Source organism: Pan paniscus, chromosome X, assembly GCF_029289425.2.
Source record: "Pan paniscus chromosome X, NHGRI_mPanPan1-v2.0_pri, whole genome shotgun sequence".
In the NCBI taxonomy this organism is placed as follows: Eukaryota; Metazoa; Chordata; class Mammalia; order Primates; family Hominidae; genus Pan; species Pan paniscus.
Genome location: NC_073272.2, coordinates 54909472 through 55197829, shown reverse-complemented (window position 1 = coordinate 55197829; position 288358 = coordinate 54909472). Strand labels below are relative to the sequence as shown.

The 288358-nt window shown below is 41.3% G+C and overlaps 1 protein-coding gene and 1 non-coding gene across 30 annotated transcripts; both read left to right on the top strand.

The window, feature by feature from the left end:
- Positions 1–115933: 115933 nt before the first annotated feature.
- On the top strand, positions 115934–266332 carry HUWE1 (HECT, UBA and WWE domain containing E3 ubiquitin protein ligase 1). Of its 29 annotated transcripts, none has more exons than XM_055106721.2 (85): positions 115944–116095; positions 116316–116414; positions 122473–122610; positions 148326–148394; positions 154133–154231; positions 154869–155075; positions 156949–157101; positions 168129–168191; positions 169862–169939; positions 170812–170859; positions 170944–171012; positions 171392–171491; positions 172808–172908; positions 173522–173672; positions 173804–173931; positions 174543–174683; positions 174913–175018; positions 176374–176622; positions 177142–177243; positions 177725–177805; positions 184976–185082; positions 185275–185452; positions 186580–186671; positions 187663–187874; positions 193485–193542; positions 194693–194869; positions 197559–197804; positions 198891–199024; positions 199733–199827; positions 202094–202285; positions 207042–207258; positions 207824–207946; positions 208833–209070; positions 209806–210036; positions 211310–211432; positions 211933–212028; positions 212616–212885; positions 213898–214050; positions 215012–215139; positions 215350–215431; positions 216733–216909; positions 217576–217735; positions 218010–218368; positions 220886–221081; positions 222339–222506; positions 223617–223762; positions 224184–224250; positions 225441–225655; positions 229546–229757; positions 230499–230681; positions 234115–234287; positions 234633–234781; positions 235534–235609; positions 236426–236524; positions 237111–237244; positions 237431–237599; positions 238939–239167; positions 239823–240001; positions 240295–240384; positions 240546–240700; positions 241928–241973; positions 244428–244715; positions 246456–246711; positions 246908–247038; positions 247869–248083; positions 248160–248448; positions 248581–248683; positions 249844–250390; positions 251079–251679; positions 252523–252644; positions 252756–252912; positions 254190–254322; positions 254589–254791; positions 255383–255510; positions 256798–256894; positions 259524–259679; positions 260250–260495; positions 260900–261017; positions 261658–261798; positions 262687–262974; positions 263102–263207; positions 263845–263962; positions 264428–264609; positions 264928–265118; positions 265714–266332. In XM_055106721.2, exons 4-85 carry the CDS (start codon positions 148350–148352, stop codon positions 265814–265816), a joined length of 13374 nt encoding a protein of 4457 aa, XP_054962696.1. In that variant the 5' UTR covers positions 115944–116095; positions 116316–116414; positions 122473–122610; positions 148326–148349; the 3' UTR covers positions 265817–266332. The 29 variants fall into 29 exon arrangements, with proteins under 29 accessions (XP_003805949.1, XP_054962700.1, XP_054962696.1 ...); XM_034950058.3 differs by having other exon boundaries at positions 172787–172908; XM_063601479.1 differs by having other exon boundaries at positions 116316–116518.
- Positions 243034–243113, top strand: MIR98 (microRNA mir-98). Its single transcript, NR_106553.1, has one exon. It is a non-coding gene; the product is annotated as a microRNA mir-98 (primary transcript).
- Positions 266333–288358: the final 22026 nt, after the last annotated feature.

The following is a 288358-nucleotide window of genomic DNA, read 5'->3' as shown; positions in this document are numbered from 1 at the left end:
TCCTCGGAGTCTATTTTCTCCATCTTTATGTCCATGTGTACCCTTTGTTTAGCTCCCATTTAATAAATGAGATATGCAATATTTGATTTTCTGTTTCTGTGTTAGTTCACTTAGGATAATCGCCTCCACTGCATCCATGTTGCTGCAAAGGAAATTATTTCATTGTTTTTTATGATTGCATAGTATTCCATGGTGTATCTATATCACATTTTCTCTTTTTTAACATTTATTTATTTATTTATTTATTTATTTATTGAGACAGGGTTTTGCTCGTTGCCCAGGCTGGAATGCAGTGGTGTGATCTTGGCTCACTGCAATCTCTGCCTCCTGGGTTCAAGTGGTTCTCCTGCCTCAGCCTCCCAAGTAGCTGGAATTATAGGTGCTCGCCACTACGCCTGGCTATTTTTTGTATTTTTTAGTAGAGACAGGGTTTCACCATGTTGGCCAGGCTGGTCTTGAACTCCTGACCTCAGGTGATCCACCTGCCTCGGCCTCCCAAAGTGCTGGGATTACAGGCATGAGCCACTGCTCCCAGCCTTTAACTTTTAAGTTCTGGGGTATGTGTGCAGGCTTGTTAGATAGGTAAACTTGTGTTACAGGTGTTTGTTGTACAGATTACTTCATCACCCAGGTATTAAGCCTAGTACCCATTAATTATTTTTCCTGATCTTCTCCCTCCTCCCATTCTCCACCCTCCAATAGGCCCCAGTGTCTGTTGTTCCCCTCTATGTGTTCATGTGTTCTCATTTAACTCCAACTTATAAGTGAGAACATGCAGTATTTGGTTTTTTGTTCCTGTGTTAGTTTGCTAAGGATAATGGCCTCCAACTCCACCCATGTTCCTGCAAGGAACATGATCTTGTTCTTTGTTATGGCTGCATAGTATTCATATGGTGTGTATGTACCACGTTTTCTTTATCCAGTCTACCATCATTGATGGGCATTTAAGTTGATTCCATGTCTTTGCTGTTGTGAATAGTGCTGCAATGAACATACACGTGTATGTGTCTTTATGATAGAATGATTTATATTCTTTTGGAAATATACCCAGTAATGGGATTTCTGGGTTTGGTTTTGTTTTTGTTTTTTGTTTGTTTGTTTGTTTTGTTTGTTTTTGAGACACTGTTGCTCTGTCACCCAGGCTGGAGTACAGTGGCGTGATCTCAGCTCACTGCAACCTCTGCCTCCTGGGTTCAAGCAATTCTCCTGCTTCAGCCTCCCGAGTAACTGGGACTATGCGCCACCATGCCCAGCTAATTTTTGTATTTTTAGTAGAGACGGGGTTTCACCATGTTGGCCAGGCTGGTCTTGAATCCCTGACCTCGTGATCTGCCCACCTCGGCCTCCCAAAGTGATGGGATTACAGGCGTGAGCCACCGCGCCCAGCTAGTAGTTCTGTTTTTAGCTCTTTGAGGAATTGCCCCACTGCTTTCCACAATGGTTGAACTACTTTATACTCCCACCAACAGTATATAAGCATTACTTTTTCTCTACAACCTTGCCAGCACCTGTTATTTTTTGACTTTTTAATAATGGCCATTCTGACTGGTGTGAGATGTTATCTCATTGTGGTTTTGATTTGCATTTCTCTAATGATCAATGATGCTAAACTTTTTTTTCATATGCTTGTTGGCCACATGTATGTCTTCTTTTGAGAAGTGTCTGTTCATGTCCTTTGCCCACGTTTTAATGGGGTTGTTCTTTTTCTTGTAAATTTGTTTAAGTTCCTTATAGATGCATAATTTGGAAACATCTTCTCCCATTCTGTTAGGTTGTCTGTTTACCCTGTTGATAGTTTCTTTTGCTGTGCAGAAGCTCTTTAGTTTAATTAGCTCCCATTTGTAAATTTTTGCTTTTTTGCATTTACTTTTGGTATCTTTGTCATGAAATCTTTGCCCATTTCTATGTCCAGAATATGCCACATTTTCTTGATCCACTCCATTGTTGGTGCAGGCTTAGGTTGGTTTCATGACTTTACTATTGTAAATAGTGCTGCAATAAACATATAAGTTCTGGTTGTCTTTCTAATATAATGAATTATTTTCCTTTGGTTGGATACCCAGTAAGTGGGATTGCTGGGTCAAATGATAGTTCTATTTTCAGTTCTTTGAGATATCTCCACACTGTTTTCTATAGAAGTTGAACTAATTTACATTCCCACCAACAGTGTATGAGTGTTCCTTTTTCTCTACATCCATGCCAACATGTGTTGGTTTTTAACTTTTTAATAAAAGTCATTCTGGCTTATGTAAGATGGTATCTCAGTGTGGTTTTAATTTGCAATTTTCTTAAATGCTTTTTGTGCATCTATTGAGATAATTATGTGATTTTTTAGCTTTTATTCTGCTAATGGGGCGTATCACATTAAATGATTTTCATCAGTTAAAACATCTTTGCTACATTGGTGTTGTGTGGGAAGTAAAATTTAGAAATCCTTGCATCCCAGGGATAAATCCCACTTGGACATGGTGTATAATCCTTTTAATGTGCTGTCTGGTTCAGTTTTGTAGTATTTTATTGAGGATTTTTGCATCTATATTCATCAGAGATATTGGCCTGTTGTTTTCTTTTATGGTAATGTCTGGCTTTGTATCAGGGCAATGCTGGCCCCATAAAATGGGTTTTAGGCATTCCCTCTTCTTCATTTTTTGGAAGAGTTTGAGAAGAATTGGCATTAATTCTTCTTTAATTGTTATTAGGATTCACCAGTGAAGCCATCTAGTTCTGGGCTTTTCTTTGTTGGGAGGTTATTTTATTACTGACTCAAAGTCCTTACTAACTATAGTTCTGCTCAGATTTTCTATTTCTTCATGCTTTAGTCTTAGTAGGTTGTACATTTGTAGGAATTTATCCATTAAATTTATCCATTAAATAAACTCTTCTAGTTTATCCAGTTTGCTGGCATATAATTGTTCACAGTAGTCTCTTATGATCCTTTTTATTTCTGTTGTGTTTATTTTATATCTGTTGTAATGTCTCTTCATTCATTTATGATTTTATTTATTTGAGTCTTCAATAATTTTTAGTCAATTTTACTTATCTTTAAAAAAATTTTAGTTTTGTTGATTTTTTCTATTTTCCAGTTTGTTTATTTCTGCTCCAATTATTGTTATTTCTTTCCTTCTCCTAACTTTGGGCATAGTTTGTTCTTTTTTTTTCTAGCTCTTTGAGTTGAAAGACAGGTTGTTTACTTGAGATATTTTTTCTTTTCTAATGTAAGCATTTCTTCCTATAAACTGCTCTCTCAGTACTGCTTTTGCTGCATTCCATTAGTTTGGATATGTTTTGTTCTCCTTTTCATTTGACTTGTGATATCTTCTCATTTCCTTTTTGATTTCTTTGACCCAATGGCTGTTCCAAAAGAGTATTGTTTAATTTCCACTTATTTGAAAATTTTCAGTTTTCCTTCTGCTATTGATTTCTAGTTTTATTTCACTACCATCAGAAAACTTATCTGGTATGATTTCAATCTTAAATTTGCTAAGAAATGTTTTTGACCTAACATGCAGTCTATCTTCGATATTCTTCCATATGCACTTAAAAAAATGTGTATTCTACTATTGTTGGGTGGAATATTCCATATATGTCTCTTAGGTCCATTTGGTCTATGGTGTTATTTAAGTCCTTTCTTTCCCTATTGATCTTCTATCTTCGTGTTTTACCCATTAATGAAAGTGGGATATTGAAGTTTCCTACTATTGTTGTATTGCTGTCTATTTCTTCCTTCAGCCTGTCAATGTTTGCTTTATGAAATTAAGTGAACTGATGTTGGGTGCATATATATTTGTAACAATTATATCTTTCTGGCGGATTAGTCTTTTTATCATTATATGATGCTCTTCTTTGTCACTTGTGACAATTTTTGACTTAAATTATTATTTGTCTGATATGAGAATTGCCACCCCTTCTCTCTTTTGTTTACCATTTGCATGAGATTTTTTTCCGTGCCATTACTTTCAGCCTCTTGTGTCTTTAAATCTAAAGCAAGTTTCTTTTAGACAGCATGTAGTTTGCTCTTTTCTTTTTTAATATGTTCAGTTACTGTATGACTTTTCATTGGGGAGTTTAGTTCATTTGCATTTAAGGTAATTATTGATAAAGAAGAATTTACAATTGCCACTTTGTTAATTGTTTTGTGTTAGTCCTGTAGTTCTTTTGTCTGTCTTTTCTTCTCTTGTTGTGCTCCTTTTTGTTTGTTTTATATTTTGTATTGCTATGATTTGATTCCTTTCTCTTTTTCTTTTGTGTTTCCTGTACAGGTATTTTTGTGGTTGTCATTACCTTGGAATTTATATAAAAAATTTTATAACAGCCTATTTTAAGCTGATAACAACTTCAACTGCATACATATATGCTACATCGTAACTTTTCCACTCCATATATTTTATTGTCTTATTGTCAAGATTTTCACCTATTCACATTGTGTACATTTAAATATATTTTAGTTATCATTATTTTTAATATTTTAATCTTTCAACTCATACTGGAATTAAAAGTGGTTAACCCACCATCATTACAGTAATATAATTTTCTATATTTCTCTATATATTTACCTTTATCAATGAGTTTCATACTTTCTTATGCTATCATGCTTATGTTTAGCATCCTTTTGTTTCAACTTGAATAACTCTCTTTAGCATTCTTGTAAGGAAGATCTGGTACTGATGAAATTTCTCAGCTTTTATTTGTGTGAGAAAGTCTTTATTTCTCCTTCGTTTTTGAAGGACTATATTGCAAGATATAGTATTCTTGGTTGGAAGATTTTTTTGTTTTTTTTTTCAATACTTTGTGTATATTATCTCATTCCTTTCTGGGCTACATAATTTCCTTTTTATTTAAACTTTTTAACTGTTAATTGAAAAATTAGAATTGTATATATTTATGGGGTACGTTATGATATATGTATACAGTGTGAAGTAATTAGATCAAGTGAATTGACATATCCATCACCTCAAACACTTATCAATTTTTGTAGTGAGAAAATTTGAAGTTTGCTGTCTTAGCAATTTTGAAATATGCAATATATTATTATTATTAACTATACTCACCATGCTGTGCAATAGAGCTCAAAATAATTTATTCCTCCTGTCTAACTGAAATTTTGTATCTGTTGACCAACATCTCTCAATTCCCCTTAACCCCTGGCCCCTGGTAACCACTATTCTGTTCTCTGCTTCTATAAGTTTGATTAAGTTTGATTAACAGGTATATTAAGTTTGATTAACAGGTATATTAAGTTTTAGATTCCACATATACGTGAGATCATGCAGTACTTGACTTTCTGTACCTAGCATATTTTATGTAGCATAATATCCTCCAGGTTCATCTTTTTTGTTGCAAATGGCAGGATTTCCTTCTTTTGAAATACTAAATAGTATTTCATTGTGAATGTATACATTTTCTTAATCCATTCATTTGTTGATGGACATTTAGGTTGATTCCATATCTTGGCTATTGTGAATAATGTTGCAATAAATATGGAAGTGCAGATATCTCTTTGACATACTGATTTCAAATCCTTTGGCTGTATACCCAGTAGCAGGATTTCTAGATCATATGGTAGTTATATTTTTAGTTTGTAGAACGTCTACACAATTTTCCATGATGACTCTACTAATTTACACTCCCACCAACAGCATACAAGGGTTGCCCCTTCTCTGCATCCTTGTCAACACTTGTTATTTTTTGTCTTTTTGATACTAGCCTTCCTGACGGGTGTGAGGTGATACCTCATTCTGTCTTTAATTAACATTTACATAATGATTAATGATTTTATGCATTTTTTCACATATCTGTTGACCATTTGTATGCACACACGTCTCTCAAGAACACATAATAATTTTCAGTGACAATCTAGTCTAAAACTATGTTTGGGATAAAAAATTAACTCAGTGGAAGCATAATATTGTTAAAGTACACCCAGATTTTGTCACTACACAGAGCATTTAACTTTTTTTTTTTTTTTGAGAACGGAGTTTCCTTCTTGTTGCCCAGGCTGGAGTGCAATGACATGATCTCAGCTCACTGCAACCTGCACCTCCCAGATTCAAGTGATTCTCCTGCCTCAGCCTCCCGAGTAGCTGGGATTACAAGCATGCAGCAGCACGCCTGGCTAATTTTGTATTTTTAGTAGAGACGGGATTTCTCCATGTTGGTCAGGCTGGTCTTGAACTCCCGACCTCAGGTGATTCGCCTTCCTTGGCCTCCCAAAGTGCTCGGATTACAGGCATAAGCCACCACACTCTGTCCAGAACATTTAACATTTTAATCATAGTAGTTAGTATTTTCTGAGTGCTTACTCTGTATCGGGCACTAGAATTATCTTCATTTCATAAAAAAGGAAAGTAAGGCTTCCAGGTGTCATTCACTCAGGGTCACAAAGCTAATAAATGGAACAGGAAATGGCACCAGGGCTGTCTAACCACAGTTAACCCACATAACTACATCACAGAGCTGTCCTGGTTTCCACCAGTCACATTTAGATTAATAGTGATAGCACAACTTTCTCTAAGATCAGTGGGGATACCTGAGAGACCTTAGTTTACGTAAAAAGACTATTCTGGTAAGTTTGCTTCCACGGTGAATTGACGTTGTTTCCTCTGGAGACAGAAAACTTCTACCAGCTTTTATTTAAAAAATTTTTTTTTCATAAAACCATAACACTATTTTTTTTTTGTTTTTGAGACATAGTCTCGTTCTGTCGTCCAGGCTGGAGTGCAGTGGTGCAATCTCGGCTCACTGCGATCTCCGCCCCCCAGGTTCAAGCGATTCTCCTGCCTCAGCCTCCTGAGTAACTTGGAGTACAGGTGCGTGCGACCATGCCCGGCTAATTTTTGTATTTTTAGTAGAGACGGGGTTTCACCATGTTGGTCAGGCTGGTCTCGATCTCCTGACCTCGTGATCCACCGCCCTCGGACTCCCAAAGTGCTGGGATTACAGGCGTGAGGCACCCTGCCCATCCAACACTTAAATTTTAGTTTTTATCAAAGTAATATATGCACATCATTAAAAGAAACAAAATGCTGCTAAAAGGCTCATAACAAAACCTAGCAATATCCTGTAGCACTTCTTCCCACTGCGTGTCCTGCAAGAAACTGCTTTCAACACTTTTAGCTGTTTCTTCCGAATTTACCATTCCCAAATCCCTTCTCCTTTGCCACCTCCAATTCAGAGGCTAAACAACCAGCTGTTTGCTTTCTTAGCTTCCTTTGTAGCTAAGGATGGCTATATTATCCAGCTATAGCCAATGAGATGTTTGCTGGGGGCCTTTTACTTCCTGAACAAAGACACTTACATAGCTAATGCCATCCCCTTCCTTATTTCTGCTTTGAATATAGTCGTGCTGTCTGGAGCTGTAACAACCATCTTGTGACTATGTAGGGATTAGCATGAGGATGAAGACAACATGTTAAGGAAGAAAGTCAGAAAGAACCTGATTTCTTGATAACATCATTGAGCAGTTGAACCCATGCCGCACTTCCTGTTAACTGAAAAATAAATAAAGCCATATGTGTTTAAGACACTGTCAGTTGGGTGTTTTTTTTGTTTGTTTGTTTGTTTTTACTTATGGCTGAAAGGAGTTTTAAGTGACGGACCACCATGATTCTTCATAATATTCTTCATAATATACTTATATTAGTATTTTTCTAACTTAGCAATTAGAGACATTATCTTTTGACATCTCCTTATGGTAGAAGAGGATTTATCTCTTTTCCATCCCCTATTTTCCCTCCATTTACTCTTTTCATAGGTTTATATCCCAATTCCTAGTAAATCAGTAGTCACTACAAAGTCAAGACATGTACTACAATTACCTTAAAATTTTTAAAAATGTTTCTGGTTTTAATAATTGCTTGATTTTTTTCCACTTGAATGTGCCTAGCCTTTGTTTTTCACATTTGCTTCATCAGTTCATTTATAAACCTATTAGCATATTTTTTCATAAATGTGCAAGCTTATCAGCCCATTGATTTAAGAACACAATAAAATGCTGACTCGGAGCTCTGTGTAAGGGGAAGGGGCTTGTCAAGTCTACTATTGGGCTTTCCTTTAAGGTGACTGGATGGAGACTTGCACAATCTGCCAGAGGACCTCTAATTACAGAATGTGGAGACCATTGCTCTGGGACTGTTTGATTTCTTTGGTGACCTCTCTGATATTTTGCTGGAGTGTAGATACTTGGCTCTTGTGATTTCTACCCATGAAGTAAGGGGAAGGTGGAGGGAGATCAACTGTTCTAATACACACTTTCAATTATCCCCTGTTTGAGGCTTTATGTCTTGCTTCCACCATCAGGATACCTTTACTGCACCTCTCCAGGATTTGGCAGGGTAGATGAGCTCTCTCCCGGTGGATCCCTTCCCACATGTGGACTCTGCTCTTTCCTTCCCCTGCCCTGCTTTCTCAGTTACCACCCCTCCCGCCCCTTTCTGCTTGCCAGAAAGTTATTGAAATCTCTTCACCACTGATGGGAACTCCTCCAGGTTTCTTTGGAGTTGTGAGTTTATACATTTGATTCCTTTACTCTTATTTTTTAGGATCTCAAGAGTTAGAGGAGACAAATGCATTCAGTCTTCTTGAATGGAAACCCAAATCTGCCACAGACTCTTTGGATATGTCAGGTCTGTAGAGCAACATCTGTGAACCATTGACAATGGAAACAGCGTGTGTTTGGGAATCTTATGGATTTGAGTTTGAATTCTTACTCTCTGACCTCTTTACTCAACTCACTTGTATCCATGGACCTTAATTTTCTCCTTTGTAAAGTGAGAATAATAATGTCTAATAATAATGTCTACTTGTTGGAGTTCTGGGAAGATTTCTGCAGATATTGTATGTATATAAAGCATTCAACAAAGGACATGGTAGGTGTAGGTTTCAAAAAAACAGGAGTGATCATTTTTTAATGGAAGCAAGTGATTGGAAAGATTTAAATCAAATTTTGTGAGGGGTGGGGGGCTTGGATGCCAGGATTTACTATTCTTGACATTGAGGAGCCTTGGCAGGCTTCTGAGCAAGAGAATGACTTGATCCCAAATAATTTTTAGGATTTTCCCTCATCTGGTCTAAGGAGGAAGCAAGAAGCCCTTGGCCCAGCAGCTCTTGGGTTAAAATCTTCATCTGCATCTGAGTTATTTGTAACTGTTGTCATAGCAACGAGTTTGGCAATTGAGCCAGTGCTGCAAGCTCCTGACAGTCTGGAGCGGAGGGCAGTGAAAAAAGATGGAAGATTCAGAACTGGAGTTATCTGTAACTAGCATCTCACTTTCCTGACTTATCTGAAGCTTCCAGGTTAAGATGAGGGTGAGAGTCCTTCAGGGTATGTCATTGGGTGTTAGAGACTCTCCTGTGCAATCAGGAGCTTAGAGATATTTCTGATGTGAAAATAAGCTCTGAGAGGTCCAGCAGCTGACTCAAGGACACAACAAAGTAGGAATGGAGACAGGACTAGACTTTTAAAAAAGGACTTAGGGCCATGGAACTGAAGCAAAATAAACCGGGAGGGGACCTTTGGAAATGTTTCGCCACCTCCCCACCAACACACACATGCCTTTTTGTGTTGTTCATATGAGGAACCTGGACCCAGAGTGGTTCAGAACAGACTCAGCTTCACACAGCAATTCTGGTGGTGACTTGGGAACAAAACCCAGAGGACTCGGGCCTCGCAGACCTGGGTACTTCCTGAGGAAGTGGCAGTCTAGGAGTCACAGTCCAGAGAAGCCCCTCTCTGCTAACTGCCAAGACAGGGCCTCCCAGGGTAACATTGATTTGACTGCCTTGGCCTTTGAGCTCCTCAAATCCAACATGCATGGGTCCAGCTCACATTTCCCCTCTCCCATGCGCTCCTTTGTCTGCATGTATATGTGTCCTCCTGCCTGTGGCATCGCTGTTGCCCAAATGGCAGCCCAGCCCCACCCAACCCTGGACCAAGCACACCTGCCACATGCTTCCCATCCATATTGCCTACAGGGCTAGGCATTTCTTGAACATTCTCTTATGTAATTTATTCCTCCCAATTATCATTCTCCATCTCCCAGTTTAGCAGGTGGAAACCTAAAGGACCAGAGAAAGATAGTGACTGGCCCAAAGTCACACAGTGAGTCTTAGCCCGAATCCCTCCTCCTCATAATGATCCTCCTCATTTTACATGTTTCTGCCCATTCTATCCCACACTGATTTCTCAGCCCTCAGAGTTCCTCTGGCACTTATCTTTGTCTTAATCACCCCCTTAAACTTGTGCAATTTTCTCTGTGCCCTCTGCCTTATGTGCAGCCTAAAATCCTCCTGTTTCCTCATAGCTGATCCACCAAGTCTAGTTGACTTTCTCCTTTCTGCCTTTCATATCCACCTTCTTTCCTCATCCTCTGCCACTGTCCTGTTTCAGTCTCAAAACCCCTCAAATGAACAACCTCAAGTCTACTCCCTAGCCCCCTGCTTCCAGAGTGGCCATTCACTGCATGAATTCAGGTGCATAAATGGTTGGATGATGAATGAAATTTGGATTCAGCTCTGTGATTGTGCATTGTTGCTTAAGAGAGCCTGCGTGACATCACTTGTTGCCTGCCAGTTTTCCCTCTGCTCCAGGATGTGAATTCTCTAGGAGGGGGTTTGGGTCAGTTAATTCAGGGTAATGTGACCCAACAGTCCAAATTAGATCTAGTTAGACCTTGAGCAATGAGGTGTGGTGGAAGAAAAGGCATGCAGGATGGAAATTGAGAGGGCTTATGAAGTAGGTGCTATTATTTCCCCTCGCCCTTATAGGTAAGGAAACTAAGGCCCAGGGAGACAGTTCTAAGAGGAAAGTTTGTAACAGTGAACATATACATGAAGAAAAAAGAAACATCTCAAATAAATAACCTAACCTTACACCACAAGGAACTAGAAGAGCAAACTAATTCCAAGGTTAGCATAAGGAAGGAAATAACAAAGATCAGAGGATAAAGGAAATAGAGCCTAGAAAAGCAATAGAAAAAAAATCAATACAACTAAGAGTTAGTTTTTTGAAAATACAAATAAAATCAAATACTTAGCTAGACGAAGAAAAAACAAAGGAGGCTGGGTGTGGTGGATCACGCCTGTAATCCCAGCAATTTGGAAGGCAGAGGTGGGCAGATCACCTGAGGTCAGGAGTTCGAGACCAGCCTAACCAACATGGTGAAACCCCATCTCTACTAAAAATACAAAATTCGCTGGGCATGGTGGTGCATGTTTGTAATCCCAGCTACTCGGGAGGCTGAGGCAGAAGAATCACTTGAACCAGGGAGGCGGAGGTTGTGGTGAGCCGAGGTTGCGCCATTGCACTCCATCCTGAGAAATAAGAGTGAAACTCTGTTTCAAAAAAAAAAGAAAGAAAGGCTATACATATAAAATCAGAAATGAAAGAGGAGATGTTACAACTGATACCAAAGAAATATAATGGATCATAAGAGACTTCTGTGCACAATTGTATGCCAACAATTTGGATAACCTAGAAGAAACTGATAAATTTCTACAAACATACAACCTATTGAAACTGGATTGTGAAAAAGTAGAAAATCTGAACAGACCAATAACAAGTAAGGCAATTGAATCAGTAATCAAAAATCTCCCAGTGAAGAAAAACCCAGGATCTGATTGCTTCACTGGTGAATTCTACCAAACATTTAAAGAATAATTAATACCAATTCTTCTCAAACTTTTCCAAAAAATGGAGGAGGAGGAAACACTTCCTAACCCTTTAACAAGACCAGCATTATCCTGGTACCAAAACCAGACAAAGACACCTTAAGAAAAGAAAACTGACTGGGCCCGGTGGCTCACACCTGTAATCTCAGCACTTTGGGAGGCCGAGGCGGGTGGATCACCAGAAGTCAGGAGTTCGAGACCAGCCTGGCCAACATGAGGAAACCCCGTCTCTACTAAAAATACAAAAATTAGCCAGGGGTGGTGGCTACTAGGGAGACTGAGGCAGAAGAATCACTTGAACCCAGGAGGCGGAGGTTGCAGTGAGCCGAGATCGCGCCATTGCTCTCCAGCCTGGGCAACAAGAACAAGACTCTGTCTCAAAAAAAAAAAAAAAAGAAAAGAAAAGAAAACTGCAGGCCAATATCCCTGATGAACATAGAGACAAAATTCCTCAACAAAATCCTAGCAAACTAAATTTAACAGTATATTAAAAGGATCATTCACCACAATCCAGTGGTATTTATCCATGCAATCTTTATCATGCATCACACACAAAAATCAGTTCAAAGTGGATTAAAAACTGAGATGTAAGATCTGAAACCATAAAACTCCTAGAAAAAAACAGGTGAAAAGCCCCATGACATTGTTTTTCTCAATGATTTTTTGATGTGACACCGAGAGCACAGGTAACAAAAGCAAAAATAAATGAGACTACATCAAGCTAAAAAGTTTCTGCACAGCAAAGGGAATAATCAACAGAATGAAAAGGTAACCTATAGAATAGGAGGAAGTATTTGTAAACCATATATCTGATAAAAGATTAATATGGACGAACCTTGAAAACTTCATGCTAAGTGAAATGAACCTGACACAGAAAGACAAATACTGGCCAGGTGCAGTGGCTCACGCCTGTAATCCCAACACTTTGGGAGGCTGAGGTGGGCGGATCACGAGGTCAAGAGATCGAGACCATCCTGGCCAACATGGTGAAATCCCGTCTCTACTAAAAATACAAAAATTAGCTGAGCATGGTGGCGGGCGCCTGTAGTCCCAGCTACTCTGGAGGCTGAGGCAGGAGAATCACTTGAACCCAGGAGGCAGAGGTTGCAGTGAGCCGAGATCGCACCACTGCACTCCAGCCTGGTGACAGAGCAAGACTCCTTCAAAAGAAAGAAAAAAAAAAAGACAAATACTGCATGGTCTCATATATATGTGTAATCTAAAAAAGATGAACTTGTAGAAAAAGAGTGTAGAAGTATAGTACCAGGGACCAAGAGCTAAAGGAACCAGGGAGATGTTGGTGAAAGGATGTAAACTTTCAGTTAAAGATGAATAAGTTCTGGGGACCTAATGCACACAGCCTGATGACTACAGTTAATAATGATGCATCATATACTTGAAATTTTCTAGGAGAGTAAATATTAAGTATTTTTACCACAAAAAATAACTATGTGAGGTCATAGATATATTATTAGCTTGATCATGATAATCATTTCACTTTGTATATGTTAATCAAAATATCACATTGTGCATCTTTATATATATAATAAAAATTAATAAATGGATGAATGAATGAATTGACTTAAAATTTTAAGAAAAAGAAAATTTGGGGCCAGGTGCAGTGGCTCACTCCTGTAATCCCAGCAACTTGAGAGGCCAAGGCAGGCAGGTCACTTGAGGTCAGGAGTTCAAGACCAGCCTGACCAACATGGAGAAACCCCGTCTCTACTAAAAATACAAAATTAGCCGGGCATGGTGGTGCACGCCTGTAATCCCAGCTACTTGGGAGGCTGAGGCAGGAGAATTGCTTGAACCCAGGAGGTGGAGGATTCAGTGAGCTGCAATTGCGCCACTGCACTCCAGCCTGGGCAGTAGAATGAGACTCTGTCTCGAAAAAGAAAGAAAGAAAAAGAAAAAGAAAATTTGGGGAAAACCACATACTATCTACCACCCAAACACAACCAGTGTTAGCACCTTGGTGTATTTAGTCTATATTCTAGACCTTAACAAATAAACAGAACATAGTTGGGATCAGGCTGTACTGTCAATTTTATGCTGCAATTTGCATGTAAATATTTTCCCATTAGAATTCTTTATAAACATTATTTAAATGGCTCCAAAAATATGTCACTGAATAGATATACTTACGGAATTCCTTCCTGTGTGGGTTTCAGCATTTCTTTCTTTTTTTTTTTTTTTTAATTTGTTTGACCATGTTTTAGGTTTGATTTTCTGTGTCTTATTTTGGGAGGTAATGTAAAGAAGGATGGTTGTTTGAAAGAGGTTAGGAAAAATAAGTAGGCTTTTTGGAAACGGTAGTATTTGAGGGGAACTTTGGAGTGTGTAATACATGCACAGGATAAACCCTTCAAACAACACAGGAAAGTATACAGTGAAAATTAAGTTTCTTTTTCACTGCTCACCCTCGGGTCCCCAGTTCTCCACTGGGGATCACCACCGTTACCACTTTTTATGGCCTTTGTGTGGCTACTCTAAGCCCATGCAAGTATGTGGGTGTGTTTTCTTTTATATATGTATTTTGAAAATTTCAGGCTTACTCAAAGTTTCTAAGAAAAGCACAAGGAACTCCTGTGTACTCTTCACTCAGATTCCCCAAATGTTAACATTTTCTCACATTTGCTTTATCCTACTCCATTTATCCCTGTCTCTCATATATGTGTCTGTGTTTGTATGTTTACTTCTTTTTTCCCCTCAACAAGTTGAGAATCAGTTGCAGACATAGTACTCCATTACCCTTAAATAATTCTGGGTGTATTTTGTAAATCAAGGGATTATCTTATGTAAACAGAGTAATTATCAAAATCAGAAAACTAAAAAATACGTAATACTATTAAATACATAATCTACAGACCTTATTCAGAACTAGCCAATTTCCTCAACAACATTCTTTATAGCAAAAGAAAAAAACAAATCATGTGCATTTAGTTGTCATATCTCTTTAGTCTCCTACAATCTGGAAGAGATCCTTGGTCTGTTTTTTTTTCAGATGGAGTTTTGCTCTTGTTGCCCAGTCTGGAGTGTTAATGGCAAGATCTCGGCTCACTGCAACCTCCGCTTCCCTGGTTCAAGCGATTCTCCTGCTTCAGCCTCCCAAGTAGCTGGGATTTCACAGGCATGCACCACCACGCCCAGCTAATTTTGTATTTTTAGTGAAGACAGCGTTTCACCACGTTGGTCAGGGTGGTCTTGAACTCCTGACCTCACGTAATCCACTCACCTTGGCCTCCCAAAGCACTGGGATTACAGGTGTGAGCCACTGTGCCCAGCCTCGGTCTTTCTTTATGGTTCATAACATTGTCATTTTTGGAGTTCAGGCTAGTTATTTGTAGGCTGTCCCTTAATGTAAGTTTGTCTGATGTTTCCTCATGATTACATACAGGTTATGGATTTTTTTTTTTTTTTGAGACAGAGTCTCGCTCTGTTGCCCAGGCTGGAGTGCAGTGGGGTGATATTGGCTCACTGCAACCTCCGCCTCCCAGGTTCAAGCGATTCTCCGGCCTCAGCCTCCTGAGTAGCTAGGATTACAGGCACCCACGACCACGCCAGGCTAATTTTTGTATTTTTAGTAGAGGTGGGGTTTCACCATGTTTGTCAGGCTGATCTCCAACGCCTGACCCTGTGATCTGCCTACCTCAGCCTCCCAAAGTGCTGGGATTACAGGAGTGAGCCACTGCACCCAGCCAGAGATTTTCAAATGCATTCTTTTTTTTTTTAATTATACTTTAAGTTTTAGGGTACATGTGCACAATGTGCAGGTTTGTTACATATGTATACATGTGCCATGTTGGTGTGCTACACCCAGTAACTCATCATTTAGCATTAGGTATATCTCCAAATGCTATCCCTCCCCTCTCCCCCCACCCCACAACAGGCCCCTGTGTGATGTTCCCCTTCCTGTGTCCACGTGTTCTCATTGTTCAATTCCCACCTATGAGTGGGAACATGCGGTGTTTGGTTTTTTGTCCTTGTGATAGTTTGCTGAGAATGATGGTTTCCAGCTTCATCCATGTCCCTACAAAGGACATGGACTCATCCTTTTTTATGGCTGCATAGTACTCCATGGTGTATATGTGCCACATTTTCTTAATCCAGTCTATCATTGTTGGACATTTGGGTTGGTTCCAAGTCTTTGCTATTGTGAATAGTGTCGCAATAAACATACGTGTGCATGTGTCTTTATAGCAGCATGATTTATAATCCTTTGGATATATACCCAGGAATGGGATGGCTGAGTCAAATGGTATTTCTAGTTCTAGATCCCTGAGGAATCCCCACACTGACTTCCACAATGGTTGAACTAGCTTATAGTCCCACCAACGGTGTAAAAGTGTTCCTATTTCTCCACATCCTCTCCAGCACCTGTTGTTTCCTGACTTTTTAATGATCACCATTCTAACTGGTGTGAGATGGTATCTCATTGTGGTTTTGATTTGCATTTCTCTGATGGCCAGTGATGATGAGCATTTTTTCATGTGTCTTTTGGCTGCATAAATGTCTTCTTTTGAGAAGTGTCTGTTCATATCCTTTGCCCACTTTTTGATGGGGTTGTTTTTTTCTTGTAAATTTGTTGGAGTTCATTGTAGATTCTGGATATTAGCCCTCTGTCAGATGAGTAGATTGCAAAAATTTTCTCCCATTCTATAGGTTGCCTGTTCACTCTGATGGTAGTTTCTTTTGCTGTGCAGAAGCTCTTGAGTTTAATTAGATCCCACTTGTCAATTTTGGCTTTCGTTGCCATTGCTTTTGGTGTTTTAGACATGAAATCCTTGCCCATGCCTATGTCCTGCATGGTAATGCCTAGGTTTTCTTCTAGGGTTTTTATGGTTTTAGGTCTAACATTTAAGTCTTTCATCCACCTTGAATTAATTTTTGTATAAGGTGTAAGGAAGGGATCCAGTTTCAGCTTTCTACATATGGCTAGCCAGTTTTCCCAGCACCATTTATTCAATAGGGAATCCTTTCCCCATTTCTTGTTTTTGTCAGGTTTGTCAAAGATCAGATGGTTGTAGATATGTGGCATTATTTCTGAGGGCTCTGTTCTGTTCCATTGATCTATATCTCTGTTTTGGTACCAGTACCATGCTGTTTTGGTTACTGTAGCCTTGTAGTATAGTTTGAAGTCAGGTAGCATGATGCCTCCAGCTTTGTTCTTTAGGCTTAGGATTGACTTGGCCATGCGGGCTCTTTTTTGGTTCCATATGAACTTTAAAGTAGTTTATTCCAATTCTGTGAAGAAAGTCATTGGTAGCTTGATGGGGATGGCATTGAATCTATAAATTACCTTGGGCAGTATGGCCATTTTCACGGTATTGATTGTTCCTACCCATGAGCATGGAATGTTCTTCCATTTGTTTGTATCCTCTTTTATTTCATTGAGCAGTGGTTTGTAGTTCTCCTTGAAGAGGTCCTTCACCTCCCTTGTAAGTTGGATTCCTAGGTATTTTATTCTGTTTGAAGCAATTGTGAATGGGAGTTCACTCATGATTTGGCTCTCTGGTTGTCTGTTATTGGTGTATAAGAATGCTTGTGATTTTTGCACATTGATTTTATATCCTGAGACTTTGCTGAAATTGCCTATCAGCTTAAGAAGATTTTGAGCTGAGACAAAGGGGTTTTCTAGATATACAATCATGTCATCTGCAAACAGGGACAATTTGACTTCCTCTTTTCCTAATTGAATACCCTTTATTTCCTTCTCCTGCCTGATTGCCCTGGCCAGAACTTCCAACACTATGTTGAATAGGAGTGGTGAGAGAGGGCATCCCTGTCTTGTGCCAGTTTTCAAAGGGAATGCTTTCAGTTTTTGCCCATTCAGTATGATATTGGCTGTGGGTTTGTCATAAATAGCTCTTATTATTTTGAGATATGTCCCATCAATACCTAATTTATTGACAGTTTTTAGCATAAAGGGCTGTTGAATTTTGTCAAAAGCCTTTTCTGCATCTATTGAGATAATCATGTGGTTTTTGTCATTGGATCTGTTTATATGCTGGATTACGTTTATTGATTTGTGTATGTTGAAACAGCCTTCTTGCATCCCAGGGATGAAGCCCACTTGATCATGGTGGATAAGCTTTTTGATGTGCTGCTGGATTCGGTTTGCCAGTATTTTATTGAGGATTTTTGCATCGATGTTCATCAGGGATATTGGTCTAAAATTCTCTTTTTTTGTTGTGTCTCTGCCAGGCTTTGGTATCAGGATGATGCTGGACTCATAAAATGATTTAGGGAGGATTCCCTCTTTTCCTATTGATTGGAAAAGTTTCAGAAGGAATGGTACCAGCTCCTCCTTGTACCTCTGGTAGAATTCGGCTGTGAATCCATCTGGTCCTGGACTTTTTTTGGTTGGTAAGCTATTAATTATTGCCTCAATTTCAGAGCCTGTTATTGGTCTATTCAGAGATTCAACTTCTTCCTGGTTTAGTCTTGGGAGGGTGTATGTGTCCAGGAATTTATCCATTTCTTCTAGATTTTCTAGTTTATTTGCATAGAGGTGTTTGTAGTATTCTCTGATGGTAGTTTGTATTTCTGTGGGATCGGTGGTGATATCCCCTTTATCATTTTTTATTGCGTCTGTTTGATTCTTCTCTCTTTTCTTCTTTATTAGTCTTGGTAGCGGTCTATCAATTTTGTTGATCTTTTCAAAAAACCAGCTCCTGGATTCATTGATTTTTTGAAGGGTTTTTTGTATCTCTATTTCCTTCAGTTCTGCTCTGATTTTAGTTATTTCTTGCCTTCTGCTAGCTTTTGAATGTGTTTTCTCTTGCTTCTCTAGTTCTTTTCATTGTGATGTTAGGGTGTCAATTTTAGATCTTTCCTGCTTTCTCTTGTGGGCATTTAGTGCTATAAATTTCCCTCTACACACTGCTTTGAATGTGTCCCAGAGATTCTGGTATGTTGTGTCTTTGTTCTTGTTGGTTTCAAAGAACATCTTTATTTCTGCCTTCATTTCGTTATGTACCCAGTAATCATTCAGGAGCCGGTTGTTCAGTTTCCATGTAGTTGAGCAGTTTTGAGTGAGTTTCTTAATCCTGAGTTCTAGTTTGATTGCAGTGTTGTCTGAGAGACAGTTTGTTATAATTTCTGTTCTTTTACATTTGCTGAGGAGTGCTTTACTTCCAACTATGTGGTCAATTTTGGAATAGGTGTGGTGTGGTGCTGAAAAGAATGTATATTCTGTTGATTTGGGGTGCAGAGTTCTGTAGATGTCTACTAAGTCCGCTTGGTGCAGAGGTGAGTTCAGTTCCTGGATATTCTTGTTAACTTTCTGTCTCGTTGATCTGTCTAATGTTGACAGTGGGGTGTTAAAGTCTCCCATTATTATTGTGTGGGAGTCCAAGTCTCTTTGTAGGTCTCTAAGGACTTGCTTTATGAATCTGGGTGCTCCCGTATTGGGTGCATATATATTTAGGATAGTTAGCTCTTCTTGTTGAATTGATCCCTTTACCATTATGTAATGGCCTTCTTTGTCTCTTTTGATCTTTGTTGGTTTAAAGTCTGTTTTATCCGAGACTAGGATTGCAACCCCTGCCTTTTTTTGTTTTCCGTTTGCTTGGTAGATCTTCCTCCATCCCTTTATTTTGAGCCTATGTGTGTCTCTGCATGTGAGATGGGTTTCCTGAATACAGCACACTGATGGGTCTTGACTCTATTCAATTTGCCAGTCTGTGTCTTTTAATTGGAACATTTAGCCCATTTACATTTAAGGTTAATATTGTTATGTGTGAATTTGATCCTGTCATTATGATGTTAGCTGGTTATTTTGCTCATTAGTTGATGCAGTTTCTTCCTAGCCTCAATGGTCTTTACAATTTGGCATGTTTTTGCAGTGGCTGGTACTGGTTGTTCCTTTCCATGTTTAGTGCTTCCTTCAGGAGCTCTTTTAGGGCAGGCCTGGTGGTAACAAAATTTCTCAGCATTTGCTTGTCTGCAGAGGATTTTATTTCTCCTTCACTTAGGAAGCTTAGTTTGGCTGGATATGAAATTCTGGGTTGAACATTCTTTTCTTTAAGAATGTTGAATATTGGCCCCCACTCTCTTCTGGCTTGTAGAGTTTCTGCCGAGAGATCAGCTGTTAGTCTGATGGGCTTCCCTTTGTGGGTAACCCGACCTTTCTCTCTGGCTGCCCTTAATATTTTTTCCTTCATTTCAACTTTGGTGAATCTGACAATTATGTGTCTTGGAGTTGCTCTTCTCGAGGAGTATCTTTGTGGTCTTCTCTGTATTTCCTGAATTTGAATGTTGGCCTGCCTTGCTAGATTGGGGAAGTTCTCCTGGATAATATCCTGCAGAGTGTTTTCCAACTTGGTTCCATTCTCCCCGTGACTTTCAGGTACACCAATCAGACATAGATTTGGTCTTTTCACATAGTCCCATATTTCATGGAGGCTTTGCTCATTTCTTTCTATTCTTTTTTCTCTAAACTTCTCTTCTCACTTCATTTCATTCATTTGATCTTCCATCACTGATACCCTTTCTTCCAGTTGATCGAGTCAGCTACTGAGACTTGTGCATTCGTCACATAGTTCTCGTGCCTTGGTTTTCAGCTCCATCAGGTCCTTTAAGGACTTCTCTGCATTGGTTATTCTAGTTAGCCGTTTGTCTAATTTTTTTTCAAGGTTTTTAACTTCTTTGCCATTGATTCGAACTTCCTCCTTTAGCTCAGAGTAGTTTGATCATCTGAAGCCTTCTTCTCTCAACTCGTCAAAGTCATTCTCTGTCCACCTTTGTTCTGTTGCTGGTAAGGAGCTGCGTTCCTTTGGAGGAGGAGTGGCACTCTGATTTTTAGAGTTTCCAGTTTTTCTGCTCTGTTTTTTCCCCATCTTTGTGGTTTTATCTACCTTTGGTCTTTGATGATGGTAACATACAGATGGGGTTTTGGTGTGGATGTCCTTTCTGTTTGTTAGTTTTCCTTCTAACAATCAGGACCCTCAGCTGCAGGTCTGTTGGAGTTTGCTGGAGGTCCACTCCAGACCCTGTTTGCCTGGGTATCAGCAGCGGAGGCTGCAGAACAGCAGATATTGGTGAACAGCAAATGTTGCTGCCTGATCGTTTCTCTGGAAGTTTTGTCTCAGAGGAGTACCCAGCCATGTGAGGTGTCAGACTGCCCCTACTGGGGGGTGCCTCCCAGTTAGGCTACTCGGGGGTCAGGGACCCACTTGAGGAGGCAGTCTGTCCATTCTCAGATCTCCAGCTGCATGCTGGGAGAACCACTACTCTCTTCAAAGCTGTCAGATAGGGACATTTAAGTCTGCAGAGGATTCTGCTGCCTTTTGTTTGGCTATGCCGTGCCCCCCAGAGGTGGAGTCTACAGATGCAGGCAGGCCTCCTTGAGCTGCGGTGGGCTCCACCCAGTTCGAGCTTCCTGGCCACTTTGTTTACCTACTCAAGCCTCAGCAATGGTGGGCACCCCTCCCCCAGCCTCGCTGCTGCCTTGCAGTTTGATCTCAGACTGCTGTGCTAGCAATGAGTGAGGCTCCGTGGGTGTAGGACCCTCCAAGCCAGGGGCAGGATATAATCTCCTGGTGTGCCGTTTGCTAAGACCATTGGAAAAGTGCAGTATTAGGGTGGGAGTGACCCGTTTTCCAGGTGCTGTCACCCCTTTCTTTGACTAGGAAAGGGAATTCCCTGACCCCTTGTGCTTCTCGGGTGAGGCGATGCCTCGCCCTGCTTTGGCTCATGCTTGTTGCACTGCACCCACTGTCCTGCACCCACTGTCCGACACTCCCCAGTGAGATGAACCCAGTACCTCAGTTGGAAATGCAGAAATCACCTGTCTTCTGCATCTCTCACGCTGGGAGCTGTAGACTGGAGCTGTTCCTATTCGGCCATCTTGGCTCCCTCAAATGCATTCTTTTGACATGTATTAGTTAACTTTCCAGTCTAAGGGAGCATTTTCCCTTGTACATTTATTTATTTATATCCTCATGAGCTCATGGTTGTTGACTTAGTTCATTTTGTGTTGCTATAACAGAATCCCTGAGGCTGGGTAATTTATAAAGAAAGGAGGTTTACTTAGCTCCTGATTCTGCAGGCTGGATGTTCCATGGCGTAGCCCTGGCTTCTGATGAGGACTTTTGTGCTGTGTCATAATGTGGCAGAGAAGGTCGAAGAGGAGGTGAACATATGCAAAGAGACAAAATCGGAAGGGGTGCCCTGGCTTTATAACAACCCACTCTTGGGGTAATTAATTGATTCCTGTGAGAACTAACCCAGTCTTGCCAGAGTGAGAACTCACTCGCTACCTTCAAAACAGCATGAAGCGATTCATGAGGAATCTGCTCCCACTGACAAACACCTCCCACTAAGCCTCAACTCCCAACACTGCCACACTGGGGATCAAAATTCAACATGAGTTTTGGTGGGGACAAACAAACCATATCCAAACCACAGCAGTTGTCTATTTTACTCAATTGGTTATTACGCATTAATAAATATCGTTCTTTATTCTGATGTTCAAATACTCTATATTTGACCAGTAGGAAGCCCTCCAAACTCCTGTGTCCTTTGGCATGTCTCCATCTTACTTTGAGCACCTCCTTGATTTCTGGTACCACAAGATGCTCTAGGTCCATCTTGTATTTTAACTACCACATCCCTGGAATCAGCCAGTTTTCCAAAGAGTCCTGATTCTTTTTGGTAGAGAATACAATTTTTAAAAAAGAGCAGGAGTAGCTATACTTATTTTAGACAAAATAGATTTCAAGGCAAAAACTGTAAGAAGAGACAAAAAAGTCACTATATAATGATAAAGGGGTCAATTCAGCAAGATAATATGACAATTTTAAGTATATATGCACCCAGAACTGGAGCACACAGATATATAAAACAAAGATTATTAGACCTAAGAGAGAGATAGGCCCTGATATAACAGCTGGAGACATCAACACCCCATTTTCAGCATTGGACAGATCTTCCAAACAGAAAATCAACAAAGAAACATCAGACTTAATATCCACTATAGGCTAAATGAATCTAATAGATATTTACAGAATATTTCATCCAATGGCTACAGAATACACATTCTTTTCCTCAGCACATGGATCATTCTCAAAGATAGATCATATGTTAGGTCACAAAACAAGTCTTAAAATGTTCAAAAAAATTGAAATAATATCAAGCATCTTCTCTGACCACAATGGAATAAAACTAGAAATAAATAGCAAGAGGAATTTTGGAACTATAAAAATATATAGAAATTAAACTCTATGCTCCTGAATGACCAGTGGGTCAATGAAGAAATTAAGAAGGAAATGAAAAAAAATTATTGAAACAAATGATAATGGAAATACAAAAAACCACCAAAGCCTATGGGATACAGCAAAAGTAGTACTAAGAAGAAAGTTTATAGCTATAAATGCCTACATCAAAAAAAGAGGAAAATTTTCAAATAATCTAATGATTCATCTTAAAGAACTAGAAAAGCAAGAGCAAATCAAACCCCAAATTAGTAGAAGAAAATAAACAATAAAGATCAGAGGAGAAATAAATGAAATTGAAATGAAAAAAAATGCAAAAGATCAGTGAAAAAATGTTGATTTCTTGAAAAGTTAAACACAATTGCCAAACCTTTAGCCAGACTAAAAAAAAAGAGAGAAGATACAAATTAATAAAATCAGAAATGAAAAGGAGACATTTCAACTGATACTGCAGAAATTCAAAGGATTATCAGTGACTTCTATGAGCAACTCTATGCCAATAAATTGGAAAATCTAGACGAAATGGACAAATTCCTAGATACACACAACGTGTCAAGATTGAACCAGGAAAAAACCCAAAATCTGAACAGACCAAAAGCAAATAACAAGATTGAAACCATAACAAAAAGTCTCCCAGTAAAGACAAGCTAAGGACCTGATGGCTTCCCTGCTGAACTCTAGCAAACATTTAAGGAAGAAGTAATACGAGTCCCACTCAAACTATTCCAAAAATTAGAAGAGGAAAGGCTGGGTGCGGTGGCTCACACCTGTAATCCCAGCACTTTGGGAGGCCAAGGCAGGTGGATCACCTGAGGTCGGGAGTTCAAGACCAGCCTGACCAACATGGACAAACCCCATCTTTACTAAAAATACAAAAATTAGCCAGGCGTGGTGGTGCATGCCTGTAATCCCAGCTACTAGGGAGGATGAGGCAGGAGAATCACTTGAACCTGGGAGGCGGAGGTTGCAGTGAGCCGAGAGTGCACCATTGCACTCCAGCCTGCACAACAAGAGTGAAACTCTGACTCAAAAAAAAAAAAAAAAAGACGAGGAAAGAATACTTTCAAATTCATTCTACAAGGTCAGTATTACCCAGATACCAAAACCAGACAAAGACACATCAAAAAAAGAAAACTACAGGCCAATATCTCTGATGAATATTGATGCAAAAATCCTCAACAAAATACTAGCAAACTGAATTCAACAATACATTAGAAAGATCATTCATCATGACCAAGTGGGATTTATCCCTGGGATGCAAGGATGGTTCAACATATGCAAATCAATTAATGTGATACATAATGTCAACAGAATGAAGGATCAAAACCATATGATCATTTAAATTGATGCTGAAAAGTATTTGATAAAATTCAACATCCATTCATGATTAAAAAAAAACCCTCAAAGACTGGGTATAGAAGGAATATAACTCAACATAATAAAAGCCATATATGACAGACCCACAGCTAGTATCATACTGAATGGGGAAAAACTGAAAGCTCTTCCTCCAAGATCTGGAAAATGAAAAAGATGCCCACTTTCACCAGTGTTATTTAATAGTACTGGAAGTCCTAGCTAGAGCCATCAGATAAGAGAAAGATATAAAGAAAAAAGACCCAGACCACAAAAGACCCAGAACAGCCAAAGCTATCCTAAGCAAAAATAACAAAACTGGAGGAATCACATTACCTGACTTCAATTTATACTACAGAGTTATAGTAACCAAAACAGCACGACACTGGCATAGCAACAGACACATAAACCAGTGGAACAGAATAGAGAGCCCAGAAACAAATCCACACATCTACAGTGAACTCACTTTTGACAAAGGTGCTGAGAACATATACTGGGGAAAAGACAGTCTCTTCGATAAATGGTTCTGGGAAAACTGGATATCCATATGCAAAATAATGAAAGTAGACCCCTATCTCTTGCCATATAAAAAATCAAATCAAAATGGATTAAAGTCTTAAAACTAAGACCTCAAACTATGAAACTACTACAAGAAAACATTGGGGGAAGATCTCCAGGACACTGAGCTGGGCAAAAAATTCTTGAGCACAACAACCCACAAGCACAGGCAACTAAAGCAAAAATGGGCAAATAGGATCACATCAAGATAAAAAGCTTCTGCACAGCAAAGGATACAATCAGCAAAGTGAAGAGGCAATCCACAGAATGAGAGAAAATATTTGCAAACTACCCGTCTGACAAGGGATTAATAGCCAGAATACAGCCGGGCATGATGGCTCACACCTGTAATCCCAGCACTTTGGGAGGCTGAGGCAGGTGGATCACATGAGGTCAGGAGTTCAGGACCAGCCTGGCCAACATGGTGAGACCCCCGTCTCTACTAAAAATACAAAATTAGCCGGGCGTTGTGGTGCATGCTTGTAATCCCAGCTACTCAGAAGAATCGCTCGAACCTGGGAGGTGGAGGTTGCGGTGAGCTGAGATTGCACCATTGTACTCCAGCCTAGGTGACAAGAGCGAAACTCTGTCTCAAAAAAAATAAAAACCAGAATATATAAGGAGCTCAAAAAATGGGCAAAAGATTTGCATAGACATTTCTCAAAAGAAGATATACCAATGGCAAACAGGTATATGAAAAGGTGATCATCAGAGAAATGCAAATCAAAACTACAATAAGATATCATTTCACCCCAGTTAAAAAGGCAGGCGAAAAACAGGCAGCAACAAATGCTAGTGAGGATGTGGAGAAAAGGGAACCTTCATACACAGTTATTAGGAATGTAAATTAGTACAATCACTATGAAGAACAATTTAGAGGTTCCTTAAAAAACTAAAAATTGAGCTATCATATGATCCAGCAATCCTACTGTGGGTATATATCCAAAAGAAAAGAAATCGTCATATCAAAGAGATATCTGCACTCCTGTGTTTGTTGCAGTACTGTTTAAAATAGCTAAGATTTGGAAGTGACCTAAATGTCCATCAACAGATGAGGGGATAAAGACAATGTGGTACATGTACACAATGGAATAATATTCAGCCATAAAAAAGAATGAGATTGGCCGGGCGTGGTGGCTCACACCTGTAATCCCAGCACTTTGGGAGGCCGAGGCAGGCAGATCACGAGGTCAGGAGTGCGAGACCATCCTGGCCAACATGGTGAAACCCCGTCTCTACTAAAAATACAAAAATTAGCCAGGTGTGGTGGCATGTGCCTGTAGTTCCAGCTACTTGGGAGGCTGAGGCAGGAGAATCGCTTGAACCTGGGCGGCAGAGGTTGCAGTGAGCCAAGATGGCACCACTGCACACACCAGCCTGGCGACAGAGCAAGATCCCATCTTAAAAAAAATCTTAAAAAAAAAAAAAGAGATCCTATCATTTGAACACCATAGATGGAACTAGAGATCATTGGTAAGTGAAATAAGCCAGGCACAGAAAGACAAACAAACATTGCACGTTCTCACTTATTTGTGGGATCTAAAAATCAAAACAATTGAACTCATGGGCATAGAGAGTAGAAGGATGGTTACCAGAGGCTGGGAAGGGTAGTGACAAGGGAGGAAATGCAGGGAAGATTAATGGGTACAAAAAAAATAGTCAGAAAGAATGAATAAGTGTTTGATAGCAAAACAGGGTGACTATAGTCTATAATAATTGTACATTTTAAAATAACTAAAAGAGTGTAATTGGATTGTTTGTGACTCAAAGGACGAATGCCTGAGGGGATGGATACCCCATTCTCCATAATGTGCTAATTTCTCATTGCATGCCTGTAACAAAACACCATATACATAAATATACATACCTACTATATCCCACAAAAATTAAAAATAGAAAGAGGAAAGAAAAAGAAAAGCACATAGAAGAAAATGAAGATAAAGTACCAAAAATATCACCAGAAGAAATCACCATGTGCATCTTTGTATGATTACATCATCTTTGTATATAGTTATAGATATATTTTACAAATATAAATTATGATTTTTGTAACCTGTGTTGTCACTATTAAAACTTTCACAAATGTTAAAAAATAGAGAATTCTGCAAATAAAGTAGATTGTATCCATATAATGGAGGAATACTATGCAATCATTCAAATGCATGCTAAAGGCAGACAAAAAAATTTGAATTGGGTTATGGTCAAAAAGAACCTTAGCCTAACCTTAAAGCTTTAAAAAATTTTAAGGAGCCCGGCGTGGTGGCTGACGCCTGTAATCCCAGCACTTTGGGAGGCCGAGGCGGGCAGATCACGAGGTCAGGAGATCAAGACCATCCTGGCTAACACAGTGAAACCCCATCTCTACTAAAAATACAAAAAATTAGCCAGGTGTGGTGGCGGGCACCTGTAGTCCCAGCTACTCGGGAGGCTGAGGCAGGAGAATGGTGGGAATCCAGGAGGCAGAGCTTGCAATGAGCCAAGATCGCGCCACTGCACTCCAGCCTGGGCAACAGAGCAAGACTCCGTCTCAAAAAAAAAAAAAAATTAAGGCCAGGTGTGGTGACTCATGCCTGTAATCCCAGCACTTTGGGAGGCCAAGGCAGTAGGATGATCACAAGGTCAAGAGATCTAGACCATCCTGGCCAATGTAGCGAAATCTCATCTCTACTAAAAATACAAAAAATTAGGTGGGCGTGGCATGCGCCTGTAGTTCCAGCTACTTGGGAGGCTGAGGCAGGAGAATAGCTTGAACCTGGGAGGCAGAGGTTGCAGTGAGCTGAGATTGTGCCACTGCACTCCAGCCTGGGTGACAGAGCAAGACTCCATCTCAAAAAAAAAAAAAAAAATTTAAGGAGAAGCTAGTTCTATATTACTTGCATAATTAAAAATTATTTAAAAATAAAAATAAGGATAAAGGAATAAGAAAATTACACATCTACAGGCCGAGCACGGTGGCTCACGCCTGTAATCTCAGCACTTTGGGAGGCTGAGGTGGGCGGATCATGAGATCAGGAGTTTGAGACCAGACTGGCCAACGTGGTGAAACCCTGTCTCTACGAAAAATGCAAAAATTAGCTGAGCGTGGTGGCAGGAGCCTGTAATCCCAGCTACTCGGGAGGCTGAGGCAGGAGAATCGTTTGAACCCGGGAGGCAGAGGTTGCAGTGAGCCAATATCGTGCCATTGCACTCCAGCCTGGGCAACAAGGCGAGACTCCGTCTCAAAAAAAAAAAAAAAGAAAGAAAGAAAAGAAAATTACACATCTACATATCTTTGAAAGATATCAAAGTATAGTATTAAGTTAAAAAGGAAATTGCAAAGCAATAGCTGTAGTGTGATCCTATTTTTGATAAAAATCTATTTCCTATTAGTAGGATATAAAGAAAAATATATACCAAATATATAGTTATATATATAGTATATGTAATGCATATAACTATGTAAGTATATAGTTATATATAAAAATATATACCAGATATATATCAAATATATAGTTATCTTGGGAGTGTGGGATTATGAGGGATTTTTCACTTTCTACATTGAATATTTATGTAACGTTCAATTTTTTTTTTTTTTTTTTTTTTTTTTTTGAGACAAGAGTCTCACACTGCTGCCCAGGCTGGAATGCAGTGGTGTGATCTTGGCTCACTGCAAATTTTGCCTTATGGGTTCAAGCGATTTTCCTGCCTCAGCCTCCCGAGTAGCTGGCATTACAGGTGCTCACCACCACGCCTGGCTAATTTTTGTATTTTTAGTAGATACGGGGTTTTGCTATGTAGGCCAGGCTGGTCTCGAACTCCTGACCTCGTGTTTCACCCGCCCCGGCCTCCCAAAGTGCTGGGATTACAGGCATGAGCCACTGCACCCAGCCACGTTCAAATTTTTATAACATGTATGTATCACTTTTGTAAGCAGAAAAAAATTGAAGATATATATCTTTAAATATTCTCACCCCCATATCCTTTACTAGTCAGAGTTCTTGAATTAAAGCAATGGCAGTAACTCTGGTTAAATGTAGCAGAAAACACTATTCTTAAAAGATGTGGTAGAGTCAATTACTGTTTGCTGAATTTCCCAGTCCTCTTAGAGGAAGAGGAGGCCATGTCACTAGCTCTGACCAATGAGCCAGAGAACTGGTGCTCAACCCTCCTGCACTCTCTTCCTCTGCTATGACATCCATAAAGGCCTTGGGTACTAGATGAGATAGCCACAAGATGATGGAGCTTCCATCAGCCTGGATACTTTAGTTACCTCTTGGAAGGGAGCTGTTCTGACCTGCAGTACATTTTGCTTAAGCAAGAAATAAACTTGTGTGTGTCAAGTCATTGAGATTTGGGCTTTTAAACTGTTATTGGCCAGACACAGTGGCTTATGTTTGTAATCCCAGCACTTTGGGAGGCCAAGATGGGCAGATGGCCCAGGAGCTCAAGACTGGCTGGGGTAACATGGCAAAACCCTGTCTCTACAAAAAATACAAAAATTAGCTGGGTGTGTTGTTGTGCACCTGTGGTCCCAGCTACTTACTTGGGAGGCTGAAGTTGATGCATCACCTGAACCTGGGGAAATCAAGGCTACTGTGAGTCATGATCACACCACTGCACTCCAGCCTGGGAGACAGCATGACACTCTGTCTCAAAAAAGTAAAATAAAATAAAATATTATTATTCAAAGCATAAGCCAACCTACCCTGACTAAGAGAAAGGGGTGTCAGGTAATCCAGGGGATCCATGAGAGGCCTGGAGAACCAGGCAGGGTCAGGAACCAAGGATGACGTGACATAACACAGCTAAGATTTCCATCACAGCCCCAACTGCAGATGAAAATACCTTCCATCTTCTCTAGGTCAATCCTGGGCCCATAAATTGCTCTGTCGGGAGCCACTAAAAACTCACATTCCCCAACTTCTACCCGGCCCTCTATGCTCTCTGGCAATCTTGTTTCCTGATCAGTTCTCCAAATCTTCATGGTCGCTCTTCCAAACTCCCATCCTCCTCAGCGTTTTCACAATTCTACTTTACCTTTACCCTCGGCAGATGACCTCATCTCCTACCGGATTGAAAAGAGAAGACCTCAGACAACGATGTCTTCTACTCCTTGACATGGAGTACATACAAACTCCTGAGCATCCCAATCTGACGACTCTTTGCTCTTTCCCTCCTATTCCAGGGGAAGAGGTGCCCCTTTTCTTGTTGACTAATCCTTCCACCTGAATTCTGTGCCCCATTCCCTTCTACTTTCTCAGGAAACTTGATCTCTGAGTTCCCTCTCTCCCTCCCTTCTGTATTTTCAGCCTTTTCCTTTCTCTGACGTGGCCTTCAAACATGTTCAAGTCTCTTGAATCTTTTTTTTTTTTTAGATGGAGTCTCACTCTGTCGCCCAGGCTGGAGTGCAGTGGAGGGATCTCAGCTCACTGCAACCTCCGCCTCCCAGGTTCAAGCAATTCTCTGCCTCAGCCTCCCTAGTAGCTGAGATTACAGGTGCCCGCCACCACGCCCGGCTAATTTTTTTGTATTTTTAGTAGAGATGGGGTTTCACCATCTTGGCCAGGTTGGTCTTGAATTCCTGACCTCGTGATCCACCCGCCTCAGCCTCCCAAAGTGCTGGGATTATAGGAGTGAGCCACCGCACCCAGCCTAAGTCTCTTGAAACTTAAAAAAAAAATCCTTCGCTATTGTTTCTTAAAAAGTCAAAATTAAATTTACCATGTGACCCGGCAAGAGAAATGGAAATACATGTCCACACAAAGACTTGTACTTGGGTGGTTATAACAACATTATTTATGATATCCAAAAAGTGGAAACAACCCAAATGTCATTCAACCAGTGAGTGCAGTTAAGCAAAATATGGTATATTTATTAAATAAAATACTATTCAGCAATTAAAAACAATAAAGTACTGATATATGATACACCATAAATAAACCTCAAACTCAAAAACATTATGCTTGGTGAAAGAAACAAATCATAAGAGAACACATATTGTATGATGTCATTTATATTAAATTCTCCTATCTAAAAAGCAAATCCATAGACAGAAAGTAGTTTAATGGCTGTCTGGTGTGATAGAGAGGGACTACAAGGGATGTTTTGGGGGTGGTAGAGATGTTCCAAAAGTGGATTGTAGTGATGATCGTACGACTTTGTAAGCCTGCTAAAATTAATTTAATTGTGTACTTAAAGTAGGTGAATTTTACGCATTGCAATTATACCTCAATAAATATATTTAAAAATAAAAACACTGACTCAATTCCTCATCATTCTTTAGCTTCTGCCCTATTTATCTCCTCCCTGTCATGGGCAAATACAGATGTTCCTTGACTTTGATGGAGTCACGTCCAATAAACCCATTTGTAAGTTGAAAATATCATAAGTCAAAAATGCATTTAATGCATCAAACCTACCAAGCATCATAGTTTAGCCTAGCATACCTTAAATGTGTTCAGAACACTTATATTAGCATACAGTCAGGCAAAATCATCCAACACAAAGCCTATTTTATAGTAAAGTGTTGAACATCTCACATAGGAGTATCGTACCACCTATCACTAGCCCAGGAAAAAATAAAATTCAAAGTGTAGCTTCTATTGAATGCATATCACTTTTGCACATCTTAGTCAAAAAATCATAAGTCAAACCATGGTAAACCAGGAACTGTCTGTAGCTTAAGAATATTGTTTGCAGCCGGGTGTGGTGGCTCACGCCTGTAATCCCAGCACTTTGGGATGCCAAGGTGGGTGGATCACCTGAGGTAAGGAGTTCGAGACCAGCCTGACCAACATGGTGAAACCCCCTCTCTACTAAATGCAAAAATATTAGCCAGGCATGGTGGTGCATACCTGTAATCCCAGCAACTTGGGAGGCTGAGGCAAGAGAATCACTTGAACCTGGAGGCAGAGGTTTCAGTGTGCCAAGATTGCACCATTGCACTCCAGCCTGGGCAACAAAAGCAAAACTCTGTATAAAAAAAAAAAAAAAAGAATGTTGTTTGCACTATTGTCCATAATTCCTCACCTCTGGTTCGCTTTTTAATCCTTTTTTCGTCTGTCACCTCTTAACCCATTGTATTTTGCCTTCCACTTTTTCCTTCTTAAGCCACTGTCATTTGCCATCCACTCCCACTACTCCATGGAAAGTGCTCATCACCAGTGGTCTTGTTGCTAAATCTGGTGGATTTAAATCAGACCTTGTCTGAGTAACATTTGGCACTGTTGAGCTCTCCCCTCCATTTGGAAGGAGATTTGCCCTTGGTTTCTGTGACACTGCACTCTCCTGGCTTTACTCTTTACTCTCTGGCCACTACTTCTCAGTTCCTTTTGTGGGCCCCTGTTTCTCGGCCCTTTTGGTAAATGTTTTTGTTTGATAAGGTTATGTCCAGCCCTTTTCTCTTCTCATTCTGTGCGGTCTTGGTAGATGACCTCACCCATTCCTATAGCTTTGATAACCATCTGCATGTTGATGGTTCCCAACTCTATCGCTCCAGCCTACATTTCTTTCCTGCATTTCATATCCACATGCCCAACTGTAGCAGGACGAGCCACAAACAAAACCCCTCAGACATCGAGTTAAAGAAGGAAGGGCTTTATTTGGCTGGGAGCATCGGCAAGACTCACGTCTCAAAAACCGAACTCCCCGAGTGAGCAATTCCTGTCCCTCTTAAGGGCTTACAACTCTAAGAGGGTCCATGTGAGAGGGTAGTGAACGATCGAGCAAGCAAGGGGTACGTGACTGGGGACTGCATGCACCGGTAATTAGAATGGAACACAACAGGACAGGGATTTTCACAGTGCTTTTCCATACAATGTCTGGAATCTATAGATAACATAACTGGTTTAGGTCAAGGGTCAATCTTTAACCATGCCCAGGGTGTGGCACCGGACTGTCTGCCTGTGGATTTCATTTCTGGCTTTTAGTTTTTACTTCTTCTTTATTTGGAGGCAGAAATTGGGCATAAGACAATATGAGGAGTGGTCTCCTCCCTTACAACTGCCTCCTGGAAATCTCCCCTTGGACATTCCAGACACTTAAAATTTGGCAGGTCCAAAATTGAATTCAGTATTTTCCCCAGAAACCTGTTCCTCTTTGGGTGTTCTCTGTCTCAGTGAATGGTTCCATCATCCACTCAGCTACCTCAGCCATTAAACCCAGGCTTCCTCTCTGACCCACTCTGTCAACCATCACATACAATCCATCACTAATCATGTTGATTTTTTATCTCCTAAATATTCTATATGTCAGAGATTCGACACACAGGCTTATGGATCCTGGAGGATTCCAAAGCATTCATGAACGTGCTGAATTGTAGACAAAATTTGGTCTATAATATCTAGTGGCATTTTTCTGGGGAGAGTCTGCAGGCCATGGCTTTCATTCACAGACAGGTCTATGACTGAACAAAAGGTTTAGAACCACTTCTCTAAATGCATCCATTCCTCCTCATCCATCCTCCCACCCTGACCAGATATAGTCACTACAGAGGACTATGTCTCCCAATAACAGCCTCTTTGCTCTCTTAACAGCTGCAAATAAGGAGGGGATCTTGCTGTGGCCATGGGCAGAGGCCAGCAGTGCTGGATGCTCTGTGCCCCAGGTGTGCCACTGTGGCCTGCTCCCCTCCCCACATGTCCACAGGTCACTTACTCTTTTTTCCTTTTCCTCCCCTCCCCCATCTCTCTTTCTTCATCTTCTTTTCTGTTTCGCTCATTCTCTTTCCCTTCCCCAGCTTGTCTCATGCTTCCTTAACGCTCTGATTGTAGGGCATTGGGATCTTTGACACACATAGCTTGAAGCCTCTTAAAACCAGGACTAGAGGCAGCATTCACCCTGCTCATTGGCTCCCACTGGCAGAGCCCTCAACACCCCCTCCATGGAAGAGGAAAGGGAAGTGGGAGGGAGGCTGAGCTTGGAGATGTGGGGCCAGTAATTAGGGAGACCTCAGCCCCAAGAATAGCTGTAGTGTTAGGAGGAATATGGGGGGCAGCTCAAAGAATCATAGACCCGAAAATCCTTGATTAAAACTTAAAGTTGGGAAGACGTTTTACGTTCTCTAACCTGATCTTTCCCCCATCTCTTACAGATGGTGCTTGATTCCTTTTTTTCCTCAACTCATATTTCCAACAACAAGTCCTATTGGCTTTACCTCAAAATATATTCCACTCTGTTCTATTGATCTCTGTATGCATTCTTTCTTTAACACCACGGTGATTATTATAAAATGTATATTTGGTCTTCCCCATTTCCTGACATACAACTCCTAAAATCCTTTAAAATCTCCAAAGTGATGTCTATTTATATGTTAATGAGTTGGCTGATGGCCAACGGCCGGCCCCTAGGTAGCTTCAGGATTGGGGATTGGTCCCCAAAAAGACCAAGGCAGGATTAGACAGTTGGGACTTTCAGCTCCATTTCCCCACCTCAGGGGAGGGGAGAGGGGCCGGGAAGGTTCAGCTGATCACCAATGACCAATGATTTAATCAGTCATGTCTGCATAATAAAGCCTCCATAACAACCCAAAAGGCCAGAGCTTGGGGAGATTCCAGATAGCAAAACACGTGGAGACTCCTGGAGGGTGGCACACTCGGAGAAGGCATGAAGCACTGTGCCCCTTCCCACAGGCCTTGCCCCATGCATCTTTTCATCTATATCCCTTGTAATATTCCTTATAATAAGGAATTTTTGCTGCCTGACCGCTGCCATCATGGGTCGCATGCATGCTCCTGGTGGCTGACGCTGACTTCCGATGACGTGAAGGAGCAGATTGACAAACTGGCCAAGGGCCTGACTCCCTCATGAATCAGATAAGGATGCTAAATGCTATCTGATTCTGATAGAGAGCCGGATTCATCATTTGGCCCGATATTATAACACCAAGTGAGTCCTCCCTCTTGATTGGAAATATGAGTCATCCACAGCCTCTGCCTTGGTCGCATAAATTGTCTATGTACTCAAGCAATAAAATCATTGTTTAACTGAAAAAAAAACAAAAAATCTAATCAATTAAGTAAGTGTTTCCTTGAATTCTGTGAACTACTCTAACAAATTCATGGAACTCAGTGAGGGGGTTGTGGAAACCCAATATATAGCCAGTTTGTCAAAAACACTGATACAATAACCTGGAGCTTCCGAGTCACATCTGAAGGCGGAGGTGGGGATCAGGGAGGGGATGTGACAATCTTGGAGACAGCTCTCAACCTGTGAGATCTGACGCCATCTCCGGGTAGTTAGTATCAAAATTACATAAAATTAGAGGACATTCATCTGGTGTCCACTAGAAAACTGATTGCTCATTTAGTGTGTGTACTCCCACACATCTGGTCACAGAAACCTTTGTTGATTGTTCTGTGAGAGCAGAGCAAAATCAGTTTGTATTTTTCCACATTCAATCACACTGTCTTCTGTACTGTAGCTTTATAGTACTGTGGGGTCTTGACATTAGATAATGCGAATCCTCCAACTTTTTTTCAGTATTGTGTTGGTTTTGCTAGGTCTTTTGCTTTTCCATAAAAACTTGAGAATCATTTTGTCTATGTCTACAATATAGCTTGCTGAGATTTTGATTGAAATGATACTGAATGTATACATTAAGTTGGAAAGAAATGACTTCCTAAAAGCATTGAGTCCTCTTCGTCATGAACATGGAATGGCTCTCCCTTTATTTAGATTTCTTTGATTTCATTAATCTGTGTTTTGTAGTTTTCTAGATTTGGGTCCAGTATATATTTTATTATATTTATTCCTAAGTATTTCATTGTTTTGCTGCTGTTGAAAATAGTATTGCTTTCCTAAAATTTGAAATTCTAATTGTTCATTGCTGGTATATAGGAAATCAACTGATTTTTTGTGTATCGACCTTGTACCCTGTGACCTTGCTATATATATTCTCATTAGTTCCAGGAGTGGTGCCCACCCCCAGAGATTATTTGGGATTTTCTATCATCCCACAAATTTTAATAAATTGCAGTTTTATTTTCATTTAATTTGAAATATTTAAAAATTTATCTTGAGACTTCTTCTTTGACCTATATGTTATTTAGAAATTTGTTATTTAATTTCCAGATATTTGGGGATTTCCCAGCTGTCTTTCTGTTACTGGTTTCTATTTTATTTCTACTGTGGTCTGAGAGCATACTTTGTATGATTTCTATTCTTTTAAATTTGTGGGGTTTTTTTTTTTTTTTGGAGACAGGGTCTCAATCTGTCACTCATGCTGGAATGCAGTGACATAATCATAGCTCACTACAACCTCGAAATCTTGGCCTCAAGGGATCCTCCTCCCTCAGCCTCCTGAGTAGCTGGGACTACAAGTGTGCACCATCATGCCCACCTAATTTTTTATTTTTAACTTTTTTGTTGAGACAGGGTCTCGCTATATTTCCCAGGCTAGTCTTGAACTCCTGGCCTCAAGCGATCCTCCTACCTCAGCCTCCCCAAAGTGCTGAGATTACCAGTGTGATCACCACACTTGGCCTTTTGAATTTGTTAAGGTGTGTTTTATGGCCCAGAATACAGTCTATCTTGGTTCATGTTCCATGTCAGCTTGAGAAGAATGTGTATTCTGCTGTTATTGGATGGAGTCTCTATAAATTTCAATGGGATCAATTTGATTGGTAGTGCTGCCCAGGTAAAAATCTATTCCAAAACTGTCCACATATCTTTCTCCACAATCGCTATCCTAGCCCAAGCTCTCATGGTCTCTTGCCTGGACTGTCTAACTGGTCTCGTAACTAGCTTCCTAGATGGCCTTCTTGTTTCCAGTTTTGCTCCCACTAGAACTCATTCTCCACACATCAGACAGAGTAAGCTTTAAAATACAAAATTCAGATCACGTCACTCCCAGCTCAAAACCCTCCAATGGCTTTTCATTGTACCTCGAATAAAAGCTAAATCCCTTCCATGGCTGACATGGCCCTACACTATCTTACTCCAGAACTTCTTTCGTACCTCATCTAGTACCAGTCTTTCCTCTTGCTGCCTCCAGTTGGACTTCTTTCTGGATTCCCTTGAATACACCAAGCTCATCTGTCACCCTGGGATGCCATGCCTCTGGGTCCTCATGAAATGACTGACAACTTCTTGTCATTCAAGCTCACCTCAACTCTCACCTCCATGGAGAATCCTTCCCTGACTAAACTATTTCATCTTGTTCTCCATCCTCACCCCATTACACTACCCTTTGTCCTTTTTTTAAAATTGTTTTCAAAGTATTTTTGACTTTGTGAAATGACTTTTGTTCATGTATTTATTTGGTTGTTTGTGACTGTCATCCTCTCTCTAAAATGTGAGATCTAGGAGAGCAGGGACCTTCTTCACCACTCAGTAGCCAGCACCTAGAACAGTGCCTGACACCTCACTCTCCTGATTTAAGGACTGAACATAGGTGAGACAGGGAGAATGAGAGCGAGTCTAGTTCCAGGCAAGTAGAAAGTGGCCAGATCAGGGAAGAAGGAATAGCAGAGGAAATGGGAACACACTCTCATTCATGTTTTTGCCACCATTATCAACCTGTAGGTCATTACTATAATGAATGAACTCCCACAATTTTCAGTCTTTCCTTCAGTATATTATTAATTAAATTCCAAGCAATTCTAGATTGTATCTACCATTTTGCTAGGGTTGGACAGATCCACTAAAGTAGTTCTCCATCTATTTTTCATTATTGCCCCCTAAAATGTTAATATCACAGGTATATTATATATTTAATAACTATTTGCATATTTGCACTTTATACCTAGAAAGAGTAAGTATAAAAGTTACTCTTTTTATTCGATACAGGGTTAAGAATAACTAAATAAAAGTTTTAATTAATTTAGGAATATAAAAAACTATTAACATTTAATTTTATAACTGTATCTGCCAAGCAACTTTAAATATAATTTATTTACCTATATAGATTTTAATGTGTCAAATTATATATGTATATTAGCAACTTGTATAACTACATAATAACAATAACTTTGTAAGTTAAATTTTAAAAATTATCCCTAGTTTTATTTTTCCAGAAAATATGTAATAATTTTAAAATTTATTTCTTAAAAATTATTGTTAGTAAAAGTAACTTTTAACTTTTGCTTGTTAGAAAAAATAACTTTTAAATAAGGCCTACTATTTGATAGTATAGCAGGATGACTATAGTTGATAATAACCTAACTGTACATTTAAAAATAACTAAAACAGTGTAATTGGATTGCTTGTAACTCAAAGGATAAATGCTTGAGGGGATGGTTTCTCCATTCTTCCTGATGTGCCTATTTCACATTGCGTGCCTGTATCAAAATATCTCCTGCATCCCATAAATATATACACCTACTATGTACCCACAAAAATTAAAAATTAAAAAATGTTTTTAAAAACAAAATAACTTTTAATATAGCTAGCTGCAGATAGTCGTTCACGTATTGTTGACATTCTTTCTGTTCAGTACTTAACACAATTAGTGATGAACTGAATGATTTTTGTACAATTAAATTTATTTATATTTAATTATCAAAACTTGAGTAACAGATAAAAACACTGAAGATCAAACATAAATTAGGTAATGGCAGACAATAGGCAGCAGGTCAACTCTTGCAATAGGACTTTAAGAATTAGTACTTGAAAGAAAGTCCTCCAATCAGAATCATTTATTCAACACGGCTCTATATCACTGATCTTCCATACATTTAGCATATCTTCAGTAAATTCAATGTCAGTGCTTTTCATGTGATACCCAAGAAAACCCAGCAAGACAAACTATATACTAAGGAATAAGATTTTGTCAAGTAAGGCTGAGCTTTAGAGGGCCACAGTCCATTCCAATAGCAAAGATTTTTTTCTCATGAAGGACAAACTTTCACTTGTTTTGGATGATATCACCTCCTTTGAAAATGAATGCCCTAGAGTAGTATTTTGCCTTGACTGAATAAAACAAGATAGAATATGAATAATGGGTAGCCAGAAAACAAAAAGGAAAGAAAACAAGAAGTACTTAGTAGAGACCAGCCCTTTATGAGGGCAAAATAGATAGCAAGCTTTTCCCTAAATTAACACTTCCAAAAGTGCCTTGTTCCAACATAATGCTACTAAAGTATATGTAATCACTATTCACTCCTTCTTTAAAAGGATATTATCTCAAATCTTATCCTCTATTATCTCTGGCTCTAAGTCCAAGAATTTAGGTGATATCCTTTCCTCTTCCAGTCACCTTGCGATTTCTTCTAGATATGTTGCAAGCTATAAACTAAATTGTACGTTGAACCACTACTCACACACTATATTCTACAATATATAGTGTGAAGATAAAGAAAGAGAATGGAAGTAAGTGTATGTATATGCATATATACAAACACACACACACACACACACACATACACACACACAGAGAGAGAGAGAGAGAGAGAGAGAGAGCAAAGAAGGAAATAAGGAAACTGCTTGTAGTCCTTATTACATCTTGTCCAGAGACCAGAGCTGGTGTTTCTGACTTCCCTTTCTCTCTATTAAATCCATAGGTTCCCCTTGCTTTAACAAGTACCTTAGCTGGTCATGGTTATTTTCTTGGTAAGGCGAGGCTCTTTGTGGTCCTGTATGTGTATGGCTACTGTATTCTTTGGCTAACCTTTATCACTGGATGTGGTGGGAATGAAAGCACCCGGGTGATTTCCCGGGACTCATAAAAGCTACATTGAGTCCTTCTCCACAGGCCCAGTAATCTTGAACATGCCTTGTTCGAGTTGTGTATTATGCTCCTAAGGGACTCTAGAAGTTGTCTCCGCAATGATTATGTGGAATCTGAGCTTTCAGAAGTCCCACCTTTATTGAGTCATTAAAATCTGCATGAACTTTTGCCATTGGACATGGCAGAACTAGGGTCACACAGTGAATCCCCTAGGTCCCAGAAAATGCTCTCCCCAATCCCGTTGTGTAGCAGACTCCCCATTTCCCCTTGATAATTAAGATCACTCATCCCAGCCAACATAGGAACCTCACTCTCCCCATTTTTGCCCATTGATTCCATGGCATGAGGAACTCCAGATGGCCAGATGGAAGTCTTAACTTCCCATGAATCAAAAGTTTTGCAAGTTTTACTAATCGAATTGGTGTCAGGTGTTACTCCCATTTCTACTCTTTGGTTTCTAGACATACAATATTCTGTTTATGGGATAAAAAGGAGCATATATGGGTTGTTAATCCAGAGAACATACTGAATTCTATAGAATGGCATTTAGATCTCACAAACTATTTCCTAATTGTCACCATAACCATATAGTCCATAGGCCATTCCACCTTTCTGTAAGAGCAATTGTTTATAGGTGATTGTCTATGTCATATGAACAGAGAACCTCATAGTCATGAGACCATTATATTATGTCTTTCACTGTGAAATGTGTTCCTTGATCAGAAAAAAATATTGCATGGGATATTGCAGTGGTATATAAGCTGTATAAAGTAATTAGAAAATTGAAGGATGATGGTGCTGATAGACGCACTGTAGAAATGGAAGGCAAATACATTGCAGAATACGTGATTATTTCAGTGAGGATAAATTAATGCCAGTTCCATGATGGAGGGGATCCGATGTAATACTCCTGTCATTCAAAGACTTGTTGGTCTCTCTAGGCAATGGTGACATATTGGGGTTTCTGCTGTTGAGAGACTGGGCACTCAGCAGTGTTGATAGCCAAGGCAACATAAGTGAAGGTAAATCAATGTTGAACTGGTGCATAACATCCATCCCTTCTACTATGATAATTTTGTTCATTGGCTCATTGAACAAGCACTGCGTGTCTGGAGAAGAGGTTGACAGATTTCCAAGGGCTGGGTAATCATGCTCCTTTTGGTGAGTACTCACGTGGGACCCAGATATCCCCACACAACCCATCCTGAGAGATCTGTCCACTTGCTCCTCATATATATGCAGGCAAAGCAATTAGAACTGTGCCTTGCACATAATGAGTACTCTAGGTATTTTATTACATGGTCATTATTGCTATCAATTCTCCAATCTCGTTCCTTCCCAGTCTCTATCTGGCAGACGCAATCTGTATTGATCAGTGCCCCTGGCCAGGTCGCTTTCTGGACAGAGACCAACCACATGCATGGCTGTTGAGGTTATATATAACTTTAAATTCTAAGGTACATGTGCACAACGTGCAGTTTTGTTACATATGTATACATGTGCCATGTTGGTGTGCTGTACCCATTAACTCGTCATTTACATTAGGTACATCTCCTAATGCTATCCCTCCCCCCTGCCCCCATCCCACAACAGGCCCCAGTGTGTGATGTTCCCCTTCCTGTGTCCAAGTGTTCTCATTGTTCAGTTCCCACCTATGAGTGAGAACATGCGGTGTTTGGTTTTTTGTCCTTGCAATAGTTTGCTGAGAACAGGCAACCTACAGAATGGGAGAAAATTTTTGCAATCTACTCATCTGACAGAGGGCTAATATCCAGAATCTACAAAGAACTCAAACAAATTTACAAGAAAAAAACAAACAACCCCATCAAAAAGTGGGCAAAGGATATGAACAGACACTTCTCAAAAGAAGACATTTATGCAGCCAAAAGACACATGAAAAAATGCTCATCATCACTGGCCATCAGCGAAATGCAAATCAAAACCACAATGAGATATCATCTCACACCAGTTAGAATGGCGATCATTAAAAAGTCAGGAAACAACAGGTGCTGGAGAGGATGTGGAGAAATGGGAACACTTTTACACTGTTGGTGGGACTGTAAACTAGTTCTACCATTGTGGAAGACAGTGTGGCGATTCCGCAGGGATCTAGAACTAGAAATACCATTTGACCCAGCCATCCCATTACTGGGTATATACCCAAAGGAATATAAATCATGCTGCTACAAAGACACATGCACACGTATGTTTATTGCGGCACTATTCACAATAGCAAAGACTTGGAACCAACCCAAATGTCCAACAATGATAGACTGGATTAAGAAAATGTGGCACATAGACACCATGGAATACTATGCAGCCTTAAAAAATGATGAGTTCATGTCCTTTGTAGGGACATGGATGAGGCTGTTGAGTTTTGACTCTGAAGAGGATTTCCTTTTTTTACTTCCCGTCAGGGTCACACCTGAGTGGGGCTGTTGCACCACAGCTCAGCCTCCAGCTAGTTCCTGCTTATCATGTGTGTCATTTGCAAACCATGCTCCTGGGCTTTTTTCCTTCTTTGGAAGCTGGTTGTTGGGAACTCCATACAAGGCCCTCAGTGTGAGATGAGGGAGGGCAAGCAATGTGGCAGGAGAAGGTGTTATGGGGAGGGTGAGCCTCCCGTAACTCACTTGTGCCTGCAGGACCTGCTCTGGTCTGATCTCCTTTGACCACTGCCCTTTGGTGACGAAGCATTGTCATTGCCTGCCTGACTTTATGGTTTGGTGGATAAGATGGCACAGGCCTAGGGTGAGCAGCTCAGGTGCATGGTCACTTGGGGTCCCGTGGTTAAGTGCTCATACTCTACCAGGAGCCAGTAGTTCAACCTTGTTGAATTAATCGTCAGGTGCCAGGTGCCACTTCTCAGAAGGTGAGCGGTTATTTGATGAAGAGAGCATGGCTTTTGCTCCAAAATGCTAGAAGCTCGCGCTTTGATTCTCCAGATGGGGCTTCTCACAGGCTCCACACAGCATCCCAATCTGTCAGACATTTATTTGTTCCTTCAACTGCAATGTATAGTGACTGCAGGGTTCCATGTAGTGAGCACCCTGTGCTGGGTGCAGGGGTGTTCCTGTTCTCAAGACAGCCAATCCAGTGAGGGAAACACTGGCAGCACCGAGGGGAACCATAAAGGGCTGTGGGAGCCCAGAGGAGCTAGTGATTTCCTCCTCTGTGTATAGGCGTGTTGTTAACCGCTGATGGCATGTGTTAGGAACATCTGCACAGGTGCATAGGTCCAGGCACACATTTCTATATGCAGCTATAGGCGTTTCATACATACATTTCATTATGGACATGAGTCAGCAGTCAGCGTGCTCTGGTGGAAGGAGCCCTTGACTGGGAGGAAGGAGCCGTAGGGTAAACTCCCCCAGCTCCCTTACATGGTCCCTTGTGCCCTCGGACACGTCCCTGCCCCTCTCTGGCCTCATATCCAAAGAGCATTGGCTCACCCGGCCTGCTCTCTGGGGGCCGCACTTTAGATAGTGGATGGGGAGCACCCAGACCGTGGCCTGGTACAGGGTGGGTGCTGCGCAAGTGAGAGTTACCTCGACGGGGAGGTGCTTTGTAAACTGGGCCTGGTCTCTGTGATGAATGTGAAGGTGGCGCCGGCTGTATGCATGCACACACACAGGTTTGTGTGCAGGGAGGCGTGCCCTGTGGAGACAGCGACATGTCCATCTGGGCTCCAAGCTGTGTGGGCAAGGTTGGGCTGGCTCCAACCAAGACGGCCCTAGCTGCAGGGGCTGCCATGGGCCAGGGTCACACTTCCTGCGGCCTCTGACTCTGCTCTGAGGAGTGGGCCATGGGGGAGTAACAGGTCAGAGTCTACCTAGAGGGGAGGCTGTCAGTCTGGAGGTAACAGAAAGGGAACCACTAGGACGGGGCCATCAGGGCAGTGCCTTGCCTGGGGCACCCCCACCTCTCCAATGGGGGAGCTGAGGGCAGGCGGGTAGGCCCAGCTTTCTGTCTGGGATTTGTCTTGTCCTGGCCACCTGCCCTGGGGCTGCTCTCTGCTCCTCTCTGGGCCTCAGCTTCCTCATACTTAAACCGGTGGCAGGAATGCCCACCCCACGGAGCTATGGTGAAAATGAAATGAGCCCCACGTGCAGAAGCAGATGGCACTATAACTGTGCGTAGGTGTCCAATAAATGACAATCATGACAACAACTGTCCTTCCTGCACTTCATTTCCCACCTGTCCCACCCCCAAGCAGTCCTGCCAGCAGGAACAATACCTGTGCTAACAAGCTGAGGCACAAGGCCAAATGCTGTAGAAATGGATCCCTTTATTCAGCCAGCAATCAGAACGTGCAGGTCAAAAAAAAAAAAGAACGTGCAGGTCACTGTGCTAGGCTGGGGAGAAGAGACTCAGGTCAAGAGAGCCACACATGTGCCAGAACTGGGAGAGCTGGAGCCCAGGGCATGGCAACCTGCCTGGGAGGGAGGAGAAGATGGGGAGGGCTTCCTGGACCACACCATGGAGTGGGTGCTGGGCCTTGGAAGGGAGTTGGGGGGTGGGCAGGAAGGACAGAGTCATGGATGGGGACAGGGGCTGCCAGTGTGACACCTGTGTTGCGGTGAGGTGGGAAGGGCAGTATCCACCCTGAGTTGGGGAGAAGAGTGATTCAAGGGTGGGTGTCTCAGGGCAGCTGTCTGTGTGACCAGTGATGGTCACCCGCCGACAGACGGAAGAGAGGAGGGCAGTCTAGGTGGGGAAACTGCACCAGCAAAGGCACAGAGTTGTGAGAAAGATGAGGGGACCAGTCAGGGAGGGCCAAGAGGGTCACTGTCATGGAGCAGCTGACTTTGGGCAGGCCTTGTGTGCCAGGGCCAAGCTCTTAGACCTACAGAGCAGGTGGCATTGGGAGCCATTCGGCAGCTGAGGCGAGACTGAGTGGCTGATGGGTGGAAAAGCAGGAGTGACGAAATCTGCTTCTGCCCCATCCCTGGGTCACCCACCTCAGGACCCAGAATGTGGCCACCCCTACACCTCCAGCCCACCTGGGACAGCCCAGCCAACCCATCTGGGTGTGTGTGGCCCTCCCTACCTGCTTGCCTCCAATGCGGCCTCTGAGGTTGAGTTTGCTCTCACCATGCCGGCATAGATATATGGAGTGGGGCGTGATGGGATGTTCATGAGGTTACTGTGTGTGGCTCTGGATGTGATCCTGCCCTTGGTTACCATGTAGCATGTGCCCACATTGAAGATCTTGAGGTGGGACAGGTGGCTGGGCCAGACCCAAGCAGGAGGAAGGGCTGCTCAGGGGCTAATGGTGGAGGACTGTCTTCATTACTCCCCACTTGCCCCTCTAAATCCACTCCCCATCTATGCCTGTCCCGCTCTGTGCTTCAGGAGACTGACCGTTGCTGATTGTATCATCTGGGCTCCTTGTCCTGCAAGTGAGAGACAATGGCACCCGATGCTCAGAGGTCACAGCGAGAGCTTTCGGGTATTTATCCCTATGCCTCCCTATCTGCTGGGTTGTGCTTTAGCTGTCGCGAGGCTCCCCTAACTCGGGCCATCAGTTCCCATGGGCCGCTCTTCTTCCGTGGCTGTGACTCTTGTCACTTTCTTTTAACTGCCCTTGCACCTTGACCCTTCAGGGCTTGAGGTGGTAATGGCTTTTGGCAGATTCAGTTCCTCCGTCTCTGCCCATCCCTTGTGGGTCCTCTAATGCCACCTACCTCTGTAAATTATGTCCTCATGAGTTTATCATCAGTTTGCCCATGGAGTTTGCCATGTGTTTTGGGACAGCATTCTGCCTGACACAGAGAGTGAATGTGAGTGTAAAAAGGAATGAATAAATGTGAGCGAAGAAAAGAGTGGGTGAAAGTAAATGCATGAATGAATGAGAAAACAAGTGTGAATGAGGAATTTTTGTGTGAAACTTTCCTTGTTTATTTTGCTGAGGTTGTAGAAGCCACACTGGCCAAATCGTGCTTTTCCCTGGATCCCCACTGAGAATGGCAGGTCAGTGAGCGCACAGCAATTGCAGGCTCTTTGGAGGACACCGTCTCACACCCTGGAGGGAAGAGGAGCGTCCTGCCTCACAGACTTGCTTCAAATCTCACCTAGAGGTTTTGGAAGGCCAGACTGGCTACCTCAGAATCACAACATGGGCTCCTAGAAATGCTGATTCCTGGAGCCCAAACTTCAGGGTCTGGTTCAGTAGCATGGGGGTGGGGCCCAGGAAGCTATGTCGTTAACCAGTCTCAGGCGGCCCTGATGTCCAGCCAGGTTGGAGAATCACGAAGCTGGCCTGCTCACCTCATCTAAGAGATGAGAGGAGAGATGCAGAGAAATCCCCGGCGCATGTGGCTTCCCCTACAAAGCTGTTTAGCATTGGAGGTCCCAACTCATTCGACCCTGTTGACAGGCACACAGACAGACACACAGACTGGATCCAAATCCCAGCGATGACACTCCCCTGATGTGGGACCATCAAAGCCAGCCTCGACTTCACTTTTCCCATCTGTAAAATGGACGAGATGCCATCTACAGCTCAGGACCACTGTGAGACTTTGAGAGAATTCCTCCCTCCCAATTATATGCTGCAGAGAAGATTGCAGGATCATTGTACTCGTTAGCATTAGGTGGCACTCACTGAGATGCAGGTATGGCTCCAAACGCTTTACATGAATGGCCTCATTTATTTCCCACAAGCACTGCCTATGAAGTAGGAGCTGTGGTCATGCCTGTGCTGTAGATGAGGAGCCAGAGGTTTAGACAGAATGAGTTGCTTGTCCAGGGACACACAGCAGCAGCTGGAACCTGGGCCCATAGGCCATCTGAGTCCCTGCAGCCTGCACTCTTCAGCCCTAAGCTATAAATGGCAGGTCCCTCCCCCATTCTCCTTAAAGGTTAAAACAGAGGGTAGAACCAATCCTGTGGGGGAGAAAACAGAACAAAGAGCTCTGAGAGGAAGGAAGCCAAGGGAATGTATGTGAGCAGGCGCCTCAGAGAGTATGGGGCTCAGTGTGCCCCGAGCTTCCTGACAGCTGTGGCAGGAAGGAGGGGGAGCAGAATTCCCAAGTTTCCATTTTCTGGAAAAAAAAAAAAGGAGGCACAGAGACACTTCTTTGTTTTGTTGTTTTGTTTTGTTTTGTTTTTTTCTTTCTTTCTTTTTTTTTTTTTTTTTGAGAGAGAGTCTCGCTTTGTCGCCAAAGCTGGAGTGCAGTGGCATGATCTTGGGTCACTGCAACCTCTGCCTCCCAGGTTCAAGAGATTCTCCTGCCTCAGCCTTCCAAGTAGCTGGGACTACAAGCATGTGCCAGCATGCCCGGCTAATTTTTGTAGTTTTAGTAGAGATGGAGTTTCACTATGTTGGCCAGGCTGGTCTCCAACTCCTGACTTTACATGATCTGCCCACCTTGGCCTTCCAAAGTGCTAGGATTACAGGCGTGAGCCACCACACCCGGCCAGGAGACATTTCTAAGTGGACATTTGCCTTGGAATAAAATTCCAAGGCAGTTGATCTTGTGGCCAGTTCAACAAACATCCAGGACCAGAAACTCATTTGTGATTTCATGAGACATTAAAAGAGGTACTCACACACATAATTCTGAGCATCTCCCATTGAAGGCAGAGAAAATATGAAATTCTAGCCCGAGTCTCCACAGCAGTTTTGCCAAATCCCCATTCTCTTCAGCCTTCCCACTCCTCTACCTCACCCTCACACTCACTGTCATCTCACCTTCTCTGCATTGAAAATAGAAGACAACAGACAGGAATGTCCTCAACTCCTTACAACAAACTACTTATAAACTTGACCATTCCTACCTGTCCTGTACTCGCTCCTTCCCCCTGACACAGTGGAAGAGGTGCTCTTTTTCACGTCGACTACTTCTACCAGTGTTATATGTCCTATTCCCCACTATCTCATCTGGAATCTTGATAAATCAGTTCCTCTCTCACTTCTCTATCTTCAGCCTCTCCGTTTCTCCTGACTCAGCCTTTAAACATGTTCAATTATCTTGCATTATTAAAAAAAATATGGCCAAGATGTGAAGTCCACTTCTAGGACAGTATAGTGAGCTCCATGGACCCACACCCTAGCATACAAGCAAAACTGATGAAAATGATGGAAAGAACAGCCATTTAAAATGTCTAGAAATTGAGCAAATGAAGAAGCATTCATTCAAGAAAATTCACTCAAACTTGATAAGAACAGTAAGAGTCTGTGGCTTTTGAGCTACAACCCACTCACTCCCTCCTTCCTCATTTTCCCACTCGAGTTGATGGAAGCTCCACTCCAGGTGGGTGTGGCCAAGAAAGATGAGCTCCCTCTCTTCTCAGCACCCAACCAACAATTACCATACCTGACCTGGAGGGACAAGCCACTAGAATTTCTCATCCCTTCCAACTTGAAGAGGCTAAATTCCTGGCGAGTGCAGTCAAAAGGCATGGGGGCTCCCTTCCTCCACTTAGCTCCTGCTCGTAGGGCAGAGGCTCTACCCCAGGGATGAAAGTCCAGGAATACAGGTGGCCCAATCAACTTCACTCCAGTTCAATCATAGAACAGAGGTTCCACTCTGGAAGAGGCAAGCTGAGAAGACAAGGGTCTACTGCCTTGCTCAGTGCCCAAGTAGGGGCTCAGAGATTTTTTCCTAGGGGGAGAGGAAATATATAAGAAAAGGAGCTCCTGGCTCATGCCTGTAATCCCAGCACTTTGGGAGGCTGAGGCAGGCAGATCACCTGAGGTCAGGAGTTCAAGACCAGCCTGACCAACATGGCAAAACCCTGTCTCTACTAAAAAATACAAAAATTAGCCAAGTGTGGTGGTGTGCGCCTGTAATCCCAGCTACTCGGGAGGCTGAGACAGGAGAATTGCTTGAACCCAGGAGGCAGAGATTGCAGTGAGCTGAGATCGAGCCACTACGCTCCAGCCTGGGCAAAAGAGCGAGACTCCATCTGAAAAAAAAAAGAAAGAAAGAAAAGGAGCTCCAAAGCTCTCCCAAAAGAACTGACTTTGTCTGTAATAGAGTGTGAGGAAGTCGAAAACTGAGAACACTTGAAAACAGTAGCTCCTCTTAATTTAGAGCAACAAGCAAAATCATAGGCCAGCTAGTTCACCTGACAGAAACAGGGAACTATACAGCTATGAAGAACCCTGCTGGGATTATAACAAACCTCATAGCCTGGCCTTAAAAACTACCCCTGCCTGAAACTCACTGAATCGGACTGTGGAGCAAATTATGCCCCACAGCATTGTCAAATAGAATAGAGCAATCCACCAGGAAGTAGTGGAGACTGACAGCTGTGTGTGATACCAAGTGAAGTAGATACTTTGACAGAGAGATCAGGGAAAGAGACTGTCAAAATGAGCCCTGCTAAAAGCACTGTCATCTCATGGGGACTGTGCACATGCCCAAGTCAGAACCCTGAGGAGCAACACCAGAGGTTTCATACTGTAGGGAGATAGCCTTCAATAAAATAGTTTAGTTAAGCTACCAAAAAATACGCAGAAAACAATGACAACAACAACAACAACAACAACAACAACAAAACAAGCAACTACATAAACAAACATTGGACAGAGGGGAGGGAAATCAGTATCTAGAGTTGCTACAATATATTACCAAAGAAACAGGAAAGTGTGACCAATAATGGAAAAAAAAATCAGGCAACAGAAGCTGCCTAGAGAGGGGCCAGATATTGGATTTAACACAACAAGCAGGCTGATCGCTAGGCTCAGAACAAGCCTAACTAATTGGTAAGGATGACCTCAGCAGAGGGCCAGTCTGCAAAGATTAGGAGAGGTGGTTGATCTCTTTCTCTTTCTCTCTCCTTGGATTTTTTGTTTGTTTGTTTCTCTGTTTCTACCCCTGGAATTCAGAGGAATTTCTATCAAAATATTAGCTGAACACAAGCTAAAGGAACAGAGATTATAATGAGCACGTGTGACAAGAAATAGTCTTTGAAAAATAGTTTGGAAAGATCGAAAAGCAAACAGACTCCTACAGCCTTCAACTGAAAAAAAAAAAAAAAAACAGAAAACCCTAGGGAAATGGGAGAATTTGATTTCCAGAGTTATTACATTATAATAATAAATGCTCAATTTTGAACAAAAAAAATCACAAGGAATACAAAGAAACAGGAAAACATGGTTCATTCAGATTAAGAAAATGAATTGACAGAAACCATCCCCTTGTCATTTTTTTCAGAAATAAGAAACCTTATCCAAAAAGTCATATGGCTCTTAAGAGACCCCAAATACCCAAAACAACCTTGAAAAAGATCAGCATTGGAAGACTCACACTTCCGGATTTCAAAACTTACCACAAAGCTACAGTAATCAAAACAGTGTAGTACTGGCATAAAAACAGACATATAGACAAATGGAACAGACTTCAGAGCCCTGATATGAACCCTCATACATATGGTCAAATGATTTTTGAGAAGGACACTGAGACCAGTCAATGGGAAAATCTTTTCAACAGTTCACCCTAGGAAAACTGGATATTCATATGCAAAAGAATGAAGATGGATCCTTATCCTACACCATGTACAAAAGTAAAATAAAAATGGATCAAAGACTTAAACATACGAGCTACACCTGATCTTGGCCAAAAGACTGAAAGGTTATAAACATAGGAGCTAAAACTGCAAATCTCTTAGAAGAAAATAGGAGGAAATCTTCATGACACTGGATTTGGCAATGATTTCTTGGATATGACACCAAAAGCACAGGCAACAAGAGAAAAAATAGATAAATTGGACTTAACTTTTGTGCATGAAAGGACACTATCAAGAAAATGAAAAATGCCTGTAATCCCAGCTACTCGGGAGGCTGAAGCAGGAGAATCACTTGAAACCGGGAGAAGGAGGTTGCAGTGAGCCGAGATCACACACCACTGCACTTCAGCCTGGGAGACAGAGTGAGACTCTGTATCAAACAAAAAAAAAAAGAGAGAGAGAAAGAATGAAAAGTAACCCACAGACTGGGAGAAAACATTGTATCTGCTAAGGAATTGTTATGGGCTGAACTGTGTCCCCTCGATGTAACTGTATTTGGAAATAGGGTCTTAAAAGAGGTAATTAAGGTTAAATGAGGTCATTAGGGTGGGCTGTAACCCAATTTGACTGGTGACCTTATAAGAAGAGGAAATTAAGAGACGGATAAACACGGAGGAAAGACCATGTGAAGACAAGAGAAAATGGCCATCTACAAGCCAAGGAAAGAAGCCTCAGAATGAAACCACCCTTGATCTTGGATTTCTAGACTCCAGAATAATGAGAAAATAAATTTATGTTATTTATGCCACCGAGTCTGTAGTTTGTTACGGCAGCCCTAGCAAACTAATACAGGGAATACTATCCATAATATGTAAGGAACTCTTACAACTCAACAACAACAAAAAATAACCCAATTAAAAACTGGGCAAAGGACTTTACACATTTCTCCAAATAAGATATACTCATGGCCAATAAGCACATGAAAAGATCTTCAACATCCCTAATCATTGGGCAAATGCAAACCAAAACAAACATACCAAAAAAAGAAACAGAAAATGACAAGTGTTGGTGAAGATTTAGAGAAATTGGAACCCTTGTGCATTATGGTGGGAATGGAAAAGGTGCAGCCACTGTGGAAGATAGTACAGCGGTTTCTCATAAGATTGAACATAGAATTACCATATTATCAAGCAATTACACTTCTAAGTACATACCCAGAATATTTCAAAGCAGGAACTAGAACAGATATTTGTAACTAATATTCATAGCAGCATTGTTCACAATAGCCAAAAGGTGGAACCAATCCAAATGTCCAGCAAAAAATGAATGGATAAACAAAATGTGGTATATACATACAATGGAATATTATTCAGCCTTAAAAAGGAAGAAATTCTGATAGATTTTGCAACATGGATGAACCTTGAAAATATTATGCTTCAGGGAAATAAGCCAGACAAAAAAGGACATACATTGTATAATTCCACTTATATGAGATACCTAGATTAGTCAAATTCATAGAAACAGAAGATAGGTTAATGGAAACTAGGAGGGAGGAAAGAATAGGAATTTACTGTTTAATAGCTATAGAATTTCAGTTTGAGATGACAAAATAGTTCTGGAGTCAGATATGGTGATATTTGCACAACAGTGTGAATGTACTTAATGCCACTGAATTGTACACTTTAAAATGATTGAAATGGTAAATTTTAGTTTATGTATATTTTACCAAAATAAAAATATTAGCAAAGTATCTGAATACATATTTATCCAGGCAAGATATACAAATGGTCAATAACCACATGAAAAGGTGCTACACATCATTAGTCATTAGGGGAATACAATGAAAACCACGATGAAATACCATCTCACACCCATTAAGGTGACTATAATTTTTTTTTTTTTTTGAGATGGAGTCTCACTCTATCGCCCAGGCTGGGGTGCAGTGGTGCAATCTCGGCTCACTGCAACCTCCGCCTCTTGGGTTCAAGTGATTCTCCTGCCTCAGCCTCCTAAGTAGCTGGGATTACAGGCGCCCACCACGCCTGGCTAATTTTTCCATTTATAGTAGAGATGTGGTTTTTACCAGATTGGCCAGGCTGGTCTCGAACTCCTGACCTCGTGATCCTCCCGCCTCAGCCTCTCAAAGTGCTGGGAGTACAGGCTATAATTTTTTTTAATGGAATATAAAATGTCGTTGAAGATGTGGAGAAATTGGAACCTTCATACCTTGCTGGCGAGAAAGCAAACTGGTGCAGCCATTGTTGAAAAAGTTGGGTGGTTCTTCAAAAAGTTAAACATAGAATTACTGTATAATCCAGCAAATTCCACTCTTAGGTATATGTCCCCCAAAACTGAAAGCAGGGGCTCAACTATTTGTACACTCATGTTTATAGCAGCATTATTCACAACAGCCAAAAGGTGGAAACAATCTAAATATCCACTAACAGATGAATGGATAAACAAAAGGTGGTATATACATACAATGGAATATTATTGAGCAGCAAAACAGAATGAAATTTTGACATATGCTACAACATGGATGAATGTCAAAGACATTGTGCTAACTGAAACAATCCAATCCCAAAAGGACAGATATTGTGAATGTAATTAACGCTATGGAATTATAAACTTGAAAATGGTTAAAATGGATTATTCTAATTTGCTCATTACATGTTACATGTATCAAAATATCACATGTACCCCATAAATATGTACAATTATTTTGTATCAATAAAAATGGTGAAAATGGCAAATTTTGTATGCGTATTTTATCACAATAAAAAAGTAAATAAAACAAAATAAAATAAAAAGAATAAAGTAACAATCAGTGAAATCCAAATTTTGGGAAAATCTATAGTGCAAACAACCTGGTTTCTTCAAAGGATAAATTTCAAAGAAAAAAATAGGTGGAGGGGAAACCTATAGATCTAAAGGAATGTGAGAGATATATCAACTAATTACAATGTTCAGGCTTTATTTATATCCTGATTCAAGAAAGCAAACTATAAAACAAAATATGGCATCTATGAGACAGTTGGAAATTGGAATACTGATTGGGTATTTGATGATATTAAAAGCTTGACTATTTCATAATGTTTTAAACTTCTTCATTTTTTAGGCATGAAATGGATACTGTAGTTACTTTTATAACAAATGAGTCATCTTTAGAGATTAATACTGAAATATTTACAAATTATGGAAAAAATGAGGTTGAAATGAAGACATTTTCAGTCAAACATAAGTGAATTTGCCATGAATAAACCCTGATGAAAGGACATCTTTTAAAGAATGTATTTCAGGAAGAAGGAAAGTGATCTCAGATGGAAAGACTGAAGATGGAAAAGGAATGAAGAATGAGTGTTGGTAAACATTAATGTCTTCAGGAGTTAAAAACAAACAAGACAAACTAAAATACAGGACAACATGGCACCCTTTAAAAGTATAAAATGTAGGTTTTTTATTTTTATGAAGTCCAATTTATATATATTTTTTCTTCTGTGACCCTTGCCTTGGGTCATATTTAAGAAACCATTGCCTAATTCAAGACCATGAAGATTTATTTCTATATTTTCTTCTAGAGTTTTATAGGTTTAGTTTTTGCATGAGGTCTAAAATCCATTTTGAGTTAACGTTTGAATATGATGAGAAGATGTGAATATATAGCTGTTCCAGTAACATTTGTTGAAAAGGTTATTGTTTTCCTCTGAATTGTCTTGGCACCCTTGTCAAAAATCACTTGGCATAAATGTAAGGGTTTATTCTGAATTATCAATTCTCTTCCATTGGTCTATATATCTATCTTTTTGCCAGTAGCACACAGTCTTGATTACTGTAATTTTGTAGTAAGTTTTGAAATAGGGAAGTGCAAGCCCAAATTTGTTCTTAATTTGCCAAATTGTTTTGGCTATAATTGTGTATATTTAAGGCATATGATATGATTTATATATATATATTTATATATATATTTATAAATGGGCCAGGCGCGGTGGCTCACGCCTGTAATCCCAGCCCTTTGGGAGGCCGAGACGGGCGGATCACGAGGTCAGGAGATCGAGACCATGCTGGCTAATACGGTGAAACCCCTTCTCTACTAAAAAATACAAAAAAATTAGCCAGGTGTGGTGGCGGGAGCCTGTAGTCCCAGCTACTCAGGAGGCTGAGGCAGGAGAATGGCGTGAACCCAGGAGGCGGAGCGTGCAGTGAGCCGAGATCGTGCCATTGCACTCCAGCCTGGGTGACAGAGCGAGACTCCATCTCAAAAAAAAAAAAAGATATATATATATGAGTGTGTATATATATATATATATACACATCTATATATACGTATATATAGATGTGTATATATACACATCTATATATACGTATATATATACATCTATATATACGTATATATAGATGTATATATACATATATATACACACATATATAGATGGCCACCATAGTGGAACAAATTAACATATCCATTATATCCCATTGTTACTCACATTTCTCCCCTGTGGCAAGAGCAGCTATAATCTACTCATTTAGCAAAAATTCTGAGTACAATGGACTATCACTAACTGTAGTCTTCATATTGAACATTAGATTTTTTGACTTGTTCATCCTAAATATCTGCTACTTTGTATTTTTTGACCTACATCTCATTTCCTCCCTCTCCACTCCCCTGCTAGTAACCACTATTTTATTCTCGATGGCCTTTTTAAAAAAGATTCTACATATAAATGAGATCATGCACTATTTTTCTTCCCTTATCTGGCTTATTTCACTTAGCATAATGTTCTCCAGGTTCATTCATGTTCTGGTAAATAGCAAGATCTTCTCCTTTTTAAGACTGAATAATATTCTGTGTTATAGACATGTATATATGTATACACCCCCCCAACATGTATATACGTGTGTGTGTATATACACACACACATACACACACCAGTTTCTTTTTTTGTTCATCCAGTGATGGACACCCAGGTTGTTTCCCTATTTTAACTATTGTAAATAATACTGCAATGAACATGGGAGTGCAGATTTCTTTACAAGATGGGGATTTCCTTTCCTTCAGTTATGTACACTGAAAAGGAATTGCTGGTTTATATGGTATTTCTGTTTTTAATTTCTTTCTTTCTTTTTTTTGAGATGGAGTTTCGGTCTTGTCGCCCAGGCTGGAGTGCAATGGCATGATCTCGACTCACTGCAAACTTTACCTCCTGGGTTCAAGTGATTCTCCTGCCTCAGCCTCCCGAGTAGCTGGGATTACAGGTGCCCACCACCACACTTGGTTAATTTTGTATTTTTAGTAGAGATGGGGTTTCACCATGTTGGTCAGGCTGGTCTTGAACTCCTGACCTCAGGTGATCCACCCACCTTAACCTCCCAAAGTGCTGGGATTAAAGGTGTGAGCCACCACACCCGGCAAAAGCAATCCACATTCAGTAGAAACCATAGTTTTTTTTCTTGAGGAAAACTACAAAATAGTGGTGAAATAAATTGAAGAGGACACAAAGAAACGGAAAGACATCCCATGCCCATGCATCAGAATTAACATTGTTAAAATAACCATACAACCCAAAGTAATTTACAGATTCCATGCAATTCCTATCAAAATACCGAGATTATTTTTTAAAGAAATAGAAAAAACAACCCTAAAATTTATATGGGAACATGAAAGAGCCTGAATAGTCAAAGCAATCTTGAGCAAAAGGAACAAAGCTGAATGCATCACACTACCTGACTTCAAAATGTATTACAAAGTTATTGTAACCAAAACAGCACGGTATTGGTGTAAAAACAGATACATAGACCAGTGGAACAGAATAGAGAGCCCAGAAATATACCCACCTATTTACAGCTAACTGATTTTTGATAAATGTGCTAAGAACATACATTGTGGAAAGAACACTGTCCTCTTCAATAAGGGTGCTGGGAAAATTGGATATCCATATGCAGAAAAATGAAACTGCACTCCTATCTTTCACCATATACAAAAATCAACTTCAGATGGATTAAAGACTTCAATGTAAGACTTGAAACTATAAAACTACTAAAGAAAACATAGGTGAACATTTCAGAACATTATCTAGGCAAAGATTTTTATGGCTAAGACATCAAAAGCACAAGCAACAAAAATAAAAATAGACAAATTAGACTATATTACACTAAAAAGCTTCTGCATAGCAAAGGAAACAATCAACAGAGTGAAAAGCCAACCTGTTGAATGGGAGAAAATATTTGCAAACTATTCATCCAACAAGGGACTAATATCCAGACAATACAAGGAACTCAAGCAACTCAACAGTAAAACAAGCAAACAATCCCATTAAAACGTGGCCAAAGGATATAAATAGATATTTCTCCATAGGAAACATACAAATGGCCAACAGGTATATGAAATAATGCTCAATGTCACTAATCAGGGAAATGCAAATCAAAACCACAATGAGATATCATCTTATCCTGGTTAGAATGGCTATTATCAAAAAGACAAAAAATAACAGATGCTGGTGAGGATGCAGAAGAAAGGGAACTTTTATACATTGTTGGTGGGAATGTAAATTAGTAGAGCCACCATGCAAAACAGCATGGCGATTTCTCAAAGAACTAAAAATAGAACTACCATATGATCCAGCAATCCCACCACTGGGTATTTAGTCTAAGTAAATATATCAATATATCAAAAAGATACCTGCACCTCCATGTTTATTGCAGCACTATTCACAATAGCAAAGATACAGAATCAACCTAAGTGTCCATTAATGGACAAATGAATAAATAAAAATGTGATATATATACATAATGGAATACTATTCAGGCTTAAAAAAGAGTGAAATCATGCCATTTGCAGCAACATGGATGGAACTACAGGTCATTATGTTAAGTGAAATCAGCCAGGCACAGAAAAGCAAATATTGCATGTTCACACTCATATGTGGGAGTTAGAAAAGTTGATCTCATGGAGATAGAGTAGAATGATAGCTCTACAGCCATACCACGCGGAATGCACCTGATTTCATCTGATCTCAAGAGTAGAATGACAGATATCACAGCCTGGGAAGGGTGTGCGGGTAGGGTGGGGGAAGATGAAAAGTTGATTAATGAGGCCTGCTGCGGTGGCTCATGCCTGTAATCCCAGCACTTTGGGAGGCCAAGGTGGGCAGATCACAAGGTCAGGAGTTCAAGACCAGCCTGGCCAACATAGTGAAACCCCATCTCTATAAAAATACAAAAATTAGCCAGGGATGGTGACACGTGCCTGTAGTCCCAGCCACTCGGGAGGCTGAGGAAGGAGAATCGCTTGAACCTGGAGGCAGAGGTTGTGGTGAGCTGAGATCGCACCACTGCACTCCAGCCAGGACAACAGAGTGAGACTCTGTCTAAAAAAAAAAAAAAAAAAGAAAGAAAAGAAAAGTTGGTTAATGGGTACAAACATACTCCTAGATAGAAGAAATAAGTTTTAATGTTCGATAGCAGTGTAGAGTGACTATAGGTACCAATAATGTATTGTATATTTCAAATAGCTGGAAGAGAGCACTTGAAATGTTCCCAACACATAGAAATGATAAACACTGCAGGTGATGGATGCCCTAAATACCCTGACTTGATCATTACACATTCTACGCATGTCACAAAATATCACATGTACTTTATAACATGTACGAATATTATATATCAAGTAAAAATTAAAAAAAAAAACTAGAGTGAAGTAGGAAGGTGACTTTTTTACCATATAGCCAAGATTTATTTTAAAGCTATGGTGATTAAAACAGTGTGAGTCTGATGTGGGAATAGTCAAATGGATTACTGGAAGAGAATAGAAAACCCAGAAACAGGTTCATGGAACTTAGAATATTATAGAAGTGGCATTTCAAACACTAGGGAAAGGAAAGAATATTCAATAAGTGGTGTTGCAAAAACATATTTTTACATGGAAAAAATAAAATTAGATCACTACCTTATATCTTACACAGAAATAAATTCTAAATATACTAAACCTCCAAATGTGAAAAGCAACATTTTAAACCTGTTAAAAGAAAATATATGAGAATTTATGACCTTGGAGCAGGAACAATTTTCTTATCCAAATTATAAAAAGCCCAAACCATAAAGGAAGAGAATCGGTTTGACTTTATTAAAATTAATATTACTGTAAAATAAAAGCACCATAAGTAGATTAATAAGACAAGTGACAGTCTGGGAAAAGATACTCGCAACACATATCTTAGACAAAAAAAAAAACCCCTCCAGAATGTATTAAGAATTCCCGTAACTCAATAAGAAAAAGACAAATGAAACTCAACAGAGAAAGAAGCCAAGTAAATGAAAAGACTTTTACAGAAAAGGAAAACGAAATGAAAAGGTACTAATACTCACTGAATATCAAGAAATGTACATTCAAATAATGAAATATCATTTCACCTTTATTGCATTGGCAAAAATTTAAGTCTTTTGACACAGAATATGTAACAACAGAAACCCTCACACACTGCTAGTGGAAGTGTAAATTGAGACGATCACTTTAGAGGACAATTTGACACTATTTAATAATATAAAAAGTATATTTACCATATTACCCAGTAATTTTACTCCCAGTTATTTTCCCTACAGAAACTCTCCAACATGTGTACCAGGAGAATGTGCTAAGATATTCATTCGAGAATTGTAATAGTATAATATTGGATAATGTGGCTGGGCGCAGTGGCTCACATCTATAATCCCAGCACCTTGGGAGGCCGAGGTGGGCGGATCACGAGGTCAGGAGATCAAGACTATCCTGGCCAACATGGTGAAACCCCGTCTCTACTAAAACACAAAAAATTAGCCGGGGATGGTGGCACGCACCTGTAGTCCCAGCTACTTGGGAGGCTGAGGCAGGGGAATCGCTTGAACCCAGGAGGCCTAGATGGCAGTGAGCCCAGATGGCGCCACTGCAAGATTCCATCTCAAAAAAAAAAAAAAAAAAAGGATAATGTGTAAATGTTCTGAATAAGTAAATAGATAAATAAAATGTGGTACACTCCTACAATCAAATACTACATAGCAGTTAAAAGAGATGAACTGGATCTATATATTATCAACATTTGAGTGGAAAAGCAAGTTGCACAACAATATATATTATGTATATGTATAGTCCGAAAGTATTTCTGTAAAATTAAAAAGTACATAATGCAATACTTTATTGCTTACAGAGACATAAATGTGTATAAATAGTATTAAAATATGAAAACCAAATTCACAATAGTATTTGCCTTCAGATGTGAAGAGGGAAGTAGGATTGAAAATGAGGGGGATAAAGGATGCTTCAACTTAATTGCTTAATTGTTTTTATCACTTTTAATAATGCAGATTTGAATGTGTTATGAATGTGTGTAAATGTGATAAAAGGTTAACAATTGAGAACCCTGGGTAGTTTTTATTGGTGTTTCTTATATTATTTTTTGCATTTTTCTGTATTTTTAAATTATAAAATAAAATATGCCATACAAGGCAATATTAGAGGCTCTTCTCAGATGATGCTGACAGAGGGTCACATTTTAGAGCCAATTCCAAGATGTTTGTGCTTAGTAGCAACCAAAAGTGTAAAAGGAACAAAAAGAAAAGAAGATGATATGCATAATCACCACACTGTTCCCATGGACACGCTACTCAAGTATTCTTGTCTATTTGCAAATCATATTAGTCCTCCCAAAGCTTAAAATGATATGATGAGATGACTCACACACCATTAATATTCTTATGTGTTCTATGAGGAGAAGCTTCTAAGGCTTTGGGCAGCAACTCTATAAAATGTCAAATTTTATAGGAACATAAAATATAGATGTACAAAATTATTGAAAACCTTGCATATTAAAACAGGATTTGTAAAGGGGGGACTTGGTAGAGTAGAAGCCCTCTTATCTGATGCAGCTAATGGAAAAAGTCAGTAAATCAGGGAATAACACATATGATACATTAATACATTAAAATGTTAAGTTAAAATATATAAATATATAAATGTGCATTATTCACCTTTTTTTTTTTTTTTTGAGACAGAGTGTCTCTCTGTCGCCCAGGCTGGAGTGCAGTGGCATGATCTCGGCTCACTGCAACCTCCACCTCCTAGGTTCAAGTGATTCTCCTGACTCAGCCTCCCGAGTAGCTGGGATTACAGGTGCGCACCACCATGCCTGGCTAATTTTTTGTATTTTTAGTAGAGACGGGGTTTCACCATGCTGGCCTGGCTGGTCTTGAATCCCTGACCTCATGATCCGCCTGTCTTGGCCTCCCAAAGTACTGGGATTATAGGCGTGAGCCACCATGCCAGGCCTTATTCACCAATCTTTAAGATCAAGGCATTTTCTTTGTGTGTTCTTCCACTGATTGGCCTTTGGCCTCATTTTTCCAACATAAACCATACCCACAGTGCATTATCTATGAGATATAGTTTCGGTTTCTTTAAAGTGGAGCAAGAATTTAAAGAGGATTCTGAAGCAATCCAAGAGCAGGATCCTTTCAGAATTTTAAGTTCTCTAAGTGTAATGATACTGAATGTCTTTTCATATGCTTATGTGTCATTCATATATCCCCTTCCATAGAATGTCTCTTCATATCTTTTGCCTGTTTTCCAATTGGATTGTCTATTTTTCACTATTTAATTTTGAAATTTCTTTATAAATTCTGCATTTGTGTCAATCGTATTTAATGACTCCGTTTTAAAAAATGGATTTGCTTTTATCAAGTCTTCCCAAAGCACTCAACTTAGTTTTTAAAGAAACTACAACTCTCATTTTTTCCACATTTTTATTTTATCAGTTTATGTACTATTTAACCAAATTATGTTATTACCATTCCAAGTGCAATGGCATCAATAGGTTTGAGAATAATAGAACTGATTCTTAGTAATCATACAATCCATCTTGTGAAAGCAGAAGTGTGGGCATACTCGAGAGGAGCCTACTAGCTGTTAGAATTCTTTGTATTAGGTGCATCAATTAGTACGCTTTTATGGAAGGGCTGTAGAGATCTAATGGTAATTAAGACAGCTTCTGTTGTAAATGACAAATGAAGTATGACAAGCCAGTTGGGGAGGGAATGGGGTTTTCAACAAATGGTACTGAAAATGTTGCATAAGTATTTGCAGGAAAATAATAAAGTTCACTTGTTTCCTCTCTACCTGGAAAATATGATCAAGAAACAAATAGGTCTGAAAAGAGCCCAAGCAGACTTTCTAGAAATTAAAAATCTAATAACTGAAATTAAAATGTATTGGCTAAAAAAAATGTATAACCTGAATCTAGTTATGAAAACACATTAGACAACCCCAGAATGAGAGACGTTCTACAAAATATCTGGCTTGTACTCTTTAAAAATGTCAATGTCATTTTTTTCCTATAAATGACATTATTGGGTGGTAAAATTTGAGTGAGGTCTGTTGATTACATGATAGTACCGTATCAATATTAACTCTTTATTTTGATAATTGCACTATGGTTATGGACACTGTGGATGCTCTTGTTTAAAGGAAATACACTGAAATATTTATGGATAAAAGGGCACTAGGTCACAGTTTACTCTCAAACATCTCAGAAAATATATATATATATACTGCGCCCGGCTGACTGATGGTATTTTTAGCACATACTGAGTCCTTGAAAATCAATAAATTCGGCTGGGCGTGGTGGATCACTCCTGTAATCCCAGCACTTTGGGAGGCGAAGGCGAGTGGATCACCTGAGGTCAGGAGTTCGAGACAAGCCCGGCCAACATGGTGAAACCCCGTCTCTACTAAAAATACAGAAAATTAGCCAGGCGTGGTGGTGGATGCCTGTAACCCCCAGCTACTCTGGAGGCTGAGACTGGAGAATCACTTGAACCTAGGAGGTGGAGGTTGCAGTGAGCTGAGATCGTGCCACTGCACTCCAGCCTGGGTTACAAGAGCAAGACTCCTTCTCAAAAAAGAAAGAAAGAAATTTAACAAAATAAGTGCAAGACTTGTACACTGAAAGCTACAGAACATCATTGAAATACATTTTAAGAAGACCTAAGTAAATGGAGAAAATACTGTGAAGGATTCAGCTTAATAAAGATAGAAATTTTCCTAAAATTTATATACAGGTTTAGTGAAATTCTTATCAAAATCCCAGCAGGATGTTTTGTAGATATAGACAAGATTATTCTAAAATTTACATGGAAAAGCAAAGGAACTATAATAGCTAAAACAATTTTGGAAAAGAATAATAAAGTAGGAGGACTCACTTCACCTAATTTGAAAACATATCATTTGGCTACCATAATCAAGATTGTGAGTTATTGGTAGAAGAATAGACACATTGATGAATGGAACAGATAGAGAACCCAGAAGTGGACCCACACAAGTCTCAGCAATTGATTTTTGACAAAGACGCAAACATAATTCAATGGAGGAAACAGCCTTTTCAACAAATGGTGCTGGAGCAATTGGATATACATAAGCAAATAAATAAACCTCAACCTAAACCTCAAACCTTATACAAAAATTAACTTAAAATTAACTATAGATTGAAACATAAAATGTAAAATTTTAGTCATCTTAGAAGAACACATAGAAGAAAATCTTCAGAACCTAGGGCTTGTTGAAGTGGTCTTAGACTTGACACCAAAAGCATGATCTATAAAAGGAAAATATCAACAAATTGCACTTCATCAAAATTTTAAAAATTTTCTCTGCAAAACACCTTGGCAAGAGGATGAAAAGGTAACCTATGGACTGGGAGAAAACATTTGCAAATCACATATCTGCTAAAGACATATCTAAAATTTATAAAGAAATCTCAAAACTCAATTGTGCAAAATAAACGATTCAATTAGAAGGTAGACAAAATATATCAAAGGAGAGTTTCACTAAAGAGGATATATGGATGGCACATAAGCATATGAAAAGACATTCAATGCCATTAAGGAAATGGAAATGAAGACGACTACACACCTATTACAACAGCTGAAATAAAAAAAATAGTGACAAACCCAATGCTGGCAAGGATATGGAGAAACCGGATCTCTGATGATGGGAATGCTGGTGGGAATGTAAAATGGTACAGCCACTCTCAAAAAGTATGACAGTTTCTTATAAAACTAATCATGCAATTTTGATATGATCCAGGAACTGTACTCTTAAACATTTATCCCAAAGAAATTAAAAATTATGTTCACACAAAAACCTGTACACAAATGTTTACAACAGCTACAACCAGAACATCTTTCAATGACTGAATGGCTGAACAAACTCTAGTACATCCATACAATAGAATCCTACTCAAGAATAAAAAGGAGTGAACTATTGATGCATGCTACAATTTGGATGGCTCTCAAGGGCATTATGCTGAATGAAAAAAGCTAATCACAAAAGGCCACACATGTATGATCCATTTACATAATACTCTTGGAAAGACAAAACAATAGTGATGTAGAATAGATTAGTGGCTGAAGGCTTTTAGGATAGTAGGGGATGGGGAAGGGCTGGGTATGACTAAAAAGGCATAGCACCAGGGGATCTTTGTGGTTATGGAATAGTATTGTATGTTGACTGCAGTGGTGGCAACACATATCTACATACTTTATACTAATGTCAATGGGGGAAACAGGGTAAGGATATACTTGATCTCTTTGTACTATCTTTTTAACTTTCTGTGAATCTATAATTCTTTCAAAATAAAAAGTTTCTTTAGAAGACAAAACAGGTTGCTTACAAATCAAGCTGACCTTCCCTGTAATACTAAATTCCAAAAGACAAGAGATCTATGTCTATAGTTTTTAACGGAAATGGTTGTGACCCAAGAATTTTATACTTAGAAAAATTCTTTCATATGTAAAGTAAAAAAAAAAAGATGTGTTCAGTTTCATTCATTTATTCTGTAAGATATTTGAGCTCCTACTCCATGCTAGACAATGTGCTACCTATTGGAGATAAAACAGTTCACAATGCAGATATGTTTCCTGACCTTGTGAAGCCCAAAAAAGTCTTGTGGGGTAGACTTATAATTAAAAAGTAGGCCAGGTGCGGTGGCTCACACCTGTAATCCCAGCACTTTGGGAGGCCGAGGCGGGCGGATCACCTGAGGTCAGGAGTTCGAGATCAGCCTGACCAACATGCAGAAACCCTGTCTCTACTAAAAAAAAATACAAAATTAGCCAGGCGTGGTTGTGCATGCCTGTAATCCCAGCTACTCGGGAGCTGAGGCAGGAGAATCGTTTGAACCTGGGAGGTGGAGGTTGCAGTGAGCCGAGATCGCGCCATTGCACTCCAGCCTGGGCAACAAGAGTGAAAGTCCGTCTCAAAAAAAAAAAAAACAAAAGCAAAGACATAAATGAATAAATAACTTAAAACTGAGATAGAGTCCAAGAAGAAAACAAATAGTCATGATTCAGAACAACATGGGACAACCTAATTTAGAAGATATGACAATCACTCACTATTGGTTTCCTGCCCCAGTCATTTCAGTTCTTTTCTTTGTTAACAGTCTAGACCACTTTTTTTTTCTTTTTTTTTTTTTGTTCCCAGGATGAAAACACATGCATATTTAATGAACATGCAAGGGGGTAAATCACAGGAGAGCGATGACTCAACAATCCAAGGATGGCCAGATGCCCCCATACCCTTCTTCACAGGAGCCAGGGAGATGGGGGAAGGAAGGTAATATTGAGGGGTAGTCAATATTTTTAGGGTTGGGGGATGGAACTCCCAGGAGGCAGACATTAGCTTATCAATGACTCTCTTTGGAACTTGAATGAACTGGATCTCTTGTGAAAGTCCTCCAGGTGGGATTGTATTCATATCTTCCCCCTGCCATCCAGAATGAGATATCTGGGAGGGAATGAAAGGCCATTGTGTTTTCCTTGGCAGGTTGGTCTTGAGGCAGATAAGTAAATATCAGAAGAAAGCCTCTTGGGGAACCTGCTGATCTTCAAGGGACTTGAATTGGAAACAATTAATAATCCTGGACTGTCCTACGTAGGCTGACACTCTCTGGAATCCTTCAAAGCCAATATATCAGGATACACCAGAAGGTGGTTATTCTGGCTTTTTAAATTCATCCTGTGTATTAAACCACAATAACACCGGATGCTTTCAGACACGTCTTCTTCTTAGGAAGACATAACATAATGTTTAGTAAAGATGAACTGAAAACCAGGTTGAGAACCACTGGAGCCATCTGGTTGAGTGTAAGGATCTTCTTCCCTAGAAAGGGACTCATCTGTTATAGGAAAAACATGAGTACATTCTCTGCATGTGTAATTCTTCTGGAAGATACATTCTCCACTTACCCATGACCCAGGTGGCCACAACCTCCAGGAACAATTCCCTGGCTGTGTGTTTGATGTGGGAAATCATAGATTCCTTGGAGAACAGCATGAGTGTGCCTATTTGCCCCCTTCCTCATGGTGATTTCAGTTCTGAAGTATCTTCTTTTTATGGAAGTCACCAAAATGCGTCAAATGATTCCTAGTTGGCCACAGAGAGGATGCAGGAGGCAGATGGGTCCCTCCAACAGTTCTGAAGAGCAGGAAGAGGCATTCGAAGAGCACAGCACTGGACCACAATTAAGTGCACAGGAGCGTGGAAAGGATGTTTTTGTCAAAAGCTTTTGTGTCTGAAGATAGGATCATTGCAGCTCTTTGAACACTGGGGAGCTCATGAGTGGTCCCTACGGACAGTCAGCTTTTCTGATTTTACACAAAGAATTCATGAGAAAGACCCAAAAATTCTTAGACCACTTTTCATCATAGAGGCTGAGAAAGCTAAATATTCACTTTGCAACTAGGCGGTGGACCCAATACTGGCCAATGGGACCCAAGGAGTCCGCTGTGAGATTTCTTGGAAAGATTTCTCTCCCTGATACAAAGGAAAATTTTTTTCTTTCCTGTCTTTGAATGTGATTGCATGGGAGATCGATGTCCAGAACTGGGGCCACCACATGCAGATAATAGGTTAAGGACAAAAGCCAAAAAGTTTTCTGCAATTAGGCCACCATTTTCCTGGCCTTTTGACTAGATGGGAGAGGTTTTTCTTGGAGCTTTTTTGTGTGTGCTGTTGGCAATTTGGGGTTGGAAGCATCACCAGCACCCTCACCAATCAAGAAATATGAGGAGCACTAAGGAAACCCAGGGAACTCACCGCTGTGTCATTCCTCAAGTCATAAGATCCCAGGGCAGTGTGCCTTCTTCTTTCTACTTTTCAGAGCCTTCCTATGCTTGTTTGTTGAGTTCTGTCCAAGGTTTGCCAGTTTTAAGAAGGAAGACCAGGAAGGAATGGGATTATTCCACATTGGCAAGAACTGGAAGTCCAGAAATAAGATTAAAATGTTAATTCTGGTTGCTCTGTAGAGCTTGGCCTATATGGAGGCAAGGATGAAGCACAAACACTTGCTGGAAGACTGTTGCATTATTCCAGGACACAGAGGGTAGCTTTGGACTACAGTGATGGCAGTGGAGTGGGATAGACACAGACAGATCTGAGGTATACGTTAGAAATAGAATTAGATAAATTTACTATTGGATTATGAGGAGTGAGAAAAAGAAAGAAATCAAGTAAAACCATTAAATATCTCTGGCATTTTCTGAGCTGGAGAAGACTGGGGCAAAGCTGGGCTTCAAGGAGAGGGGAGAGAAAAATCAGCATTTTCACATGTTAGATTTGAAATGTCTATGAGACATCCTAGCAGAGATGTCACTAGGCAGTTGGATGTATTAATCTAGATCTTGGAGGAGTGGTATGGGCTAGAGAGTTTAAATTAGGAATCTATGAGACTGAATGAAATCACTTAGGGGCATACATTTAGAGAGAGAAGAGGGTTCAGGAGCAAGTCTTGAGGAGCTCCAAAGTGTAGAGGAAGGGAAATCATAAAGAAGTACAAGAGGCAAACCTACAAACCTTCTGTGTCTGTAGCGTCACAGTAGCTGAGGGAGAAAACATTTCAAGAAGGAAGGAGTGGTAAACTGTGTCAAATCCTGTTGAAAGTAGGAATTAGAAGGCAGTAAGATGGCCATTGGATTTGGCAATATGGAGTCCATCAGTCATATTGACAAGAGCCATTTCAGTTGAGTTATGAGGGTAGAAACCAAATTTAAAGGGGGTGATAAGGGAAGTCAAGAGGTGGTAGCAATAAAGAAAAGTACAGACAACCATTTTTAGAAGTGTGGCTCATTAAGAACAACAGAGATATTCATTTATTCACTCCACAAATAGTTACTAAATGACTAATAAGGCCTAGGCATTATTCTAGGCTCGGGGATGTATCTGTGAACAAGAAAGGCTGGCACATCCCCTAATGTGGATGTATCTGCAGAAGGACTCAAAGGATGATTGTTAAGTTTAGAGAAGCTAGGGTATGGCAAAAATCTAGTTGAGAGGGAAATACTGATTGTATGACAGAGGGCATAATTCAAGTAGAGACGTTTTAAGAAGGCAAAAGATAATCATAGGCTCAGAAAATATACATCACCAGTACCTTCTTGTGAAAATTACTTGAAGATGTTCTCCAAACAAATGTGAAGCGAAGTTAAGTTTAAGAATTTATTTCCAGGCCAGGCATGGTGGCTCACGCCTGTAATCCCAGCACTTTGGGAGGCTGAGGCGGGCGGATCACCTGAGGTCAGGAGTTCGAGACCAACCTGGCCAACATGGTGAAACCCCCTCTCTACTAAAAATACAAAAAAATTAGCCAGGCATGGTGGCAGGCGCCTGTAGTCCCAGCTACGTAGGAGGCTGAGGCAGGAGAATCACTTGAACCCAGGATGTGGAGGTTGCGGTGAGCCGAGATCATGCCACTGCACTACAGCCTGGGCAACAGAGTGAGACTCTGTATCAAAAAAAAAAAAAAAGAATTGATTTCCAGTTTAAAGATAATGATGTTTCAACATTGTATTATGATATTTTTCAAATATATAACAAATTATAGATATTATATAGTGAACACTCATACTCATCACCTGGATTCTAGAAGTAATATTTAGCTATATTTGTTTTATCACATATATCTATCCATCAACTTATCTTATTTTGATGCATTTCAAAGTCAGTTGGAGACATCAGTATACATCATCCCTAAGCACTTTGGTATGCAGAGAAGATAATGATTTCAACACACATGTTTAAGTCCCTTTCTTTCATAATCTGATTGAAATAACCAAAGAAGTGTAAAATGGGAAAAAGTCTTTCTCAGTTAACAACGAATATATCAGAAACTTTATAAAACATCTAAAAGACAGTTTGATAAAAGCAGCAACTAACATACAATTCAACACAGGCAAAGTAGGGCTCAGTTTTTTAAAATTTTATGTATTTACTTTTTTGAGACGGAGTTTTGCTCTGTCGCCCAGGCTGGAGTGCAGTGGCGTGATCTCGGCTCACTGCAACCTCTGCCTCCCAGGTTCAAGCAATTCTTCTGCCTCAGCCTCCGGAGTAGCTGGGATTACAGGCATGCGCCACCACGCCTAGCTAATTTTTTTATATTTTTAGTAGAGACAGGGTTTCACCATGTTGGCCAGGCTGGTCTCGAACTCCTGACTTAAGGTGATCCGCCTGCCTTGGCCTCCCAAAGTGCTCAGATTACAGGCATGAGCCACCGCGCCCGGCCAGTAGGGCTCATTTAAAAGGTAAGAGGGCTATTCCCCAGAAAAGATTTGGAAATGTTCAAAGTTAGTAGCAGGAACTGGGAGCAGAGAGATGCCACAGAGGGACCCAACGGATTGTAATAACTGTCCCAGCATTTCACATCGGGACCAACTAGCTGAAGCCTGACCCCAGCCTTCATTTGCTGCAGATGGCATGAAAAGTGGGAGGCATCACCACAGCAAGATCCTAAAGAAGGTCGTTGAACCAGTTAGAGGAGGGGTATTATGCCCCAATTTACTGCAGGCTATCATAATAAACGTTGGCACATCAGGAAGGTTCTTGTACCATGAGCTCCCTATTTTCCATGGGCAATTACACTTATGACCTGACACAGGAACTCCAAACCTCAGACAGCAGGAGCCTGAGGCAAAAATGGAAGGAAATCTCACCCTAAGGAGAAAATTCAAGTCATGAGAGACATTGGGAACTACACAACATTGCACTGGCCCACAGACTACTTGAGGGGAGAAAGCTCATCATTTCAAAAAACAGTTAAAATCCCTGGCATATAACTACATTTTGGTAGCTCCTGTCATATTCCTCATGTCACAGTTGAATCCCCCAACATAGAAAAATAAAACTACAGAAAATATGAACTTTCTCTTTTCTCCTTTGTCTGAAATACCATCTCAGAGAGAATCTGTCTCTAATGCCAGTAATAGACAAACATTAAGTCCCCTCTTCAGAATGAGCAGTCAGAGACAAATCGTGAGCTCATGAAAAGATTCAAAAATTTAAGAGAGGGGACAATTCTGAGAAAACATTTCCTTTTTTTCTTTTTTTGAGACGGAGTTTCACTCTTGTCACCCAGGCTGGAGTGCAACAACGCGATCTCGGCTCACTGCAACCTCCACTTCCTGGGTACATTGCAATTCTGCCTCAGCCTCCCGAGTACCTGGGATTACAGATGCCAGCCACCAGGTCTGGCTAATTTTTGTATTTTTAGTAGAGACGGGGTTTCACCATGTTGGCCAGGCTGGTCTCGAACTCCCGACCTCAGGTGATCGGGCTGCCTCGGCCTCCCAAAATGCTGGGATTACAGGCATGAGCCACCACATCCAGCCACATTGAAATGGACTTGTTGCAATAAATAGGTGGTAACTTTAGAAAATTGCAAATTACAGTTCACCCTCGGACAATGTAGGGGTTAGAGTACTGACCTCCACACACTCAAAAATCCACATATAACTTTTGACTCCCCAAAAACTTAACTACTGTTGATTAGAAACCTTACTGATAACATAAACAGTTGATTAACACATAGTTTGTATGTTATATGTATTATATACTGTATTCTTACAGTAAAATAAGCTACAGGAAAGAAAATGTCATTAAGAAAATCTTAAGGAAGAGAAAACATATTTACTATTCATTCAGAGGAAGTGGATCATCATAAAGGTCTTCATCCTTGTTATCTTCACAATGAGTAGACTGAGGAGGAGGAATAAGAGGGGGGTTGGTCTTGTTGTCTCATGCGTGACAAAGGCTGAAGAGTTGGAGGAGGTGGAAGGGGAGGCAGGAGAGGCAAGTACATTCTGTAACTTTACAGAAATGCATCATAATTTCTGTCTGACTGTTTTGCTTTTTTCATTTCTCTAAAAATGTTTCTATTCAATACCAGTCTTTCTTCCACCATTTGCTTTAGTTTCATTGCCCATGTCATAGAAGGGTCCATGTCATAAAAGAAGTCAAAAGTATTCTTGAATAATCGGAAACCTTCTGCCAGATTGTCTAATGTCAGTTTTCTGGCACTGCTTCTACGTCTTCTTCCTCATCGTCTGGTACTGGTTCAGAAGCACTCATCCCCATCAAGATGTCTTCTGTTATTTCCTTTGGTGTGGTGTCTATTAGCTCTTGAATTTTTCCAAGATCCATATCTTGAAACTATTCACCCCCCACCTTTTTGCTGTATTGACAATCTTTTTCATGATTTCCTTGATTGGCTCTGTCATAAACCCTGTTAACTCTTGCACAACATCTAGACAGTTTTTTTCCAGCAGGAATTTATTATTTCAGGTTTGATGGCTTTCATAGCTTTTTCTATAACAACGATGGCATCTTCAATGGTGTAATCCTTCCAGACTTTCATGATGTTCTATCTGGGTTCTCTTCCATAGAGCAATCCTTTCCATAGGGTACTGCATGTAATAGTCTTAAAGGTCCTTATGATCCCCTGATCTAGAGGCTGAATTAGAGATGCTGTGTTTGAGGGCAAGTAGACCACTCTAGTGCCTTTGTTGATGAACTCATGGAGTGCTGGGACACCAGGGGCATTGTCCAATATCAAAAGAACTTTAAAAGGCAATCCCTGATTGGCATGGTACTTCCTGACCTCAGGGACAAAGTTTCGATGGAACCAATTCAGAAAAAGGGTTCTCATTGCTCAGACCTTCTTGTTGTACAAACAAAAGATTGGTAGCTGGTGTTTATCTTTTCCTTTCAAGGCTCAGGGATTAGTAGCTTTATATTAATAGATAAGGGCAGGCCCGGAGTAGTGGCTCACGCCTGTAATCCCAACACTTTGGGAGGCCGAGGCGGATGGATCACCTGAGGTCGGGAGCTCAAGACCAGCCTGACCAACACGGAGAAACTCCGTCTCTACTGAAAATACAAAAAATTAGCCAGGCATAGTGGTGCATGCCTGTAATCCCAGCTACTCGGGAGGCTGAGGCAGGAGAATCACTTGAACCCGGGAGGCGGAGGTTGCAGTGAGCCGAGATCACACCATTGCACTCCAGCCTGGGCAACAAGAGCTAAACTCCGTCTCAAAAAAAAAAAAAAAAAAAAAAAAAAGATAAGGGCAGTTCTGATCATAAACTCAACTACATTTACACAAAACAGGAGAGTTAGCCTATCCCTTCCTGCCTTAAAAATCCTGGTACTCACTTCTCTTCCTTACTAGTAGATGTGATATGCGATTTGTGGCTTTTTTTTTTTTTTCTTTAGAATAGGGCACTTTCACCTTCATTAAAAGCCTGTTCAGGCAGATATGCTTTCTCCTCAATGATTTTCTTTCTTTCTTCCTTTCTTTTTTTTTTTTTTTTTTGAGATGGAGCCTCACTCTGTCACCCAGGCCGGAGTGCAGTGGTGCAATCTCGGCTCACTGCAACCTCTGCCTCCCAGGTTCAAGCGATTCTCTTGCTTCAGCCTCCCGAGTAGCTGGGTTACAGGTGCATGCCACCACACCCTGCTAACTTTTGTATTTTTAGCAGAGGCGGGGTTTCACCATGTTGGTCAGGCTGGTCTCGAACTCCCGACCTCAGGTGATCTGTCTGCCTTGGCCTCCCAAAGTGCTGGGATTACAGGCGTGAGCCACCATGCCTGGCCTCCTCAATGATTTTCTAAATGGCATCTGGGAACTCGTCTGCTGCCTCTTGGTCAGCAGAAGCTGCTTCTCCTGTTATCTTAATATTTTTAAAACCAAAACTCTTGCCAGCTGCGGTGGCTCATGCCTGTAATCCCAACACTTTGGGAGGCCGAGGCGGGCAGATCACGAGGTCAGGAGTTTGAGATGACCCTGGCCAACATGGCGAAACCCCGTCTCTACTAAAAATACAGAAATTAGCCAGGTGTGGTTGCGGGTGCCTGTAATCCCATCTACTCGGGAGGCTGAGGCAGGAGAATCGCTTGAACCTGGGAGGCAGAGGTTGCAGTGAGCCAAGATCGCGCCACTGCACTCCACCCTGGGCGACAAGAGCAAGACTCCGTCTCAAACAACAACAACAACAACAACAACAAAACTCTTTCCAAAATTATGGTTTCATCCTTTGCTGGCAATGAATTGTTCAGCTTAGATCTTCCACCTTCCTTTTGCTTATGTTGCCATATAATGACTTCACTTTTTCTCACATCATATTAGAATCTATACATATCACTTTCTTACAGGAATCCTGCACCCACATAAAAGCTGCATTTTCGGGGCCGGGCACAGTGGCTCACGCCTGTAATCACAGCACTTGGGCAGGCCGAGGCAGGAGGATCATGAGGTCAGGAGATCGAGATCATCCTGGCTAACACGGTGAAACCCCGTCTCTACTAAAAATACAAAAAATTAGCCAGGCATGGTGGCGGGCGCCTGTAGTCCCAGCTACTGGGGAGGCTGAGGCAGGAGAATGGTGTGAACCCGGGAGGCGGAGCTTGCAGTGAGCCGAGATGGCGCCACTGCACTCTAGCCTGGGCGACAAAGTGAGAGTCCATCTCAAAAAAAAAAAAAAAAGCTGCATTTTCAATACAAGATAAAAGGGTATTTCACAGAAGGTACAAGGTTTTCACAGCTGTTGGTTTTTACTTTTCTCTCTCTCTCTTTTTTTACAATTATCCTTACACTGGATTTATTTGAAATGACAGGCAATAGCAGCTGAAGTCCTCAATCTACAGAACACATCAAGCAATTCAACTTCTTCTTGTAATGTCATGACTTTTCTCTGCTTCCTGGGGACAGTTCCAGCATCATTAGTGGCACCCCATATGGGTTCCATACTGTTACTCAAGGTTTACAGTATTGCAGTAAATATTATGAAAAATATGCAAGAACTATGAGGGATCACTTTTTACTGGAGACATGAATTACTCACATGGAGATGATTAGTGTCACATGGCATTTTAAGCAGATACTTGCAATACTTGAGCTCACCTCAATAGTGGTGATTACAAAATTATTACAGCATACGCAAATACATTGTATAGCTATACAAAAATATTTTCTCTATATTCTTATTCTATAAGTTGTTTTATATTTTTAATTTTTTTACTTTCTAAACTGTTTTGTTAAAAACAAAGACACAAACACACACATTAGCCTAGACCAACACAGGGTCAGGATCATCAAGACGTCACTAGGTGATAGGAATTTTTTAGCTCCATTATAATTTTAGGGGACCACCATAGTATATGTGGCCTATTCTTCACCAAAACAACATTACGCTGGCACATGACTGTCTGATTTTCTGTCTTTGGCTGTCTACAGAAGTTGCCTCCGCCTCCCAGGTTAAAGAGATTCTGCTGCCTCAGTCTCCTGAGTAGCTGGGATTACAGGCCCAAGCCACAAGGCCCAGCTAATTTTCATATTTTTAGTAGAGACAGGGTTTCACCACGTTGGTCAGGCTGGTATCAAACTCCTGACCTCAGGTGAGCCACCTGCCTCGGCCTCCCAAAACGCTGGGATTACAGGCGTGGGCCACCGTGTCTGGTCTATGATCCCCATTGTTGAAGGTGGGACCTGGTATGAGTTGTTTAGATCCTCGGGGTGGACCCTTCATGAATGGCTTGGTGCCATTCTTGCAGGAGTGACGGAGTTGTCACTCTTAGTTTCCATAAGAACTGCTTGTTGAAAAGAGCCTGACACTGGCTGGGCACAGTGACTCATGCCTGTAATCCCAGCACTTTGGGAGGTGAGGTTGGGGGGCTCACCCTGAGGTCAAGACCAGCCTGGCCAACATGGAGAAACCCCATCTCTACTAAAAGTTACAAAAATTAGCCAGGCGTGGTGGTGCACGCCTGTAATCCTAGCTCCTCGGGAGGCTGAGGCAGGAGAATTGCTTGAATCTAGGAGGCAGAGGTTGCAGTGAGCTGAGATCACGCCACTGCACTCCAGCCTGGGCAATTGAGCAAGACTCCATCTGAAAAGAAAGAAAGAAAGAAAGAAAGAAAGAAAGAAAGAAAGAAAGAAAGAAAGAGAGAGAGAGAGAGAGAGAGAGAGAAAGGAAGGAAGGAAGGGAGGGAGGGAGGGAGGGAAAGACAGAGAAAGAAAGAAAGAGAAAGAAAGAAAGAAAGAAAGAAAGAGAAAAGCCTGACGCCTACTCCTGTCTTTCTTTCTTTCTTTATTTCTATCTTGCCATGTGATCTGCACATGCAGGTTCCCCTTCCTTTCTCTGGACACTGAAACTTGAGTTTCACATAATTTTCACACGTCACAAAATATTATCCTTCATTTAATTCTTTTAACCACCTAAAAATATAAAAACCACTGTTATACCATAGGCTGTACAAAAACAGGCAGCAGGCTGGATTTGGCCCACTAGCAGTAGTTTGGCAACCCCTGATATAAGGGGTTTATGCTAGTCTAGTTTGTAGATGGTTATGTGACCCAGTGCTGGTCAATGAGATGTGAGTAAAGGTCTTCTGGGCTTCCTCTAAGAAAGGTTTCCTCACTCTCAATGAAAGACAGATAGAAAAGATGGTCTAGATTCTTCCTTTCTCTACTGCATGTCTGGATGTGATGCAAGGAACTTCAGCAGCCACCTTGCAACTATGAGGTGACTAGCCTGAAGAGTACCAGGAGCCTGAGGATGGCAGAGCAGAAAGATTGAAAAAAAGAATCTGGGTCCTTGATAATATTGCTGAGAAGCTAAATTAACCAACAGTGGAGTCATCCTACTTCAGAATTTATTACAGGTAGAGTATTCCTAATCCAAAAATTCAAAACCTGAAATGCTCCAAAATCTGAAACTTTTTGAGCACTGATTTGGCACTCAAAGGAAATGCTCACTGGAGCATTTCAAATTTTTGGATGTTTAAATTAGGGATGCTCAGCTGGAAAGTATAATGCAAATATTATAAAATCTGAAATCCAAAACACTTCTGGCCCCAAGGACTTCAGATAAAGGATACTCAACCTGTATTATAATAAGTTGGAGATAATAAAATTTTCTTTTTCTTTCCTTTTTTTTTTTTTTTTTTTGAGGCAGAGTTTCACTCTTGTTGCCCGGGCTGGAGTATAATGGCACAATCCCGCCTCACTGCAACCTCTGCCTCCCAGGCTCAAGCAATTCTCCTGTCTCAGCCTCTTGAGTAGCTGGGATTACAGGCATGTGCCACCACCATGCCCAGCTAATTTTGTATTTTTAGTAGAGACAGGGTTTCTCCATGTTGGTCAGGCTGGTCTCGAACTCCCACTCAGGTGATCCACCCACCTCAGCCTCCCAAAGTGTTGGGATTATAGGCGTGAGCCACCGCGCCTGGCCAATAAAATTTTCTTATAGTTAATTATTGTTTTCTTATTGAGTTATGTTTTCTGTTAGGCATTCTAACTAAAACAATGAGTCAAAAATTCTCACTTCATCAAATAAAGAATTCTACCGTTTGAAAGACACTGTTAAAAGAATGAAAGGACATACAGAATGGGAATGAATATTTGCAAATTATATATTTGATAAAGAACTTGAATCCGGAATACAGTAGTCCCACCTTATTCACAGGTAATATGTTCTAAGACCCCCAGTGGACACCTTAAACTAGGAATAGTACTGAACCATATGTATACTATGTTTTTTCCATCTGATAACCAAGCTAGCTACTAAATGACTAATGGGGTGGGGAGGTAGCATAGACAGCATGGATATGCTGGACAAGGGGATGATTCACAGCCAAAGGCAGGACAAAACAGAACAGCGTAAGATTTCATCATGCTACTCAGAATGGCGCAAAATTTAAAACATATGAGTTGTTTATTTCTGGAATTTTCCATTTAATATTTTTGGACTTCGGTTGATCTCAGATAACTGAAACTGCAGAAAGTGAAACTGCAGATAAGTGGGATGTTCTAGTCTGTGTTGCTATAAAGGAATGCCTGAGGCTGGGTAATTTATAAAGAAAAGAGGATTATTTGACTCATGGTTCTACAGGCTGTACAAGAAGCATGGCGCACTCAGCTGGGCGTGGTGGCTCATGCCTGTAATCCCAGCACTTTGGGAGGCAGGAGGATTGCTTGAGCCCAGGAGTTCAAGACCAGCCCTGGCAACATAGCAAAAGGCTGTCACTACAAACAAACAAACAAAAAATTTAACCAGGTGTGGTGGCACATGCCTTGTAGTCCTAACTACTTGGGAGGCTGAGGTAGGAAGATCCTTTGAGCCCAAGGGTTTGAGGCTGTTGTGATCTATGACCATGCCACTGCACTCCAGCATGGGTGACAGAGCGAGACCCTGTCAAACAAAAAAACAAAAAACCAAAACAAAACAAAAACTATGGCGCCAGCACCTGCTTCCAGTGAGGGCTTCAGGAAGCTTCCAGGAAGCTCCCAATCTTGGAGGAAGGCAAAGAGGGGGCAGCATCACATGATAAGAGAGGAGGGAAGAGAGAAAGAAGGAGGTGCCAGGCTCTTTGTTAACAATCAGTACTCATAGGAACTAATACAGCGAGAACTGACTCCTGACCATGAGGATGGCTCATAAAGAGCCATCCCAGGATCCAAACACCTCCCACCAGGCCTCAACCTCAATATTAGGTATTAAATTTTAACATATCCGAATATATCATTCCGCCCCTGGCTACCCAAATCTCATGTCGTTCTCACATTGCAAAATACAATAATTCCTTCCTAATAGTCACCAAAGGTTGTTTTTTTGTTGTTGTTGTTTTTTGACACAGGGTCTCACTCTGGTTGCCCAAGCTGGAGTGCAGGGGTGTAATCTTGGCTCACTGCAGCCTCAATCTCCCGGGCCCAGGTGATTCTCTCACCTCAGCCCAAGTAACTGGGACTACAGGTGTGCACCACCACACCCAGCTAAATGTTTTTTGTATTTTTAGTAGAGATGGGGTTTCTCCATGTTGCCCAGGCTGGTTTTGAACTCCTGGACTTGAGCAATCCATTTTCCTCGGCCTCCCAAACTGCTGGGATTACAGGCCTGAGCACCAACCCAAAAGTCCAAAGTGCAAAGTCTCACCTGAGACTCAAGGCAAGTTCCTACCAGGTAAGATCAAAAACAAGTTATTTACTCCTAAAATACAATGATGGTACAGGCATTGGGTAAATATTCCCATTCCAAAAGGGAGAAATCAGCCACAGGAAAGGGGCAACAGGCCCCACACAAGTCTGAGACCCAGCAGAACAGACATTACATCTTAAAGCTCCAAAATAATCCTTGATTCCATGTCCCACATTCAGGGCACACAGATGCAAAGGGTGGGCCCTCAAAGCCTTCGGCAGTGCGACCCCTGTGGCTTTGCTGAGCACAGCCCATGTGACTGCTCTCAGGGGTTGAAGTTGAATGGCTGTCAGTTTTCCAGGCTGAGATTGCACGCTGCCGGTGGCTCTGCTATTCTGGGGTCTGGAGGGCAGCAGCCCCATTCCCACAGCCCTACTAGGCAGTGCCCTGGTGGGGACACTTTGTGGTGGCTCCAACCCCACATTTCCCCTCAGCACTGGCTTAGTAGAGTCTCTCTGTGGGGGCTCTGCCCCTGTGGCAGGCTTCTGCCTGGACACCCAGGCTTTTCCATACAACCTCTGAAATCCAGGGGGAAGCTGCCAAGCCTCCGTGGCTCTTGCATTCTGTGCACCTGTGGACTTAATGCCACATGGAAGCCACCAAGGTTCATGGCTTGCATCCTCTGGAGTGGTGGGAGTCGCTCCTGGGGCTGTTTGAGCTGCAGCTGGAGTCTCAGCAGCACAGACGCAGGGAGCAACGTTTGAAAGTGGCACAGGGCAGTGGTGCCCCAGCTTGGCCTCCAAAACCATTCTGTCTCCCTAGCCCTCTGGGCCTGTGGTGGGAGGGGTGGACTGGAAGTCTTCTGAAATGGCTTGGAGACCTTTATCCCATTGTCTTGACTATTAGCACCTGGCTCCCTTTTATCCTCTATCTAGCAAGTGGTTGTTCTCCAGCACCCTTGGATTTCCCTTATGAAGATGCTTTTTCCTTCTCTACCACATGGCCAGGCTGCAATTTTCCAAACTTTTATGCTCTGTTTCCCTTTTAATTATAAGTTCCAACTTTAGGTCATTCTTTCTTTTTTTTTTTTTTTTTTTTTTTTGAGATGGAGTTTAGCTCTTGTCACCCAACCTGGAGTGCAATGGTGCTGTCTCAGCTCACTGCAACCTCTGCCTCCTGGGTTCAAGTGATTCTTCTGCCTGAGCTTCCCAAGTAGCTGAGATTACAGGTGCCCACCACCATGCCCAGCTAATTTTTGTATTTTTAGTAGAGACAAGGTTTCACCATGTTAGCAGGCTGGTCTCAAACTCCTGACCTCAGGTGATCCACCTGCCTCAGCTTCCCAAAGTGCTGGGATTACAAGCATGAGCCAAGGAGCCCGGCCAGTCATTCTTTTACTTCCATATATGATCATCTGCTTTTAGAAACAGTTGCATTGCTTTTTGAATGCTTTGCTGCTTAGAAATTTCTTCTGCCATAAGCCCAAGGTCATTGCTCTTTTTTTTTTCCAAGACGGAGTCTCACTCTGTCGCCCAGGCTGGAGTGCAGTGGCATGATCTCGGCTCGCTGCAACCTCTGCCTCCCAGGATCTAGTGATTCTCCTGCCTCAGCCTCCCGAGTAGCTGGGACTATAGGCGCATGCCACCACGCCCGGCTAACTTTTTGTATTTTTAGTAGAGACGGGGTTTCACCGTGTTAGCCAGGATGGTCTCGATCTCCTGACCTTGTGATCCGCCCGCCTTGGCCTCCCAAAGTGCTGGGATTACAGGTGCGAGCCACCGTGCCCGGCTGGTCATTGCTCTTAAGTTTGGTCTTCCACAAAGCCCCTGGGCATGGACATAATGCACTCAAGTTCTTTGCTCAGGCATAACAAGTGTGACCTTTGCTCCAGTTCCCAATAACTTCCTCATTTCCATCTGAGACTTCGTCAGCTTGACCTCTCCTGTCCATATTTCTACTAGTATTTTGGTTACAACCACTTGACCAGTCCCTAATAATTCCAAACATTCCGTGGACTTCCTGTCTTCTGAAGCCTTCAAATTTTTCCAACTTCTGCTTATTTCCTGACTCCAAAGCTGCTTCTACATCTTCAGGTATCTTTACAACAACATTCCACTCTTGGTACCAGTTTTCTGTCTTAGTCCATTTGTGTTGCTATAAAGTAATACCTGAAGTTGGGTAATTTATTTTTAAAAAGGTTTACCTGGTTCATGGTTCTGCTGGCTACACAAGAAGCACGGTATCAGCATCTGCTTCTGGTGAAGGCCTTGGGAAGCTTCCACTTATGGCAGATGGCAAAGAGGAGCAGGCATCACATAGTGAAAGATGAGGGAAGAGAGAGAAGAAGAGGTGCCAAGTTCTTTCTAACAATCCGTTTTTGCCAGGCACAGTGGCTCACTCCTGTCATCCCAGCACTTTAGGAGGCCTAGGTGGGAGGACAGCTTAAGCCTGGGAGTACAAGACCAGCCTGGGTAACAGAGCGAGACCCCATCTCTACAGAAAACAAAAAAATCAATAAATAATTTTAAAAAATCAGTTCGCATAGGAGCTAATACAGTGAGAACTCGCTCATTACTGCAAGGATAGTTTATAAGGGATCTGCCCGCATGATCCAACCACTTCCCACCAGGCCCCACTGCTAACATTTGGGATCAAATTTCTTTCTTTCTTTTTTTTTTTTTTTTGAGACAGAGTCTCACTCTGTCGCCCAGGCTGGAGTGCAATGGCTTGACCTTGGCTCACTGCAAGCTCCGGCTCCTGGGTTCACGCCATTCTCCTGCCTCAGCCTCCCGAGTAGCTGGGACTACAGGCGCCTGCCACTATACCTGGCTAATTTTTTGTATTTTTTAGTAGAGACAGGGTTTCACCATGTTAGCCAGGATGGTCTCGATCTCCTGACCTCGTGATCCTCCTGCCTCGGCCTCCCAAAGTGCTGGGATTACAGGCGTGAGCCACCACGCCCGGCTGGGATCAAATTTCAACATGAAATTTGGAGGGGACAAACATCCAAGCAACATCAGGTATCTACGGTATGTAAAGAACTTGCAAAACTCAGTAATAGAAAGCAAACAACCCAATTACAGTTTTAAAAAACAGGCAAAAGATTTGACCAGACACTTCACCAAGGAAGATATATAGATGGAACTTAAGCACGTGAAAAGATACTTCACATCGTTAGTCATTAGGGAAATGAAAATTAAAACCACAACGAAATACCAATACCCTCTTATTAGAATGACTAAAATTAAAAAGGCTAACCAAATCAGTGGAACTGGAACTCTCATACACTGCTAATGGAGTATAAAATAATACAGGAACTTTGGAAAACAGTTTGACACTTTCTTAAAAACTTACATATATACCTGCCACATGGTTTGACCATTCTATTTATTTTTATTTTTATTTTTTTAGTATTTATTGATCATTCTTGGGTGTTTCTCGGAGAGGGGGATTTGGCAGGGTCATAGGACAATAGTGGAGGGAAGGTCAGCAGATAAACAAGTGAAAAAGGGTCTCTGGTTTTCCTAGGCAGAGGACCCTGCGGCCTTCCGCAGTGTTTGTGTCCCTGGGTACTTGAGATTAGGGAGTGGTGATGACTCTTAACGAGCATGCTGCCTTCAAGCATCTGTTTAACAAAGCACATCTTGCACCGCCCTTAATCCATTTAACCCTGAGTGAACACAGCACATGTTTCAGAGAGCACGGGGTTGGGGGTAAGGTTATAGATTAACAGCATCCCAAGGCAGAAGAATTTTTCTTAGTACAGAACAAAATGGAGTCTCCTACGTCTACTTCCCTCTACACAGACACAGCAACAATCTGATTTCTCTATCTTTTCCCCACATTTCCCCCTTTTCTATTCGACAAAACCGCCATCATCATCATGGCTCATTCTCAATGAGCTGTTGGGTACACCTCCCAGACGGGGTGGCTGCCGGGCAGAGGGGCTCCTCAGATCCCAGATGATGGGCGGCCAGGCAGAGACGCTCCTCACTTCCCAGACGGGGTGGCGGCCGGGCAGAGGCTGCAATCTCGGCACTTTGGGAGGCCAAGGCAGGCGGCTGGGAGGTGGAGGTTGTAGTGAGCGGAGATCACGCCACTGCACTCCAGCCTGGGCAACATTGAGCACTGAGTGAGTGAGACTCCATCTGCAATCCCGGCACCTCGGGAGGCCGAGGCTGGCAGATCACTCACGGTCAGGAGCTGGAGACCAGCCCGGCCAACACAGCGAAACCCCGTCTCCACCAAAAAAATACGAAAACCAGTCAGGCGTGGTGGCGCGCGCCTGCAATCCCAGGCACTCGGCAGGCTGAGGCAGGAGAATCAGGCAGGGAGGTTGCAGTGAGCCGAGATGGTGGCAATACAGTCCAGCTTTGGCTCGGCATCAGAGGGAGACCGTGGAGAGAGAGGGAGAGGGAGAGGGAGACCGTGGGGAGAGGGGGATGGGGAGGGGGAGGGGGAGGGAGAGGGCTAAAGACCTGACCATTCTATTTTTAAGAATTTACCCAAGAGAAATGAAAGTACTATGTTTCCATATGAAGACTTGTACAAGAATGTTGATGGCCACTTTATTTTTAATAACCCTGAACTGAAAACAATACAAAGGTCCTTCAGCAGGTGAATTAATAAGCAAATTGTGATACATTCATACAGCGGAATTCTACTCAGTAATAAAATGAATTACTGGCCAGGTACAGTGGCTCGTACCTGCAATCCCAGCACTTTGAGAGGCTGAAGCAGGAGGATCACTTGAGGCCAGGAATTAGAGATCAGTCTGGGCAACATAGCGAGATGTCCATCTCTACAAAAAAAAATTTTTTTTTAATTAGCCAGGCGTGGTGGTGTGCGCCTGCAGTCCCACTGCTTGGGAGGCTGAGGTGGGACACTTGAACCCAGGAGGTCAAGGCTACAGTAAGCCTTGATTGCACCACTGCATTCCCGGCTGGGCAACAGAGCAGCCAGAGCTGGGCAACCTCGTTTCTGAAAAAAAAAAAAAGAAAAAAAGAAAAAAAAAGAAAGAAAGGAATAAATAAACCTAATCTCAGAATAATAAAGTATGCTGAATGAAAAAAGCCAGACAAAAAAGACTGCTTATTATACTACATGATTCAATTTATCAAAAAGTCTAGAACATGCAAATTAATTTATAGAGACAGAAAGCAAATCAGTGATTCTCTGTGGATGGGGACAGAGGGACAAAGGTGAGAGGGAGAGATTACAAAAGGACACAAGGAACTGGATGTGGTGGCTCACGCCTGTAATCCCAGCACTTTGGGAGGCTGACGCAGGCAGATCACCTGAAGTCAGAACTTCGAGACCAGCCTGGCCAATATGGTGAAACCCCATCTCTACTAAATACACAAAAATTAGCCAGGCATCGTGGCACACACCTGTAATCCCAGCTACTTGGGAGGCTGAGGCAAGAGAATCACTTGAACCCAGGAGGCGGAGATTGCAGTGAGCTGAGATCATGTCATTGCACTCCAGCCTGGGCAACAAAGTGAGACTCCATCTCAAAAAAAAAGGTCACAAGGAAATTTTGGATGGTATGATGGTTAATACTGAGTGTCAACTTGATTGGATTGAAAGATGCAAAGTATTGTTCCTGGGTGTGTCTTTGAGGGTGGCCAAAGGAAATTAACATTTGAGTCAGCGGCCTGGGAGCGGCAGACCCACCCTCAATCTGGGTGGGCACCATCTAATCAGCCGCCAGGGCGGCTAGACTAAAGCAGGCAGAACATGGAAGGACTTGACTTGCTGAGTCTTCCGGCCTTCATCTTTCTCCCATGCTGGGTGCTTCCTGCCCTCGAACATCAGACTCCAAGTTCTTCAGCTTTGGACTCTTCGACTTACACCAGTGGTTTGCCAGGGGCTCTCAGGCCTTTGACCACAGACTGAAGGCTGCACAAAAGAAGGCTTCCCTACTTTTAAGGTTTTGGGACTCTGACTGGCATCCTTGCTTCTCAGGTTGCAGACAACCTATTTTAAGACTTCACCTTGTGATCGTGTGAGTCAATACTCCTTAATAAACTCCCTTCAGATATACATCTATCCATAAAATTCTGTCCCTGTAGAGAACCCTGACTAATACAGATGGTGATGGATATATAAATTGATTGTGATTATATATATATACCAAATTGGACACCTAAATATGTCCAATTTAATACATATCAATTCAATCTCAAGAAAACTGTTAAATTAAAAAATATTTGTTTGCTTGCCAGTATTGGTGGGTTTTCTATCACTTTTTTTTTTTTTCTTTTTGAGACGGGTCTCACTCTGTCACCCAGGCTGGAGTGCAGTGGCACGATCTCAGCTCACTGCAACCTCTGTCTCCTGGGTTCAAGCGATTCTCCTGCCTCAGCCTCCCAAGTAGCTGGGATTACAGGCGCTCACCATCATGTCCGGCTAATTTTTGTATTTTTAGTAGTGACAGGGTTTCACCATGTTGGCCAGGCTGGTCTCAAACCGCTGACCTCAGGTGATCCTCTAGCCTCAGCCTCCCAAAGTGCTAGGATTACAGGCATGAGCCACCGCACCCAGCCTTCTATCACTTTTAACTGAAAAAAATCTGAAATGATACAGTCCTCATGGTTGGGCAAACCATATTTAAATTATACTTTTAAGCAAACTCCAATATAGACAGTGCACAACAGTAGAAGGAAAACTAGATAACTGAAATTAAAACTACCATTTGGAGTTGGCAGACGGATGAGATGGTATATGGAAACTCTCTGTACTTCCTGCTCAATTTTTCTATGAACCTAAAACTGCTCTAGAAATAAAGTTCATTAATTTGAAAACAAACCAACAACAACAACAACAACAAGACACCTACCATTTGGAAAAGGGAAGAGGAAACAGCACATAGCAGTCACTACCAGTCCAAAGTCCTGACTACACTGGGGTAGCAAAGATCCTCTTCCCTGATAGTAGAGTGAGTGCCTTGATCAACCAATCTCTCTGCTCCCAACTCTGGCTCTGTCTTGGGAGAATTCCTCTGGCCTGTTGTCCCTCTTGGTCCCATGGAAGATGATTATTGGGGAGAATTCTCCTTCTTGGGACTGTATCCACTTTAGTGGCCCATTTCTTGTTGGCAGGTTCAGTGTTTCTTAAAGTATGATCTGTGATACACCTGAATCAGAATCACCTGTGTAAAATGCACACTTCTGGACCTCATGCCTGAACTACTGAATCAGAATTGCTGGGAGTAGGGCCTAGGAATGTACATCTTACCAAGCATTGTAGGTGATTCTTATGCATACTATATTAAGAAACATTAGATTAAGCCTTTAGTCATCACTCCTCATGTCACACAAAGAAAAGTCCAATTTAGGTTTCAGTATTACTTCTTCTCATATTGAGAATCTCTTCTGAGACTGTCCTAACCTAATGTTTCTCAAACTAGGGTCCATGGTCTTCTGGGGATCCAAAAATGTATTCTCAGCTGTTCATAAATTCTTCAAATACATTTTAATTTTGTATTTTTCTTTTGATAATAATCTAAATACAACAATTATAAGCATGTTCTAGATTTGGATGACTGCCTTATAATTAAGTCCAGCCATATAGTTTTAGTACCCACATTGTCATTGGTTTTTTATTTTTGGAGATGGAGTCTCACTCTGTCTCCCAGGCTGGAGTGCAGTGTGGGATCTCGGCTCACTGCAATCTCTGCCTCCCATGTTCAAGCAATTCTCATGCCTCTGCCTCCCGAGTAGCTGGGATTACAGGTGCCTGCCACCACATCCGGCTAATTTTTGTGTTTTTGGTAGAGACAGGGTTTCACCACGTTGGCCAGGCTGGTCTCAAACTCTTGACCTCAGGTGATCTGCCTGCCTCAGCCTCCCAAAGTGCTGGGATTACAGGTGTGAGCCACCGCACTCAGCCTGCCGTTGCTTTTTATAATAAGGTTGGTATCACAGCCTAGTATTTCAGTTTGCAAGGGTGTAACAATGTCTATGCCCCCTATCCCTAGCTGGTGATGTACTAAATGTCCCAGTCCATGTCACAAAGTGTAGATATAGGAGCTCCTCTCTGACACCAGTAGATGTCCAGGGTGATCTGAAAGCACTCCTTCAAGTGCTGTGGCTAAAAGTTCTCACACGTTGGCTAGATGACTGTGGTACAAGGTCTCAAAGCACAGACAGCATATTGTTTCCATTTATGTGACAAGAGGGTAGTGATAAGGTGAGGTCCTAGAGTGCAGCAAGGACAACAGTTCTCTCATGTATTCACAGAGGCGTGGGTAGCAAGATCTTGAAGCACAAGTAACATAATGTTTCTATTCATGGGATGGATGCCCTTGAGACTTAGCTCCTGGCCATGGGTGTAAGTTTGGTTCTGTGGTCCAAATCAGTGTTTCTCATGGTACTACTCCTTCTGGTCCATTAGCCTGGCCCTTCTCAAGCCACTGACCAGCTACATTACTACACCCAGTGGCTGGTCTTCATTACCTTGAAGGACCAGTAAATGTTTCATTTTGTTCAGGATCTCGGCCTACTCCCAGGGACTCCTTGCCACAAGGTATTTGCCAAAATTTGAGCTTTCATAACCTGCTGCTACACTATGTTCTCAGTAAAAATCTTTGTGCCTACACACACACACACACACACACACACACACACAATTCACTCTCCATCCCACGACCCTTTCCCAGATAAAATGGGATGGGTCATTTTCTAGAATTAGTACAAAAATTCCTACATGGTGGTTTCAGAGTTGACTGAATCATCAATCAAATGGCATCATCAAAGGCACAGGGGCTTTCAATCTTTTTTCTCTGCCTTCCTCTGCTGACAGCAGATGTTGCTTCCTGGTTGCAAGGTGGCTGTAGCAGTGCCAGCATTGCATGCAGACCACATCCTGTCAAGAAGAGGGGAGTTTCCTCCCATAAATCTCTTTTTATTACAAGGAAACCCTTTCCCAAAAGTCCCCAGAGACTTCCCCTCAGGTCCCAGGACTATGTCACATACCCATACCTAACCCAATCACTGTCAAGGAGCATGAGTCCATCAATTACTGGCATTGACCATTCAAGATTCCACCATCACCGCAACACAAGGCAAGGGTAGAGTCCTTTCCCTAAGCACATGACCACAACAGGACCAAGCCAACAAGGAAGAAGGGGGAGAAATGGATTTGGGCAGCCAGACAGCACTGTCTGCTTTACCCGCCTACCTCCATGTATGAATTGTTTGGTTCAAAGGGTGCTGCACAGGATTCCTCAGGGCTACACGTGAGTAGGCAGCTTGATAGGTGGCTGTCGCCCTCTTCTTACTTGAATTCACTACCCAACTCCCTCACTTTCTCATGGTTTAGATGAAGTTTTCCTCAATTTCATACAAAGCTGTATCCCTCAAGGGATTTGTTCTTGCCTTCTGTTCTGAGTGGGTAGAGGTGGGGAGGGGTTGTTCTCTGTCTACCCTGGAGTATGTGGGGATAATTTTTCTAACCAATTATTTTATAAGCAAGAAGTTATTTTGGTAGGTCACTTTATCTGGATTAGACCCACTTTGTGTCTACACCTTGTACACAGCAGAAAGGCCCAAGTTTCCTTACCACATGCTAGGAAATAGGTAGCTAGTGATGGCTCTCCAGGCAGCCCCAAGTTTTACGGCAGCACTCAGTCTCCTTAGCCTGCTGTTACCCTTGCTTTTGTTTTTTCTTATTCATAATGAGCAGCAGTAATGGCTAAGTGGTAGGACCAAGGGTGGCTGAACACTGAGTGAAGTTTCCTGTAGTCTTGCCACCCTCACCCATTTCAAATCAGAGATCAGTGGGCAGCCAAGTGTAATATCCAAACACCTAGATGCAGCAGCAAAACCTATGGCACTAATTCATCCTTGTGGCATTTCAGGTATGTACCAAGAATGCCTCATATTTGTTCCACTGCTGTTTCTGACCAGATCTGAGCATCCCAAATATGTTTAATAAAAGTCAGTTAAATCCCTCTGGTTGTGGGTCTCTTCAGGGATGGTGAGACTCAATTTTGTGTTTCTGTACTCTCGCTGATCCAAGTACTGTTGTCAGCAAATGTGAATCTAGGTAAGAGTTGATACACTAAGAATGTTAGAGCAGAAGTTCCCTAGAATTGTTATATCTAGACTTCTTATCTTTGGAACTAAATGACTGCAACTAGAAACTATATTGTGGTGCCTGACTTTGTCCCCAGTTATGTTTAGGTGCAGCCCACCGAGTGATCAAAGGCAATGGCTTGCTGAGAAAAGTACAAGTCACTCTAAAAATCTCTCTCCCCACCCACCACTACCACCCACTCACCCCCAGACCACCCAAGTCAGGATGCCAGGCTCTCTAGACAAGGAAGTTGTATTCTCAGGACAACACCGATTGCTTTCTCTGAGTTGTACCAGGCACTGAAGCTCCTGGTACAGCTCCCCTCTCCTTTAGTCAGTTCTAATTTCCTCCAATCTTGCAGCAAAATATTAAGGCTCTGGAGGGAAACAGAGCTCTTGTTTCTTTCTTTGATCAGTTTCCTCAGCTCAGGGTCAGCCTACTCTGCCCCCAAATGAGGTAGCAATGACTAACTTAGTGCCACGTGACACCAAGCAGCCTCCAACTGTCAGCCTGTGCTGGGTCATTTGCTATTCTTTTTGGGTGTACATTTGAACCCACTTCCTCTGGTTGGGGACTTCCCCATCTTATGATTCTTGGAAGGAGGCAGAGCCTACCTCCCTCTACATTCACTCTCCCTCACAGCTAGGGGGCTGGCACATACCCCAGCCCAGTCACTCTCAACTTTGCCTTAGGAGTTAAAGACAAAGATTCAAGGACCCTGGAAGAGTCTCTCTGTCAAGGCAGTGCTGGCGTCTGCAGCAAGATAGAGCTCCCTGCAGGGTGTCCCTGGTGAAAACTGCGGACAAGTGCTCTGAGGTGCTGCTGCAGTGGGCTCCTCACCAGACCAGTTCTGCAGCATGGTTTGAGTGTTGTTCCTGGCTGCAAACCTGCTTCTCCAGCCTGCCTACTGATTCTGGAAGCTGCCCAAATATCCTTTTAATGAATTCCTTTTCTGCCTAAATCATCTAGAGTCCAATTCTGTTGCTTGCAATCAAGGTTCTAGACTGATACGCACCTGTAACTCCTTCAGGAATTTGTCCTACTTCTGAGAAGTCCCAAAGGGCTTTGTCCCCAAGGACAGTTTCTATGACAAATCTACAAAGGGGATTCTCTGTAAATGCCCATTCTGTTATGAATACTAAAATTAGAGACCGTAAGGCTAGCCACCATTGTTCCATAGTATCTAGTTTAGTACCAGCGAGCACATATGTTCTAAGCAATGCTGGAAAGCCCCTTTCAAATAACTTTTGCCTTGGCAAAAGACGTTGTAATGCTTCTTGAAATAGTTTCATGATGTCATTTACGTAGTAGACCTGATTTCTGCGAACACATTATTTTGAAATGAGGATTTAAATTGTGCTTTGGCAGGAACTGAATATTCAAATGTAATGAGTTTAATTGATTATGAGAATGTTTCTTTTGAGATGATGCAATAACTGCCTGGTATTGAGCCTGCTGCTCCAGTGTGCACTAGTAGAAAGGCTTTCAAAATTGATCTTGGTACATTTGAAATCTGGTAAGCAATTGATTCTCTCTCTAAGCCTCAGTATAGAATCTAGTTCTAAGTGATAAGGCACTAACAATGCCCTGAAACCAGACCAAAATGGGTCTGCCTCTTGCTAGAGCTTTGAATTCCAGCCATGGGAGTATGACTGGGGAGAGATTCAACCTGTGGGGCCATCTCCTCCTCTCATGACTGCGTGGACCCACTTTCCCCACTTGTCTCTACCTGCTGTGCCCACTTCGGGAGGGCCAAAAGTGTGCTGTATTCGAGGCTGTACCAAAGATGTTACCAGAGCTGCTGAGCATCTGAGACTTAGTGGGTATAGAGGGTGTCTGCATGCCAAAAATATATGTGCTGGCAAAGGAATCTTGGAGGGGCAAGAAACTGATCTATATCTTGATTGTGGTGGTTGTTATGACTCTAGGCATCTGTTTAAACTCATAGACCTGTACACTAATATGAGCAAATTTTACTGTATGCAAATTAAATATAAACCAGGCATGTCGATTTGCACGTGTAATTTCAGGTACTCGGGAGGCTGAAGTGGAAGGATTGCTTGGGGCCAGGAGTGCAAGAGCAGCCTGGGCCACATAGCAAGACTGCCTCTAAAAAAAGTTAATTAGGCCGGGCGCGGTGGCTCAAGCCTGTAATCCCAGCACTTTGGGAGGTCGAGGCCGGTGGATCATGAGGTCAGGAGACGGAGACCATCCTAGTTAACACGGTGAAACCCCATCTCTACTAAAAATACAAAAAATTAGCTGGGCATGGTGGCAGGCTCCTGTAATCCCAGCTACTCGGGAGGCCCAGGAGGCGGACCATGCAGTGAGCCGAGATCGCGCCACTGCACTCCAGCCTGGGCGACAGAGCAAGACTCCGCCTCAAAAAAAAAATTAATTAATTAAACATAAATTTTAAAACAAGAATATGTGTGCTGGAATATCCACTTTCCACATGTGAATTGCCGTACAGTGGCACAGTGTGCAGGCACATGACCACAGTGTCTCCAATCTAATCTGGAAGCATTATGTGGCTCAGTTCACACTTCAATACCCAGCTCAATTATGTAATTCTTTTTTTTTTTTTTTAAGACAGCGTCTCACTCTGTCACCCAGTCTGGAGTAGAGTGGTGCCATTAAAGCTCACTGCAGCCTCAAACTCCTGGGCTCAAATGATCCTCCTGACTCAATCTCCTGAGTAGTTGGGACTTTGGGTGCATGCCACTGAGCCCAGCTAATTTTTAAAACCTTTTGTAGAGACAAGGTCTCGCTTTGTTGCCCAGGCTGGTCTCAAACTCTTGGGCTCAAGTGATCCTCCCACCTCAACATCCTAAAGTGCTGGATTTGCAGGCATCAGCCACCATGCCCAGCCTCAATTATGTAATTTTTTTTTTAATAGAGACAAGGTCTCCCTATGTTGCCTAGGCTGGTCTTGAACTTCTGGGCTTAAGGGATCCTCCCTCCTCAGCCTCCCAAAGTGTTGGGATTACAGTCATGAGCTACCGTGCCTGGCCCCAATTATGTAATTCAAAAATTTGTGAGTGACTGCCCACTTTAGGGCAGAGAATTAACATGTGTGAGGAAGGTACGGGGCTTGGTTTTCTTGTGGGCTCCTACTGAAGGCCAAGAGAATCTGCTCCTGGCTGGGCTCGGTGGCTCATGCTTGTAATCCCGACACTTTGGGAGGCCAAAGCAGGAAGATCACTTGAGCTCTGGAGTTCAAGACTAGCCTGGGGAACATGATGAGACCCCCCCATCTCCACAAAAAGTAAAACAATTAGCCAGGTGTGTTGGCATGCACCTGTGGCCCCGGTGACTCGAGAGGCTAAGCTGGGAGGATCACTTGAGCCAGGGAGGTCAAGGCTGCAGTAAGCTGTGATTGTGCCACTGCACTCCAGCCTAGGCAACAGACTGAGACCCTGTCTCAAAAAAAAAAAAAAAAAAAAAAAAAAAAAAGCATCTGTTCTATAGTACTGTTCCTAGAACCTAAAAACTGACATCTTATGTGTATTGATGAAAAACTTGGTGGGATCACCAAATGCTAAGAAAATGTTGTTTGTAATCAACAGTCCACAAAGACCCAAATTCCCGGTCATAGAACCAACTTTCCCCAAAAGTTTTGTGGGGTGGCTGCATTCCTACCATTCTCCTGCTTTGTTGGCAAAGCCCTGGTCTCTGTTCATCTCCAGCTGCTGTGCCATGCAACTCTTGGTTGACCTCTGAGCCCAGTAGTTTTCAACCTTGGCTATAGTTTAGAATTGCCTGGGGAGCTTTTAAAAACCTCATAATCTGGCCACCACCCAGACCAATTAGATAAGAATCTCTGGAATGTGGGGCATAAGCATGAGTATTTTTTAAAACCCCTCAGGTGATTTCTATACTTTTGAAAGAGGGCAAGTTTCTATTTCGCGTGCCGGTAGGAACATAGGAAGAGGTATGTATTCGTCTGCTCAGGCTGCTGTATCAAAATACCACAGACTTGGTGGCTTAAACAGCAGAAACTGGGCTGGGCGTGGTGGCTCACACCTGTAATCCCAGCACTTTGGGAGGCCGAAGCGGGCAGATCACGAGGTCAAGAGATCGAGACCATCTTGGCCAACATGGTGAAACCTCGTCTCTACTAAAAATACAAAAAATTAGATGGGCGTGGTGGCGCCCTGTAGTCCCATCTACTCGGGAGGCTGAGGCAGGAGGATCGCTTGAACCCGGGAGGCAGAGGTTGCCGTGAGCCGAGATCATGCCACTGTACCCCAGCCTGACAACAGAGCGAGACTCCATCTCAAAAAAAAAAAAAAAAAAACCCAAAACAGAAATTGATATTCTCACAGTTCTGGAGGCTGGACGTCCAAGATCAAGCTGCTGCCAGCCTGGTTGCTTTCCTCTGAAGCCTCTCTCTCTCCTTGGCTTACAGGTGGCCTCTCTCTTGCTGCCTCTTCACATGGTTGTCTCTCTGTTGTCTCTCTTTGTAACCTCATCTCCTCTTCTTATAAGGACACCAGTCAGATTGGATGAGAGCCCACTTCAACAGCCTCGTTTTAACTTAATTCCCTCTTTAAAGGCCCTGTTTCCAAATACAGTCACATTCTGAGGTACTAGGGGTTAGAGCTTCCACATATGAATTTTGAGGGGGCACCATTTAGCTCATAACAAGGGAGATCATGGTTCCTGTAATAATCTTCACACTTTTTTTTTTTTTTTGAGACGGAGTTTCGCTCTTGTTGCCCAGTCTGGAGTGCAATGGTGCGATCTCAGCTCACTGCATCCTCTGCCTCCTGGATTCAAGCGATTCTCCTGCCTCAGTCTCCCGAGTAGCTGGGGCTACAGGCGCCCACCACCACACCCGGCTACTTTTTGTATTTTTAGTAGAGACGGGATTCTCCATGTTGGTCAGGCTGGTCTCGAACTCCTGACCTCAAGTGATCCACCTGCCTCGGCTTCCCAAAGTGTTGGGATTACAGGCGTGAGCCACCACGCCCAGCCAATCTTCACACTTGTGTTATCTTAACCTGTTGTTTTTGATAGCCAAAGCCATGGGCCATTAGAAATGTGGCTGCCTGCATCAGGGATAGAAGACTAGAGTTCAGCAGGCCAGTCCAGGTTCTACTTTCGTGAAACCATTCTCCCAATATCAACTACTGCTTCTCCTAGCACTAACACTGGGACAGTTCTGCTTTGCCTCCGAAAAACTCTGAAGTGGATCAGAGTAGGACATTAATTAAATTAACTCCAAGTTCCCTGCTGCATTCCAGGCTGTAAAAGCTATCCCTGTTGTATTTCCCATCCTGAATTATGCCCAGCCACATTTTCCAATGGAGTTCAGCAGAAGTTGCATGTTCAGCCCAAATGATAGCATTAAAATGTTCCAAATAATATATAAATGTCCAAATTTGAACAATACAAAGTCTCTCCACTTCTGAAAATCTTGGGAGAAAGATTAATTCCAAAATGCCAGAGAAATTTAAATCCAAAACTATTTCCTCCCCGATTTCTGTTTCTGCTCAGTCTCAGCTAGAAGGATCTTGCTCTGAGGTGTGGAGAGATTGGAGGTTCCTTCAGCTACTGCAACCTGGGCTCTCATCCACTGAAATTGGTGAAGTTCCTGTAGGACCTTCAAGACAAAATTAATCCAGTGTCAAGATTCTCATATGTCCCACTTTCTAAGAGTTCAAAGAGTTAATTGGGCACATAAGATTTTCCCAGCATCAATGACACATGCACAAAATTTAGAAGAAAACAACGCAAAAAAGCAATCAGACAAATCTCATAAGTGGAACAGTCTGCAGAACTATTGGCTTGGTATCTTCAGCAAAGTGGTATCATTAAAAACTGGTGTCTGTGCTAGATTAAAAGAGACTTAAGGGACATAAACCAGATGCAATGCATGGTCTGGATTGGGTACTGATTTGGATGAAACAACTGTATAGGACATTTTTAGGTCATTTGGGAAAATATGAATAGAAGCAGGGTGTTAGAAGGGTTGGAAATGTACTGAAATAGCAAAAGGGAGGTTAATGATTGAAAAAAACAGACTGAAGAACATTATGTGTAGTATGATCTCAGTTTGGTAATAAAATAAAAGCATGCATAGACACACATGAACAGATCCTGTAGGTTATACACTAAGGTCTTACAGTGGTGATCTCTGGGAGGTGGAAATTTTACTTATTTATTTATTATATTTCTGCTTCTCTATATTTTCTAATTTTCTACAATGCACATATACTGCTTCTGTATTAATAAAAGGTTAATCAAAGAAAAAAATTCTTGGAGGCCGGACATGGCGGCTGACACCTGTAATCCCAGCACTTTGGAAGTCCAAGGCAAGAGGATCCCTTGAGGCCAGGACTAGGCAACATAATGAGACCCCATCTCTACAAAAAATTGAAAAAATTAGCCAGACATGGTGGCTCGCACCTGTAGTCCCAGCTACTCAGGAGGCTGAGGCAAGAGGATCGCTTTAACCCAGGAGTTTGAGGCTGCAGTATGATCGTGCCACTGCATTCCAGCCTGGGTGACAGAGTGAGACTCCACTTCAAAAAAGAAATTTTTAAATTCTTAGAAGTCACAAGCAGGGCCAGGCGCACTGGATCACACCTGTAATCCCAGCACTTTGGGAGGCCGAGGCAGGGGGATCACTTGAACTCAGGAGTTTGAGACCAGCCTGGGCAACATGGCAAAACCCTGTCTCTACAAAAAAATACAAAATTAGTCCGGCATGGTGGCACACGTCTGTAGTCCCAGCACACGTCTGTAGTCCCAGCTACTCAGGAGAGGCTGAGGTGGGAGGATTGCTTGAACCCAGGAGGTACAGGCTGCAGTGAGTTGTGATCACCACTGCACTCCAGCCTGGGCAACAGAGGGAGACCCTGTCTCAAAAAAAAAAAAAAAAAAAAGTAACAAGCAAACCTCAACCCCAAAGCAGTTATTATAAGTAAAATTATGGTACTAGAAACCAGTACATAAAATACTGTACTGGTATATCAGACCCACATTGCTGTCAGAAAGCAAAGCTTATAGCAGAGACAATGATCTCTGGGGGAAAGAAGAATAAACATAGCAAACGTGAGAGCAAAAAACAGACTGCCTTGCTTTCAGCTTCAACAGGAGACAAGTTAAATTGTGCTAGTTGTCTAGGGTCCACAATCTCTTAAGCTTAAACTCTGCTGAGATTTATCTAGAGACTAATTATGGCACTTGGTTTACCAAACGGGAGTAGGGTGGAGTTCCATGCATGTTTACTGTTTCCTCCCTCAGAAGGTGACATTTGCGACATTCCTGTGTTCTTGAAAAGTTAGATTTTCCTGGGGTGACACCCATAGTCCTCAGGCCATCCTCAAGGCTTCCTTCTTCAAAATCCAGGCTATTTGGCCAGGCGCGGTGGCTCACACCTGTAATCCCAGCACTTTGGGAAGCCGAGGCGGGCGGATCATGAGGTCGGGAGTTCGAGACCAGCCTGGCCAATATGGTGAAACCCCATCTCTACTAAAAATACAAAAATTAGCCGGGTGTGGTGGCGTGTGCCTGTAGTCTCAGCTACTAGGGAGGCTAAGGTAGAAGAATCGCTTGAACCCAGCGGCTGGAAGTTGCAGTGAGCCGAGATCGCACCACTGCACTCCAGCCTGGGTGACACAGCAAGACTCCGTATTACCAAAAAAAAAAAAAAAAAAAAAAAAAAAAAAAAAAAAAAAAAAAAATCCAGGCTATTTAAAACCTCTTAAATCCCCATTTTGAACCTGTGCTTCTGGCATCTCAGCATAGCCCTGAGGCTGCACTCAGTTTGGTGACACAGCTTTTCCACACTCTCCTGTGAGCAGCCACCTCCTTTTCGAATAGTCATGGCTCCGAGTGTGATTCAGACCCTTGCTGTATTAGTTTACTGTTGCTGCCATAACAAATTACCACAAACTTAGTGGCTTAAAACATGCATCTATTATGTTACAGGTCTGTAGGTCAGAAGTCCCACGCAGGTCTCACTGGGCTATAATTAAGGTGGGCTTGTTCTGTGAACAAAAGTTCTCTGAAAAGGAATTTAGAGGAAAGAGACTTTAGTCCAGTGAACAGTTTGCAAACCTGGGTCACAGCCTCCAGTGTAAAATGAAGGTGCATTCCAGAGAACAAAAGGAAAGCTTATTTTGTTGTTGTTGTTTGCTTGCATGTTTGTTTTTCAGAGACACAGTTGCCCAGGCTGGAGTGCAGTGGTGTGATCATAGCTCACCATAACCTGGAATCCCTGGGCTCAAGTGATCCTCCCACTTCAGCCTCCCATGTAGCTGGGACTACAAAGGAATGCCACCATGCTCCAGTTTCATAGTAAAAATTCCTGCCCAAGTTCCCAATAAGGCCTGTTTATGCCAACGAAAGATTGAAAGTCAGTTCTCATTGGTTGAGGCAGCTGAGTTCTGATTGGTCAATACAGCCAAGCCCTGATTGGTTGATACAGCTGAGCCCTGATTGGCTAAGGCAAGTGAGCTCTGATTGGCTGGTTCTGACGAGTTCTGAATGTCCCAAAGTTAAAAGATGTGAGCTTCCGGTCGTGGTGGCTCACACCTATAATCCCAGCACTTTGGGAGGCCGAGGTGGGTGGATCACCTGAGGTCAGTTTGAGATCAGCCTGGCCAACATGGTGAAACCCCATCTCTACTGAAAATACAAAAATTAGCTGGGCATGGTAGTGCATGCCTTTAATCCCAGCTACTCAGGAGGCTGAGACAGGAGAATTGCTTGAACCCGGGAGGTGGAGGTTGCAGTGAGCCGAGATCACACCACTGCACTCCAGCCTGGGCAACAGAGTGAGACTCCGTCTCTAAATAAATAAATAAATAAATAAATAAATGTATGACATATTTTACAATGATGCTCTTGGTCTTTCCTTCATAAATCTGTTCAAATTTTATGTACCACTTTATATGATGGTATGTAGTAGTTTCCTATTGTGAAAGCCCACCTCTACTAAAAATACAAAAATTAGCCAGTTAGCCAAGCATGGTGTCAGGCACCTGTAATCCCAGCTACTCGGGAGGCTGAGGCAGAAGACTTGCTTGAACCCAGGAGGCAGAGGTTGCAGTGAGAGGAGATGGTGACACTGCACTCCAGCCTGGGCAACAGAGCAAGACTTTGTCTTAAAAAGAAAAAAAAAAGATGTGCGCTTTCTGGAAACTCTGAGTATATGTGGGACCTCTAGTCAGCAATGACTGCAATGGCTCTATTTTAAATTTAGGCCCAGTTAGCCACTTGGGTTCCATCTTGAAAAATTGGCTCTTCCAGGTTCACAGTTCATAGCTTCTTTCTGGAGTCACTAGGGGAGAATACCCTTTGTGTTCCTTTGGGCTTTTTGGGAGAATTCAGTTCTTTGCGGATGTTGAACCAAGGTCACCATTTTCTTCCTGCCTATAAACTGAGGTCACCTACATTCCTCGGCTTGTGGCCCCTCCTCCATCTTCAAAGTCAGCAACCATAGAGTCAGTCCTTCTCATGTGATTTCTCAAGTGATCCACTCTTCTTCCATCATCTTCTACTTTTAAAGACTTGTATGATTACGCTGGGTTCACCCAGGATAATCTCCCCATCTCAAGGTCCTTAACCTTAATCACATCTGCAGATTCTCTTTGGCTATGTAAAGTAATATATTCACAAATTCCAGGGATTAGTACATAACCATCTTTGGGGGATTGTTATTGCATTCTGGGCACATCATCTTTTCTTGGTCTGGGATTGGCATTTCTTCACATCTAGTTTTGTGCCTCAGTGGTTACTGCCACTGTCTCTTGCTCTGGAATTCCTTGATTACATAAAGCCTGCCTCTTAGTGGTGGTTTCCCCTCTACTTCCAATATATTTTATGTGACAAATTGCCTTCAGTGGACTCCTAAAATGACATTCAGAAGCTTGTGCCCTTTGGTCCTGGGGAGGAAAAATTTATCTGCCTTGGGCTTGCCGCCCTTGCAAAAAGCCTTCGAATTTTCTAGGCCTTAAGTGGAACTTCAACAACAGCAGTAACAGTTCTTTCTGTCCACTCTTGTAGCTCCCTTTCTCCTTTGGAGCAGGCTCAGCTGAAGTTTCCTCTTTCTTTTTAATTGTGAGAAATGTGAAAACTACAGAAAAAGTACAAGAATATTATAATAAAAACCCATATTCCCATCTCCCAGAATTGTAGACATCTTGTCATATTTGCTTTCTGCAATTAAAAAAATCTTAGAAATCTAGCTAAAATTTTGTTTAGCTACCACCTGCATTGCCATGCTCGTCTGAGGCAACTGCTATGGTCTGGAGTGTAGTCTCATCCATTTTTATACTTTACAAACATCCATCCATCCATAAACTATGTATAGTATTTTTGTGCATATCCATTTACATAATTGTATCTTTTTTTTATTCAACGGCATGCTTTTGAGACCTGTCCATATTGCTATATGTAGATCTAGCACCACTTCAGTGCAGTGTTCCATTGTATGACATCATCAGATTTTATTTTTTCACAACATTTTGACAAATTGCTCTCTAAAGTGGTTGAACCAGTTGATATTTCTACCAGCAGTGTAGGAGTATGCTTATTTCCCCACATTCTTCCCAATGCTTTGGGGAGATCTTTTTTTTCTTTTCTTTTTTTTTTTGAGATGGAGTTTTGCTCTTATTGCCCAGGCTGGAGTGCAATGGCGCGATCTCGGCTCACTGCAACCTCTGCCTCCCGGATTCCAGCGATTCTCCCGCCTCAGCCTCCCGAGTAGCTGGGATTGCATGCATGCGCCACCACGTCCGGCTAAGTTTGTATTTTTAGTAGAGACGGGGTTTCTCCATGTTGGTCAGGCTGGTCTCGAACTCCCAGCCTCAGGTGATCTGCCCACCCCAGTCTCCCAAAGTGCTGGGATGACAGGCGTGAGCCACCGCCCCCGGCCGCTTGGGGGAGATTTTAAATATTTGTCTGTCTAATGGGTAAGAAATTACACCTCGTTTTTGTTTTAATGTTCATGTGTGAAGCGTTGCTCACTCTAGGTTGATTTCCTGACACATGTAGGGCCTCAGCTCCTCTGTCTAAGCAGGAACTGAAACTCCAGCCCCTATAGCCGGTGTCAGTTCTGGCTTCCTCATCTGCACACGTATCTATCTCTCCTTTATAGGTTCTCATTCTGTTTCTGACCCCTGGAGATCTCCTTTTTTTTTGTTTTCAAGCACAGCTGTTTATTTTTTAACCTTAAAAATATTTTATAAAAAGATGGGACAAATTCCAACTGTTCCAAAAAACTGTTCCAAATTCAAACAAAAACACATAACGAAATGCACTGCATGAACCTTAACTGGATCCTGGTTTTTTAAAAAAGCTATGAAGACATTGGGGAACAATTAGGGAAAGCAAAATATGATCTAGATGATGTTATTAGACTACATTAAAATATTGTTAGAATATTGTTCATATACTTAGTTGTGATAAAGGTTTTATAGTTATACAGGAGAACAACCTTTGAAGATACACACTGAAGTACTTAGGAGTGATGTAGTCAACTCACTTTCAGATGGTTCAAAAAATTAGATAGATAGACAGATAGGTAGAGCTAATAGAGCACAACGTTAACAGTTGTTGAAATTGAGTGATGGGACCAGGTGCTGTGGCTCACGACTGTAATCCCAGCACTTTGGGAGGATCACCTGAGGTGACCCCAGCACTCAGGCGGATCACCTGAGGTTAGGAGTGGAAGACCAGACTGGCCAACATGGCGAAACCCCGTCTCTACTAAAAATACAGAAACTGGCCGGGCATGGTGGTGTGCACTTGTAATCTCGGCTACTTGGAAGGCTGAGGCAGGGGAATCGCTTGAACCCGGGAGGCGGAGATTGCAGTGAGCCAAGATCGCACCACTGCACTCCAGCCTGAGCAACAGAGCGAGACTCCGTCTCAAAGAAAAAAAAAAAAAGAAGAAATTGAGTGATAGGCATGATGATATTCATTGTACTAGTTTGAGCTTTTCCATATATTCCAGATTTTTCACAATAAAAAGTTGGGAACATTTACACAAGATTTCTAGGTATTTGAAACAGGGCTGATGGCAGGTTTTAGCAAATGCTCAAATCACTATATATTTTTTTTGAGACAAGGACTGGCTTTGTCAACCAGGCTGGAGTGTAGTGGCACAATCACAGCTCACTGCAGCCTCAACCTCCCGTGCTTAAGTGATCCTCCCACCTCAGCCTCTCCAATAGCTGGGATTACAGGCATGCTTAGAGACAAGATTTCACCATGTTGCCCAAGCTGGTCTCAAACTCCTGGGCTCAAGCAATCCTCTCGCCTCCGCCTCTCAAAGTGCTGGGATTACAGGCATGAGGCACCGTGCCGGCCTCAAATCACCATCTTGAGCCAGATGCTCAGCTAAGGTGTTTGTTTTAGACAGGATCTTACTCTGTCACCCAGGCTGGAGTGCGGTAGCACAATCACAGCTCATGCAGCCTCGAACTACTCTGGGACTCAAGCCATCCTCCCACCTCAGCCTCTCCCCAAGTAGCTGGGACTACAGGTGTGCACCACCATGCCCGGCTAATTTTTTAATTTTTTGTAGAGACGAGGCCTCACTATCTTGCTCTGGCTGGTCTTAAACCCCTGGGCTCAAGTGATCCTCCTGCCTCAGCCTCCCAAAGTGCTAGGATTATAGGCATGAGCCACCATGCCTGGCCTCAGCTAAATTTTCAACATTTTAATCTGCTCCTTGGGTTGGTCACCTTTCCTTACCTAACATGTACATGGCTATGTTAGTTAGGATATAGGTCCAGCTTCTTGTAACAGTAACACAAATGAACAGAAGCTTAAATACAACAGAACTTTATTTCCCTCAGATGTAACAGACCAGAAGACAGTACAAGGCTAGTGTAGTTCCATGAGGCTATCCATTCATTTACTCTTTTCGTCATCGCTAGAATGATGCTCCCATCGTATGCTACAAAATAGCTCACAATTTTAGTTAACAGGATGAAGAAGGGAAGGAAAGAGGATCCACCTTTCACTGTAAGGGCTCAACCCAAAATATATGAGTACACATCTTTTCCAGTCTCATCTCATTGACTAATATTTAATCATAATTAGCTGCAATGGAGAATGGGAAATGCAATGTTTAGCTGAGGATGCATACACATTTCTAAAATGATAATAACTTTAAAGGAAAGTGAGAACAGATATTAGAAGACAATTAGCAGTGTCTGACATGATGGTCACTCCTTTCTCAATCACTGTGTTTTCTTTCCTTTCTTCTTTAATTTTTCTTTCACATGCAACCATTTGTTTTCCTAACAAACTCTTTGTGACTTGGAGGTTCATCATTAGTAAAAGATATGCAGTCAAGAAATTTTGGATCTGGCAAAAGCATCCACTGTTCAACAATTCTTATCTACTTTCACCTTACTGGAATTGTATAATTCCACCAGGAGGTATTCTCTGACCAAAATCAATATATATTCCAGGTTTAACTCAGTCTATCATTAGCTTGCCTGATTCCCCTGTAGTATGTCTCATCTTCTGTGTTTCCTTCTCGTGGAGTTCTAACTCTACACATGTCCTGAGCATGTACCCACAAGGACATGCCATACCTGCTTCTCGGCCCATAAATGTGTTGCCTTGAAACTCATCTAAAATGCATGACAGGCCAGGAGCGGTGGTTCACGAGTGTGTAATCACACCACTTTGGGAGGCCGAGGCGGGTGGATCACCTGAGGTCAGGAGTTTGAGACCAGCCTGGCCAACATGGTGAAACCCCATCTCTACTAAAAATACAAAAATTAGCCAGGCGTGGTGGTGGGCGCCTCTAGTCCCAGCTACTCGGGAGGTTGAGGCAGGAGAATTGCTTGAACCTGGGAGGCGGAGGTTGCAGTGAGCCGAGATAGCGCCACTGCACTCCAGCCTGGGCAACAGAGTGAGACTCTGCCTGAAAAGAATAAAATAAAATAATAAATAAAATGCATGATATATTTTACAACGATCCTCTTGGTCTTTCCTTCATAAATCTGTTCAAATTTTATGTACCCACTTTATATGATGGTATGCAGTAGTTTCCTATTGTTGTTAGAACAGACAACCAGAACTTACAGGCTTGAAAATACAAACTTGTTCTCCTACTGTTCTGTAGGTCAGAAGTCTGGATTGGCTCAACTGGTTTCTCTGCTCTGGGTTTCACAAGGCCATAATCAAGGTATCAGCCAGCTAGACTCTCTTATCAGGAGGCTATGGGAAGAATCTGCTTCCAAGCTCATTCAGGTTATCAAAATCTAGCTCTTTATGTTGATAGAACTGAGGACCCTGTTTACTTGTTGGCTGTCAGCTGGGAGCCATTCTTGGCTCTCAGAGGCCTCTATCCCATCCTTGCACATGGCCCCTACATCTTATGCTTGGAATTTCTCTGACTTTTCCTTCTGCAGTATCACTTTTGCTGCCAGCCAGAGCAGGTTCTCAGCTTTTAAGAGCTCATGCCAAAATGAGATTGGGCCTACCTGGGCAATCCAAGATAATCTCCCTATATTAAAGTTTGTACCTTAATTACATCTGCAAAGTCCCTTTTGTCATATTAATATATCATATTCACAGGTTGTAGGGATTAAAGTGTGAGCAGCTTGGGGTCGGGGAGGGGTGTGCATGGGGGCGGGGATGCATTTTTCTACCATGTGGTTTTTTTCTAATTGCTCTAAATTTATATGGACTCTTTAAGTGCACCTTTAGGAGGACACCACTCAATAGTATTGTAGATCTGGATTCCAACCAGTAGAGTAATTCCAGTGCTTTTTTTTCTTCTCTCCCTGTCTTTCCCCGGTCTCTTTGAGACCTAGATAACCTCTATGACCTAGTAACAAAATAGCTCCCTGTTTTCTAGTTACATCTTTAAGAACCTTTAGATCTTGGGTGTATCTTCTTTTTCCTTTCATCTCTGTCTAGCTTGTTCTCCAAGATCACATTTTCATAAGAATTGATTCCTAAGGATGAGAATTCCTAAGGATGAGAATTTTCCTTCTCCATCTTAAACAGTATATCTTCTTGTACTTTTTTTCTTTTATTGTCTCACTGCTCTTGTTCTGACAGTAAGATCAAAGCTTATTCTTACTTTTTCTAGCGATTTACTATGGGAAATTTCAAACATATACAAAATTAGAAAGAATACTATAACAAACCCATATGAATAGCATAATGAATCACTCAGCTTCAATAATTATCAACGCTTCACACATTTTAATTCATCTATTCATGCATTTTTTGGAATATTTTAAAGTAAATCCCAGGACATCATGTTATTTCACTCACAAATAAATCGATATGAAGCATTATTTTGAAAGAAATTCAGTACCTTCTCGATTTTAGGAACAAACCATATTCCTAGAGAAGTTAGTCTTTAAAGGTTTTTGCTTGGCCTCTGGAATTTTAATAATTTCATGACTTGTTTCTCCACCTCAATACAAGATGATATATCCTTTGTATTATAAACACTCCCATTCCTCTAGCTGTAACTTGATAAAAATCACCTGCCTTCCTAGGTTAAACGCATGGTCTGGGTCTTTAAAATCCAAAGTCATGGTCATGGCTCCCGTAATTAATAAATCCAGAGCCACCCTGAGGCCATGCAGAGGTGGTGGTAGGGGGGTGAATCTAGGAATCTGTGAATGTGCCACAAAAATTCAAGAAGGCAGCCCCTTCATAGTTGTGTTTTTGTTGTTGTTGTTGTTTTGTTTGTTTGTTTTTGCTTGCCTCTTGAATGGGATGCAATTCAAAACAAGATAGAGGCCCGCATCGCCAAGTCAATCCTAAGCCAAAAGAACAAAGCTGGAGGCATCACACTACCTGACTTCAAACTATACTAGAAGGCTACAGTAACCAAAACAGCATGGTACTGGTACCAAAACAGAGATATAGATCAATGGAACAGAACAGAGCCCTCAGAAATAACGCCGCATATCTACAACTATCTGATCTTTGACAAACCTGAGAAAAACAAGAAATGGGGAAAGGATTCCCTATTTAATAAATGGTGCTGGGAAAACTGGCTAGCCATATGTAGAAAGCTGAAACTGTATCCCTTCCTTACACCTTATACAAAAATCAATTCAAGATGGATTAAAGACTTAAACATTAGACCTAAAACCATAAAAACCCTAGAAGAAAACCTAGGCATTACCATTCAGGACATAGGCATGGGCAAGGACTTCATGTCTAAAACACCAAAAGCAATGGCAACAAAAGACAAAATTGACAAATGGGATCTAATTAAACTAAAGAGCTTCTGCACAGCAAAAGAAACCACCATCAGAGTGAACAGGCAACCTACAAAATGGGAGAAAATTTTCACAACCTACTCATCTGACAAAGGGCTAATATCCAGAATCTACAATGAACTCAAACAAATTTACAAGAAAAAAACAAACAACCCCATCAAAAAGTGGGCGAAGGACATGAACAGACACTTCTCAAAAGAAGACATTTATGCAGCCAAAAAACACATGAAAAAATGCTCATCATCACTGGCCATCAGAGAAATGCAAATCAAAACCACAATGAGATACCATCTCACACCAGTTAGAATGGCAATCATTAAAAAGTCAGGAAACAACAGATGCTGGAGAGGATGTGGAGAAATAGGAACACTTTTACACTGTTGGTGGGACTGTAAACTCGTTCAACCATTGTGGAAGTCAGTGTGGCGATTCCTCAGGGATCTAGAACTAGAAATACCATTTGACCCAGCCATCCCATTACTGGGTACATACCCAAAGGACTATAAATCATGCTGCTATAAAGACACATGCATGCGTATGTTTATTGCGGCATTATTCACAATAGCAAAGACTTGGAACCAACCCAAATGTCCAACAATGATAGACTGGATTAAGAAAATGTGGCACATATACACCATGGAATACTATGCAGCCATAAAAAATGATGAGTTCATGTCCTTTGTAGGGACATGGATGAAATTGGAAATCATCATTCTCAGTAAACTATCGCAAGAACAAAAAACCAAACACCGCATATTCTCACTCATAGGTGGGAACTGAACAATGAGATCACATGGACACAGGAAGGGGAATATCACACTCTGGGGACTGTTGTGGGGTGGGGGGAGGGGGGAGGGATAGCATCGGGAGATATACCTAATGCTAGATGACGAGTTAGTGGGTGCAGCGCACAAGCATGGCACATGTATACATATGTAACTAACCTGCACAATGTGCACATGTACCCTAAAACTTAAAGTATAATAAAAAAAATAATAAAAAACATTCCTCATAGAAGGTGGAATAATAAAAAAAAAAAAACAAGATAGAGGAACAGCACTGATAGAATGCCACCTACTAAAATGTAGAAGATACAATCTCACTCTAGTACTTTGTGGTTCACATGGAATTTGGCTACTTTTGCAGTTTAAAGTCCTGGCCTGTAATCCTGACTGAGAAATAGAGGAAAGGGAGCAAATATTTTTCAGCCTTCTGATAGTGAAAAGTCTGATTATTGAAACTTTGTTTTGAGGCAAACCTTAGCCAAGGCTAAAATATTATTTTCCTGATACTCTTATCCATGCCTCAGCCACAAAAGCATGCACAGCCTGTTCTTACTTAGGGTTTGCATGGGCCTATCTGCTTTTAGATACCAGCTACGATTGCAAGGTCAAAAACCTTTGAGACTTATGTTTTCTAAGGCCACTGTCTATGAAAAGCAGTTATGTGCCTGCAGACACCAGTTATCATATAAACTTCTGTAAACTCCCAAAGTCAATGATGCACATGGCCAGTACTTTCTAGGGCCTGCCCTTATGAAAAAGAAAAAAAAACAGCCAGAACACCTTTGCATACCAGCCACTATACTGCTACAAAGAGAACTGCCTCCCTCAAATGCCAGTCATTGCATCCATTTCTCAAGGTTTCCCCATTCACACACCATGGGATCCCTCCAAAGATCATATAATCACACCAGTCTCTCCCTCCACTGAATTCCTAATTGAGAAATAGACACAGGAATTAAAGAGGAATCAGAATATTGAGATGTATTGTTGTTAAGACTGGTTTGGAGAACAGGTCTGTGGCCTGTAGCCTGAATTAGGTTTCCAACTCGTTCATCCCAAACCTAGACTTTTGCACCCTCCTGAGGTGACAGATAGATCTGTACAGCAGACCCTCACCCCACCAGTCACAGAAAGGGTGCTCATCCACCTGCAGGCCTCCCTACCCTCGTAGGCTGACCACATGGAGGGGCAGAGAGAACATAGGTGTGCTGTGGGCAAGGGAACTCTGAAAAAGAGAGAGCAGGGAGCTCAGCAGGGGCTGAGCAACAAGCACTCAGTCCTATCTTGGAACCTCACGAATGAAGCCACTGTGGGGAGGAGGTGCGGAGGGGCTGCGGGAAGCTCTCTTCACAATACTTCTGAAAGAGCAGAAGTTCCTATTTCGTGGACAGGTGGGAATACAAGAATGGGGGATGTCAGCTAATTTATGGTTGCGGTCAAAGGGAAGAGCCCAGGGATGGGCCCCCTCCCCCAGAGGTCAGGGCTTTCTCCAGTGGCCAGCCTTACAGCCTTACATTCTTACTGTATGACTGAAACAAACTGGAACAGAAGAATAGGTAGAATTGGGTGTTCTGGTGCTCAGTAGAGAGAGTAGAACCGACTGGTTTTGCTCCATGAACACCTCTTAAGAGCCTTTGCCTAATTGCTGTGCCTATCTGGGAGGGAGAGAACTTTAGAGTTAATTTAAGCCCAGTTATTGTTTTTGTTTTTGTTGGCCTCAGATGGCAGAGGACATCAAGTCCAAATGCAAGGCAGAGGATGAAAGAGAGTTTAAAACACAATTTGCAAACTGGTAGCCTGCTGAATAGATCCAACCCACAGATGTGTTGGATTTAGCCCATAAGAATTTTCAAAAATATTTTGTAAATTACTTGTCAGTATATAAAAATTGGTAGAGTTCATATAAAGACCCAGATTTTATGGCTTCTCTGGAAGATTTCAAAGATTCTGGCTATGTGGATGTGCATTTCTATAGGGCAAAATAAGCTGGATGGAATAGCCACTGCTTCATTTACGAGGGGGTACAGTTTCCATCCAGGCTCTTGTATGACCTGCTTAGCCCCTGCCTACGTTCGAGTTTGTGTTCTCTCAGTTAAATTGGCCAGCACTAGAGGTTGTTTGTGATCTGAAAGAAATGCAAATCATCCATCTCTGTGAGTGTCTAATCATGTCAGAGCGAGTATTTGGCAATGTGGAGAGTGCCAGGGAGGTGTATGCCAAGAATCTGACCATCCATCGGGAGGGGGAGGAATGAGGAGACATCTGTCTATATAATGAGGATGCAGAAATTGTTAAGAAAGGCAGGAGAAAAGGGGGCCACAGTCCATAGTGCAGAGAAGCAGGCTAGGCTGGAGCAGGTGACTGCGGGAGTCAATTACAGCCAAGTGTTGCTAGGGCAACTCAGGCTCCGCGCACAGCCTGGAGGGCCTCCGGCCTTCTCACTGCTAAGGCAGCTGATTTAGGAGACCGGAACTCTGAAGTCTGAGAAGCTGATGAGGAAAAAGACAAGGTTGCAGAAGCATTGTTTTAGGTTGGGGCTAAAATCTGAAGCAGACACAAAGGGAGCTACAACATCCCACACGGGGCTACTGGTGGTCATTCTAAAGGCCGCTGGAATTGGAACCATTACATCTCACCCCTTAGGGCAGTTCTTTCCAAACTGCAGGTCTTAAAGCATTGGTGGGCTGTGAAATCAATTTAGTGGAGTGAAATCAACATTTAACATAATGAATAGAAATATGAAAAAAAAAAGAAATAGTTTTTTTTTCTTTAAACAGAGTGCATTACATAATAAAGGTAAATATTGTTTTGTGAAACACTGGCTTCAGATGTGTGTGTGTGTGTGTGTGTGTTTGCATGCACAGGTATATGTACTGAGTTGTGATGTCAAATATGGTATGTTTCTTATTCTGTAAATTTATCTCAAAAACCTTTGAAAGCCACTACCACAGGCCACAGAGTCAGTCACCATGGCTAGCTGACTGGATGGGCATGTCCAGTCGACTTATTTTCTCTTTATTTTTTGTTTTTGCTGTTGTTGTGAGCAAGATGGGCAGATGTAAACCAATCATAGCTTTCTAAGGAGCCACTGTCTGGTATCAGAAAAAAAAAAAAACCACAGGTAATGTTGAGCCTGCTGGGAAACAGGTTTTGGGGTGTGGCTTCTCAGACAGACACAATTGCTTGGGATTCTACACCCTGGGAGTGGTAGCACTACAGAAGAGCATGCAAGTAAAGCCAAAAGGAGAGCCTGCTCCATGGTGCTGGTCCCAAATTCTGTTCTTGTGTAGAATTTTCCAGGATTTCTAGGAGCAATATCATCCCTACCATTTTCTGTATGGCCCACACTACTGATGTCCTATACCCAATGGCCATCCTTCACTTTCTTCCTCCCTCATAGAGACCCCATTTTTGTTCTCACATAGGGCAACACTGTACATCAAGGGAGCAGGGATTCTCAAATGAAGACCTACAAAATACAAGCCCCAAATTTGTATTAGCTTCAAAAGACATAACAATTACTCAATTTGTTATACAAGTTTCTAAATGTGTATTCTCAACTTCTGTATTCAGCTTGTCACAGTCTGGTAACCAACAGTTTACAGACTAGCACCAGTCCAGGGACCACACAATGAGTGGCACTAGTCTGAGCTAACTAATCATGATAATTCTATTTCCCTTGCCAAATGATTGGTTTAGGCATGGGCATGAGACACAATTTCTGGCCAATAAGAGGGGATATCTACTGGGGGCATAGGGAAAGTTTCTCTTGGTCTTAATAAAGGACACATAACAGTTATGTTCTTTCTTCCAGACTCTTAATGCTTTTGTATGGCCTTGGGATACCTGAGTACCTGTGGATGTCTTGTAATCATAAGGTGAAGGACTAATAGGCTGAAGATAGTGGAACCAGATGGAAGGAAACTAGGTCCTTAGTGACATTGCTGGGCTGCTGAATTACTTGCCCTGGAATCCCTCTATAGCTGGACTTATGGGAAATAATAAAATACTGTGTGTTTGGCTTTGCTATTATTTGTAACTGAAAGAATTCTAATGATGCACCTTGTAGAACAAGACAGGGTTAACTGGTTTGAGCACAGAGGCTTACCTGTACTAAGGATATTTTACAGTGAGCTTAGAATTCCCAGAAGAAATTGTAAGGGTAAAAACATGGTTAGATAAACCTAAAGTTGTGTACTGACCTACAAGACATAGCAGGTGTCATTCTAATTATAGCATCATTTCCTGTACTTTTATCAATACAGTAAATTTGACGTTTTGTGTATAGTTCCAAGAATTTTAACACATGCATAGATTAATGTAACCACCACCACAATCAGGATACAGAAAAGTTCTATCACCTCCAAAAACTTAATCTTATTATTGCTTTGAATTCGTATGCCTCCATGCCTAATCTCTGACCTGTTCTCTATCACTATAGTTTGTCTTCTGAAAAAATGTCATATAAATAAAAACATACAGGCCAGGTGTGGTGGTTCATGCCTGTTATCCCAGCACTTTGGGAGGCCGAAGGGGGCAGATTGTTTGAGGTCAGGAGTTTAAGACCAACCTGGCCAACATGGTGAAACCCTGTCTCTACTAAAAATACAAAAATTAGCCAGGCATGGTGGCACACGCCCGAGTCCCATCTACTCGGGAGGCTGAGGCACAAGAATCTCTTGAACCGGTAGGCAGAGGTTTCAGTGAGCCAATATCATGCCACTGCACTCCAGCCTGGGCAACAGAGCGAGACTCCATCTCAAAAAAAAAAAAAAAAATTAGCCTAGCGTGGTGGCGCGTGCCTGTAAGTCCCAGCTACTGGGGAGGCTGAGGCAGGAGAATCACTTGAATCCGGGAGGCGGAGGTTGTAGTGAGCCGAGATTGTGCCATTGCACTCCAGCCTGGGCAACAAGAGTGAAAGTCCCTCTCAAAAAAAAAAAAGAAAGAAAGTTCCAGATTTTCCCCTATGTTTTCTTATAGTTTTTTGATTTATATTCAGATCTATGCTCCATTTTGAGTTAATTTCTGTATAAGGTGTGAGGTTTTGATCAAGATTTGTATGAGTCCATTTATGCATTCTCTATTCTGTTATGTTAGTCTATATGTCTGTCTCTTCTCCAAAACCGTACTGTCTTGATTACTGCAGTTATGTGGTAAGTCTTAAAATCAGGTATAGCAGTGTGATTCCTCCAACTTTATTAATCTTTTCAAAATTGCTTTGGCTATTCTTGTTCTTTTGCCTTTCCATGTAAAGTTTAGAGTCGATATATATCCACAAAAAATCTTGCTGGGATTTTAATAGGAATTGCATGAAGCCTATAGATCAACTTAGAGAGAACTGACATCTCTAATATGTTAAGTGTTCTAGTCCCTGAATACGGTCTATCTCTCCATTTATTGAGGACTTCGGAGATTTCTTTCATCAGCATTTTGTAGTTTTCGGCATAAAGGTCCTGTACACGTTCTGTTAGATTTTTACCTAAGCATTTTATTTTTGGGGAGCTATTACAAATAGTATTGTTCATTGCTAGGGTAAAGAAATGTGATTGATTTCTGTGTGTTGACTTTGTATCCTGCAACCTTGCTAAATTCATGTATTAGTTCTAGGGAAGTGTGTGTGTGTGTGTGTGTGTGTGTGTGTGCGCGCGCACGCTATTTGGGATTTTCTGTGTAGACAGTCATGCCATCTGTGAATACGGATGGCTTCATTTTCCTTTCCTCTTTTCTCCTCTCCCTTCCTAACTACCTAGAGTTAAGATACCTAGGTTGGACAACATATGAGGATGAGGGATAAGTAGAGTTGTAATACGTCATCTCCAAATTGTTCAAGTTGATTAACAGTCACTCTACAAGGAGATAAAAATATTATGTGCAGATCATGTGATTGTATACTATGAAAAATAAAAAGCAATACTAAAAATTTAAGAATAATAAATACTACAAAAATACCAAATACTTACTGAAGGCCAGGAACAGTTCTAATCATTGTACATAAATGAACTTATCCGGTAATCACAACCCTATGAGGTGGGTACTATTATCCCCATTTTACAGAAGAGGAAACTATGAATGGCAGAGCTGGGCTCAAATCCAGCTCCAGTTCTGGCACTCTTAACTATTACACAATGGAACAGAAGATTCTACAAATGCATCCCAAAATGTCAGGGAATTTAGTATTTGATAAAGGGGGCATTTTAAGTTAATGAGTGAAATGTCAACTATTCAATAATTATGAAGAACAATTGGATAGATTTTGAGAAAAAAATAAAGTTGGAATCCTACGTTTGTACTACACGCCAAAATAATACCCACGAGACAAATATTGAAATGTAATATTCAAAACCATAAGGGCGTTAGAAGAAAACATAGACGAAGAGTTTTCTAGTCTTGAAGTGGGCAAAGCCTTTCAGAACACAGCACTTAAACCAGCTACTATAAATAAATGAAATGATAACAAATTTGATTATATAAAGGATGTTAAACTTGTATGTTCTAAGAAACAGCTTTACAAGGTTAAAACACAAACAAAAAAATGAAGAAAATATTTATGACAGGAAGACAAGAGTATTATCCGTGATATAAAAAGAGCTATTCCAACTCAACAACAAGACTATTCAACAAAAAACATGGGCAAAATGTACAAACAAGCTATACATTTAGAAGAAGAAGAATACAAATGGCCAAGAAACTAATTAAAAGATATTCAACCTCGCCAAAAATCAAAGATATGAAAATGAAAAGAATGACATATCACTTTGTAAGTATCAGATTACCAAAGAAAAAAATTAGTGAAAATGCACAGCTCTGGCAAGGGTATGGGGGGGAAGGCACTCTCATACTCGGGTACTACAAATATAAATTCGTGTAATCTCTTTTGGAGGGCAATTTGGCAATATCTATCCAATTGTAAAAATGTGCATTCCCTTTGCAGGAATTCAATTTCTATTTATTTATTTATCTTATAGGAGTACAAACATGTGTAAAGCTATTACTACAAGAATGTTTATTTCAGCACTCTCCATAATAATGAAAACTCAGTAACAATCCAAAGGAATATCTACCCTATGTGAATAATTTAAAAATAAGGAAAATATGTTATGTATTGGCATGTTAAGGCACTCATAATCTGTTGTTACCTCTATTTATTTCTGAGTAGCCTCAGGGGATTTCTTATACGACAACTGTTACTTAATTTGCACAGCTTTCTAACCTGTAAAATGGGCATAATCGCATCAAAAATATTTATCGAACAGATATAATTGCCAGGCACTATAATAGGTGCTGGTGTATGAGTAGGAAAAAAAACAGGCTTGGTCCCTGCCTCTGAGGAGCTCACTGTTCAATGTAGAGGTGTGAGGTGTGTGTGTGTAGGGTGGGGAGGAACAGATATTAATCACACAACTGTACAATTGTTTTGGGTGGTTTGGGAGGAAAATAGCAGAGTACTATGAACGCGTATTACAGTGGACCTTGATCCAGTTTTGGCGGGGCGGCGGGGGTCAAGGAAGGCTTCCCTGAAGCAATATTTAATTTTTTTAAAAAAAGCAAGTGATGGGCCAGGCACTGTGTAAGTGCCAGCTCCAGAGATCAATTAAAAAGAATAAGGTAAACGTATAGACACTGACAGAAAGAATTTCAAGAATGCATTGTCAATAAGGCAAGTTGTAAAACTTAAATATATCTTTATTTCTCCTTTTTTGGTTTAAAAAATCTGCATTGTAATATAGGTGTAAATGTATATATAGAAAAAGTTCTGAAAGAATATACATCATGCCATTAACTCTATTCGAATAATTTATGGATTTGTCTGATCTTCTGTAATCAGTTAAAAAAAAGATATTTACATATACAAAAATGACAGCATGAATATTAGAAAAATTGGTATTCAGGCTGGGCGCAGTGGCTCACACCTGTAATCCCAGCACTTTGGGAGGCTGAGGTGGGTGGATCACTTGAGGTTAGGAGTTCGAGATCATTCTGGCCAACATGGTGAAACCCCATCTCTACTAATAATACAAAAATTAGCCGGGTGTGGTGGCACATGGGCCTGTAATCCCAGCTACTAAGGAGGCCGAGGCAGGAGAATCGCTTGAACCAGGGAGGCAGAGGTTGCAGGGACCCGAGATTGCACCACTGTACTCCAGCCTGGGTGGCAGAGTGAAACTGTGTCCTGTGTCTCAAAAAAAAGAAAGAAAGAAAGAAAGAAAAATAGTATTCAAGGAAAAAAAAAACTTTAAACAGGGTAAAGAGAGATACTGAAGAGTTTGAGGTGACAGTGAGCTATGATTGTGCCACTGCACTCTAGCTCTAGGCACCAGAGTGAGATCCTGTCTCTAAAAGAAAAAAAAAGACTATCTACCAAGACTATCTTCTGTCATAAACATACATAGCAACCAATATTCCATTAAATGTATGAAGAAAACAGTTATAAAAGCACATAAATTGTACGCTATAAAGTTTTTAAAAATGCCTATGCAACTCTTGCCAAGATTGATCAGGTACTGAATCATAAAAGAAAGCACAATGCATTTCCAATAGTAGAAATAATAAAAGTCACATTAATGGAACACAGTGCAGTACAGCTAACCTCTAACCACAAAAACATCCAGATAAGAAAAAATTTGAGTCACCTCACAAAGAAAATACTTCTAAATATCTCATGGTCAAAGAAGAAATCAAACCTAAAATTATAAACTAGAAATTAATAAGAATGAGAGCACTTCATATGAAGTAAAACACTGAAAAAAATAAACTTAGAGAAAACTGGAGGAAGATATTAATAAACATTAAAGCTGAAAATAATAACTTAAGTAGAGAATGGGAAAAATGGTAGAACAGAAAAATAAATCTAAGAAATAGTTCTTTGAAAATATCAACAGAATAAACTCTGGAGAGTTTAGTTACGTGAGAAAGAGAAATGCATACAAATAAGATGGCTTGATTGGTGGGTAGATAAATGACATATATGTAGTAAAGTTATAACAAAACATGGTAAAATCAATGTGGTGGGTATACAGATGTAAAATTCTTTCAACGTCGTATGTTTGAAAACTTTCATAATAAAATAGATAAAAATCTCTTGGGGCACAGTGCGGTGGCTCACGCCTGAAACAACACTTTGGGAGGCTGAGGCAGATTGGAGAGGATTGCTTGAGCCCAGGAGTTTGGGACAAGGCTGGGCAACATAGTGAGACCTCATCTTGTTCCCCCCTCCCCCCTCCCCCCCCCAAAAAAATTAGCCAGGCATGGTGGCTTGCACTTGTAATCCCAGCTATTCAGGATGCTGAGGCAAGAAGATCCCTTGAGCCCAGGAGATCGAGGCTGCAGTGAGCCATGATCATGCCACTGCACTCCAGCCTGGGAGACAGAGTGAGACTGTCTCAAAAAAAAAAGAAAGAAAGAAAAGAAAGAGAGAGAGAGAGGAAAGAAAGAAAGAAAGAAAGAAAGAAAGAAAGAAAGAAAGAAAGAAAGAAAGAAAATACTCCTTAGCTAATAATCAGGGAAATGTAAATAATGAGACATTTTTCACCCATTATATTGGCAAAATATTAAAATGATTGGTTAATATCGAGTCCGGGTAAGAATTTAGGGAAATGCTAATTCTTACTCACTGCTAGTGGAGGTATAAACTGAAATAGTCGTTCTATGTGGCAATTTGTCATTTGACATTATGTATTAGAATTTCAAAATGTGCTATCTTTGGGCAGAGAACAGTGGCTCACGCCTGTAATCCAAGCACTTTGGTAAGCCGAGGCAGGAGGATCACTTGAGCCAAGGAGTTTGAGACCAGCCTGAGCAACGTAGTGATACCTCATCTCTACAAAAAATACAAAAATTAGCCAGGCGTGATAGCACACGCCTATAGTCCCAGTTACTCGCGGGAAGACTGAAGTGGGATGATTGCTTGAGGTGGGAGGATCGCTTGAGCCTTGGAGGTCAAGGCTGCAGTAAGCCCTAATCGCACCAGTGCACTCCAGCCTGGGTGACAGTGAGACACTATCTTAAAAAAAAAAATGTGTGCTACCTTTATCCAACTATTTCATTTCTCCATGTTTATCTCACAGAAATATTTTAGCATCTGCAGAAAAAAGCATGTACAAGGAATTTTATTGCAGCATTGTTAACAGTAAAAAAAAAAAACCCCACTGTAATAGTCAAAGATTGAAAATAACATGTGTTTATCCATAGATGAATGATTACAGTATATTCATTCAATGGAATACTATGCAGTAGGTAAGATAAATGAGGTAGATTTATATATATTGACATGGAAAGATCTTCAAGCTACATTAAGTGAATAAAGCAATTAACATAACAATACATAAAAAGGATGCTATTTATTTTTTAAATGAAAAACAAAAACAAAGCCATGCTTTTCTATTTGTGTATATGAATGTAAGGGGAACTTTAAATTTATCCGTGTTTTACAATAATCATGTGTAATTAGGAAACCAATTTTAAAATGAAAAAAGAACAAAACCGAAGTTAATTACATGCTAAAGAAAGTAGAGCTTCATGTTGCCACTAAATGTTACAGATGGGCCGGGTCTTTCGCCTGTAATCCCAGCGCTTTGGGAGGCCGAGGCGGGTGAACTGCTTGAGCCTAAGAGTTTGAGACCAGCCTGGCAACACAGTGAGACCCCGCCTCTACAAAAAATAAAAAGTTATCCAGGCGTGGTGGCGCATACCTGTAGGCCCAGCTACTTGGGAGACTGTAGGCAGGCAGGAGGATCCTTGAGCCCAGGAGGTCGAGGCTGCAGTGAGTCGTGACCGTGCCACTGCACTTCACCCTGGGTGACAGAGTGATGCTTTGTCTCAAAAAAAAAAAAAAAAAATTGTAAAAATATTCAATGAAACAGTGTATCTCGAAGGGGCCCTGTACATCTCCTGAGATCATATACAAAATTTTATGTGTAAGTATATATTGGGGTGGGGGATCCATTCAGCAGATTCTCAATTCGAGGGATGAACCACTGCTCTGGAGGGCTGGAATTAGAGAAGTGGAGGGTATAATCACAGTTTTTATTTCCTCGATGTCTCAGGAGTTCTTTTAATAGTGCTTTTGTCTTTAAATACTAAATTAATACATACTTTTTATTAAAAATTGAAACCTTATCGAAGTAGCTAGAGTTCCAAGTCAAAGTTCTTCGCCCTTCCAATGTCGTCCGCAGCCCACAATAATTAAGTAGGGTTAACAGGTGATCTCCCACCAGGTCCTTTTTATTCCCATGTATTTACAGATGCAGATCCTCTACAGGATCCTTGTCAATCGCACTGCCGTTCCAAATAATTAAAGGAGGAAAAAAGAATGTTTATTGAGGGCTTACTATGTGCCTGAAGTGTTTTAAGGGTTTGCTCGCGTGAACTCTGGGTGGTCGGCTTCCCACGTCGTCTCCCACCCTCCGCTCTGGGTCCAGCCTTGCCCTCTTGCCCCACACTCCCCATTCTTCACAAGGCATCTGGCGAGGTCGTTAATTTTTAAAGGTAAATCAGATCAAATCATGTTCCCTTCCGCGGCTTCCACCGTGCCTCGAATCAAATCCCAATTCTTAGCGACCCTATCATCCTCTATGGTTGCATTTACTGGGCCTTGGGTAGCTCAGGCGCGGTCCCCTGCAAGGGACCCGACTTCACCGCGGAGGGAGCTCCCTCCCGAGGGGCAGGGGCGGGGCTTCGCGTGCGGTGGGTGGAGCCCCAAATCGAGTATGAGCTGAGCCGAAGCGAGGAGGCTTTCGACTGAGGGCTAGCGAGGGGAGCAGGGCTGGAGCAGGGCTGAAGCAGGGCTGAAGCAGGGCCGCGGACCCCGCACGCTCCTGCGGGCCCCGCGGAGCCATTGCGGCCGAGGTGAGCGTCTATCCCTGGGCTGGAGGGCGAGCTCTGTACGCGCGGCCGTTCTCGGTTTCTCGCGGGTGGCAGTGGCGAGGTTGGGGGGGGGAGTTCCCACGGGACCCTGCGCGGAGGCGCGGAGGTGGCGGCCTTGGGGAGCCTGCGGGAAAGGCTGCTGGAGGGGCAGGGCGGCCTGCCCCAACCCTCCCTGAACCCCGCCTCCTCTCCCCTCCCCCAGGCCTCGGCAGGCGCCAGCGGAGAGCTAGCCGCATCTTCGGGGGCAACCCGGCAGCTGCCGGCGGCGCGGCGAGAGAGCGGCTGACAGAGGGGATGCGAGGTACCGGCATTAGCCATGGCCAAGTGGCCCTAAAGAGAGAGTAGAGGCCGGGCCTTCAGCGTTTCTCACTGGTTCGAGGAAGGCGGCCTCAGAGGAGAGGGAAGGTGAGGGGCGGGCAGGCAGGCTTCGCGGGTAACTACTAGGCGTTGCATATATATGTTTTGATATCTAAATGGTACTACACACACACACATTCATTTCGACTAACTGCTTGTTTAAAAATCTGAGAATATGTCTTGTAGATCTTCTTATATCCGGGAATCCAAATTTATGTTGGGTTTTAAACAGCTGCATTGTATGATTGTACTACAGTTTATTTAACCATTTCCCGATTGATATACATTAGCTTGTTTCTCTGTTGGGGGAGGGAGGGGACTATTACAAGCAATGCCATAATGAATGGGTTTGTGTATATGTATCATGCCATGTATGAGTATTTCTGTAGGAGAAATTCTTAGAAGAGTAATCGCTGGGTCAGGGTGTATATGCATTTTGAATTTTGATAGATTTGTCCAAATTGCCTTCCCAAAAGCCTGTACTAATTTACACTCTTTAATGTTGTGCGAGAGTGCCTATTTTTCCACAGTTATGCCAACACGTATTATCAATCTTTGTAATTTTAGCCAATTTAAAGGGCAAAAAAATCATATGTCATTGTTTTCATTTGCATTTCCCTGATTACTGGCGAAATTGATCATATTTTTGTTTGTAAATAGGCAAATATCAATAGTTTATATAGGCAGTTTTCCTATCTATAAGCAATAAGCATTTTGAAATTTTAATAATAAAAAACCTGTTCGCAATAGCAAGAGAAACGAATAAAAATACCTAGAAGTAAACTATAAAACTTTATTGACGAATACCATAAAAGAACATCTGCATGAAAAGAGAAGGAATACTATGCTTCTGAATAAGGCTCAATATTTTAGTGATGTCCATTTTTCCTATATTGGTTTATACAGTTGATGCAATTTCAATAAATATACCAAGTTTTTTTGGAACTTACTACGATTCTAAAGTTCATCCGGGGGAAAAAAATGGCTAAGAATAACTGAAAAAAAATATTTTAAAACGTAAGTAAAGATAGGGATATTTGTACTACTGGCTATTAAAATGTACTCTAAAGGAACTATTTAAATTAGAACGGACAGAACAATGCATTAGAATGGAAAAGCCCACAAATCAAGCCAGATTGGATCCCAAGATTTATTGGAGAAACACTGTTGGCTAGACGTGGAAAAACTGCCATATTAAAAGCTTCAGGCATTTCCCCCCATCCCCGAAGCTTGAATATTCCTTTGAGGGCAGACTCCTTTGTTTGGAGAAAACCACTTTATTGGATCTTTTTGGTTATGCCAAGGTAAAGCTTCAGTAGTTAAAATTGGTGGCTTTGGAACTAGAACTAATGATATGGCCTTTAGTTAGATTAAGATGGATTCAGGTTAGCCTGCAGTGCGGCGAGGGAAGGAGTCTGGATAATGTAGGTTTAAAAATTTTTTTCCCTATCTAATGGGCAAAAAATGTTATGTCATTGTTTTCATTTGCATTTGTGTGCTTACTGTGAGATTGAACGTCTTTTAAATGTTAGTCCAGGATAATATGTTATTCCTGGAGACAGGTAACAATGGGGGACTCTTTGCTCCGCTTCCAGAATGGAGTTTGGCTAATTGGTACAGCCTTGCCCGGAAGCGTGAGAATAAACAGGTTGACTTTTTAAATTTTCCTCAAGCACTAGGCTCTAGACACCTAGATCGGGGGCGGAGGCAGTTTTCAGGACATGGCCGAGATTTGGCGCTGAGCTGTGTCATCGCGAGGTTTGGCAGCCAGCTCCGCAGTGGGTCGGAAACCTCGTGGTAGGCGAGATCCCTGCAGGACGGGAGGTTCCTCCCTTCCCCCGAAAAACTCCCAGTCATTTTCATGAAGCTCCGCCTTTCTCCTTTTTAGGAGTGTGCACCAGGTCTCGCGATATCTCATGTTTCCTAAAGGCGAGGCGCGGGCGGCATCCTGCGGTGAATTAAGAAGGTCTCGCCGAGGCTAAAGCGTAATATCGCGATAGTTCTCAACGCATGCGGGAGCCGGCCGTGGTAGGTTGGCTCCGCCCCTCACTGCTTCGTTAGTTTGTGCGTCATTTGCTTTTCGCTTCGCGTAGGGTGAAGCTGTAGCTACTTCGGCTTTGGTGGGAGGGAGGAGGGGTCTGGAAAGGGCTGGGCTCAGGCTTTTCCCGTCCGGTAGAGGTTCTCGCGGGATCGCGCGGAGGCGGCGGTGGCTCGGTTACTGATTGCAGTAGCCGCGGAGGCGGCGGCAAGGTCTTCGGCTCGTGCCGTTCTAAGCCGGAGAATTCTCGCGGGAGCAGGGTTACGTCCTCGTGGGATTCGTTGGCGGTGGCTGAGGTAGCTCGGGGGTGGGGGGTGGGGGGGCAGTGACTAGGGTCGGTCCGCCTGCTGTTAAGATGGCGGCGGAGGCTGATGTCTGTCCGGCCAGGACCCAGCACAGAGGTGTTGGCTATCTGCCTTTATGACGCCTCTGAGGTACCCAGCGTTAAGGAGGTGACGATTGGCGAAACGCCGGGGTGCCGGTAAACTAGACCTGAGGCGAAGACCACCTCGTTTCTTGCCCGTTGAGGCGACACCATTTCCTGGGCCTCGGCCGCGTGTGGGCCCGCCTTTGCCCCACCGATCGGTCAACGCCTCCGTTGTCGCCGCCGCAGTGGGCGGATTGGGAAGGGTGGGAGGGGAGTCTGGAGTTCGCTGGGGAGTGGGGTTGGGGGTTAAATTGAACGGTGGGAAAGAGGAGCAACCAATGAAGAGTGGCCCCTTTCCCCTACCTTTTCTGCCGGCCAATCTCCGTTCTCAGCACCTCCGACGACCCGGATGAATACCCTGGTTTTTCTCGAGGTGGGGTCATCTTCGCCAACTCTCGCGGTTTTAGAGCTAAGGCTTAGGGTTCAAGCAGTAGTGTCACTGGTGTACTCCTCCTCCTCTCCCCACACCCCTCCTAATTCTGTCGTCCCATCTAATCTTCATCTACGTGGATAGTTGAGGCTGGTATTTAAGGGAGGGGGGAGTCAAAGCTTTTCCCTGTGACTCCTTCCCCAGTTCTAAATTCGAGTTTAGCCTAAGTCCCCTAGCCCGCCGTGTCTCCCCCTTCCATTGGTCCCCTTGGCGCAGGCGTTGAATAGAGCTTATCCTGTTGCCTGCATTTACTCCATCTTTGTGGATGGAGCCATAGTAGCCTTCCATTTCCTCAAGTCTTCATGTTTGTATGACTCTGATCCGGATTTCTTAGCTCTGCATGCTGCTAAACCACTGTTAAGCGAAACTATGAACGGGTCGGTGTTTGGATATTGCAGTTTAAGTGGCCTTTTCGTTTACGGCCATTAGCCTTGCCTTCCTCATTCCTCCCCCTCAGAAGGCTGTAGAGGATAACTCTCCAGTAAACCCGCTTTCTGTCTTCCCTGCCTCTTCCATTTCCCCTGCAAGCCTGGGAACCGCCCCTTTTCCCTGCCTTGCTCTGAGTTTCTGGAGCCTCTTGGTCTGTGGACATCTATTTTTGCTGCTGAGCACCTCTTACCTGCTTCTCACTTCTTAATCTTTCTATCCCCCACTCCCCATACTCCTTTTCCAGGAGCTGAATCCCTTAGAAGGAAGATAACCTTCCTCTCAGGCTCCACTACATTTTACCCCTTCCATTTACTAGAAAACAGCATTGATTGTCCTGCCCCCCAGTCTGCCCTGTTCTTTATTTCCTCTTCCCCCCATGCCACCGTTACTATAGGCAGTTAATTCCCTAACATTTGTTTCTCCTTTGTAGATTACATGTTCAGCATTGTTTTCTTTTAGCCCCAGTGTTGCATAGATTGAGGAGATACCAACATTCCCCAGTCATAGGCGGCGGTCTGGTATGGTGAAATTAATAGTGTGTGTTTTGGGTTCACATTGAACCTTGTGACCTTGGGCAAATTTTCAGATTCTCAGTTCATCTATATAATGGGAATAGTTGTGCTTACATTAGAGGATTGTTGCTAGAATTAGTTAAAAAAAGTAAAATAAAATGTTTAGCTCATGGTAGGCACATAATAAATTAGGATTACTTTTTGGTGTAAGAATACATTGGTAGAGGTACCTGTGTCATATGCTAATTTTATGACCTGGGAAAGAGTAAGAGATTTTTGTTTCTTTAACTGTACATTCTTGGTGTATTTCTAGGCCAGATCTATAACGTTTATATTTTTTTCCTCATAGGCCAAACTTTTTATCTCCAGTGGTTCATGATGTTTGAACGTGATTCCCACTCTTTGTTTCCTTCTAATGGTCTAGGAATTTCAGTGCGTAATCACTATCCTGGAATGACCACCAGCCATAATGTTCCTGTCAAGAACCACACCCAAGTGTTCTACCTTTTGGAAGGGGTGCCTCATGCCCTGCCTACTCATTTCTTCCACTCCTTCAAAGGCAGTCTGTCCTGTCATTCACTCTACAAAAGTAATTTGGTGTCATGCATTTCACAGTGGTAAAAGGAACTTCTGTTAGCTTGTTTTCAAGTATTCATGCTACTTTTCCCCTCCCTCATTTGTTTGGTTCCTCAGATCAGTGTGGGGATCTGCTATTTGGCATCTTCTTACCTGAGCAAGATAATTCCTGTCCGAGAGAGAAAGATCATTTGGAATACCCAGCTTCTTTTCCATAGCAAATTACTGCTGGCTCTTTAATACACTACTTCCTGTTGTGTTATTGCCATTTTATATTTTCTAATGTACTTATTAAACAGATGTGACTATTTGACTTGGAGAAAGTTTTCCTTACTTTTTTTTTTTTTTTTTTTTTAAGATGGCGTCTTGCTCTCGCCAGGCTGGAGTGCAGTGGCGCGATCTCGGCTCACTGCAACCTCCGCCTCCTGGGTTCAAGCGATTTTCCTGCCTCAGCCTCCAGAGTAGCTGGGACTACAGGCGCGCGCCACCATGCCCAGCTAATTTTTGTATTTTTAGTAAAGACGGAGTTTCACCACGTTGGCCAGGATGGTCTCGATCTCCTGACCTCGTGATCCGCCCGCCTCGGCCTCCCAAAGTGCTGAGATTACAGGCTTCCTTACTGTTAATATATTGTTTAGACCAATATTAAAGTGTAGCATTTTACAATTCTTTTTTTTAACTAATTCTAGCAACAACCCTTTAATACAAGCACAACCATCCCCATTATTTTACTTCGGCTGGGTGATGGGAATTGAAGTAGAAACATGGTGGTGAAAAGTTTACTAGGATTTAAAATTTACAGGAGGTAACCATCCCACAATTAGCTGTATGTGGACTCTAGTTTTGAACTTCAGGGTCTGCTTTATTTAATTTGAAGTGCTTTGTAGGTAATAAAATTTTCTTCCATTTTCATTGGAGGGCAGGAAATCACTTTCTGTTTTGAGATTTTGCATTGGTGCATTTTACAGTGGGTTAAGCAGTGATCACAAATTTATTAAACCTCAATTTCAATTTGACCCTTATTGAGCAATAGAATAAATCTGGGAATGATAATCTAGGTGTGACCTAAAAGTTTAACTTATTCTAGGTAGATCTCTGAGAAGAGAGGAAGGAGTGACAATACCAAATAAAAACTTTGTCTAAGGTTCAATGGCAAAGTTCAACTTGAGTTGCCAGGATGTTTATCGTTTGTCTCCCAGTATGGCCAAAAAGCATGTATGAAGGTGAAGAATAATTTTTATATGTACAGTTGTTGTTTTTTTCCACAGAAACAATGAAACAAATACGTCCTTAGTGTTTATATTGAGGGTATAAACTTGTCTAAAAAATAAACTGTCTTCTATAATTTCATTTGGGTTGAGAACTCAGTTTTCAGGAATGTTGTCTAAGCGTTAGAAGTATTAGAGTTGTTGGTGCTGAATTCCTCAGTTACTTCTCAAAGCAGGTCCTAAAAAATGCAAATAGATATGTAAGGACTATTGCTTTAGAAATAATAACTAGTTATGTTTGAACATAATAGAATGGTTAACCCTCCTCACACACCCTAATAAATGTGTATCTCACTCCTCTCCCCCAACTTTTTTTTTGTAGGTCCTCCAGCAGCCTGACCTGAGTGGGTTAGTGATCCAGAGAAACCAGCAGGCCAACTTGGTCAGGAAGGTTCGGGAAGCTGTTGGAGCAGTGTGGGGAATTTCCCACCAGGATGAGTATGATTGGCTGTGATTTTAGGTTAGTTTTTGTAAATCTTGTGGGAAGTATTTGTATTTTACTTCCTGGAATGGAGATAGTAGGGGTGGATGTATTCCCATTCTGTAATGGAGCTACTTTGGTTTCTTCCATTCTCTGGATCTGATGTGGTACTGGTTGCTTCTTTTTTTAAAGTGGAGCTCATTACTGAATTAAAGGGAATTGTTTAAATGAATGATGTCTGTACATGATTTTTTAAATCACCCTAGGCATCGTTCAAAAAATAAAATTGCAAGGCATTATGTCTAACCAGTTCTTATTAAAGTTACGAAAAATTTCAAACATGCAAAAATTGAATAGTATAATAATCCCCCCACTTACCCATCACCAGCTTTAATAGTATCAACTTGCACATTCTATTTCATCTATACTTCTGTTTGTTTGGTTTTTTAAATTTTTTTAAATTGAGATGGGGTTTCGTCGTGTTGCCTAGGCTGGTCACAAACTCCTGGGCTCAAGCCATCCTCCCTTCTTGGCCTCCCAAAGTGTTGGGATTACAGGAGTGAGCCACCAGGCCCAGCCTGTTTCATCTATACTTCTAAACACTGCCCCCCTCAATGGATTATATTGGAATAAATCCCTGTCATATTTATTTGTAAAATACTTGTTTGTATTTCTAAAAGGCAAGGGCTGTTTAAATATAAGATCAAAACTATTATCACAACTGAAAAAATTAACAGATATTTAAAAATATCAAATATAAAATGTTCAGATTTCTCTGATTTTTTTTTAAGCTTTGTTTTTTTTCTTTTACAGTTTGTTTGAATCAGGATCCTGAGAAAGCACATTTATTGCAAAGCATTGATACAGCTGTTAAATCTATTTTAATCTGCAGGTTCTGTCTTTTGTTTTTTTTTTCTTCCAATTTATTTGTTGAAGAAATTGTCCTATGTATAGTTTCCCGCCCGCCATATTTGGGGATTACAGCCCAGTAGTGGTGTCTAACCCATTCTTGCTCAATTAAAGACCCTGGAGGACCCATTATAATGGAACAATGGCTATAATCTCCTGTATCCTAGTTGGAGTTGATAGTGCTGTCATGGGCACTATCCTAAAATAACTAGTCATGGATTCCTTTTTCTGTGGCAAAGTCTGATTTGATACCTGACTTCAGTTCCATGTCTTGGCCTTGCTCATTGCTCCACATGAAAAGTAGGCCTCCTGGTGGAAGAAGCTAGTGTTTCCTAATGACCTGATTGTGCCTTTGGGGTTTTTCATGCATGGTTTCAATTTCCTTAGGTGATTCAGTTATTTTTATACTACTTTATAATGTTGCTTTTTATTCTTTTGATGTTAGTGTCTCAGCTGTTCTGAACCATAACTTCTAAGCTATTAAGACCTAATAATGAGTTCCTGGCTGTCATACAGTTCTTGAAATGGCAATACTAAAACAATTTTTGAGAGCTTCTACTTACATGTTGATTTTCAGCTATTATACACAACCTTAGTTTTCCTACTGTGATTTTTCATTTCATTTCATCTGAAATTTATGTTTCCTTAGCATAAAGTCCTTTAAGGACTTTTAGGCTGCTTTATGATGATCTCACTATCTATAAGGTTGATATTCATAAGTACTTGGGCTTTTGGTGTTTTGCTGTATTATTCGTTGTTTCCTCAATGACTGGTTACTAGATGTTTATATATGTTAATGTCAGGAATAACTCAACTTTTAAGTCGTTTGATGTTTCATAGGTGTTGTTAAAACTTGATGTACTTGTTGACCAGCTTGGTCTTCTGGATATAGAAATCCTTTCAGGTAGTGAAGAAGTGGCTCCATGAGTAAAACAACTGTAGGTTTTGTTTGGGCTGTTAACCTGAGCATTTTCAACTTTTAAGTTCTCTTTAAAAGTTTTTAGTCATTTGGCTTTAAAAATTACAGTTGGTGGCATAGAATGATCCCATAATGTGATTTTACAGAAAGTTGGAATGTTTTAATTTATTATGAATGTACCATTACGTGGAGATTGGGATTGTAGATCTGATTCAGTCTGGATTGCTGATTGAACTAGATGAATGTTAAAATTCTTCAACTCTGAGATTCTGATGGTATAATCTTAGGTATTGAAAGACAGCAGTTTTTCCTTTCAGTAGTCATTAAGTAAATGGTGACTAAAAGTAGGGAGATGAATTATTCTGGAATGACCTTTCACTATAACCATTTAGATTTAAAAGATTGATGAGTCTGAGGATACTGTCATGAATTTATGTACCACCTTTAGCACAATCCAGGTTTTAGGTCCTCGTAATTAGATATCAGAGATAATTGCCCCAGAAGTGCGTGGGTATATTACATTTGGTGGCTGTTTATGTTTTGGAATGATTTTGGAAGATTACTTTGGGTACATTATTTGCTATGATTATTTTCTTATATTCCTGTCTATTTTATAGTGAGGCATGTTTCTCCTGGTCTTTGCTTTTTTTTTTTTTTTTTAAACTTCCAATATTCCTTATTACGGCATTCTGACAATTGAGTTCTTACAGGTGGAAAGACCTTTCAGCACAGCTATTAAGAACATGGACTCTGGAGCTAGATTCACAGAGTTCAAGTTCTGACTCCCATTTCTTACCAGGTGTGTCATGTTGTGCAAATTACTTAACTGCTTTGTGCCACACGGTCCTTCATCTGTAAAATGATGATAATACTGCCTGCCTTATAGAGTTCTGAAGAAATTTAGCTGAGTTAATGCATATAAAGTGCTTAGAACAATGGTTCTGAAACTTTAGGGAACATCAGAATCACCTAGAGGACTTCCTAAAAGATGGCTGGTCCCCACTCCCAGAGTTTCTGATTCTGTAGATCTAGGAGGGGCCCCAGATTTTGCATTTCTGATAAGTTCCCAGGTGATACTTCTCTATTTCCTGCAAATTGGCAGCTGGATCCAGAGGCTTGATAAATTTCAGGTTCGTTCCCTTTGGCAAATATATTGCGGGGGGTGGGGGGGTGTTCATTCACAACATTGATTATGTTATGATGACTTGAATTTTTTGGATCCATTAATTTGTTGGGGGGCTACAAAATGGTGACGTTCTGATGCTATCATTTTGTTTTCATCTGTTAGCTGGAATAATTTTGTTTCCCCTCATCTTTTATTTGGTTACTCAGCAATATAGTTTATATAGGAAGAGCAGGATAAATACTCAATTTTTTAAAACATTGCTTTCAAGATGATGAATTGGTTCCCTGTCATCTTCAAAAGGTTACACATATAAGTGTATATATAACTATGCATCCATAGATGTAAACATTTGATGGGTTTCAATACATTGCAGTTCTGATCCTTAGTGAAGTTCAAATTGCCCTTCTTGTGGCTAGTGGGACTCTCTTAAAGTTGGCTCCTGATTCTTACTGACATGCTCTCTAGTAGTCTTTGATAGCTTCCTTGCTATCTGGTATGTCAAGATGTTTCCAGGCGCATTCTTGTGCATTTCTGCCCCAGACCTGGAATCAGCTAATAGGATTAAGATAAAAGGTGAAGTCAAAAGAAATTCTGTTTTTGCCAAGGGTAGCTTGGAACTTTCTATCAAGTTCCACTTTTCTCTTTCCACTTAACCTCCCTAGCCTGCCTCTTCATTCTTCTCTACCTTTTTATTAGAGTTTAGGTGGAAAGGTTTGAGAAGCCTTGATAATCATAGGAAGATCATGGAGCCCAGGCAGTTCCAGATTTGGGGCCTGGCCACTTACTAGGTCAGTCAGTTTGGGCAAGTTAACCTATATCAGTTATGATGTGGGGAAATACCTTATTCATATGGTTATTGGAATTAAAGAGAAAATGTAAGGTGTTAGTACATGGTAGGTGATCAGTAGATGGTAATTTATTTAATGTACTATTTCACTTAACTCCTTCAACAGCTCAGAGGTGGGCAGTCAGGGTGGTGAAAATAATGGCCATGTAACAAAATGTGTCTGGACCCTTTAGGTCTGTGTGGGATCATCAGTGGTGAGGCAGGATAGGGTTTGTTCTTGAGTTATTTTGGGTCTGAGACTTTGGCCAGTGATAACTGAATGTTCCATAGAGTAGTTTTTCACTTTGGAACTCCTTAGGAGTCACATTTATACCCTCTGAAGGGTCTTAGCCAGTTCTGTAATGTGTATTACATTGGTTACCTTGATCTCTCTCCGTCTATACTGGCCCCTCCTATTCAGGGTGTTCAAGGTTCTGTTGTAACCTTAGTAACCTATAATAAGTATTCCTAATAGTCATCAGTATCACCACTGTTAACACATTTGAGCAGCACCATGCATGGCAGGTCAGCAAACAGGTAAATCTTATTTTTTTAAACATTACACATAATATCTAAAGTATAGTATGTGGCATGTAATAAGTGCTGCTCAATAAATGGAAGTCATTGTTCAGTTTTTAGCTTAATATATCTTTTTTTTTCTTTTAACATAACATTTACTGAATGTTGCTAAGTATAAGGAGTAAGGGACATAAAATGAATGAGACTTGGTCTCTGCCCTTGAGAAACTCACAGTCGAGTTAAGGACTGTGAAATCATGTTTAAAGTTCCTTAGCCTTTTCCTTTGTGTCATCATTTCTTCCCCTGCACTGTCTATGCATGATATAGCCTGTCCATTGTTTCTCACAGCTTTCCTAATTCTGTGTGCCTCCCCATCCTTTGAGACTGCTGATATGTGAGAAAGCCAACAATTGTCTTCTATTAATACAGGGTAATATCAAGAAAAACCTTTGGGCCAATATTGGATTTCAGAGTGGCACGTGCAGTTGACATTACAATACCAGTTTATGGTCTTTAGATGGGCCTGTACACCTGGGCTCCAGCCTCTTTCCTGTGCCTTTAAACTGCCTTACTTCCATCTTTCCTCCCCTATACCCTACCCTTAATGTACTTGGTACATAAAAATAGAGGCTCCCATACCCAGGTAGTGATCAAGTACAATGTAAAGAAACAGCTGTACTTCATATAAACTAGGATTCGAGTGGGCCTAGGGTATATCACTAAATTTCCATTCTTATCTATAAAACAGTAATCGGAAAGCCTATTTCATAGGTTGCTGTGAGCATTAAAGCGAGATGATGTATTTTTAAATGCTTGTAAAGTACGAAGATAAGGTCATTATAATTTATATAAAATACTTAGTAGCTATGTTACTTGGGGCAGAGTACCTCATCACTGAGCCAGTTTCCTCATCCTTTAAATGAAGATGGTGATATTCATTTAACAAATATTTATTGAGGACGTAGTCATTGCAGCTATGTCCTGGGAATACAAAGATAAGTGACTGGAGAATGTAGGACAGTGTGGTCTAGGGGAAGGAGACTTGCAAATCACACAAAAGGGTCAGTATGGTAATATGAGGAATGAACAAAATGTGCTATAGCAGTTTACAAGAAGGCATCAGAGAATGTCACAGGGTTTTGTTAGGGTTAAGCAAGATAAATGAAAAGTACTTCATGAATTCAAAAATGCTATACAAATAAGTTAGTTAAACGTATCCCAAATGAATCAATAGTCTCAAACCATTATTGTTTCATTTCTTCACAAGACTTACTCTTTAGATGCATTTATTTCTTTGAGCTAGATTTTATGACCTCCTTAAGGGTAACCTGTAGTAGAGTATCCTGAAAGTAATGCTTTTGTCTAAAAGGATTTTTTTCATCCATTTTATCATTTTCTAGTTTTTAATCACTGAATTCAGGAAAAACTAGAAAATGTGTGCATATTTGGGGAGAGGATATACATAATTCCACCACAATGTTTAGTCACTGTTAACATTTTGGTGTATTCACATCTTAATGATAAGGGTAGTATTTAAGGAATAAGAAAAGAAATCTAGTAGGAAATTTTAAGGATAGGCATTTCCCAGAATAGGAAACTAAAAACGTCCACTAACAAGAAATGGTACTCAAACTAATAATCAGAAATGCAAATTTAAATAAGGTCATTTTTAGTCACTAGATTGGTAAAAAATAATTTGATAATATCAAGTCATCGTAAAAGGTATAAGGAAGAGTCTGGCCTTATAATACTGCCTACAAGTGGCGTAAATTGATACAGCTATTTTGGAGGCAATTTTGGCAAGTTGCAAGAGAGTACATGCTATGTGATGCTATTTATGTTTTAAAAAAAACCATGGCAAACTGACAACTTTATTTGGGAGGAGGGATCATGGGGAACTTTACCTTTTTCTGTAATATGTGCATTTCTACTTCTGAAAAATATACTCAGAAGTACAGAGAATAATACAACAATCCCTGTCCCTACCCCCACTCCAGAATTGATCATTTTTAACATTTATTTTTGCCTTACATTTTTTTGTGGAGTTGGAAGTAACACAAGTTGAGTGTCCCTAATCCAAAATTCAAAATGCCCCAAAATGAGTTTCAACACGATGCCACAAGTGGAAAATTCTACACCTAAGTACTTAACACTTTGTTTCATGAGCAGAATTATTAAAAATATTGTATAGGGTACAACGAACATTATTTGGGTGATGGTTACACTAAATGTCTAGACTTCACTACTGCACAATATACCCATGTAACAAAACTGTACTTGTGCCACCTAAATTTATACGAGAAATTGTGTAAAATTACCTTCAGGCTGTATGTATAAGGTGTGTATGGAACATGAATGGATTTCGTGTTTAAACTTGAGCCCCATCCTCAAGATGTCTCATGATGTATAGGCAGATATTTGAGAATCTGAAATCTGAAATCCTGCTGGTCCCAAGCACTGGATAGGAGATACTTAACCTGTGTAGGTAAACAGGAGATACTTTTTTAATACCCAGCATTCCCTTCCCCCCTTACAATCAGTACAATGAATTGCTTGAATTTTTCTACTGTGAGAATGGTATAAATTATGAATGTAAGTAAAAGTTCAAAACCGATGTGGTGGCCACATAAAAACCTATTATTAAATAATATTAAATTTGTACAGTATTTTAGAGTTTGTAAGAAGCATTCTGATTTTAGTAAGAATGCTTTGGGAATAGAACTTTTTTTCGTTTGCTCATTTTCTTGTTAACTCTTGTTTGAAAACATTTTCCTGAATTTGTTTTTAAGTAATCTTCATGACTGTAGAATTATACATGGCTTATTGTTGAAAAATACAGATAAACAGACAAATTTCCGCAAACCCCAAACTCACAGATAAAATACTCTTAACATTTTGGTATGCAGTATCTTCTTCGAAGGCTTTTCTTAACTGCTCTGTAGCCATATTATATATTTTTTCAGAAATGCTCTTTTTAAAATGTAATTCATTACCTCCCTTCCAGCTTTCAATTTTGTATGAAAATTTCAAACAAAAATGCTGAAAACATAGCACAATGAACATCTGTATACCATCAGCTGGATCCAACAATTAAGTATTTGCCATATTAGATTTATATGTACAGATGTGTGTTTGATTTTTCTCAACATTAGAAGTAAGGATGACACTTTATCCTTAAATCTTTCAGCTGCATGTCTTAAGAATAAGGACATCTCAGCCGGGCGCAGTGGCTCACACCTGTAATCTGAGCAGTTTGGGAGGCCAAGGTGGGTGGATCATTTGAGGTCAGGAGTTCGAGACCAGCCTGGCCAACATGGTGAAACCCTGCCTCTACTAAAAATATAAAAATTAGCTGGGTGTGGTGGCACCTGTAGTCCCAGCTACTCGGGAAGCTGAGGCAGGAGAATCACTTGAACCCAGGAGGCAGAGGTTGCAGTGAGCTGAGATCACGCCACTGCATTCTAGCCTGGGCGACAGAGTGAGACTCTGTCTCAAAAAAAAAAAAAAAGTAAGGACATCTACAAAACCACAATACCATTATCACGCCTAGGGAGTTTATTTTTTCTTAATATTATCTAATATCCGGTTCATATTCACATTTTCTCAGTTGTCCCCAAACTGTCTTTTTTTCCAAGCTGTTTTCTCCAAACTGGTGTAGAAATGGTATTTTTAACTTTGCTCTTCCCACATATTGACCCCTGTTCCATGTCTCTGTCATTATGTATACTTCTGTAGCTTTTTTTTTTTTTTTTTTTTTTTGAGACGGAGTCTCGCTGTCGCCCAGGTTGGAGTGCAGTGGCGCGATCTCGGCTCACTGCAGGCTCCGCCCCCCGGGGTTCACGCCATTCTCCTGCCTCAGCCTTTTGAGTAGCTGGGACTACAGGTGCCCGCCACCTCGCCTGGCTAATTTTTTTTTTGTATTTTTAGTAGAGACGGGGTTTCACCGTGTTAGCCAGGATGGTCTCGATCTCCTGATCTCGTGATCCGCCCGCCTCGGCCTCCCAAAGTGCTGGGATTACAGGCGTGAGCCACTGCACCCAGCTTCTGTAGCATTTTTAATGGCTACATTGTATTTTATTGTATGCAGAATTTATTTAACCAGTTTGCTGTGTTCACACTTTTCCAGTCCCAGTTTCTCATGATTTTAAGTAATGCCTCCTAACATACAGGTAATTCAGCATTCAGTAAATAAGTGTCGAATGAAAGAAAGAAGCATAGGTACATCCTAATAGATAAATATTTATGAGATCCATATTTAATATTTTTAGTTTTTTATTTCCATAGGTTTTTGGGGAACAGGTGATATTTGGTTACATGAGTAAGTTCCTTAGTGGTGATTTGTGAGATTTTGGTGCACCCATCACTGGAGCAGTATACACTGAACCCAATTTATAGTCTTTTATCCCTCACCCCTTTCCCATCCTTTCCCCCTGAGTCCCCAAAGTCCATTGCGTGACATCCATATTTATATCCTTAAGAAATTTCTACAACCGGAATGTAAAAATGTAAGGCTTTTAATACTCATTGCTAAATTGGCCTTTAGAAAGGCTAACCTTGCATTTTTCACTGTGATATGTTTAGTATATGATCCATCATGATTTACAATATTGTAGCACATCAGGATAAGCCTTGATAAATCAGAAGAGTATAAATCTGGATATAGCCAGTATCATTGTTGTAGATGGCTCACTGCATATATACACGTATATACATATACGTATGTACACGTATATACATAGACATATACATACACGTATGTACGTATACATATGTATACGTATGTACATACATATCTGCTGCCATATTTTTCCAGGGGCTAGTTTGACTCTTCTACCTTGGAGGGCTTTGCAGTTTGTTAACCCAATCTGGAGTCCAGGTCCCGGCTTCTTACATTTCTTTAAATATCTTGGTGAGACCAGCCTTAAAAGGAAGTATAGTCTGGAGAGATGCAGACATCACTAGAAGATATCCTTTTACATAGAGAATTTTAGATTTTTGCTTTTAAAAAGTAAAGACAGGCTGCTTTTACGGGTGAATTCAGATCTCTCCCTCTAGCAAATTACCAACAGCTTTAAAAGGGTAGTCTTCATGTCCAACAGAAAAGCTGGATGATACCCTATATTTCCTATTATCCATATCAAACTCCTTATTTTATAGGCCCAGTGGTAGGAGTAATGACATATCCATGGTAACATGGCTGGATAGTGGTGAAATTGAGCATCAAACCCAGGTTACCTAGTCCAGTATTGTTTTCACTATGTTTTATCTCTCCTTAAAACTGAACTTTATTTCTAAATGTGCCATCTGGTGTCATCTGTAGAAATACAAAGTAAGTGGTCCTCTTCCTATGAGAAAGTTACTCCCCAAATAGGGGAATTTTAAAGTAGAAAGTCAACGTGAGAAAGGCAAAAATCCAAAGAAAGCTCAGTTTCTTTGCCCTTTTAACCGTAGTTACTGCTTTCTGACATGAGATCAACTTGGAGCTCTTTCATGGAACAGTTCGATTTGGCCATGTGTTTTCATGCATGTATGGATGCTATAAATCAGTAGATGAGACTGAATTTCCTGCTTGTAAAACTTTTTCAAATTAAAGGGATGCTTTTCTAAGTCCATCTTATTTTCCCTTCCTTTTTTCAACTGTTTTAAACTATAACATGTTTGCTATTTTTAAAAAGATTGAAACAAAATAAATAATAGTTTACACCTTTTAGCATTATAGTTAAGTATTACTGTGTTAGGTATATACTTATGTTAAGTATTTTTATACTATGTTAAGCTTTTTATGCTGAAGTAATGGTGTGAAGTAGGTGTGTACTTTTATTTTCATCCAAATGGTTAGCCAGTAGCTCCTGTTTTTCTTCCTGGCAAAGTCTATTTGATCTTTAAAAATATTCTTAGCTTAAAAGTGAATTATTTGCAGAAGTGTAGTTTTATTTTTTAAAAACCTAGGAATTTGTGGCAAGTAGAAAACTAGCATGGTTAGTTTTAGCTGTTTAGTTTTTGAAAATAATTCAGATTGTTCATGTTTAATATTTAACATTTGTCTTAGACTGAAGGCAAAGTACTACAGATAGTGCTTTAAGGGATCTTAGTTATTGTACTTCCATTTTACATCATGTTGGAAGCCCAGAATGTCATAAGGTCTTAAAGCCAGTTGGTGGCTGAGAACTAGAGTACCTTTGCATACTTCACTTTCATTTCTAGCAAGCATCTTTCGTGTAATAGATATGTTTTAAAGCAGTAGATTGTTCAGAATTGTCTGGTTTATTTAAGAACATTTGAAATAACTATGTGCCAGGCTGTGTGGAGCACTATAAAATTTACTCAGACAGCCATTTTTTTCTATATGTTGGGACACCTTTGTTTTTAAAGGCTTTGTTTTACAACTTTCTTATCAGTGAACTAATTTGATCCTCATAACAAACCTGTGAAGTTGGAATTCTTTTCAACATCCTGGGAAGAGTTTGCTGCCAGGTTGATAATTGCTATAAATAACTTGCTCTTTTAAACCATGCAAAAGAATCTTTGTCTCCATTCCTTCCAAATTCATTTGAACCAGCTCAAAACAGTTGAGACCCAGTTAAAATTTTTGATTAAGTGGCATGGCCTGCACATTATTTGGTAGACTGTTTACCTTTTGCAGAACTGTATAATTTGAGAATGAAACTGGAGCCTCCCAATCTCATTGTCATCAAAGTAGAGTTTAAGTTGTTGGTTGTCTGCAGTTATGGCTAACAGTATGGAGATTAGTATATACTGTATGTTCTCCTTCATATGCAGGTAATGTGTAGAAAGATTGAAAAGGCCAGCTCTTTTGCATATGATCAGATTTATATATCTGTATTTCTGTCTTATCAATCTGTAGAATACCTAGCATAAGGTTGCTGCCTTTAGATTAATCTGGAGCCAAAAGAAATAGAACAAATAGCAATACGGCTTACTCTTTGCTGGGCACAATCCTATGAGATAGACTTGTTTATTTTACAGAGGTGACTGGACTCAGATGTATGGCAACTTGTCTAAGATCACACACCTAGTAAATGGAATTTAGGCCCAGATCTGACTGTTTCCCAGGCTTTTCCATTATGCTGTTGTCCTTTACTTCATTTTTACTTTTCTTCCAGTGGTAGTCTTCAGCCTCTACTTTTTTTTTTTTTTTTTTTTTTTTGAGATGGAGTCTTACTTTGTCACTCAGGCTGGAGGGCAGTGGCATGATCTCGACACACTGCAACCTCCACCTCCCGAGTTCAAGCGATTCTTCTGCCTCGGCCTCCCGAGTAGCTGGGACTACAGGTGTGTGCCACCATGCCCAGCTAATTTTTGTATTTTTAGTAGAGACGGGGTTTCACCATGTTGGCCAGGCTGGTCTTGAACTCCTGATGTCGTGATCCACCCACCTCAGCCTCCCAAAGTGCTAGGATTATAGGGGTGAGCCACCGCGCCCGGCCGGGGAGGTTTGATCTTTAGAGATGCTGCTTGTTTCTCTGCAAACCCAAGGACATGAGAGAATTGGAGCTGAATAATGCAAAAGGGGTGGAATTCTGTTTCTTTGGTATCTGGTACCATCTTTATTGTATTTGACAGTAGTCTATCATGTGGCTTTGGGAAAAAAATACCATATACCTGTGTTTCATAAATGAAAGGGAAATACAAGGGAAAACATTGTCATGGCTAGGTAGACAGTGTCTTAACTTTCTTTAGGGCATTGGTTCCTAATGTTCTTCAGGTCATAGATCCTTTTAAGAAGCCAATGAAAGCTGTTGACCGTCTTCCGGGAAAAAGACCAACATATGTAAAATTTCCCACAGAATTTCAGGGTTTTTGTAGTGGTCATCCTTCAGTATAGGATGAGGAATTCTAAAGATTCCTCTACACTTGTTTTTCTCTATATGTCATTAAGATGTCTAAATTGCTATGTTGTTTGTTCTTGTATTTCTTAGTACAGGCGTCCCCGACTTAATGATGGTTCAACTTAGGATTTTTTGACTTTACGATGGTGTGAAAGCGAAACACATTTAGTAGAAAGCATACTTGAGTACCCACATAACCATTTTGTTTTCCACTTTCAGTCGATATTAAGTTACATGAGACATTGAACATTTATTATAAAACGGGCTTTGTGTTAGATGATTTTGCCCAACTGTAGGCTCTAATGTAAATATTGCAAGCATGTTTAAGGTAGGCTAGGCTATGATGTTTGGTCGGTTAGGTACAGTAAGTGCATTTTTGACTTAGATATTTACAGTTTACAATGGGTTTATTGGGATATAATCCCATCATATGTTGAAGAGCAACTGTATATATTTTTCTAGACTTATTTTTCTACACAGTGGTCAAGGGTAAGCTTGGCTAACTGTGTCACTTTTGCTTAAAGATATACTCTGTATTATGCAAATTTAATTTATCTTCTGTATTGATCTTATAATTGGTTGTGTTTTCAGCCTTTGGGCATGAGGAAGTTGTAATTCTCTTTTTTTCTATATTGACTTCGTTGCCTTTATATTACGATTGCTTCTAATCTATTTTATTTCTGATTTTTTTCCTTATTTTCTACATTTCTGTACACCTGGCTATCTGAGTATTCATCTCAATGCCCTGCATATAGTATGTTTATAATTGTTGAATGGAAAGATGAAGGTTAAATGAATCTAAATTGTTTTTTTCAGTTCACCAAGAGTTTAATGTGACTTGGATTTTTTTTAGTTTTGTTAAGCATTTACTGGATAGTTATTCATTTATTAATCTGCTATTAATAAATGACAGTTCATATGCTGGTACAGGAATGCAAAGATAAATATGATACAGTCCCACTCTTGCAGAACTCAGCAAGCATAGTGGGGAGACTGTCAGGTAAGTAAAGAGGTGTGCTGATTGAGGATCAATATGCAGGATATAGTTGGGGCTAAATAAAGCATGTGGGGAGCTGAGGGAAATATTATGTAATATCATAGCACTGGTAAGAGAGGTAAGCAGGGACCAGGTCCTAGAGGTCTTGGATGCTGGTTTAAATAAGGAATTTGTACTTGATGTAGGTAGGTTTTGAGTTTTAGGGAGATTGCTCTGGCAACAATGTGGAGGATAGAATGGATGGATCCAGCAGGAAAAAGTCTCACTTTAAAATAACTTCAATTTATGAGACTTTTCAAAACATATACAAAAATAGAAAAAAGCATAATGAACACCCATGTAACTGTCACCCAGCTTGAACAGTGATCAACACAGGGCTATTGTTTTATTTATACCCCGCTCCTCCCCTCTATTTTTATTAAAGCAAGTTCCTAAGTCACAGAATGGCAAAGCATATATTGAATAATAATCTAATGCCATGGCTCTCAAGGCTGGCCTGTGCTGCCAAATCACCTGTACAGCTTGAAAAAAATAATCCCCACTTCAGACCTACTGAATTAGATAGCTTTGAAATGCCTGTGTGGTCAGGCATTTTTAGTTTTCAAAATAAGTCTCGGGTGAAGTAAGTTATTTTTAAGATAATTTTAAAATAACTTCTGACAAATGAAAATACTTCCTGAACTCATTGAATGCTGCCTGTGGCCCTTCTGGGTGAAATTCACCTATTCGATATGGGCAGGCTTTTCTTATAAATTTTTATTTATTTTTTGTAGAGACGGAGGTCTCACTCTGTGGCCCAGGCTGGTCTCGGGAAAACTCCTGGCCTCAAGTGATCCTCCCACCTCAGGCTTCCAAAGTGCTGGGATTACAGGCATGCAGCCAGAAACTGACAATTCTTAAGGTGTAGACTAGGAATATTCCAGAGCACCAATTTAAAATGTGTAGACAAGGAGTCTGTTCCTCTCCTGCTTAATTTGCTTAACTTACACTTAGGCATTGCTGTTTTTATTTTTTGTTGAGAATACCAAGAAGGGCTCCTTAGCATGCTGCCATTTCCTCTGTATTGGTAAAATTGATAATCTGCAACTTTGGTGAGCCATGTTTGGTTGCCTAGTTCTTCTGATGCCAGTTTCTCTAAGTAATTGGGAGTATCCGGGAAGGATAACTCCCAGATCTGCAGCTTCCCCAGACTGTTTGAATAGAGGATGTGGCAGGAGATGTGTTCTCAGATACCATTCTCACATTCAAAGTCAGTGTTGGAGGTTTCAGATTCCTCTTTCTTAGTATCCCTCCCTGCCCATATTTTCTTTGCTTAAGCATAACTGCAGTGCAGAGAAACACCCAGAGCCAGCATAAACTCTTAATCTGAGGTATAGTGTGTTTTCAGATTTTAAATGAGAGACTCCTTCAAGGTATTTCTGCAAATAATTTCCAGATTTGTCTTGGGTGAGTAAAGGCTATTTTTCAGTTGCTTTATTATAACACTTTACTGTCAGTGCCCAGTAAAACCTAGGTCAGCAGTTCTCAGGGCACTTGAGAGTCATGTTTTATGTGGCTAAGGATAGGGAGACTGGTGTCTGTAGGAGAGGGGCGTAGCAAGGTGGGCTGTGCATATAGACATTATGTGCAATGTAGAGTTGTGGAACAGATTTGGGTTTGAATCCACGTTTTACCACTTAATAGGTATGTGGCCACTCTCAGTAAACTGGGCACAGTCTTCATCTCCAAGGATTAAAGATAATGCACAATAGGTATAGAGTAAGTGTTAGCTATTTTTTTATGATCATAAATGTTTTTCACAATATTTGTTGAGTGGATATTAATGTATTAATAGATAATCAGAAACTAGATAGGATGGAAAGGCCTGACAATTATGTGGTGTCCCCTTTAACAAATCATAATCAGTGACACCTATTCCTCTATAATCAAATAGTGAATAGCAGGCTGGATTTCAAGATGCATCTTACTGCTTGTTGACATGAAGAATGCTCAGGGCAGCTCTCACCTGAATTTACTTTCAGAGACTGTAAGGCAAAAGGAAATCATTGCAAGGCAAAAAATAAAGTATTTTGCTTTGTGGTACTTTGGAGTTTAGTTTTCTCTAAGCATTTTTTGTTTAAGAACTGCCGTAATGCTTCCGTGATTTCTATGGGGATTTTAGGCTCATTTTGATTCATCCCCACTCCCATACTTACGTGCAACATCTCTTACCTGCTAATAATCAACCAAAGTGCCTCCTGTGTGCCAAGCTCCAAACACCAGAAGATGTAGGGAAGAAGCTCCTAGAGTAGGCAGCAGCTAATCTAAGGCATTCGTTTAGATGGTGTTCTTAATCTGGTGCATGTCCTTTGGCTCAGGGGCCAGTGTTTTCTTCCTTAAGGAAAATTTTAGGCCTGGCACAGTGGCTAACGCCTGTAATCTCAGCACTTTGGGAGGCTGAGGCCAGGAGGATTGTTTTAACTCAGGACTTCGAGACCAGACTGGACAACATGGCGAAAACCCTGTCTGTACAAGAAATATAAAAATTAGCCAGGCGTGGTAGAGTGTGCCTGTGGTCCCAGCTACTCTGGAGGCTGAGGTGAGAGGATTGCTTGAGCCTGGGAGGTTGAGGCTGCAGTGAGCCAAGATCATGCCGCTGCACTCCAGCCTAGGTGACAGAATGAGACCCTGTTTCTTTAAAAAAACAAATTACAAAAGGAAATCTGGTTATAAATGGATCCATGATTTATAGGAAATTTGGAAGGATTAGAAAAGCATGAAGCATAAATAAAACTATGTGTTACCCTGCCACCTAGAGGCAACCATTAGAGGCCAACTACTAATAATGTGTATTTCTTCCCTTCCCAGGTTTTTTTTTTTTAACTTTCCCACCCTGTGGCAGACATTTTCTCATAAATAGGGAAGTGATAGGTACAGAGTACAATGTAATCACATATGGTGGGATATCCAGTCAAGATTTGAGGGGTTCGGGAGAGGATTGTCCAAATTCTGGATATCATTCTGTTCAAACCTGCATAAGTGCTTATTATATTACAGTGAAATAGAGGCTAAATGGTCCCCTACCTCCAGTTTTCAAAGGGATTCTTACAGTTACTCCGTCTTTTCAAGAGAGTTTGCAGCCACTTGAGAACATAAGCTAGTGTCTTTATTTACCTTTTCCTCTACATTTCAGTGACCCCATAATTCTCTGCTTCCATTTACAGCCTATATATATATTTTTTCCCCTGAGACGGAGTTTCACTCTTGTTGCCCAGACTGGAGTGCAATGGTGCAATCTCGGCTCACTGCAACCTCCGCCTCCCGGGTTTAAGCGATTCTCCTGCCTCAGCCTCCGAAGTAGCTGGGATTACAGACATGCGCCACCACACCCGGCTAATTTTTTTGTATTTAGTAGAGACGGGGTTTCACCATGTTGGTCAGGCTGGTCTCAAACTCCTGACCTTGGGTGATCCACCCGCCTCGGCCTCCCAAAGTGCTGGGATTACAGGCGTGAGCTACTGCCCCTGGCCCAACATTTTCAGAAGAGGTTTTTACACATACCATTTATGCTTTCTCACTTTCCATTGATTCCCTGACTCTAGTCTGGCTTCCATTCCCTCCATCCCACTGAAACAATTGCTTGTCAAATTGTCTCTATTACCAATTTCAGTGGACATACCTCATTTTGACATTTGATGCAGTTGATCACTCTTGCCATCTTTCGTCTCTCGTGATAGCATAATTAGCTAGTTTTGCTCTTTCCTCACTAGCCTCTCCATTGCTGGGTTTTCCTTCTTTCCTTTACACTTTTATTGTATTGTATTGTTTTTGGTAGAGACGGGGTTTCACCATGTTGCCCAGGCTGGTCTTGTTTAAGGAATCTGCCCTCAGCCTCCCGAAGTGCTGAGATTATAGGCTTGAGCCATCGTACCCGGCCCCTTCTTTGCCTTACCTTTAAATGCTAGAGCAAATAACTCAGTTGCGGGCCTCCTCCTTTCCTTCTTTGTAAGCAGTCATCTCCAGACCCATGGCTTCAAGTAATATATGTGTGATGACAATCACAGATTTTATTCTTAATGCATACGTCTTTCCTGAACTCCATTCTACAAATATTTGCATACCTATCATGTGGAAGATACTGTGCTAGGTACTGAGAGCTTAACATCTTAGAAAATCAAACCAGTAATTACAATTGATACTTGTTATGAAGGAAATTGGAAATAAACTGGGTGCTATAATAGAAAAATTACAGTGGGACCAACTTGAGGTGGGTTGTCATGGAAAGCCTCTCTGGGTCTTAGTTTAAATGTCAGTTCCTCAAATGGAACTAGTTGTGGGAAAGGAGGGGTGGCAAAAACATTCCAGCGGCGAACTTAGAAATTAGAGTGTTCCAAGAACTAAATGGAAAGAATAATTACACAGTTGAGGAAACAAGCATAGAGAGGTGGATTTGTCCGCGGTTATGCAGTGAGTAAGTGATATAGCAGGGATTCTAGCCCAGGTTTTCTGAGTCTGTATTCTGATCTAGTGCTTCTCAAACTTTGTTATATGGATCACCTAAGGATCTTGTTAAAATGCGGGTTCTGACTCCTCATATCTAGGTGGGGCCTGAAATTCTGCAACTTTTAATAACTCCCAGGTGATGTCAGTGCTGCTGATCCTTGGACCACACTTGATTAGTAAGGCTAGTCTTTCACTACATCCAACTGCTCTTGAGCCAGATTTGGGAACTACAGGTGTCCTGTGCCCTTAAACTGATTCAGTATTGAAAGTCATTATTTTTAAATATTATCAACTGGAGGTGATTACTATAGAGTATGAGTCACGCTTTGAGTGGCTTCCCTCAGGATATTTTAGTTGTATACACTTGTTCTGCAGGTAAACTGTACAAAACCAAGATTCAAACCTCAGGGGTGTAAGGAAAGGTTGGGGGAATAAGGAAGTGAAAAAAAATATTAGATGAAAGTATTGAAGTAATGGTAATAGATACGGATGGTGATTCATAGTAATTCACTTGTTTTCTTTGAAGTTGGCTATCTTTCTAACCTAAGTTTAGGAAGAAATGTTTATTATATATAGAGATTGCTTGGTGCCTTGAGTTCTGGTTCTGACCCAACAAAGGCAGTAGGCCATTTCTAGGAATTTGTTTCAAACTAACTTATTTTTATTGAAGGATTTTTTTTTAAATGTAATAGGGTTTTCACCTGATTAACTTCTAAGAGGTAGAACTCATTCCCCAGTTACTGTTCCTTTCATTAGTGAAATTACAGCATCTCAGCTTCTCATCTTGGGCCCTAGTTTCCTCTCTTGGAGTAATTTTTTCAAACAAATAGGATTCAGCAGTCTAGAAGAATCTGTCACAAATTTTTATTCTTATCTGCCAATATTTTGTAGTAATAAAACTGGTTTTAAAAAAAGGTGAGGCTGGGTGCCGTGGCTCACGCCTGTAATCCCAGCACTTTGGGAAGCCGAGGCGGGCGGATCACAACGTCAGGAGATCGAGACCATCCTGGCTAACACAGTGAAACTCTGTCTCTACTAAAAATACAAAAAATTAGCTGGGTGTGGTGGCAGGTGCCTGTAGTCCCAGCTACTCGGGAGGCTGAGGCAGGAGAATGGCGTGAACCCGGGAGGCGGAGCTTGCAGTGAGCCGAGATTGCGCCACTGCACTCCAGCCTGGGCGACAGAGCAAGACTCCATCTCAAAAAAAAAAAAAAAAAAAAGGTGAATCGCATGTTATTAAAGCATGGACTTGGTAGTCAGACCTGGATTTAGATCTTGGTGCTAACATTTACTGACCAAGAAAGGTACTTTTTTTCTCTCTTACTTCAGTTTTCTATCTGTAAATAGAGGCAAAACTTGACTTGAGTGGTGAGGACTGTATGAAAAAATATCATATGAATTCCCTAGGTAGCATGTCTCAAACTGTATTCTTTGGAATACTTCAATTGGACTTTGAGTAGATGCCACTTGAGAAAATGGTTCTGTGCGCTAATAAGCCTCCTTTACCTAAGATGTCTTAGAGCCATTAATAATGTCAATTAGCTATGTGACTGCCCTAGTGGAAGAGAAATTCTGTCTATAACATTTCCCAAATTACAGGATTCTTGTCTCCCTTTATAGAGCAAGACATTCTAACACACTTTGGGGAACTCCAGTCTCAGTATTGTCTGGCTTGTAATGGACACTCAGTATACTAACGTTCCCCCCTCCCACCGTTGAAACCAGTTTTAGAAATATGAGAACACAACAACTTCTAAATTTTTAAAGTTGATGTCTCATGGACAGTGATGTCTTGGTTTTTTAAACTACAAATGTTTCTTGCAGTAGAATTATAGACACCAAGGTAGGATGGCACTTGTTATGGGAACATTTGTGTGTGTGCATTCATATTGGCTCTGTTATTTTATTGGGTGCATCAAATGCTTACACTTGGGACTTAGAGTCTAGCGCCACTCATGCAAATAACCTGAGATGATTTAGAATTATGCCACCAGCATAGTTTCTAGGCATCCAGAGTCTTGTGTTGGCAGCAGAAGTACCCCAAGCTAAGCTGTTTCCGTGGGGGGTCTGGCTGTAGTTCCAGGCTCCCTAGCTTCCTTGGTTCCTCTTAGTTTTCTGCACGTGGAGCTCTAGCCTTCTGTCAGTTCTGTGAGCTATCAGATACTCTCCAGTAAATTACTTGGCTGCATTAATTATCCAGTCTTTCTGTAGTTACAGACACTTGACTAGTATAGTACACTAGGTCAAAACAGCATTAGTTAGAGCAAGTTGCTTATTTGTTTGAAGATTCATCAGTGACTCATCTGCATTAAAAAAGTAAAATGGTTGTGATTTGCTTATTTCAGTGCATAAGTTACTCTGTGCTCTTGTTTTGGAGGATTGTTTTTTTAAAATAGACTTTATTTTTAGAGTAGTTTTACATTCCCAGCAAAATCGAGCAGAAGGTACAGAAATTTCCCATATACTGCCTGCCTCCACACAGGCATAGCCTCCCTTGTTATCAACATCTCCCACTAGAGTGGTACACTTGTTACAATTGATTAATCTACATTGATACATCATTATCACTCAAAGGCCATAGTTAACATTAGGGTTTACCCATGGTGTATACTTTTGGGGTTTAGACACATAATAACATGTGTCCACCATTGTAGTATCATACAGAGTAGTTTCACTGGCCAAAAAATCCTCTGCGCTCCACCTCTTCATTCTTCCCTCCCCACTAACCCTCCTCAACCACTGATCTTTTTACTGTCTCTATAGTTTTTTCTTTTCTAGAATGTCATGTGGTTGGAATCATACAGTATGTAGCCTTTTTGTACTGATTTCTTTCACTTACTAATATGCATTTAGGTTTCCTCCATGTTTGTTCATGGCTTGATAGCTCGTTTCTTTTTAGTACTGAATAATACTCCATTGTCTGGATGTACCACAGTTTATCCATTCACCTACCAAAGGACATTGTGGTTTCTTCCAAGTTTTGACAATAGTGAATGAAGGTACTATAAACATCCATGTGCAGGTTTTTGTGTGGACATAAGTTTTCAACTCCTTTGGGTAAATACCAGGGAGTATTGATTGCTGGGTCATGTGGTAAGAGTAGTTTTGTAAGAAATTGCTGAACTGACTTCCAAAGTGGCTGTACTATTTTGCATTCCCACCAGCAGTGAATGAATGTTCCACTTGCTCCACATCCTCACAAGCATTTGGTGTTGTCAGTGTTCTGGGTTTTGGCCGTAGTGATATATCATCATGGTTTTAATTTGCATTTCCATGATGCCGTATGATGTGGAGTATCTTTTCATATGTTTATTTGCCATCTGTCTGTCTGTGGTGAGGTGTATGTTAAGGTCTTTGGCCCACTGGCCCATTTTTAAATCAGCTTGTTTTCTTACTGTTGAGTTTTAAGAGTTCTTTGTGTATCTTGGGTAACAGTCCTTTGTATGTCTTTTGCAAATATTTTCTGTCAGTCTGGCTTGTCCACTTATTCTTTTGACAGTGTCTTTTACAGAGCAGAATATTTTACATTTAGGTCTGTGATCCATTTTGACTTAATTTTTGTGAAACATGTAATTTCGGTTTAGATTTTTTTTTTTTTCGCATGTATGTATCGAGTTGTTCCAGCACCATTTGTTGAAAAGACTATCTTTTGTCCATTATATTGACTTTGCTTCTTTGTCAAAGATCATCAGTTGACAATATTTATGTGGTTCTACTTCTGGGCTCCCTAATTCTGTTCCATTGATTTGTTCATTCTTTTACCGGTACAATACTCTTACTTACTGTTGTCTTATGATAAGACTTGATTTTGGGTAATGTAGGTCTTCTGACTTTGTTCTTCTCCTTTGATATTGTGTTGGCTATCGTGGATCTTTTGCCTCTTCATATAAATTTTAGAATCAGTCTGTCAGTATTCATATAACTTGTAGAAATTTTAATTGGAGTTGAATTGAATCTATGGAGTTGGAAATGACTTAACATTTTGGCAGTATTGAATCTTCCTATCCATGGACTTGAAATATCTCTCCATTTAATTGTTCTTTGATTTCTTTCATCAGAATTTTATAGTCTTCCTTGTATAGACCTTATACATATTTTGTTAGATTTATATCTAAGTTTTTCAGTTTTGGGGTGCTAATATAAACGTTTTTGATTTCAAATTCTGCTTGTTCGTTGCTGGTATATAGGAAAGCAATTGACTTTTTTTTTTTTTTTTTTTTTTTTTGAGACGGAGTCTTGCTTTGTCGCCCCAGGCTGGAGTGCAGTGGCGCCATCTCGGCTCACTGCAAGCTCAGCTTCCCAGGCTCATGCCATTCTCCTGCCTCAGCCTCCCGAGTAGTTGGGACTACAGGCGCCCGCCACCACGCCTGGCTAATTTTTTGTGTTTTTAGTAGAGACGGGGTTTCACCGTATTAGCCAGGATGGTCTCGATCTCCTGACCTTGTGATCCGCCCGCTTCAGCCTCCCAAAGTGCTGGGATTGCAGACCTGAGCCACCGCGCCTGGCCAGCAATTGACTTTTGTATATTAACCTTATATCCTGCAAACTTGGTGCAATTGCTTGTTAGCTCCAGGGTGTTTTTCCTTATTTCAGATTTTCTGCATGTATGATCATGTCATCTCTGACAAAAAGACAGTTCTGTATCTTCCTTCCCAATCTTTATAATTTTTATTTCCTTTACTGCTTTAGCTAGGACTTTCAATACAGTGTTGGAAAGCAGTGGTAAGAGAGGACATCTTTTTCTTTTTTGAGACGGAGTCTCACTCTGTCGCCCAGGCTGGAATGCGGTGGCGCGATCTCAGCTCACTGCGATCTCTGCCTCCTGGATTCAAGCAATTCTCCTGCCTCAGCCTCCTGAGTAGCTGGGATTAAGGGATTTTGCCATGTTGGCCAGGCTGGCCTTGAACTCCTTACCTCAAATGATCTGCCCACCTAGGCCTCCCAAAGTGTTGGGATTACAGGCATGAGCCACTGCGCCTGGCCTTTTTTGTTTGTGATTATTTAAGGGGGAATGCTCCTAGTTCCTGACCATTAAGATATTAGTTGTAGCTTTTTTTGTAGATATTTTAATCAATTTGAAGAAGTTCTCTATTCCTAGTTTACTGAGATTGTTTGACTTTTCACTGTTGAATTTTGAGAGTTCTTTATGTATTTTAGATACTATATATGGTTTACAAATATTTTCTCCTAGTAAATTTTATTGTTCTATATTTAAGTGATTCATTTTGAGTTAATTTTTTATATAAAGTGTGAGGCTTAGGTCGAAGTTCATCTTTTTTGCCTGTGCATGTCTGCTTTCTCTGGCACCATGTGTTGATAAAACTATCTTTCCTTGACTGAATTGTTTTTTTTTTTAACCTTTGTCAAAAATCAGTTGGGCATATTTGTATGAGTCTATTTCTGGGTTCTCTATTCTGCTCTATTGATATTTGTATATATATCAGTACTACTTGATGTCTGTAGCTATATAGTAAGTCTTAAAAGTGGGTAGGGTAATTCAATTCCTCCCTCTTTTATTTTTTTCCAAAATTGTTTCAGCCATTGTTGTTCTTGTACAACATATACACTTTAGAATAATCTCAGCTTATTTACAAAAAAAATCTTGCTGGGATTTGAATAGGAATTATATTAAACCTATATAACAATTTTAGGAGATTTGACATCTTTGCTAGAGTCTTAGATCTCTCCATGTATTTAGAGCTTTAATTTTTTTTTTTTTTTTTTTTTTTTTTTGAGACTGGAGTCTCGCTCTGTCGCCCAGGCTGGAGTGAAGTGGCACTATCTCGGCTCACTGCAAGCTCTGCCTCCCGGGTTCATGCCATTCTCCTGCCTCAGCCTCCTGAGTAGCTGGGACTACAGGTGCTCGCCACCACGCCTGGCTAATTTTTTTTTTTTTTTTTGAGATGGAGTCTCGCTCTGTCGCCAGGCTGGAGTGCAACGGTGCAATCTAGGCTCACTGCAACCTCCGCCTCCTAGTTTCAAGCAATTCTTCTGCCTCAGCCTCCCAAGTAGCTGGGATTACAGGCTTGTCCTTCCACGCCCGGCTACTTTTTTTGTATTTTTAGTAGAGACGGGGTTTTACCGTGTTAGCCAGGATGGTCTCCATCTCCTGACCTCATGATCCGCCCGCCTCAGCCTCCCAAAGTGCTGGGATTACAGGTGTGAGCCACCGCGCCTGCCTGGCCTTTGTTTTTTTAAGATGGAGTCTCGCTCTGTTGCCCAGGCTGGAGTGCAGTGAGCCACTGCGCCCATCCTCTGGGAGGCTTTTAAAATAGATTTCTTGGGTTTTCTATGTGGATGATCCTTTGATATCTGCAAATAGGGACCGTTTTAATTTTTTCTTTTCTTATCTGTGTGCCTGTTATTTCTTTTTCTTACTGTATTATATTGGCTAGAACTTTCAGCAGTATGTTGAATAAAAGTCATGATAACAGACATCTTTGCCTTGTTCCTAATCTTAGAGGGAAAGCATCAGTTATTTGAGTTGTATTGAGGCTGGCTGCTACGTCTTGCAGCAGGGGCAGTTTAATAGCCTCCCTGCAAATGACTGAAGCGACAATAGTGTGACAGCCACTTGCGTAAGACGTTTGTGAGAAAAGGGGAGGAAAAAAGCCTTGAGAGTAAGCGTACAAATAGCTCAGCTTATAGTTTCCACCACATGGACAGGATTGTTGCCAGAATCCTGTTGGCTTCATTTGAGATATTTTGAGGTTGCTGGCATCAGGCATTTTGTTCATTTTGTATTGATACTGAGATAACTTTTTAACAAGTAATCTGGAATTACACACCCTAAATATCAACCATAGAAAACATTTTTTCTTCTTAAGGAATGGTCTCTGCAGAAATGTTTTAGAACGTATTCTGAATTTTTCACAAACTCTTCCTTGAATGCCTGCTGATTGAATGGATACAGGTCATACAGGCAAATACACGCTATTTCCATAGTACTGAGTATATTGGACTAAATCTAGGCAAAAAGCTGCCTAAAATTTATACTGTAATTGGTCAGCTTTATATTATGGCAGCCTTCTTGGGGGAGGAACATTGATTTCTAGTGACTGCCACTGAGTTAAATACATTGTTAATAGCAGAATCTTTTGTGTGTGAAGAGCCTGCAACCCACTTCTACCTCTGTGCATGTGTCTTAGTTGCTAACAGGAGAAACTTATTTCTTCTTGTGCTTTGGAGGACTTGTCTGCCATCAAAGATCTAGGGATTATACAGTGGATCTGATCAGGCTGTTGTCTGCTTTTGAGCCTTCCAAATTACATGGCTTAATAAAATGATTGCTTTCTGTGCTCAGAATATTTTTGTTGTGATCCTTATACTTCATTTTCTAGTTGAAAAAAGTGTTGTTTTGCCTTTGCTCTTATTGGTAGGAACAGTAAAAGGTGCATAGGTAAAACAGTCATACTTAATCCTTTTGGTTAACAATGAATTAATATTCTGATGCCTAGCACCTCTAAGCTGTTTTCTTTAGACATAAGTTTTATACCGTATGTTCTGTGTTGTAATCTTTTTATTTCATCATGAACATCTTTGTGTATTACATAGTTGTTTGCAATATTTTTAACAGTTGTGTGATATTCCATTTTAAACCAGTCGTATTTTGGACATTTGATCTTTTTTTTAGCCTTGTGATGGAACAGTAGGTCTTCTTCAGTCTTTTACTATTATACATGGTCCTGCAGTATGGATTCTTGTGGTTAAATATTTGTGTACATCTTTACGACTTTCTTTGGATTAATTCCTAGAAATGGAAGTTATCAGGAAACTGCAGGGCTATGGTGAGTTTTTCCATCCTGAGATGTGTTGCAAACATTGTACACTCTTATTTTCAATTAAGAGTTTGAGATGCTTGTAAAAGAAAAAAAAATTTTTCATTTTGGCCTGATTTGGTTTCAGTCTTGTGCAACATAGGGATGTGGGCCAGTTTGATCTGGAGAGATTCTTTACCTCTCTGTACCCGATAGCTGTGCCTCTGAGTTGGCATAGCATCATAACTCCAGTGTTTTTACTTTAAGCATTTTGCATTGCTCTTCATTCTGTATTGTCTATGTCCAAGCTTGTAGAGCTCAAGATTGTAGCTTTAAGTTCTCACTTCTTTTGGGATTTTCTTTTTTCAGATCGTAAAGCTGAAAATTGAAATCATGAAAGTAGACAGGACTAAACTGAAGAAGACACCTACTGAGGCTGTAAGTATCCAAAAGTTTACTTTGCTTATTTTTTCTTCATTAAAAAATAAAAAAAATTTGTGAACAGTTCATCCATGCTCTTCAAATCTCATCACCCATATATACAAAAGGCAGTAAAACAACAACTTGTCTAGAAACAGTAAGATTTTCTTTTGAACTTCCCTGGATCAAAAAAATGGATAGCCAAGAGACCAGTGGAAAGTGAACACTGATCAGTTAGTTCTTCGTAGCTGTGTGTGCCTGAAGTCAGCTCTCAGGCTGCTGTGCAATTCCTTCCTATGCAGAAAGGATGTGTGGTATAATGGAAAGAGCAGATATGGGTTCAGATTTTTAATGTACTTCTGGGATCTTGCAATTTTGTTTTTTAGAAAATGAAAGTGGTAACATCTTTCTTACTAGTTTTTTTGTTAAGGCCAGTGTTTTAGCTGTCTTTATTACTGATTCTTAATCACACAATTCAGCTTAACTTGTGTATTGGGTGGTCATATCAATTAACCCTTTGTCGACAGTAGAAATCCCAGCTTTAATCTAGTAATATTCCACCAGCTAGCTTGAACTGCTTTCTAAGGTTAAGGAAGTGGTATTGCATTGTGATAGTCCTGTTGACCCCTTGTGCTTAGTTCAAAGAGCAGAAGCTTTGGAATTAGACCTAGGTTTGAATCTTACCAGACTTTTGTGGCTGAGAGGTTATTAACTTGCCTGGTTTCCACAGCTACAAAATGGGGCTGAAAATTTTTTCCTTCTTGATGTGAGGCAATTGCTTAGCATAGTATCTGGCACATAAGTTAGTTCATATCGTAAATACAAGCCACTTGGTTTTCAAAAAATGTAAAAGTACCTGGCAAGTATCACCAAAAGATAACAATAACATTTTGCTGCATTTCTTCCAGTTTTTTTTGTTTGTTTGTTTGTTTTGAGACAGGGTTTTGCTCTGTCACACAGGCTGGAGTGCAGTGGCACGATCACAGCTCACTGCAGCCTTGACCTCCCAGCTCAAGCGATGCTCCCACCTCAGCTTCCTGAGTAGCTGGGACCATAGGTGCATGCCACCATGCCTGGCTAATTTTTTATTTTGTGTAGAGACAGGATCTTGCCTTGTTGCCCAGGCTTCTTCCAGTCTTTTAAAAAATTATTACATGTGCACACACAATTATCCTGCCCTTTTCATTTAGCATTGTACTAATGAGTATGAGCAGCACTTTCTTCATATACCCTTGTCAGTATTATAGATTGTCTTTTAAATTTTTGTTAATTTCATAAGTGGGGAAGAAAGTATTTCACTGTTCTATATCAGTTATCTTCTTGTGCCGTTCATTTTGTATCTGACATTGGAATATCAGTGTTTCTCTTACTGAATGCCATATATATTGAACGTACTCATTTTCATATCTGTTGGAAATATCTTCATTTGCTTTTGATTTTGTTTTTGATGTGTTTTGGCATCTAGAAGTTTTGACAACTGTGTACTTGAATGTCTTTTACTGAAGGACAAAAAGAAAACTTGCTTAAGAAACTATAATTTAAAAATTTAAAGTGGAACCAATGTAAGAATCTACTGCTACGAGAATAGAAGACCTAGAAAAGTGATCCTAGTGTATATAAGAACTAGATATATGGTAATAGAGGGATTATAAATTGGAAAGAAGGGACAGTATTAGGAAACCATGCTAGAATGATTATCTTGTAGAGCATGTGGGACTATTATATTGCGATAAATTTTAGATAAACCAAAAGTCAAATGTTTTTAAAAGAAATAAGCTATAGGAGAAGTAGAACATGTAGGTGAATGTTTACTTTGTCTTAAGTGGGCATGGTCTTTCCAAGCATTAAAACAAAGGAAAAAAACCATAATGGAAATGTTAAATACTGTATCCAAAATTAAAAAGACATGACAATAGCCATCCTAATAGGTGTGAAGTAATATCTCATTGTGGTTTTGATTTGCATTCCCTTGATTTCCTTGATAGGGAGCACTTTTTTATATATTTTAAAACTATTTGTATGTAAATAGACATCTGGATAAATGTCTATTCAAGACCCTTGCCCGTTTTTAAATTGTGTTATTTGGGATTTTTTGCTATTGAGTTGCAGGAGTTCCTTATATATTTTGGAAATTAATCCCTGGAAGACATTAGGCAAAGTGAAATAAGTCAGCCGCAGAGGGACAAATAGTGCATGAATCCTCTTATATGAGGCATCTAAAATAGTCAAAGGTGTAAAAGTAGGCAGTAGAATGATAGTTACCAGGAAATGGTGGGAGAGAGAAGGGGGAGTTGTTGCTCAGTGGGTATAAAATTATACCAGGTAAGTTCGTTCCAGAGATCTGCTGTAGAACAACATAGTGCCTATAGTTAACAGTCAGGTATTGAGTATAGTCTGCCCTCCGTGTGTGGGTTCCACATTTGCAGATGGAACCAACTGGATAGTAAATATTTGGGGGGAAAAACAATAAAAAAGAACAATACAAAAGTAAAAATAGAAATTTTGAAGCAATGCAGTGTAACAGCTATTTACATTGAATTCAGTATTGTAATACTAGAGATGGTTTAAAGTATATAGGAGGATGTGTATAGGTTATATACAAATACCATTGCCATTTTATACAAAGGATGAGCAGCATAGATTTTGGTATTCATGGGGGTCCTAGAATCAATCCCCAGCGGATACAGAGGGACTACTCTACTTAAAAATTTGTTACGAGGGTAGATCTCATGTTAAGTATTCGTACCACACACAATCATGCACACACACGTAGTGACACAAGGAAACTTGGAGGTGATGGATATGTTTATTACCTGGATTGTGGTGATGGCAACGTGAGTGTATACATACATCCAAACTCACCCAGTTGTATGCATGAATTACGTGCAGTTTTTTTGTATACCATTTACCCCTTAATAAGCTCAGGTGGGGTGGGGGAGGGGGAAGACACATGACAAGCTGGGGAAAATATTTGTAACCCAGTGTAGTTAATATTTTCAGTAGCTAAATCAGGAGAAATGAATATCCCAATGACAAAATGGGCATAGGGCATTTAAGAAAAGAACAAACCCAGTAAACGTCCAGCAAGATTCAACTTTGCGGGTAATTGGAGAAATGCAAATTAAAATTTTTAACCTAGTGGATTGTAAGGGGTTGCTCTTGGAGTCATATACTGATTTCTGGCTCTTATTTCCTAGTTACTAGCAAGTTACTTAGCATAAACTCCTAGAAGTGGAATTTTTATGTCACTGGTTATGGACATTTTTAAGACTTGAGTTGTCTATTTTCCTTGAGCAGCATACAAGATTGCCCCCATTTCCCATACTGTGGTCAATGCTAGGTACTATTATGAAAGGCTTTTATTGATCACTTTGTGTATCAGTAGCTGTGCAAAGGATTTTTTCCCCAGATTTGGTATCTATTGAAATAAATCACTGTAAACCCTGGCAATTGTTATTCAGCTATCGAACTGGCAAATGCTTTCTTATATCTTAACGTTGTGCTTGCTGCTTTCTCCTGCAAAATGCAAGAGACCTTGATAGTCTGATAAAACAGAGACCATAGTACTGGTACATTAAATTGATGCCATTATGCTAACTGGATCTTGTGAGCAGAAAACACAAGCACACCTTAGATGCCTCAGACATATTTGTGCCAGAGAGTCAGAAACAAACCTTGTGGAAGCTTGAGGGCCTTTTCACATTAGGAAAGTTTCTAGTGGCCCCAGGGTTTGGGAAATATTGGGATATCCCTTCTAAAGTGAGAGGGAAGTTGCTGTACCTTGTACCACACACTGTGAAGAAAGAAGAACAATGTGTGATGCGTTTGGATTTTGGAGCCAACATATTGGTTGGTCACATTTAGGCATGCTATTTTGACCTATTTACTGGATAACCTCTAACACATTTAGTGGGGAACCACTAAAGTGTTAGTAAGGTTTGGATCTAGAAAAGACTCTGCAAAAGGTCCAGGCTATGATACAAGTTGCCCTATCACTTGGACATTATGACCTAGTAGACCCAGGTGACTGACTTAGGTGTCAGCTAAAGATGCCATGTTGTGCTTTTGGCAAGCCCCAATAGAATTACAAGTAAGACCCCTAGATTTTTGGCTGTGCTGTCCTCTGCCACCAGCTATTCTACATTCACAAAAGCAGCTTCCGGCTTGCTACTGAGCCTTGGTAAAGACTGAATGCCTGGTTATGGGACATACCAAATTATTACAGGATCCAAATGTTCATCATGAACTGCATCTTACCTACACATCGTAAAATTGGATTTGTACAGCTGCATCCCATTAGAAATAGAAGTAACACATTTGATGCTGGACCCAAGTAGGTCCAGCAGGCACAAGTGAACTGCATAAGCAGGTGGTTCAAATTTCCATGTTATCTATTTCTGCTGCTTCACTGCCTCTCCCTCAACTTACATCTTAGAGGAGAAGAGGAAAAAGTGCAGGCCTGGTTTATGGAAGGATTTTGTGCCAAGGATTTTACATATATTTAATTACCATGAACATTTGAGGTAGATCTTAATAACGCTTAGAGGGAGAAAAGGTTTGGACTTAGCTTAAAGAAACCCCTGTTAGGTTCCATGTTGTTTCAGATGCCGAAAATACGTTTCTCCCAGTTTGAATCTCACGACAGCATTGCTGGATATATAGGTACGTGTTAGTTTATTTTGCAGAAGAGGATGCTGAGATTCAAAGAGGTAGCTTACCAACTACCTGATTCCAAGGGTCATACTCTTTTTAATAGTATGCTGTCTCTGAATATTTAAGCTCCTGTAATGGGAGATAAGTATTTTATGTATGTGGCAGACGTTTGAGTTTCATATTTGTGAGGTAGCTATTAGGTCTGTTTTTCTGATAAGAGAGCTGTGGCTTAGAGGTTAGACTTGCTTATGATCAAACAGCTTAGTAAACATGAAGTTAAAAAGTGAATCCAGACTTGTTTGGTTCCAGACCTCTGATCCATTCCCAGGATGCTGTACTGCCTTTATGGAGTTAAAGAACAAGTGTAATAATCACTTCTCCCAGCTGCCATTCATTAACGGAAGGCTTCTCTCTCCCAGCCCCTATCCCTTTCCCTCCTTCCACTTTCAGAAACTTGTCTATAAATGCTCAATCCACTCCTTGTTACCTGACAAATGGACCCATTCATCAGTAGAAGAGAGCAGAAATGTACGGAAATAGGAACCCCAAGAAAGAATGGAGTCCTAGTTTTACGAAGTTCGGAAGCTCTTTACCATCTTACAAGTGAAGGATTTTATGTAACAGAAAAATATAGCTAGTGCTAATCTTCACCTTTAATTGTGAATTCACTAGGACTTTTCAGTCTCTGATTCAATATAACCTACCAGGCATTCTGGTTAACTTTCAGACCATGGTATAGATTCCTTAATTGTTTTTTTTTTTTTAGATGTTTAACTTATTATTGTTTTTGTTGTCAGTACCTTTCCAAATAGTTTGTCTGCATCTACCTTTATCCAAATCCAAGGTGGGTTTTTGTTTTGTTTTTTGTTTTTTGTTTTTGTTTTTTTTTTGAAGCCCAGGTGGATTGTTGGGGAATAAAAGCATTTTCTCATGAGGTTTCCATTTTAATCCCAAGAGATTGTCTGGCACATCTCGTTTTCTTAAGTAGTAAATCCTAGCAAAAGGAAAATTGCTGTGTGAGCTTAAGGGTTCCTTTTCTGATTCTCCTTATTTGCAACTCCCTCATTCCAAAACATCTTTTGTGAATACTTTTCTTTTCTCAGCCTGCAGACTGCAGAGCCTTAATAGACAAACTCAAAGTTTGTAATGATGAGCAACTTCTCTTGGAACTGCAGCAGATCAAAACATGGAACATTGGAAAGGTATGTGAAGTCAAGCTCCCAAAAGACAGGACTCACCATACTAATACATCATTTTGTATGCTCTGATATGGAATAAGAAACCACAATGGGATAGCCTCATTCAGCAATTAATAAGCATCTAGCATGTGCCATGTGCCTAACACAGCTTTAAACCAGTGGCAAGGAAAATTTTGCTGGCTGAGGATGGAGAATTGATTTCACAGGTGATGCTTAAGAATCTCAATCACAGAATTCCTGTGGTTTGACAATATAAGTTTGAGATAATTTCTGGATTTTTAGTTTAGAAGAATTTTTATTAGATAACTCTAAAAATGAATTTTTCTGATAAAATGGATTCTGGCAAGGATAGTTCTCTTGTCTTCGTAGATCTTAGAATGTAACCGGAGTTCTCCATCTAAAGACCTAGCTCTAGGGGTTTTATGGTGTCTATTGGTGTTAGCACATATATCTAGATGGGTATGACAATGAACTACAGCACTTTTAGCTCAGAGTATGATCTTTCTCATATGGGCAAGGGTGGGACGTGAACTTGTCTAGGTGTCATGCTCAGCAATCTCTTGTAACAAAGCTCAGTTAGAAAGCACCCATGCGGCGCTTCTACCTTATTCTTACATCCTCTTTTTCCTCCCCTCTCCAGTGCGAGTTATATCACTGGGTGGACCTGTTGGACCGCTTCGATGGAATACTGGCAGATGCTGGACAGACAGTGGAGAATATGTCATGGATGCTCGTATGTGATAGGCCAGAAAGAGAGCAACTGAAAATGCTTCTCTTGGCGGTGTTGAACTTCACAGCCTTGCTCATTGAGTACAGCTTTTCCCGGCATCTGTACAGTTCCATAGAGGTAGGGGAGGTTAAAGCCTGTGTACCCTGTTCTTAACTAGAATTGTGTACATCCAGAAATAAGGAAATTGCTATTTCTATTGCTTCTTTCCTTTTCATTGTGGAGCTCTGGGTTTTTCATTGTCAAAGATAATAGTAGAATGTTTCTTGGATATAGATACTATCCTTCATAGGGTTGATGGGAAGATTCTGTACTATCACCTTTGCTTTGCCTTTTCAAGATTCAAGAAATGAATGAGAAATGTTATATATGTATTAAAGTATTTAAGGAAATTGGCATGAATTGATTTTTGCCCTAGGTTGTTAGAGCAGCCCCACATTACTTTTAAATTCCTAGAAATAGTTTGATTTTCTCATCACATTAATGTACTTACTACTCCTCTTAAGTGTTAGTGTGCTGCTTTAAAGTCTCTCTGTACTCTGCCACACCCATCCCAAAATATATATTCATAGCATCCTTTGTGTCCTTGAAGAGTAAGGTAGGTGCAGCAATCAGTGAGCTTTTTAATTGGTTAAAAATCACTGTAAGAAGAAATTATTTTCTTTTTATAGAAGCCCAACTTTAGACTTTTTATCATCATTAGTTAGGTGCCCTGTTAATTTTAGGTGTGTTTTCCTACGTCTTCAGTAGAGAAACAATCAGAACAAACAACTTAAAAGAAAATGGCTTAGGAAAAGAAGTGGGATAACTGAACTAAAGGCCTAACATACAGAGCTTTAAGTGGGAGGTAAATAGGCAGTCTGTTGAAGATGAAATAGATACGCTGCCCATGGAAGTCCATGACCTTCGGTATAATTGGCAACTGGAAATGCCTTGGTTCATTTCTAGCTATATTACATACTGATTTTAATTCTGACCAAGTGCTTCAATGTATTGGTGAATTTTAATTGTATTTAAAAGCCAAAGTAAGGCCAGGTGCAGTGGCTCATGTCTGTAATCCTGACACTTTGGGAGGTTGAGGCGGGAAGATCACTTGAGCCCAGGGGTTCAAGACCAGTCTGGGCAACATAGTGAGACCCCATCGCTACAAAAAATACAAAAATTAGCGGGGCGTGGTGGTGCATGCCTGTAGTCCTAGCTACTCGGGAGACTTCGGTGAGAGGATTGCTTGAACCCAGGAGGTCAAGGCTGCAGGGAGCTATGATCATACCTTTGCACTCCAGCCTGGGCAACAGAGAGACCCCGTCTCCAAACAACAACAACAACAAAATCCAGAGTAGTCACTCAGGTTCCTTATGAGCATATACTGTACTGTAACAGTTATATATTATATAATTGCCACGAGCTGTTATCGATATCTTTAGCTTCTGTATGAAGGACCCTGTTTTAATTAATTTCAATTTTATGTTTGTCATAAAGGATACAGAAGAGAACATAAAATATCTTTCTTTCACAATACTTTTAGTCCAGTTAGAGACTTAATGTTCTTCTTGAGTCCCATATGTGTATTTGTCTCTTTTCCTTCCTGTGGGAAAACCTGCGCAATTTTGAACCACTATTTACGTTTTTTACTTTTATTGCACTTTATAGCTAACTGCCAGATTATAAGCTCCTTGGGGATAAGGTTGCATGTTGTAGATTATCAAATACATATATATATATTTTTTTTTTTTTTTCTTTTTTTGAGACAGAGTCTCCCTCTGTTGCCCAGGCTGGAGTACAGTGGCGTGATCTCGGCTCACTGCAAGCTCCGCCTCCCGGGTTCACACCATTCTCCTGCCTCAGCCTCCCGAGTACAAATACTTATATATTTTTTGTATTGTTGTGACTAAACTTCTTGATAGCTTTGTAAATGTTGACAAGTACATTTTGTTTTGTTTTCAAGGCCAGTTGTGCCTGATACCTTGAGCTTTGCCCTTTTTTGTCCCTTTAGCATTTGACAACTTTATTGGCTTCCTCTGATATGCAAGTGGTGCTGGCAGTCCTTAATCTCCTATATGTATTTAGCAAAAGATCAAACTACATCACTCGTCTGGGATCTGACAAGAGGACCCCGCTGCTAACTCGGCTACAACATTTGGCAGAGGTGAGTCTTGGGTGAAGAGTTGGAGGGGTGCAAAACTTGGAGCATATGGTTCCTTTCAACAGGTGTTTCTTGGAGTGTTAAAATATATTAGAATCCCTAAGTTAACTTCACTGGCCTAATTGAGTTAGAACTATTGGTGCCCTCTTTTAAAACCTAAGTATTCTCAGTTATTAAGTAATTTTGAAGGAATTCTTTAATCTCTGCTCACCAAACAAAATCTCTCTGTTCAAAAGTGGCAATTTCACTTCTGAAAGGAAAGTTCAAAATTAGATTCAATTCTGTGTGAGAAGGAAGTATAATGCAATAATAAGATCTAGATTTGAGTCCTGGCCCTGCTTACTAGCGCCGATACTGGTTTCCTCTTCTGGGAATTTAACATATCTACTTCGTGGTTGATTTAGAATGAAATCAATTGTGGGGTACTCAGTGCTGTGATCAGTAAGTCGTAGTGATTGTAATTGAAGCCAAAAGCTCTCATATAAAAGTTCAGCTCTACCAAACTATTGCCCAGTGTTCCCAGAGGCAACTTCTTAATACATACTTAGCTTTGAGAGGTAACCCACTGTTGGAAAGCTTTCTTAGAAGAAAAGTGTTATGGCTGGCTTTTTAAAAGTATATTTAATGCTTACCTCAAAGTAATTCAAGTTTTCAGGCTAATTCAGGTGCCATGATTACTTATAAATTAGTTTTGTATAATTATAAATATAACATGTATTCTGAAAATTCTAGGAAAATGTAGACAAAATGTCAATCACCTATAATTCATCCCTATGAGACCTCCCTTAAAGTTGGAGCATTTTTTTCTTGCATTTGGAAACACATGTATCCATGCATGTGACCTGTTTTCTTAAGATACTGTAAATATTTCCTCTTACTGTTAAAAACCACAAGGAGGTTTAACATTGGATTCCCAAGTCCACAGTTAAAAGGAAAAAGGAACTATTACTCAATAGATGCTTCCAAAGCACTCGATAAAATTTATCTCATTAACAAAAGCTTCATATAAACTTTAAGAAAACTAGAGTTACCTACCAGAAGTCATAATGGGGGAGCTGAGGCATTTCCATTGAATTCAAAAGTCACACAAAAATGTCAGACATTAACTTCTGTCATTTACATTTGTAGTACAGATGCTAACCAACAGAAAAGAAAGAAGCGAAGAATACATATTAAAAGAAAAAATTTGGGCTGGGCATGGTGGCTTATGCCTGTTATTACTGGCACTTGGGGAGGCTGAGGCAGGCAAATCGCTTGAGCCCAGGAGTTTGAGACCAGCCTGGGCAACATGGCGAAATCCCATCTCTGCAAAAAGTACAAAAATCCGCCAGGTGTGGTGGCACACCCCTGTGGTCCCAGTTACTTGGGAGGCTGAGTTAAGAGGATCACTTGAGCCTGGGAGGTGAAGGCTGCAATGAGCCAGGATCGTGCTACTGCATTCTAGCCTGGGCAAGAGAGTGAGACCGAGACTCTTGTCTCTAAAAAAGAAAAGAGAATATTTGTTACTATTTGTATGTAGGTGATGAGTCTCTTTGTTTCTTGGGGAGATAATGTAAAATTATTATAACTAGTAAAAGCACAGTGAGGTAGCCAGGAGATCAATATACAGAAACAGATAGCTCTTCCATGTATTAATAGCAACCAATTAGAAAATGATTGGTGAGGCCAGGCGTGGTGGCTCACGCCTGTAATCCCAGCACTTTGGGGGGCCGAGGCAGGCGGATCACCTGAGGTCAGGAGTTTGAGACCAGCCCGGCCAACATGGTGAAACCCCATCTCTACTAAAACAATACAAAAATTAGCTGGACGTGGTGGTGGGCACTTGTAATCCTAGCTACTCAGGACGGTAAGGCAGGAGAATCGCTTGAACCCGGGAGGCGAAAGCTGCTGTGAGCCTAGATTGTGCCACTGCATTCCAGGCTGTGTGACAAGAGCAAGACTCTATCTCAAAAAAAAAAAAAAAAAAAAAAATGATTGGTGAAAAGACCCCATTCACAGTATAAGCAAATATTCTGTCTGTAAAATAAGTCATATTGGCTAAAACTGTAAATTTAAGAGCAGTTAATGTAGGAGGTTATGTTGTAATAACAATGGTGGGGAAAGAATTCTTAAAATCCCCATGGCATAAACCTAAAAGTAAAATTTTGAATATTGTATTTAAAAATATACTTCCCAACAAAAAACACATAGCTCCAGGCTACTCCTTAGGCCCTTACACTAGAATATAAATCAACACACTGCTTCCTTCATCAAGAAAAATGTCAGTTGTACTAAATAGTATAGTTACCAATGTAGTTAAATAACATTCTGGTACAACCTCATTTTGTCATGGACCAATAAAACTTGCAAACAATTGGTGTAATAGCAAGCAGCTGGTCTGCGTACAAAATTAGGCAGCACTTTGTACAACAGAAGTTAACAGACCCATGGTAGATTAAAAATGTTTAACAATGTTTTAAAACTGAAAAGGGACTGCTAATGTAGAATATCCAAGGAACTCTTCCAGATCAACAAGGATGAGCAAAGGATATGGATAGGCAATTTATAGAACAGGAAATTCATGTGAGTAGATGCCCATACTCAGTAATTAGAGAAATAAAAATAAAACAAGGTACAGCTTTGTAAGCATCAGATTTGCAGAAATTAGAAAACTATATAATGGTAAGTCCTGGCAGGTATGTGAAGCTATGGGAACCCTCATACATTGTTCATAGGAGTGTAGACTGGTTCTCATGTGTATATATTTGAAAGGTGAGATCGCATCATTTCCATAAACGTGATCTCTGTCAGAGTATTGCATCATCATTTGTGGTAGTGAGGAGTTGGAAGCAACCTTGGTATCCATCATTAGTAGATACTCAAATAAGTAAAATGTGGCACATGCACACTATGGAGTATGTAGCAGTTAGAAACAGTGGACCAAATAATACAGCAACATTGATGGCTTCTAAACATAGTGGTTAGTGCATAAAAAAGTAAAAGCAACAATTTTCATTGCTCAGTACCATTTCTGAAACTTAAAAAGATGTACACAATGCAACATATAGTTTCAAGGAAGAAAAATTAACAGACATCAAAAGTTATACCTTTGATAGAAGGGAATCTGAATGGGCAATAATGGGACAGTTATATGAACAAGTACAGTAGTCTCCCCTTATCCGAGGTTTCGATTGCCATGGTTTCAGTTACTTGCAGTATAATACAATAAGATATATTAAGAGAGAAGCCACATTCACATAACTTGTATTATAGTATATATTAAACTTTATCATCAGTATGTATGTATAGGGAAAAAATGTGTGTGTGTGTGGGTGTATTATATAGGGTTTGCCACTACCTGTATTTTCGGATATCCACTAGGGGTCTTGGAATGTATCCCTATGGATAAGGGAAAATAAATCTTACCAGCAGTATTTAAGATCTGTTAGACCAACACTAAACCTTTACTTACAGATTTAAAAAATGGTCTAAATAGAGACAAGTAACATTTTTTAAATGTGAAGACTTAATGTAGTAGAAGCCCTTTAATGAAATTAGGACCAATGATTGGTAGTTTAATTATTTTAAAAATCTTGTTAAAGCAGGAAATGTTTAAAAAGTGATTGATACATATGATTTTTTAAAAACTAAAATAATTCCCTTTCCCATCTTATGTGGGGCCATAAGACTTAGTAAGAAGCAGTCTGTTTTCTGACATAAACTACAACTGTAATCTGTGATTACTTTATGGTGTTGCACCGATTGAAGAAAAGGAACCTGCATACAGGATTCTAAATTTTTTAGAGTTTACCCCTGAATCTCTTCATAATTTGACACTTTTTATTTTAGCATCTTGCCTTTTAGATGAATATTTTGCAAAATATTCGACTTAGTTTTTGTGAAATAATTCCCTTTCTCATTTAAATCAGTCAGTCAAATTGATTAAGTGGAAGTCTGTTAATAGCATCAACTGAGACACAGAAGTAAATGAGAAAACACTGATAATGAATCAGGGTGAGTTGCTGTATCAGATAATATCATAAAGCTATAGTGGTTTTATTATAAAGCCAAGTTTTTATCATAAGGCTTTTTATGATTAAGCCAAGTCTTGCAGTTGGCACAGGAATAGACAATACATCTGCAAAATGAAAGAGTATACCTTATGTTGCTTAGAACAGTGGGACAGTAGGCTGTTTTGAGGGGAAAATGTGTTTAGAACTTTTCTTCACACTTGACATAAATCCTAGGAACGTATTTAGAGGTAAATACAGGTGACTTTTAAGATCTTTGATAAAGAAGACTTTGCTAAGAAAGTTAACAGACCTAGAAGTCATTAAAAATACAGCTTTGATCATGTTAATTTGGTTATTTGTATAGGACCACAATAGCATCTGACAGAATTCACATCACCCTACTTTTAGGCTGATATAAACACACTAATATTTCATACTTTAATTAAATGTTCTGACAATTTAAGTAGAAGTTAAAATGCAAACTGTTTTTGGTATAAGTGGCTCACATATATAAAGTATCAGGGGTATGTTTCTTTGTTTTGTTTTTTAGGTAATTCAGATCCAGTTGTTTTCTTCCTTTGGATGATTTTACCACAGAAAGGACTGCTTAAATGATTGCTTTTTTGTCCCTTTGCATTTTCGACACTTTTTACCTTTGAGAGGCTTGCTACTTTTTGCTCTGAATTGATCTAAAGAGATTGTAGATTGGAGGTTAATTTCTAGTCCTGGAGAATTTGGAATCTTGACAGGTGCAGTACATTGCAGCCTTTGGTAATAGATTGATGTGTTTCGTGCTTTGCAATAAAAGATTTTTACAGGTTTTTGAGGTTTAGAGATAATTAGGTATTTAGTAATGGTACCTCCAATACTAATACCCCTCATTAAAATTTAAAAATTTCATGTTTCTCTAAAATGTAAAATTTCTCTAAAAACTTGACTTGTTCATGTGGGCTTCTTTTATTTATGTATTTATTTTTTTTGAGACAGAGTCTCACTCCATTACCCAGGCTGGAGTGCAGTTGCACGATATCGGCTCACTGCATCCTCAGCTTCCCAGGCTCAATTGATCCTCCCACCTCAGCCTCCCTAGTAGCTGAGACTACAGGCATGCACCACCACACCTGGCTAATTTTTTATATTTTTTGTAGAGATGGGGTTTCGCCATGTTGCCCACGCTGGTCTCCAACTCCTGAGCTCAGGCGATCCACTTGCCTTGGCCTCCCAAAGTGCTGGGATTACAGGCGTGAGCCACTGCCTGTCCTTGTGGGCTTCTTTAACAATGCTCATAGAAATCTTGGTTCATGTCTTTTCAGTCTTTTCAGGCAACTTCCTTTGCAACAAACACATTCACTTGCATGTGTATAAGAACCTGGATTTGGATGTGAAACCTACTTTTGCCAACAAATATTAACCTGTTTCTGTGTCTGTAAATTGGGGGTTACAATATCTACCTCATAGTTTTTTTAGGATCAGAGTAAAGGAAGTCATAAATAAAACCTGTAGGGTTAATGCCATCATGTTGGAAGTACTTAATAAACAGCTGTCATTTGTAGATGGATGTCAACCAGAGAAACTACATGCCATTCTTTTGTATTTGCTTTCTTTTAAAATGTTACACACGCATTATTTTATAAGTGCATGCATATCGTCACATGATTATTTTCAGTACAGCCTTTTCCCTCTTGGTTCACCTCCCCGTAACCTCAAATGTATTCTTCTCTATATATTATCTTCATATTATATTGACTGTTGAGGGTGTTTTTGTCCTTCATTTACAAATGCAGGATACCTTACATCCTTGTTTTCTTATTTCAAACCTTGTTCAAAAATCACTTTAAAGTCCCCTGTATAACTATAGGGTTCTTTTGATGGCTGCATAGTATTCCATGCTTTGGATGTACCATATTTTACTCAAGTTCCCTATTGATGCATACTTATATTTGTTATGAATGATGCTACATTAAGCAATCTTATATATGAATTTAGTTACTGATACATTTAATATGATATTATAAGAGATGATATGGAGATCATAAGATAGAGTCCCAGAAATCTCAATGTGACTTTATTGGCACTTCACTGATCAGTAATGATTTTGAGCATCTTTATGCTTGGCCATTAGGATTTGTTCTTGTGAAAAGTTTTATCTTTTGTCCATTTTTCCATTTGGTTACTTTTTCCTACTCTGTAAAACCATATTGGAGATATTAGTCCTTTGTCATCTTAAAAGTATTTTTTCCCCTAATCTTCATGTATATTGTCTTTGTTTATTGTGTTTTGTATGTGATGTTTTCAAAAATGGTTCAGTCAATGCTTTTATATAAAAGATTGAATATCGTGTTTTGGTCTTTATGAAAAGTGACTTTGGATATGGTGTCTTTCCTCATAGTAGTTTTTAATGACTAGGTCAACCCAGTGATGTGGGCTAATTGTGAATGTGAACAGTGATTAGTTAACTACAGATGTAGGGAAAATTCTCCAGAAAGACTTGTTGAATCAGTTGAAAGCCAGTTGGCTGGCTTTTGTGAAGGTCTGGTATACTCTAGGTCTAGTAAACTTGAGCATGCATCAGAATCACTTTATTAAAAAATATATTAGTCTTCCTCACCTCCATCCCACCTAACTCCTGAGTTGCTGATTCATTAGGCTTGGAGTGGGCCTCAGAATTTGCATTGCTATAAAGTTCCCAGGTAATATTAATACTAACCTGCTGGTCCACGGAGAACCACTGGCCTAGTCTATTTTATTAAGTTACAAACTTTTATCAAATTCTTATAATTCCATCTTAGAGGGCATCAAGCCTTTTTCCTGATGTCTGAATATTTAGCAAATCCTGTCTAGTGTGAGGTAGTGTTGTATATGCCTCTGTGGCATAATGAATATAGTTATTTATGGGATATCTACTTAAGGGCTAGGATGTTACAGTAACACTACCAGATAGGTGAATACTGTGAGGCTCAGAAGTTACTTATGTATTTTGTTTTTTGTTTTTTGTTTTTTTGAGACGGAGTCTCGCTCTGTCCCCCAGTCTGGAGTGCAGTGGCGCGATCTTGGCTCACTGCCAGCTCCACCTCCTGGGTTCATGCCATTCTCCTGTCTCAGCCTCCCAAGTATAGCTGGGACTACAGGCGCCCATCACCATGCCCGGCTAATTTTTTTGTATTTTTAGTAGAGATGGGGTTTCACCATTATTTTTGGACAAAGGCCCTGGGCTCTTTGCTTCTGCTAAAATGTGAAGAATAATATCTGTTCTTCCTGTCTTAGGCATTTGGGGATTCTTTGAGCATGGTCATGTTCGTTTTTTTAAATAAAAACAAGCTTACTTAGTACTTGAGAAAGCAAGATAAATAGATAATAAATTAATAATAATAAGGGCAAAGAACTAGTGTTATTCTGAATAGTACTGACTAAAAAGTACCCTAGAATCTTAACATTTAATATGTTGATTTTGTTGGCAGCGAAACAAACTTGTCTTCCTGATAAAAATAGGTGCTTGGTGTTTTATGTATGCAACAAAATTTATCATAATTGTGTATCTACTCATTTTGGTATATTTTCTTAGTCTTTATCTGATGAATATTTCTTCACAAGAAACATTTCTTTATATTTCATATAATGTTACTAGTTCGTAAATATAACAACACCACAGACTTTCATGAGTCACGTTTGAGTTCGCAGGGTTTTTTAAGGATCTCAGCTTACCAAAACTTTCTAATTAAAGGTGCTTGTTTTTTATCAGGTTGCAAAAGTTGGCAAGAAGGATTTTGTGGTGACACTAATAAAAGTATTCTGAAACAATTAGTTGGAATAACAGAAGAAACAAAAGGAAAATAATTGTGTAGATACACAGCCTTTCAAGCTTATTCTGCCTTGCAGATTCAGACTTTTGGTTTGACTTACCTGTCTGTTCTCTGTAGCATCAAGCCTTTATACCCTCATCCTTACTTTATGGTTTTCAGCAAATTGCATGTGTCTTCGTCTTCACTAGATGTCCTGGGAAGAGCCAAGAAAATATTGAAAATGTAATGAAGTACTTATTAGGTATTAAACCATTTTATAAAGCTATAGTAATTTAAATAGTGTGGTAATTAAGAGTGGAATTGACCAATCAGTAGGTTCCAGAAGCAGATCCAATGTGTAAGAATCGAATTTATGGTTAAGATGGCATTTCAGATTAGCAGAAAAAGAATGGATTATTCAAATAAGATGGTGTTGTAAAAACTGGCTTACTCTTTGGGAGGCAATTAAGGTAGATTCTACCTCATCAAAGTAAAATTAAGATGTAACAAAAAGCTGAAATGTTAAAAACATGAAGTTATACAAGCATTGAAAGAAAGTATAACTGCATGGTTGTATGCTGCTTGAAGTGGCAAGATATTTTCAAGAATGAGACTAATGCCATGAAAGAAGAAATTGATTCCATTACAGTATGATTTTATACCTTCTGTATGTGAATATTTTAGGTACTGTCAATTGTGCCATCTATGGTTATCTCAATTTACTTCACAGTTTTCTTCTTACTTAGGTAATTTCCAGTATTTTTCTGTGGTAAATAATGCTACAGTGAATATCTTTAATACGTGACTATTTGGCCATATTTAGCACCAGGTGTTTGTTACCTTTTTTGGGGTCTCGCTCTGTTGCCCAGGCTGGAGTGCAGTGGTGCAATTTCAGCTCACTGCAACCTCTGCCTCCCGGGTTCAGGCCATCCTCCCACCTCAGCCTCCCTAGTAGCTGGGACCACAGGCATGCACCACATGCCTGGCTAATTTTGTATTTTTAGTAGAGATGGGGTTTCACCATGTTGGGCAAGCTGGTGTCGAACTCCTGACCTCAGGTGATCCGCCCGCCTCGGGCTCCCACTGGCTGAGTGCTGGGATTACAGGCATGAGCCACCGCACCTGGCCGTCTGTTAAACATCTTAATGAATGTCGAACCTTGTACTTTACAGATTCTTGTCTCATTGCCTTAAACTTCCCTAGTTGTTTTAAACTTCTGATTATTTTTTAGAGTTCTGATAGACTTGAATTCCGACAGTCAGTTTATTCACTGTTTTTGTGAAGGTGTGGGCTTATGGGGTTCCCCATTCTGCCATTTTTACTGACAGCATTCCTAGTAGAACAGTCTGTTTTTAACCAGCTGGGAGTGGGGGATATACATATCTGTGTCCAGGCAGACTTTCTCACTTAGGTTTTCACTAGAGAAGTAAGCCCTAATGCCCTAAGGTATCCATTATTAATGTAGCAAAGAGACTTCTCTCTTGTGCATCTAAGGTGGTGCTAGTTATGTACCATTATTTGGAGAATAAAATGATCATTCACCATGTTCTGTGTTTCATATATGATACCTGGATTGAGAAATGCTGCCAGTAGATCAAGTGTAGTTTGAGAAAGCTTATTTCTCACAGGATAGTCAGATGATGTTTTATTTATTTATTTATTTATTTATTTATTTACAGGTTTAGAAATAGCATTCTATAGTATGTACCTTTGTGACTGGCATCTTCAGTGGTTTACACTGTTTGTTTTTGAGACTTCTTTGGCAAGTAGTGATATAATAGCATTTAACAAAGAGGAAACACTTAGATGTAGAGAGAGAGCCATGTTAGTTCATGGTGGCAGCCCAGATCCGAGGTGATTGGGACCCACACTAGACAGGAATAAAATGAAGACATAGAATATAAGTAGCATTTTGTGCTTCAATCATGCCAGACTTAAAAATATGATAATGCTTGGCTGGGCAAGGTGGCTCACAGCTGTAATCCCAGCACTTTGGGAGGCCAAGGCAGAAGGATCACTTGAGGCCAGGAATTTGAGACCAGCCTGGGCAACATGGCAAGGCTCCTACAAACATTTTTAAAATGTAGCCTGGCGTGGTGGCAGCATATGCCTGTAGTCCTAGCTGTGTGGCAGGCTGAGGCAGGAGGATCCTTTGACCCCAGGAATTTGAGGCTGTGGTGAGTTGTGATTGTGCCACTGCACTCCACTCCAGCCTAGGCAACAGAGGGAGACCTTGTCTATCTCTCACGCTCTCTTCATATATAGCTACATATATATAATTTTTATTTTTATAAATTTTATATAAAATATATAATTTACATATTTATAATTTTAAAAAATTATACAAAATATCTTTTTATATGAAATATGTTTTATATTTGTAATATAAAAATATCTCTTCAGTTTGACATAACAAATTAATAAATTTGTTTCAAATAATATCTCATTTCTTTCACTTCGTCAATTGTTTGCCTGAACTATATGCCTTGCCCCATGAGGCAGGGAGATATATATTTTTTACATACATAAATACATATTTTATGTAATATATGTAAAATAATTATGAATGATTTAAAAATAAAATACGTTAATGCTCTTAATGTTAAAGTGATATTTTAAAGGCTGTTAACATGCAGGCTAGTTAGTAAGTGAGACTATGTGGCTGAAGTTTTGTATTTAGAAGCCAGTTGAGCCACTCCCCCCATTATCTCAGGAGCTTGTTGATGAGGTTTTAGATTTGAGTGGCAAAGTACAGTAGTAATAAGTAAGGTAGAATCTGCTTTGTAACTCAGCTCATGTCAAAAAGAGAGGAACTGGAAAGCATGATTTCCTCCCTAGTGCGGAAGGTGAGTAGGCAGAGCCTCAGGCAAGGCCTGATAGGACAGGAGGGACCTGTCAGCACACGTGACTACAGGGGTGTGGAATACAATGGCTGGCAGTTGCTGCTTGAGTTCTTCCTAGGAGCATCCTCACTGAACAGTGAAATTGATCTCATTGAAGAAATCACCTTCAGGCAGACCATCTTGCCTTGATTCTTAAGTTCTTATTTCTGTTCGTTTTTTCCGCTTGTTTGACTTTCACATTGGATGTCTTCTCAACATTATGTTCCAAGCAGCCACACACTCTTAAATATATATATGTATGTGTATATACATAGAGAGAAAGAGAGATAAGGTCTCACTCTGTTGCCTAGGCTGGAGTGCAGTGGCGCAAAGTCACCATAAGCACTGTCTTAACACTATCTTTTTCCTTTTTCAAGAGCTGGGGTGGAAAGGAGAATGGCTTTGGACTTGCAGAATGTTGCAGAGACTTGCATATGATGGTAAGTAACTCTTTGGGATATGGGTGTCTTTTGACAGAGCTATGGCCTCTCTGTGAACCTTACTTTACAATGAATTGTGGTATATGAAGTGACGCCTTCACATCGAGACCTTTGAGGAACCTAAGATCAGTTCAGACATAGCTGAACCACGTCTATAGGAAGCAGTCTAGCAGTGCTTGGGCTCTTGATGTGCTGGCGGTACATAAAAAATCTGAGAAATAGAGTGTGTGTTCATACCCAGTTCTTGAGTAGGTAGCTGTATTTGTTGAATTAATTTTAATGTGATTTTTTTTAAATCCCAGAAAGTATGTTCGCTTGCATTCTCACACTGGAACTATTGTATCAGAACTCTGGACAGTGTGGTGTGATTTAGGAATGGCTGCTTGGAGAGCAGTTCTACCATTAGGTTTATTGAGAACTTATAATGTTTTATGTGCTTTCCTTGTTTATCTCTCTGCCTTTCACCCATGTTTAAGTTATGAGCTCAGGCCATCCTCCTTTCTGCTTTGATATGTTGCTGTGGAGCTACAAAACACAATTTGGTTTTCAATAATTATTTTGCATCTGGAAGCAACTATATTTTCCACGTGGGATTTGTCTTGTCAGTTTGTCATGTTTAGCACAAATGGCTGCAGTGAAATTTAGTGTATTTATCTTAGCAAGCCTTTTTTTCCTAACGAGAATGGCTCTTTTCTGGTCTCAGAAAACCACAGATTAGATCAAGTTACTTTCCCACGTTAGCTGGCATACTTTTCTTTAGTGATTATTTTATGAAGAGATATTGGGTGATACAGTAGGTGAGTGTTGTCTGTTTAATAATCAAAACTACATAAATCTTGAAGTATACTCAGAGTTTGGAATTCTAATTATGACAACATAAAGGTTAACGTGTACTTTAAAAGGAAGTAATACATATACATGTTAAAAAATTCAGAGTATAAAGAGGTATGCAGTGGTAACTTCTTAATTTTCCAGAGGCAACCACTGCAAGTGGTGTCTTTCAGTGAGACATTTTAGTGGGCATTCTGCTGTCATCTTAATTTTGTTCATCATGTTGCTTTTCTAGAGTTAAAGAGAATGTTTTGTCAGGGTCTGGTTTATATTGTCTTGGTATCTACCTGTGCAGAAAACATACCATGAGAAGTGGTGTAGAATGGTATAGAAGGAAAGTGTTTGAAGAATTATGAAGATATGCCTATGAGGCATACTTTGAATAAAATATTTCAGAAGGCTGATGATAGGTACAAGGTTTTTCGTAGGAATGTTCTTTTCCATTCTTTAGCTGGTTTCTGGGCCCTGGTATTTGTTCTCCGTCCTTTCTTGGATTCTTATTCATTACTGCTTGGCAGTCTTGCCCCTCTTTTCCCCCTTGGGAATAGCCACAGTCAAAATTGATCTCTTAAAGGGAAACTGGAAATTTATAAGTATGAAATGCAGAAGGTTTGGGAGCTCTGGGCTCTGTCCTTTTGATTCTGTTTGAAAAGTCTCATCCTATCTGAGCTCTGCTCTAAGACAAACAGTTAAAGGCACTGTAGGTACTGAATGTACTGCTTATTCTTCTGCCACAATAAGTTGAACAAGTGGCTAGGACTTTGAGGGAAGATGTGGGGGATAATGTTTATAATCAGTTGAAACTCAATGTCTGATTCTTTGATGTGCTTTATACACAGAAATATCCACCCAGTGCAACTACACTACACTTTGAATTCTATGCAGATCCTGGGGCCGAGGTCAAAATTGAGAAAAGGGTGAGTCTGATTCAGATTTGTTCTGACAAAGTCTACAATTTACTGTAACTGGGATTGCCTCTTCTAGAACTCCTCAGTTAAATGAATAAATGGTTTTGAGCTACACTGCTGCCCTCGCAAACTATAAATATACCTAGCAGCTCCTCAGGAGTGTTAGTTGCATCCCCAACTCTGATAGGGTTGGGTCTTATGTTGGGAGCTGCCAAAAGATGGAAGTCCCATCCATTATGAGGCACTGCTATGACCTATGTGCTTTTCCCACAGTCTCTGAGAATTCCAACATGTAGTATAGTAGTTTGGATGGTGATGGCTCAGGTTTCTCTAATTAGGAAGCCTGCAAAAGTCTTTATGTATTGTGGATAGTGTCCTGCTTAAATTATCTGGTCATTTTGTATTGTTTGAGGAGGTACTAAAGAGTTTGGTTTAGAAGTAGCTTAGTGAAAATACAATTTCTCTTCTACCTATACTATTAAATAAATAAATAATCTTTCTAGCTTAATTGCCTTGAAAGCAACTCTAATACATATTCAGAGAGAAAATATTTTCATGAATTTGGTCTTTGCTATTAATACTGCTATGGATATTAAGTCAGTGGAGGGTTAAAAAAGGACAAAGAAGAATATGAAACGTGCCTGGCTATGTGCATTATAGTTTGTTACTACTGGTTTTAAAGGAGCTTTCCTAAGAATATTCTACATATAAGATGGGTGTTTTGGAAGATTCTCAATTTACCTTGATTTTAAGAGCATTCACTTAGGCTTCAGCCTATTAGGTGACATCTTGGTTTTCAGACAGCCCTTTGGAGCTCTATGGCAGGGGAAGCTAGAGTGTTCAGTGACTCCTTACAGCTCTCTTGTCTTTTTTAATTTTAGACAACTAGTAACACACTACATTATATTCACATAGAGCAACTTGACAAGGTAAGAGGAATCTTTGACTCTTGGCTCGTTTCTTAATGTTTGGTTCACTTTTTGTTCCTAACTATATCTTTTTTTTTAATGTAGATTTCAGAAAGCCCTTCTGAAATCATGGAATCTCTTACCAAAATGTACAGCATTCCTAAGGATAAGCAGGTATGATGTGGCTTTAAAACATCCACAGGATGTGGTTGTTATCTAAATAGATTAATGATATGTACTGGGGTGGGAGATTGCACAGCAGAAAGAATGTCAGCTTTGGAGTCAGACCATGGGCAAATTGTTAGCTTCTCTGAGCCTTAGTTTCCTTGTCTTTTATGAGGTTAACACTTAATAACTTCCTAGGCCTTATGAGAGTTTGAGGAAAACATAAACTACCTCACCATGAGCAGGTAATAAGTGCTGGTAGCTTTCTGAACACTTCGGATATCAAAGGAGAAAACGTTTAGTTGTGTTGTTTTTTGAGTTAGCCCTCATAAAGAATATTCACCTTTTTCATTGATGTTTTTAAAATGTATGTCTTATCTCTCTACAGATGCTGTTATTTACACACATACGACTGGCTCATGGCTTTTCTAATCACAGGAAGCGATTGCAGGCAGTTCAGGCCAGACTGCATGCAATATCTATATTAGGTAAGAGAAGAATACTTTAATTACCAGGCCGTATTAGACAGTTTGGGCGTGATTTCCTTTGAACTTCATTCATCTTTGTTGCTATGAGTCCTATTATAGTTACCTAGGTAGCAACTTAAATACTTCCACCCCTCCCAGTGTTCACTGTATTTATTCATTATCCTTGAGCTCCTTAATGTTGGACCAGAAAGAGGGTATGATGATGTTGATTGACATGTCACCTGGGTTTATTCTTGGTATTCGCCTCTTTTTTTTTTTTAATAGATATGCTTGTAGCTATCGTTCACTGTCCCCCTACTCTTTCTCTTGCCATTGTGTCTTCCTCCTCTCTCATCCTTTCAGGGATATCATTTTGAATTAAGTCACAAAATATTCAGTAGTCAATACTGTGCATTTAACTTCTTTTACTGTGGCACAGTAAAATGGAAAACACGTGGTTTTGTAATCAGTCCTGTACTCTGTCCCTGATTCTGTAGGTTATTAGCCACACTTATCCTCTCAGCCTCAGCTTATTCGTTTAATATTGAGATACTCACCGTAGAGGCTGGTCTAAAGATTAAATGAAAACCTAGAAAGCAATCTAGCACAGAACAAGCACATAGAAGATATAAAATGGTAACCATTGCTGTTATTATTGATGTTCATTATGTTATGACTTGCCTTCTCTTAAACTATGAGTTTCTTGGCGTGAAATTCTTGCTCTTTTATGTGTACTCATATCTAGCATGATTTCTGGCATGTTAGGGGGTGCTCAGGAAATCTTTGTTGAAAACTAAATGAATATGCCTAAATCCCATTAGTTCATGCTTCAGGGTACTGTGTCCGGTATTAACCTCATTGTGGAATTCATTGAATGTGAATTACACACATTCTGAAGTTTTACTACAGTGTCACACAAATTTCTGACTTACTCTGCAATGGTCCATAAATTCTGTTCTTTACACGTGTTTACAGTAAAAGCAGAAGCATAGGAAGAGGCTAAAATGGAAATCTTATATTCAAGTCATAGTGGAGTTACATCAAGTAGTAATGTTATGAAAAATTAACTCAGAGCTTTTCCTATTTCCATCCCCAAAATTCTTTCTCAAGACTAATAATACCTTTAGTAGTGGAATCTGTCAATTCAGTGTCTGTTTAGAGATTATCAGTTGTATTTGATCCAATCCTTCAGAATTTAATTTGGTGATGATTCTGCCCTCCATTGCTGGTTGGGAATGGAATTCTTCCCCAGAACCTATAGATACCAAAAAGTTTGTTATTGGGCAGTGGCTTGACCACTGCCTTCTTGCCTAAAGTGTTTGTTTCTCCTTTTGCAGTGTATTCCAATGCCTTGCAGGAATCAGCAAACAGTATCTTGTATAATGGCTTGATAGAGGAGTTGGTAGATGTCCTTCAGATAACGGATAAGCAGCTTATGGTAAGTATTTTACAGGTTGAGTAACCCTTAGCTGTAACACTTGGGACCAGAAGTATTTTGGATTTGAGACTTTTTTTGCGGGGGAGGGGATATTTGCATATACATAATGAGATATCTTGGGCATGGGACCCAAGTTTAAACACGAAATTCATTGATGTTTCGTATACACATTATATACGTAGTCTTAAGGCAATTGTATACAATATTTCAAATAATTTTGTTCATTTTAACTGTGACCTGTCACATGAGATCAGGTGTGGAATTTTCCACTTCTGGCATGCAGGTATTCCCAAAGGTTTGGATTTGGGAATATTTCAGATTTTTGAATCAGGGATCCTGCATTAATGTTCTCTGTATATCAGGCTTATACTTGTTTGCCTTTTGGTTTTTCCCAGAGGGTTAGAAAGAACTCCCAGTACTTCCCTCTTTGGGTGTTAAACTGCAAAACTAACAAATACTAGATTTTCATTGTTGCTCTCAACAGACCTCCATCCCCTCAAGCAGTTACCAGTAGAATGACTTATATTTTAAAGTTTGGATATTAGCGACTGGAACTTGGTTCAGTCATCTTATTATATTTGACACATTATGTGTTTACCTTCTAATTTAATAGGAGATTAAAGCAGCTTCTTTACGAACATTAACATCAATTGTCCACTTGGAGAGAACTCCCAAACTCAGCAGTATTATTGACTGTACTGGAACTGCCTCCTACCATGGATTTTTGCCAGTGCTTGTAAGGAACTGTATCCAGGCCATGATTGGTAAGTTTTGATGGTGATTATCTTAGGCAAGAAGAAACATTTGCCCTCTGCCTTTGTCTTTTTAACATCCTGCCTGCTTAACAGCAATTTTGAGCTTGTTTTTGTTCTCCCTCTCCCCACCTCCCTTGTAGATCCATCCATGGATCCATACCCTCACCAATTTGCCACTGCTCTCTTCTCTTTTTTATACCATCTGGCCAGCTACGATGCTGGTGGTGAAGCCTTGGTCTCCTGTGGAATGATGGAAGCCTTATTGAAGGTGCTGTACTTTTTTTTTTTTTTTTTAAACTACATGGGGAAATCAACTAAGGGTGTAGAGATGCAAGTTTGGGGTGTTTCACAGTGAGGGCAAATAATATAAGAAAGCTTATCCAGAAAAAGTTATACTTAAGTAGAAGGCCAGTTTGGCTTTCTAGTTATCTAATTAACAATGTTTAAGAGCAGCTACTTCCATTATTGAGACTTTTATCATAGTGTAGAATGGTCAGGAGGTCATGGGTTCTGGTTAAAACATTGCCACATGTTATCATGCCTTTACACAACCATAGGGAAAATATATGTCAGGGTACTTTGTAAGTTGTGTTGTAGTAGTAATAGCCTTTACTATGTGCAGGGCAATGAGCACCAGCTTTTTTCTCCCTAAATATCTTACTTAATCCTGCAAAGTAATTGATGTCCCCATTACCTCAGAGGTTGAGTCGCAGAAGTCATAGAACTGTCATTTGGCAGGCACCAAAAATAAAACACATGTTTTCCCCCATACTGTGCTGCCTTACTGAGGCCCCAGACTACATGTATACAAAAGCATGCAATTTTTACAACTTTGTGTCTTTATAGTTCATTGTTTTTGCCTCTTTTTCTCCGTGATAGGTCATAAAGTTTCTTGGCGATGAACAGGACCAGATAACATTTGTCACCAGAGCCGTCAGAGTGGTTGACCTTATCACCAACCTGGATATGGCAGCTTTTCAATCCCATAGTGGACTTTCTATCTTCATTTATAGACTTGAGGTATTATTATACAAGGAATACTTTGCACAGAATTTAATACTCAGAGCTGAACCTAAGGATTGTCCTGATAACCCTAAAGAGCGATCTTACAGTCTCTTCTGTTTCTAGAAATCAACTGTGTATCTGCTTGCAGTGTTTTTCCATTATAATAGTTTTCAATCCCTGAAAAAAAAAAAATATATATATATATATATACTTGATTTTCTTATAACCTTTCTCTTGATTGTAGCATGAAGTAGATTTGTGCCGAAAAGAATGTCCGTTTGTGATCAAGCCAAAGATCCAGAGACCCAATACTACACAAGAAGGAGAGGAAATGGAAACTGATATGGATGGTAATTAACAGTTATTAAGTCAGTATTTTTGTGCTTGAGATTTTTTGTCATCCCACCCCAGTTTTCATTCTTCCTCATAAATTCCAAAGTACACAATTAACTTGAGTATATACTTTCAGCAACAAAAATTTTTTTTCTATGTAAGTGATTTGCAAATTTGTTTTTCACAAAGATAATAAGAAAAGAAAGGTACTAGTTCTTTGGAGTAGAGATGGCAGGTAACGCAGATGCTATAGCTGTGGTGTTAATCTGTTTTATTTCATCACGTAATTTTCTTATGTATTTCTTATTTCTACTAAAATTCAAGCTCCATGGGATCAGGATATTGTCTTTTTCACTGCTGCGGTGCCTGATAACATCCTAGGTGTTAGAAATATGCTTGGTAGAGAGAGAGAGAGACTAAAATGGGACCTTTTAAAACTTTACCTATTTTGAGAAGAGAAAGGAGAGGTAAAAAGGTTGTTGGGTAGGCAACAACATCTGTTAGGCTGGCACATCACTTGAGCCCAGGGGTTCGAGGCCAGCCTGGGCAACATGGCAAAAATCTTGTCTTTACGAAAAATACAAAACTTAGCCGGGTGGGGTGGCATGCACCTGTGGTCCCAGCTACTTGGGAGGCTGAGTTGAGAGGATCATCTGAGCCTGGGAGTTTGAGGCTGCAGTGATTTCAAAATGTAAATAGTATTTTATCACTGATGGAGCCTTAATACATTTTATAAACTGTAGTCAATGATTGTGTATCTTATACTCAGTTATTCAAGTGTATAAAGTAAAAATGAATGCTCACTTACCTACCATAGCTACTAGTTTCGGTGCGGATCTTTCCAGGCTTTTTTATGCATATTCAAATACATGTTGATGTTAAGTATGTATGTAGTATTTTAGAATGGGAAGATGAGATCATAAACATACTGTTCATCTTGCATTGCTCATTCAGTGTTTCATAGACATTCTTCCAGATCGGAATATTGAGTATTAATCTTTTCATGCTTTTTATATTTATTAATTACTCTTTTGAAAAGCTGTACCTATTTGTATACTACCAACTAGTAGTATATGAAATTGCACATTTTACTTACCACTCTCCCCCTCTTCCCCAGTTTGGTAGGTGAGAAATATTGAAGGACTTCTGTAGGATTGTTAATTTACACACACACACACACACACACACACGTGTATGTATGTACGTATTAATACATGCAACTAGTGATATATTTTCATTTTGGGGTTCAGTATTCCTGATCTTCATTTTTATATTCATTTCACATTAATGGAAGAAATTTTCTCAAACAAAATTTTTCTTTTTGTGGTACCTTTTATTCTAGTAAGTTTCTTTATCATAACTTGTACTTTAGTTGCAGATGTGGCTATGGAAAGCAGTCCAGGCTCATCCATCTCTATGGAGCACAGGCTGGATGTTGAATTAAGGGCATCAGGTTCCAGCAGCAGCACTAACATCTCTTCTGGCCCCAGCCCTGGTCCCAGTCCCGGCCCCGGCACCGGCCCCGGCCCCGGCCCCGGCCCCGGCCCCGGCCCTGGCCCCGGCCCCGGCCCCGGTCCTGGTCCCGGCCCCGGCCCCGGCCCTGGCCCTGGCCCCCGTCCTGGTGCGTACACACATAGATGTGCAGTCTTTCAGAGTGGTAGAGTTATTAAACTATTGAAGAAGGCGGCTTTAGGCAGAACTTAAATGGTACATTTGGAGGTTAGCATCCCATGACTATTCATGCTCCTTCACCATTCTGGTGTTCCATTTTCTTATATTAACATGTCTTTCATAGCATTTTATACTTTTCCAACAATTTGCACATTGATTATCAAAACAGCCATGTTGGAGGGCAGATAATATCCAAAATGGGAACTGAGTGAGGTAAAAAAAAAGTTGAACCTTTTTACTTTGTAATTTTTCTTTTTTACTTTAGACTTTTAGTATTGGTAAAATTAAAAGTATTAGTAATTTTTCCAATTTCAAAGCTTAAGTATTCTTCCTAACATTCAGAGACCTCACTTCGAATGTCTTCTAATTTTATTATAGTGTATTTGGATCTCTTAAAATTTTGTTTTATGTGCTTGATCATTGTGGTTTAATGGCGAACTCAGCATAATTCTTTTGTCTTCATTGCCAGGAGTCCAGTGTATTCCACAACGAGCAGCACTTCTGAAATCCATGTTGAATTTCCTCAAGAAGGCCATCCAAGACCCTGCTTTCTCAGATGGCATACGACATGGTATTTGATTCCAGATAACTTTTTTTGGAGGATATTTTACTCTCTCAAAGATTGGTTCTTTTCATACTATTCTGGCACCTGTTGTTTTACAAGGCAGTCTTTGGTAAAGGCCATGCCATTTTCAATAGCTTTTAGTTGTTTTGTGTCACTTTTCCTAGATGTAAGTGTTGCTTAGCTATTTTCATAATGATTTACCCTTTTTTTCCCCTTTTCCAGCTTTCGACTCTGTGCTTAATTCCGTCTTATTACCCCTCTCTGACTCTTAAGTGTTTGTGTTCTTTCTTTTTTTAACCCATGTTAGAAAGCCTATTGCATGGACAAATAATAAAATAGGAGGAGACAACTGGGGGCCATTAGATTAGAATTAACACAGGCTTTGAGGACCACAGTGTGATAATACATAACATATCACTCAATTATCCCCACTCCTCACACCTTTCCAGACTATTCATATTCTCCATAATGTTCACTTTTCTTTTAGTGATGGATGGTTCTCTGCCTACCTCCCTGAAACACATCATCAGCAATGCAGAATACTATGGCCCATCACTCTTCCTCCTAGGTAAGTGGAGTTGATAGTTGGTTATAACAATTTGGGATAACCTGGCAGAGCTCTCTCTCTCTGTATTTACTTACTTACTTATTTACTTATTTATTTTTGAGACAGAGTCTCACTCTGTTGCCCAGGCTGGAGTGTAGTGGCGCAATCTCGGCTCACTACAACCTCTGCCTCCCGGGTTAAAGCGAGTCTCCTGCCTCAGCCTCCCGAGTAGCTGGGATTAGAGGTGCCTGCCACCGTGCCTGGCTAATTTTTGTATTTTTAATAGACAAATATGAATAGTAAAATCCTGCAAGGATATAAAACACAGAGAGGCCGGGCATAGAAGCTCCTGCCTGTAATCCCAGCACTTTGGGAGGCCGAGGCGGGTAGATCACCTGAGGTAATGAGTTTGAGACCAGCCTGGCCAACATGGCAAAACCCCATCTCTACTGTCTACCTGGACAGTAGACAAATGTCAATAGTAAAATCCTGCAAGGATATAAAACAGAGAGGCCGGGTAGATATCTGTCTTATTGGTGATGAAATAAAGGTCAGAATTCAGTTTTAAGTAAATACCTATTTTCTGGGTGCTAAATATACCTTCGATAAGTAGTACATTTGTAGTGAGTAACATTATCATACATTTTGTTTATCTGTGCTAGAATTCTTAAAACGCTAAAGGAATTTAGTAGGAGACGTGGAAATAGGGAAAGTCTCCTTGTAGTAGCAGTAGCAAGCATTGTGTTTTACAGTTTGGGGTGTTGGGGAGACTAGTTTTGGCTACTACAACTTAGATACTTCCTTGCCCCCTTGCTGAAGAAATTTAGGATTTTTGTATATTAACCTTGTATCTTTTAATCTTGCACAGTTCACTTATTAGTACATACTTGTTTTGTTTTCTTAGAATATTCTACATAATCTTGTCATCTGCAAATGCATTTTTACTTTGTTTATGGTCTTTGTGCCTTTTTTTTTTGTCTTATGACATTAGCAAAGATTTCTGATACAGTGCTGGATAGAAATAAGAATGGGCCTCTTTGCTTTGTTCCTGAATTTAGAGGGAAAAGCATTTAATATTTTACCATTAAGAATGAAGTTAGCAGAGGTTTTGTGTTGAAGGTTTTGTCAATTTTGTCAGGTTGAGGAAGTTTTCTTGTGGTGTAGCAACTCTACCGTGCTATGGAAAAGGTCTCTGCTAAGGTTATGTTCAGATGGCAAAATTCAGACAATAGTTCTTTGGGGTTTTTTTGGGTTTTTTTTAAGATTTGTTTTACGGTGGGGACGTCTCAAGGCCAGGGGCAGGGAGAATGCCCATCTTCTGGGAGAAAGTCCAGAACAGAGAGAAAGAGAAAAGGATACACAGGCATTTTTCTATAAATGGGAAGCTTGGAAGAAGGAGCAATTGCCATTGACAGGGATATTGTTTAAAAGAGGGAGGCAGCAAGAGGATATAGTGCTTAGGTGCTGGGATAGTGGTGAGGAGCAGGTGAGCCCTATGAGAATGATGCCAGAAGTGAGGGACACGGGCAGGAAATGAGACTTAGAGCACTAAATCAAAGGTCAGTGAAGGTCCAACTTCCTTCCCTATGGTTTTCCTAATTCATCCCTGACATTTAAATTAGCATAGCAACCTCCCAGTTTTCCTATAAAATACACTTGTACTTGAGAGAGAACAAATTTGCAAAGCGAAACCTAAATAATTAGACTAGCCATTGTTATTTTAGCTCCCCAAATGATAGTACAGAGCCTTTCACTCCAGGTGGAAGGAGATGGCCCAGGAAAGACATCAGGGAGTTCTGAGAACCTCTTGGAGTATTTTAATAATATAATTGGCAGTTTGGGTTTATTTTTGTTGAACTATTCTGGATACCTTTTCTTTATTAATGATCATGCAACAGGAAGTCCCTTTAAGGCACAAGCACTATCTTGAAATGCCAGTAGGTAGTTTCATGCCAGTCTGTTATCAACTATCATAGTAACTAAACTGCTTTGTCCCTCATTGAGGGCTTCTAAGGCCTGAACTGTTTGGTTAATGTGGTCTGCCAGGAGTTACAACATGTCTGGGTAACCTCTATGAGTTGAGTCTGTGTTACAGAATTGGAAATACCTAAACTTGTGCCCGTTACACCAAAGATTCTGATGAGGCCCAGAATAGGTAAAAAGTGCTCCTTTTTGTGGCAAGACTTGATAAAACAGCTAGACTTTCTAGTTGAATTTGAGGTGCCCTGGGCACTAAATGTCCATAGTACATAGGTCAGCTTGTATGGGTAGAAGGGAACAGGATCGCTGAATAAAATGTATAACCCTGCTGAGCAGGAGTTGTAACACAGAAGAATCAGTAGCCCAGGAGGTTGGAAGTTGGAGTTTCTAGGGGGCAAACTTATATCAGGGTGGACATTCTCAACAGGGGGGCATCATTGTATGTACTATCAGTTGGTGGCAGAGGCTGGGAAAGACATGAAATCCTTAAGGGGGAAGTTTAATATGGAAGCACCCAGTGAGGTCACGATGTCCTGCTTATAATTTCACACTCAAACCCACTAAATATTCTGACTCCTTCTCCCTCACGTGTCCGACCTCTGGCTCTTCTATGCCACTTTTAGCCACCTGTATTTCATTTGTAGTATCCCATTTAACTTCCCCAACTCCCCTCTCTTCTTTCTCACCTCCTGCCTTACCCCTCATGTTATCTGTTCGGGTCTGTTTGTAGCCTATGCTAACGTCATCATGCTTATGATTGACCACTTAACCAGAGAGTGTAGCAAGTTGTCAATATGAGTATTGAAATCCTCCAAGGGAGCAAGATATAGTTGTATGAGTAGTTGCCTGGGCTAGGGTATCTGTTAATATTGCTGGAGGTTTAGTATGTAGGTGGCATTCTCTGTTACTAATACATAGATACAATCTATCAGGTTGAGTGAGGGGAAGCAGGAAATATAGGTAGTGACTGGAATAGTGAAATTAGAGTGTAAATAGTGAAAGTGGAGTGTGGGCTGTCAAAGAGTTGATGGGGCAGTGGAGTTATGATGAGTTATGTGGGGGCAGTTACAAGGGCAGTTACCATCTTGAGGGTGTTAGCGTCAAGGCTGGGACTGTCATTTGTACTGAAGTCATCATCTAGGATGCTTTGGTATGCTGGATGGATAGAAGCCCTAGGCTCGCACTTGAGAAATTATTATAAAAGTAACTCAGTATCCCTTTGCCTACAAGAGTTTTAGAATAATTTCAGATAGGGAAGCTATGCACTGATTACCCCTAAACAAGTGGGATCACAGCATGGGCAAAAAGGAGCCCAAGAAGTTTGGCATTGAGCTGGGGTAGTAGTATCCCAGACCCAGACCATGAGCCAAATGAGGTATAGACAGGCCAACTAGAGCCAGAATATTCCACAAAGATATTTTCAGGCCTGTGGTGCGTAGACTTTTGGCATGCCGAAGTGCCAGTTTATTATGGAAATCACAGGCATTGCCATCCCATATCCTGCAATAGTCTCCCATTCAATACCTCTGTAATAATAAGGTGGTTCCAGAACTGGCTTCCTGTCTAAGAATGTTGGTACTAGGAACTAACTTAAGATTTTTCTTTCCTCTTTGGAAGAACCATACAGTTGTGTATGTCAACCCAGGCAGAGAGACTAAGACCTTCATTTCCTATGAAGAGGGATCTCCAGTTAGCAGTCCTTTAAAACCATCATATTAGGAAAGGACTTTGGCAGAGACCTTCTGCATAGTCTTAGAGGGTGAGGGCCCTCAATTTTCTGTGGGTCCCATCCTGTTACCTACTTTCAACCTAGGCTCCTGTCCACCGTGGATCGCACCAATATCAAATGAGGAGGTGTCGTTAAGTGAGGGGGATTCTGTTTGGGTATTATAGACTCATAGATGGAAAGTGTCTCATTTTGAGGCTAGAAAGGGGACAAAGGAAGCATTAATTGTGTTTTTTCAGATGTCATACAACTAAGGCAATCGGCAAAAGAGAGATCCATTTAAGAGACCATTGTCCATTTTGTAAGTTTAAGAGAGCATTGAACAAGCCATTATGCCTCTATTAGGCCTGCTTTCTGTGAACAGTACAACAAATGGGCCAGGCACTGGCTCACACCTGTAATCCCAGCACTTTGGGATGCTGAGACAGGCAGATTGCTTGAGCCTTGAGCCCAGGAGTTTGAGACCAGCCTGGGCAAAATGGTGAAATCCTGTCTCTACAACAAATAAAAATGTTTGCAGGGCATGCTGGTGTGCTACTCAGGAAGCTGAGGTGGGAGGATCACTTAAGTACTGGAGGTTGAGGCTGTAGTGAGCTATAATTGCACCCCTGCACTCTAGCCTGGGGAACAGAGTGAGACCTTGTCTCAAAAAAAAAAAAAAAAGACAAATGGAAGCTCCAAGGTGATGCCTTGTTTGAAAAGGCCCATGCCCAGACTGAATGAGCGGTAACGTACGTACCCTGGTCAGAGTCGGTGTTACCAGAAGCCCAAAGGGAACTAACTGAGGGCTATAATAGTGGTGGTGTTGGCAGTAGTTGGGCAGGAAGGATAAGCCAAGAATGGGTCTGTATAACAATCAGTTGTGTGGGCATAGCGATTTGTGCCAGCAGATTGGGGCAGTGGCCCAATAAAATTGATTTGCCAGTGAGAAAAGGAGTGTTTACCTCTGGTATGGTGAGCACCCACTGGTGATGATGCCAATGGCACGACAGGGCACAAAGAACATATTGGGAGGCTAGGGTTTGAGTAGGGCTAGTGGCATGGGGATGCAATGGCATTTGGGCCCAGGGACTGTGATGACCTTCTGCCTTCCTTTACTCTCTTCTCTGTAACCTTGACTTTCCAAACTCTATTGGATTCATTTTCAGTTCTATTGAAGTACATCTGTGGGTAATTTTTAAGGTGTCAGACTTCTCTTTCAGAAGTTGGTGGCTGTTTTCTTCATTGTATTCTAATGCTACATTATTGTAGATAACCATGGTGTCACACTGGTTCTTGTTCTTATCTGTATATAGTTCCTGCTTCTGCCTTTTTTTTTTTTTTTTTTTTCCTATTTCTCTGATTCCTTTTAACTTTCTCCTGGAAACCCTAATTACCTTTTTTCCATTTCTTAGTTGCTTGGTTCCACACACAGCTGGTTGCTCTGTGCGTGTATATACCCTTTAATTCTAATTCTTGGTTATCAGTGTTTTTGTATAGGGGTCCCAGTGCATAGTGTCGTTGCGACTTCTTGATAAAATAACAGGTTTGATGTCTTAGTAATTGCTTGTAGAACACTAATTTTAGTTTTTAAATACTCAATTTTAGTAACTCTATAGAATTCATACCTTTCTACAAATGTAAGTCAATCGAGGGGAGTGTCATACCAATAGGAACCCCAAAAAGGACTTAAATTTTTCAGAAGTTTATAGCCCATGAGGAATCCCAAAGGCCATTGAAAACTGTTGGTCCCCGGTAACTGCTATATATCTGCCATTCCCCTAGCATTTGGGTTAAAGGAGAGATGCTGTATTCACCATCTTGAATAGAAAATCCTCTGGTTTCTTTTAGATCTTAGGCATCACCATAAACAAGTTTGTTCTGTATACATGGTTTATGGGTGTTGTATGTATATTCCTCTTCGTCAGGTTTTTAAATTAAAGTTATTGTAGTTATTGTAGTCTTATGAGTTGGGAAGCTTTGTCTTAATTATTCCTAGAAGGTTTAATAAAACTATTGGCTTGGTGCCTCTCTATTACCTAGATTTTTTTTTTCCCTTTTAAAAATTCTGGAACGGGCACGGTGGCTCACGCCTGTAATCCCAGTACTTTGGGAGACCGAGGCGGGCAGATCACCTGAGGTTAGGAGTTCGAGACCAGCCTGGCCAATCTGGTAAAAACCCCATCTCTACTAAAAATGGAAAAATCAGCCAGGCGTGTTGGGTGCCTGTAATCCCAACTACTCGGGAGGCTGAGGCAGAAGAATTGCTTGAACCCAGGAGGTGGAGGCTGCAGTGAGCCGAGATTGCACCACTGTACTCCAGCCTGGGCGACGGAGTGAGACTCCGTCTAAAAAAAAAAAAAGAAGAAAAAAAATTCTTGTTATTGGTCTAGTCTGCTTTGCTGTCACTTCCTGAGATTTGATTTTTATGACATTTTCTTATTAAACTATACATTTCACTTGTTGGCATATAGTTTGTAGAATATATTTTTCTGTATCTAGTTAAATCTCCTTTCTCATTCATAACGTATATTACTGCTCTTTTTTCTAATTTATATTATTTCACTTGTTGGCATATACTTTGTAGAATAAAATATTTTTTTCTGTATCTAGTTAAATCTCCTTTCTCATTCCTAATGTATATTACTGCTCTTTTTTCTAATTTATATTATTGCTCTATTTTCTATAGGTTTATAAGCTTTTCCAGTGTCTTCACAAAGCTAGATATTGGCTTTGTTGATCCTTTTTGCTTTCGGTTTCACTGAATTCTTTTTTCTGTTAATTCTTCATAGCTTGTTTGGTTACTTTTTAATAAATACTTTAATGCTGTACTATTTCCTCTTGAGTAGAGTTTTTCCCATGTTCCAGAAGCTTTGGTAGTTATTACTGCACATTTTTAAATATTATAATGTCAAAAACTGGTCAGATTAATACTCAAGGACTCTCGCATTGCTGGTGATAGTTCAAAATTGTTGAATAACCTTTGTATGAGGCAGTTTATCTATTTTCATCAGTAAAGCTTGCATTTGCTTTAACCCAGCAAGCCTACATCATAGATTTTTTTTCCTGTTAAAAGCAGACAAAAACGGATATATGTTTAGGTTTATCATTTTCACAATTGAGGACTGGTTTTTATACATGTGGTACATGCATTTAGTGGAATAGTAGGCAGCCATTCAAAATGAATGGGTCGTTGTGTCGGGAGAGGACATTATACGGTATGACAGTTGTGGGGGAAAAGCAAAATATATAAAACAGTGTAACCTCATTTATGTAAAAATATGCCCATAAAAATATGCCCATAAAAATCCTGTAAGTGTAGTCACTAGATTCTTTATAGTATTGAATCTCTGATGGAGCAGTATTAGGATCTTTAATTTCATAGTAAGCACAAGGGTTTAAATTGCTAGACATTGAGTATGTATTTTTTTTTAAGCTTTTGGTGTTTTGTTTTCAGTTTCTGTGAGGAATCTCTCAGTTTTCCATATTTTCTCATCTTTTTTTAGCTACTGAAGTGGTGACTGTGTTTGTATTTCAAGAACCATCACTGCTCTCCTCACTCCAGGACAATGGATTGACAGATGTCATGCTGCATGCACTGCTTATCAAAGATGTAAGTCTTTTCTGCTACTCTGTAAAGAATGTCTTAGGGCGTGAAAATCCTATCTCTTCTGTGTGTAGTGTTGAATCTAATTGGGACCTGGTTGTCAAAATTCCTTCTATCTCAGCTTGATACCCATGGCCGGATTTTCCTAGCATCTACACTCTTTTAGATGCATTCAAGCTCACTTTGTTTTCTCTTTAGGTTCCTGCTACCCGTGAAGTCCTTGGCTCCCTCCCAAATGTATTCAGTGCACTCTGTTTGAATGCCCGAGGTCTTCAGTCTTTTGTTCAGTGTCAGCCTTTTGAACGCCTCTTCAAAGTTCTTCTGTCTCCAGATTACCTCCCAGCCATGCGGAGGAGGAGAAGTTCTGATCCCCTTGGTACGTTGTTAAGATTTATTTTATAGTAGAAAATTGATTTAGTTTGCAAGGAAACTCTTCCTTGATCATCTCTCTCATCATTTTACTGGTTAGGTGTGCTAAGTTTAATGGGAATTATCATCATACATTCTATTATACTTCAGAAGGAATACTTCAGCTTCCCTGTTCATAATATTTACATGCTTCTCAACAGTTCACCATTGTACTTTCATGGTACTGGTAGAAAATAGGTATTAAGAAGCAGTGGTAGATTTCCAGGTTCACCATCTGGTCTGCAGCAATGAGAAATATGGAGTCCTGAGGTGTTCATCTGGTAATCTAGTGTTCTGATGTCCAACTCTCTAAGATAACGACACATGGATAGTTTTTTTTTACTCAGTATACTTGAGACCAGATCATTGAGAGATTATTAGCAAAAAGGTAGGGCTCCAGAAAGATTACAGTTTTCAAAAATGTGCTTTGTACTTTTCAGCCACCACTGTAGCATTTAGACACTATCATTCTTAACTGGAGCAGCCAGAGGGTTAATGGTTTGTACATCTTTCTTCTCTCTCACTCTGTAATACTAGTTTAGATCTTGACAGCAAAGATTGCCAGAGTAGAGTGCAGCACACATAGTTACTTTAAAATAGTTTACCAAACTGATTCCTTCCTTTTCCCTAGTGATTTGGGGGGATAGGGGCTGGGTGTAAATTCATTAAAGAAGTTGTGGCATTAGAAAATCACAACCAAAAAAAAAAAAAAGGAAAAAAATATCACAACAGCCTGGCCTGGCACAGTGGCACACACCTACCATTTTGGGAGGCCAAGGTGGGCAGATCACTTGAGCTCAGGAGTTTGAGACCAGCCTGGGCAACATGGCCAAACCCCATCTCTACCAAAAAAAAATTTCTCCAGTCACGGAGGCGCACACCTGTAGTCCCAGCTACTTGGAGGGCTGAGGTGGGAGGATCGCTTGAGTCCAGGAGATCGTGACACTGCACTCCAGTCTGGGTGACATAAAGTCTTTAAAGGAAAGAAAATCATAACCAGGCTCAGTTTCTTCTTTCCACTTTATATGTTGGTACAGAAAAGAGCCCAAGCTCTATTTTCTTCAGTCTTTCTAACAGTTCATTTTTTGCCTTAAGGGGATACTGCATCCAACCTGGGGAGTGCTGTCGATGAGCTCATGAGACATCAGCCCACCCTTAAAACAGATGCAACGACTGCCATCATCAAGGTAGAAAGTGATAAGGATGTGACCATGAGCATGAGAGAGCAGAGAAGGGGAAGGTTTTAGAAGATTGGCCTACTAGAGGTTCTTGGGCTATAGCTGTAAGAGCATTATGTCTGCCTCATTGTTTCCATGTCCTTAGGTTGGTCCTTTATAAAAAGATGTTGTCATTTTAGTTCATCTTAGAAAGAAGTCTCTGTTAAAATTTTTTTAGCCTGGGTGCAGTGGCTCACGCCTGTAATCCTGGCACTTTGGGAGGCTGAGGCTGGTGGATCGCTTGAGGCCAGGAGTTTGAGACCAGCCTGGACAACATGGTGAAGCCCCGTTTCTACGAAAAATACAAAAGTTAGCCGGGTTTGGTGGCGTGTGCCTGTAGTCCCAGCTACTCTGGAGGCTGAGGCAGGAGAATCACTTGAACTCGGGAGGCGGAGGTTGTAGTGAGCCAAGATCATGCCACTGCAAGACTCTGTCTCCAAAAAAAAAAAAAAAGTATTTTAGATTGAGAATTGTTTTCCTTAAATATTTTTTTCCATTTAATGTAACCTGTATATAATGATTTCTTTTATATATTATATGGACAAGCAGACATGGCTTAGATTAAGTTTGTAAAGCATATTACCCTTTCTAGTCTCCGTTTGTTGATCCCTGTGGCTGCCCCCCACCCCCGCCTTATTAGCTCTGCCAGTTTCCTTTTAGAATTGTTGTTGAAATTGGTATATAAGTTCCTGGTGCTTGGTGAATTGGGACAGGGAGTCAGGTTCGTCAGTCACTTATACAGCCGTGTGACGCTCAACAAATTATTTAAGTTTGCAGCACTTCTATTCCCTTGTTTATAAAATGGAATTAATGACCATATTCTGGGAATTATGTATATAACATGTATACAAAGTGTTTGGGCAAATACACAACACATAGAAAACGCTCTAAATATGTTAGCTGTCTCCTCCTCCCCATTCCATGATTACTAATAAGTAATCTTATTTCCTGTGCCTTTCAGTTACTTGAAGAAATCTGTAATCTTGGAAGGGACCCCAAATACATCTGTCAGAAGCCATCAATCCAGAAGGCAGATGGCACTGCCACTGCTCCTCCCCCAAGGTCTAATCATGCCGCAGAAGAAGCCTCTAGTGAGGATGAGGAGGAAGAGGAAGTACAGGCCATGCAGAGCTTTAATTCTACCCAGCAAAATGAAACTGAGCCTAATCAGCAGTAAGTGTTTACAGAACAGATCATCTAGCCATATAATCTTGGGCATGTTATCACCTCTCTAAGTCTTAATGAACACTTTCATCTATAAAAAGCAAGAGAGTTGTATTAGATCATTTTAAAGTTCTAACCGGTTCTAAGAATGTATTAGTTTTTCCTTTTTTGACCCTTGTGTGTCATTTGTGCTTTGGTATTTAATTGTATTGGTTGCCTTAGGAAGTGATCTTTTTTAAAAAAAATTAATTAATTTTTAATTTTTATTGATTTTTTTGAGAGAGAGTTTTGCTCTCGTTGCCCATGCTGGAGTGCAATGATGTGGTCTCGCCTCATTGCAACCTCCACCTCCCGGGCTCAAGCAATTCTCCTGCCTCAGCCTCCCAAGTAGCTGGGATTACAGACACCTACCACCACACTTGGCTAATTTTTGTATTTTTAGTAGAGATGGGGTTTCACCATGTTGACCAGGCTAATCTCGAACTCCCGACGTCAGGTGATCTACCCACCTCGGCTTCCCAAAGTGTTAGGATTACAGGCGTGAGCTACCGCATCCGGCCAGGAAGTGCTCATTCTTAAAAGCTGTTGATGAAATTGAATCAGAATTTGGTCCATCAAGTTAATGGACTTTGCACAGAGACCTTATTTTCCCTTTGTTGATTTGATATTCCACATCGACTGCTTGATTTTTTTCAGGCATCTGTGAAAAACAATGTACTTTTGAAGCCTGTCTCCTAAGAAGTCCTTAAGGGGTGTGTGAAGATTTGTTGTTGCTTGTTGTTTTATTTTTGTTCATTTTGTTACTATCTGTTCGTTCCAGATTAATTAGTAGAAGGCTTTGGAATTTACTATATGACTGTAAACAGTCAAGAATTGACTGCTTAGATGGAAGCAGGGAGTTTGCTTAAAGGCTTAGTGATTGGTAGGGGGTAGTCCACCAGGCTCTTTGAGCAGTATTCACATACCAGGGATGAACTGTAACTGTCACCTGCATGCTGAAAATGGGATTGATCTTTCTGGACAGTCGTGCACTCGCTCATATAATAAGTGGTCTTTTAGTGTGTAGGTAAGTCATTCTGAGAAAAGCTTGAGCATTTTAGGCACAGCTATGAATGCATTTGAGCTGGTCCTGAATGGTACCTTGGGACTTAAAATTTAAGGTGGAGTTGACAACAGGAGCAAAAGCCTAGAATCCGAAACTGGTATGTCCTCTTGGAACTCTAAATAGTGATGAGCCTGTGGGTGTCAAGTGTTTTAAGGAGAGGCATTAACTACTAAGTATATTGCTTTGTTGAACAGTTACCTTACCCTGTCTGAGAAGGCAAACCTATCTTCATTCTAGCAGTATCTTTTGTTCTCTTTTAAATGTTCTTTTTCTAGAAGAGGAGGACACCCTGGAAAAAAGCACGACTTTTTTTTGTAGACGAGTCTTAGTGCTTCCTTTGTCACACCCTTGAATGTCAGTGACCCTACTGGAGTGTGGGGTTCCTTTTCCTGGCTACAAATAAGGAAAAATTTTAAGGTGTAGGTGGTGGTGGTTTTAATTCAAGCTCATATATATTCATCTGCATGTGACGTCCCTACCTGAATATTTTCCAGATGCCTTACATCTGATGTGCCCAGATTTCAAGCTGACACAGTTAATCAGCACACTACCCTCATTTGCCTACCCTCCTTTCCTTTCTTGGGCTATCATGTATCACTATGTTCTATCCACAGCCATCCCCATTCCCACATCACCTCCTTTTACATCCACCAGATTTCTGTAAGGCTAGTTCAAGTGTCTTATTCTTGAAGGAGGTAGGTTGGTTGGTTGGTTGGTTGGTTGGTTTTTTACCTCCAAATGAGAACTCAATCTTGTGTTCTCCCAACAGTTTTGTTAAAATTATTCATACATGTTAATGGTTTTCCTCACTCACCTATAAGCTCCTCAAGAGCAAGACATTGCCTCATTCACCAGTGTATCCCTATCACTTTGTATATAGTAGGTAGTCAGTAGGTTTGTTTATTGAAATGAATAAAGAGCCTTAAATGAAGGATTCCTGAAGTCTTAAATGCTTAGAGAGCTAGGCCTAATGAGACATGAATGAAAATGAAGAGAAATTAGAAATATAAACCCAGTAGCATTAATATTCTACCACAGTGATAGTTATATGTAACTTCTAAGATGCAGAGGACTCTAGTAGTTACTGTACCCCAGTATCAGTAGTTTTCTACATTCTGGATGCTCATCACTGCCTCATTTGCATAATCCAGGAGTCTCACAGATGTTGACACATACATTTTTTCACTTCTGCCATCTTCAGAGGCCTAGATTGGGTCACTAAGTAAATTATTAGGGAAGGAAGAAAAAGCAAGAGACTGTCTAAACTTAGCTTCATTTTGAAAACCACAATATATTAACAGCAAAAGTTCTTTTTATCTTCTATCCCAGGCAATTCTTATAGGGGAATTGTGTACTTTCTCACAATATGGTGAAAGGGCTTAGAAAGATTTGGAATATGTGTCACCCTTCTCCCCAGAAGTCTTGCCCATCCCTTCCTCCATATCCATAGTTCTTCCGAATTTCTGTTTCCCATGCTCTCATCTGTTTTCCAATGCCTTATACACACATAAAATGATTAACTTTTATCTTTATTTTATTTTATTTATTTATTTTTTTTTTTTTTTTGAGACAGAGTCTCACTACATCACCCAGGCTGGAGTGCAGAGGCACGAGCTCAGCTCACTGCAACCTCCGCCTCCCGAGTTCAAGCAGTTCTCGGTCCTTAGCCTCCTGAGTAGCTGGGATTACAGACACGTGCCACCATGCCTTGCTAATTTTTGTATTTTTAGTAGAGATGGGGTTTTGCCATGTTGGCCTCAAACTCCTGGCCTCATGTGATCCACCCACTTCGGCCTCCCAAAGTGTTGGGATTACAGGTGTGCACCGCCGCACCTGGCCAATTTATCAGCAGTTTAAATTCAGGTATGATTTCCATACAGATTTTACATTTCCAGTTTCCCTGCCCAAAATTGAGGCTGTTACTCATCTTACTTCTGTCATCATATTATTATGTCTATTCCAGAATATGTTTAAATAAAATGACCATATAAAGTCTTTTGTGTATATTATATCTGACGTATATACCTTCTTGTATCTAGCTTCTTTGTTTGATGTGTTTTGGAGGTTCATCCATGTTATTGCATCTGTCAGCAACTTGTTACTTTTCATTGCTGAGTAGTATTCTGTTATGTGATAATTGTGTAGTGATTATCCATTTTCCTGTTGATGGACTTGGGTTTCTGAGTTTTTTCCAGGCTTAGACAGTACCCTTTCTTTTTTTTTTTTTTTTTTTTTTTTTTACAAAATCAGCAGCTAGTATTTGCAAATGGTGTTTGTATTTACTCTTGAAATACATGGTTTTGTGCTGGAGATTTGGAGTAAGGAAACTTAGGCACTATAGTCTACGCCAGGTACGTGGGGTGCCTTTCTACACTCAGACTCACTCACCACAAGTAGTTCTAAATACCTGTCTTTTGCCCCCTTTCTTCTGCCTTCTGAATTGTTTGATCTCAGAAAATCTGATATTGCTGGGGATGAATATACTTGGCAGTTAAGTAACCAGGGTTTGTAGTTGGTGCATCACGGTTCACTTTGTGGTTGATTGCATTAGTGTGCCTAGCTTACCACCCACCACTCATGAGCAGCTTGAAAGAAATGGACTATATAAAGTCTTTGTCATCTTTAGAACTTGAATAGCAATTGTCTGGAATTTAAAGGCAATGAGTGCAGAGACGCAGTTGTTCCCTGAAATGTGGCCCACTGGGAGGGCTCCTTTGTCAGAGTCAGCTGTCTCCTCAAAAGCTGGAGGAAGCACCTGACCATCCCCCATCCCAAAAAACCCCATATACATCATACTATGACACTAAATTGATATCCTCCTTTACTTTTGATGGGGGCATGAGCTGGAGCTCCACCACCATAAATACAGAAAATTGACCAGAGTTTGGGAATGTGTGTATGTTTGGGGAAAGGGAGAGAGACAGGAAGTTTAGAAGGACTTTTCTTGAAATCAGTTGGTAAGTTGAGTCCTGTTGGAATGAGTTGATCATTTTGATTATTCCTGTATGGCTTCTTGGGCCTGAGAGCCAAAAGATGAGGGGAAGGAGAAAAGTGGTTACTGAACAAATTTATTCCTGAAATTATATTAAGAACCACTATTGGTTTGCTTTCTCTCTGTTCTTCTCCCCAGTTTCCATGTAGCAAATGAAGGGGGCATATAGGTCTCATTTGATTTTACTGCTTAGGCTCTTTGCCATTATATCTGGCTTCTTCAAAGGGTTGGGTGTCTCTGGGCGGGATCCACACCTGCACTCCTTATCGATAGAGGTGGATCTATATAGGTAATTGATATAAGTAACATGGAATGCTGCAGTGGTTCTGAGGAGGAACTTAAAGAAAGGTTTGTGGTCTTCTCATGGAATCATTTCAGTCTTGCCTTATAGGTATACTCCCTTTCTACAAAGTTCTTCCCCACATTTTTCACTGAGGAGGTTCACAACATCCTACCCAAACCTGGTTCTGGGTATTTTTGTCACTGAAGTCATTCATAATGCCTCTCCACTCTCTTTTCCTGTTCTATATTCTGCTGCCAAATGTTCTTGTGCCTGGCAAATCTTTGTTTACATTTTGTCTTGCTCAAAGATGAGAACTACTAGCTTCTTGCCAACTTTCTTGTCTTCTTCCTCTACCTCTCCCTCTGTCTCTGCCCCATCCCACTCTCCTGCACCCTGTGCCCAAATCTGTTTCAAGGGCCTGTGTCCAAAATACTCCGTTTTCTAAAGTATTTGTTCCTTCCTGGGGTTTATCTTAGAGGTATATTTTGTTTCATCACAATATACTATATGTGTAGTTTTTTGCATTGAGCTGCATTTTCTGCAGCTGTGGCATGTTGTAGCCTTCTCATCTGCTGTGCAATATTGAAGCAACTGAAAAGACAAAAGACCTGATCAGTTTTTTGATAGTTCAGGAACTGTCATGCTGCAAATACCAATTGTTAGGGAAGGGAGACCTCAGGTGTATGAATCTTTGAACTAAATTAAATTCTATTTCCTACTCTCCATAACTTTAAACGTGATGCAAAAACATCGTATGATGTTTAAGTGTTTCTTTGTCTAGCCTCTTTCTTCAAGCAAATGTTGAGTCTTTTAATTGAACTTATTTTTAGTGTTCTCATGTGGATAAATTTCCCTAACAGTAGTTTGCCAAAGATAGGATAGCTTCTCTTGTGATGTATACTAATGTTGAGTTTTTAAAGGCTTGGTTGTCCCCTTTATGCTTTCAACCTTGGTCAGGCTTGGAAAGGTAGATTCAGGATTGATTTCAGCTGTTTTTTTCCTGCGGTATATGAGTCTAAAGGCTCATCTCTACCCCATAAGCCTGGGAAGCAAAGGCTGCAGTGAGCCATGATTGTGCCACTGCACTCCAGCCTGGGTGACAGCAAGACCCTGTCTCAAAAAAATAAGCAAATAAATAAATAGAAAAAGGCCTAGAATTTTATACAGTGCCTCCTCCTCTGTTCTCTTAATATTGGTATTGTGAATTTCTGTGTAACTCACTCTTTTCTCCCCTAACAGGGTTGTTGGTACAGAGGAACGTATTCCTATTCCCCTCATGGATTACATCCTTAATGTGGTAAGATTCAACACAGGGCAAACTGAGTAAAGATGTATATGTGCTTTTCTGGAAAATGTGTTTCGTTATCAGAGTCCAGTAATTACCATATTCATTTTAATTGGAATCCAATTAAGAGGGGAAAGATGTGCCACCCTTTTGTTTTTGTTCTAGACTGGTTTGCCAGAAATTAGCCAACACGATCCCCATTATTTTGTATTCCAGATTTTTTTGTTCACTGTTACCATTCTCCATTAGAATCCAGACAGGAATCTGTAACAGGTTTTGTTTTGCCAGTCTAGTACAGGCTGATCATCCCAAATCCAAAATGCTCCAAACTTTGAACCTTTTTGAGTACCAACATAACACTGAAGGGAAATGCTCACTGGAGCATTTTCAGCCTGTACTGTATAATGCAAATATTCAAAAATAAAAATCTGAAACACTCATGGTGCCCAAGCATTTCGAATATGAAATATACAACCTGTAATATGTTTTCCAAATGTGTCCAACATATATTTTCCCCCTTTTTTCCCATTACTTCCTGGGTATCTCACCAAAAAAGTGAAGAGTTTGAATTTTCCCAGAATTGTTTACCAATAAGGGAGAGACCTCTTAGCATTTGTTTCAGCCTACTAATCACTTCCAAGACTTCTAGAGATAGTTTGTCTTGTGCCTGTGTGTTTATTGCCCACATTTTACTTTTTTACTCTTAAAAAAATTCTTTGTTTGAAACAAACTCTTCCAGAGTTCAGTGTTTCATTTGTATTATGCGTTTCATTTGCATTATAAGCACATTTGGGGGAAATTTTCCATGATGTTTGCCTGCAGGAGAGAGGTAGGCAAGGAGCACTAAATAGCAAATTAAGAGATTAAACATGATTGTACCACTAATTCATAATGTGGCCCTGAGCAAGTCACTTAACTTCTCTGTTATCTTGAATTATCTGACTCTTGGTGTGCTTGAAAATGGAGATTGGGCAGAAATCGTAGATATTCTTTACTTCCTGGATGTTTTAGAATCCGTATCATACATCTGGTTTATCTGAGGTTTTGATACTCTAGAAAACACTAATATCATGACTAGAAGGCTACCCCATCCTTATTCCAGGCTGGCCTTTTAGTTCCACCTGTCAGGCTCTAACTTCTTTAAAAAATTTTTATTACCTAGATGAAATTTGTGGAATCTATTCTGAGCAACAATACAACAGATGACCACTGCCAGGAATTTGTGAATCAGAAAGGACTGTTGCCTTTGGTTACCATTTTGGGTCTTCCCAATCTGCCCATTGACTTTCCCACATCTGCTGCCTGTCAGGCTGTTGCAGGTGTCTGCAAATCCATATTGGTAAGAAGCATCTGGCCAAATGTTTTCATTTCTTTCTGGAAATCAATTTTGCGATACTTCTGTATATATGTTTTTAGTATGGTCTCCCTTCAACTAAAAAATAATGAATAAATTTGTGTTATGTTGTATAAGTGAATTTTGTGACTAATATATAGTGTGCCATGTTATTTCTCATTGAAAAGTCAAAGTATTTTTTCTTTGTTCATTGGTTGGGTATGTAGTTCTACATCATTAGAGTTTATTGGAGGGAAAAGTGTATCTCCAAGAAAGCTTTTCTAGTTGGGTTTTATTAGTACCTCACCCTTCTTTGTTATAGGTGCTTTTTAAACACATTCTATGTTTATGGTTATGTTTAGCCATGTATTTTCCTCCCCTTTCAAGCTTGGTAGTCATGTATTTTAAGCATAATTGACATGTAGTTCATTGCCGATATTTAATTCCCCCCTTTTCAAGCCCGATAGTCATGTATTTTAAGCATAATTGACATGGTAGTTCATTGCTCATATTTTGCCAAAAATGAAGCTTCTTTATTTTTTCATAGTGGTAAACTACACATAACATGAAATGTATCATCTTAACCATTTTGAAGTGTAGAGTTCAGTAGTGTTATGTGTATTCATATTGATGTGCAGCCAATCTCCAGAACTCTTTTCATCTTGCAAAAATGAAATTCTGCCATTGAACTTCTCATCCTCCCCTCTCCCCAGACCTTGGCAACTACCATTCTATTTTTTGTCTCTAAATTTGACTACTCTAGGTACCTTATATAAGTGGGATCATAAAATATTTTGTGTGTGCGACCAGCTTTTTTCAGTTAGCATAATGCCCTCAAGGTTCAACCATTATGTAGCATGTGTCATAATTTCCTTCCCTTGTAAGGCCTAATAATATTCCATTGTGTGTATATACCACATTTTGTTTATCCATTCATCTGTTGATTGACACTTGGGTTGCTTTCTCCTTTTGGCTGTTGTGAATAATAATGATGCTGTGAACTTGGATGTACATGTAACTCTTTGAGACTCTACTTTTAATTCTAATTTTCCCACATCCTAGCCAATACTTATTTTCTGTTTTTTGATAATAGCCATTCTGGTGGGTAGGAAGTGTATCTCATTTTGTTTTTCACTGGCATTTCCCTAATGCATAGTGATAATGAACATCTTTTCATGTGCTTGTTATCCATGTATATATCTTCTTTGTAGAAATGTCTATTCAAATTCATTGTTCTTTTTTAATCGTGTTATTTGTTTTGTTGAGTTGTAAGAGTTGTGTATTCTTGTACACGTATTAATACCTGATACTAATTTCTTCTCAGGTATATGATTTGCATATATTTTTCCTGTTCTGTGAGTTGCCTTTTCATGGTTGTCTTTGGATTCACAAACATTTTTAATCTTGATAAAGTTCAGCTTCTCTTTTTTTGTTTTTGTTGCCTGTGTAAACACCTGTGTTTTTGGTGTCGTGTCCACAAAACCATTGCCAAATCCGATGTTTTGCAGCTTTCCCACTGTGGCTTCTTCTAGGAGTTTTATAACTTAGCTCTTATATTCAGGTCTTTAATCCATTTTGATTAGATTTTTTATATGGTAAAAGTCTGTCCTTTCCTATTGCATGGTCTTGGTACCTTTGTCAAAAATCATTTGACCATATATATGTGAAGATTTAATTCTGGGCTCTCTATTCTATTCCATTGGTCTTTACGTCTGTCTTTATGCCAGTATCACAGTTTTGATCACTGTAACTTTGTAATAGAAATCAAAAAGAGTGAGACCTCCAAAAATTTTTCCCCAACTTGTTTTGGCTATTTGGGGTCCCTTAAGATTTCATATAAATTTTAGAAGGGATTTTTCTATTTCTGCAAAACCAAAACAAAAAACAGCATTGGAATTTTGATAGTGATTGCATTAAATCTGTGAAACTCCTTTGTTAGCTGGGCTGCAGAGTGATAAGTAATTCCTGCTGAATGAGAAATCCATTTGCTTACAGACTTGGAAAGATCCATAATTGTGACGTGACTTCATTTAGTTTATTTTGTTTTACTCTTTGAAATATTGAATTAAATGCTCTTCATCACAGAGAGGGGAAAATATCCTATAAGATGCTGTGGAAGGATAGATAGATTTATTTAAAGCCATAGGAAGGCACATGATTTCTCCTATCTTTGCATGGCAAGTGATGGTGTTTTATTGTCAGATTTTTCTCCAGACTTGAGAGGAAATCACAAGGGTCGTAATAATCCTTGGGTTGTCTGATAAAAACAAATTGCCTACCTGATTCCTATCTCAGAATAATCGCTTTTGTTTTAAGAAGAAAAGAACAGTGTAATAGTGACTCACTTCCATGCTTTGGAACTTTGCCTAACATTGTTTCCTATCGAGCAAAATTTGGAATTAATCCTATAGTGTAGAATCCTTGCCGTAACAGTATTCAGTTTGACCATCATAAGCTTTTAAGTGTTATTGGCTCACCAAGTTTGAAAGTAGTGTGTTGCTCTAGAAAGAGATGTTAAGGTATGTTGTACCTGACTTCATATTTGGGTTCCACCATTTACCAGGTGAGAGACCATGGCCATATCCAAAATCTGAGAGGCTTCCATTTAATTGTCACTTCCATTGTGACTATTAAAAGACATGATGAATTTGAAGTTCATTGTATATTAACACTTTAATTATTCTTCCTGTTTCAGACACTGTCACATGAACCCAAAGTCCTTCAAGAGGGTCTCCTTCAGTTGGACTCCATCCTCTCCTCCCTGGAGCCCTTACACCGCCCCATTGAATCCCCTGGGGGCTCAGTGTTGTTGCGAGAACTGGCTTGCGCAGGCAATGTTGCTGATGCTACCCTCTCAGCCCAGGCCACACCTCTGCTGCATGCACTCACTGCTGCCCATGCCTACATCATGATGTTTGTTCATACTTGCAGAGTTGGACAGGTAAAAATAACCTTAGGGGTGAACATATTAATTTAAAGGCAGTGAAATATCTAGGGCATACACCTAGCAGGGTTACTATGCTTGAAAGGAGGTCTGCCTGAGGTAGCAGCTAAAAGAACAGTCCAATTTAGGATGAGATTTTTTTGACTGTCAAAAAGTTGAGTGACTATATAACTTATGTGATGAAGTGGACTTTCTTGAGAGCGAAACATGTTATTACAGACAAACATCAATTGGGTATTCATCTGGCCTTAGTACTTTCTAATCTTTCCACGAGTCCTTATAGGTCTGATAATGGGATGGCATAGGTAGAACATTTTACCAAAGAACATTTAAATCAATAGTAATTAACAAATTACTAAAAATTTTCTACATATCAAACGTTTGACCTGTAATCCATAATCCATAGTTCCAGAAAGAAGGCATTTTGTGTATGTCCTCACAGTTTTACTACATTTATTCCTCAGATAATTGATTCTAAAGATTAATGGTATCAACATTAAACAAAACAGGGTTCAACAGCCCTGTTTTATGCTATTGAGCAGGAGTGTGTTCTCTGTTAATTGTGAATCAATCAAATCTGAAGTTTAAAAAAGCACAAGTATAAAGGATTTAGAAAATTAAATTACTTAACAAAGCTTAGGGATTGATTTTTATGACTTTTCTTTATTAAATGAAATAAAATGAAAATGAAACATTCAAGGAATTAAATAAATCTAGGTATTTACTGAAGTAAAGAAATTGAATGGAAATAATAATACCCCTACCAAATAATTTAGAAAGTAGTTAATGAACCTGTAAAACCATTTCTTTGATTCAGAAAAAAAGAGTAGCCTCTGATGCCTTTCTTTCACTTTATAAAAAACAATGAGAACGGATGTTGTGGAAATAGTTTGTAAATATTGTAAGAGGATACCTTGTGGAACTGTCGTCTTGAATGTGGACATTTTGATGAGGTGGACAACTCTGAGAATAGCAATGAAGAAAAATCCCTTACCCTTATAAAACTGTTGAAGGTCGATTTTTTTTTTAAAGTATAATTGTTCAGAGAACATCCCAAAGGTGAAATTCTTGTTATGATTGCAGAGTGAAATTCGTTCCATCTCCGTAAACCAGTGGGGCTCTCAATTGGGTCTGAGTGTTTTGAGCAAGCTGAGCCAGTTATACTGTTCCCTGGTGTGGGAAAGCACTGTCCTCCTCTCTCTGTGTACCCCAAACAGGTAAGAGAATGGCTCTCTCTCTTATTACTTTGTTATCTAAGTTCGGTGAGCCTGGAGGATTGCTTTGGTTGGTGATAGGAGGGTATGGAAGAGAGTTCAGAGGCCTCCTTGTCCTTCCCTCTTCCCAGCCTAGGAACTTGATGACAAATGCTTTGTCGTCATGGTAGATGTTTAAAATGTGTTCCTGTTATTAGCCAGATACAAAAAATTGAGTTGTGGCTGGACACGGTGGCTCACGCCTGTAATCTCAGCACTTTGGGAGGCCAAGGTAGGCAAATCAAGAGGTCAGGTGTTCGAGACCAGCCTGGCCAACATGGTGAAACCCCATCTCTACTAAAAATACAAAAAATTAGCTGGGCGTAATGGCGGGCGCCTGTAATCCCAGCTATTTGGGAGGCTGAGGCAGGAGAATTGCTTGAACCCCGGAGGTGGAGGTTGCAGTGAGCCCAAGATCATGCCACTGCACTCCAGCCCAGGCGAAAGAGTGAGACTGGGTCTCCAAAAAAAAAAAAAAGAAAAAAAAAAAAGAATTGGAAAGCTTGTGGGGTGCTACCTCAGGAATTATAGATGCTTTATTACATTCAGTTTAACCTGCCTGCTATAGGAGGGATAGTGTCAGCCAAGCAAATTAGAGACCATTTACAATATAAGAGGTGAATTATCAGTATATATATATATATCTTTTGCTCAGCATTTCTCTTTTTGCAGCCTACCATCTGGGTGTGAATTTGGCCAGGCAGATATGCAGAAACTGGTTCCAAAGGATGAGAAGGCAGGTACGACCCAGGGCGGAAAAAGATCAGGTAACTCTAAGAAACTAAAATGTTAGTCATTACTTCTAAGTTTTGTTCCTACGTCTTTATAGGTTTATTATGAAAATTTTTAGTTAGTTCTATCATCCATAGTCTAGTTTTCATCCTCTCACTAATTTTTAGTCATTTCTTCCATAAAAACATATATACATAATGGTAAAATTTAGAAAATGTAGTTGAAGGAATTACCCGTATTTCTGCCACCAAAAAAAAAAAAAACATTTTGGAAGTGTCTGCCTGTCTTTTTTCTCTGAATACATTTGCCAGTGTCTTAGATAAAAACATTTCGTAGATCTCTTTCTTCACTTAATGTTAGGTACCATGTAAAGGTACACGAATTAACTATTCCCTGTTAAGTTTCTAATATGCTATTTTTTAAAAATGAACATTTTTGTATCTACTTTTCTACAAATGTAAAATTGATTCCTAGAAATTACTGTATCAGAGGGTATTAACAAATACTTTTTAATGTGGCTACTAGAAAATTTAAATTATATATGTGTTTCATGTTATATTTCTATCGACAGTGCTGTTTTATAAAGAAGATTGCTTTTATATTATCTCATGATAAAAATTCCAAATTTTGGCCGGGCTCGGTGGCTCACGCCTGTAATCCTAGCACTTTGGGAGGCCGAGGCGGGTGGATCACCTGAGGTCAGGAGTTCAGACCAGCCTGATGAACATGGAGAAACCCCGTCTCTACTGAAAACACAAAAAATTAGCCGGGCGTGGTGGCACATACCTATAATCCCAGCTACTCGGGAGGCTGAGGCAGGAGAATTGCTTGAACCTGGGAGGTGGAGGTTGCAGTGAGCCAAAATCGCGCCATTGCACTCCAGCCTGGGCAACAAGAGCGAAACACCGCCTCAGGAAAAAAAAAAAAAAAAAAAAAAAAAAATTCCAAATTTCGGTAAGTAGAAATCATACACAATTTTCTGACTCTAATGCTACAAACCTAAAATGAATACAAGCAACTTTTCCAGAATGTTTTTTCTCCGGTGTTCAGTATCAATGAGGAAATAAAAAAGGATAAACTATTAAGAAAGCAATGAAGATAATTCTGTGTATAAAAATGCATCAGGCCAGGCACAGTGGCTCACGTCTCTAATCCCAACACTTTGGGAGGCTGAGGCAGGTGAGTCGTTTTGAGCCCAGGAGTTCGAGACCCGCTTGGGCAACATGACGAAACTCTATCTCTACAAAAAAAATACAAAAATTAGCCGGCCATGGTGGTACATGCCTGTAGTCCCAGCTACTAGGGAGGCTGAGGTGGGAGGATCGCTTGAGCCCAGGAAGTTGAGGCTATGGTGAGCCATGAGTATACCCCTTCACTCAAGCCTAGATGACAGAGCGAGACCCTGTCTCCAAAAAAAAAAAAGTATCAGATAGGCTTAAAACTTGTACAGAAATTACTAGAAAGGGAAATTTCTAAGGAACTAATAAAGCTGACATAGGCTTAGAACCAACAAACAAGGACTTACATATGACAGCTGGTTATTGTGAGGGATGGGATAACATTAATAAACTATAAAGAAACCTGACAAAATGAGAATTTCAAATTTAGTCAAAACATACTAAATTTAACTCAGGGAAAGAATAAATTGACTAAGAACTGAGAATGAAATTAGATTCACTGTCAAAGAATTGCCTCTCTAACAGATATATTTTTTCTAGCAATTTAACACATTTAACAAAAACGACTCAGCTTCTCCACAGTTTTTCTGGAATGTTAAGAGAAAAACTTGGTGACTTGTTTTATAAGTTTGCATAAAGCTCATTCTTAGATCTAAGAGCACGCATATACCAAAGAAAAAGACACATGTCACATTCATATACATAATTCTTAAATGCTAGGAAATAAAATTGTCCAGTGGTAATCTGTGATGTCTAGTTTGAACTTAACAAGCTGTAACATTCTAGTAGGGCATCCACATTGACAGCATTGGGTACTGTGCACACTGTAGTCCATGTGAATGGTACCCCCTGGGTTGGGCTGTGCCTACAACAGTCTTCCAAGGTAGCCCTGGGTTAATACTATTCATATGCTGTCATTTGAAGATGTCAGCATTAGGTACTTAGAACTCCAGAGGAGCATATCAGTAAAATATTTGGGTTGTGTTTTTGTTTTTCAAATTTAGGAAGCCATGGGAATTGAAAGAGTAACAAAAACCATAGGTAATCTTGTCAGTACTTCTCAAGGAACCAGGTAAATGTTGGCTCTACATTGTCCTATTGCTCCCCTCTTATACATCTGTAGATGGGGAACAGGATGGAGCAGCTGGAAGTATGGATGCTTCTACCCAGGGCTTATTAGAAGGCATTGGGCTAGATGGTGACACGTTGGCTCCCATGGAGACAGATGAACCTACTGCTTCAGACTCTAAGGGCAAATCTAAAATCACACCAGCAATGGCTGCCAGAATTAAGCAAATCAAGCCTTTGTTATCAGGTGAGTCATTCTCCTTTCTCCTACCTTTTCTGGCTTTCAGTCCCTTAGTCTTGAAACAGATTGAGTTGGAAAGGCTATGTTGTTTCACCTAAGGAAGTTTAAAACTTCTGTGACTCACTTTTAAGTGTTCTTTGTTGAGTGGCTGCTATGTGACAGGCTTTGTACTAGCTGCTACGGATACAGACATGACAGAATCCCTTCCTGAGAGCCATATCTACTACCCTCCCTTCTTTAATTTCTTCCTCCTACTTACTCTTCAACTATTGCATATTGTTGCTGCTCCTTCCATTTCACTGAGATGTCTCAGCAAGGCATCTACAACGTCCTTGTCCTAAGTCCCTTCTCACTTGTCTGCAGCATGGTCCTAAGTCCCTTCTCACTTGTCTGCAGCATGGTAGTTGACCCACCATCTCCATCTAGAAATATTCTTCCTTTGGTGCTTGTGTTATTAAGCTATCTTGATTCTCTGATAACTATCTGGCTCTTCCACCTAGTCTTCTCTTTTTGTGTTCCTTGAACATAACTGGCAAGAGACATAGTCTGATAGGTGTTTTATATTAAAGTCACTTTGGCAGCTTTATTGAGACTGTATTGGCAGCATACAAAACTGCATTAATGATTTGCACTGGTCTGTTTGCCCTTTTTTTCCCCTTTAATGTAATACCAATGTTTGGGAACCTATTTGTGTGTTCGTAAATTGTCGTCACTTTCTGGCACCTTAATATAGAGGAAAATGGAGACCTAACTTAGAGGAATCTGGGGCCCTTCGTAAAAGCAAACAGAAAATGGCCTTTGGTGTTTCCATTTGTTACCTCAAATTCCCATTGCATTTTACATTTTACTTTTAATTAGTTTAATTCTCCATTTATTTTAATTTGAAAGTCTACCAACATTACCTTCAAAGGAAAATTGACCAAGCAAGAAGATGTTCATATTTCTCTCTCCTTGCTTTGTCATATTTCTTTGATCTTGGAGCATTCAGAGGTTTCTGTGTGGACCCAGTCCATATACTGTTTCTCTTTGGTTACTGGCCTTTTGCCATCCTCTTGTCTTTGGACTACCTTTAAGCACTTTGCTGTCTGTTCACCTGAAAGCAGTGGTGAGAAAGTGTAAACCCAATGATTGGATTCATTAGGTTTTCAAAGTCTGGGTATACCCATATCTGTAGCCTATTCCCTAATTAGGATAAAGAAATCTTAATTTGGATGTAATAGGAAGAAGAAAGGACTGTTTTCCTTGTTCCTATACTGTATACATTTGAGCTTATTACTAAATTTTAGCAGGATATGTAACCTAGGCTCAAGTAGAGCCTATTTTTACACACTGAGTTTATATGTGCATGTATATCCTGAAAAGACATAGATTTAACCCTTGAACAACATGGGGGTTGAGGCAACTCCTCCACACAGTCAGAAATCCATGTATAACGTTTGACTCCCCAAAAACTTAACTACTAATAGCTATCTATTGACCAGAAGCCTTACCAGTAACATAAACAGTCGATGGACACACATTTTGTATATGTATTATATCCTGTATTCTTAAAGTAAGCCAGATAAAGGAAAATGTTAAAATCTTAAGAGAAAAATATATTTACTGTTCATTAAGAGGATCATCATAGAGGTCTTCATCTGGGTGGTCTTCACATTGAGTAGCTGAGGAGGAGGAAGGAAGGGGGAGGATGTTGGTCTTGCTGTCTCTGAGATAGCAGAGGCAGAACAGGTCAAGGAGGTAGAAGGAAAGGCAGGTATGCTTGGTGTAACTTTGTGGAAATACACAGTACTTTCTTTCTGACTTGGTTGCTTTTGCTTTTTCATTTCTCTAAAAATGTGTCTGTACAATACCAATTTTTCTTCCACCGTTTGCTTTAGTTTCGGTGCCCATATCATAGTAAGGTCCACATCATAAAAGAAGTCAAAAGTATTCTTTAGTAATCAGAACCCTCTGCCAGATTGTCTTATGTCACTTTGGTTCCTGGCACTGCTTCTACATCTTCTTCCTCATCATCTGGTATCGGTTCAGAAGCACTCATCTCTATCAAGACGTCTTCTGTTACTTGCTCTGGTGTGGTGTTTATTAGCTCTTGAATTTTACTGAGATTCATATCCTGAAATTCTTCACCCATGTCCTTTTTTTTGCCATATCCACAAACTCGTGATTTCCTTGATTGGCGCTGTCATAAATCCTGTTAAGTTCTGCACAATATCAGGACAGTTTTCTCCAACAGGAATTTATTTCAGGCTTGATGGCTTTTTCTGTGACAATGATGGCATCTTCAGTGGTGGAATCCTTCCAGACTTTCGTGATGTTCCCTCTGTCGGGGTTCTCTTCCACAGCATTAACAATCCTTTCCTTAGAGTACTGTGTGTAATAGCCTTAAAGCCCCTTATGACTCTCTGATCTAGAGGCTGAATTAGAGATGTGGTTTTGGGGGGCAAGTAGACCACTTCAGTGCCTTTTGTGTTGAATTCATGGGGCTCTGGGTCACCAGAGGCATTGTCTAATGTCAAAAGAACTTTAAAAGGCACTCCCTTACTAGCAAGGTACTTCTGACTTCAGAGACAAAACATCAATGGAACCAATCCAGAAAAGGGGTCTTGTTGCCCAGGCCTTCTTGTACAACCAAAAGACCAGCAGCTGGTAGTTTATCTTTCTCCTTCAAGGCTCGGAAGTTAGGAGCTATATAGGTAAGGGCAGTCCTGATTATAAACCCAGTAGCATTTGCACAAAATAGAGGAGTGAGTCTGTCCCTTCCTGCCTTAAATCCTTCTGCTCACTTCTATTCCTTACTAATAAACGTCCTTTGTGGCCTTTTTTTTTTTTTTTCCTTCAAAGTAGGGCACTTTTGTCTGTATGAAAAACCCTTTCAGGCAGATACCCTTTCTCAATGATGTTCTTAGTGGTGTCTGGGAACTTATCTGTTGCCTGTTGGTTGGTTGTCAGAAGCTGCTTCTCCTATTATCTTGACATTCTTTAAGCCAAATCTCTTTCTAAAATTATCAAATGATCCTTCACTGGCTTTACATTCTCCAGCTTTAGATCCTTCACTTTCCTTTTGCTTTAAGTTTTCATATAGTGAGTTCATTATTTTCTTGAATTGCATTAGAATCTATAGATTTGTCTTTATTAGGGCAATCCTGTACCCACATAAACGTGCATTTTCAATATGAAATAAAAAGATTTCACAAAAGTGCAAGGTTTTCAAGCCTGCTGGTGTAGCTGCAGCAACAGCTTCACTAATTTCCTTTTGTTTGTTTTACAATGGTCTTTACACTGAATTCATTTTTCCTGAAGTGGTGGGCAATCTGCAATCCATATCAAATAATTCAACTTTTTCTTGAAGTGTCATGACTTTTCCCTGCTTCTTGGGAGCACTTCCAACGTCACTAGTGACACTTCATATGGGGTCATAGAGTGACCCAGGTTTATTCCAGGTTTTCAGTATTGCGGTAAACATGAAAAACAATGCGAGAACCATGAGAGATCACTACACAATTTACTGGAGAGATGAACTGTTCATGTAGAAGTGCTTAGCCTCACACAGTGTTTTAAGCAGATTGTGGCAACACTTGAGCTCACCACAGTATCAGCAGGTCGTGGCTACAAAATTATTACAGAGTATAATATGTACTAAATTTTATCCAGTTACTCAATACTGCTTATTTACTGCAAATGGCACCGTGTATAAGTGTATGTGCATAAGTGTGATAAATATTAAATTTTTATGATTTGTGTATATTTTATGGTAGTAAATGATAAAATAGACTAGTATCTACATATATTTTATGCGTTTATGACATACCTAACTTTTTGTTAATTTTTCAATATTTTGAGGCTACATGTTTCATCTGGGAGTTTTTTCAAATTGTCACCAATCTCCAAAATTTTCAGTATATTTATTGAAAAAAAATTCACACATAAGTTAGGCATCTATAGTTGAAAACCTGTGTTGATCAAGCGTCAGCTGTACTTTGATTCAGACCTAGCCCTTCTTGTCTCTGGATCATGAAATAACGTTTCATGAAAAAACGTGAAATAACGTTTATTTTTAAAATGCTATGGCAACATTTTCATTTATGATTTTAAAAGTATATTTCATTGTAGAAATATAAAAAAAATGAAATATTTAAAGAGAAGCTGGAAAGCACTCAGTTTTTTGTGTTTTCTTTTACATATGTTTATATTTGTATGCTGCCTTTTCCTTGTTGAATTATATATTGAAAAGCATCCTATGAAATGGAAAATTTGAGATGTCCATAATCTGCCCAATTCCTTAAGAAGCTACTTGTAAAAATTTTCCTGCTTTTCCTAGTTTTTTTTTTCCTTTGGGACTACATATTTTTTGTTGTGATCAGACTATGTATATTGTCAGTGATCTTTTCTTATCTAAGTGGCTAATCATTTTTGGCATTTTAAAAGTTTTCTGTAGGCATTTTAAGTGACTTTATCATCCACTAGATATCATTTAACTTAAATATGGTTTCAATTTATGTTCCTCTAGCAGTATGAGTGCTTATTTGTCTTTTACATTTGGTATCTATTGAGTGCCACATATCTGTCTCCTACCGTCAAAAGTGGCATTTGTTCCTTGTGGGACTTCCTTTTTGGATTATTGAATGTAGAACAAATCCAAGTGTTAACTAGGGGTTGTAGGAGGAAGTGGTGAGTCATAAAAATATGTTAATGGTAATATGTCTGTTGTAATTAAACCATTCTGAGAATACTGTACAGTCTTATTCTGATTTCTGGGTTTCAGCTTCCTCCAGATTAGGCCGAGCACTTGCTGAGCTATTTGGACTTCTTGTTAAACTTTGTGTGGGATCTCCTGTCCGCCAGAGAAGGAGCCATCATGCTGCCAGCACCACTACAGCACCGACACCTGCCGCGCGATCAACAGCCTCAGCTCTCACTAAGCTCTTGACTAAGGGGTTATCTTGGCAGCCCCCACCATATACACCTACTCCCCGATTCAGGTGAAGTTCAGCTTGAGATTCAGGGACTAGAAAGTTACAATAAAAAATACGTAAGTTGTTCCTATACTACTTAAAATGGAGAGTGAGCCACTGAATTTGAGAATTTGGAGGTCCCTTGTTTACTCTAGAAAATGAAGTGTAAGTTACTTGTTTTGGTTGTACCTAGTACAGAACATGGGTAATATTTTAAGTATTTACAGTCAAACTGCATTTCAGTGTTCTTATATAGGTAGTATCCCTTATCCAAAATGCTTGGGGCCCGAAAGTGTTTTGAATTTTGGAATTTTTTGGGTTTTGGAATATTTGCGGAATACTTATCAGTTGAGCATCTCTAATCTGAAATGCTCCCATGAACATGTACTTTGAGCGTCACGTCAGCAATCAAAAGTTTCAGATTTTGGAACATTTTGAATTTTCTGATAGGGATACTCATCCTGTATTCTTTAGTAGGTGGGAGGTGTCACTTCAGTGTGTAAATTTTACTCTTGCCTTTTACATGAATTTCCTATTGCTTCTGTCTCTGCTTTACAGAAGGTTAAAGTTTTGCCTTTTTTTCCACTTTCAGGCTGACATTCTTCATCTGTTCAGTTGGTTTCACATCCCCAATGCTGTTTGATGAGAGGAAGTATCCCTACCACCTCATGCTGCAAAAATTTCTCTGCTCCGGAGGCCACAATGCTCTTTTTGAGTAAGGATCAAGTTGCTTCACAGAGGAGCATTTCTTGGAGTTTGATCTTTGCTGTGTGCCTTCCCAGCCCACTGCTTTTAAGTACCCTATCTTGTAACAGTGGGATATATAGAAATAGCTATTGGTTGTATCCTTCAGTGTTCTGGGAAGTAGCCATGTTTGTCTCCGTTTACCTTGGAGGGTAGGATTTAGCCTCCCCTAGAGTTGTGTTTGTAAGGGTCTCTGCTTTTTCTCATGTGGCTTCCAGTTCCAAGTATGGGTTTTTAAAATAGGTTTGTCTTTTTCTGTTGTTTCTCTGAATATAATTTTTCTGCTATTCTTGGTCAGATGATTTCAAGATGAGTTTCACTGGTTTAGGTTTTTTTGTGGTTTTTTTTTTTTTTTTTTTTTTGAGATGGAGTCTGGCTCTGTCGCCCAGGCTGGAGTGCAGTGGCGCAAACTCAACTCACTGCAAGGTCCGCCTCCCGGGTTCATGCCATTCTCCTGTCTCAGCCTCCCGAGTAGCTGGGACTACAGGCGCCCGCCACCACGTCCAGCTAATTTTTGTATATTTAGTAGAGACGGGGTTTCACTGTGTTAGCCAGGATAGTCTCGATCTCCTGACCTCGTGATCCACCTGCCTCAGCCTCCCAAAGTGCTGGGATTACAGGCGTGAGCCACCGCGCCCAGCTGGTTTAGGTTTTTAAGACTCTAAAAAGTAACGGAGGAGAGGCAGAACAAAAGAAAAAAATAGTATAGCTGAAAACTGTTGGACAGATTAGACGTAATAGCTCTAAGAAGAGGGACGTGTAGGGCCAATATAGAGATTGGGGACCTTTTAGATGTAAACCCCCCTTGCCAGGGTAAAATACTAATATTCTGTCTACTTTTCCTTATTTGAATTTAGAACTTTCAACTGGGCTCTGTCCATGGGAGGTAAAGTTCCTGTTTCTGAGGGATTGGAACACTCAGACTTGCCTGATGGCACAGGAGAATTCCTAGATGCCTGGCTTATGCTGGTGGAGAAGATGGTGAATCCCACCACGGTGCTTGAATCTCCACATTCGCTGCCTGCCAAATTGCCTGGAGGTGTCCAGAACTTTCCCCAGTTCAGTGCACTGCGCTTCCTTGTGGTAACTCAGAAAGTGAGTATTCAGTATTCTAAAATCAAAAGGAATTTCTCATGCTAAGTAGTTCCCACTCTATTTTGTCCTGTTTAATGAAATAACATGCTTATTTAAGAACCACTGGATCCAACTCCCAGATAGGGCTGCCTTACGTAAGGGAATATAGACCATTTGAGAATTTTCCGTGATAAACATTTGAGCTGTAAATTTCAGATTGGTACTTGCATTAGGCCGTTCTTGCATTGCTATAAAGAAATACCTGAGACTGGGTAATTTATAAAGAAAAGATATTTAAGTGGCCCACAGTTCTGCAACCTTTGGAAGCATGGTGCTAGCATCTGCTGGGCTTCTAGGGAGGCCTCAGGAAGTTCACAGTCATGGCGGACGGTTAAGTGGGAGCTTGCATGTCACATGGCAGGAGCCAGGAGGTGGAGGGGGTGGTACACACTAACTCACTATCATGAAGACAACACTAAACAATGAGGGATCCACCCCCATGACCCAAACACCTCCAGCATTGGGGATTACAATTCAGCATGAGATTTGGGCAGAGCAAATATTCCAAACTATATCACTGCTTAAGGTTGAGTAAAATGCCTCTTCTCTGTGCCTCCTTAGACCTCCTCATGTTGGCCAATTATTTTGTTGTTGGTACTAGTTGTGGAAGGACTGTTCCATAGGTCTTTAACTTAATCCTTCTGAGCTTTGAATTGAGGCAAAATGATTTTCGCACACTTTCCAAATTACTTACAGGCAGCCTTTACTTGCATCAAAAACTTATGGAACCGGAAACCCCTGAAGGTATATGGTGGACGAATGGCTGAATCCATGCTGGCCATTCTATGCCACATCCTCCGAGGAGAACCTGTGATTCGAGAGAGACTAAGCAAGGAGAAGGAGGGGTCTCGAGGAGAAGAGGATACAGGGCAAGAGGAAGGTGGCTCCCGCCGGGAACCTCAAGTCAACCAGCAACAACTGCAACAGGTAGGGTACTGGCCTCACACTCCAGGGTCCAGACTTTGCACCCAATGGAGTGTGATGCTTATGGATTTTCTAAGCTCACATACCACTGAGTCCCTGGTCACATTAACCAGGAGACAGTTTAAATTTCCTCCTTCTCTTAGTATTTATTTTTTTTCTCCTGAGGAAAACTGGAGTATAGTCCTGATGCTCTGCACAGGTAATACTCCTTTCAAGCATGTTGATGAGTATTCTCAGTAGCCTCCTGCTGCCTCAGTGGAGGCAAACTGTCCTCAGTTACTTTCTGGTTAACCTGTAAAGAGAATGGATATTGTGAACCAGATTTATTCTCCAACAAGAGCTTTCTGAAACCTTAGTCACCTACAAAACTTTTGTTTTCACTTGCAAATAAAATGTATAAGGGGCATTTTAAAAATTGGGAGGCCAGAAAGAGGAGAGGGGAAAGGCATGTAAAGTCCTGCCACTTCCATCTCAAAGAGCATTTTAAGATTTTCTTCCTGGAGTTTGTATGTATGTGTGTTAGCTTTTATGTCTGGAGTCCTGTTCAAATCTGTCTACTATATACACCTGTCCCGTTTTTTATCATTAAAGTAATAAATACTCTCATTACCAAATTTGGAAAATACAAGACTTTTAAAAGGCATTCGTAATTTTATCACACAAGATAGTCATTGTCTCCTTTTTCAGTCAGTCTTGTGCCTAATTTTTACGTTGTTAACATCAAATAATACATATACTTATTGCTGTTATCAAGAACTTTTTTTTACTTATTGGTCATTCTTTTATTGTTGGATGCTAATTTTCTTACAGTTTGATGTTTTAACACTGTGTTGTATAGTTTCCTTACGTACCAATCCTTACATACATCTCATGATTATTGCCTGGTAGTAGATTAACTAGGTCAGTTTTTCAGGCAATTGCTCTGTTACCAGTTTGTTTTCCAGAAAGTTGGGACCAATTTATACTTCTTTGTATGAGTCTCAATCTTTTAATTATAATAACCCTGTTAATCATAATAACCATGCATCCCCCCCTAACTTTCTTAGAGGATGAAATCGAGAATCTTCTTGGCTCCTTACCCAATGTGTAGCTTAGAATGCTATAGAAGCACCAAACAGAAAGGATTGTTCATTTTACCTAATTGCCCTAGCTCATAAATGCTCTCAGCCCAGATGAAGTTAGAAAAAGTTATTTCCATCTTGAAAAGGTTCCTTCCTTTTAAAAATGTATTTGGATTTCCGTTATGTGATTCTGAGCCCTTGCATTCTTTATGTAGCTCATGGACATGGGCTTCACAAGGGAACATGCAATGGAGGCACTGTTGAACACCAGCACCATGGAGCAGGCCACAGAGTACCTTTTAACCCACCCTCCTCCAATCATGGGAGGAGTTGTTCGGGTAAGTTGGCTCAGGAGCAGTGATTTTCCAGGATATTGGTTTGACTGCTGAAGTCCTTTTTCCCCTTATTATTCTGTCATTGGTCTTCCTTTCTATAAACTGCTTCTCATTTTCAGACATGTCCATGCCAGTATTTTCTTTTCATAATAACAGAAGTTTTCTATCCCCCAGCAATACAAATTACTATACTTTGTTTGCAGAAGAACCCCCAGTCACAAAACAATAGAAGAGGCACACTTTTCTAAGATGTAGAATAGATGATCACACTGTAAGCCTCCTTCCTATACTTAGTTTTACGTGTGATTTTCCTCATCTGTTCTTGTTTGTAGTAACCACATAAGCCTGATAGGGTTTGACTTATACAAGAGCAGCATTTTGAGGCCCTTCCTCTCTCTTTAGCTTGAGCACAAGATGTCTGATTCCCTGTGAGTTGCAGTGGTCTTGTTGGGTTTCTTTGTTTTGAGTGTGTATCCTTACTGGATATTCTCTTAACACTCTAGGATCTCAGCATGTCTGAAGAGGACCAGATGATGAGAGCAATTGCTATGTCTCTGGGACAGGATATTCCAATGGATCAAAGGGCAGAGTCACCTGAGGTAACTATAGAACACTGCATCCTAAAGGGCTTGGCACATGAATCTTAGTATTCTGTGAACATTCTGCTAGTATTGCAAACTAATTGATAGAATTCAAATCTAAAGGAAGACATGAGAAGAGTACTAATTCATCCCAGCTTTGCCATCCATTATTGAGCTACCTTGTATTGACCTGAAGCTTTAAGGGAGGCATATGAAGCATTAATCTTTATTGTCAAATAAGAGACCCAAAGTGTACTCAGTAGTGCCATTAGGCCGAACTTGGCTGTATATTTCTAGGTGACAGTTACTTTAATTTTCCCTGCTGGCACAGAATATAGAACAGTGTCTAGAAATGATTTTGCGGGAGGTAGTATAGAATGCTACAAGTGACTTGACAGTGAAAGTTGTTTGAAGCGTCCCTCCCTTCTACCTTCCCTGTCTTGCCTTAAACTTTGTGGCTGCCACATCCTGGATGAAAGTATCAACTGCTTGAGGAGAAGGTTGAGGGTAATCATATGGTAGAGCAAAAACATTCTCAGAGTCTCTCTTATCTTTCCTCCTTCACCTCTCCTGTGTATTATTCACACTTCCTTCCCTGCTTCCAGGAAGTTGCTTGCCGGAAGGAGGAAGAGGAACGGAAAGCTCGGGAAAAGCAGGAGGAGGAAGAGGCTAAATGTCTAGAGAAGTTCCAGGATGCTGACCCGTTGGAACAAGATGAGCTCCACACTTTCACAGATACTATGTTGCCAGGCTGCTTCCACCTTCTTGATGAGCTGCCAGACACAGTATACCGTGTGTGTGACCTGATCATGACAGCAATCAAACGTAATGGAGCAGATTATCGTGACATGATTCTGAAGCAAGTAGTCAATCAGGTGAGCTCTCAAGGGGTCAGAAGAGGGGAGTATGTGAAGTGGTTTGCCTGCCTGTGTCAAAACCTGATTTCTGAAAAATCAGCATATTTTCATTCTACCTGATATGGGTATATTCTCTATTTGGATTCTTTCGATCTGGTAATCCTGAAACAGTGTGTTAACTACATCGCACACACAAAAATGTCTTTAGAAGGGAAAAACAAAGCTCTCCTTTTCTACTTTTCTCTTAAAATGTCTAAAATGTGCCTCACCCTTGAGTCAGGTTCGTCCCCTGGACTAATACTGAATAAATGTTTTTTCCTATGTAACAGCCGCTTGAACAACTGAGTCCCCATCCTGATGAATACTTGTGACCTGATATTTGTCCTCTTTTTCTTTTCTCTCATTATGAAATTATGCTAATTATAGAAGTGGGATAAGAAAGAAATTACCTTAAATCCCCACACCCAGATAGCCAGTTAACATTTCGATTGTCTTTAAGTTACTGGAATCTTGTTTTATGTAATGTTTCATTCTAGAAGCAGGGAAAGAAATTAAAAAAGGGAAAACTTTTTTCTGGGCTTTGTAAAATAGAACTTTAATGCACAAGAACACAAGTAAAGGAAAACTGGATAAAACATTTTTTCACAGAAAGTTTTAGTGTCTATTTTTTAACAATAATTCTGAGAGAGAGAGATAAAATGAAAGATTGCTGATGGAAGTATAAGTTGATAGAACCTTTTTGGGGTTGACTGTATGCACCAGGAAGTTTTAAAATACTCATTTCCTTTAACTTAGATTTTAGGCTGCTTATAGTCTAGCCTAATAAAGTAATTGTTTAGTGGTGATCCTTTAGTAGCATACATCTTTTGATATAGATTCTAAATCCCTATGGTAAATATGTTAGATTTACCTACCTTTCTTTAGTGAATGTGTTGGAGGCAGAGGGAGTATTTTAAAAGGTTGAGAATATTTTCAGAAACCTCATCTTGTTCTGCGGTTCCGTGACTTAACCCTTTTTTTGCTTTTCTAGGTGTGGGAAGCTGCTGATGTATTGATCAAAGCTGCTCTTCCCCTGACAACAAGTGACACAAAAACCGTGTCAGAGTGGATAAGTCAGATGGCCACACTGCCCCAGGCCTCCAATTTGGCTACTAGAATCTTGCTTTTAACGCTACTTTTTGAGGTAAGATTTAGATCTTTGGGGCCTTGTAATTCATTCATGAAAGAATTATCAAACACTTAACATATATGAGGCATTGAAGACGAAAAAGCGAAGAATAAGGCATGAGTCCTGCATTTCATGAGCCCAGTTTCTGATAGGCTAAAATGCATATAATTACGTATAAAATACAGCATTCTGTGTTAGAATGATAACAGTTTTATCTGGGTTTAGGAAAGTCATATGCATCACTTTGGATTCATGTGAGAAGGGCTTCTGAGAACAAGCATTAATTGAATTGAGTCAGAATTGTGAGGTGGTAGTTTAAAAGAAAAGTATTTAAATTACTAACAGAGCTTGGTCATAGAATATTTTTTGCTCTTCTGAGGAAACCTAACTGGCAGCCACATAGTAGAGTAGGGTATGCAAATTGGATGTGGTCAATATTGAGGTAATAGACATTAGATGAAATCAGATTCCTCTCTCTTTTCCTTGCCTATTTAGTCAGCAGATTATTTGAGGCAAGAGAGTGGTTTGGGCAAGACCTGATCCAACCAACGTAGGAACTAGGAGGCAATTGACCTTGGACAAATGACTTCATTTGTGGCTCATTATCTTTAAAACCTGAACTTAATGAACTGAACCCTTTACATACAGCAAACTCAGGGGATAAATCCAATATAAGAGTCAAACTGTGTAACAGCTGTCTTGGGGGTTTCCTTTATCATGGAAGTGATAACTCTTACTGTAGCACTTTGTAAATAGATACTTGTGGGAAAGGTTTCAGAGTACTAAAGAGAGAATCATTCATGGATCCCCATCTAAAACAAATCGCAAGTAACAGTCTTGTATTTTCTTTTAGTGTTTTTTCCTGTTCATTTAAGCAATTGGGATAAGTCTTGTATTTTCTTTTAGTGTTTTTTCCTGTTCATTTAAGCAATTGGGATAAGACTGGTTGTTGTTTTTTTTCCCTTTGATCTATCAGGAGTTGAAGCTACCTTGTGCTTGGGTGGTTGAATCAAGTGGCATCCTTAATGTCCTAATCAAACTCTTGGAAGTGGTTCAGCCCTGCCTCCAGGCAGCCAAGGAGCAGAAGGAAGTCCAGACCCCAAAGTGAGTAACCCTATATCTACCCTAGTTTCGTTTCTATTTCCCTGGGACATGGGCCTGAGTCAGGCACTCTTCTGGGGCATGTATGGGGCAAATTTGTGGTACTTGTGTAGTTTTAAAATTATAAAGGAAGCATCTGATGAAATTAAGATACATTTTCCCAATTCGTGCAGGTTTCTTGCTTTCCCAAAACAGATCATTTTTCTTTTTTAGGTGGATCACACCAGTGTTGCTCCTGATTGATTTCTATGAAAAGACAGCCATCTCCTCAAAAAGGAGAGCCCAGATGACTAAGGTGTGTAATGTAGTATGTATGACTGCAGGACGGTTTAGCTTCCTGAGGCAAGAGTAGACCAGAAGAGAATATGAGAGAGTAGTGAAGAATATAGAAGTCTCTGACCAATGTATAAATCTCTTAAGGGATTTTCATAGCTAGGTTTCTCTTCTGAATAATTTACTCTGGAAGTAAATTTTGAAGGAGTGTGCTATCTCCAGAGGAGGAGCGGCTTTTCTGTTATGTAAGGGACTGAGTATACAGCAATCCTTCCAAAAAGCAAACACTCCTTAGATGAAGATTATTGTGCCACATCATCTCACTACCTTCTTGGAAACAGGATTTTTGTTTCAGTACATCTCAGGTGAACATTCCCCTTTTAGGGAAAATCAGTAGAAACAAAAGGAAAGTAGAAAATGGCAAGATAAGGGACTGTAGATAGTTTTTTTGTCTAGGAAAAGTATCTTAGTCCGTTTTGCTGTTGCTATAACGTAATACCACGGACTAATTTATAAACCATAGGCTGGGCACTGTAGGCTCACGTCTGTAATCCCAGCACTTTGGGAGGCTGAGACAGGTAGATTACTTGAGTTCAGGAGTTCAAGACCAGCTTGGGCAACACATGGTGAAACCCCATCTCTCCAAAAAATACAAAAATTAACCAGGCATAGTGGTGCGTGCCTATGGTCCCAGCTACTCAGGTGGCTGAGGTGGGGAGATCACTTGAGCCTGGGAGGCAGAGGTTGCAGTGAACCGAGCCGGCATCGCGTCACTGCACTCCAGCCTAGGTGACAGAGTCAGACCCTGTCTCCAAAAAAAATATTTAATATAAACTGTACAAGTTTATTTGGCTCATAGTTCTAGAGGCTGATCTAAGGGACCACATCTGGTGACAGCCTTAGTGCTGCATCCTTCTATTGCAGAAGGTGGAAGAGCAAGAGGTGTCCAAACTCGCTTTTATAACCAACCCAGTCACAATAACTAACCCAGTCCGTGGATAATGACATTAATCCATTCATGAGGGGCGGAGTCCCCATGACCTAATATTATCTTTTATTAGGCCCCACCTCCCAGCACTGTTAAATTAGGGATTAAGTTTTCAACACCTGAACTTTAGAAGACATGTTTTTAAGCGTGTAGCAGAGAGACTAAGGAATGTGAGAGTAAATGCATATGAAAAATGTTCTTTTGGTTTTTAAAATTTATTGTCCAGTATATTTCTTTTTCCTGGGTGAGTTTTAGCAGTGAACACTGATGAAGTTACTATTTCTTCTAATCAACCTTGAAAGAAATACAAAGAAACTTTGTACTTTTATGTTTAGTACCTGCAATCCAACAGCAACAACTGGCGCTGGTTTGATGATCGCTCTGGGCGTTGGTGTAGTTACAGTGCAAGCAACAATAGCACTATTGATTCTGCCTGGAAATCTGGAGAGACAAGCGTGCGATTCACTGCAGGCCGAAGAAGATACACTGTCCAATTCACTACAATGGTGCAGGTACATGCTCACTCACCAAGCTTGTCTAACCCGTGGACCACAGGCCACATATGGCTCAGGATGTCTTTGAATGCAGCCCAACACCACACATTGAGGTTTTTTTGTCGTCGTTCTTTTTAGCTTATCAAATATTGTTAGTGTAGTTTATGTGTGGCCCAAGACAATTCTTCTTCCAGTGTGGTCCAGGGAAGCCAAAAGATTGGACACCCCTACCGTAAACTTTATCAAAAAGAGGGGTATGTGTTTTGGTTTTCTTCTTTCTGAACCAGCATTCCTAACGTGTTAGGAGGAGGAGAGTTACCATTACCTAATTAAGTATAGATTTCAGAAAATCGAGTCTTCCTAAGGTCATTGATTAGACCTTGGGTCTGTAGCAATTTGATACTATCCCTCTTAGAAATGATTTTAAGTGTTTAGTCAAGGGCTAGGGAGTGGTTAGGGATGGTATTTGCTCTGTTGGAAGGTTTACAGTTCATTATAAGGCCTTGTGTATGCCACTTGCCTTCTGGGGACTTTCAGGTTTTTTCTCTGTAAATGATAAAGGTGGGATAAATTGCCAGAGTTCCTTCCTGTTGTAGCATTTTACCTGGGAGATGTCCCTCCCCTCCCCCACCTTTATAATTCGTTTTTGGTAGAGGTTTTTTTAATGTCTGTTTGAATTCCTAGGTTAATGAGGAAACAGGGAACCGACGCCCTGTGATGCTGACTCTCCTCAGGGTACCTCGGCTGAATAAAAATTCAAAAAACAGCAATGGACAGGAACTAGAGAAGACGCTGGAAGAAAGCAAAGAAATGGATATCAAACGTAAAGAAAATAAAGGCAATGGTATGTACCAAGAGTGTTTTACCTAAAGCTAATGTGCCTTTGTGGCTTAAGGTCTGGCCAATTTCATTGTGAGTTATTTTCATCAGCTTGATTAACAGATTAAAGATACGTAGGCCTCCCTTATGCTTTTTCATCTGATCTTAAAATTGGTATTTGGCATGCTTCTCTTAATAGGACCCAAGTGCTTGGCCAGTTACTTAGGAGGGAGGCGTGGGAGGAAATAAACATCAAGTTAAACTGTCTAAAACTGTTTAACTGTTTTCCCATTTTATAGATACCCCTTTGGCCCTAGAGAGTACAAACACTGAAAAGGAGACAAGCCTGGAGGAAACAAAAATCGGGGAGATCCTGATCCAGGGCTTGACAGAAGATATGGTGACTGTTTTAATCCGGGCCTGCGTGAGCATGCTGGGAGTCCCTGTGGACCCAGATACTTTGCATGCCACCCTTCGTCTCTGTCTGAGGCTCACCCGGGACCACAAATATGCCATGATGTTTGCAGAACTGAAGAGTACCCGCATGATCTTGAATTTGACCCAGAGCTCAGGCTTCAATGGGTTTACTCCCCTGGTCACCCTTCTCTTAAGACACATCATTGAGGACCCCTGTACCCTTCGTCATACCATGGAAAAGGTGAGTGTGTTTTGTATCAGATTCTGGTTTAGCTTTACATCATACCTATGTTCTCCTTGGTCTGAGAACAAATAGACTTCTGGTTCTTCTTAGGGTATATAGCTAGATATGTATACTGTATACTCCACCCAACAGAATTTTCCAGCTCTATGCTTGGGGGCTTGCTTAGGTATGGTAGGATGATCCTATTGCTAGAAAGTCCTCTCCAGCAATCTGGTTTTCTTTTTTTTCTTTTTTTCTTTTTTTTTTTTTTTAATCTAGGTTTCATTAACCAAGCCAAAAACCGTTAGTAAAGAACTGGGATACCTTCCCCCAAGTTCATACCTTCAGAATCATTCCTTTGTAGGAGTACCTCTCGGGTGTTCAGCCAAGAGCCTATTCTCAAAACACTGTATTTTGGAATATAAAAGTATAGTTAAAGCTTTTTGAATGTTTGTAATCTGCCAGGCACTGTGATAGACACTTAACAAATACCCATTGTGCAGATCAGAAAACAGGTTATTATATTTTAGGAAACTTACAAACCAGTGGAAGAAATAGCAACGTACTTTTAAAAAATAAAAACATTTGTAAAGTTAAGACAATAGTCAGGGTGTGGTGGCTCATGCCTCTAATCCCAGCACTTTGGGAGGCAGGTAAATCACCTGAGGTCAGAAGTTCAAGACTAGGTGGGTGTGGTGGCATGCACCTGTAATCCCAGCTACTTGGGAGGCAGAGGTTGCAGTGAGCCGAGATGGTGCCATTGCTCCCCAGCCTGGGTGACAGAGCGAGACTCTGTCTCAAAAGAAAAAAAAAAAGAAGACAACAGTGGAGGGTTGAGGGGCAAATGTCCTAGTAGTGAGGCTTTTCCTCTTCAGTACTTAATACAAAATCCTTTCTTCTGCTGATTCTTTGTCATCAATAATGACTGTTAATAGACTTTGCTTCCGTTTTCCTCTCTTGGGACATTGTTTCCCGCATTTATAAGCAGTGTTGCAATATGCGTTTTTGTGCCTAACTTTGTTCATGTTTAAGATCGTTACTTAGAGATTTTTAGTAATTGGATCAAAAGGCATTACAAGTATTTTTTAACTTGCCAGAAAAGTGGTATCAGTTTTTGTATATCTGAGTATACATTTTAGATTCTTCAGACAGTTCTTTACACAGCCTGCTTGATTTCACCTCACATGTGCCAAATCAAGAGAAAGAGAGCTGTTAAAGGTAGCTTGTATGGTGATCCACAGTCCAGGAGATAACCCAGCAGGGAAGGAACAACTATATACAACTAAATTCTGATTTTAGAAACTTGAAATGCTTGAAACGCTTTCTATAAAGAAATGTTTAAAAGTTACAAGTTCAAAGTGCTAGGAGAAAGTGTAGGTCCTCATTGGATGAGGGAAAACTTTTAAAGTTTTAACTTTAGGTAAATTATAGTTGGGGTGTGGGAAACAAAGGAACATCAGTGACAGTCTTAACGTATCAAGATGGCAAAATGTAAAGTCTTGGTACTATTCATTGCTAGTACAGGTGTGGAAAACCAGGCATACTCTTAACTTTCGGTAGGAGTGGAAATTGGTGTAGCCACATCGGAGGGCAATTTGGTACTCTTGGTCTAAGATATCCTTTGACCTAGAAATTCTATGGCTAAGAATTTATCTGATAACTAACATCAAGTATACCAAGATGCATATATAAGAGTGTTCACTGTGGAATTGCTTGTAATATCAAGAAACTAGAGGTCTAATGTCCAGCAGTAGGGGGCTGGATAAATTATGGCTTATCCTTAATATTGAAATTAAACTTTTCTGTGTTTATTAAATGGAAATTATTTTATAATTACAGCCAGACAGGCAAGATACAGAGGGTATAATGTGCTAAAGGGCATGATTGATTTGGTTAAAAAAAACAAAAACAAAAAAAAACAAAAACATTAAGATACCAAAAGATGTTTTTCATTGTGAGCATGTAGTTTGTGAAATAACAGATAATGGAAAATAATACAATTGAGTTATTTTCTTCGTGCTTTCATGGATTTTTCCATTATTAACAAGCAATTTTATGAGAAGAGCAGAAGCATAGCTATATGTAAGCCCTGTGTTATCTCCAGTGGCTATCATTATCTCAGACTGATGGTTGACTTTGAGGCGTAAAGAAAATATTTAATTGTGTTCCTGTACACTAAGTGGATTACAGTGTTACATGTTTTTGAACCATTCTGGTTTAAAATTGTGACAGCGTTTGGAGAGGCTCAGGAGCTGACACTTTAATGTGGAAGTTATGTGGGGTTTATAGTCTTGACACATCTCCCAGTTTCTATAAAGATCACATGCAGTCTGGTCTAATAATTGATAGTTTTGAGACATGCTGCAACTTTTTTATAAGCCAGGTTTTTTGAATCAAGAAGGGATGGGACGGGACTTAAAAATAAAATGTCATTCTCCCAAAAATCAAAAGCTTTTAGTCTTGGTAACTCTTGACTGCAGTTGTATTTTTAGAAAGTAGTGTTTAATCGACAGTGTTTCTTTCTCTCTTTACTAGGTTGTTCGCTCAGCAGCTACAAGTGGAGCTGGTAGCACTACCTCTGGTGTTGTGTCTGGCAGCCTCGGCTCTCGGGAGATCAACTACATCCTTCGTGTCCTTGGGCCAGCCGCATGCCGCAATCCAGACATATTCACAGAAGTGGCCAACTGCTGTATCCGCATCGCCCTTCCTGCCCCTCGAGGCTCAGGAACTGGTAAGTTTCACTTGCTCCTGGCCTTTGATATTAAGTTTGTGGCCTGGTATAAATCCAGAAATTTATTTATGAGGAGGTCTGTAACTTGAAGAGCCTCCTTAGGCAAGTATTAGGACATTTGCTGGCTAATTGATCGTTTGGGTCAATTTAGTAGGTACTTCAGTAGCTTCTCTGGGCCTTGCCCTGTTGTAATCCCTGCCAGAGACACTGAGGACTCATTCATTCTAGTCCTTCACTTCAAAGAGCTCATTTTGGTGGGGCAGTAGGCTTTACATATAGTTAATGGTTTACAAATCAAATGATAATTAAGGGTTAAATGGATGTATGTCTCGTGTAACACAGTGCTAAATAGACGTCATCTGTGTATTCCTGCCAAGAAATGTTTGACCTGTATTTAATTATGAGGAAACAATTAGATAAATACAAATTGTGAGATGTTCTATATAAGACAACTGGCCTAGACTCTTCAAAAATATTAATGTTATGAAAGAAAAAATACAGGATCATTTCTTCTAGAGAAAAGTAGACTAGAGAGATAATCACCACCAGCCTTGGTTGGGCTGTGGATCCAGATAAAAGATTTGGAGAAATTTGAGTGCTATGTATTAGGTAATGTAATTGTATCTGTTAAATTTGGGGGGTATTATAATGGTATTGCAGTTTTGTATAAAAATACCCTTGATCTCCCCTCTGCTGACTTTTTTGGTAATAAAAAAGAAAATATATGTCCTTGATCTTAGGAGCTACAAGTAGATGTATTTAGGAGTAGTCACTTGGTAATTCTGGATGAAAAGTATATAGATGTTTATTATACTATTCGAACTTTTCTGTAGGTTTGTTGGATTTGTTTTTTTTTTTTTTTTTTTTAATAAAACGTTGAGAAGGGGATAAAATTATTTTGGAAGTTCCAGCTATGTGCCTGCCCCTGTGCTGGGCATTTCTCAGTTATATCCTCATTTAATCCTCAAAATAAATTTGAAGAGTGAGAAAATTGAGGTTTGTTGAATTAACAACTGGATTTCAAAACCAGTTTTCTCTAACTCAAGCCTTTACTATTTGGTACTGCTATATTAAATCCTGTGGAATTTAAGGAAAGTATAAACCAGGTTTTATAGTAGAGTACTTGAACTTTAATTGAAAATGGTCTCCTATCTCAAGCCTTGTATATTACACATGCCCCCTTCTGAGTCTTTGTTAGTAACTTAGTTTAGGTACTGCTTCATGATTGACTGGTTTTTCTCTCTCATTTTGGCTTAGCTTCAGATGATGAATTTGAGAATCTTAGAATTAAAGGCCCTAATGCTGTACAGCTGGTGAAGACCACCCCTTTGAAGCCCTCACCTCTGCCTGTCATCCCTGATACTATCAAGGAAGTGATCTATGATATGCTGAATGCTCTGGCTGCATACCATGCTCCAGAGGAAGGTATGTGGCTAGCCTACCTCAGGAGGCTGGGCACTAGAGGATATGTTACTTTGCCCGGGTCATTTCAGCCAACTCATGGCTTAGTGAGCACTCACTATGTGCCCATACTCTGGGGCTCAAGATGAATAAGATACCCATTGCATGTCTGTGAAGAAGCTAATAGTCATATAGTATGACATACCAGGATGGTGGTAAGTCCTTAGGGTGAGGCACCTTACCTAGTGAGGGTGCACAGGTAAGAAAATTTCTTTGTGTACATGATTTCTAAAATGAACCTTGAATGGATGAGATTGCCAGAGTTCTGTTATATGAGAATACACACCATACAGGGGGAAGAATGAACAAAGATTTAAAAGGAGATAATAGCATTCTGTGAGAGGTTGAAAATAAGACACCAGGAAGTCTCTAATGTTTTCATACTCAAGCAAAACCTTTTTATTGTCTGAAGAGCTGGAGGCAATATTAGGAGGTGTGTCTGTTTCCTAACTGTTGAGACCACCACACCCATCCACCTTTATTCCTAGTTAAGGTGCATGTTATAAGCATTAGGAAAGTCATGATTGATTTGCTTGGAACATAGGTTTCCATTATAGTAAGGTCCTTCTGGATTTTATTCAGGACATACTTATTTGATAGGTCCACAGAATTGCCAAAAATTGATGAATGCTGCCTTTAATAAGCAAAAGAAATCTGAGTCTTGACCTTGGTGCTTTTCATCTGTACAGAACCCTGATCCATATAGAATTCCTTGGTTCTCCTACCACCCCAGAATCTTTACCCTATCTCTTATCACCTCCCCAAAATAGTTTAGCTATATAGCTGTGGCAACCATTTATTGACCTACCACTGCATGAGCAATAGTGCCAGGTATGTTCACTTAAGGTTTGTAGTTACAGCTTAGGAAAGTGAGACTAAGTTAATTGCCTGTGGTCACAAGACTAGTTTTTGTAATTTTAGGGTGAGGCACTCTAACATTATCTGTAATAGCACCATGTAAACAGTCATAGCCACTTGATGTGAAATTGACCAAGACTGACTAGATAGGCCTTAACACTGTCCAATTGTAGAAGAGGTTTATTTTGTTTTTGATGGTTGTTACTGTTTTCCTAGCAGATAAATCTGATCCTAAACCTGGAGTTATGACCCAAGAGGTTGGCCAGCTCCTGCAAGACATGGGTGATGATGTATACCAGCAGTACCGGTCACTTACGCGTCAGAGCAGTGACTTTGATACGCAGTCAGGTTTTTCCATTAATGTAAGTCAATTCCAGCAGCGTTTTATCTTTCTTCTCATTTTTCAGTGCCTGTGTGGTCTCAGTATTTAGGGCTATCCCCGGGGAATTTCAAAGATATTAATTGTGATGTATCTGTAAATTATCTGTTGCCTGTAAAGACAAAATTGGGGTGTCCCTGGAGACTTTTTTTTCTCTCCTAGGATTAGAACTGTTCTTTAATTTTTTTTCTTTTCCCTTTCCTTCCCCGCCTCCCCCACAGTCTCCCAGTCACTGTATTTATGATAGCCTCCCACAGATTATAGTATAAAGGTGTAAGGTGGTTAAAAGGTTGGCCAAAGAGAATCTGTGGCATTCCCAGCCAGTGCCCTGGGAAGGAGTTCTGCCATTTGCAGACGGGTGCTTTTGAAATTCATAATAGCTCAGGAGTTTTCTTCTTCTACAGAGTCAGGTCTTTGCTGCAGATGGTGCCTCCACTGAGACTTCCGCATCTGGGACCTCCCAAGGAGAGGGTAATGATTTGCTTTTCTCACTACCATGTTCTTATTCCTTAGGAAAACAACTTGAAAAAACTGTAGGTGTCCTGTGCAGGGGGTAGGAGAATACAGACTTAATTATTACGTTTACTGGTCTAAGTGAACTTTCTCAGGTGAGCTCAGTGTTCTGTAATAAAGGGTCTCTATATGCTAAAGTTAATGGAACTGTAAGTTAACCAACCTAGTAATGGTTGCTGTGGTAACATATTTTAGTTTTACTTTTTAAATCACGCCATAATTATTTGGGGGGTTTCTAAAAACTGGCTTATAGAGATTTTATGCCAGTGATATTATTCTAGCTACATGCTTTACGTGGTGGATGCCTGTCTTCCAGCAATGTTAACAGAGCCCATTGACTATTCACCATGAACTAGAAAAATGTCCCTGGGAGTAAGTCTAATGAGACCTTTAAAGAGGTGCTTCTCCTTAGATAGGAAAGGTCTTTGTGATCCAATTTAGGAGACATTTTGTTTAAAATCATACTAGTTCCTGGAGATAAATTTAAAAGGCTAATATTAGTGAAATAATTGGTTAACTCATTTTACTGGGTTTACTGGCCATATGTAGTGTATAGTGTGGATGATGGTGCTGATTCAAGGGAAGCATTACCCACTATGTGGCAGACTATATTGGACACCAAAATGGATCAGATTTGTTCCCTGTACTTAAAGTACTTTGTCCAGTGACTGAGACCTGCAAGAGTTATAATGCAGGATAACTGCCAGAATGAAGGCATACTTGGATAAGATATAATGGACATGTAAAGTATCTCACAGTATGTCTAGATGAGACAGGAAAGCATTTATGGAGGAGGTCAGCATTTGAGCTGAACTAGATAAAAGTGTGCTAGGCAGACGGAAGAAAGAAGTAAGGGAGCAAGACATGTTTGAAGAACTGTTAGTAGACTGTTTCTGGAGTATGTAAAAGGAGGGAAATGGAGGGAAATGCACAAATAGTTGGGCAAAGCATCCCTGTTGTACTGTAACCACATAAATCTGAGACCTGAGTTATCCTGGTTCTCTGCTCTTGCACTGCAGTGTCACGAGAGCATTCAGTTTGTACAGGTGGCTTAAAGTGGAGGAGAAATAGCATTCTTTTCCACCTAAGACTTGATTTTGCCAGTGTTCCAGTGTGGAATTGAACCAGTGTTTGACTTTTCTCAACAGCTTCAACTCCAGAGGAGTCTCGAGATGGGAAGAAAGATAAAGAAGGGGACCGGGCCTCTGAGGAAGGCAAACAGAAAGGCAAGGGCAGCAAACCTTTAATGCCTACCTCCACTATCCTTCGTCTTCTGGCAGAGTTGGTGAGGTCCTATGTTGGTATTGCCACCCTGATTGCCAACTACAGCTACACTGTGGGCCAGTCTGAACTGATCAAAGAGGTAATATTTCCAACTTCTATTTAAGTTGTTACACTGTACTTCCATCATTTGGGTACCGCCTGTGTCAGACACTCCTGGGAAGCTGTGCATGCTAAGTGCTAACCCAAGTAATGAGTGAGAAGAGGCATCTTCAGACATGCAAGGCCGGGTGCGGTGGCTCACGCCTGTAATCCCAGCACTTTGGGAGGCTGAAGCAGGCGGATCACCTGAGGTCAGGAGTTCGAGATCAGCCTGGCCAACATGGCAAAACCCCATCTCTACTCAAAATACAGAAAAAAATTAGCCGGGCGTGGTGGCGGACACCTGTAATTCCAGCTATTCGGGAGGCTGAGGCAAGGGAATCACTTGAACCCAGGAGGCAGAGATTGCGGGAATCACTTGAACCCAGGAGGCAGAGATTGCAGTGAGCCAAGATCGCACCATCGTACACCTGCCTGGGTGATAAGAGCGAAACTCCGTCTCAAAAAAAACCTGAAAGAGCTAGGCCTTTTTTCATTAGGTTCACTGAGAGAGAGAGTTAATGAGATTTGTTCTATTGAAAGTCCCTCGTTATGCATTGTGGAGATTGAAGAGGGAAGACTGGAGTCAGAGAGAACAGTTAGGAATCTGATAGAGTAATCTAGTAACGTACGATCTTGGTGAAGTTGGAGGAAAATGGGTGAGTTGAAGAAATATTTTTAAGGTACAAATGGACAAGAATTGGGTTTGGAAGATGAAAAAGGAAATTAAGACTCAAGGATGTTTCTTGATTTGTGGGGGTTTTTTTAATTGCTTTTATGGGTTGGCATCTAACAAGAAAATAGAATGGGGTGGGGAAGGTTTGAAGAGAAAATGAGGAGTTTTGAGAAGTATCTGTGGGACATCTAAGTAAAAGTGTCTAAAGGACAGTTGAATAAACCATATAAATAAGAATATAGGTGTTCATCTTCCAGATGTACTCACACATGTGCAAAGACACCAGATGTGGTAGCAGTATTGGTAATAAAAATAAAGGAAAAGCCTTAAATGTTCATTAGTAGAGCTGTGGAAAAGAATGAAGTGTCCTGATGCAGAATTATTCTCAGGTTAGATTTTTTAAGTGAGTGGGGCATTTTGAGAAACTGTATCACATGTTCCCACATATGTAAAATGGGTGCCCAAATATTTTTTCCCATAAGGGTGCCTTGTTTTGTGGATCACATTGTAATCTTATGGTTAGTAAGTGGCAAAAGGGTCTGAGAGTGAGTAGGGGCACTAGTGTTGCCGTCTTTGAAAGCAACCGCCATTTTTAAAGCTATTCTTACTTTAATCCAAGTTTAATATACATAGAAAAATACACAAATCTTAAATAGTCTGTTTTTCCTAGGTAACCACTAGCCAAGTTAAATAAAGCATTACAAGCTCCCTAGAAGCTGCCCTCCTTGTTCTTTAGTGCATCTCCTCCCAACCATTTCACCTTCACTCAAGATAACCATTATCTTGAGTTCTAGTGCCGTAATTTGGTTTTGTAGTTCATGTAAATGGAATCTCATAGAATGTACTCTCTTTTTTGCCTGGCTTCTTTTGCTTAACATACTTGATTCATTTTGTGTGCAGGTGAAGTTTATTTTCATCTGTATAAAATTCCACTGTGGAATGTACCATGTACCAAAACAAATACATCTTTTACCCATTCTACTGCTAATAAACATTTGGGTAATTTTGCCTTTGGAGCTATCACAGATAGTGCTGCTATGAGCATTCTTATGCATATATATAAGTTCGTGAACTACCCAATTTCTGTTGGGTAGTATATGCCTAAGAGTAAGAGTTGCTGAGCTCTAGAGTATGATAGTTGTTCTGCTAATGCTAAAAGTTTTCCAGAGTGGCCAGGTCAGTTTATATTATTACCAGCAGCATATGGGAGATCAACAGTTGGTGTTTTTTCATTTTACCGATTTTAATGGGTTTGTAGTGGTATTGCATTATAGTTAAAATTTACATTTCCCTGTTGACCATTTTTTTCATGTCTTTATTGGCCATTTGTTCATTCTCTTTTGGGAAATGTCTATTCAGCTCTTTTACTCTATTTTCCTATTGAGTTTTTAAAATATATTCTGGACATAAGTCCTATAAATACATAAATAGGCTTCCTTTTTTTAAGAGTCTCACTTTGTCTCCCAGGCTAGAATGCAGTGGCACAATCATAGCTCACTGCAGCTTTGAACTCCTAGGCTCAAGTGATCCTCCCACCTTAGCCTCTCAAGTAGCTGGGACCTATAGGCACATGCTACCACGCCCAGCTAATTTTATTTTTTTGAGGTCTTGCTATATTGCCCAGGCTGGTCTCAAACTTCTGGCCTCAAGTGATCCTCCCGCCTCAGCCTCCCAAAGTGCTAGGATTACAGGCATGAGCCATCACACCTAGCCAGGCTTTATTCCAAAGCTTTAACTCATTTATGCCAGTTGTATTCATAATGTATAATAGTATTACCTGTGGATTAACATATTTAATTACAAATTTATTAAGTATCTGCCTAATATGTGTCCAGTGACCTACCAGTACTGGGTATTGGTAAGTGCTTTATAAATACTATTGTTAATCCTCACCTCCACACTGCAAGGTTGTTGATAGTGATCTCTTTAATAGAGGAGAGAAGGCTCAAAGAGGTAAGTAACTTGCCTGGGACCATACTACAGAGTAGCAGAGCTAAAATTGGAAGCTAGGGCTATGATTCCAAAGCTAAGTCCTTTCTACGTGGTTATTGAGAAAATAGTTTTAACTTTGTATGTATTCACTACTGGGAAATTAATTGTTATTTCTAATTGTTTTGTTTTGACAAGGTCACTTTATTCAGTTTCTCAGACTCTCAAATTATTCAATGCATTTTCTTTATTGAGGTAAAATTTACATAAAGTCAACCATTTTAAAGTGTACTGTTGAGTGGCATTTAGTACATTCGCAGTGTTGTGCAACTGTCACCTATGTAGTTCCAAAAATGTTCAGTGTATTTTCATCCAAAATTTGCTTGAATGACAATAGAATTTGTTTCTAAGATAAGGAATTGTCTAGGCAGGAATTGTAGTTAGAGAAAAAAGAAGAGTCTGACTTAATTTCCTTCCTCTATTGAGCCTTTTTCGTTACTTTAAATAACCTTGCATTAAATATTTTTGCATATTAGTTTCTGTGACTCTGCTGTCTCTTGCTCAGCTCTTACCAGCTTCTATTGTAGCACAGGGTCCTGGGCACATTGTAGGTGTCAGTAAATAATTTCAATTTAATTGAACACTGAAGGGTTTATAGCACTTAATTAGGAATCAAGGTTTGAATCCTCAGCCCTTGATTAAATTCTTCTGTGCAAGCCACTTCTTTAGGGGGCTTCAGATTACCGCTTATCAAAAGAGAAAATACTTATCTATTTATAGATTTGCTGTAAGTAGTTCTATTAAATATCACATGTGAAAATATTTTAAGATAGGTGCAATAGCACATGCCTGTAGTCTCAGCTACTTGGAAGGCTGAGGTGTGAGAACACACACACAGGGGTTTGAGGCTGTGGTGTGCGATGATCATGCCTGTGAATAGCCACTGTACTCTGGCCTGGGCAATATAGCAAGACCTCATCTCCTTAAAAACATTTTAATAAAAATAAAGTTTTTAAAAAATGTTTTTAAAAATACATGACATCTACATAACAGTGTATAAGCTGTGCAGTGGGAAATGGGTGGCATTTGGAAGTTTTCTAAAATCTGGGTTTGCTCCTTACTTGCTTGTATCTTTGAGCCTTGGCTTCTTCATCTATAAAGTGGACCTAATAATCACTCATTGGGTGACTTAAGGAAATACTATGTGTGTGTGTATCTTTGGTCCTGTGCAAATGATATGGCATAATTGTGCTTGTAAGTAAATGTCGTGATTCATGACTTTTCAGGACTGCAGTGTGCTAGCTTTTGTTCTGGACCACCTGCTCCCACATACCCAGAATGCAGAAGACAAGGACACCCCTGCCCTGGCCCGCCTGTTCCTCGCAAGCCTGGCTGCTGCAGGGAGTGGCACAGATGCCCAGGTGGCCCTAGTGAATGAAGTAAAAGCAGCCCTTGGACGGGCACTGGCTATGGCTGAGAGTACAGAGAAACATGCCAGGTAAGATTCATACCTGTCCCAGGGCTAATAGCCAAGAACATCCCCTTATTCTTTTTCTTAGTCCATGGGTGGTTTTGCACTTGAACAAAACTTTTTGTCATACTGGCATCATATACTCTCTGGTCCGCTCAAATAGTTCTGGCGGTTGAAAATACCCAGAGCACTGATTACCATTAGAGTAAGTGGGTAAACCTAGAGAAAACAAAGGGAAATGTTAAGTGTATTTTTAAGGTCTTCAAGGAAGTTGAGCAGGTTATTTGATCTTATATTTTAAATTTTATTTAAAGTAGGGGCTGGGCACGGTGGCTCACGTCTGTAATCCCAGTGCTTTGGGAGGCCAAGGCCGGTGGATTGCCTGAGCCCAGGAGTAGGAGTTGAAGACCAGCCTGGGCAACATGGCGAAACCCTGTCTCTACAAAAAATTAGCTGGGCGTAGTGGCACGCGCCCGTAGTCCCAGCTACTCGGGAGGCTGAGGTGGGAGTGTCACTTCAGCCCAGGAAGGTTGCAGTGAGCCAGGACTGCGCCACTGTACTCCACCCTGCTACAGAGTGAGACCCTGTCTAAAAAAGAGAAAACGAATGCTATCACCTTAGGGAGTGTGTTCTCACCTGTTTGTTTAGATGTTATTTCCAGAAGGAAATACAAAAGTTACAGGAGGGTTATCTGAGGCTATTTTGTGAAGACTTGGCCTGAGAAATGGCTATATTCATATGATAGAGATGTCAAAACTTCTCTCCCAGGCTTCAGGCAGTGATGTGTATCATCAGTACTATCATGGAGTCCTGCCCCTCCACCTCCAGCTTCTACAGCAGTGCCACAGCGAAGACCCAGCACAATGGCATGAACAACATCATTCGGCTTTTCCTGAAGAAGGGACTGGTTAATGACCTGGCCAGAGTACCTCACAGCTTAGACCTGTCCAGGTAAAATCATGCCCCAGCCCCAGGCTTTTCCTTCTCTTCAGCCTCACTACACGAATGATGTTGAGGTAGCTGGTGTAGTGGGAAAACTTTGGGTACAAGTGGGAGACCCAAGTCTTTCTTATTGTGGCTTTTAGCACTTGTCTTTCTTAAAGCCTTGGTTCTTACTTGCTATAAACTCAAGAGTTGAACTATAATAGTGATTTTTTTTTCAAGCTTCCCCCCACTTTAAAAATTACCACTTATTAGAAGATTATATGTATATTATAAGAAATACAGATGAGTAAAAATAAGAAGTAGACACTGTATTCCTACCACCCAGATACCATGATTACCTTATTGGTTTATTATTCAGTGTTTTTCTTTGCATGCATAAATAATGTATTCTTTACTAACATGATGTGATACATGCTATTGTGTTGGGGGAAATTTGGGGCATTTTCGTTTTTATTTTCAGTTACTGGTCACTTCCTTGCTATGAAAATAAGTTTCATCCTACCTAATGCCCAAATCCATAATTAAGCATTTTTCTCCAAACCAGAATCCAATTAAGGACTTGTATTACATCTGGCTATGTTTTCTGAATCTCTCTTATTCTAAAACAATTTTTTTTTCATTATTTCGATCTTTATTTTGTTTTTGTTGTTCATGATTCTAGCTTGTTGAAGCGACCGTGTTTTTGCCTTCTAAACTTGGTGCAGTTGCTTCCTTGCAGTGTAGTTTAACTTAATCCTTTACTTCCTGATATTTTCTGTAAACTTCTAGTTAGGTCTAGAGGCTTTAGAGGCTTATTGAAGCAGTTTAAACATTTTGGGCTGAAATGTGTAGCCTAGGTGATGTATAGCTCATATTGTATCATGGGAGACACATCTCCCATGATAATTGTCACTTTTTGTTCTTACTAGAAAGTCATCTCTGTTATTTTGGCACTTTACAAATGTCTGCACTATCAATCATATACCTAAATAATAGGCTTAACATCAGTTGATAATTCTTGCCTGGATCAATTAATTTGTTTGAGGCTTATGAATAAAAGCTTTCTAATTTCTCATTTCGAATACATTATTAACTGGCATTTTTCTGTGTTAGCCTCACAGGGAATGTCTGGTTGTGCTAAAATATAATTTCTATTATAAAGGCAGTATAAAAACTTAATTTCTTTCTATTTACATTTGAGATTCAAATGTAGGTTTTTTTCTGGCTTTCTATTTTTTAAGTCGTATTATGGACTCGACTTTTCATGTTTGTTTTGTTTTGAAACTAGTGATTGAATTTATTTGGATCACTGCAGTCACTTTTTCATGCTCAAATTATTACACCTTTGACCTATGTGGCCCCTTCAAGATGACTAAATTGTCCTTTTGCTACAAACCTATCAATTTTTTGAAACATTTATAAATGTCAAACTCACAGTACTGTAATGAACACCATGTGTCTACCTAGATTAACCACTGCTGAACATTTTGCTTTATTTCTTCCCTTCCTGTCCTTTCAGGAGCTGAATCATTTGAAATTAGTTGAAAACACTGTAAAACTTTACCTCTAAGTACTTGATCATCTGTCTCCTAAGAACAAATATTCCTTTATATGGGTACAGTTCCATTGTCATATCCAAAAAATTTACCAATAATATAATAATACTAAATTTATACAATTTTATATACACATACTCCCAGTTATTTCAATTATGTCTTTATACTCTGAGGGAGAGTGTTTTGATCCGGGATTCAGTGAGTATCACATGTTGCATTTGGTTGTCACATTTTTTTTTTTATGACATTTTCCTGTTTTGATGAATCCAGGCTTGGTGTCTTATAGAACATCTCACAGTCTACATTGATGTAATTGCTCCCTTAATGGTTAGGGTCAGGTTAAATATTTTTGGCAAAAATACTACATGGGTGATATTTGCCCTTCTCACATCACGTCAGGAGACAGGTGAATACCACTTGGTCCCAATACTTGTGATGCTAAATTTGATCACAGCCGAGGCTGGTGGATCACTTGAGCCTAGGAGTTCGAGGCCAACCTGGGCAACATAGTGGGACCCTGTCTCTGCAAAAAAATACAATAATTAGCTGGGCATGTACGCCTGTAGTCCCAGCTTTTTGGGAGGCTGAGGTGGGAGGGTGGTTTCTGTTAGATTTCCACTTTGTAATGAATAATTCCATTACTATCATTATTCTTTCTGATACTCAGCTGGGCCTGTGGTAATGATCCCATTAATTTTTTCTCCCCATTTTTGTTGTTATTTTTCCTCTTTATAGAAACAGGGTCTCACTATGTTGCTCAGGCTAGGCTCAAGCAATCCTCCCATCTCAGCCTCCCACAGTGCTGGGATTACAGGTGTGAGCCATCACGCCCAGCTGTCCCATTAATTTTTGAAAGCTTTTTGGCACAATGAGATATCCCAGGCTTACCTTATCCCTTCCTTGCCCTATTCCTGGGATCACTTGTTCTGACGAGTCTTGGTTACTTTTAGTGTGATGTGATATCAGAGACTGCCATCTTGGTACTACTAGTGAGCATATATATATATATATATACACACACACACATACATACATACATACATACATACATAGACTCACACATAAATACACACATAAAGCAGATAAAAGCAGAGCTGCTCTGGTGTTAGTGGGCACCTGGTTGGTCTCACACACCTTATTACACTTAGAAATCACACCACACCTCCAACTGCAGCCCCTATTGTACTTTTATTGAACTCTAGGAAGCCCTACAGAGTATAATTTGAAATTCACAGGACTTCAAACTGTTATCAGCCGGGCGAGGAGGGCAGGTTGCCTGAGCTCACGAGTTCGAGATCAGCATGAGCAACATGGCGAAACCCCATCTCTACAAAAAATAGAAAAATTAGCTGGGCATGGTGGCTCACGCCTGTAGTCCCAGCGACTTGGAAACCTGAGGTGGGAGGATCACTTGAGCCTGGGAGGTGGAGGTTGCAGTGAGCTGAGATTGTGCCAATGTACTCCAGCGTGGGTGACGCAGCGAGACCCTGTCTCCAAAAAAAAAAAAGAAAACTTTTATCATGTTCCTTCCTTTGAGCTTTTAGGGTTTGGGGACTAAATGCTGGTGGTTTAAAAAAAAAAAATCCTGAGTACATCTGAGAAGTGGCTTGCTTGCATGTGGTCATCCAGAATACATTCTGATTTCCAGTCAAGAATTTGTTACTCATGTGCTTTCCATGGCCCCATGAAATAAGGCATTGATTTAACTCTTGCTTTTAGGGTGGGTTCCTTGAAGACATTTAAGTCAAAATTTTTTTTTTCTAAACAAAAGTAGAGTGTTAGTTGTACGACCTTATGCCCCTTTTCTCTTAGTAGATTCCATTGTAAGAAGCTTAGTGTCACTTAGAAGATAGACACCTAGTATTTCTGTGCTCAGTCCATCTCTTTATCTTCCCTTATCTCAGTCCCAACATGGCCAACACAGTCAATGCTGCTCTGAAGCCTTTGGAAACACTTTCCCGGATTGTGAACCAGCCCAGTAGCCTTTTTGGCAGCAAGAGTGCTTCTAGCAAGAACAAGTCTGAGCAGGATGCCCAAGGAGCCTCTCAAGATTCCAGTAGCAACCAGCAGGACCCAGGTAGGGAATCAGAGCCAATGGACTGGAGAGGTGGGAGTAGTTGCTTTATGGGCCTGGGATCACAACTGTTCTGGCTTGGTGGTGTTTCCCTGGGAACTTGCTGGCCTTCCAGAGATCTGTCATAGTGGCGTGGGAATCTGCCCCACAAAGAATTCCTTCAAAATGCAGCCTTGTTTGGCTATCCTCACACGTAGCCTTGTCTTTTCCTTTGTCACCCATTCGTTTATTCTCTGAGAACTTAACAAACTTGCCCAAGGAAGGGACCTTATTGTCTTTGCACTTGCCTCATGGTGCCCAGCACATAGGCACTCTTTGATTATTTTGCTGGTTGGTTGATTGTTTCAGGCGAGCCTGGGGAAGCAGAAGTGCAGGAGGAGGATCATGATGTCACTCAGACAGAGGTGGCAGATGGGGATATCATGGATGGGGAGGCTGAAACCGACTCAGTGGTGATTGCTGGGCAGCCTGAGGTGCTCAGTTCACAAGAGATGCAGGTAGGGAGGCAGATCACCCAGCATTTCCCTGTTGCGGCGCTGAACCAAACCCTTGCCAGGTGGTGTGGGTGGGTGAGTACTTTAGATCCTTGCCTCAATGCTGGCTGCTTTGCAGAGGAGCATGGGTGATATGCTTAGTAGATGCTCAGTAAATGTGTTTGTACTGTATTAAAAGAGGGGTGGGGGCAGGGCCAGGATGCCATGTACTATGAAATGATATAGATCCCAACCAGAAAACTTAGGCACAGGTGAAACATTGAAGTAGAAAGCTGACCTGAGACCGTTGGGCCCCGGGTCTTTGATTTACTTTGGCTCTGGTCATTATTGGAAGCTCCTTAACACCACCTTATGCCTATAGCACCAGCTCTTGCTGGGGCATTAAAACAGCAGTCTTCTAAAGACCCTAAAGGAAAGCATTGTAATTTCTGGAGCTGGTAGCATTGGGTAAGAAATTGGGCCTGTGGTCCTAAGCTGCTGGCTTTAAAAAGATCTATTATGTCTTCCTGGACAGTATAAAGACAACCCAGTATCAGATAACTGGGATGGACCCATTTGAAGGATAGTCTGGTTGTGGATTGGTAGCACGTGGTAGTTTCTGTGCTAATTAGCACCGAATGTGTGGTTTCACATAACATCCTCTGTCACATGTTATCCTAGAAATGTATGCTGCTTTGCTGGCCTTTTTTAGGGTTTCGGTGCTAGCACAATGATAGACTTGTGTGCATCCATATATATGTTCTATTTCTCTCCAGGTTGAGAATGAGCTGGAGGACCTGATAGATGAGTTGCTTGAGAGGGATGGCGGATCTGGGAACAGTACAATTATAGGTGAGAGCCCCAGAACTGAGTATAGCCTCTTCCTTTGCCTCAGTCTCTCTTGGGAGGACCCTTTTTCTCATCATCTGCTTGCTCAGCTCTGCCTAAGGGCTCATAGCCAGCCTAGATCGCTGCTTGTCTTGATGTTGACGGTCTTACAGATGAGAAATTCACAAGACGTCTACAGGCCTGTGGCAGTCTGAAGTGTTGCCTGTGTGGGGGAGGTGGTGGGAGTGGCCATTGATACAGATGATACATCAAGCACATCAAAAGAGTGTTTATTCATGGAGGCCTAGAGGAGGCTGTAGGGTGAGAAAGCGCTTCCTTTCAGTTCTTCAATGAAGTCCAGGGGCTTTCTGCCCCTGAGTCTCAGTAGTGTAAAAAGAATGATCATTCCCTGAGGGTGGCCCTTTATAAATCTCAGAGGGAAAATGGCAAAGGTACCCTACTGTCACCTGGCTCTGAGGGTGTATGTGTTACTTGTTTTTACTTTGTTGATCAAGGAAATCAAAGGATAAATGGAAGTAGACATGTATTCTTAAGTTTTACAAAGCTTTTTTATACCCAGTATCCTCTGTGGTTTCACAATTAGTGGGATTGGCAGGGCAGATGTGATCATCCTGTTTTACAGATGAGGAAACTGAGACTCAGACAGGTAAAGTGACTGGCCAAGCTCACCTAGCTAGCTGACAGCAGACAATCCAGGTCTTCTCCCTCATCCAAAAAAAAGTGGATATCTGCTAGGTGTACATAGCTACTTTAGACACACCCAGTCTGGAAAGGGAAGTCCTCTGTTGTTCAGTGAAGGCTCTGCTCTGTAACCTTCAGTGAGCAGAAGTGGAGAGGATGAATCACAAGAGGACGTGCTGATGGATGAAGCTCCTTCCAACCTCAGCCAAGCTTCCACCTTGCAGGCCAACCGAGAAGGTGAGAGTGCCGAGGCCAGAAAGGCCTCCCTTCTTGCCCTGCACGTCTGACAGACACTACACTAGGGTTTTCCTGGAGGCAGCTGCCCACATGTGCAGAATAAGGAAGCATCTGTCTGCATGCGCTGACATACACCATCCACTTTATCCTCAGCCAGTTTTTCAAATAACATGTTACTACTGCTTGCCCAAAGTTTGTCACTTCTTACTTGGTTCGCTTTCTTCTCACCTGCCTGCTATCATCGCTCCAGGTTCCCTCTTGCCAACAGGATATAGTCAATAGCAAAGTAGGGCTGAAAAGGCAAGGGGGCACCAGCAGACTTGGCCAAGTCCTAGACCATGGCTCCTCAAGCACCACCCTCTAGCCAGCCTCCACATTCAGCCACCCTGCTCAGTGTGTTGATGCATTGATTGGCACTCTCAGGAAATCGGGTCTGGCTCACTAAGTCTGTACATCACCCCAGATCTGGTTCTTCCTCTCATAGAGTCAGATATCCCATCACCTTCCCACTCAGCCTGCTGGCCTGCACAGTAGCCTGTTTTCTAGCTACTCAGTTTAGTCCTCCAATGTGCTCCCTTTGTTTTAGATTCCATGAATATCCTGGACCCTGAGGATGAGGAGGAGCACACTCAGGAAGAGGACAGCAGTGGCAGTAACGAGGATGAGGATGATAGTCAGGATGAAGAGGAGGAGGAGGAGGAAGATGAGGAAGATGATCAGGTGAGGGGGGACTGCGTTTGGGTTGGTTCAGATGACCTCTTCCATGGGAACATAGAGCTGCAGAAAACCAACAGTCTGGGTTGCTAGCCTCAGCGTCTCCCTCCCTCATGTGCACATGTGGCCATGGCACCAGGCTTCAGAAAACCCTTACCTCCAGCAATTCTCCATCTCCTATTTTCCCTTAAGGAGGATGATGAAGGTGAAGAGGGAGATGAAGACGATGACGACGATGGCTCTGAGATGGAATTGGATGAGGATTATCCTGATATGAACGCTTCTCCCTTGGTCCGATTTGAGCGCTTTGACCGGGAGGATGATCTCATCATTGAGTTTGACAACATGTTCTCCAGTGCTAGTAAGATACAGGGGCTCAGCTGGGTTTTTCTCTCTTGATTCTTATACCCTTCTCTAGGGTAAGCCAAGCAGTGGACCAAACCGATCTGATACAGACAGCACTTCTTTTCCTATGCTGACTTCCTGGGGCAAGGGATATCTGAATCCATCTGTCTCATTAGTGTATACTTAGGAGAAGGAATAGTGAGAGGCTGCTTTTGTTCCCTTCACCTCAGTAAATAGGCAGCCATTTTAGAGCCTGGACAACTTGATGATTTGCTTGATTAAAAAAAAGAAAGAGACCAAGGCTGACTGCATCAGGCACCCATGTGCACACCACAGTGGCAGGGCAATCAATAATCCTTATGTCCATAACACAAGATCTTGAGGGTTTGAATGGTCACCTTTGAGCTTGGCTTTGGGGAGCAGATTTGAACATACTCACTCTATTCATCCAGGATGCGTCTTTTCGGGAGAACGAGTGAATCTCTTCCTCCCCCATCACCGTGAAACTTCCCTTTTAGCGTCAAGTTAGAATCGAGTTCTTAGAATCAAGCTGTCTTGATAGGGCAGGTCTTGACAACTTAAATCGCAAGCATGATGTAGCAGAAAACACTGAACTGTTCTGGTCTGTTTTCTTGGCCAATTAATCTCTTACCTCTTTGAGCCTCAGTTTGTCACCTGTAAATGAAAAGTTCGAGAAAAAAATGGGTTGGATTAGATAACTTTGAAGATAACATCTATGATTATTTTGCATTTTTGTGATTTTCATCAGTTTCCCTTAGAGTTGAGCCTCTGTCCATTCAGCAAATTGAACAATATTTGAGGAGTGCCTACTGTATCCTAGGTACTAGGGATACAGCAGTAAAGAAGAAAACAGTCCTCGTTCTTCATAAGAGTGGTTTATTAGGAATCATAACTAAGCAGGCATTACATTGCACTATAGTAAGAGAGCACAGAGGTAAAGAGTTACCTAACCCAATCTGTGGAAGTCAGGCTTCACAGAGAAAGTGACATCTTAGGCCAAGAACAGAAGAGCAGGTAAAGAAGCGGGAGAGGAGTCTTCAAGGTGAAGGGAGCAGCATGTATCTGAGGGGCCTAGAAGCATCACTGTGACTGTAGTGTGGAAAATGGATTGGGAAAAGGTACTATTTAGGAGGCTGTTGCAGTATCTAAGTGAGAGATGATGGCATAAGCTATGGTAGTGTCAGTGATTGTAGATGAGTTGTGGGAATGAGGGAGAAAGGACAAAGCTCAGGTTTCCGTGTGAGGAAGTAAGGCCCAGGAGACATGATTCTGCTTGAACAAACATGGAAGAAATTTCTTTTTGACACTGACCCTTTTACATATTGTCCTTGCAGCAGACATCCCCCCATCCCCAGGAAATATCCCTACCACCCATCCACTGATGGTGCGCCATGCAGACCACAGTTCTCTGACACTGGGCAGTGGCTCTTCAACAACTCGTCTCACCCAGGGCATCGGGCGCAGTCAGAGGACCCTAAGGCAGCTGACGGCCAATACTGGCCACACCATTCATGTTCACTACCCTGGGAATCGCCAGCCCAACCCTCCTCTTATACTGCAGAGGTGAGTTACAGAGATCTGTTGGATTCATCGGAGCTCTTGTAAGAATTTTCACTGTGCTTTAGCATTGTCTTAACCTTGGGGGAAATAGTCCATCACTTAATGTTCTTGTCATACACACAAATAAGGTATTTGTTCCATTTCTTTGTGGATTACATGTGCAGCCTTTTGGGGAGTGCAGCCTTTTGGGGAATACCAAATTATGTCAATAGTTCTGCGCATGTATTTAGCAATTATTAAGTGTCTCATGCCAAGCACTTAACACTTTAGATATAGACGGGACAAGATCCCTGCCCTCAGGCTTAGAGTTTAGTGAGACAAACAATCTTAAGAAGTAAAAGAAAGGCATATAAGTGTTGTAATGGTTGGTGTACAGACAACAGAGAGGGTGTAGTGGAGGCAATGTGACCTGACGCAGTGCCTGGCACGTGGGAGCTTATTGACACCCACTTGGTGCCAGGAACTATGGAATAATATACAACTTAAGTACAAAACCAGGGTGGTATTCAGAAAAATAATTTAGACTTGTGTGCACATCATCAGGTTTATAATCATGTTCTGCATTTAATAGAGGATGCATGAAGAGGATCTCATGGTAACAGGTTGCAGGGCACCTCTGGACTTAACAGTGATCATGGTACCCACCATTACCCTACAGGTTGCTTGGTCCCTCAGCTGCTGCTGACATCCTTCAGCTGAGCAGCAGCCTTCCCCTACAAAGCCGGGGTCGGGCCCGCCTCCTGGTAGGCAACGATGACGTCCACATCATCGCCCGTTCTGATGATGAGCTGCTGGATGACTTTTTCCATGATCAGAGCACAGCTACCAGCCAAGCAGGCAAGTTTGTGTGGTGAAAGGGAGGGTAGAATTTGTCAGATTCTACTTTTTCCCTGCTGAGGAAAAGCAAGACAGTGTCTGCCCTATAGAAAACCCCCATTTTATAGCAGTCAGAACCACTCAGTGACTTAGCCATGGGCAACAAAAACTTTATTGTCTCTAGGTACTTGTTATGTTCTAAACATTGTGATAGACCTTGGGTCCTTTTAGGGAAATACTGCAATTTTTGGATCGGTGGATCAGTTAATGCTTGACAAGGCCAAGAATCTCATTCCCCTTTGCTGTCCCTACAGGAACCCTGTCCAGCATCCCCACAGCCCTGACCCGCTGGACAGAAGAATGCAAAGTTCTCGATGCTGAGAGCATGCATGACTGTGTTTCAGGTGCGTGGCAGCTTGGTTATCAGGGCAGTAGTGAGCCTTCCAGAGCTAGGGCAAACGTGTGGAGAGTTGTTTCCCTGGTTCTCTGTGGCTACAAGCTCTGCCTCTTGGCTTCCTCCCTGACCCCACCAGAGCAGCCTTTGATTTTTGCCTCTTTGAAACAGTGGTTAAAGTGTCCATTGTCAATCACCTGGAATTCCTGAGGGATGAGGAGCTGGAAGAAAGGCGAGAGAAGCGCAGGAAACAACTGGCTGAGGAAGAAACAAAGATAACTGATAAAGGCAAAGAAGATAAGGAGAACAGGGATCAGAGTGCACAGGTGATTCCCAAGGGCTGGGAGGATTCATCTTTGACTGTGTCTGCCGTAATGTGGTTTTGGCATACACATGGCACCAGGAATCACTGAAGAATCCTAGAACGTTCACGTTGAACCTGGGAAATTTTTTATTTCAAATTCACCATACATTGACCTGGTTTTTAGGGGAAAGAATTCAAACCTAGAGGGGAGATTTCTCAAGTGTCAAGGGAAAAACTGGAGCCAGAAGCAGAATGGCTTCTCACTCAACAGTCACGCTGCATAGTCTCTACCGCCAAGGACAGCATCAAGACAAGGAGAAAAACCTTATCTAAGTCCATGCTCTTAGTCGCCCACTTCCATTTCTGTCGGTGAACTGCCAGTGTGGGGAATCTTACCGAGATGACCCCATTCCGTCATTTGAGTAAGATCAGCCTAGGTGTCAGATCAGAGAAAATGTTTGTACTCTGAACCCCATCACCACATGTCATTTTTTCTAGGGCTCACATGTATAAAATCACTAATACAATTTTGGTTTAGAAGGAAGTTACCTACTTTTTTCTGAAACTTCTGGGACCTCAGACAGAGATCTTTTAAATGTCTGAGTAAATGTTGATAGAATTATACATTACAGTGTATCACTTGATATAAAAGGGGGAAAAACTGATAGAAATACAAAGAAATAAGCCTTGAGAGTGAAAGACTTTAGTATACCCTACTCAGCAGTTAAGGAATCAGGTAGATTAAAAATAAGGGTAGTGAAGTGTTCAGTTAAAATAACAAGGTTGATCTAACAAATATCTTTATATAGAACTTTTTACCTAATACACACATTGTTTCACACTTGATATAGGATGAAAAATAAGTGAACCTAGCCTGTGACTGAAAAGAGTAGAGTGGACAAAATAAAAAATAAGCCCCATGAAGGGAAAAAATACATAGATGAAACCAAGAAATTCTTGCTAGAATGATCATGATCGTGCCCATTCCTAAGGGGTTTTTATTATCGTTTCCTTCCATATTTATTTCCCCCTCAGCCCCAAACCATTCTTGAACCTGAGTATGTATAGAGAAATTGGTCATATATTTGCACAGTGAAATGATCACCTTCCTTTGGTCACATGGCCAAAGCATTCTCCATTAGATCACTGAACTCCTAGATGGTCTGGGTGGAGGATGGTGACTATTACAGTTGACCTCTATCTTAGGTGCTTGCAAAGTCCCACATTGGTCTATCCCTTCTTTTTGCAGTGTACTGCATCTAAGTCAAATGACTCCACTGAACAGAATCTCTCAGGTAACTCTCCTTCCCTTTCTCCCTTCTTACTAATCAATTGGTTGCTTCTTTATCCTGATAGTTCCGAGTAGCTGGCCCACATAGGCTGAAGATGGACACTGGTGCTCTGTGGGATGAGGTAGTAGATTGTATAGTTTTAGGGTCATACCCCATCTTGGAGATAACTATACAGTCTACTGTCTTTCCCACGGTGGTACACTTCTTCTCCGACTGGCTCTGTTCAGGTTCTTGTTCTGGTTATTATCTACTTTGTTCTGGCATGGGTAATGAGGTCATGTGTCTTGTTCATTTCCTGACTGCAACTCTGTCCTCTGAAACAGCATGTTCATGTACATCTTTGAAGTGGCTGGTCCTTTGATGACCACCATGGTGTGGCACTTCATGAGAATAACTGATGACAGTGGTTCTCAAATGCCAGTCCTCTGTGGAAACGAACAAAATCAAGGAGCTTTAATGCCTTTTTCATAAAGCTGAATTTATTCCATTTAAAAGGCTGTTTTTGTATTTAGAGATCATATTCCTAATTCTGTGGTACCAAAATATTTTTATTAAATGATGTTGATTGGATGTTTTTTCTTACATGGCTAAACTAAAAGTTGGCAACCCCTACATTAGTCTCTACTTTTTGTTCTTTTTTTAATTAAATTTTATTGGTCCATGGAATCTAAAAGTCTAGGAACATTGTCTTGGATAGTGTGCTGTTCATGAAGGTAGCTCTCTGGGCTTAGTGGTATGACTGCCGTATGTTTCCTATTCCCTCTGATCTTCTTAACAATGGTCAGTAGCCATTTTGTGATTCTATCAGTTGGTTCATGTGATATCATATGTCTCCCCCACCCGTATTTCCTCAGAACATTCTTCTGCCTCGCTACACCTGTCTCCTTTCGCACTTGAGTTGGAAAATGATTGTACCAAAGCCTGCACAATATTTTTTAAAGCAGTGAAGTAGGGTAGATGCCTTGGTACCCTTAATCTAGCAAAAGATCTTTAAAAGAGTCTGTCACCATGTAAAATGGCCTTTTGCCTGCTGCCCTTATTAGAGGATTCTGCTCATGCCAGGGTGAGGTAGTAAGTTGTATTGTTGTGGGGTAGGGATATTAGGCCCCAATTAGAAGATAACTATACAACTTACTACTTTCCCTGGTGTGTGGCATATTCACACTTAGTCTTAGCAGTGTTGCCTCCATCAGACAAAGTTGTAGATGTTCCTTGGATAATTTGGACTGGAAGAAAAGAGACATGGAAGGGGACAGATGGTGTTTAGGGTGAGGCAGATGTCATTATAAAGTGACTTGTCTTTCATTAATTGGAGCATATAATTATTTTACCTTTGGGCATGAACTCATTTTGCTATTCTTCAACTGTGTAATGATTGCATTTTATTAGTAATAGAACAGGAATGTGTGCAAGGGAATGGAGAGCATACTTTAAGAATTTTGGGCCAGGCGCAGTGGTTCATGCCTGTAATCCCAGCACTTTTGGGAGGCCGAGGCGGGTGGATCACCTGAGGTCAGGAGTTCGAGACCAACCTGGCCAACACGGCGAAACCCCGCCACTACTCAAAATACAAAAATTAGCCAGGCTTGGTGACACTCGCCTGTGGTCCCAGCTACTCAGGAGGCTGAGGCAGGAGAATTGCTTGAACCCAGGAAGTGGAGGCTTCAGTGAGCTGAGAACACGCCACTGCACTCCAGCCTGGGCAACAGAGCAAGACTCTGTCTCAGGAAGAAAAAAAAAGATTTTGAAGGGCTGGACGCAGTGGCTCACGCCTGTAATCCCAGCACTTTGGGAGGCCGAGGTGGGTGGATTGCTAGAGCTTAGGAGTTTGAGACCAGCCTGGGCAACATGGCAAGACCCTGTCTCTACTAAATATACAAAAAATTAGTCAGGTGTGGTGGCACATGCCTGTAGTCTCAGCTACTTGGGAGGCTGAGGTGGGAGGATCACCTGAGCCCGGGAGGTGAAGGCTGCAGTGAGCCATGATTGTGCCACTACACTCCAGCCTGGGCAACAGTGAGACCCTGTCTCCAAAAAAAACCAAATAGAGTTTTGAACGAAATTCTGACCATTTCTTGCTCCAAATAGATGAAGTGGGAGGATCAATAGGATTTTGGTAGTTAGATTTTCTGTGTACCTATAGGTCAGAGACATTTAGCCTCACCCTATATGGCCTGACATCTTCCCCCTTCCACCTGCAGGGCACAGAAAGGATTTTATTCTTAGAATCCACAGAGTCAGAGCTCCAGTTCTTGCATTCTTAGGACAGAGATAGCACTGTGCCTTAACCTTCATCCTTAGTATACCAGACCAGAGATGTTCCTTGGAGTATTTTTGTTGTGCGGATGATCACTGGCTGGGTGGGATACTTATCAGGCCACATTTGCTGATTGGGGTGGCTTCTCTCATCATTGGCTGGTTGCCCCTTAACCACTATTATTGTTCTTTCCGAGAAAGATGGGACGCCTATGCCTGACAGCTACCCAACAACCCCATCTTCAACTGATGCAGCTACATCTGAGTCCAAGGAGACCCTTGGCACTCTGCAATCCTCACAACAGCAACCAACACTCCCAACCCCACCAGCTTTGGGAGAGGTTCCTCAGGAGCTGCAGTCTCCAGCTGGAGAAGGGGGCAGCTCTACACAGCTATTGATGCCTGTAGAGCCAGAGGAATTGGGTCCCACAAGGCCAAGTGGGGAAGCAGAAACAACTCAGATGGAGTTATCCCCAGCTCCCACTATAAGTGAGTAGAATTTCAACATTTGGGGAGGATGAAACAAGAGGGAAGAAAGGATGTCTTTGTAGCTTCTCTTTGCTCTCTTGCTTGAGAGAAATAGTAGGAGTTCAACTTCTCAAATAATAAGATCTCGTCTTGCGCATTCACTTTCTTAAGTGAAGTTGAGGTCCTGAACTGGTGATAGTTGAATGTCTAATGATATTGGTGATGATACCAACAGTTCATTGAGGCAATTACTCTGTTTCTGGGCCATCACCCCAGGCTTATTATTTAAAAACAACTCTCCAGCTGGGTATGATGACTCATAATCCCAGCACTTTGGGAGGCTGAGGCAGGGGGATCATTTGAGCTCAGGAGTTTGAGACCAGCCTGGGCAACATAGTGAGACCCCATCTCTATTGGGGGGAAAAAAAACTCTCCAAAATCGATGGTGTTATTTACATGAGTAAACTGAAACTCAGAAATGAAATAATTAGCCCAAGTCACTCTATAAGTGGTTGAACTAGAATTAAAACCCAGATCTGTCTGACTTTAAAGCTTACTCTCTCCTTCCACAGTTCCCAGGATGGCAAGCATGTCATCCCACACTTAGAGCTCTCCCATTCTCCTGGCAGACACTGTTTATCTCATGACACTATTTCTCACTGGTTTGAAATGGGGCCTGAAAAGTCTTCTCAGCAGTATTTCAACAGGATAAATTGATACCTGCTTGCCATCCCTGCTCTATACCATCTTGCTTGTGAAGTTCTCTGGAGAGACCTTAAGGTGTCAGTTTTTTCTTTCAAGGAACCTTGTTAATTTTATTTTATTTTTATTTATTTATTTTTTGAGAAAAAGTCTCGCTCTGTCACCCAGGCTGCAGTGCAGTGGTGTGGTCTTGGCTCACTGCAACCTCCGCCACCCAGGTTGGAGTGATTGTCCTGCCTCAGCCTCCCAAGTAACTGGGACTACAGGTGCACGCCACCATGCCCAGCTGATTTTTGTATTTTTAGTAAAGATGAGGTTTTGCCATGTTGGCCAGGCTGATCTGGAACTCCTGACCTCAGGTGATCCACCCGCCTCGGCCTCCCAAAGTGCTTGGATTACAGGCATGAGCCACTGCGCCCTACCGAAACCTTGTTTATTTAGAGAACTACAGGGATATGCACGTGCAAGTGGTGCCTGCAGTGAATCAAAGTGAAAAAATCCCTTACCCGGGCTGGGCACGGTGGCTCACACCTGTAATCCAAGCACTTTGGGAGGCCGAGGCAGGTGGATCATGAGGTCAGGAATTCAAGATCAGCCTGGCCAAGATGGTGAAACCCCATCTCTACTAAAAATACAAAAAACTGGCCGGGCGTGGTAGCAGGTGCCTGTAATCCCAGCTCGTCAGGAGGCTGAGGCAGAGAATTGCTTGAACCCAGGAGGCGGAGATTGCAGTGAGCCGAGATTGCGCCACTGTACGCCAGCCTGGGCAACAGAGTGAGACTCCATCCCCCTGCCAAAAAAAAATCCCTTACCTGGATTGCCTAGGGAAGATGTTTCACAGGCATGCCTGGAACACAGTAAATGTTCAAGAATTGATAGAAAGGGCTTCAGCTGAACCTTAGAAATCTCAAAGTGAGATTGAGAGGGGGACAGCAAGGGAGAAGTGAGAAATCTGAGCTGAGATGCCCCTAAGGAAGCAGCCCTATCAAAGACACCTTATCTGTCATTTTGCCCCGGTTCCAGATAGAAACCTAATCTCTCCCTGCGACTTCTTCCTAGCCTCACTTTCCCCAGAGAGAGCTGAGGATTCTGATGCACTGACGGCTGTCAGCAGTCAGCTGGAAGGCTCTCCTATGGATACAAGCAGCCTGGCTTCCTGTACCTTAGAGGAGGCTGTGGGTGACACTTCAGCAGCTGGCAGTTCTGAGCAGCCCAGAGCAGGCAGCTCCACTCCTGGGGATGCCCCACCAGCTGTGGCGGAAGTGCAAGGCAGGAGTGATGGGTCAGGGGAATCTGCCCAGCCACCTGAGGACAGGTAAGCATGTGTGGGCAAAAGAAGGGTAGGATATATTGGAGGGTCTTTCAAAGCACATTTCATACTCGTCAACTAATGGACATGCTTGTTATGCTGGGGAGATAAACCTGGTTTCTGTGAGAAAGGGGTATTGTAGCAGTGTTTTATAAACGAGAAGACATAATACAGACAGCAACCTGAGCATGATTTCCCTCAGCTCCCCACCTGCATCCTCTGAGAGCTCTTCCACCAGAGATTCTGCCGTGGCCATTTCTGGAGCAGATTCCCGAGGAATCCTAGAAGAGCCGTTGCCTTCAACAAGCAGTGAAGAAGAAGATCCCCTTGCGGGTGAGTTCCGTGTATGCCCAGGTCATCCTGGGATTGTTTTGGCTTCTAGTAGCCCTTGGCATGGAAATGCCCACCAGCCAAACAGTTCCATTTAGATGGAGGGCATGTATGTGGGAGAACTGACAATAAGGGGGGGTGCTGGTATGGCATAATGAAACGGGTCCAGCCTTAGGAGTCAAACTGATCTTGGCTCACTCAAATTCCCCCACTCTGCCACTTCTACCTTTTACAACCTAGGGTCATTATTTAATTTCTGTGATCATGAATGATACCGAGGGGGTGATGATATCTGCGTGGTAGGTTATTTATGAAGGGTAAGTAACAGTGCATGCAGTCTAGCAAATAACAAAAGCTGTTCTGAGCCCAGGGAAGGTGGGGTGGGCCTTCTCTGTGTCCCATGTCTTGCAAGCAGTGAAGACATATACACTGGTTTCCCTCAAGGAGTGACATGGGTTTATTTTCTCCAAGTACATATTAGGCACCAATAGAGGTGTGAGAGGCTGGGCGCGGTGGCTCATGCCTGTAATCCTGAAAATTTGGGAAGCAGAGGTCAGAGGATCACTTGAAGCCAAGAGTTTAAGACCAGCCTGGGCAACATAGGGAGACCCCATCTCTACAAAAATATATATGTAAATTAGCCAGGCATTTTGGTGCATGCCTGTAGTCCCAGCTACTCAAGATGCTGAGGCAGGAAGACTTGAGCCCAGGAGCTCAACGCTGCAGTGAGGCAAGGGTTGCACCACTACACTCCAGCCTGGGCAACAGACCAAGACCCCGTCTCAAGCAATTAATAAGGCGTGAATCCCTTTACATGTTATATCTCCCTTCAGGTATCAGTCTCCCTGAAGGTGTGGACCCCTCTTTTCTGGCTGCCCTGCCTGATGACATCCGTCGGGAAGTTCTACAGAACCAGCTAGGCATTCGTCCACCAACCCGGACTGCCCCCTCCACAAATAGCTCAGCGCCTGCAGTGGTGGGGAATCCTGGTGTGACTGAAGTGAGCCCTGAGTTTCTGGCTGCCCTGCCTCCAGCCATTCAGGAGGAAGTATGTGAGCGGGAAGGTGGTGGGGCCAGGCTGCCTGGCAGGAGAAATGCCCTCATTGACTTTTTCTGCTCCATAGGTACTGGCACAGCAGAGAGCTGAGCAGCAGCGACGAGAACTAGCACAGAATGCCAGCTCAGACACCCCTATGGACCCTGTGACCTTCATCCAGACTCTGCCCTCAGACCTGCGCCGTAGTGTCCTAGAGGATATGGAGGACAGTGTGTTAGCTGTGATGCCACCTGACATTGCAGCTGAGGCTCAAGCCCTGAGACGAGAGCAAGAAGCCCGGCAGCGACAGCTCATGCATGAGCGTCTGTTTGGGCACAGTAGCACCTCCGCACTTTCTGCTATTCTCCGAAGCCCGGGTACAGAGGGAGGCAAGTGGGAGGGCTCTGGAAAGCTTTAGCCAGATGAGGCTATGTTTTCTTACCTTTGTATTACCTATATCCAGTTTACACCCTCTCCACAATCTCAGTTTTCTTTTTCTTTCCTTCCAGCTTTCACCAGTCGCTTAAGTGGCAACCGTGGGGTCCAGTATACTCGCCTTGCTGTGCAGAGAGGTGGCACCTTCCAGATGGGGGGTAGCAGCAGCCATAACAGGTACCTTTGTCTATTTTTACCTTACCATATCACCACTCAAGTCTATTAGCCCAGCTCCCTTAGTTTTATAGGTGGAGAAGCTGAAATCCTGACAGGCAGGATGGATGGTCTCTCTAAGCCATTTCCTTGAATAAGTGAGAGAGCCAGATCTTTGGACTCCCCATTCAGAAAACTACACCTTTTGGTTAGTCTTGCTACCAAAGACCACAATCGCAAAAGCAGGCCGGCAGCAGGTGCTAACTATGGTTTTAACAAGAAGGAACACCACTTGTCTCCCATGCAAGTAGTAAAACAACTAACCACCTGCCTTGAGTTTGTAACACCTAGGCTAAGGAAGTATAGAGGAGTGAGTTAGCCAGGCTAAAACAGAGTGGGCCTGACATGCCAAAATGTGAAAGGAGTGATTGGTTCCTACAAGGCCACAAACTCCTGGTAGTCTAGAGAAGGCAGAAACTAGCATTGTCTCCTAGACTTAGGTATGGTCAGATTTTACCAGTCGATGGATGATACCTGGGCTGGAATCTGTGCTGTCTTCTCAGTCGCCGTGTGATGTAGGGCAAGTCACTTAACCTGTTTGAGCCTCTTGTTTATCATCTCAAAAATGGGTGGTTCTCGGCCAGTTGTCGTGGCTCACACCTATAATCCCAGCACTTTGGGAGGCTGAGGCAGGTGGATCACTTGAGTCCAGGAGTTCAAGACCAGCCTAGGCAACATGGCAAACCCAATCTCTACTAAAAATACAAAAAGTAGTCGGGTGTGGTGGCACGCACTAGTAATCCCAGCTACTCAGGAGGCTGAGGCACGAGAATCACTTGAATCCTAGGGGGTGGAGGTTGCAGTGAGCCGATATCACGCCACTGCACTCCAGCCTGGGTGACAGAGCGAGACTCCATCTCAACAAAAAGCTGGTGGGGGTGGGGGGCTTGATTCTCTAAGCTGTACAGCAGCCCTGAAAGGATGATGTACAGTCATTGTAAAGTGCCTGGTACATAGTAGACACCCAAGAGGGCAGCTGTTACTATGAAGAGCCCTTGGACTGGACACCCACCTTTCTCAAGCCTCCTTGGAGATACCTAGCTCATTCCCCTCCCCCATTCTTATGCCTAATCCCAGAGCTCTAGCCACTGAAGTGTTACCCAAAAACCATGTTCTGTTTCCAGGCCTTCTGGCAGTAATGTAGATACTCTCCTCCGCCTCCGAGGACGGCTCCTTCTGGACCACGAAGCCCTTTCTTGTCTCTTGGTCCTACTTTTTGTGGATGAGCCAAAGCTCAATACTAGCCGTCTACACCGAGTACTGAGAAATCTCTGCTACCATGCCCAGACCCGCCACTGGGTCATCCGCAGTCTGCTCTCCATCTTGCAGCGCAGCAGTGAGAGTGAGCTATGCATTGAAACACCCAAACTCACTACAAGTGAGGAAAAGGGCAAAAAGTCGAGCAAGAGCTGTGGGTCAAGTAGCCATGAGAACCGTCCCCTGGACCTGCTACACAAGATGGAGTCGAAGAGCTCCAACCAGCTTTCCTGGCTCTCAGTATCCATGGATGCAGCCCTAGGCTGCAGGACTAATATATTTCAGATCCAGCGTTCAGGGGGGCGTAAACATACCGAGAAGCATGCAAGCGGTGGCTCCACCGTCCACATCCATCCCCAAGCTGCTCCTGTTGTCTGCAGACACGTTTTGGATACACTCATTCAATTGGCCAAGGTGAGGGTTTCAAACCCAACTCCTGGGGATGGAAGAAGGGTGGCAGCAAGAGCCTGGGTGAAAGTTGAACACTAAGCAGGCTAGCGTGTCTTTTTGCTCTTATTTTAAGTGTTGAGCCCTGTATTGTTTCTAGGGGATTGTCCTATATATTTCTGGGGGTTTTTCTTCATTCTTTTCCATTTTTATGTATGTCTTATTTAGTCATCAAAACAACTGGGCTGTATGATTCCTGTTTTACAGATGAAGAACCTGAGATTCAGAACATTTTATTCATTTTGTCTTACGATTAGAAAGTGATGGAGCTGGACCTAGAATTTAGTGTTCTTTCAATAATAAGCATTGCTGCCATCTATCAAAGGCCTGCCTTGTGCCAGGCACTGTGCAAAATACATCATGTCGTTTAATCTCCAACAACTTTGCAAGGAAGTGTAGTTATCATCTCCATTTTATAAGTGCGAGACTAAAGCTCAGGAAAAGTTTGCTCGTGAGTCTGTATTGCTACAAAGCCCTCATTCATTTCTCTAGGCTGCTTTACTGTCTGTTGGATAAAACTCTTATATGACATATCCGCCAATATTTACCAAAATTGTCTGAAGGAGTCTGGGAACCAGTTGTCTTTTCCCTATCAGGAAGGCTCATCCTCTGTGAAGACGTCCTAGACCAAGCCTTGTCCTCCTTTTCCCGGCAGGTATTTCCCAGCCACTTCACACAGCAGCGGACCAAAGAAACAAACTGTGAGAGTGATCGGGAAAGGGGCAATAAGGCCTGTAGCCCATGCTCCTCACAGTCCTCCAACAGTGGCATTTGCACAGACTTCTGGGACTTATTGGTAAAACTGGACAACATGAATGTCAGCCGGAAAGGCAAGAACTCCGTGAAGTCAGTGCCAGTGAGCGCTGGCGGTGAGGGGGAAACCTCTCCATACAGCCTCGAGGCCTCTCCACTGGGGCAGCTCATGAACATGTTGTCACACCCAGTCATCCGCCGGAGCTCTCTCTTAACTGAGAAGCTCCTCAGACTCCTTTCTCTCATCTCAATTGCTCTCCCAGAAAACAAGGTGTCAGAAGCACAGGCTAATTCTGGCAGCGGTGCTTCCTCCACCACCACTGCCACCTCAACCACATCTACCACCACCACCACTGCCGCCTCCACCACGCCCACACCCCCTACTGCACCCACCCCTGTCACTTCTGCTCCAGCCCTGGTTGCTGCCACGGCTATTTCCACCATTGTCGTAGCTGCTTCGACCACAGTGACTACCCCCACGACTGCTACCACTACTGTTTCAAGTAAGTGTGGATGTAGACTGGGAGCTGTGGGGTATATACTGTGGCACCCACTTCACCCCCTTTTCCATCCAGATAGTTCTCCCTCAGTGATAGCAATCAGCTTGGTTTGTGTTTGTGAGAGCAGAATGTGTTCATTCTCATCCTCATCTGTCCCAGTTCTCTCGCTCTGTCTCCCTCCATCCCCGTCTCTCTGTGTGTCTCTCTTTCTCTCTCTCCCCTGCCTCTCACACACACACTCTTTTGAAGGTCAGCAGGCATTCACTGAATGTAGCTTCCCTAGGCTAGGCACCAGAAGGAGGAAAGAAAGTTAAGTTCCATCCTCAGGGAATTCCCAGCCTTTACAGTTGTGTTGAGGGAGCCAGTTCTCATGGGAAATAGTTCAAGGGCAGGCAGGATACAGTGTGATTCAGAGTAACCAGATCATCCCAGGAAATAAAGGTAATGAGCCCTGCCACAGATTAGTAAGAAAGAATTATCTGAAGAAGTAGGTTTTAAAGAATAGAGTGGGCCATGATGGTGGGGGAATAGTTGGAAGAAATGCCTGGGGTTTCTTTTTCAGCTTAGAAGTTACAGTCATAAGAGTCCTCTTTGAGTTTATGGTGAGACGTGATTGTGCCACTGCATTCTAGCTTGGGCAACAGAGCAAGACCGTGTCTGTAATAAAAAATAAAAAGCCTTTATCATCCCAAGTCATTTAGATTTGCCTTTGGTGGGTGGGTTTTCTTTTTCAGTACTTTCCCATTTTGAAGCCCTGGGCAATTCAGCGATTCCTTGATTTTGTCACTTAGTCCCTGGCTTGTGAGTTTCAGAGAGGCTTACAGTGTTCTGTCTGTTTCCTCAAAGTTTCTCCCACTACTAAGGGCAGCAAATCTCCAGCGAAGGTGAGTGATGGGGGCAGCAGCAGTACAGACTTTAAGATGGTGTCCTCTGGCCTCACTGAAAACCAGCTACAGCTCTCTGTAGAGGTGAGTCCAAGCTCTTCTGATCTGCTAAGACTTGGGGAGAAAGGATAAACAGGGTAGATAATGATTTTGTTCTCAGGCTGGGGCTTACTCCTTCTGTCTTCTTTTTCTCAGGTGTTGACATCCCACTCTTGTTCTGAGGAAGGCTTAGAGGATGCAGCCAACGTACTACTGCAGCTCTCCCGGGGGGACTCTGGGACCCGGGACACTGTTCTCAAGCTGCTACTGAATGGAGCCCGCCATCTGGGTTATACCCTTTGTAAACAAATAGGTAATAGCAGGAGTAAAGCATTTTCTCTTTCTGAAGGTTTCCACTTAGGTGCTTCCTCTTTCTGGAATCCTTTCCTGAATCCCCAAGCTGAATCAGATACCTCCATATCCCTATAACACAGCCTCCATGCTCCCTCTGTCGTAACACAGATTACCCTGGGTTATCATCTGTTTTCCCCTGCTCAGTTGTTTGAAAGCAAGGCTGGGTTTGTCTCCTCATCCCCGCTGCCCGGCACACAGTGGTGCTTAATGAAGGGAAAAGAGAACACATGGGAACAGCAGTGCCTCCTTTCTTCTCCATGCTGGGCACTCGTAAGAGCCCCATGATAAGACAGCTGAGGCAGCTTCACCCCTTCAAAGTATGTGCCTACACTGCATTCAGCCTCAGGAATTATAGAGTCAGAATAGTACTCTCTGCTTTTGTGTAATTTTGAGGGTACAAAAATTCTAAGAACAGTTACAAATTACCTCGTTTCTATCATCTTCCTCCCTGTTTTACTGAGAAGAAAGCCAAAACCCAGGGTGATAAAGTGATTGGACCAAGGAGTACAGCCAGGTTTTCTTTCAACATAGAGTCTGTCTACCCTGTCCCACCCTCATCCCAATCATGAGTCTCCCTAGATCTTGGCTACATACTTAGTGTTCTCTCTCCTTCACCCCCATGTCCCTAAGTCTGGGGTGATAGGAGAGTTGGTTGGCCTGTATAACTCAGGGTGTTCTTTGCTGCATGAAAATTACAACGTTCTTCCAGAAAGAATTTGGCCTCTGACCTTTCTCTCTTGGCTGCCACCATCTATTCCACACCTATGGGCCAGGCACTGTCTAGGCACTCTACCATATAATTATCTCTTAATTCTCACAGCAACCTTGTGAGGTTAGGCAGTAATATTCCCATCCCAGTATTAATATTGGTTAGCAAATTGGGCAAGGGGTCAAGAAATTTGCCTGAAACCACCACAGAACCTCAGTAATTTTGAGAGATATATGGGATTTCAACCATGGTCTGTTTAGCTCCAGAGGAGATACTGTTTCTCTTCTACATGAAACTCATTTCATGCAGATTCAGCAGATCCCTGTGGCCATAGTTAAATTGGTAGTCCCAGGTGACGGTTCGTGGACACGCATAATAAGCTGAACAGAGCACGATTCCAGCTCGCTCTAGGTTCTCTGCAGCTGAGCAATGAAGAGTGGCCTAAGCAGGTGTCTTAGAGAGATTTGGCTTTTAGCCACTTTACCAGGGGAGTCTCTGAACACTTGCTGACTCCTCTGCCTGCTCAGGTACCCTGCTGGCCGAGCTGCGGGAATACAACCTCGAGCAGCAGCGGCGAGCCCAATGTGAAACCCTCTCTCCTGATGGCCTGCCTGAGGAGCAGCCACAGACCACCAAGCTGAAGGGCAAAATGCAGAGCAGGTGGGTGGTAGCCACCCTTTGGCTGGGGGCTTGAATCTGGGATATTCTGGAAGATGGCTCTTGCTGGTTTCCTGGTCTTTTTTATTTCTCTGGGTGATTTTCGTATCTTTCCTATACACACTTGACCCATTTTTTTCTACTTCCTACTTGGAAGATTTCCTTCTGAGTTTCCTTACCCCTCTGGTTGACACCAGGAAGCCTTGCTTGCTTTGGGTGTTTATACTTTGATGCTGTCAATATACGCAAGCCACCTCTACACTATCCAGGTTTGACATGGCTGAGAATGTGGTAATTGTGGCATCTCAGAAGCGACCTTTGGGTGGCCGGGAGCTCCAGCTGCCTTCTATGTCCATGTTGACATCCAAGACATCTACCCAGAAGTTCTTCTTGAGGGTACTACAGGTCATCATCCAGCTCCGGGACGACACGCGCCGGGCTAACAAGAAAGCCAAGCAGACAGGCAGGCTAGGTATGGAACTAGAGTGTCCAGTTGAGGGGAAGGGTTGGTGGCGGTAAAGCCAGATTCCTTGGAGGTGCAGGACTTAACGGCCTGTCTCCTTCCTGTTTGACCTTTCCAAAAGGAAAATGATTATCCTTTTTTCAGAATGTTGATGGCTGCATTCTACATCTCATTCAAGCTATCTGCGTAGGAAATTCATTAGGGGGAGTGGGAATTAAGGGGGAGTGGAAATCTGGCAGGGAAGTTGGGGGCCAGCCTTTTGCTGAACAAGACTTAACTCACTAGGTGCATCTCCTTTCTGCTTCCTTGGTCATTTCTAACTAAGCCGTGGCTTGACAAATCATTTTCCCTACCTCTTTCCTCCTGTCCCACAGAACCCTCTCGCACAAAACCATCCGTCTGTCTAGCATCATGCCCCCTGCCCTTATCTGTAATGGTAAATCTTAGCGCCTGATGATGAGCACTCTGAAGCTTCCTGAGCTAAAGCTCAAAAGACCTCAGCAAGATGCCCTGTGGCAGCCCAGGAGATAGGAGAGAGAATATTGGGCTTTCCCTCTTCCTATATTTTATATCTTGCCTTCCTCTTTCTCTTTCTCCCAGGTTCCTCCGGTTTAGGCTCAGCTAGCAGCATCCAGGCAGCTGTTCGGCAGCTGGAGGCTGAGGCTGATGCCATTATACAAATGGTACGTGAGGGTCAAAGGGCGCGGAGACAGCAACAAGCAGCAACGGTTAGCATGATGCCTGTGGCCCCTCATTCATTTGTCTCTCCACTCATCCCCCCACCATGTCATCAGTGGGGTTTCATTGCCTTTACCTTGTATGCTTTTGCATTAAGTTTGCTATATGAATGCTTCTGGACAAAAGGGTTACTTTCTGTTGGTGTTTTCCTATTTGTTGATTGGTTTGTTGGTTTGATTTGATTTAAAGCTTGGCCATCATACCCCACTCCCAGCTATCCAGTCAACAGTGGCGCTTTTGCAAACTGCCTGATGCTAAGTGTTGTCTGGTTTCTGAGGGGTTATGGGGTGAAGTTTTTTTTCAGTCCCATGGAACAATGCAGGTACATCAGAAACATCTCAGGAATCCTACCATTGAAAGTCCCCCAAGCTTGGTACATATCCCACACAGCCACTTCTGTCTGTGGCTGCTCCCTCCACCCTGCCCTCTGCCTTTATTTTCCATAATCCCTTGGCACCTAGGCACTCAGGCACTTTTAGGAGGAGACCTTCAGGTACTTAAGTAGCCAGCTCAGTGTTGGGGTCCCGGCATTGAGTGGCTGCAGTAAAAGCCTGGCATCACATGTGTATGCTGTGGCACTCCCTCATTGTTTTCCTGTCCTTGCAACATGTAAGTTACCTTTCCAAGATCCAAGAAAGGTATCCTAAGACCCGATATTTCTTTGCGTATAATTACTATTATACAGTATGGTTTTATTGAGTAGGCAGGGAAAAGCCTTGAACTTAGGGGCAGTGACTCCAGGAAGGTAGAAAGGGAAAATAAAGCTGTTATTCTGGAGTATTTTTTCTGCCGAGTCTCTTTCCCATTACCCGAAAAGATGTCGGCTTTTTAAATAATCCCACTCATGAGAGGTTGCTCTAATTCTCCTATTATTTCCCCTTTTGTGAGCAAAGAGAAACAAAGAGCAGACCTACCTTCCACCCATCTGAATTTTTTATACACATACACACACACACACACACACACACACAACAGAAGAAGACTTGAAGTCTATATACAGGAGGCTAGTTCTGACTGGTCACAGGTCTGGATTGTAGACTGTAGGAAATGTAGGCATCCAAGGAGCTATTGGGAAAAGCTTACAAAACACAGTGGAGAAAAGCAGAAGAGTTGGGAAAGGCATCCTTTTGTCCTGGATAGCTACAGTTTTCCCCACCCAAATATGGGAAGCTTCTTTGCAAGCTCAATGTATGAGAAGTGGAAGGGCCAACCTCTAGCCTGTCTCTAAGGAAAGCAGAGTTGCACCCTTATGTGATTTTTGTCTCCCTTTTATCCAGTCGGAGTCTAGCCAGTCAGAGGCGTCTGTCCGGAGGGAGGAATCACCCATGGATGTGGACCAGCCATCTCCCAGTGCTCAAGATACTCAATCCATTGGTCAGTACTACTTCCTGTTTCCAGCCGAGCAAAAGGGATAGCCAGTCTTCTGGAATGTCTGCTGAATCCCCTGCTCCCAGCATATATAAGCCCAGTGTTTTCCCATTTGTTCCAGTAAACCCTGGTTTCTGTAAATGATGACAGGTGTTTGACAACCAAGGCACACTTTTCTTTCCTGTAGTAAAGGAAAGAAAATGGTGGGATATCATGCATTCAGACAGCATGTTTTTGTGGGGTTTTCTCTTGTTGTGGTGGTTGTTTTTGAGACAGTCTCCCTCTGTCGCCAGGCTGGAATGCAGTGGCACGATGTCTGCTCACTGCAACCTCTGCCTCCTGGGTTCAAGCAATTCTCCTGTCTCAGCCTCCCAAGTAGCTGGGATTACAGGCGCCCACCACCACACCTGGCTAGTTTTTGTATTTTTTTTAGTAGAGACGAGTTTTGCCATGTTGGCCAGGCTGGTCTCAAACTCCTGACCTCAGGTGATCCACCTGCCTTGGCCTCCCAGAGTGTTAGAATTACAGGCATGAGCCACTGCGCCCAGCCCAGCATGTGTTTTAAATCTTTTGTTTTATTATTGAGGCAGGGTCTTTCTCCATCATCTAAGCTAAGATACAGTAACATAGTCATAGCTCACTGCAACCTCAAACTTCTGAGCTCAGTCGATCCTCCTGCCTTGGCTATCTGAGTAGCTGGGACTGTAAGGGACAGGCCACCATGCCCAGCTAATTTTTTTTATCTTTGTAGAAATGGAGTCTCACTATGTTGCCCAGGCTGGTCTTGAACTCCTGGCCTCAAGCCATCCTCTCACTTCAGTCTCCCATGTCTTCTTTCTTTCTTTTTTGTTTTTTGAGACAGAGTCTAGCTCTGTCTCCCAGGGTGGAGTGCAGTGGTGCAATCTCGGCTCACTGCAACCTCCGCCTCCTGGATTCAAGTGATTCTCCTGCCTCAGCCTCCCAAGCAGCTGGGATTACAGGCGCCTGCCACCATGCCTGGCTAATTTTTTTTTGTATTTTTAGTAGAGACAGGGTTTCGCCATATTGGCCAGGCTGATTTCAAACTCCTGACCTCAAGTGATCCACCTGCCTCGGCCTCCCAAAGTGCTGGGATTACAGGCATGAGCCACGGCCGACCAGCCTTAGTCTCCCGTGTTTTAAATCTTGGCTCCCCCATTTACTGCTTCTGGGACCTGAGGCAAACCGCTTTGTTAGGTTTCCTTGTTTAAAATAGGAATGTTCAGTTGTTAGGATTAAATGAGTTAAAACATGTATAGTGGTTAGAGAAGCACACGATGAATGCTATTGTTAGCAGCATTTCTCAAAGTCAGTCATACATAGAATACATTTTGGCACCCTCGTAACACATTCCCATGGAATAGTATTCTTGTAGGACAACCATTGTTATCCTATCTTTCATCAGGATTTGGGGAGATAGATATTATTCTCGTGTTCTGTATTCACCTTCTTTTACCTAAGGTCATATGATTTGCAAGTACCGGAGCCAGGATTCAAACCTAAGGCTGTCAGAACCTTGAAGAATAGTCAGGATTTGGGTAAAGGATGAACAGCAAAGGTCAGGAAGAAACCTAAGCAGGGCCAGGTGTATGGGGATCGGGGGTTGATGAGAAAACAGTCACTTACTCCCCACCCAGAAGATGGGGTTGTGTCTTGCTGCTTAGCTACTGAGCAGAGGTTAGAATAAGCCCCCAGTGAGTATCAGGAAAAGTACCAGCCATGGGATTCCATCTGTCATACCATGGCTTCTCAGGGTTTTAAACTGCCCCAGGACAAGATGACTAATTTAGAAGGCATTAGAAGGCCGGGCGTGGTGGCTCACGCCTCTAATCCCAGCACTTTGGGAGGCCAAGGCAGGTGGATCACGAGGTCAGGAGTTCAAGACCAGCCTGACCAACGTGGTGAAACCAAGTCTCTACTAAAAATACAAAAATCAGCCGGGCATGGTGGCTTGTGCCTGTAATTCCAGCTACTCAGGAGGCTGAGGCTGGAGAATCGCTTGAACCCGGGAGGCGGAGGTTGCAGTGAGCCAAGGTCGCACCACTGCACTGCAGCCTGGGCGACAGAACAAGACTGTCTCAGGGAAAAAAAAAAAAAAGGCATTAGACTTAAGGTTAGAAAGATTTAGTTTGATGTCCTGGTGCTGTCTTCCTCAGAAACCAAAATGAGGAAAAGACAGCCTACTTTCCAAGGCCAGCTGTCAGAATTCAATGACAATAGTGTCCTAAAACGTCCTGTGTAAACTGGAAGGCAACCATCCAAAGCTCCACTGTTGTTACATTACCCTGAAATAATCCACAGATTCTCTTGAAACTAGTGAGGCAGTGACTAGACTAGCACTGTCTGGATCTGCAGTAGCACCTGTGGCTTTTGAGCACCTTAAATGTGGCTGGCGCAACTGAGGAACCAGATTCATTATTTTATTTATTCTGTTTAATGTAAATGCCATCCAGTGCAGGTCCTAGACCTTGTTTCAGATGTTGCTCGGTGAGTACCACTCAGTGGCCAGTGGTCCCCTCTACTTGTTCTGTATATTAGTTGGTGCGTGTGGTCTAGAAAGATCTAAGCAGAAGGGAAATTTTGAAGACTTTCTGACTCTCTTCTGTGTGCCCTCCAGCCTCCGATGGAACCCCACAGGGGGAGAAGGAAAAGGAAGAAAGACCACCTGAGTTACCCCTGCTCAGCGAGCAGCTGAGTTTGGACGAGCTGTGGGACATGCTTGGGGAGTGTCTAAAGGAACTAGAGGAATCCCATGACCAGCATGCGGTGCTAGGTGAGTTGTGTCCTAAAGGCCCAGGTCCCAACCCAGTGGTCTGCTCTGGGGCCCTTCCTGCCAGCTTGTTTTTCTTCCTTCCAGGTTACTCCTCTCCCTCAGTGTCTCTGTAATGAGAATTCAAAAGAGAAGTGTTTTTTCTCTGACTTCAGTATAAAAAAGATTGACCTTCTCTTTTAATAGTTGGTGTCTTTCACTTTATAGACAAGGGGAATCTTTATAACTGGTTAGCTATCCCATTTTTCTTTGGCTTCAAGGAAGTTCCTCTGTGACTTGATTCTACCATATTTCCCTGCAAGTTCTCATTGTTTTTTTTTTTTTTTTTTTTTTTAATCAGAAATGAGGTCTCACTATGTTGCCCAGGCTGATCTCAAACTGCTGGGCTCAAGCAATTTTCCCACCTCGGCCTCCCAAAGTGCTGGAATCATAGGTGTGAGCCACCACACCTAGCCTAGTTTTCACTATTTCTTCTTCCTTATTTATTTTTATAATTTGTTTATGATGGCAAAGAGGTTTGCATGTTGAAGTTTGCAGAGTAAAATGTTACTTCTCCATCATTCCTAACCCTAGTGCTACAGCCTGCTGTCGAGGCCTTCTTTCTGGTCCATGCCACAGAGCGGGAGAGCAAGCCTCCTGTCCGAGACACCCGTGAGAGCCAGCTGGCACACATCAAGGACGAGCCTCCTCCACTCTCCCCTGCCCCCTTAACCCCAGCCACGCCTTCCTCCCTTGACCCATTCTTCTCCCGGGAGCCCTCATCTATGCACATCTCCTCAAGCCTGCCCCCTGACACACAGAAGTTCCTTCGCTTTGCAGGTACGGGGAACTTTTAGGCTGCCAGGTGTAGAAGGCTTCATTTTAAACAGGATTGTTTCATACAGTTAATCCTTAGTTGATGAGAGAGAGAGAGAGAGAGTGTGTGTGTGTGTGAGAGAGTGTGTGTGTGTGTGTGTGTGTGTGTGTGTGTGTGTGTGTGTACATACACACACCCGTGCACGTAAACCCTGCATGGTTTCCCTTGGCCTCAGGATACTCAGGTTTAGAATAGAAATGCTCAGATTCACGTTCACACCTCAAGGGTTGGCCCTTGGTTTTGACTAGTCCTTTTAGAGCCCTGAAATAAGGAAGAGGAAGGAAGAGAGAGTTGCTAGCTGGTTGGCTGTCTTACAGCTTCTGGGGCAGATGATGTGCTTAATTCCTGCTGTCACTTCTCCCCTCAGAGACTCACCGCACTGTGTTAAACCAGATCCTACGGCAGTCCACGACCCACCTTGCTGATGGGCCTTTTGCTGTCCTGGTAGACTACATTCGTGTCCTCGACTTTGATGTCAAGCGCAAGTATGTGTCCTGGATATTCGGGGGTAGAGGGGTGGTGAGAACTCCCCAAATGGTAACTCGCCTCTGAAGTTACTCTTGAGGCCACAAATTTCCTTTGGTGACAGCACTTGGAATGGTGGTGGTGGGGAGGGAAGAGACAGCTGTAGCATTGATGGCCATCATACCTAAATACTCCTGGGCTTCTCCACCCCATCTGCATTTTTCATCAGCAAAACAGAGTCACATGATTTTTGAACCACACAATTTCTAAAGTTCTGTTCCATCCGTTGGGGGTAGTACAGGAGGCACAGGTGGCCATAGTACACACACAGCAGGGTTCCAGGGGCTTCCACAACACTCCTGGAGTCATCCCTATGCCTCTCCTTCTCCTCGTGCATGTATACATGCTTACCTGCTTGTGGCAGAAATCACATGTCACAGTCTTTGTGGGCCCTTACTCAGTGGAGGTAAGGAAAATTTAGAGTTGGTAATGAGTGATCTACCTCTCCCAACTACTGGGCATTTCCCAAGCAGGTGTGGAGCAGAGATCAAAGTGTTTGGAGGATAGAAGGAGCATCATTGTGGGTCTTCTTCCTAACCACACAAACAAATTTGTTCTGCCACCCTTAATCCTATCTTCCTTGCTTTTCTACCTCCCAAGATATTTCCGCCAAGAGCTGGAGCGTTTAGATGAGGGGCTCCGGAAAGAAGACATGGCTGTGCATGTCCGTCGTGACCATGTGTTTGAAGACTCCTATCGTGAGCTGCATCGCAAATCCCCCGAAGAAATGAAGAATCGATTGTAAGGGCCCAGGAACGGAGAAAAGATGGCGGGTGGGAGGTGGGGCCTCCTGCACAGTAGCGATGGCTTGCTCTAGCCTCAAATTTAGGGAGGTGCTGCCCTCCCTAATAGGAATTCCCCATAGGAATCTGGTTTTAGATAATCTTACTGAGTTGTCTCCTATCTTCTGGGCCTGCCCTGCTGGCTGGCCCTTTAGCTAAGCTACCCAACAATTCCCAGACAGACAGGAAAGTCTTTGGTGTTTATAAGGATATACCTGCTGGCTTTGCAATGAGAGCTTTAATATTGCTATACTAGGAATGACCATGTATGAGTGGCCTCCACCAAACTGGTAACTGCTCACTGGTGATTCTGAAGCCACCTAGAGGAGATCAGCAGTTTGTAATACTGAGCGTAGGAGCTGATGAGATGAAAGACCTATTGGAGTTGTTTAATGATTCCTCCCCATCTCTTGTGGTGTGGGCTCTCCAACTGTGTAATCACAAGAAGTCAGGGAGTCTCCCTAGACAGACTGTATGCCATGTTCTTCCACCACCAAATACCTTTAGAGAATTTGGACTCTGGGCTTATCCCTCTCTAATACCACTTTTCTCCCCTCCCCACTTCACCTAAGCAAGGCCTCATTTATTTCTCTGATACCTTTCCTATTGGTGTTTTCTGGAATATCTGTTAACCTTGACTATTTTGGGACATCTCCTCTGTCAGTGGTGCTTTTGTTTGCTCCCAGATCTCCACCCCATTTCTGGGCTGTCCTGGCACTCTCTGTTTACCTCTTCATCTGACACTGCACTCCCCAGACACTGCTTCACAGTCTCTCACTCACACAAATGACTGGATGTATCCTGGGTTTTCTGCACAGCTCTTTTCTGCTTCTGCTTTCTTATGCAGGTATATAGTATTTGAAGGAGAAGAAGGGCAGGACGCTGGCGGGCTCCTGCGGGAGTGGTATATGATCATCTCTCGAGAGATGTTTAACCCTATGTATGCCTTGTTCCGTACCTCACCTGGTGATCGAGTCACCTACACCATCAATCCATCTTCCCACTGCAACCCCAACCACCTCAGCTACTTCAAGTTTGTCGGACGCATTGTGGCCAAAGCTGTATATGACAACCGTCTTCTGGAGTGCTACTTTACTCGATCCTTTTACAAACACATCTTGGGCAAGTCAGTCAGGTGAGGATGAGGCATAGTCCTGGGACTGTCTTCAGTCCTGGGGGTCTGGTCTTTTTGTGTCCCATCCTTGTGCTCCTTCTTCCCCCCCACTCGCAAACCATGACCCTGTATAATTGTGTTTTTCTAGATATACAGATATGGAGAGTGAAGATTACCACTTCTACCAAGGTCTGGTTTATCTGCTGGAAAATGATGTCTCCACACTAGGCTATGACCTCACCTTCAGCACTGAGGTAGGTCAGGAAATCCTAATCACAGCACATCCCAGCCAATCTGGAAGATCCATTCCAGGTTCACCTTAGAACTAGCACTGCGTGACCTTCTCATAGTTCTAAGGAAGCATCTTGACTTCTTAAAGCTGTAGCAGGTGTTTGTGAGTGACATCACAAACAGGAAAACCAGAATTTGCAGGCCATTTCCTAGTTTCACCTTTATAAAAAAAAAAAAAACTCCAGTACATAATTCCTCATTCCCAAGGGTAGGTCTTTGTAGAAAAATCGTACAAATGTAAGTGGGGGGAAAATGAAGGCAATTAAGGTTACTCTTCTCCTAAATTCTTTTCCTAAGAGATTACATTCCGTTACGTATGTTAGCCATTCCCTTTTCCCTTTTACCACTGATAGTTGCCTTACTCTCTTCTGCCTTTTTTGTGGGTCTTAGAGCCAAAGAGTATTTTCCTCTTTCCTACCCAAAGCCTTTCCCTATAAGGGGAGTTGCGAGCTATGAGTAGTAGAAAAAGTCACTGTTTTGTATGGACTTGCCTCATCTCTCTGCCCAGGACATGGCAAGGGGTTTAGGGTGTGTTCCTAGGTATCTAATCCCATCCTAGACGAAGTCTGATATGTATGATTGGTGTTTTGGTTGTTCTAGGTCCAAGAGTTTGGAGTTTGTGAAGTTCGTGACCTCAAACCCAATGGGGCCAACATCTTGGTAACAGAGGAGAATAAGAAGGAGTATGTACACCTGGTATGCCAGATGAGAATGACAGGTAGGGGAAATGTTCCTAGACCTCTAGTTGCTCAATATGAGAAGAGGTATAAAAAATTAGCCAAGTGTGGCAGCGTGCGCCTGTAGTCCCAGCTACTCGGGAGACTGAGACAGAAGAATTGCTTGAACCCGGGAGGTGGAGTTTGCAGTGAGCTGAGATCCCACCACTCTTCTCCAGCCTGGGCAACAGAGTGAGACTCCATCTCAAAAAAAAAACAAAAAAAACCCAGCTTAACTTCACTGGGCACAGTGGCTCACACTTGTAATCCTAGCACTTTGGGAGGCTGAGGCAGGAGGATAGCTTGAGCCCAGGGGGTTGAGACTAGCCTGGGCAGAATTAACCAGTTGTGGTGGTGCATGCCTGTAGTCCCAGCTAACAGTGGTAGATGGGAGCCAGATGGGGGATCTCTGACCTCTACGGTTGTGTGAGTTTAGAAGTCATTTGGCTTTTTGGTTATCTCACCAGGAGCCATCCGCAAGCAGTTGGCGGCTTTCTTAGAAGGCTTCTATGAGATCATTCCAAAGCGCCTCATTTCCATCTTCACTGAGCAGGAGTTAGAGCTGCTTATATCAGGACTGCCCACCATTGACATCGATGATCTGAAATCCAACACTGAATACCACAAGTACCAGTCCAACTCTATTCAGGTGAGCTGCTGCTGGCATCCCTTCTCATATGGTCCTCTTACCCTAGGCAACGCTAGTTTGTGTGATACCAAATAAACCAGTAGTACTCTTAGAGGAAGTTGCATGTAGAAGACAGTCTACCTATATCTAACTCTTTGTTCTCCTGAAGCATAGCAGACTTCTCTTGGCCGTCTTATGAATGAAAGGAGCTAAAGCTCATCCCACAGAAGGGACTTGCCTCAGATACCAAGTCCAGTCCTGTTTCCTAGATTCCATCCCCTCCACCCTGCTTCTAGGAGCTTTCTACCTAACACTGGCTTCATGGGTCCCTTCCTACAGATCCAGTGGTTCTGGAGAGCATTGCGTTCTTTCGACCAAGCTGACCGTGCCAAGTTCCTCCAGTTTGTCACGGGTACTTCCAAGGTACCCCTGCAAGGCTTTGCTGCCCTCGAAGGCATGAATGGCATTCAGAAGTTTCAGATCCATCGAGATGACAGGTCCACAGATCGCCTGCCTTCAGCTCACACATGGTAAAAGGAAGGGTTTGTTTCTCCTTTTCAGTGCTTAGGTTGAGCTTGCATACTTGATGTTTTCAGGACCCTACCCAAGATTGGGAACGCAAATGTGGCTGAGTCCTGGACCTTGGGTAACTCACAATTTGGTGTTTCTATGGAGGTGATGTCTGAGATGAGATGTGCTAGACACAGTGGAGGCTGGGGAGACACTGTCAGGTAAACAGCACCACAAGAGAGCATGGTGTATTCCAGGGCCAGCGTGACTGGAGCAAGGAGGAGTTGCAGGGAGCAAAAGTCTAAAGAGCTCAGCAGAGGTCCGATTACCAGTGACTCTGAAAACCTCCTTCAAGTTTGCACTTTAGCCTATGGGCGAGTGAGGCCAGGGTGTTTAAGGAGGAGTGACAGGGTCAGATTTTTGGTTTTGGTGCCTGATGGCCAGTTTGGGAGCCAGATAAAGGGGGATATACTGGGCTGAGACAAGATTGGGAGTCATCAAGAAGCAGGGAGTTGGTTTCTTCAGGGAGGGGAGGGGCTGGTGGGCACCATGGGAACACACAGATTTGGTTATCTGTCATCCCTCACCACAAACTGATCTTTCTTCTTTCCTTAGTTTTAATCAGCTGGATCTGCCTGCCTATGAGAGCTTTGAGAAGCTCCGCCACATGCTACTGTTGGCTATCCAGGAGTGCTCTGAAGGCTTTGGGCTGGCCTAATAAGGCCCTGCCCAACTCTGTGGGGTTTTTTTTTACCATTGTTGGACCTGGGGAGGGGGGAGTTAAAAAAAGAACCAGAAAGAACTTGTCAAAAACCAATAAATGAAATCCACCAACTCACCGTGTGTGTCCCAGCTGCCCCATCTTCCCCAGCGCATACCTGTTCCTCTTCTCATTCTTTCCCCGCCGCCTGTTTCCTCACCTTCTCTCCCCTTTCCATGCCGTCCATGATCCCCACCCCATGTGTTTTAAAAAGGCAGTAGCCTTTGCAGGGACCTGTCTGTCCCAACTGTTTGAACAGTGTGCTCCTCAGATTCTGTGTTCAGAAGGATTTGCTGCATTGAGACTTGAAACCTTTGGATAGGGGAAAAAATTATATATATATATATTTTTTTGTTCTGTTTGCATTTCTTAATTTGTGCTTGGAATGTGTTGATGTGCACAGCTAATGATTCAATGCGAGACAAGATTGGCGTCTGTGTTGTGGAGGTTTCAAATAAAGAGCACTCTTCATAACTCACTTTTCACAATGGAGTTTTTTTCAAACTTTAAAAAAAAAAAAAAAACTCTTAAGCACATGCTAGGCATCTGGAGAAAAGATGGATTCTCCAGGAAACCATCCCTGCCCTACCCGCTTGCCCACCTGCCTCCACCACTGGTGCAACTTCCTCCTTCAGAGTCAGTTTCTGCAGTCAGGAGAGATGAGCAGTTCACCAGGAATTGGGGGTAGGGGCATCTGTTTTTTTTTTTTTTTAGAATGGGAGCTGCACTTGGGGATGGTGATGGTGTTAGAGATTGCAGCCCAGGACAAAGTATCACCTTGCTCAAGGGGAACAAACTGCAGCAGGTTGTACAAAACATTCAGAGAGAGCTCACTTGACCCAACCGAGGGTTTTACTTGGTGAGCCTTTCTAGTAGTCTTGAGTCTGGGGCTCAGTTTTAGATTTTTATTTCATTAATGTTTGTTTATTTCTAATTTTAATAAGCGAGTAATTTAACTAGGTCACCAGAAGACCATTCTTTTTGTTTGTCTATTTTTGTTGTCGTCACTCCCTCTCTCGTCATCTGTCTGCCAGTCTGTTCACAGATCACCTTGTAGTCCCTTGTGGTTTTTACTCCATCCAGTGCTTAAAGCTGATCTAAGGACTTCGATGGTTCCAGCCTTCAAAGAAAAAAATAATTTAATAAAAATTTAGTTAGAAAAAATAACCCCAAGTGGTGCTTGCCTTGTGTGGTTTTTCTCATTTTCCTGGGGTGCTACCTCTGAACAGATTGTCCCCTTGACCTTGTCCCAAAGTGTGGGTCTAGGAAAGAAAGGGTGTGTCTTTAACCTGATCCCCTGGTCCTGGAGCCAAGGCTGCTAGCCATTTTCCCCTTTTTTAGTGTTCCCACTCTTTTGTGCCTGGCCCTGCTTTGATGACTGAGAAGGCAGAGGAATTGCCCCATCCGTGTTACTGAGCTTCTAGTAGGGAGGTGAAGACAGTGATTAGTTTTGTGACAGATGAAGAAAGGGGTCTCAGTGCACATAGAAGTGCCTGACCTAGCCTGGAGAGTCAGGGAAAGCTTTCCATCGTCGGTGCACTTGGATTGCAGCCTAAAGCTGAGCAGGAGTTGAGGTTAAGCAGAGAGGGGTCATATAATTCAAGGCAGCAGGAGTTTAGTTGCTTAGGGTCCAGCAGGACTTTAAAATGGAAGAGATACACCAGGTGCGGTGGCTCACACCTGTAATCCCAGCACCTTGGGAGGCTGAGGCGGGTGGATCACCTGAGATAAGGAGTTCGAGACCAGCCTGGCCAAAATGGCAAAACCCCGTCTCTACTGAAAATACAAAAATTAGCCGGGCATGCTGGCGTGCGCCTGCAGTCCCAGCTACTGGCAGTCCTAGCCACCGCGCCAGTCCCAGCCAGGTTCCATGACTCACGCCTGTAATCCCAGCACTTTGGGAGGCTGAAGCAGGAGAATCGCTTGAACCCGGGAGGCGAAGGTTGCAGTGAGCTGAGATCACGCCATTGCACTCCAGCCTGGGTGACCGAATGAGACTCGGTCTCAAAAAAAAAAAAGAATAAGCAGAAAGAGTAGAATTTGTCAATAAGCAGTAAGATTAACTGGTTCTTTGAAATAAAGGTCTGGCAGGTAATTTAAATTTGAAAGTAAAGGGGGGGGGGTTCCTGGGTTGGAGGTTGGGGGTTGGATGTGGAAGCTGGGAGTACAGATGGAATAATCCTATGGGAAATGGAAGCAAATCTCATTCAGTGGGATACTACAAAAATAGAGCATGATCAAGTGTGATTTGCCCCTGGGATATGTGTAGTGTAATATTAATCGCCTCATTGTCAGATGAGAAATCTTTGTCCGTAGATGGCAAGGCATTTGTTCACATTCAAGAACCATTCCTGGCAACCTTTAAAGGTAAAGCTAGCTTGATAAGGTAGTTTCAGACCAACAGCCAACATCACACTTGAAAAATAAGGTGGCTAATTATCACTATTAGTGCTGTTCTGCTATTCTGCAGTTTTCTATTTCAGTAAAACAGGAAACAAAAGGTATAACTTAAACCATTTGCTAACGGAGTCAAAAGTTATTGGAGCGGGGCATGGTGGCTCATGCTTGGAATCCCAAGGCTTTCAGAGGCCAAAGTGGGAGGATTGCTTGAGCTCAGGAATTCAAGACCAGCCTGGGCAACATAGCAAGACCTCTCTAGTGAAATTTTTTTAATCTAGGCATGGTGGCACACGCCTGTAGTCCCAGCTACTCGGGAAGCTGAGGTGGGATGATCGCTTGAGCCCCAAAAATCGAGGCTGCAATGAGCTATGATCACGCCATTGCACTCCGGCCTGGGAGACAGCGAGACCCCGTCTAAAAAAAAAACAAAAAGTATTGGAACTTAAAACAGTCTAGCAAGAAACTTGGCTATAATGAACAAACTATTCACATAAACTTATTACCTAACATAAATGAATTGTGACAAATTCCTACAATGGAATCCTACACAGTAGTAAAAATATCAATTGCATACATCACATGCATAATCTCAATGATAAAGTTTCAGGCTGGGCGTGGTGGTGCGTGCCTGTAGTCCCAGCTACTTGGGAAGCTGAGGCGGGAGTATCACTTGATCCTAGGAGAGAGGTCAAGGCTGCAGTGAGCTGAGATCATACCGCTGCACTCTAGCCTGGGTAGCAAGTGAGACCCTATCTCAAAAAAAGAAAAAGTTTCAGGAGGGTACATACATATAAGACCTGCTCAAAAGTTGCAAAATCATGCAACATGTATGAAGAGTATGAAAAACCATGAGGATGATAAAATCTTGCACAATGTTGAGGATAAGTTATGGGACAATGCAGGGGTAGACAGAGGGGATGTGGCTGGGAAGAGGCACATTACACAGGGCTTCAACTACATTGGTGATGTTTTCTCTTTTTTTTTTTTTTTTTTTGAGTCAGAGTCTCGCTTTGTCACCCAGGCAGGAGTGTGGTGGCGCATGATCGGGTCACTGCAACCTCCACCTCCCAGGTTCAAAAGATTCTCCTGCCTCAGCCTCCCAAGTAGCTGGGACTTCAGGTGTGCACCACCACGCCTGGTTAATTTTTTAAATTTTTAGTAGAGTCAGAGTTTCTTCATGTTGGCCAGGCTGGTCTTCAACTCCTGGCCTCCTGTGATCTGCCCACCTCAGCCTCCAAAAGTGCTGGGATTACAGATGTGAGCCACTGCACCTGGCCTTTTTCTTTTCTTTTAAAGTAATATTTTGTCTTTGTTGAGTCTGAGTCTCAACTCTGTTGCCCAGGCTGGAGTGCAGTGGTGCGATCCCGGCTCACTGCAACCTCTACCATCAGGGCTCAAGCCATCCTCCCACCTCAGTCTCCCAAGTAGCTGGGGCTACAGGCACATGCCACCACGCCTGGCTGATTTTTGTATTTTTTGTAGAGACAGGGTTTCACCACGTTGGCCAGGCTGGTCTCGAACTCCTGGGCTCAAGTGATCCACCCACCTTGGTCTCCCAGAGTGCTGGGATTAGAAGCGTGAGCCACCGTGCCCAGTGATGTTTTGTTTCTTAAGCTGGGTTGTGCTGGGTACGTGAGTGAATTTTCCTTGTAATACTATGTACTGTGAAACTTCATAACTTTTATACATCTGAAATGTTTCAAAACACCCTTTTTGAGATATATAATTTATTAAATTTTACAATGCATTTGAGATGGGTAGCAGGGAGATATCAGTCCTGTTAAATAAAAATTATAGGAGGCCATTGGTTTGAACTAAGCTCCTGCACTAGGCTCCAACAGACCAAACAAAATAAAAATGGAGTCACCCATACTAAAGTTCCACTTCACCAAACCTAAACTAAGTTATTACCTGACCTTCCAACAAATCAGGAGAGAGAGATAACATCCAATTTCCCCAACAAGTCAGTTTAAATCTTCAATCAGCATGATAATAAAGCTCCCTCTGCTTTAATCCTTACACAAAAAAGCCTGAAGTTACCTGATGTTAACTACAATTGACCCTTGAACAACGTGGGGGATGGGGGACTGACCATCCATCCGTGCCAATGAAAGTCCACGTATGACTGGACTCCCCAAAAACTCAAATACTAGCCAGGCACAGTTGGCTCACACCTGTCATCCCAACATTTTGGGAGGCCAAGGCAGGAGGATCACTTGAGTCCAGGAGTTCAAGACCAGCCTGGGCAATACAGTGAGACCATGTCTCTACAAAAAATATAATAATAAAAAAAAAGATGGCCAGGCTTGGTGGCTTACCCCTGTAATTCCAGTACTTTGGGAGGCTGAGGTGGGCAAATCATTTGAGTCCAGGAGTTCGAGACCAGCCTGGGCAACATGGTGAAACCCCGTTTCTACAAAAAATACAAAAAAATTAGCTGGGTGTGGTGGTGCACACCTGTAGTCCCAGCTACTCAAGAGGCTGAGGTGGGAGGATTGCTTGTGTGGGGAGGTGGAGGTTGCAGTGAGCCAAGATCATGCCACTGCACTCCAGCCTGGGTGACAGAGTGAAACACCATTTAAAAAAAAAAAATCCTTAAATAACTAATAGCCTACTCTTGAGCAGAAGCCTTACTAATAACATAAACAGTCTGTATTAGTCTGTTTTCACACTGCTATGAAGAACTGAGACTGGGTAATTTCTAAAGGAAAGAGGTTTGATTGACTCACAGTTCTGCATGGCTGGGGAGGCCACAGGATACTTACAATCGTGGCAGAAAGCAAAGGAGAAGCAAGGCACCTTCTTTGCAAGATGGCAGGAGAGAGCACAGGGGAACTGCCACTTTTAAGCCATCGGATATCATGAGAACTTCCTCACTTCCTCACTATCATGATAACAGCATGGAGGAACCACTCCCATCATCCAATCACTTCCTACCAGGTCTCTCCCTCGACACATGGGATTACAATTCAAGATGAGATTTGGGTGGGGACATGGGGCCAAACCATATCATTCCACCCCTGACCTCTCCAAATCTCATGTCCTTTTCACATTTCAAAACAAATTATGCCTTCCCAACAGTCCCCCAAAGTCTTAACTAATTCCAGCATTAACTCAAAAGTCTGAGTTTAAAGTCTCATCTGAGACAAGGAAAGTCCCTTCCACTTATGAGCCTGTAAAATCAAAAGCAAGTTAGTTACTTCCAAGATACAATGGGGGTATAGGCATTGGGTAAATGTTCCCATTTCAAATGGGAGAAATTAGCCAAAACAAAGGGCCCCAGGTCCCATGCAAGTCTGAAACCCAGTGGGGCAGTCATTAAATCTTAAAGCTCTGAAATAATCTCCTTTGACTCCATGTCTCACATCCAGGCAACACTGATGCAAGGGGTGGGCTCCCAAGGCCTTGGGCAGCTCTTCCCTTGTGGCTTTGCAGGGTACAGCCCCCACGGCTGCTTTCACAGGCTGGCATTGTGTGTCTGCGGCTTTTCCAGGTGCATGGTGCAAGCTATCAGAGGATCTACCATTCTGGGACCTGGAGGACAGTGACCCTCTTCTCACAGCTCCACCAGGCAGTGTCCCAGTGGGGGGACTCTGCATGGGGGCTCCAACCCCTCATTTCCCCTCTGCATTGCCCTAGTAGAGGTTCTCCATGAGGGCTTCACCCCTGGATCAAACTTATGCCTGGACATCCAGGTGTCTCTATACACTCTCTGAAATCTAGGTGGAGGTTCTGAAACCTCATCTCTTTTTTTTTTTTTTTGAGACTGAGTATTGCTCTGTCACCCAGGTTGGAGTGCAATGGTATGATCTCAGCTCACTGCAACTTTTGCCCCCCAGGTTCAAGCAATTCTTGTGCCTCAGCCTCCAGAGTAGCTGGGATTATAGGCATATGCCACCATGTCTGGCTAATTTTTTGTATTTTTAGTAGAGACAAGGTTTCACCATGTTGGTCAGACTGGTCTTGAACTCCTGACCTCAAATGATCCACCCGCCTCAGCCTCCCAAAGTGCTGGGATTACAGGCATGAGCCACCACGCCTGGCCCCAAACCTCAACTCTTGTCTTCTGCACACCCGCAGGCCCAACCCCACATGGAGGCTGCCAAGTCTTGGGGCTTGCACCCTCTGAAGCAAAGGCTGGAGCAATACCTTGGCCCTTTTAGCCACAGCTGGAGCTGGAGAGGCTGGGATGCAGGACAGCAAGCCCCGAGGCTGCACAGAGCAAGGGGCGGGGTGGGGGGGGCGGTGCCTGGGTCTGGCCCACAAAACCATTTTTCCCTAAAAGGCCTCTGGGCCTGTGATGGGAGGGGTTGCTTTGAAGACATGCCCTGGAGATTATTTTCCCCATTGGCTTGGTGATTAACATTAGGCTCCTCTTCACTTTTGTAAATTTCTGGAGCCAGTTTGAATTTCTCCCCAGAAAATGGATTTTTCTTTTCTACTTCATGGTCAGGCTGCAAATTTTCCAAACTCGTATGCTCGGTTTACCTTTTAAATAAAAGTTCCAGTTTCAGATAATCTCTTTGTGAACATTGACTGAATGCATTCAGAATCAGCCAGGTCACCTCTTGAATGCTTTGCTGCTTAGAAATTTCTTCCACCAGTTACCCTAAATCATCTCTCTCAAGTGTAAAGTTCCACAGATCTTTAGGGCAGAGGCAAAATGCCACCAATCTCTTTGCTAAAGCATAGCAAGAGTGACCTTTACTCCAGTTCCCAATAAGTTCATCATCTCCATCTGAGACCACCTCAGCCTGGACTTCATTGTCCATATCACTATTAGCATTTTGGTCAAAACCATTCAACAAGTCTCTAGGACGTTCCAAATGTTCTCACATCTTCGTGTCTTCTTCTGAGCCCTCCAAACTGTTCCAACCTCTGCCTGTTACCCATTTCCAAAATCACTTCCACATTTTCAGATTATCTTTATAGCAGTACCTGAGTCTTCCAGTACCAGTTTTCCGTATTAGTCCATTTTCTCGCTGTTATAAAGAGCTGCCTGAGACTGGGTAATTTATACAGGGAAGAGGTTTAATTGACTCTCAGTTCCACATGGCTGGGGAGGCCTCAGGAAACTTACAATCATGGCAGAAGACGAAGGGGAAGCAGGCACCTTCTTCACAAGGTGGTAGGAGAGATATTGAGAGAGAGGGATAGCTCAGGGGAAACTACCACTTTTAAACCATCAGATATTGTGAGAACTCCCTCATTATCACGAGAACAGCATGGGGGAAACCACCCCATGATCCAATCACCTCCCATCAGGTCCCTCCCTCGATATAGTCAATTCACACATTTAGTATGTTATATGTAACATATACTGTATTCGTGCAGTAAAGTAAGCTAAAGAAAATAAAACATTAAGAAAATCATAAGGAAAAGAGATTTACTGTTCATTAAGTGGAAGTGGACCATCATAAGGGTCTTCATCCTCAATCTTTGTTGTTGAGTAGGCTGAAGAGGAAGAGGAGGGGTTGGTCTTGCTGTCTCAGGGATGGCAGAGGCAGAAGAGGTGGAGAAGGTGAAAGAGGAAGCAGAAGAGGCAGGCACACTGGTGTAATTACAGAAATACATTGTAATTTCTGTCTGACTTTTGCTTTTTCATGCCTCTAAAAATGTTTCTATATGGTACCAATCTTTCTATATGGTTCCACCGTTTGCTTTAGTTTCAGTGCCCATATCATAGTAAGGTCCACATCATAAAAGAAGTCAAAAGTATTCTTTAGTAATCAGAACCCTCTGCCAGATTGTCTTATGTCACTTTGGTTCCTGGCACTGCTTCTACGTCTTCTTGCTCATCATCTGGTATCGGTTCAGAAGCACTCATCTCTATCAAGACATCTTCTGTTACTTGCTCTGGTGTGGTGTTTATTAGCTCTTGAATTTCACTAAGATCCATATCCTGAAGTTCTTCACCCATCACCTTTTTTTGCCATATCCACAAACTCGTGATTTCCTTGATTGGTACTGTCATAAATCCTGTTAAGTTCTGCACAATATCAGGACAGTTTTCTCCAACAGGAATTTATTTCAGGCTTGATGGCTTTTTCTGTGACAATGATGGCATCTTCAGTGGTGGAATCCTTCCAGACTTTCGTGATGTTCCCTCTGTCGGGGTTCTCTTCCACAGCATTAACAATCCTTTCCTTAGAGTACTGTGTGTAATAGCCTTAAAGCCCCTTATGACTCTCTGATCTAGAGGCTGAATTAGAGATGTGGTTTTGGGGGGCAAGTAGACCACTTCAGTGCCTTTTGTGTTGAATTCATGGGGCTCTGGGTCACCAGAGGCATTGTCTAATGTCAAAAGAACTTTAAAAGGCACTCCCTTACTAGCAAGGTACTTCTGACTTCAGAGACAAAACATCAATGGAACCAATCCAGAAAAGGGGTCTTGTTGCCCAGGCCTTCTTGTACAACCAAAAGACCAGCAGCTGGTAGTTTATCTTTCTCCTTCAAGGCTCGGAAGTTAGGAGCTATATAGGTAAGGGCAGTCCTGATTATAAACCCAGTAGCATTTGCACAAAATAGAGGAGTGAGTCTGTCCCTTCCTGCCTTAAATCCTTCTGCTCACTTCTATTCCTTACTAATAAACGTCCTTTGTGGCATCTTTTTTTCCAAAATAGGGCACTTTCATCTGCATTTGAAACCTGTTCAGGCAGATATCCTTTCTCCTCAGTGATTTTCTTTATTATTATTATTATTTTTTGAGACAGGGTCTCACTCTGTTGGCCCAGGCTGGAGTGCAGTGACACAATCATGGCTCACTGCAGCCTTGACCCCCTGGGCTCAAGTCATCCTTCCACCTCAGCCTCCTGAGTAGCTGGGACTACAGGCATGTACCACCATACCCAGCTAATTTTTTATTTTTTGTAGGGAAGGGGTCTTGCTATGTTGCCCAGGGTGGTCTCAAACTCCTGGGCTCAAGCAGTCCTCCCACCTCAGCCTCCCAAAGTGTTGTGATTACAGGCTTGTTACCACACCTGGCCTCAATGATTTTCTTAATGGCATCTGGGAACTTGTCTCTTAGTTGGCAGAAGCTGCTTCTCCTGTTAGCTTGACTTTTTTTATTTATTTGTTTGTCTGTTTGTTTATTATTTGTTTATTTATAGAGATAGTGTCTCACTGTGTTGCCCAGGCTGGCCTCAAACTCCTGGTCTCCTGGGCTCAGTTGATCCTCATGCCTCAGCCTCTCAAGTAGATGGGACTACAGGCTTGCACATGCCTGGATTATCTTGACATTCTTTAAACCAAACCTCTTTCTTATTTTTATTTTTATTTTTCGAGACCAGGTGTCACTCTGTCACTCAGGCTAGAGTGCAGTGGCATTATCAGGGCTCACTGCAGCCTTGACCTGCTGGGTTCAAGCACATTTTTTTGAACTTTTAGTAGAGACAAGGTCTCACTATGTTGCCCAGGCTGGTCTCAAATTCCTGGGCTCAAGCGATCCTCCCACTTCAGCCTCCCAAAGTGCTGGGAAAGTACAAGAGTGAGCCACCGCGCCCGGCCGCCAACCCTCTTTCTAAAATTATCAAACCATCCTTGCTAGCATTAAATTATCCAGCTTTAGATCCTTCACCTTTCTTTGTCATGTAATGACTTCACTTTTTCTAGAATTAGAATCTATAGGTATGCCTTTCTTATGGCAATCCTACACCCACATAAAAGCTGCACTTTAAATACAAGACAAAAAGGTATTTCACAGAAAGCGCAAGGTTTTCATACCTGCTGCCAAAGCCGCAGCAATGGCTTCAAAATTTTCCTTTTCCTTTTTACAATGGTCCTTATCTTGAAATGGTGGGTAACTCCAGCTGCGGACCTCAATCTGTGGCACATATCAAGCAATTCAACTTTTTGGAATGTCTTGACTTTTCTTTGCTTCTTGGGAGCACTTCCAGCATCACTATTGGCACTTTTTATGGGTACTGTGGTAATATTTAAGGCTTACAGTATTGCACTAAACACAGTAAAAATACTTGAGAACTGTGAGAGATCACTTTTTCTGAGATACACTATTTACTGGAGAGATTAACTGCTCAGGGAGAAGACGCATCACACAGCCTTTTAAGCAGATACTTGTAAAACTTGAGCTCATCACAATAGCAACAGGCTATGAAATAATTACAGTAGTACAGCATGTACTACAGTTTTATGCAGTTATAATCTAATACTGCATCTTTACATTTGTTTATATTTCTTTCAACTGGGAAGGGTACCATGTACAATCTTTAAGTGTGTGCCTCAGTTTTTTTGTTTTTTTTTTCCAGCTTCCCAAGTAGCTGGGAATACTGGTGTGCACCGCCACACCCAGCTTCTGTGCATGTTTTGTTTTGGGTTTTTTTTTTTTTTTTTTTGAGACGGGGTCTTGCTCTGTCGCCCAGGCTGGAGTGCAGTGGTTTGATCACCACTCTCTGCAGCCTTGACCTCCCAGGCTCAAGTGATCCTCTCACCTCTGCCTCCTGAATAGCTGGGACTACAGGCATGCACAACTACGCCCAGCTAATTTTTTATTTTTTGTAGAGACAGAGTCTTGCTACATTGTCCAGGCTGGTCTCAAACTCCTGGGCTCAAGCAATCCTCTACCTCAACCTCCCAAAGTACTGGGATTACAGGCATGAACCACTGCACCTGGCCCATAAGTTGTGATAAATTTTAACATTTTATAGTAGATTTGTGTATATTTGATGGTAGTATATGATAAAACAGACTAGCATCTACATGTATTTTATGCATTCATGACACACCTTTTTCTTAATGTCTTCAATATTTCTAGGCTATGTGGTTTTGTTACAGTAGGGTAGGGTAGCTAGTCAGACATGAGCAGGGCAGGAGAGGGCCCTGCCCCCTCCCCCCTAACCAGGAATGTCAGGTGACCATCAGGTGATGGTCAAGTGGTTGTTAACTATCTCTCTAAAATAATAATTGGTTGCAGCCAGTGCCAGGGAAAGGCAGTCTCCTGATAGATAGAAAAACCTGAAACTGGTGATCAACAGCTTCCCAATATCTCAGGAGTTTGACAAGTGGACTCACGCATGCACACTAAGATGTATATGACTTTCTAGGGACATTTGGTAAGGGAAGAATGCCTCAAGTGAGCATGCGTACAACTCCAGTAAACACACTGTGCATGCTCCTCTCCCAAGCGCCGGCAGGCTGCTATGCATGCTCACGCCCACTCCCAGGGAAGAATCAGGGGAGAGGGAATGCAAGATCCCGGAAGCGTGCCAATGTATAAAACCCCAAGTCAAAGGTCAAACTATGCACACTTGATCTCTCAAGTTGCCCGCTACGTCCTCTTCCAAATGTACTTTACTTCTTTTGATTCCTGCTCTAAAGCTTTTTAATAAACTTTCAGTCCTGCTCTAAAACTTTCCTCAGTCTCTCACTCTGCCTTGTACCCCTCAGTCAAATTCTTTCTTCAAGGAGGCAAGAATTGAGGTTGCTGTTATAAATAAAGTTTCAGTGCTGCAAAAGAAATAGCACTTGAATATAAAATATTCTTTTTAATTCTCAGCAAGGCAATGTACTTCTATAGAAGGGTGCACCCTTACAGATGGAGCAATGGTGAGCACACACTTGGACAAGGGAGGGGAAGGGGTTCTTATCCCTGACGCATGTGGCCCCTGCTGCTGTGTCTTTTCCCTATTGGCTAGGGTTAGACCACACAGGCTAAACTAATTCAATTGGCTAATTTAAAGAGAGTAATGGGGTGAGTGGTTTGGCAGGAAAAATGGTTATGGCAGAGCAGGAAATCAGAATGAGTCAGGGTGGAGAATGAGCAGGTAATCGGAATGAGTCAGGGTGGAGCAGGTAATCAAAAAAGGTTGCTTTACGAGGAAGTTAAGTTTAAAAGTACAAGGCAAAGAACTGAACATACTGACATATTGATTCTTTGAAGAGAAATTAAGAATTCATATCTAACATTGCCACAGACACATATGGATTTGCTGCCACTAACAGTTTTTTGTTTGTTTGTTTGTTTTTTGAGACAGAGTCTTGCTCTGTTGCCCAGGCTGCAGTGCAGTGACACGATCTTGGCTCACTGCAAGCTCCTCCTCCCAGGTTCACGCCATTCTCCTGCCTCAACCTCCCAAGTAGCTGGTGTAGCAGGACAAGCCACAGACAAAACCCCTCAGACACCGAGTTAAAGAAGGAAGGGCTTTATTCGGCCGGGAGCTTTGGCAAGACTCAAGTCTCCAACAACCGAGCTCCTCAAGTGAGCAATTCCTGTCCCTCTTAAGGGCTTACAACTCTAAGGGGGTCTGCGTGAGAGGGTGGTGATCAATTGAGCAAGCAGGGGGTACGTGACTGGAGGCTGCATGCCATCAGTAATTAGAACGGAACAGAACAGGACAGAGATTTTCACAGTGCTTTTCCATACAATGTCTGGAATCTATAGATAACATAACTGGTTAGGTCAGGAGTCGATCTTTAAGCAGGCCCAGGGTGCAGCGCTGGGCTGTCTGCCTGTAGATTTCATTTCTGGCTTTTAGTTTTTACTTCTTCTGTCTTTGGAGGCAGAAATTGGTCATAAAACAATATAAGGGGTGGTCTCCTCCCTTATTCCCCCACTTTGAGAACTTCACTCATTAGTGGGAGTTCTCACTTTCATTCTCACTACCCATGTCTTCTTGCAAGACAGATCAATAGTGATTCATATAGTACACTTGTGCTGAAGCATTTTGGTGAACTAAGGCAGCAATGAAGCTTTTTATCGTTTGAAGAAGTACAGGTAGCAAACAAGGGAGCAGTAAGCAGGTTTCTATTACTATTATAACTCCTATTATAAGAGTTTTAAATCTTTCTAGTGCTGGGAACCATTTTCCAAACATGGCCCCAGGATCAAATCCATGCCACACTTGCACAGGCACATGTGCCAGTTTTGTCATATTTCTAACTATGTCTTTAACTACTTGCCCTTGATCATCTAGATGTAGACAGCGATTAGTAAGATTAAATTTTCTACAGACCTCTCCTTCAGCTGCTAGCAAGTAGTCCAAGAGCCGATCTATTTTGATAGATAGCATTTCTCATCTGAGTTTCTTGCCAGGCTAGAATAGTCAAGGCTCTGCCGGTCTTATTAGTGATTATTTCTTTTTTTTTTTTTTGAGACGGAGTCTTGCTCTGTCGCCCAGGCTAGAGTGCAGTGGCACAATCTCGGCTCACTGCAACCTCCACCTCCCAGGTTCATGCCATTCTCCTGCCTCAGCCTCCTGAGTAGCTGGGACCACAGGCGCCCGCCACCACGCCTGGCTAATTTTTTGTATTTTTAGTAGAGACGGGGTTTCACCATGTTAGCCAGGATGATCTTGATCTCCTGACCTCATGATCCACCCGCCTCGGCCCCAAAGTGCTGGGATTACAGGTGTGAGCCACTGCACCCAGCCTAGTGATTATTTCTAAGACAGCTTGTAACCATATGATTTGGTTGAGCATGTAAATGGGGGTCCAGTATCCCCACGAGCCGTCTTGTGCCCAAGTAGCAGGCCCATAATATTGTATGATTTTCTCAGGGAGCCATGTATTATCTTTCTTATTTTTTATAGCTATGCTTCTCTTTTCACGGGAAGCATATACAGGGAAGCCCAGGAATTCACCTGTCTTTATGGGCATTAGGAAGAAAGATGGTTTAATAGTGCCAATAACACAACTACTTGCCCACTGGTAGGGTAATTTGGCATAAGGTCTATGCCCACATATCCAGTATAATCTAGTGGGGTCTGTCCAGTCCCAGTGGGACTCCGGGTGGGTCCACACAGTTTGCAACTTTGGGAATTTACTAAATGGATTTTTCTTAGTATTGTTTGAAATCCACTAGGTGGCTGTTTTGTAGTACTATTATACAGTTTTTGCCCAAGGCAGCTGAGTCTTCCCACAGGAAGGGTGAAGTCCTTCCCCACTCTTGCTGTACAGTATTGTCTAATGATTGAGGCTTTTAGGACCCAGAAGTTACCAGCATGATGCTTTTGAGCCGGGAATTCATCAGGAACTGGGTCTATAGGTACTAATTCTCCGGCTTCCCATGGCCATTGATCTCCCATTACAGTTCCTCGACATACATAACATGAAGTGACATTGAGAGACTGGGCTACATGCTCGGCTAATTGAAAAAACAAATTTCTTGTTTTTCCTGGAATTTCTGGTACTGGCACATTCAGTTCATCATAGAAGGTTTGAAATACTGGCTCAGGAGAGCGTTTATAAACTTCTCCTCAAACTATGATATTTACTTGAGCATCCAGTCTAGCCCCATTGATTTCCAGGGTTACACGTTCCCTTTTTTTCCAGTGAGGATTAAGGGAGTTAGTTATTACTAGTTCTAAGGGGTTACACTCACCACTGGTACGGGAAGGGCCACTTTTCTCTTGCTGAAGGTGACAGGATTTTTTCCATTTTTTATCTAAGTAGCCTAAATGACAAAACCAGTATCCACATTATTTCCGCACAGTCCTAATTCATGACAAATGTACTTATTTTCTGCCATATAGCCTCTTTCTTAATTAAGAGAACCACATCCTATTCCTAACTTATTACTATTAATGACAGCACAGGCATCAAGTTTCAAGGTGACTTGTTTGGGCACCTCTTTTTTCTTCTGTTTTGGCTAACACTTTACTCGTATCGTTTATGAGCCCCCAACAGTCTTCAGTACTTAATCTTATTCTAAAAACTGTGGTCATGGGGGCTCAGATGGGTCATAACACACATTAGGTTGGTCATTTCCTGGGCTACATACCTTGTATAGAATAACATTATACAAGCAAGTTCTTTTTAGAGTTCCAGCACACTTATAATAACCATAAAATAATAGGACCCTAGCAACCTTTTGTCCTACTTCAGTGACTTGATGTATACACTGGGAACAGTCCTCAGTCCAAGGAAGGTCAGTTGAAGTCCTTACTGTAAAAGTCCAAATTTTAAGGAAAATGAGTCCCACGATGAGTTGTCTCATGCTTCAGCCGTGCGTGGACCAGTCAGCTTCCGGGTGTGACTGGAGCAGGGCTTGTCATCTTCTTCAGAGTTACTTTGCAGAGGTTGGCGAAGCTGCTCCCGTCCACATACCGCTCACAGTCTACTGATGTTCAAGGATGGTCTCGGAGGTTGGGTGTACTAGAATAAACTGAGTCCAATACCTCTACACAGTTATGTTCAACCAGGCTCTCTGATACTGGGAGCAAGGTAGCTGGGTTTAGGGTGTTGCAAACTTCAATGGTTATGTAGGGATTTTCACAGATCAAGCTTTGGTACTTGGTTAATCTAGCATTTGCTAACCAATGATGTCCTTTGGTATTCATCAAAGTTACCACAGCATGGGGGGCCTTTATATTCAGGTTTTGCCCAAGGGTTAGTTTATCTGCTTCTTGTGCTAACAGGGCCATTGCTGCCAGGGCCCTTAGACATGGGGGCCAGTCTTTGGAAACCCCGTCTAGTTGTTTTGAGAGATAGGCCACTGGCCTTGGCCAGGGCCTCACAGTCTGGGTTAGAACTCCAACTGCCATTTTTTCTCTTTCTGACACATAGGGTGTAAAGGGTTTTGTCAGGTCAGGTAGCCCCAGGGCTGGGGCTGACATGAGTTTTTCTTTTAACTCATGAAAAGCTTGTTGCTGTTGGTTGTAATAGATGTCGTTTATCTAACCTACATTTTTATTAACTGTCACCCACCAAAATATTGATTCAAATCCTGCAGCTATTTCATTTCAAGCTTTAAATTGATCTGGTATTCCCCGTGGGACTCCAATTGCGTCTAAATAGACAAGAGAGTTGAAAGACCCATAAGGGGCTTCTCTCGCTTTACGATGTCTTATTTTTCCTCCCTCTGGTTGATGAAATGCCAGGGTGAAAGGGATAGCCAATTGGACTAATGTACAAGTGCCACTCCAGTTATTCGGCAGAGTGCCCAGTAAAGGTCCACCCCAATACCACCACACATTTGCTCAGGGATGAACAAGCGCTGACTGATTGATAAGCTCTTGAAAATTATTAAGCTCACTGCATCCCTTCGGGTCTCCAAGGAGCACTAAGTTTCCTCCCTGTCGTGAGAGACACGAAGTGAACTTAGTGTTGGGAGATGGAGGCTGGATGGCCCTTGGGGGCTGACCCGCAGGGTACTGGACTTTGGAATATAGCAGAGAGAGCTTGGCCTGACTTATTACTCCAGGCTGTAGAATCCTGGAAGAGAGCTACTATGCAGCCTACACCTGGTCCACTGGAGGACCAACTTAGTGGAAAGCGGACAATCTGGGCCTCTGACCTGCCATGTGCACAAGCATAACAATTGCTTTTGTTTAAGGTGCAGATGGAATATTTGATCCATTCCAACCAGGCATTTGCATCTTGGTATCCTGTCTTAATTGCCAAAGTTTGTTTTAAGTCTATAACTTCTATGATTATCTAGTAAAATGAATGTATGATTTTAGGAAATTACAAAAACCAGTTGGGGCAGTCCATCCTTGCTCTTTAGTGGTCCACAGAACTTTGGACCAACTATGGCATAAAAGCTCTACACTGGGGAGCAAGACTCCTGGTTGACACTGGAGTCTTTATTGAACTTTCCTCGGATTAAATGGTCCTAATTTACTAATGCCCAGTCTGAGGAGAGTCAGGAGGGACAGAGGTACTTTTCTGAAGTAGAGAGCTGTCTTTGACTTGGCAAGTCCCCACAGGGTATAACAAGACAAGCATTAAATGCAATAGTTTGAGGCAAAATTGACTTGGTTATAACTAGATGGTCAGCAATAGAGCAAGGAAAGAAGAGTAATAGAATAGACGAAAGAGTTAAATTTTTCTTAGCTTTAGTTTGGTAGGGTTTTCCCCTGGGACTATGGCCCATGACTCTGGAGGGGGTGGCGCTTTGTTCACTCAGGTGTGATGAGTCCATCCTTTTTAAGCTGTACGAACAGCAGTCTTGGTGGTTTGCACAAGGTAGGGGCCTTCCTAGGCTGGCTAGAGTTTCCTTTCTTTTCACCCTTTGATGAGAACGTGATCTTCAGGCTGGTGCTGGTTTACTGGAAATTCTAGGGGTAGTACATGTGCTAAAAGACTTTTAGTTTTGAGGGAAAGGAAAGTGGAAGGTAAACCAAGTATATAATTTCTAAGAAACTGACCTTTTGTTTTTAATGTGGGGACATCAGCAGTGGACTTTATAGTTCTTGGTGCCTTTCTACTGAGAAATTTCCTTTAGCACCTATTTTTATTAGTTTTTGGACTAAAGAAGCCAAACACCATTTTATATTTGACAATGCTTCCTGTATGATTTTTATACCAGATAAGCTAAACTTCACCTTTATATTAGTGTGTTATTAATGTTAAACTTAGTTTTAATAAAACTTTATATACATATTTATTCAATTTTTAATGTTGGACCATAAGGTAAGATTTTTATAGACTCTTTTTAACCTTTTATAATTTTTGTTAAAGAGTAGGTTGGTGCTTTAAGAAAAACTCATTGTGTTTTTACTTTAACGTCCAGTTCACAGAAAAACTGGATGATACCCCTTTAACTTTAACTAATATGTTTACACACAGAATTTTCTTTACAATTAACATTTTAAAACTTGCTTAAACCTTCAAAACAATCATTTTTTTAACCTTTTAATGTAGGTAAAGTTTACATTCTTATGCCTCCTTATAATCCTTTTACCAAAGGTATATTTTACTTTCCTTATATACCTTGCACATAAACTGTTTTTTTTTTCAATAGTTTTACATTCAAGAGGCCTAGTTACTTTTAAATTATACAACATTTCTTTCATAAATTCTTTTTTTATAACATTTTTCTCTTTCACGACTTTTGCAGACAATTCTTTGACATGCCTCAACTTTCTGACTTATTACAAACATTTCTTTCTTTAAACAACCAGTTAATTTATTTCAGGACAAGAATTTACCATATAACACTCTTTTTACATAAATTCTGCCCCCCCTTTCTTTCCCTTTTTTTTGAATATGATTACTATTCTTTTCCAAAGCTAACTTCCTTTATGTCTGTGGACTAGACTGTCTAAGGCCACAAGATTAGAAGTTACTATAATACATGTTACACTGTTAACTTTTAGCAAACTTTACTTTTGTTGAAAACCTTGTAAATTTGGGATTTAAATTATCCTTTGCTATTAATAAGATCTTGTTTAGTCCAAATTAACTTAGAATTGGTATAGATGGCTTTTTTTTTTTTCTTTAATTACCTGGGAGGAACCATCTATCATCCTGTCCTGAAGGGAGTTCCTCCTAGGTCTGGTCGGACCTTTGTATGGTAATTAAGATTTAGATCCCCTGTTAGGAAACCTGCTGGGTTAAGGGAATTATCAGTGGTTAATGTTAAATCATCCTTTTTTTTTTTTTTTTTTTTTTTCCTTAAGATACTTCTGAACTGGTGAGGTGTGCTCACAATGAGGTTTCCTCTAAAAGTTATTTTTTTTACTTTTTTCTGTTAGCAAAGCAGTTGCCACTACAGATTGAATGCATTTGGGCCATCCATGGGTTACTGGGTTAAGGATTTTTGATAGGAAGGCCTCAGTGCTTTTGGGATACGCCCTTGTTCACACTGACAATGAAGTGGTATTGGAGTGTTACAGGGTTACATGGAATACCTTCAATTATCAATTATAAGTTTTAGATTTGCCTTGGCTTTTAAAGGAATAGGGTACACTGTTTTTTTTTTTTTTTCTTAACTACTTGTATATCTCTTTCTTTCTCTTTGATTTTGTCTCTTTTTCTCTTTGACTTTCCTTTTGCCTCTGTCTCTTTCTCTGCCTCCCTCTTTCTCTTTCCTTGACTCCCTCTTTCTCTTTCCTTGACTCCCTCTTTGTCTGTCTCAGGATCTGTCTCTTCCTCTTTCTCTTTGCCTCTTTTCCTCTCTGTCTCTTTCCTTTCTCTCTCTCTGCTGGTCTTTCCTTGCCTCTGCCAGCCACTTATGCTACTGTTTTCTCAACCACTGTGGTGGGAGGGGTGGGGGGTGGCGTCTAAAACCAGCTGTAACCAAGTGTCTATGTACGGGAACTGGTCTGGGTGCCCTGGCTTACAGGTTCCCCTGTGCCATACCTTTGAAACAAGGGACCTGTCCAGGCTTCCTTCTGATGGCCAACCCACCTCTAATGCTGGCCAGTCTATCTTACACAAAGTTTTAAGCTTTCCTGGTGTCATAGTACTCCATAGTCTCCCTTAAATCCTTTCTTGAAATTTTTCAACATAGTTCCTAGTGGGGTGGGCTTACTTTGTGCCTGACTCATGCTCCTTTGAGACAAAACACCATGCTCACACCACATGCACACCACAGAACAAGGAACAGGTAAAAAGGGCACACACACACTTTTACAGTTTACACCAAACCAAAATCAAAACCAAAATCAGAGTATCCAGAAATCCAAGCCAGGTCAAAACCAAAACCAAAGTATCAAGCAATCCAAGTCAAGTCAAAAACAAAAACCAAAGTGCCAGTACAGGCATACCATGGGTGCTCAGGCCACGCTTCCACTCAAATGGAGTGGGCAAGTTCCAAAGACTAGTCTTACCAAGTTTCAGATGTCCGGACTCCAAGTGCCCATTCCTTCCCAGTGTTCAGCCACTGCGTTGATCCTCCACAGGGGCCTGCCACGTGCTGCTCTGGCAAAGCGTTCCACTAGGGCAATTGCCTACCCGGGAGCGCTCTCAGGATCCGCGTTGCTCAAGCTGGCCAGAGTCCCCCACAGGGCAGGCCTAAGCCACCTAAGGGACTGCCTCAACCGTACACTAATCACCTCGCTTCCTAGTCAGGGAACCAAGAAATGTAGCAGGACAAGCACAGACAAAACCCCTCAGACACCGAGTTAAAGAAGGAAGGGCTTTATTTGGCCAGGAGCTTTGGCAAGACACACATCTCCAACAACTGAGTTCCCCGAGTGAGCAATTCCTGTCCCTCTTAAGGGCTTACAACTCTAAGGGAGTCCACGTGAGAGGGTTGTGATCAATTGAGCAAGCAGGGGGTATGTGACTGGAGGCTGCATGCCATCAGTAATTAGAACGGAACAGAACAGGACAGAGATTTTCACAGTGCTTTTCCATACAATGTCTGGAATCTATAGATAACATAACTGATTAGGTCAGGGGTTGATCTTTAACTACCAGGCCCAGAGTGTGGCACTGGGCTGTCTGCCTGTGGATTTCATTTCTGCCTTTTAGTTTTTACTTCTTCTTTCTTTGGAAGCAGAAATTGGGCATAAGACAATATGAGAGGTTGTCTCCTCCCTTACTGGGACTGCAGGTGCCCACCACCATGCCCAGCTAATTTTTTTTTTTGTATTTTTAGTAGAGATGGGGTTTCACCATGTTAGCCAGGATGGTCTCGATCTCCTGACCTCGTGATCTGCCCACCTCAGCCTCCCAAAGTGCTGGGATTACAGGCGTGAGCCACTGTGCCTGGCCTGTGTTTTGTTTTGTTTTAAGACAGAGTCTCCCTCTGTCACCCAGGCTGGAGTGCAATGGCACAATCTCGGCTCATTGCAACCTCCACCTCCTGGGTTCAAGTGATTCTCCTGCTTCAGCCTCCCAAGTAGCTGGGATTACAGGCATGTGCCACCATGCTCAGCTAATTTTTGTATATTTTTAGTAGAGACACGGTTTCACCAGTTGGTCTTGAACTCTCAACCTCAAATGATCTGCCCACCTTGGCCTCTCAAAGTGCTGGTGGTATTACAGGCATGAGCCACCACACCCAGCCTGCTTTTTTTTTTAATTGTCACAAGTATCCAAAAATGTTTATTATATATTTTTTGAAAAAGATCTGCATATGAGTGAACCCACACAGTTCAAATCTATGTTGTTTAAGAGTCAGCTTTAATCAGCCTTACTTTGCTTTGTCTCCCTGTCTCCCCTTTACAAAAAAGCAGCTTTGGAAAGACTAATATGCTCTTCATTCTTTGCTTCCACTTTCTTCAGTCTCTCTCTATGAAGCCAACCTCTTCTGCTTAGCTCATTGGAACACTTATTCAGTTTTATGGAATGATATGTGGCCTGGTTCTAGAATCGTGAATAAAGACAACTGAGATCTTTAAACTACATTTGTTGTAATTTGTCTTCTGACAGTCCTATACTACAGATGAGGAAAGCATTTTTCTTTTTCACAAAAGCATTTTAACCACTGACAAAAAAAAGTATGATTAACTCATTGTAGGGACTGAGGGAAAACTTCCCCTTCACTCTCTGAAGATTCACTGAAAATCAACTGGCAAGAGGCAGATTAATAAGAGAAAAGGCATACAAAATGTATTAATGTGTACACATGTGCATGGGTGATATGGTTTGGTTCTGTGTCCCCACCCAAACCTCATGTTGAATTGTAATCCCCATGAGTCAGGGGAGGGGCCTGGTGGGAGGTGATTGGATCATGGGGGCAGACTTCCCCCTTGCTAGTGAGTGAGTTCTCACAAGATCTGAGTATGGCACTTCCCCCTTTGCTCTTTCTCTCTCTGTCCTGCTTCACCATGGTAAGAAGTGCTTGCCTACCCTTCACCTTCCGCCATCTTTGTAAGTTTCCAGAGGCCTCCCCAGCCATGCAGAACTGTGAGTCCATTAAACCTCTTTTTGGCCAAGTGCGGTGGCCCACGCCTGTAATCCCAGCACTTTGGGAGGCCGAGGTGGGTGGATCACTGGAGGTCAGGAGTTTGAGATCAGCCTGGCCAACATGATGAAACCCCATCTCTACTAAAAGTACAAAAATTGGCCAGGTGTGGTGCAGGTGCCTGTAATCCCAGCCACCCGGGAGGCTGAGGTGGGAGAGTCGCTTCAACCTGGGAGGTGGAGGTTGCAGTAAGCCGAGATCGTGCCATTGCACTCCAGCCTGATGACAAGAGCAAGACTTCGTCTCAAAATAAATAAATAAATAAACAAAACAAACAAAAAACCCTCTTTTCTTTATAAATTACCCAATCTCCAGTAGTTCTTTATAGCAGTGTGAGAACAAACTAATACAATGGAAGTCATGTGAAATATGAAAACTCAAAGAAAGAACCAGAAGATTGAAGTTTTATACCATCCTGAGGTTACAGAAATAATAGGGGAACAAAGCAAGACTGGTTATGGGAGGGAGAGGAGAGGAAAGACCTGAGTAGCAAAGGTGGTCTTGTTATG

Coding starts and splice junctions, on each gene's coding strand:
- HUWE1 (XM_063601477.1), top strand. CDS start 148,350: ATGAAAGTAGACAGGACTAAACTGAAGAAGACACCTACTGAGGCT. Junction 252,913..254,189: donor TACCCTTTGTAAACAAATAG/GTAATAGCAGGA, acceptor CTGCCTGCTCAG/GTACCCTGCTGGCCGAGCTG. Junction 265,119..265,713: donor CTGCCTTCAGCTCACACATG/GTAAAAGGAAGG, acceptor TTCTTTCCTTAG/TTTTAATCAGCTGGATCTGC.